The sequence below is a fragment of the Monomorium pharaonis genome, chromosome 10, assembly GCF_013373865.1.
Source record: "Monomorium pharaonis isolate MP-MQ-018 chromosome 10, ASM1337386v2, whole genome shotgun sequence".
NCBI lineage: Eukaryota > Metazoa > Arthropoda > Insecta > Hymenoptera > Formicidae > Monomorium > Monomorium pharaonis.
Window position 1 is genome coordinate 12,474,417 of NC_050476.1, and position 288,358 is coordinate 12,762,774.

Consider the following 288,358-nt stretch of genomic DNA (forward strand, 5'->3'; position numbering starts at 1 on the left):
ATTTTAATACTTTTTATCAACAATTTTTTTTATACCTTTGTATAACACATTCTCCGTAGTTAATTTTGTCTATCGCTGCTAAGTCAACTATGAAAATTAAGTAATTGAATTAAATAAATATTTTAAATTATTAAATAAATCCAAATACACAAATAAATAATTAACAACTAAAAATAAAAATAATAAATTGAAATAATTTTTAATTGTATTTATTTTTATTTATTTACTTATTAGTTTACTTCTTTATTTATTTCTCTATTTATTTATTAATTAATTTAATTATTTATTAATATAAAAAATAAAAATAAAGTTTTAAGTAAGGGAATATGTGATAAGCGCATGGAGAGTTCGTGAAGCCACATGGCACGCTACGCTGCTGCATATGTCAGCTGCGCGCCGTGATTGATAAACTTTATTTATTAATAATTTAGTAAATAATAATCTAAGCCAAAATTGGTAAAGGAACTTTTAGTTTAAAATTTTACTCTCTTTCACTCTATAAAATAAGAATTATTTATTCTGGGACACCCTGTTATATATATGTATATAATATATAATTTATTGCACTGACTAAACAATTGTGATTTAAAGAGAATTTAATTTTCAAAAATGTAAAAATTGTACTTTGATGTAAGTAATAGTAGTTTAAATGTTATTGTATAACAAAGTCTATGCTTTTATTTTTATAAATATTAAACTTTTATTTCTGTAAAAGTATTACACATGGTTACATTATTCCTATGTGTATGAATTAGTAATTACATTTAACAGGAATAATTATCTGTTTGCATAATTTTTAACAATTTATTTATGCCGATTCATTAATTTATTTTTTTTCATAATTTCCAAAGTAGAACAAATGTCATAACAATATCAAAAAGATCAAATAAACAAATTTAGTTTTAATTACATATGTGATTAAAAGAGAGACGGTGTGCAATCGAACATGTGCAATTGAACGGTGTGCAATCGAATGGTGTCCAATCAAACAGTGTCCAATTGAATTGTGCGCAATTGAACGGTGCGCAATCGAACGGTGTCCAATCGAACTGTGTCCAATCGAACTGTATCCAATCTAACTGTGTCAAACGAACGGTGTCCGATCAAACGGTGTCCAATCGAGCAGTGTTCAATCGAACTGTGTCCAAACAAACTGTGCGCAATTGAACGGTGCGCAATTGAATGATGTGCATTGTTTCGTATCTAATAGCACGGTGAGCAATTGCAACGTGTCCAATTACACTGTGCGCAAATGAAATAATGTGCGCCTCTCGATTGTAATAGCGGTCAGAAACTCTTAAATCATTCCTACATTATAATGCACAAATATTGAAACATGCAATATTACACATTCCATGTTTCAATATTTGTGCATCATAATTTATGAATAATTGGGGAATAATTTAAGTCTTTTGTGCACAATTATATTTCTAAATGTTTTAAATATGTTACGACTGAAATATTTTTTTCAATTATTCCACAATTTGTTTCTAAATTTAATTTTGCAAATGTGCTGTTAAGATGATTCGCCATTGTTATGCCAACATATCATTTCAAAATTTAATTGCGCAAACATTTATTAATGTTTTATAAAAGGTTAATGTTTCTACATCTATTTTCTCAACTATGTCCTTATAATAACGGATTATAAATCTTTTACAATATTTTGTCATGCAATTTTATAAATCTTTTCCTATTGGGGTTATAATAAGTGAAAGACAAATTTTTTTTTATGTTTTTGGGTTGGGTGTTGTTATCTATTAAGGCGAGCTAATCTTTGCTCGACACCGTCTCGATTGACACCGCCGAGCAAAGTATGTGCCACGCTAAGGGCCTGTTTTGTTTTAAAGGAGGAACGTCGTTATCGACTACGCCTGCTGCTCCGGGGGCACCGCTGAATTTATTTCTTTGTGATTATTCAGTGATATTAGTCATAAGAAGTCGATAATAAAGATGTCATTTATATTTTGACAACGACTTAGTGTTTCGTTTGAAATCCTACCCTGCTATCCGATATCTGTCTCAACGAGCTCTGAACCGAAAGAAGGCGCGAGAAGAGGGCCTCCGAACGCTCGAGACTTGGGAATAAAAAAATCAGGGCAGCGAGGAATCTGACGTGAAAGGCCGCGAGCGCGTTCAGTCTATGGGGCCGCGAATCCGGCGATCGTTCCGTGGCCGAGAAGGCGGATAGTCGTATGCGGGCGGAGCCGTCCGTGTGATATTTCTTTTTATGTCTGAATGTGTGTTCATCGAATTTTTAGTGGTCCGAGAGTTGGGGATCTCGATCGCTTTAGCGTATCAAAAGGGTATGCATCCCCGAAAGCGAATGGTTAAAAGGAGCAACTGCAACCGGTACGGTCTCTCTTGGCGTGGGGGAGTTGTGACGTTGCAGTTCCGCTGCGTCGTCGCAGCGTCCTTCCGCTATTACAAGGCTCGAGCTCACGCTCGAGCGAACGGCCGGAACATGCAGGGAGTACATCGCGATTCTCGGCAGACCGTATTAAAAATATTATTGGTGATTTTTAATTGCATTTTATTTTTGTGTGATACCTCACTCGCTGAAAACGAGAGACGTTTACATAGTGTGGCGGTCTTACGCATACAGCACTCCAGTCGGCGCCTCTACGCTATTGCGCGCTCATTAGCTAGGGGCCTCCCTACGGGAGTGTGCTTGTTAGCCCTCCTCGAGTGAGCTCGACAACTGGGCCTCTTATCAGAGTGCGCTCGACGAGGTTCAACGGCAACATCATGCCACGACGAAGGAAGACATCTCGGCCACCACGGCCAGCAAAGCAGTCACGGACTCGGACCACGAGGACACCACGACTCAACCTGGGGAAAACCTACTGGACAGGAAGCTCATCGCTTGGACCTTCCGCCTATTCAACGGAACTGGACTCCACACTTCCTATAGAGCACTGTAAAGACGCCGACCAGGCCTAATACCGACGCCAGCGTCCAAACAAAGTCTCCAGATGGTTCCGACATTTTCTGACCCAAAACTCCTTCCAATAAGCCTGCGACTCCACGTGCACCACGAAGGAAGTCTTGAGGCAGCCACTCCAGGATCTAGGCAAAACCGCAGAAGCTCTACGAAGAGTTCGCAGCCTCACCGTAACGCCAACCCTCCAACGAGAAAGCCTACCAATCTGCTTGACAAACCGCCCTTTTTAGGGTGACCAAAAGAACTCCAAGTGGTGGAATATCTCTAAGTGGGGAGTGACACACATACACACACGAACCCAACACATAGGAATTTGGCATTGGCAGCGTGAAGCAAGCGTAGGCTAGGGCCGTTGTAGGCGAGATTACAACGGGAGATTGAGACGCCTCGGCATAAACCGCGGATAAAGCGGCACAGTATTAAAACTTGGCGAAGTGTCGCAGAGGTTGATCTACGATCCGAGAGAATGCGGGGGATCCTTTAACTTTAACGAACCTTCTGTATCGATCTCGGAGAGACCGGACACACCGGAAGGCCATCAAGGGAAAAGAATCTTGGGCCCCGCAGTTGAGGGACGCCTTGCAGGATTGAGTTATGTACGGCGTTATTTGCAAACTGTCGCGAAGCGCGTGACACGCACCCCTCATTGGCTGACGCCATGCGTAGCCAAGTAACGCACTCCCTTGCGTGGAGAGTGGCATCATTTTGCTATCGAGCGCAGATCCGCTCGATTTCTTCTGTGTCAGCCGTTACTCATTGCGTATTGGGAGCCCAGCCGTCTTTGAGAGGGTGAGATAATTTAGAGTGCTGCGAGAAGGCAAAGTGCTAACAAGGGTCTTGGGAGTATCACTGTAAAGCCACTTGCAAATCGGAATGCGCCCGTATGCTGGGGTCAAGCTTTTTAGTGTTGAGAAGTGCGTTTGGACACGCTAATTAGTGTTAAAGTGAGTGATCGACGCTCAAGCGGGCCGCCGAGAGTTTGCGGGACTAACTTTGCGTATCGAATCGCAGCATAAGTGAAACGTATCCGTTGGGGATCGTGGCCCCCCGGTAACGATGGGGAAGAGCATTTTGTTGCACGCCCGCAGCGCGTGCTCGTCGACTCTTGGTGCGTGCTTTGCGTTTTTGTGACGTGTTCTGTGTGGTTGTGCGTGCAGGATATACGCAGGGTAGCGAAGGCGCGAATTGCGTGAAGCTCCGAGGTGACCTCCTTTTGGACACGTAACAATTAGACACGGTTTGATTGGACAAGCACAATTGGACACGCACGATTGGACACGGCACGATTGGACACCGCACGATTGAACACCGCATTATTGGACACCACAGTTTTCTAGTGAAAAACATTAATATATACTACTAAAAAAAAATAGGGAATACTTTATATACTAAAAATTTAGGCTATTTTCAAATTGCTGGAACTCAACGAAAAATTCTCGTAGAATCAAAATCCAAAAAACGTTTTAAAGCTTAAAACTTCTTCTTTCAAACGTTTTTTGGCGATTTCAATTCTCTTTTTTTTCACCAACGTGGCACAATAACGAAGCTTGATTCGTTAAAATGAAAATTTTTAATGCGAATTTGTTGCGCTGCATCTTGCGTAAGAAAATCATAGAAAATTTCTGTTACTTGCATCTTATAGCGGGATTTTTTCCCATTATTTTGTGTGGTTGTTCATTGCTGTACGATTTTTTTTGATCGAATTATTGAGATTTTAAGAAAAAATGGTCATTTTGATTTTTATCGCTTGTTACGAGAGGATGCCGTTAGCGCATGGTGCGATAGTGCACATTTCGATAGTACACATCCCGATAGCGCACGTCTCAATATCGCACAATGAGAGAGGTATATTATTCCGATAGCGCACAAAGTAAAAACCACATTATCCCGATAGTGCACAACCCGATAGCGCACGTTCCGATAGCGCACATTCCAATAGCGTGAGTGAGTAGAGATGCGTACAGATCGAAATGGACACAATAGGCTGAATAAAATGGACACAGTATCAATCAGACAGAAGTAAATTCGTGCAAAACTGTTAATGAAATTTTATAGGCATGTAGTGTTTACTAAATGTAGTCGAATGTAAACTGCTTTCACGTCTTGTATAACGTCATGTCTCTTGATATCGCGACCAAACTCTACTCACGACAGAGATGGACACACCAACACGATGTGCTACATGACGCACGCGAAAACCTTCTTCAAGAAGTGCGATTATTTGTGCAACTTCTGTTGCAGGCAAATTTTTATGCGGCATTTAAAAAATTTCATATACGACCTATATACATTACGAGAGTTGTCTGTGTACTGAACATTTATTTTAAAGTCTCTTTGTACGTAAATATTACTTGTAAACATTACGGCACGTATGTGAGTAGGTGCGTACTCGTAATGTTTACATGTAATATTTACGTATAGAGACTTTAATAGAAATGTTTAACACACAGACGATTCTCGTAGAGTATTGAGCTCGTATACCAAATTTTCAAAATACCGCGTAGACAATTGAACGCATTTGAAACGACATAAAACATTTAAGAAGTTGCAAGGAACAGCCGCGAGCGTTACAAACAGCGGAGTCCTTACTTATGCTGTAAAACACATACACACATACACATGCGATGTGCAAAATCCAACCGGTAACCTCCATGTGTTGCACGTTGGATAACGTTAATGCCGGCGATAAGCGTCATTAAAAAAAAATATAAGCTTGACTTTGTAACTCGATTAAAAGAGTGTAGAAAAATTATTGCAAAAATGTAAGCAATTTCAGCAATTCCAAGAAGGATAAATACGTGGAATAAAAATGTTTTATACCATGAATGTTAATGTTTATTACTGGACAGTTATCGTACTATAAAACTTTGCTTTAGCGATATGATTCAATTTTTCTTCACAACAGTACATTGAACTAAATAAAAACCGTAAAATATGCGATTTTTACGTAATCTTTGAACGCAATGTGTTGTTAAAAAAAGTAAATCTGTGAAAAAATTAATAACAGCATTTAAAAGTGCAAACTTTCCAACGCTTTTTTGCTGAACGCTGTACGTTGATCTCTTCACGAATAACAAGCGATGAAAGTCAAAATTACCTTTTTCTTTAAATCTCAATAACTCGGTCAAAAAAAATCGTACAGCAATGAACAACCACACAAAATAAAGGGAAAAAATTCCGTTATAAGATGCAAGTAACAGAAATTCTCTGTGATTTTTTTCACGCAAGATGCAGCGCAGCAAATTCGCATTAAAAATTTTTATTTTAACGGGTCAAGCTTCATCATTATGCCACGTTGGTGAAAAGAAAGGTAACTGAAATCGCTAAAAAGCGTTTGAAAGAAGAAGTTTTAAGCTTTAAAACGCTTTTTGGGTTTTGATTCTACGATAATTTTTCGCCGAGTTCCAGCGGTTTGAAAATAGTCTAAATTTTCGGTATACAAAAAGTGTTTCCTATGTTTTTTAAGTGTATCACATGACAGATTATCTAACCTTAGAAACATCTGGCAGAAAACAGCATCGCTCTGCCACAAAAAAAGTGAATTTCAAACATCTATAGTAAAAATACGTATATAGATGTTTAGAGCATTTTGTTTTGCGTGGAAAGTCGCAAACCCATGTGATGCAGAGAATGCTTTACGCGCGCGCACATACACGCACACACGGGAGTGGAAGGGAGTGGGCCTTCGGCACCCACCCCATCCGTGTCATTAACCTACGTAAATTGTTTTGAAAATCTGCAAAAACATGTGAATGTGTGTGTGTGTGTGTGTGTCTCTAATCGCGCGGTGTCCAATAATGCGGTGTCAAATAATGTGGTGTCCAATCGTGCCGTGTCTAATCATGCGTGTCCAATCGTGCGTGTTTAATCGAGCCGTGTCCAAACGGAATACTGCCGAAACTCCGGCAGTGTAAATTTGGCGCCAAGTCGCGTTATGAATGGGTCGAGCGATGACTTCCATACTGTCTGGCCCATACGTAGCTTGAACATTTCGGCTCTTTTATTTTCGCGATCACTAGGTTCGCCACATCAGTTGATTATGTTGGGTATGGCTAGCGTAGAAATGTTATGTTACGGCGCATACTAAACTGCGCTGTGTTACGCGTCGCATATCGTCGAAGGAGAGTGTCGTTTAGCCCGCAAAGCGTATATTACTTTGCTATTTTGTGTCACGCTGATTATTTCTTTCTCTTATTTTCTGTTCATTTTACTTTCTCTAATAAATGTTACCTTTTCTTTATTATAAACTCCGAATGTAAATTGCTACTTTTCTTGTCTTGTGGAAATTCGTGTTAAACGGCCGTCTGATCGTGATCTACCGTCTCGCTTCTCTACTGAAATTCTTGGAGCGGTTAATAGAACAACCAGAGTGTGAAGCGGGATGTTAGTTTTCGACGACTAGTTTCGTGCGGCATTGCTTTGTGATTTGACGCGACGGAAGTGCGCATTTGGTGCCCAACCTTGGTGTTACGTCCCGCGAACCGCTTGGCAATATCTGGAAGGGTATTCGAGAAAACATTTATCATCCTCCCATATTATTGTTGCTCCGCGTCGCGTTTCAGCGCGGCGGAATGTGATAAGCGTGACAAACTTTATATTTATTTATAAAAATACAGGTTAACTATATAACTTCATTTTTCTGGTTACATCTATTAAACTGATGTATAACATATATGTATTTATAAACATCAAGTGTTCATGGATCATCACGAAGTGTTACGTTGCGTACAATCTTCGAAGTCAAGCAACATCGACGGCGGTTGACAATTGGATGGGTGACCGTTTTTCCGATTATAGAAGTTGATAACCAATGTGATGAATAAAGCATAACTATGGTTTGGATGGTCGCGATATGTGTAGTGCACCATTACAGTGAAAGATTTTTGTAATGTGGATACAAGTGCTAGATAGGACATACTCGAAATATTCTCTAATCTATCAAAATAACGACTGCTTATTACCTGGGATAATCATGAAAATTATTTTAAAATGACGTATTTGTTATGACATCAATTGTCTGTGACATTAGACCGTAATTTTAACGTCATTACGTCGTCAATTAGTGACGTTAGTAATAGTCAAGGAATGATGAAGATGACGTCAAAATGACTTGTGCTTGCTACCTGGTGGAAAAATTTGCCGGAATTTTTAATTTTTTCTTAGGGTTTTTAATATTTGATCCTATTTTTAATAAGAATTGGAAGTTTTCTCAGAAAAACTTAGACAAAAATGAAAAATTTTAATTTTTCTTAAAATTCTAAATTTAGATAATTTTTTAAAAATATTTTTAAATATGTATTTTTATGTTTCTAAGAATTAAAACATTTCTTAGAAAAATTTATAGCGTTTTTGACTAGAACTGGGTTAACCCATCTCAAGTTCTTTTCTTCTAGAATTGGCTAATCAGTTATACCATTCAGTTATTCAGAAGGCTATGATTAGCCTTATGATGTCATTAATTGCTCTGAGGGCGATTAACCTAGGCCAAACTAAAACGCGAAAATTAGATATAAAATGAAAAATTTTAATTATTTCTGAGAATTTGTAAGTATTTTTTGTTTTTTTCGAGTATTTTTTGCAAACAAAATAAATGTTTGAGTTTATTAATTATAGAAATCTTTATATGTGTCTATTTTTAGTAATTAATAACTTTATCATTTTCAATAAATAAATTGTTCAGACTGTTAAAATAAAAAACGTTTTTGTTCAAACTGACTTAACTGAATGGCCTTCACTTGGATACAGTACAGATGGACACGTTGCAAATGGACATAAAATAATGTATACCGTACATATCTACATCATAAATAAGTTGTATACCATAAAGTTGTACACCGTACATTTCTACACCGTAACAGTGGTCACACACACACGCACGCACGTACGCATGCACGGCTCGCGCCAAGTGTACGCGCGAGATGCACTACCGTGTATCTTTTACGCGAGACGCCATTTGCGAGATTCCGTAGTTATCGAATTCTTAATAATGGCTGAATCGATTGATTTCTAAATAGGCTTAATGGATAACTTGTATCCAGTTTATATCACAAAAGTGTTTTTATTTCTCCATTACGTGACTTATAAGCGAAGATATTGTGACTTAAAGTTATGCATCAAGAGTAAAATATTTTAAGAAACCTCGTCATTATTATCGTCGTTGTCGCCCGGGACAGATGGTGAGGATTTGTACTTTTGTTTTCCGCGTGATAAATAGCTTACTAACGTGACATGGACTACGTTTACACGACATCCTTAAACAGGTTTAATAACATCGATACTTTTAGAGCTGGCCAATCATAACCATTCCATTCTTCCGAGGAATGGCTGTTTTATAACTCCGATGTTGTTAAACCCGACGTGTAAACGTAGTCATGGACTAAGTTTCCACCGAGGTTTCAAATCAGATCAGAGTCGAGTTGAGGTAAAACTTTTTTATAGTGGAAACGAGCTGAACCCTACTTCAACCCAATTCTAAACGTTTTTAGGATAGGGTTTAGCTTGTTTCCGCCGTAAAAAAAGCGTCTCGATTCACCACGTTGCAATTGACCACAACCATTTACAGCAATGAATGTTTAGAGTTTTTCTGTTGGACCGTTAATTAGAAAAATGGCGGTCAATTGGGGCGTTTCCCTTTGACCCGATTTGAACCCTTAATGGAAACTTAGTCATGGACAATTGACAAAAAGTGCGTGTTCGTGTTCGCAGAAGAGCAGAACGAGAAGTTATGTCTTAATTGGCGGTCGAGTTCGTGTGTCAAGATAATGGTTAAGTTACACAAAATTTTTATTTTCTGTATGGAATAAGTATTCTGAGATAAGATTAATACTTTGTGTTATTTTATTTTTAGTGATATAAAAGAAAGAGAGGAAGAAACACTTTACCTAAACTTAGTAGAAAAATAGAAAAAGAAAAAGAAGTGGACGAATAAGAAAGAAGTTATAATTAATCTCAAAGCTGGGAATTTACAATGTGTCCGACAGAATATGTAAACTTTAAAAATATTAAATAACGAAATTTTACGAAAAAATGATAGGATGAAGTGAGTTTATCTTTTTGTGTCAGAAAGTATCTGTATTTCAAGATCTAATTTGTTCTGACGAAATTTTTGCAAAAGATTTAAGAAAATACAAGCTATTTAATAAGATTATTATTATCGTATTTATTATTTGAATTTTAAAGAGACACAATAAGAAATTTTGTTATAAAAAATTGTTGACTGTTACACCAAAATTCTCTTTCTTCTAAACCGGTATGCTGCTGTTGATAATAAGTCCAACTTAATTGGTCAACAAACAAAGGTCCGAGAGAAACTCGACATCTTTGCTATAGTATATTTGCGCTATCTACTACGAGTAGTAATAAAATAATTCTAAGATGAAATTAAGAATAAAAAACCAGGAATTATTCGAAGTATTTATTAAAGCAGAAGAAAAAACACCGAATATGCTTGTGGAATATTTAAGTAATAAATATGATGTAAATCCTGACCTTATTCCGAAGATTACTACAAAGCTCTCACGACACTTTTTCCCTTTTTACCCCCTGTAAATAAAAAGTTGAAAAAAGATTTTTATGATAAAAATAAATTTTTACGGAATAATAGATCATGGTTAGAAAGCAATTTTATTGTATCACTTGATAATAGTTCAAAACGAAATAAAAAAGACTTTGATGATTGTTCCGTCAAAACTAAAAGAAGAAGAGTACAAAGATTTAACTCATCTGCTACGTCCAGCGAAATAGAGTTTGTTTACAAAGAAAATTTACACGTTTCAGGAAAGAAAAGTGACGTAAAAGAGCTAGAAAATATAAATGTACCTGCTTCTGATAAAAAAACAACTGAAAATACTAAACCAGTACCACTTACTAAGGAGCAGGCATTAGCTTTATATATTGATGCAAAATTAACTGTTGCACAATGTAAACTAATTAGGGATATAGCTAAACGACATAATGCCGATATTTTTCCATCTTACGAAAATATTTTAATTGCTAAGAAAGACTGCTATCCGGAAGAATTACATATTATTGAAGCATTTGCTTCTGTTACTCTTCAAAATTTAGTAAATCATACTGCAAATAGAATATGTAATATTACAGACGTTATAAATCCAGATTTTAAAAGTAAAAAATTAATACTGCGCAGTAAATGGGGCTGTGATGGCATTTCTGGGTTTAATCAATATAAACAAAAATTTCAAGATCCAGAAAATTCCGATCAATACTTGTTTTTAGTTTCAATGGTTTCACTATTACTTACTACAGATTGTAATGAAAAAATAACATTGTGGGAAAATACAAGGCCAGCATCTACAAATTTTTACCGACCAATAAAATTAGAATATGCCCAAGAAACAAAAGAAAAAGTTCGTGAAACATATAAAGAAATAAAATCACAACCTAATAATCTTCAGGTCACTATTGTTGAAATTAATAGTACTAAATATGAAATAAAACATGAAATGGTAAGTACTATGCTAAACGATAAAGCTGTGCAATATATTACCGATACAAGGTCCTCCAGTGTATGTGTTGTATGCGGATGCACCCCGAAAAAAATGAATGACTTACAAAAAGTCACATTAAAGAAAGAGAATGTCCTAACTTTTGTGTGTGGATTAGCTACTTTGCATGCATGGATCAGATGTATGGAGTGCGCACTCCACATTGCATACAGATTACCATTAAAAAAATGGGCCATTAGAGAAGCAGGAGATAAGAAAATATTTGAAAATACTAAAAAACATATCCAATCAGAAATACGCAAACAGTTAGGCTTAATCGTAGATGTGCCAAAGCAAGGAAGTGGCTCATCAAACGATGGGAATACGGGAAGAAGATTCTTTGAAAATTATGAAAAAATTTCAGAAATTACAAGCATAAATAAGGATTTGTTATTTAGATTTTATGTCATCTTACAAGTGATGGATTCAGGAAAAGCAATTGATTTTGAAAAATTTCGTAATTATACTACCTATACTGCAGAGCTATATATACAAAAATATGAATGGTATTATATGCCAGTAGCGCTCCACAAACTTCTTATCCATGATGCTCATATCATGTGCTATTTACAGATTTTTATTGGAAAATTGTCTGAGAAGCCACAAGAATCACGAAACAAGGATTTAAAAAGAGCTCGGGAATGTAATACACGCAAAGATTCTAGGGAACATACCAACGAAGATTTGATACATTATTTATTAATGTCATCTGATCCTTTTATAACAAGTATAAGAAATATACAAAACAAAAAATACAAACTCCTTATTCCTGAAGCCATACAATTGCTCTCATTAAATGAATAAAATCGTTTTAAATCGATTAATTAAATGATAATTTATTATAACTTTTAATTTATAGTTAATATAGATACAACAGTTTTTGATAAAAAGATACAAAAATATTTTTTTTAATTAAAAAAATAAATTAAAAATACAAAAATATTAATATAAATAATAAAAATAAATTAAAATAAAAAAATTTTTTTTAATATTTAAAAAATAAAAACAAACAAAAAAAGAAACAGGATGTAAAATCGTACTAAGAGCCTCCCCGTGGCGCATCCTGGGTGTTTTATAAATAGCTAATCTTAGGCGTTTTATTACACCCTTGCTTTTATTAATATTAACTGAGAACCAGCAACTGAATATCTTTAATTACATTATTATTAAAGTTCACAGATGTACACTGTTATATATCAGATATCAGCATAAAAGTTTTGATATTATGGATGTAAGATTATTAAGTTATTTGGTTTTCGAGTTTTAAGCTTGCACGTTTTAATTAGTAAAAAAATTAAAAAATCGGCCTCAAGGGATCTCTTAGAATTTCAAATTACTTTATTTAAAAAAAAAATCATTAAGATTGGTCGAAAATTGACGGCTTTAGAGTAATTTGTCCCGAAATATTCGATTTCCGAACACTGCGACGGTCCTGTAACTTTTAAGTTCTATAACTCAAAAAATAGTTGAGCAAAATACTTTTAATTATAGTGTTTTGGAAAGCTCTCAAGGTGAGCTACAAGAAAATTTAATGAAAATTAGGGGGTTTTATTTAAAAAAATTAAGTTGACATACAAATGATCTTCAAACTTGATTCCAAGGTCAAGGCCAAGGTTATCATCTTATGTCCCTCTTAAAGCCATACAACCTTTGTTTGAAACATTTTTCTATACGATCGCTCCCTGCAAAATTACAAGGGGTGATAGATTAAAATGGACACCCTGTATATACACTAGCGCAAAAAAAAAACGAGACAAAAGTTTTGACCGAATTTTTAGACAATCTTCAAAGTTATGCAACTTTGCGAAAAATCATCCAAATTACATGTACTTTTTTTTAAATTAAATGGCAAAGACTCTACTTCGAGAATCCCTAGGCGAAAGTTTCATTTGTTATGAACCTTTTGTATTGCATGAAAACCAAACATGTTTTTTTTAATTAAAAAGGTAAAAGATTGTTATCATTTTTCACAAGTTTCTCGTTAAAATCTGGCTAATATTAATCTAGATTCTTAAAGTTCATTCTTTTCTAAGCAATTAAAAAAAATACATGTCGATACGATGTTTTTTATTGATTGCATACGAGTTTGAAATTTGCACTGCATTTTAGGGTATTTTACTGAATAAATACGGTATTTTTTAAATATCGTGAATTTTGAGTATTAATATAATATTGCATACTGATTTTATTCGTGTTTAACTCAATTATATTTTTTAGGCGTGGCCATTTTTCGAATGAGATTTGACATTGCATGAAGTATATGGACGCCGTATTGACCGCCATATTGAATTTTTCAACAACACCACAGTGCATTTAAAAGTACATGAGAATACGATTAATTTGAGCTCTCAAACGTTTCTTTCTGTTGCGTTAAATTTTGGGCACTGTTCTGTCTCAGTTGACGTAAAATGTCCCATATACATACTGTCACGCGTTTTCCTTGCGTTTCGCCGTGTGGAATCGCGACGCGGATTAAAAAGGGTACGAAAGAGAAAGAGAGAGAGGATGGACGAAAGCTTCCGAAGTTGTCGCTAAGCGGTCTGCAGGATTTGTCACGAATGTTGGGCGCCAGACGCGCACTTTCGTCGCGTCAAATCCAAACGCGAAAGTAACACCAAGATCCCGCTTCACACCTGCACGGAGTATTTAGCCGGCCACTTCAATTTCGATAGAGGGGCGGGGCGGTATGCCACAGGCGAACGTTCGATTACACGAGACGACACACACAACGATACAAGAAATCACACGCTCTTTGTAAAATAAATTAACAGAACGTTTATTCTGAAGAGAGAAATTAACAAAATAAATGATAATGGAAGAAATTGCAATATAACGGAAATTTCGCTTAGCGCGCGAATGACGGAACTCGCGAGAGAATAATTGAAATGTTTGAAAACGGAAATTGACGCGAGATTAACCGAGTTAGCTAGAAAGCGCGAAAGAAATAATTATCATAGAAAAAGACGCGAAAATAACAATCAGTTAGAGAAAGACGCGAAGCTTAACGACGACAAGCCGCGAGACGACAAGTAACGCGCGAACGCGAATGCGGCGATTATAACGCAAACGACGTTACAATGAGACGACGGCGCGACATTCACGAAACGGGATTGACGGAAATAATACTGACACAAGACTTGGGAGGAGCCGGAGCCTCACGCATAATCGCGGATACCGTGGCGCGAATTCTTGAAGCACGCAATGCAATCCAGATGACACGCACTTCGCGCGTGTACGGTATGGCGGTCGCGTTACCGGCCTTCTCCTGAGAATTAATGTTCTTCTACGCTACGACCCGGGGCCACGATCCTCGGCAAGTGCGCTTCACAAACGTAACTCTACGATACTCGAATCTTAGGGCCTCTACGAGTCCTTGACGGCCCGCTGCGCATGGGAGTCGATCGCTCGTTCCAACACTAAGAAGTACGCCTTCGCGCACTGTACTACACTAAAGAGCTTGCTCCCAGAACGCTAGCGCGATCCGCCGACTCGCGAGTGGCTTTACAAAATTATACACGCGTTACGGGCAACCTCACCGGCTTCCTTGTCTCCCCAAGTTCTCTCCAAGGCCCTCGCTCCACCTCAGGACGTTCGTCCTTCGCTCGTTACGCCAGAAACTCGAGGACGACCGGGCTGCCGATACGCTATCATGAACAGCTGGTGCGGAAGAGCGCGATCAAGACGCAAGGTGTTCAATCGCAAGTCGATGTGTTCCCCACGAAGAGGGTGCGCTACGTGGCTGCGCGTGGCGTCAGCCAATAAGGGGTACCCGCTACGCGCTTCGCGACAGCTCGCCCTCAATGACGTACGCGACCCAATTTCGCGAGGCGTTCTTCAATCGCGGGGCCCTTGATCCTCCTCCCTTGCAGGCGGCTTTCCGGTTAGTCTTATCTCCCCGGGGCCGATACGGGAGGCTGGTTAAAGCTGAAGGGTCTTCCGCTGCTGCTGGCCTCGTCGGCTTTCCCGATGCGACGTCTCGTCCAGTTTTCTGCCGTGTCGCTCGCGGCTCCCCCTGGGAATCCCATGCCCCCGCGGTAATCATCCTGTGCCTCGGCCCTGTCCTCTATTTTCCGCTGCTCCGCCAAGGCCGAATTCCTTGTCCTGTACGGTGATCCTCGGTATTTTCACCGAGTGAAGCGCCCGATGCAAAATACAAAAAGGTATATAATTAGAATTCGCAAATAATATCGCTAATGTGGCCCGCCGAGGATCGCAGTATACTCTCTGCACCTCCCGGCCGCTAGCGCAAGCACGGGCCTTGTGACGGCGGAGAGACGCTGCGACGCAACAGCGAAACTGCAACGTCACAATACATATAATACGTATATAATATGTCTAATATAATATATGTGTATAATACGTTTTATACATATTATACAATTTTATACGTAGGGAATTTAGAAAACTACTTGCAGCCCCAAAATGCTCAACCCTAGGAGTACGTAATAATGTATATTTATAAAATATTTTAAAGAAGATGTAAACTTTGTTCGTCATTTTTAAAGTATTCTAATTCACAGAAAAAATTTCAGAAATTTTCTAAAAGAGTATAAAATAATATAAAAATTCTGAAATTGAAACTTATACATGTAACATATGATTCATCCATATGTACACTTGAAAATGAGTTCATAGAAAATGTCGAAACTTCTGTATTTTTACTGCATATTTTTAAAAGTTTTTTATAAATTATACTGCGCTTGATAATTACTACACCTAACTTGTATCACCGTTTCCCAATATTTTGTTGTTGTTTATATAACAATTATTAAAAAATATAAAGACTTTTAAGAAAAACTTTGCTGTACATAAATAAATAAGTTAATCTTAATTTACATAAAAGGTATTATATTGAGATTACTTCAATTCTTTAGAAAAAAATTACGTTGGTTCAAAAGAAAAATTACAAACAGATAACCGATCAATGAACGAACCGCATATAGGTTTGGAACCGTGGTAACATCTCCAATAATATGGTACAAAATATTCTGAGAACATAAGGCATTCTGTAGCGTCATAACACCAGTCATGCATCTTGCAGCACCTGAAACATTATATTTTTTTCAATTAATATTTGTTTTCTATAAAAAAAAAAAACAAATATTGAAGGAAAACTTTTGAACATACAATTGACTTTTTTCTCTAATAGAAAGTTAAATAAAATTTTGATAAAATTTTAATAAACATAATGTTTTATTAAATTTAGTGAAATTTTAATGAATAAAATTTTAATTTTAATTATTTTGTTAAAAAATTATTTTTTACTTTAACCCTTTGCGGCATGATGATCGATATAGCAATCTACCTTGAAGTCATTTTTTAAATTTTTGAACACCGCATTTGAATACAGCATTTTATTATTTTTTCTTGTAATTTCACAGTTTTAATCCTATGCAGACAGTTAAGCGATCTACTTAATTGACTGACATGTTTAAACATATACCGGTCGAAACAGTTAAGTTAATGTATTAATATTGTTATATGTTATATATACGTCGTTTAAAAGGACATTCTTTAAGATATACTGGTTATTGCAAAGAATAATAACACATGCCTCCATGGTCGAATTGACTAGGACGCCCTCATGGAATGATGGAAGATCCGGATTCGAACCCCGGCTGAAGTATTATTTCTCGCAATAAATTAATTTATAGTTTTTCGGGGAAGGGCGGATTTTCAGACGCTTTTGAGCATCGATATTTAGTAACTCTGTTGCAAGTCTAACGAAACCGGCGCACAGTTTAAATGAGCTAAATAAATTTTAAATTAATAGATATACACGAAGTGATAGACACCCAAGAGTGGCCTTCACTTGGACACAGTGCAGATGGACATATTGCAAATGGACACAAAATAATGTACACCGTACCTTTTTACACTGTAAAGTTGTACACCGCAAAGTTGTACAGCCCAAAGTTGTATTATCGTAGATTTCTACACAGTAACCGTGACTACACACACACACACACACACGCGCGCGCGCGCGCGCACACGCACACGCACACGCGCGCGCACACGCACACGCACACGCGCGCGCTGGATGCAAGGGGGGCCTTCGGCCCCCCTCTGGCACCCATCTCGCTCGGTAGAGGTACCTTAAACAGAAGGGTATAGAAATGTATGGTGTACAACTTTGTGCGGCGTACAACTTCGTGGTGTACAAAATTCCTGTGTCCAAAAAACCGTGTCCATTTGAACTGTGTACATTATTTTGTCCATTTGCAACGTGTCTATCTGCACTGTGTCCAATTGTATTGTGTTCAAGTGACCCACTCCCGACATCCAATATTTACTTCAGATGACTGCCAAAAGATGGGTAATTAACACTTATTTTGCTAGTAGAGTGGAATCAAAGCATAGTTAAATCTCCAAACTACAATTTGATGGCGACACTAGTTCCATTTGTTATGGTACTTAAAAGGTAGAGAATGTTGAATTAGTTATGGGTAATCACCCAGTGTGTATACGAAGGGTTAATATTGTTATATGCTAATAAATAAAATTTCTTACCTTTGAATACAAATTCGTTAGTAGATTCTAATGTTTGGATTCACTAAACTAACATTGCATATTTAAATTCCGTAAAATTTAGTTTTCAGTTGTTTATTATGATCATATCCTATTTAACCTAAGTGATATATAAAAAATCCAAGAATACTTTTGATAAATTCAACATAAGTGATATTATTTTATAACGAAAAACTTTTGATCAAATTCAATCTAAGTAATATACATTCCTAAAATGATATAACTTTGATTATTAAAGTAACAATTATTTTAAATAAAAAATTATTGTATTCACACACACACAAATTAATTTTTCTACAAAAATAATGATATGTAAATATTTTAATATATAAATTTTAATATATAAATTAGTTTGGAAGAAAATTTGTAAGATTTTGTATTAAAACAAATTATTCGGTTTAGCGGCGCCAAGTTCTTGTAGTAAAATATTTATTTGTAGTAAAACCTTTATTTGTATTAAAATATTTATTTGTAATATTTTTTATTTAATTTGTAATTTGTAATCAAACTATGAATACTAGCCAAAGAATAAGCATCTATTTTTATAGATTGGCGCATATCTTTTCATATCATTATTTTTGTAGAAAAAAAACTTAAGGGGCTAAATACACCAAGAGACGTAAAAAATAGACCTTTTTCTCGATTTTTTTTTTGAAACATAATGTATGTAATTAATCCTAGTTTTTTTTACTTTAAAATACATTTTCAGAACACGTTTGTAACGAACCTCCCGTCCGCCGGCATCACCGACCGCGCACAGCCCGGCTGGACACCCGCCGGGCCGCAAAACGGGCACCGGCTCCGATCCCGACCAGAATACGACCAAGAGAAGCTTCCCGCGACACGGCGATTAGGGTAAAGTGTTCTCTGCCTTAGCCAAAAGCTCTTGGCGCCGCTCGCATCTAAAACTCCTAGTGACTACTCCGTAGCAGAGGGTAGAGCGTCTCCGCCTTCGCTGAGAGTTCTCGGCTACGGATCTTTCTCAACGCCCGATTACCCGGCTCGAACACAACGAGGGTGGAGTGTTCTTCATATCCATCGAGAATTATCGAGATCGATACTGGCGTTTCTTAGATCATCGCAAAATCCGAAATCATCGCGCGATAGTCAAAACACTCCGCGCTTCACGCTTCATACCGCGCACCGGCGATCTCGAGGCTCCGGCGATTACCGTCCGCCGCGCCGCTTATCTCACCGCGTCACGAAGTTCCGCTTCTCGCCTCAGGGCACTGCCCGCCGGCTTGTCGCCGCACACCGCGACTTCCACAAGATATTCACGCGACCGGAGAACAGCTGTTTCAGCCGAGCGACGCTTTGTATATAAAATCTGTAAATACTTGTACATACATTTTTAAGAGTAAAATATATTATGACGTTTTATTAAACTCAACCGAATCGAGTCTATTGTCTCAGAGACCTTTCCTACACCCGATCCCGGCGAACTAAAAGTCCGCGTAGGAAATACGGTCCGTTACACGTTTCAGAATAAATTTGAACTGAAAATATTAAAAATGGCGGAGATATTGTTCTCATCGCAAGATGAGTTGTTGAAAAAAGACGCTCCGCGGTGCCAATTGCAGTTCGTACAGGACTTATCTGAAACAGATCAGACTAGAATTTTCTTAAGCTGAATAATATTATCTAGTTTTTATTGTAGCCGATTTTTAAAATATCGATTTTTGGCAAAATGGCGGCCGTTTAAAGAAAAAAAGCGATTTTTTTTCCTGGTAAAAATGTAAAATCGGAGCGTAAGTTGAATGTAAAGGGAGAGTAAGAGCGTAAGTTGAATGTAAAGTGAGAGTAATAGAAGCGTTAACAAACCTTCTACGAAGCGTAAATTGAAACAATGAAATGTAAAAGAAGCGTTAACACTTCTTTTACGTTTTATTGTTTCAATTTACACTTCGTAGAAGGTTTGTTAACGCTTCTATTATTCTCCCTTTACATTTGATTTACGCTCCAATTTTTCATTTTCACCAGAGTTAAGATAAAAATCGGTCGTTTATCTAACTTTAAAAAAAAGTAAGGGCTTGGAAAAAAAACCGCTACCATAAAGACTGCCTTTTTTGTGTAGATTAAGCTCTCCAAATTTCAAATAAATCGGTCCAGCCGTTTCCGAGATATTTTTGGCACGCGTTTTGAAAATATGGTTTCGAGAAAAATGTGTATAAAGTTTGATATTCGGTTAAAACGTAGATAATTTTTTTCCAAACTTACATGAAATCATTCACTCCAGGGCCATACAGTGAACCTTCCCCAGATGTAGCGGCATTAAAGGCTTCGATTCTAGCTTGCCGGCATAATATTTTTGCGTAAGCTACCTGTTGCGAAGGATTGGAAGGCGTTCATCGCGCCCCAGCGTTGTCGAACGCGCTTGGACCTTTCTTGCTATATCTCCGACAATTTTTAATCACTTTGAAACTTGCAGGGGATATTCTCAAGACCTTATACTTTACGAATATGCAAAAAACGAAAAATGCATATTTTCAAAATTTCTAGGTGTATGTAGTTTTTTAATATTCTCATTTTGTAGTGTTTATTTTTAATTAGCGCAAAATATTTACATATCATTATTTTTGTAGAAAAATTAATTTCCCACATAGCACAAAAATTGCAATTACATTGTAGCAATATTGCTGCAAGATTACAATGTTGTTGCAACATTGCTGTAATATAACTGCAATTTTTGTGTTACGTGGGTTGTGTGTGTAAGTACATGTAAGTACAATAATTTTTTATTTAAAATATTTGTTACTTTAATAATTAAAGTTATACCATTTTAAGAATGTATATTACTTAGGTTGAATTTGATCAAAAGTTTTATCTTGGATTTGTGACTTTTTTCGTTATAAAAAAATATCACTTATGTTGAATTTATCAAAAGTATTCGTGGATTTTTTATATATCACTTAGGTTGAATTGGATATGATCAAAAGTATTATCTTGGATTTTGTAATTTTTTCCTTAAAGAATAATCACACACTTGGCGCGCATTTTTTACCTTTTTTAAAAAGATTATTTGGTTCGGATATCATGCATTTTGTAGTATTTACTGATTATATACCACTTAGATTAAATTTGATATGATCAAAAGTGTTACGTCCGGCAGACTCTACGATTTTCCTTCGTCAGAGAAGCAAATAAGATTACAAAAGAAATTCCATTTCAACGGTCTCCGATAATTTTTTATGCGTCTAGGATTGGTCTGTTAGAAACGTGACAACAAACATGGATGGACAAAACCACCAAATTAATAATTTTAACTCCTTTTGAATATTGAGTCAACAAACAATAAATTCTGAACGTAGAAATAAAAAAACAAACTCGGCAAGGTTTCACGTTTCCTCACAAAAAAATGAGCAATAAAGAATCCAAATATTAGCAAAAAATAAATAATTGTTTCCTCTATCTGCAAACCATACCGTAGCACGTCTAGCACGTCTAGCACGTCTAGCACGATAGAATGATTTATCTTTTTAAACCCTAAGGAAAGATAACCTACGCAATTAGGATATTTAAACCACCTACATCTGGATCCTCCCTTTGTAAGACTCTATTTATATATATATATAATATAACCTTGAAGAGAAATAGTAATTAGTAACGTGTAAGGGGAGTAATTAGTAACAAGAGAGAATAAGATCAGTGAGAGTCATCACACGCAGAAAGTCAGTCAAAACACTATCAGTTAGTTACCCAAAGTTAGTTAGTGAGTCAGTTAATTAGTTAAAGAAAATAAAACAGCAGTGATGGAAATAACAGTAGGAAAATAATATGAAGTTAGTAAAAAGGTTGTATAGCAATAGTTGTAATAGAATGTAATCATGTAGAATCAGTGTGCGAATAAACTTTAGTGCCGTTCCATCAAGAAATCTATTCGATTCCGACAGATTTGTTCGAGAACCAGTAATAAGTAAGTCCTACAATCACTATTTCTTTCTTTTGTTTTTAAGTTACTCATTTACTCCTTTTCGTTTTTAAGTCTTTAAGAGCCACTCCTTTGAGTAAGTCCCACGATCACATCTACTCCCTTCCGTTTTAATTCTTTAAGACACGCTCCTATTATTTATAAATAATTCCCTCTTAGAGTTTTTTTGTCCCCCTTTTTTCCCCGAACCTCGTGGATTCCAAGTGTGATCCTCGCGAATTCCGCTCACCTTTATCAAATCTCGAGGATCCCGTGTGCGAATCTCAACATTCTACATCTTCTTTCAATCTCGAAGATTCCGCGTGCAATTATCAACATTCTTCACCTTCTTTTGATCTCGAGGATTCCGCGTGCGATTCTCAACATCCATCTTTTAACCTCTCACGACCTCGAGAATCCCGCGTGTGATTCTCGCCATCCCTTATCCTCTCACGACTTCAAGCATCCCTGTTTTCCTCACGTAACCATTTAGTAAACCCTTCGACTATTTCCTTGTTCCGCGTTTATCGTTATAACTATAGAATTAAAATGAAAAAATCTTTTTGGTTCCCTTTTTCTGTCTACCACATACTTATATAATATCTGTACAACTATATATACATACTTACTATGCGTTTTAAATTCGATTATACCACCGTTATTACAAAATTGTCAAATCACGACTTCAGCGCTTATTTGTATTCTGTTTTATTTTTTAAAATTTTGTTATAATATTACAATAAATACTATTGTTAATTTTACGTAAAATTTTATTATTTATTTAAGTTTTTACGACCTCCCTTCATCCCGAACAAAGATAGCACTTGGTCCGATCACAAGTTAAAAATTCAATTCGTTTACTCAAAACTTGGACCGACGAACGCACGACTCAAAAACGGGTTATAACGAGCTTACCGGCACGGTGACCCACATTTTTTAGTCGCAAAATGTGTTTGACCCGAGGCATTTACCCTCTCTTAATTTGTGTGCCTACGGGAATTCTATGTTTTGTTACGTCCTTCCCCGCCTTACCTGTTCTCCTTGAAATATCTTTCCAATAAAATAAATAAAGTTAAATCCTATAAGGCTGGACGTAACAAAAGAATTATCTTGGATTTTGTAATTTTTTTCCTTAAAAAAAACCACACACTGAGCGCACTTTTTATTTTTTTTCAGAAAGGTAATTTGGTTTTTAATTTTTCATTGGTGTTGATGGTTAAATAAATGAGGTGTGATGTATATAGAGATATTGTGCATTGGTTAAATATTAATAATGTTGTAAAAATGAGGACCATCTTTTGTCACCAAGATACTAGCAATTATATATGTCACTAGTAAACCAAAGAATAAAAATTTGTGTTATTAAAAATATTTATTTAAAGTTTTATTCAAGCCAATTAATAGTTAATATTGATTGACAATTACAGCAACATTTAACTAATCACAATTCTGTATCACATCTTATCTATCTCATCGACACCAATGTAAAATCTGAACTTGTTACTCACTGATTAATTAATTTTACATTGGTGTTGATGATTAAATAGATAAAGTGTGACGTAGTTGTGGATCTGTTAAATATTGATAACGTTACAAAGATAAGAACCATCTTTTATCACCAAGGTACTAGCAATTATTTACGTTACTACTAAAATAAACAATAAAAGTTAGTATTATTAAAAACATTGAAAGTTTTATTCAAGCTAATTAATAGTTAATATTACTGCAACTGATCCACAATTTAACTGATCCACAATTCTACATCACACAACATCTTACTTATCATCGATACCAGTGTAAAATCTGAGCTTGTTACTCAGTGATTAATTTATTTTACATTGGTGTTGATGATTAAATATATGAAGTGCGATGTAAAGTTGTACATCCGTTAAATATTGATAACGTTGTAAGGACACTGACCACTCTCGCTGTTTTTCTCCCTCATTTACATTTTTGGCGCGGATTTTCGCCAGTCTTGCGTTCACTCTCGCCTGCCAAGTATCTCGTTTTCAATTAGGCGGTAGCGCTCAATGTGCCGACTTATTTACACACAGTTATCAAACGAATTAAACTTTGTTACTTTTTATTTTCTTCTTTGATTACGTATTGTTTTTTCTCGGGTCACGAATTCTCTTCGCGTAGTGCCAGTTTTGCGGGAAGCGAAGTCAAGCAACGCGCTCGCAATCGAACAGCTGTCTCGAGAGCCATCGTCAGTTTCGGCCGTGTGCAAGATTTCTGCTACGTTGGGGCGTTGTGACACACGCTCGACAAGATTTCCGTCGCGATCGCTAAAGGCAGGAGAAAAATCGTTCGACAAGAAGATTTCCGATCGTCAAAGTTAACTCGTCGCTCCCGCGCACTCGTGCTATTTGTGATCCGAGATCAATGTACAATTGAATTTGGATGTTTATGAATAAACTGTGTGTGTGAAGTGACAATTCTCTGTTTCGTTCTTTCAATTGTGCTCGTTCTACCTCCAGCGAATCCGCGGATTCGCGCAACACGCTCTCCGCGTTCAAGTCTGAGCAGTTCCGGTATCTAGTGTGCTCGGTTGCCTTCGGCAAACGAGAGCACGCGCACACCCAAGAAGCATGCGAATGTGACCGCTGTTCATGTCATCATACCATTATATTTTGTCGGTATGAAAGGTTCGTAAATAATTTAAATGCGCGTTTATCAAGTTATAGCACACAAGCGCCTCTTGTATAAAAAATGTGAAAGTGACATTTTCTAAAGTTGACGATGGCGTATTTTTGCGTCGTGATATCTCCTTTTATAGGGTACGTAGAAGAAAGATAAAAACAGTTTTTTTTTTATAAATCAACCCCAAGCTTTCGATTGAACCTAGTTAGAACTTGATCAGTTCAGCCGTTTCTGAGATCCAATAATCTCAAGTGCTCGCAAGTCGTGTACTCGCGTAAAAGAGCACGGTCGGGCTCGCGCTGCGCTTTCACTTGGCGCGAGCCACTACCGTGTCTCTTGATCTGAAAGCATTAATTTTTATTAACTTTTATAAAATATTAGTATTTAAAATAGCAAAATTGATTGTTTCTTACTGAAAAAATGTCAGCAACAAAATACATTTGAAGTATTTATAAATACAGTAGACGCTCAATAAGACAAAAAGTATGAAAAAGAATATAAAAAGAATAAAAATATGAAATCTCAAAAGAAGTAATTTTTTTCATTCATTATTTTGAATTTTCTATTTTAAACGCAAATTTCAAAAATTTGATGATTTACACATAATCAGTCTAGAAAAGCTCTGTATATTTGTTCTTGTAAAAAAATAGATAAGAAATTCTAAAATTTGTTTGACCCGAGAAAGTTCTGTATATCAATTTCTATAAAAAACCAATAAAAAATATTTAAAATCGCGAGTCGTCATTTTGGATCTGCCATTTAAAAAAAAATTGACTAAATCTGACGGTAGATTTGTATTCAGGGATTCGAAAAATCTTTGTATACCAATTTCCGATAAAAAAATATTCAAAATCGTGAGCTACCATTTTGAATCCGCCATTTTGAAAAAAATTATCGAAATCTGCAGATGGCAGATTCGTAATCAGCGATCCTAAAAAGCTTCTGTATATCAATTTTCGTAAAAATTCGATGAATTGAAAAATGTGTGCCGCAAAGGAGTATTACAAAATGAATGACATTTTAATGAAAATTCAATAAAAATATAGTGAACATTCAACAAAAAATCATTAATACAATTTAATAAAGAAGTAAATATTTTACTAACATAAAATTGCAAAAAAGGTATTCATCCGAACCACGGTTCCACCTCCAAATGGGCTGAAATTTTTTGTAATAATATCTTATGCTTAGAAAGTAATGTAAATAACAATTTTTAGTCGAGAAAAGTCCAAAAAAAGTTATAAACAAAAAAGGTTTAAAAATGTACCATTGGTTTCTGATTAATGTGGAATAAATTTCAGCCCATTTGGAGGTGGAGCCGTGGAAAAATTACCACCAAAAAATTTTAATTAAATTACAACAAAAAATATTTTAAGTTAACAAATTAATGATATTACAATTTTTGGTAAAATTTTAATGAAATTGCTGATTAAAATGTTCCAAAATAAAGAAAAATGTAATTAAATTTTATCAAAATTATGTTGAAATGTTATTAAAACTTTTTTGGCATTTTCAATCAAATTCTAAATAAGTGAATAACGTACTGATCGATACCATCGATGACATATCCGGATCCTAAGAATCCACAGTAACAACCATATCCTTTGTAAGCTAAAGGATTACATCCTGTAGCGCACACTACCATGTTATAAAGATGTATTACTCCCCTTTTGAATCTCGCATGCTCTGTGCTCTTCTTTAAATCAATTCTGAAATGACATAAGGAAAAAAAAATAGTATTAAACGTTAAAACCAATATTCCACATAGCATCTAATGTTACAAGAATATTGGATAATTATTTAGATTAAGGGACACCGCGCCGATGACCTTGATCTTGACATATGTTGTCAAAGACATAACCCTGAGTAACATTTCCTTATAACTTAATCGGCGGTCATTGTTCGTTAAAAAGTTTTAACAAAAGAAGTTTAAAAATATTTATATATTGTACCACCTTTTTTCTTTAAAAAAAACAATTTTTTCTGAAAAAATAAATAGCATAGTTAAATAGAGGTAATTATGCTGTAAAACTTTTGTATGAAACACAAACTTTTTTATATTTTGTTTAGTTTGCGAGATATATTGAGAAAACACAAAAATGTCTCGACTTTGAAGGGTGGTTTCACCCCTTCAAACCATTTATAAGCACCAACTAAAGATTTCTAAATTCATGTATTTACCTCCTCTACATTTATGTCATGTTTCATTAAAATCAGAATTTTCGCGTTCGCGAGGTTCCCTTGTCAGTAAATATTTATGTCATAAGGTTCTTGGTACAAGTTTGTTATCTATTATATGAAGATGGATAGGGAAGTTACTTTTTAAAAGTAACTAGTTATCATTACTTGTTACTGAATCGAAAAGGTAACTGGTTACTGTTACTGTTACTTAAAAAATAATTCGTTTTGTTAATTTTTAATATTAAAAAAGATTTAATATAATAATAAATAAGATTAAATAAAAATTTGTTTGTAAAATATTATTTTAAATATTTTTTAATATTAACGAAAATAATGGTAATTATGCACAATAAAGGTAACCTCACCGATTTGAATGATCTTAATATACGTTGTCAGGGTCGTTATTCTGAACAATTTTTCCCTATACATGGGGCAAGGAGGGGCTTTTCCCTCTCCTGCACTCAGCCCGGTAGAAGTACCCTGGGTAGAAGTGCACAAAAGTACGGTGCGTATATATAAACAATTCAATTATATAGTATAGAGAACGCGTGTGCGGAGGAGGGGCGGAGCTGCACCCCCTCTCCGTAATTTTTTCTAACTCTAACTCAATCAATTTTATGTTGCTATTTGATTAATGCGAAAATGTTGGAAACGAACAGCGTGTATCTTGTTTGACCTGGAAAGTTGCAAACCCGTGTGGTACTGTACAAGTGTACTGTACTGTAAAACTTATAAAGCAAGGTCTACCCTATTTGACTCAAGTTTCATAAATACGATACATACAGAGTGCGGCGCCAAAATTTGGACAAATTAAAGATTTTTTTCAAACATAATTTTTATTGCAAAAACAGAAAAGTTTACAAGTTTTTTTTACTAAATTGTTTGTAAAGTCATAAAAAACACATTTACTCAATATATCCTCCCACTGCTTGAATGACCGCCTCTATTCTCGATCTGAAACGTTCGCAGGCCCGTTTTAATGTGTCACAATCCATATCGACAAATGCCGCTTCAATAGCGGCTCTCAATGATGCGACGTTTGGATGTCTGATCTTGTTGATGACCCTTTCTACCACGCTCCATACATAGATGTTCAAAGGATTTAAATCTGGGCTGTTGGGAGGCCAGAATTCTTTAGACCAAAACATGTCGACGTTGTCCGACAACTAATTTTAAACCAAATGAGTGGGCGGGCGCATCGTCCTGCTGGAAAACATACGGCTTTTTAGACGACACAGTTTCCATCCACGGCTTCTGACAACGCGCTCCTTCGAGTGAGTTTTCCTCGCCGGTGTTGCAAAATTTTCGTTGGACTTCTCCGATTCATTATACTTTGCGACGACATCATACACAGTCGATCCCGGGTACCCGAAGAACCGAATGATTTCTGTCACTGAGCGCCCAGCGCGAACACTTTCGGTAATTGTGGCTCTTCGGTTATACTCCGCACTTGGTTTCAATATTATTGCGACTGTTTCGAGATTATGGCTGTTTAATACATGCGTCAAGCTATTTGGACGCCAATCGTGACCACTACAAGTGGTACGGAACGGGGGGAAATTTCAATTGAATTTTGTTCGGATTTTGGCGCAGCACCCTGTAATATCAGAGCTTTACATAAAGTAAACTACATCCACGTTTGTACAGTAGCCTCTATCCCGGCCAAACATTCTGTATACCATATAATTTTGTGCCTTTTTACAAATTTCATTCCATATTAATCAGAAAACGATGATACATTAAAAAATTTTTTTTACCCTTTTTTTTACACCTTCCCCTGCACCCCGCCCACGCGTTTTCTGCACTCTACTCTCCATTCTTTTTCAAAACTAATGAAATTGAAGCACGAAATTAAAAAAAAACTTTTTTGTATAACTCGGAAACTAAGGCCGAGCGGCGATAACACGTATGGAAAAAAGTTGTTCAGAATAATGACCGTGATAACATATATCAAGGTCATTGAAAGCGGTGAGGTCGCCCTTATTGTGCATAATTACCAAATAATTTATTTTAAATTTACAAAATCCCAAAAAATAAAAAAAAACAAAATTTCAAACACTTAAAATGTAGATAAAATTTGTAAATAAAAAAGTTTTGGTTATTTAAAAGAGAATGTTGAAAAAAATTGTCTGTACCATTAAAGGACCATGCTTAATCATAAGATGAAAAAAATGTGATTTTGAAGGAAAAATGTAATTTTTTTATAAAAAAAAATTTATTTATTCATTTTTTCTTGCAAGAAATTGTTAATATAAATGTACGTATATTAAACAACGTTCAGAAATTTTTTCATTGTAAAATATTGTAAATTAAAAAAGTTGCAGCCACTTTAAGGAAACTAGGTTTTTCAGCGGTGACTATGATTTCTGCAAGCCAATTCATCTGAAATAAAAAAATCAAAAAGATTCTATTAGTATATGAATATATCTTGTTCGTGAACCAAGGATTTTTTTATTAAGAAAAGGTCACGTTTTTTTTTAAACAGTTACCATTTTGTATAAAATTATTTTTTCTAAAAATCGTTGGTTCATGAAAATATATTCATATACTAATAGAATCTTTTGATTTCTTAATTTTAGATGAATTGGCTTGGCGAAGAATATGCGTTTGATAAAAAAAAAAGGAAAGAAAACTATTTATCTGCGGATGAACATCTCGCTAAATTTACGACTTTCGCAATTGTTAGAAGAAAATAAAGATGAAAAACGTAGAAAACTAATTGATGTTTTGTTTTGCGAGTGACATTATGTTTGTGTAACATGCCTAACATGTAACGTGTATACTTAATTATAATTTGGACATTTGTTTCCAATGACTGAGTGGATGGCAGGTGTGAGAGCAGTGGCTGATGTGTGAGAGGAATAAAGAAGTGAGGAGGAGGGAATAACAAAGGGGCAGAGGAGAGAACTAGGACGAGAAATGGATATGGATGAGTGAAGGTTTTTTCGAAAGAGAAGTCGCATTCGACATGTAATATTTCTAAAACGTTTCATTTAAAATATTACACTTCTACAGCAACATCATAGAAATATTCCATGATTATTTCTGCAACATTTCTGTAATATTTCAATGTCCGCGATTATTTTAAATGCAACCTTGCTGAAAGATTTCTGCAATATTTCAGTAATATTTTTAAAATTTATTTATGTAAAATATTACAAAAACGTTTTAAAAAATATTTCGGGTGTACATGTCCGTCATTTGCTTGCACCCACATAGCACAAATGTCGTACCGCAATGATGTATTACATACATTGCGACCACCCCAACCATAGTTATACCTTGTAACCGCGCTCGCGAGCGACGGCCAACTTCGCCTCCGTCCCTGGTCGCGGCCCTGAGCCGCCCGGGTGTCGGGACGACTGTCTTCTCATAATATTTTCGATGCACTACTTAATTGGGCGCCAGGTACGTTAAGCGTACCACTCTGTCCACGCCAAATCACAAATTAGCGTTACAGTATTGAGATCGCGAAAAAGACGGGCGTTCGTTAGGCGACCGGGGCGTTAGCGGCTCCGATAGCCAACTACTCAGCCCTAAAATGGCAGAGGGGGAGGTTCGGCGCGGGCGGATGGAATCGGGAAGGCGAGAGAGCTATTAAAACAACGTAAATTTAACAATGAGATTAACAAATATATTTAACAGTAAACAATACAAAATTAGACGGCTCTGTTGAGCGGCAATGGTGACTCGCGCGCGTTACAAGCTGACGACCGCTTAAAATTAAATGTCATGAAAACGGGATAATTAACGAACGGGTTATTTTGCGTACGCGGGAATTCTCCGACTTGTCTACGCTTTATCCTGCGTCGTTTGGTGGACGCCAAACTCCCGATAGGATAACAGTTTCGCCAAGAGCGATTGGGACGAACAGTAACTCCGAGCCCGCGCGGCACGCGACGGACTCGTGCTCTTCCACACGTTACAAGATTCCGCGAGTAATATACGCAATAATTATTGTGAGCTCGCCAACGAGGCGGTACAAGACAAGGATATGAAAAGAATCGGACGAAAGCGCAATTAACAGAGATTCGCGATACCGATGCGACAGAGTAAATCAGATTTTACTAACAATAAGTTATAAATGCGCGACAATTCACAGCGCGGTTAATGACAATAACTCGCGACACGACTACAGGACGAAAATACAACTGACTCGGCTGCGGATCGAAACGCACACGCAACGTAATTGTAATACGAAACGAACAGCACGGAGCGAATTCACGCGGGCGGGCGCGATCGGGCAAAGCAACGATACTCCAATAAATTCGTGACTCTAATCTAATGACTACAAGATCGTAATAAATTCGTGACTCTTTCGTCAGTCGCCCAATCGCGAAATCGGTGGCTTTACAATTCTAATACGACGCTCGTCTCACCAAACCGGCTCCTTTGTCTCGGCCTCGTCTGGATCGCGGGAGGTTTCCGGCTCCTGCGTCCTTTTACACGATATCTCAGCTCAGGATCTGGATCGCACACGCAATACAATACAACGTGCGCAGCTCGAGTGAGGGATCCTGGATCCTGCGGGGGCCGCTCGGCGACGCGCCCCATCTTGCCTCCGATAAGCCAGGCCCTTATTGGCCGCGCTATCCAAAATCGATTTTCGCGCAACGCGTAGCGTGCACGCCGTCGCTTGCTGATCGATCCAAGCGCGGTGGTCGATATTGTTGGGCCCCGCGCACGAGAATTTTTGGCGCTCTCCTCTGCGGCAGATTTCTCTCTCCTTGCCGGGCGCATCCTCCGCCACCGGGACGTTATCTCCTTCTCGACGAGGACGTTTACTGATTACAAGCTGTCGCGATCTCCGCCAGAACTTATGCGGGATCGGATTTGAAGTCGCCCCGTCGTGACACCGGCCTCGCGCGCCTTCGCTGGATCCTAAAAGCGTGATTCGGCGACAGTATCGAAATTCTCGTACGATACAAATTGTAGACAAGATAAGGGCGGTATTACCTGCGGATCCCCGCTAGAAAAAGATCTTCTGCAAATCCCTCGTTGATCTTGCTTCGCGACTTCCGAAAAGGTCTTTCCGTCGAGATGAGACGCCAGAACTTACAAAATAAATCTCCAGGGCCACCGTTCTCCGCCACGCTCGCGATGCAGCGCTCGCAAAAATCTTAACGATAAATAAACGGACAACACACAGGACGTCACTCACACAAAAACACGAGATCACGCTTTCGCATCCGTTTCCGAACAGGAGGACGCAAGATCCGCGTGATGTTAACGCGTAAGGGCCGATAAGACCCTTGTGACGGACAGCAGCCTGCGGCTGTCACGTCACAACCTATAGTTATAATTTAATTAATTTCTACAATCGGAAAAACACAGTCATCCATCTAATTGTCAGTCGATGTTGCCCAGATAACAGAATGATGCAAACTTTGCGCAAAGTTTATAGCAAACTCGAGCAAACCTTTACAGCAAAATTACGACAAGATATGTCCTCATAAAGCTCAGTTTTTGCTGGCAAGGCTTATCGTAAATAGTATAACGCATATTTTATTTAAATAACAGGATAAAACTTGCTAGTAAAGCATAACAGCGTTGTTAAATATACTTTTGCTATAAATGAAATTTTTTAATTTTCAAAAATTGAGAGGGGAAAGGAAGATTTCGAAAAACATAAAATTTTCAAAAAATTTAATTGCACAGTTTTAAAGTACATTAGAAACCATAAAAATTTTGTTAAAAAATTTTTTTATATCTTTTATTGTTTTGACGATATTTGCTTAGAAAGATAAAAACCGATTTTTCTTCAAGAGTGTTTTCACCACTTCAACGGCCGTATGTTTACCGTGGTGCCCTATTTTCCCGCATTTTCGGCATTGTAGTTTGCTTTTGTAATTCTCTCCGACGGGCGTATTATATTTCGGCTAGGTCGATTTGCGGCCGTTCCTTTTATTCGCTCTTGCGCGCTTGCGACGGCTATTGCTTCTTGAAGCGCTACATATTTGCGCGATCTGATTACGGCTTTCGTGTCGTCGCTAATCTATCGTGTCGTCCCTATCTGATAATTTTCGAGCGCCTGCTACTGTAGAATGTCTAATATCGCGCGTTTATTTTCAGTCGTATAATGTTGTCGGCCTTCTATCATGGACTTATATAAGTCCATTGTTAACTTGTCGGTCCGGAGTCCATATGTTCGCAAATTTTCTCCGGCTTTAAGCGTGTTAAATTTGATTTGTAAATGCGTGGTACTTTTTTTACTGGCGTAACACGTTTCTAGCTCTTGTTTTAATTGTTCGAAATCGTGGATTTTTTGCGTTTGAAAGTCTAATGGCACGGCCTTTTAATTTCGTACACAATATGGCTCCTAATAGAGTCACTTTGTCAGTCGGATCAATATTTTCAACTGCGTACGTCATTGCGCTTAAGAATTCTTGTAGTTTGCTCGCATTTCCGTCGAACTCCGGAATCATGCAACGCGCTTCTTTTAGCGGTAGGAACCCGCGGCCTTTCCGATGTCGGACGTCATCGTCAAGATCTATGAAGATCGTTTCTTTTCGGCTGGGTCGCGATGGTCGGTAGTCATGGATGCGCTAGGTATGTAATTGCGTTTCTCGCCCCGCGTCTATATTCGTTTGTAACCGGCGTATTTCTTGAATTATTTCCCGCAGAGTATCTCGGACTTCGTCTCTTTCTCGCGCTACAGCACGGACTGTGCTGCTCGTGGGGCCGGATTTTTGTTTATTTCCCGTTGTATTTGTTGAATTTCTCGCTCAGCGTCGGCTATGAATTATTGTGCTTCCGATGGTTGTGCTTGTTCGTTGGTACTCATTTCTTATCTTTCGAGAATTTCTTCGGGGTTAAATATATCGGAATCGTATGAGGTTAATGAAAATTCACCTCGTGAGAATACGCGGCTCGGAGTTCGGCTAATGTATGGTCTCATCCGTCTGATCTCGCGGTTTTGTCGTGTCGCGTTGTCGAATAGACTAGAGTCAAGACTCACGAAGGGAAATTCTCTCTCGCGTACGACGTGCTCGGGCAGCTCGTTATCACCTTCGGAGGAGTATTTTATAGCACTACGAACGTTATTTCCTCGCGAAGGGCTTGGGCCGCTTGCCATGCAAGATTCAACTCGCAGTAATGTATAGATCGCGCCGCCGGTTCGCTAAATAGCCACGGTTCGTTCCGTATCGGTAAGTTTCTATCTGACATTCGCTATTGTTAATATATTTTTCGACAACTAGATTACGGGGGGCTTGTGTAATTCGGGTTTTCGGACGCGCTCGCAATAGTTTATTTCGCTTACAAAAGTGATTTTCGGACTTACAGTATCGCAGTATATCGCTGCATGTCGTCTGTCGTTTCGCAGCTTGGGCTAATACGTCACGATGCGGTAGGTCGGTGTCTTCTCCGATTACGCCGCTATCGCTGTTGTGCTGTCCGGTGGAGCTCTAGCTCAATGGCTGCTTTTCTTGCTGGATTTCGAGTCCGCAGATCAGCTGATCGGCTCGACTGCGTTGTGCAGTATTTTCAACGAATTTCGTTCGCTCTGATCAGCTTCCACTCTTTTCTCAGCTGTTCTCCTTTTGGCTCTGAGTCTGTTAGGGAGTATTTGTCCGTCTCGGTAGATTTTTCGGCAGTGAATCCCACCGCTGCCACCAGATTTGTTGTGCTTCTGATCACGAGACACGGTATCGGGGATCGCTGTTGTAACTCCTCGGGGTCAGGTTTCAAAGAGATAACGCCGATAGTAGATTAACACTATATATTTACTTTCAACTAATTTACAATACGTTGTTAATTAGTAAATCCTTAACAAAGATGTTATGTCGAGCGACACAGGTTCGTCGCTGTATGATATACAAGTAAGCTCATTTGTTATCTTTTCGCAGTGTTTATATACACCAATTTTTGGGCTAGTTACCGAGGAAGGTATTGCAGCGGTCATTGGCCTTCGATCAGTGCACTTGCTTAGCCAGCAATTGCTGGTTACGCAGATTCCATCCAAAATCAGGAAATTTTAGGTGTTGATAATTTTGCAACCGAGTGCATTGCCCGGTGCAACGCCCGGTATGAAGGCCGGGCGGTGTTGCACGCGCGAGGTATCACTTGACACCTTTATCGCTTGCGATATTCTTTGTGTGAGTGCATCACATTCACAACACTGATAATATTTATTAATTTGATCTATAATATATATTCCCAATAAAAGAGTTACGTGACATCCACGTGGAATCCACGTGATTTACATGAATTACGTGGATGCAGGTTTTTCTACAAGTTATCCACGTGGATGCAATGCTCTTTTTTCATCATTGCGTCGAATTCTTTCATCTTCGAATTATCTCTTAGATTTTCTGTCGATATATTTGTTAAGAAATATTTATAGAAAATTTACATGGATATTTCGAGAAACGCCGCGCGCTTGTTTGCCAGTTAGTGCACGGCGCCGTCGACACCCGACGCGCTATATAAAGACCACCCGCAGCACGATTAAGACAAGCAATAATAAGCTTTTTACCCAATGTGGAAGAAGACTGCCACATAATACTTTTATGATTTACTCATTTTAATTGAGTAAATGATTTGCTACAAGAAAAGTGACTTTCACTCTAGTCTGAAGAAATTACTTATCGAGCGAAAAATTCATTCTTATAAGAAGTGAGATGTCACTCCATTTTCAGTGGCCGTATTTCACTATCGCTTAGAATAAAATTTTTTGGACTGACGTTTCACTGCAAGAAATTTAGAAAGTATGTTGCGTACACGACCGTGCACGGAAAATATCATAACATTAAAATATACGAATACATTCGTTTAGCGTACATGGTCTCGAGATTCGTTCGCGACGCATAAACACAGGCATGTGCCTGTTCGAACCTGCACGTGCTTGCACACCGACGATGTCTTGACTGTCTTGACTTAGAGACAATGTATCGGGAGAGGGGACGGAAATTTCTAGCAATTGGCCGAAATTGTATAAAAACACATCCCTCGAGGAAGGGACAGTCACTTTCGCTTTGGCTTTCGAGAAGTGAGTTTCGAACAGTATTCTTTGCAAATCGTATAGTGAACGCAGTTTCCGAACCACGTTGCCTAGCATATTCTCTCAGTTACCACGCGACACGATCCGACGATCTCGAGCACCACACGCATAACATCAATCGTTAATCACGATCAAAGGTCTACGGACCTCAGGCGTTATCGTGAAGCCGTCTCAGGGCACAAGCCCCCAGGCATTGACGGACATACGCGCAACATCTTACCAAATCGCGGCGACTCAGAGCACAAGTGCTCCCAGGCGTTGTCGTCGCGTAATACTAACACATTGGCGACTCAGAGCGAAGGTGCTCCCAAGCGTTGTCGCCATTATTATTAAACTCGCGAGCGGATAGATAGACACAATCATTCCGATATGTATATATATATATATATATATATATATACATATGTACGATATACTGTGCGGATTATTCAAATAATCAAATAACGTGATTCGTTGTTGTATTAAAGAACGTTGTGATCTTATAAAATAAACTAATATTCAAGTGACGAACAATTCAACCTCATTTATTTACACATCCACAAACGCGGCGTGGATAGTAAAACATCCACGTCGATACCACAAAACAGAATACGTATATATTACGAGGATGTTTTTAAAATTTGTAAAATTTTTACGTGGTTTCTACGTCAAATCTATGATTGCACCCACATAGATTCTAGTACCGTTTTGAGCGGATATCCACTGGAATATTCTCTCTGGATTTCACGATGCTTATCCACGTACCGTGGATATCACTGTTTTATTAGGACATGTAGTCATAAGCATCAAGTGTTCATAGGTCATCACGATGTTAGTTTGCGTAGAAATTTTGAGGTGAAACATCATCGGTAGTGGCTGACAATTGGATGGAAGACCATTTTTCCGATTATAGAAATTAAATAATAGATGAATATGTGTAACTAGGTTTGGGTGACTACGTTTACCCAAGATTATAGAAATTAAGCGACACTAGATTTGGGAATTTAGGTATTTGCACGAAAATTGTACGAATTAAAAAATTTTTTTTTACTGGATTTGCTGTCCTAAAATTGGATAAATATATTTTTTAAATATTGGTTTAATATTATTGAACCAATATTAGTCCAATTGGTTATTTTATAAACCATTAATTTTAATTTTATTTAGTTAAAAAAATATAATAATTGAACTCTGGTATTTTGCTAATACTTATTATGCTATCTATTTTGTTATTACTTAAGTGCAGTTTGACCTATGAAAAAATTAATTAATCTCTGCAGGCGTACAAAATAAGAAGAAAAATCCATGTAACTTCTCGCTTCTGACATTATCATTCAATATTGCTGCGGCGAGTATTCAAATTGATTATCTTATTTGCATGTGGTATTATTTTCTTTCAAACTGTGCCAGATTCAAAACACTTTCAAGCGCTATTCTCTCAACTCGTCATTACTACATTAAAAAAGGGATTTAGCACAAGCGCGTTGACGAAGTGCAGGCTGCGGGTCATATACAGCATGCCCGCTTAGCCTGCTCTCTCCGCGCACGCATTCATCGATAAAATCGGCACGCGTTTTTATCGACGGAATAGCAACCCGCACGGATAGGCAACCCGTTAGACTGCACTGTATTCAAGTGCAACACCCTGTACATAATACGCGCACATACATGTTTCTGAAAGAAAAAAATTTTCTCAAAATAAAAAAAATACATTTACATACATAGACATTTTGAAAACAAATATGAATTGAGTGATTTTTCCGATTTTCGAGAGGTTTGCATCCGCCATATTTGGGCTGCTACTTTGAATTTTAAAATTATAGCTAAAAATTCGGCAAGACCATCCAGTAAAACCCCTATATACCAATTTTGGGTAAACGTGAATGTTTGGGTAAACAGTTCCTGAAATATCATGCTCGAGCATATAAATATGTCTCTCGTCCTGAAAAGGTTAGAACAAGATTTTTCGGCAGAAAAACTGTATTTTCATAAAATTCCTCAGATTTTGTACAGTTTTAAATGTTGTATTCAAATAATAAATGTTGAACAATTGACTTTGTGGCAAAATTTTCGTTTATTACAGAAACAACGTTTCGACCCTTGATTTGGGTCTTCTTCGGGTTATAATAATATTAATTGGAAAATGTTTGATATAACAGCTTGATAGATTCGGACCAAACGAATTATAAGGTCACGTTTTAAAATAGAAGTATTGTCGATATAAACAATAAGAAGATTTAGTCAATATAAGTAGCATTAAATACGTTAATGATATAAGTTATAAAGAGAATAGGTTATAGAGTAATCCGCGACGAAAACCAACAAATCGTGAGATTATAATAGTATCAACAGATTGGTAAAAACTTACATGTCTGCGTCAATATTAAATTATAAATGCACTGTAGTTGTGTGATGTACATATTATCTGTTTAGTAATTCTTTGTCAAAAAATTATAAAACGTGTCGAGTTTACGGTACGGCGGTAGCAACCAATATGAAGATCAAAACGAATGTGATGTGATAACAAGGTATAGAAAGTAAACATTCAAGTATTTTTGATATTATATACGGTATTCAAACATTCAGTGTCCTTTTGTAAGTTAATAGAATTTTTATTCTTTTTTTATGAAAAACATCTTGGCAATCTCCCTTTTTCTTCTATTTTTTTCACTAAAGATACCGCAAATAATAAAAGTTTGACAATGTAAAATGGGGGATTTGATACTAGAAGATACATAACGTTTCCATACATAAAGGGCGTTAGTGATGGTATTGGCCACTGTCTAAGAAAAGTGGGAATTAATACACTTTTACGGTTCCAAAAAAATTAGACCTTGTTATAAACAAGGGCAAAGACAAGTTGTGTAGATCAAAGAAAACTGATGTTGTGTATCGCTTGATGTGCAATGGCTGTGGTGCATCCTACATTGACAATCTCCAAAAATATTATATAGTCAAAAAAATAGAAGAAAAAGGGAGATTGCCGAGATATTCTTCATAAAAAAAAAAATAATAAAAATTCTATTAATTTACAAAAAGACACTGAATGATTGAACACCGTATATAACAGAATTATCAAAGATGCTTGAATGTTTACTTTCTATATCTTGTTATCACATTACATTCGTTTTGATCTTCATATCGGTTGCCGTACCGTATCTATCATACCGCCGTATATATCATACCGCCGTACCGTAAACTCGAGACGTTTCATAATTTTTCGACAAAGAATTACTAAACAGATAATATGTACATCACACGACTACAGTACATTTATAATTTACTATTGACGCAGACATGTAAGTTTTTACTAATCTATTGATACTATTATAATCTCACGATTTGTTTGTTTTCGTCGTGGTTTACTCTATAACCTATTCTCTTTGTAATTTAAATCATTAATGTATTTAATGCTACTTATATTGACTAAATCTTCTTATTGTTTATATCGACGATACTTCTATTTTAGAACGTGACTTTGTAATTCGTTTGGTCTGAATCTATCAAGTTGTTATGTCGAACATTTTCCAATTAATATTATTATAACCTGAAGAGAACCCAAATCAAGGTCGAAACATCGTTTCTGTAATAAACGAAAATTTTGCCAGGAAGTCGATTGTTTCAACATTTATTAATAGTTTATCATCATTGGCGACTATAAAAGTTTCCTCAGTTATTTTTGTTATATTCATGTTTAGTAGGTTCAAAACTATAAATATAAATTGGTTTCATGCAAATGCTTTATGATCAAATTTCGGCCACTTTTGGATATTGTTCTTTCGTCTGGACGTAAACGACCCCCGTTTATAATTTACGTATATCAAGTGTCTAGATAAATCAATTTTTTAAATTTTTTACATTTTTGTTAAGAATCTTTGCTTTATGCGTTAATTATGCACAATAAGAGCGGCCTCATCGATTTTAATGACCTTGATATATGTTGTCGGGTCATTATTCTAAACAACTTTTTTCTATACATGTTACCGTCGCTTGGTCTTAGTTTTTGAGTTATACACAAAAATTTATTAGCAATAAAGGTTTAATATTAGGTGTACAACTTTGCTTTCGCTGTTTTCCAATAGATGGCTGTAGCGGTAAGTGGTGGTCGAAATAAATAGATCGTAGGCATCATACAATAAATTCAGGAATTTGTAAAAATAACGTCATCGAAATATTAGTCAATTTGTGTCTGCATCGTAAAGTTATTCTCGATTGAAAATGTCAGCTTACGAGTTAAATTCTCGTCATCTGCGGGAGGTTTTAATTTTTTGCTTCAATATGAAGAAATCTGCGGCTGAGGCTCATCGAATGCTCTCAAATACGTATGGTGAGGCCGCTATTAGTAAAAGAACGTGCCAAGAGTGGTTTCAATGCTTCAAGAACAGTGATTTTGACGTCGAAGACCGGCATGGCGGTGGAAGAGAGAAGATTTTCGAAGATGCAGAATTGGAGGCATTACTTGATCAAGACTCGTGTCAAATGTAAGGAGAATTGGTAAGATCATTGAAAGTAAGTCAACAAGCCATTTCAAAAAGCTTGAAAGTCATGGGAATGATTCAGAAGCAAGGAAATTCGGTGCCGTACGAGTTGAAGCCGAGAGATGTTGAACGGCGTTTGTTTGCTTGTGAACAGCTGCTTGTAAGGCAAAGACAGAAGGGATTTCTGCATTGTATTGTGACTGGGGACGAAAAATGGGTTTATTACGATAATCCCAAGCGCAAAAAATCATAAGAACTTCTCGGGTATGCTTCCATGTCGACGGCTAAATCAAATATTCACGGCTCCAAGGTCATGCTCTGTTTTGGTGGGACCAGCTCGGCGTAGTGTATTAAGAACTACTAAAACCGACTGAAACAATCATAGGCGATCGGTATCGAAAGCAATTGATGCGTTTGAGTCAAGCACTGAAAGACAAATGCCGCAATACAACGATAGACATGATAAAGTGATTTTGCAGCATGACAATGCTCGACTCCATGTCGCAAAGCCCGTCAAAACATACTTGGAAACGTTGAAATGGGAAGTCCTACTCTACCCGCCGTATTCTCCGGATATTGCTCCCTCTGACTATCACTTGTTTCGATTAATGACACACGGGCTGACCAGCACTTCCGTTCTTATGAAGAAGTCAAAAACTGAAGACGAGCAACCGGTCTTTCCCTCCCTTGTCCTATATTAAGAGCTGGATCGGTCTATGTCAAACGGACCGACTGGAGGGGTGGGGCTCTTCTACTTGGAAGACACTCGTCCCGCTCCCCCGGAGCGACGCGCGTTACCTGGTGGCGCGCTGGCGTGGGGGGCCCCCCCGGCAGTTATGCTGGATAGCGATTCCCGCGGGGCCCCTCAAAACACGCGGACATGGCCACCCGAGGTGGGTTTAGTGGGTAGTACGGGTATTGCACGTGAGCGGGAAAGGCTTAGCCTTCCCGCTCACAAACCCGTAAGTCCCACATACCCGGGCGGCAAGGGTATGCGTAAATGCATTCCCACCTCGTAAAACAAAAAAAAGTTAGGAAAAATTACGGGCAGGGGACTTTGCCTCTCACCCGCCGACGCGTTCTCATTAGTGGCCAAGGACTATCCCCTGTTCATGCTCATGTCACTGCATAATTACCAATAAATTTTTGTGTATAATTCAAAAACTAAGGCCGAGTGATGGTAACATGTATAGGAAAATGTTATTTAAAATAATGATCCTGACAACATATATCAAGGTCATTCAAATCGGTAAGATCGCCATTACTGTGCATAATTATCCCTTATGCCTTAAAAATAAAGATAAGGAAACATAGTTCTGTTGCGCAAAATGCAGTAAACGTATATACGAAGATCACCGATTGGCATGCTGTAGCGATTGATTTTTGTGATTTATTTATAAAAAATCTAATTAGCGAAGAGTATTAAATGTAACTATTTTTAAGTTTTTAATAATAAAATTTTATTGAAATAAAAAGTACTTATTTTCTCGTAAAATACATTTATTTGCATGCAAAATAGCTTTCTTCATGATCAAAACTTAATTAAGCACTTTCTTCTATTGTGTTGTATTCTAATATTATTTTCTTAAAAGTATAATTTTTTTTGCTTAATTTTTTTTGATTTTTTGATTTCGGTAATTTGTTTCAAAGTTACAATTTTTTAACCAAAATAGTATGTTTTCTACGTTTTACTTTGTTTACATAAACAAATGATTTAAATAAATTATTTTTTATTACTTTTTAAAATGGATTTACAAAATAAGAGCTTTTTAAGTTATACAAATTTTTTCAGATTTTTAAAACCTATAATTTGATGCACTGGACTATAACTCGTTCACACGATTAAAGTGTCGAAAAAACATGTACACAATAATACTTAAAATAAGTACTAATTACTGATAAATATTAATCACCAATTTAATATTGTCTAGTATATTTTTATAAGAGACTACAATAATTACCTACTTAATATTTTTTAAATTTTAATATTTTTAAAATAAATGTTTTTGAAACAAGAATATATTTCTGTGTTTTGTGTTACAGTTTAAGAAATTTAAATAAAATTAATAAAGATTTATTATAAGTATTATATAATAAGAATTATAAGTATATTTTACTTACGCAGATTGTGTCTTCGTGTTGTTTGTCGTCATGTTCAATGATATTCGCGTGTAGATATTTTTATTGTAAAAACGCACTGAAGAAGTGCTCCACGGATCACCACTGCGACCGATGTACAGCTCTTCTTGATTTTCATACATATTATTATTCATATACGAAGAATCGTAATTTGCCTGGCCTGTTCTGGTATCTCCGAGTATTTTATAAACATCTGGCGTACCGTTACCTGTAAATGTTATAAGTGATTATGCCTAGGGTCTCGTCCGGATGGACTTTAACTATGTAGTAGTGCATTCCTACATGTCGCATCAACAGAATTTTAAAAATAAAAAATGAAAACGCGTCCTAAGGACCGTCTGGGATCCGTGCGCGCCTTAGATACGCGTACGTCCGCCATAACTCTTCATTGTTTTTCTGTTCGTCGATCAACACAGATCAGCACGTCGGTCTTTCCGGTTCTCTTAGCTGTTTTCTTTTCCTTTTTTTTTGAGACCAATTATAGGTAAGTCCTCGCGGAAATACCGTTTTAGAAATACCTAGATCTCTAGAAGTCATAAACGGCACAAGTGTGGTTCTCCTCGGGATTCCTCAGGCGATGGAAGAAAATCGCATGATCCGAAAAAAATCGGATCGTATTCCCGAAAAGCTTCTCTCTCAGTTTCTCTGGATTGTATCTTGGAGCTTCTAGACTATCAAGGAAATCTCTGCAATTGAAGCGAATTTGCATGTCCCCGCGGTGATTCTGTATAATGCACTGGCGGATACTTCCTCTCATCCTTCTGAAGGTCAGTGTCCAGCGGACATCATGACGTCGCAAATAGATCTAGAGCCTGTAAAGAACGTAACTGAGTTGTCTCAGAGCCCTGATTCTGTCCCGGTGCAGCCCCAGCCGGAGGAGGCTACGTTGTCACAAACAATTGCCTTTGTGCTGCAAACGGAAGGTAAGTGCTTAGATGAGGTCTTGGACGGTTCTCAGGAACCAGGGCATCATACCAGGTGCGTTCTCTTGTCGATCCTTTTTGTTGATCCATCCACAAATTGGCATAGAAGGAACGATTCCGATTGAGTTCTCGATAGCGTTTATTTATTACACCTTACTTCTTTAGATTCTATCTCGGACGCTCGGGACCGTAACGTGTTCTTCGCTCTTTCCCCTTCTTTCCTGACGCTATCTTAAACAAGTCGTCTAAGAGGGCTTTTGAGCTTTTTGACTCTTGTATTGACTCGCCCACTGCTTTGTCGTGGGATCATACTGCGCTCGCTTTTGCTCGTGATACCGTTCACAATCGTCTTTTGGACACTCTGAGGACTTATTTACTTTCCGAGCACGAGGTTAAGGGTAATCTCTTGATTCTGGGCCTTCCTAAAATTAATAAGGTTTTACTGCCTACCTTGAAGGGTTCAGCATCGGCTCTAAAGCGAGGCAAAATCTAGGCTACGCATCAATCTCAGTTTGCGGCGGTCTTGAATGCGTTCGGCTTAGCAGTTTCGGAGTTGATGTCAGAGGAAATAGACCAGCTATTACCTGAAGAAGGAAGGAAGGCTCTTCAATGTTGCTGAAAGAATCCACTTAGTCGTTGACTTTCAGTACCGTCTCTCGTTACAGAGACGAGTCTTTATCAAACCAGCCTTGAACTTTTTGAGAAAAAATACGGCGGACTCGGCCCCGATTGACGAATGGCTCTTTGGTTGCTCTTGTACAGAGGAGATTAAGGAGGCCAAGGCCTGCGAAAAAGTTGCCAGGGAGCTGAGTTCCAAACTCAAACCCCTCATCAGCAAGCAGCCTCTCACCAACTTTCTCGAGTACAGCCACAACCTAAGTTTATTTCGACTCTGGGAAACTCGAAAAGCCCCACTTGCCAGAACAATCCTTCACCTCGACGGAGTGGGGCTTGGCAGTCGAGGGACAGGACTCGAAAATTAGCTTTGCGCCATCGTCGTTAAAAGAGGTGAGACTGACTGGTAACCTAACAAATTTTGTTCATGCCTGGGAACGTATTACTTCGGATTCTGAAATTCTCAACGCTGTACGGAGCTACAGGATTCCTTTTTTTTCTCCACCATCAATGCTCGTTTCTCAACGAACCAAACTTTACCTCTTTAGTCGAAGCCTATTGCGACGCGGAAATCCAGCGCCTTATTAATAAAGGTGCCATTACTCAGGTAGAGCCATCGAAGGACCAATTCCTGTCTTCTTTTTTCTTGATTGAAAAAGCTTCGCGTGGGTGCAGGAGGGAGGCCGAAGGCTCCCCTTGCACCATCTGTGTGTGTGTGTGTGTGTGTGTGTGTGTGCGTGCGTGCGTGCGTGCGTGCGTGCGCGCGCTTGCGCGTGTGTGTATGTATCCGTTTCTTTTTGTGTCCAACTGAACGGTGTGCAAGTGAGCGGTGTGCAACTGAACGGTGTGCAAATGAACGATGTCCAAAAGCACTGTGTCTAAATGAACGGGGTGCAAATAAACGGTGCGCAAGATATCGTGTCCAAAAACATCGTGTGCAAATGCACCATGTCCATTTGAACCGTGTCCAAGTGAGTGCCACCTAAATTTTTTGCCCTAGAAGAATCTTCGAATAATTTCTTGGCAGAAATTAAACTTCCCCTCTCACTCAAAAAGGATGTTCTTTGGTGGATTTCAGTTTTATCGGATCCTTACCAAAAGAATTTCATTCGTTCAGGCAATTATATCTTGTAAATTTTTTCAGTTGCATCACTCACCGGCTGGGGTACCTTATGGTCTGTTAAAAGTACTCATGGATGGTGATCTGAAGAAGATCGTCATTTTCATATCAACAATCTCGAATTAAAGACAGCTCAAGTCTTATGCGTTCGCATGCCGAGACTGTGACATTCTTTTAAGGCTTGATAACACAACTACTTTGTCGTATATTCATCGTTTTGGTTTTATTATATTTCCTCTTCTTTCGTCGATTGCAAAAGATATCTGGCAATGGTGCGAGGAGAGATATATTTTTTTTGCATTCTACATGTCCTCGTCAGAGAATGTTGTCGCTGATAACGAATCTCGGTGTTTGAATACAAATACTAAATGGTCTCTGTTAGAGGTAGTTTTTAATAAAATTTTGCAATGTTTCGGTCCTCTCGAAATTGACCTTTTTGCTTCCATTGTATGCTAAATGCGGCACTTACGTTTCCTGGCTTTCAGACCCCGGATCTTTTGCAGTCAACGCTTTTACTTTTTCTTGGGAAGGTTTTTTCTTTTATGGCTTCCCTCCTTTCATCTTGTTTTCGAGAGTGTTACGTAAAATTTTTGATGACAATGCCGAAGGTGTTGTCATTGCGCCATAGTGGCTTTCACAGCCCTGGTTCCCTTTTTTCCAGCGTATGTTAACTGAAAAATATTTAATATTCTCTCCGTCTAATAATCTTCTCTCCGTCTCTCTTAGGTCTTAACATTCAGCAGCAAACTTTCTTTCCCTGGCCGCAGGAAAATTATTCGGCCAGATTTTGAAGCGCGACGAATGTGATGTTAGCCTGGCTCGCCTCTTGTTTGCTAATTTTTATAATCGTCCAATTGTAGATTATGATGCGTTTGCTAATTCCATTTTATCTACGAGTTTTTTCTCTGCATAGCCTTTAACAAGACATTTTTTCTTTTCTTCTCGAAATTTTTCTTTTTTCAGTTATAAAAAAACCGACATGTCTTTATTTACTTGCTGCGGCCAGATAATTCGCGCTTTGAACATTTACATAGTTAAAGTCTATCCGGACGAAACCCTCAGCATAATTACGATCGAATTTTACTCATTGTCAGTGAATTTGTTTAATTCGTAAATTATAGACCAAATAAATGACGTTAACGAGAGAAAAAGAGGGAGGAAAGAGGGAAAGAGAAGGGAGAGAGAGAGGAAGGAAGGCGGGAGGGAGATTGTACGACACTTACGTAGTTATAAAACAATATATGCATAGAGTTATATAACTGTCATACTTATATTATTAATGAAACGAAAATAATTTAGTGTAATAAATTTAACCTTAGAACAAGAAACTTATATTTTTTACCTCAAACGTCACACTGGGTTGTAAATGTACTCAATTCCTTCTTAAGTGTTCTGCATTAAACAGATTGAAATTAATATTGTGCTATATGAATCTATTCGTTTTTTTAATGATAAAAACGATGATATAATCCATATAATTAGTTAACTCAGATACGTTAAACATTTATTTAAATAAAATAATATTTAAAAAATTGCAAAATTGAGTTTTTTTAAATCTATCATATTTTTGTCAATTGTAAACGAATTTAAGGAAAAAAATGTTTGGAGCCAAAAATTAAAATAACAGCTTATAGAAATAGAGAGCAAGATATTCTTTCGTATTTTAGTCAAAATGAAGAGTTTGTTTATTGCAATGATATTGCCGGACTTCTTTCCAAAATGGGTTTAACTGAATATAAACCTGAGTCTTTCCGATTTTTCATTGACAGTAACAAAAGAAGCTTGAAGTGTGTCTTACTGCCCAATGGAAATCACTACGCTCCTGTACCAATCGGCTACTCAACAAAACTTAAAGAAGAATATCAAAATATAAAGATGGTCTTGCAGAAAATTCGTTATGAAGAACACCAGTGGGTTGTTTGTGTTGACTTAAAAATGGTAAATTTCTTACTTGGGCAACAAAGTGGATACACCAAGTACCCTTGCTTCATTTGTATGTGGGATAGTAAAGCAAAAAAAGATCATTGGACAAAAACGACATGGCCATTACGAGAAAGTTTGACAGTAGGTACAGCGAACGTTATAAACCAGCCTTTGCTCGACAGGAATAAAATTATTATTCCACCACTACATATAAGATTGGGTCTTATGAAACAATTTGTCAAAGCCTTAGATAAAGAAGGAAAATGCTTTCAATACATTGCAAAATTTTTTCCCCAAATAAGCATGGAGAAATTGAAAGCAGGCATTTTTGATGGACCACAAATTCGAAAGCTGGTTAAAGATTTGGATTTTTTGAAATCAATGACTTTAGCCTGTGAAAATTGTTGTTGTGTGCGTAAGTTTTTCTCATCTTCACTTCCACTGCTGAAACATGAGGTACAGTCAAGGTTTATTTTATTGTCATTAGAATGATGTTGAAAGTTCTGTGTGGTCCAGTTTTGTTTTAATCTGTCAGGAATTTTTAGGCAATAAAAAATCTGAGAATTACAAAGGGCTGGTACAAAATATGCTACAAAATTTCCAAAAGTTGGGTACTAATATGAGCATTAAAATTCACCTTTATATGCACTTGGACCGATTTCCAGAAAACCTTGGTGATTTAAGCGAGCAGCAAGGAGAGCGATTTCAGCAAGATATTAGAACAATGGAAAAAAGATATAATCAAAGTAGATGGGATAGACACATGATGACAGACTACTGTTGGAACCTCATGCGTGATTGTTCACAGACGCACAGAAGAAAATCGTATAAACGACATTTTACTGAAGTATAAACACACACACTTACGCACGCACACACGCACACACACACACACACACACACACACACACACACACACACACACACACACACACACCAGAGAGAGTTTGGAGTTGGTAAATACCGTGGAATTGACGAACCATGGGGTCCTGATCTCTGCTGTGACACGAACACGTACACATATACACAGATACACAGGCATACACACACATACACACACACATACACACACACAGTTAATCCAGCACTCCGAAGAGATTAGATTTTTGCTACGTCCACGTCGTTGATCCTGGGTAATGCCGAGAGCAGGAACACTTACACATGCACGCGAAAACACGTGTAAAATTCACTGCATCTAATTTCGTGCTCCATACCTTGAAAGAACAATTCCCAGATAGCCAGTTTGGTATAATAAAGATATTAGCATCTTCCTATGCATTTATGTCATCCGTTGTGCTGTTGTTTGCTAGCATTCGATGTCGGAAATAAAATTCTTTGCACGTTTCAAACATTATGCTAGTATTATTTAAGATCAGTGTCGAATGCTAGCAAATAACAGCACAAGGGACGACGTAAATGCATAGCAAGATGCTAACATCTTTATTAGCAACATGAGAACAATTTGTGCTCATACATACATTTGTGGCTATCTGGGAAACACTCGAGGTTTCTTTTCGTCTCAGGAAGGCGATTTTATTGCCTCGAGTTTCTTTTTGACGCTCAAAAATTGGCAAAATTGAATTTTTCGACCCTTTGGATCTTCAGTTTGTGACGATTGTCACTAAATCCCGGGGCCGACCACCCGCTCCACTATACGGGACTCAGCGTCCACGGACGCCCCTCCCGAAAGTCTAGTATCCCCGTCGGAGAACCGATCCCACCACGCTGCTGGAAGCGCGTGGGGATCGCCCCGACGGGTATAAAAGCCGCGCTCGATCAGGATCGAGCACCATTCCCCGTCGACAGTGCTGGTCACTAAACCGCTCTGCCGCCTGGCGCACGCCGGCTTTTGACTTCCTAGTCTCCGCCGACGAAGCAGATCATCAGACCATTTCGCCGCCTGGCGCACACCGGCCTTCGGCTTCCGGCGCACTACGAAGAGGTTGCTGATCGAATTTTGTGCATTGTGTGTGTGTGTGTGCGTGTGTGGAGTTTTAAATTTTAGTTAAAAATTTAAAAAACACGTATTTATTTCATATTTAAATATTTTTTATCCTTAGTTATTGTTTGCAAATTAAAGGGCAAACTAAATAAAACATTAGTAATTGATCCTAAATAAAATAATACATAATTTAATTTTTTATTTATTTTTTTTCACTAATCATAAACTCATTAAATAAACTAATAAGTTTTCGATGAAAACATACACGTTGGCCAAGAGTGAACTATCATTTATTCTTTTCTATCCTTTATTTTTATAGTTGTTATTCTTTTATGTATAGAAAAAAATTTATTTAATTTATATTTTTAATTACACCATAATTAAAAGACACGACAGTGTCTCGCGTCTAGTGCAGAATTAAAGACCCGCAAGATCCATTAGACGAATCAAGTTTTGTTTTGTTATTTTATTATAACATACATATAATTAAATAACTGTATAATTATATATAATGTACAATTTATATATAATAAATGTAATAAATAATTTAATAGTACAAATTTCTAATCGTCGGTCTGTAAATATGGTTATAAGAGTAAGTGGAGAGTAACGCGTACCATGATAATTACATGAGAATGAGCGAAAAAGTAATGAAAGCGAGCGAGACGACAACAGAGCCTAAAGAGCGAGCGAAACAGTAATAGAAACGAGCGAGATAAGAATAACAGCACAAGAAGAAGGCTCGAAGCTCGAGCGACTCGAGGCCGTACAGCTTGGAAGTGAGAGAGAGAGCTGTCTGCACTCTTCCGCTTTCCGAAGTTTGGACGAAGCGTGGACGAAGCGTGACAAAGCTGGCCGAGCGCCGGCAGCACACGTACACGGCTCCTTCCGTGTGTGCGTTGCCACCACTACAGCTTTGCATCACACCGATTAGGTGGCAGAGCATCAAAAGTGGCAGCGCTGACTGGAAGTAGCACTATAGCGCATATGGCACGAAATTCCTCAGGAGGCAATTATTAGATTCTGCATCAATATGCACGAGCATCTTCAAAAAATCATTCCAAGACGTGGAAGTAATACACAAAGTACAAATATGTATTTTTTTCGGGTAATATTTTCTTATTTCTTTCGTTCAACACGACACACACGCAACACACGCACACACACGCACCCACACACACACACACACACACATACACACACACACACACACAATCCACAAAATTTGATCAGCAACCTCTTCGTAGTGCGCATTGAGAAATACTAATACTGGTGGTAAGAGGCATAAACAAACTAAAATGCATAGGTAACTTTAATACGCCATAACTCCGCCAAAAAAAATTGTACAGATTTTAACTTTTTTTCAATTTGTAGGAAAAAGTTCATAATTTACGATAATTTAGTAGTTTACGAGAAAATAAAGTTTACGAGAAAAATTTATTGCACCCTTGTAGCGCATCAAAGTGTGCAAAATTTTTAAGATCAAACACGTTCTTTCTTTTGAAGAGATGCCAATAAGGGAAAAGCAGAGGATCAAAATTTGACAAATGCTCTTTAAAGTAGAGAGATTTCAAGCTTTAAAATGAAAAGAAATCATTCCAATATGATAAGTTTTCGCGACGTTACGATTATTTGAAGTTGAGTGGAATTTTGGTATAAATTTTTGTTGCGTTAATTTTGTTGCTCAGTATATTATATATTTTGTATATTATTTTAAATTAACCCTTATAAAAAATACTATTAGACTATTAGATTATTCGCCAAAAAATTACTGAAAACTATTGAACTAATAGTGTGTCCAACAGTATTACTATTAGTTGCAATAGTTTTCAGTAGTTTTTTGGCAAATAGTCCAATAATCCAATAGTATTTTTTCATAAGAAAAATAATTAAATTTCTATTTTCTCTCTCTCTTTCTCTCTCTCCCATCTCTTTCCTTTTCTTCTTTAAATACGTATCTGTCAAATATGAATTAAATATGTAATGTATGCGAAGTATCTGTACGTCAAATAAGTAAAGTATGCAAACTGTCAAAAGTTTTACCTAATAATTATTTTTCTCCATTCTATCTCTCTTTTTAAAAAAAGTTTTTTTTCTGTCTCTGTTTTTATTTCTTTCTCTCTTTCTCTTTTTCCTCTCTCTTACATTTAATTATTCCGTGACACTTTAGCTTTAAAATTAATAATATTAACATTACATTTTTTAAATATTGGAGCTCTAAATTAGAACTATGTATTAAATAAAAACAAAAAGAGGAAAGCATTACTTACAAAAAGAAAAAAAAGTGAGAAAAAGAAAAAATAAATTACGTACACACATTCACACACATATATATATATATAGTATATAGATATAATTTAGATATAGATGATATAGATATTTTTTTCCTTTTTGTAAGTAATGCTTTCCTTTTTTTGTTTTTATTTAATACATAGTTTTAATTTTTTATAAAAATTTATAAAAAAAATTTTTTAATAAATATAAAATTTTATAAAAAAAAATTTTTTTAAATAAATAGCATAGTTAAATAAAGGTATTTATACTGTAAAACTTTCGTATGAAACATTTTTTAATATTTTGTTTAATTTATGAGATATATCGAAAAACCGCAAAAATCGTCTCAACTTTGAAGGGTGATTTCATCCCTTCAAACCGTTTTTGGGCACCAACTAAAAATTTCTAAAATCATGTATTCACCCCCTCTACATTTATGCCAAGTTTCATTAAAATCAGAATTTACGGGTTCGCGAGGTTCCTTTGTCAGTAAGATAATTAGATAAGATCATATAGGAAAGTATCCATATTCAGATGAAGTTTTAATTGTTTAATTCTTAGATGCGATAAAGAACGATAGAATTTTATAACTTTTCTATCAGATTTCTATGTTTCTATCAATTTCTATCCAACTTTTTAATTAGTACGCGGCGTCACTGATAGGCTGATAGGCGATTGAACTCTCTGGGGAGTCAAATGCAGCCGACTCGCTATAAAGGTCACCCGCAACACGATTAAGACGAGCAATAATCAGTGTCTTTCGCTACGGGAGGACGATGTGGAAGAGGACTGCCATATATTACTTTTATGATTTACTCATTTTAATTTAGTAAACGATTCTGTACAAGAAAAGTAAAACGTTTTACATTTTTGAAACTAGATTTACGATAGGTAATCTATACAAAAAATACGATACAGAAAGATAGAAAGTTTATCATATATTTCAAATAAGCAATCTAATATTTACGAACCAAAAACACGATAGAATACGATTAATTTATATAAAATATGACTAGATAAAAATTGTTTAAAAACGATAGGTAATCTATACGAAAAATACGATACAGAAAAATAGAAAGTCTATCACGTATTTCAGATAAACAATCTAATATTTAAGAACCAAAACCACGATTCAATTTGATAGAATTTTTTCTTATCTGATTCTATCGGATTTTTTGAGCAGGGTAGATATAATTTGCCCATGTTCAAAATGGCCACGCGTAAATTTGATTACGTTCGAAATGGCCCCGTGATATATTGCACGGAGTTCAATTTGCCCACGTTCGGAATGGCCACGTTCAAATTGGCCACATTCGAAACGGCCATGTTTAGAATGATTTTTTTCTTGTTTGTGTGGAAAGTTGTAAACTATGTGGTGCAGAGAATGCTTTGCGCGCGCGCACACACACACACGGGTGTAAGGAGGGCCTTCAGTCCCCCTTCCGCACCCACCCCGTCTAAGTCGCTAATCCATGTGCATTGTACTGGAAATTATGTAAAACATACCTGACCATTTCGAACGTGGCCGTTCCGAACGTGGGCAAATTGAACTCCGTGCAATATTTCTCGTGGCCATTCCGAACATGGCCGTTTCGAACGTGGCCATCCCGAACGTCGCCATTTCGGACGTAGCCATTTCGGACGTGGCCGTTTCGGATGTGGCCGTTTCGGACGTGGCCGTTTCGGACGTGGCCGTTTCGGACGTGGCCGTTTCGACCGTAACCATTTCGCACGTGGCCATTTCGGACGCTCCCTTTTGAGCAGGGCTGGTTGTGGCTCTAATATTTTCCGTGGCACCGTTTATATACTTCCGTATCACTCTATCCGACCGAACACCACGCGCTCTCACACTCGAATGAATAAATTACAATGATAATTGTATAGAATCTATACAACACGAAGTAAGCGCAGCGAGAGAACCATCAGCATCACGGAAAAGCGGCAACAATAAATTTGATTCAACATCTCTTTTTTCAGGTAGGATTTTATGGGAAATTAAGAAATAGAAAAAACTCAAAGTTCTGTAGTTATTGCGATGTGTAAATTTCAGAATATTTCTACAATTATTTATAAATAACTCTAATATTATATGAACAAGTAAATATTTTAACTAATAAAATTTTTAATTAAAAAAAAATTTTTAATTTTTAATTTTTTGTGAAATTGTATACTAAAAAAATACTATTTGTAACAAATTTTTTATTAAAGAGAATTGTAATTTGTGATTATTTTTTTTAATTTCTGAAAAAAATTCATATTTATTTATAGAAAACATTACAAATTCCTGTAAATTTTTACTTTTAACAAATATTTTTAGAAATTCATAGAAATTGTTTCCACCAGGATGTTAGGTATTTATAACTAGAACACAACATTGCGCGCGCTTCGCGCGCGCCACTTAGCATTTTTATATTGAACATTGCACTTATTCTTCTTCTGTAATATTACTCTCACACACTTTATCATATTTAATGCCCTTTTCTATCTCACGCTCCCTCATTCTCCCTCTCCCCCTCTCTAAATTATTAATTATATTATTAATTATATTAATTATATTATTTTCATATTGTTCAATATTACTCTTACACACTTTACTTTCTTATTTAATCCTCTTCTTTATCTCTCACGCTCTCTCACTCTCCCCCCTCGCCCTCTCTCTCTCTTTCTCTTTCTCTCTCTCTTTCTTTCTCTCTCTCTCTCTCTCTCTCTCTCTCTCTCTCTCTCTCTCTCTCTCTCTCTCTCTCTCTCTAAACACAAATTATTAATTATATTATATTTTTATGTTTCTTAATATCACTTTTACACACTTTACCTCCATACTTAATCCCCTTTAAATAAATTAAAAATTATAATATATTATATGTAATGCTAAATGTTAATTTTTAATAAAATTTCAAAACTTTCACTTTCTGGCTTGTTTAATCTCTCTCAATCATAATTTCCTTCCATCTAATCTCTTTCCTTTTCTAATCTCTTTCGATAAAACTCACTATCTCTCTCTGACCATTTCAACAACTTCTGACAAGCATCCAACAACTTTAAAATTAAATTGTTTAAATCTTATGCCTTAATAATACAACTTTAAAATAAAATTTTTTAATAAATTAAAAATTACAATATATTATATGCAATGTTACCTGATAATTTTCAATTAAATTTCAACACTTTCACTTTCTGCATTTCTTTTTTAAACTCTCTCGATCTCAATTCTTTCTCTCTAATCTCATTTCTTTTCTTCTATTAAAATACACAAAATGTCAAAATAATTAAAACGCAAATGATATTTAATGAGAATAATAATTAATAAAAAATTATAATTATTGAGAATGATAATTAATAAGAAATGAGAATTAAGAGTTTAAGATTCCTTTTTTCAAAATATTTAAAACGCAAATGTTACCTTCCCGAAATCTTGCACTCTCTCTTTTTTTCTCTGTTAATAAGATCTCTTTCAAATTTACTTAATCTCTCTCTCTCTCTCTCTTTTTCTCTCTCTTTCCTTCTCTCTTTTTCTCTCTCTTTCTCTTTCCTTCTACCTATCACTTAATTCTTGCAATTTTTTTAAACTTTTTATTTTTTATAAATATCTATATATACACTGGCGCAAAAAAAAACAAGACAAAAGTTTTGACCGATTTTTAGGCAATCTTCAAAGTGATGCAACTTTGCGAAAAATCATTTAAATTACATGTACTTTTTTTAAATTAAAGGGAAAAAACCCTACTTTGAGAATCCCTAGGCGAAAATTTGATTTGTTAAGTGCGAATCTTTTGTATCGCGTGAAAACCAAACATGTATTTTTTAATTGAAAAAAGTAAAAGTTTGTTATCATTTTTCACAAGTTTCTCGTTAAAATCTGGCTAATATTAATCCAGATTCTTAAAGTTCATTCTTTTCTAAGCAATTTAAAAAAAATACATGTCAATACGGTAAAGTATGAAAGAGAGAGAGAGAGAGAGAGAGAGAGAGAGAGAGAGAGAGAGAGAGAGAGAAGGGGGGGGGGAAGACAAAGAAGTAAAAAAGCTTAATTCTTTATAACATTAAGTAAGTATTTTATTTCTATAAACAATAATATTTATATATCTATAATTTAAAAAAATGTTTTTTAAATTTTTTCTTTGAAATGCTTTTTTTCCTTTCTTTTACAATATAAAGCTTGTTTTGTCAAAATTTCGAAGTTTTAATATGACTTAGTTGCGTTTAAAAAAGAAAGAAAGAAATAGAGAGAGCAGAAAGTAAGAGAAGAAAGAAAGAAATATTAAAAAGGTATATACTGAAAATAGAAATAAAGAAGGTACATAATATTAATGAGTCAGGTGTTGAAAATCAATGTATTGTTTTGTTGTAATTAACATTGACTTCAAACGGGTATATATATTGATTTTCTTACAGCTGTCTCAAAATCAATTAATACAGCTGATACGGACGTAAAACCATATATACACTGCAAAAAAATGTAATGTATTTAATGAGATATGTAGTTGAGGACTGCCTACTCAATGCAATATTATATGTTATTGCAGTATTAACATTGCCCATATAACATCGGATATTCTATGTATATGCATTTTTTTTCCATAATGTGAAAAAAATATCTTGTATGTTAAACGTATATACATCTCACATACATGATTCAAATATACATTATGGTATATAAAGTGTATATCCATTAATGTATTTGATATGTATATACAGCGCACAATGTTAAATGTATATACATCTCACATACATGATTCGAATATACATTATAGTATATAAAGTGTATATCCATTAATGTATTTGATATGTATATACAGCGCACAATGTTAAATGTATATACATCTCACATACATGATTCGAATATACATTATAGTATATAAAGTGTATATCCATTAATGTATTTGATATGTATATACAGCGCACAATGTTAAATGTATATACATCTCACATACATGATTCGAATATACATTATAGTATATAAAGTGTATATCCATTAATGTATTTGATATGTATGTACAGCGCACAATGTTAAATGTATATACATTTCACATACATGATTCGAATATACATTATGGTATATAAAGTGCATATCCATTAATGTATTTGATATGTATATACAGCGTACAATGTTAAATGTATATACATCTCACATACATGATTCGAATATACATTATAGTATATAGAGCGTATATCCATTAATGTATTTGATATGTATATACAGCGCACAATGTTAAATGTATATACATCTCACATACATGATTCGAATATACATTATGGTATATAAAGTGTATATCTATTAATGTATTTGATATGTATGTACAGCGTACAATGTTAAATGTATATACATCTCACATACATGATTCGAATATACATTATGGTATATAAAGTGTATATCCATTAATGTATTTGATATGTATATACAGCGTACAATGTTAAATGTATATACATCTCACATACATGATTCGAATATACATTATGGTATATAAAGTGCATATCCATTAATGTATTTAGTATGTATATACAGCGCACAATGTTAAATGTATGTACATTTCATATGCAAGATATTTTTCCTTTATAACATGAACTTGTACGCTCACGTGTAAGGAGTAATTCTCGCAATCACCGCTAGACGGTGCAACTTAGCCCTTTCTCCGGAGTCAAGTGATTCTCTCTTGCATATATAAGGGGGTTACTTGCAACTCCGCAATCAGATCTCGAATCTCATTTTTATTAGCTACCGTGCCTCGAGTACGGTACCGTACCAACACACAATCTCCACAAATTTGTATCATGTATATTCTATGTACATCTTATGTATATATACTATGGACATATGTATAATATTATGCATGTATTATGTACATTCTATGTTCATGTTATGTATATAAAATGAATGATAAATGGACATACATTATGTATATACATGTAATATACGAATCATATACATGTGTATATACTTCCGATCTGCAATGGATATTTTCCTTGTAACATTTCATATGCAATGGATGTACGGTGTAATACAGAACCATAGTATATACAACACACATAAATGTATATACATAATATATACATTGTATATCAAATTGTTTTGTGGGGTATATTTAGATACACATCCGGTTTTATTTGCACATACATTTCACATTCAATGTATATACATTACATTAAGAAAGTATATACCTGGATTATGTAATACACATAAATGTATGTACAATGTATGTACTGAGTATATTTTTATGTATATACATAATATATACATATTACATATAAAAATGTATATACAGAATATACATACATACAATATACATATTATATACATATGTATATACTATGGATCTTTTATGTACATTAACCCGGTTTCATTTGCACATACTTTTCACATCCAATGTATATAAATTACATGAAGAAAGTATATACCTGGAATATGTAATATACATAAATGTATGTACAATGTATGTACTGAGTATATTTTTATGTTTTGTGGGTGTACTTGCGTTGAGAGTAAATATTGTATTGAATATTTTATGTAGTTATCAGCTCGCTATTACATATGTTATTGGCTGTATTTTTTTTTATGTGGACATGTCCGCGCGCGGGCGCGCGTGTGTGTAAAATTATGTAAATTTATAAATAATTATTCTACATAATATTATTTAAAAACATGTTTTTTTTTAATTATTATTTACTTAATTTTTTTAACTTTTTTAAAATAAATACATACATACATACGTGTGTGTGTGTGTGTGTGTGTGTTTATAAAAAATAAATTAAAATTAAAATTATCAAGTAAATACTTTATAAAAAATAAATTAAAATTAAAATTATTAAGTAAATACTAATTTTTTGAAAAATATGTTTTTATATAATATTACGTAATTATTTATAAAATTATACATTTTTTATTCAAAATTACAAAAGATAAAGGATAGATTAAAGAAAGGAAAAAAGATAAAAAAGAAAGAGAGAAAAAGGAAAAGAGAGAGATGATTCAAGGAAGCATAATTCTTTTGAATTAATAAAGATTAAGACATTTTCATAAAGAAACGGAGAAAGAAAAAAGGAAGAAAGACAAAAAAGGTATATAATAATTATTTAAAAAGCTGTTGCGTTATTTTTTGTGCCTTATTTTTGTATAAAATAGCATGTTATGTTATGTTATGAACATATATATGTTATGTACGTAAAACATAAATATCATATACATATACATGCGTATGTATATGTACATTTATATGTAAATATACAGGGTGTTTTGTAAAAATTTATACAATTTTATAAACAGGTAGAGCGCATTAAATTGAACAGAAAAGTTCTTTAACATTTTGCGATTTTCGCAATAGTTAATAAGTTGTTGATTACACAGGCACACAAAAAAGTGGTTTGTTCGGCGGACCAAACTAATTAATCCTTATGTATTTTAATGAATTCAAATCCAAGATCAGAATTGCTGAATTGACTTATTTTTTCCTAATTTCAAAAGAAAACACCACTTTTTTGTGTACCTGTGTAATCAATAACTCGTTAACTATTGCAAAAATGGAAAAACGGTAAAGGACTTTTCTGTTTAGTTTAATGCGCTCTACCTGTTTATAAAGATTGCATAAATCTTTACCAAACATCCTGTATATAGATATTTATAAAAAATAAAATTTAAAAAACATTTAAATAAATATAATTTTCTAATAAAATCTATTTTTATATAATACTAGAACACAACATTGCGCGCGCTTCGCGCGCGCCACTTAGCATTTTTATATTGAACATTGCACTTATTCTTCTTCTGTAATATTACTCTCACACACTTTATCATATTTAATGCCCTTCTCTATCTCACGCTCCCTCATTCTTCCTTTCCCCCTCTCTAAATTATTAATTATATTATTAATTATATTAATTATATTATTTTCATATTGTTCAATATTACTCTTACACACTTTACTTTCTTATTTAATCTTCTTCTATATCTCTCACGCTCTCTCATTCTCCCCCCTCCTCCCCACCTCTCTCTCACTCTCACTTTCTCTCTCTCTCTCTCTCTCTCTCTCTCTCTCTCTCTCTCTCTCTCTCTCTCTCTCTCTCTAAACACAAATTATTAATTATATTATATTTGCATGTTTCTTAATATCACTCTTACACACTTTACCTCCATACTTAATCGCCTTTAAATAAATTAAAAATTATAATATATTATATGTAACGTTACTTGTTAATTTTCAATAAAATTTCAAAACTTTCACTTTCTGGCTTTCTTGTTTAATCTCTCTCAATTATAATTTCCTTTCATCTAATCTCTTTCCTTTTCTAATCTCTTTCGATAAAACTCACTATCGCTCTCTGACCATTTCAACAACTTCTGACAACAAGCATCCAACAACTTTAAAATTAAATTTTTTAAATCTTATGCCTTAATAATACAACATTAAATTTAAATTTTTAAATAAATTAAAATTTATAATATTATATGTAATGTTACCTGATAATTTTCAATCAAATCTCAACACTTTCACTTTCTGGATTTCTTTTTTAAACTCTCTCGATCTCAATTCTTTCTCTTTAATCTCATTCCTTTTCTTCTATTAAAATACACAAAATGTCAAAATAATTAAAACGCAAATGATATTTAATGAGAATAATAATAATTAATAAAAATTGATAATTATTGAGAATGATAATTAATAAGAAATGAGAATTAAGAGTTTAAGATTCTTTTTTTTCAAAATATTTAAAACGCAAATGTTACCTTCCCGAAATCTCGCACTCTCTCTCTCTTTTTCTTTCTTAATAAGATCTTCAAATTTACTTAATTTCTCTCTCTCTCTCTTTCCTTCTCTCTCTCTCTCTCTCTCTCTCTCTCTCTCTCTTCTTTCCTTCTCTCTCTCTCTCTCTTTCTCTTTCTCTTCTTCTTCTACCTATCACTTAATTCTTGCAATTTTTTTAAACTTTTTATTTTTTATAAATATCTATATAAACACTGGCGCAAAAGAAAACGAGACAAAAGTTTTGACCGATTTTTAGGCAATCTTCAAAGTGATGCAACTTTGCGAAAAATCATCTAAATTACATGTACTTTTTTTAAATTAAAGGGCAAAGACTCTACTTTGAGAATCCCTAGGTGAAAGTTTGATTTGTTAAGTGCTAATATAACATATAGTATTGCATTGAGTAGGCAGTCCTCAACTACATATCTCATTGGATACATTACATTTTTTTGCAGTGTATATATGGTTTTACGTCCGTATCAGCTATATTAATTGATTTTGAGACAGCTGTAAGAAAATCAATATATATACCCGTTTGAAGTCAATGTTAATTACAACAAAACAATACATTGATTTTCAACACCTGACTCATTAATATTATGTACCTTCTTTATTTCTATTTTCTGTATATACCTCTTTAATATTTCTTTTTTTCTTTTCTTACTCTCTGCTTCCTCTATTTCTTTTTTCTTTTTTTAATATAATGTTTATTTTTTTTAACCTTAAATAAAAACATTTATATATGTTAAAAATAAAAACGCAATTAAGTCATTAAAAATTCAAAATTTTAACAAAACAAGCTTTACAGCTTTTTAAACAATTATTAAATACCTATCTCGTCTTTCTTCCTTTTTTCTCTCCGCTTTTTTATGAAATGTCTTAATGTTTATTAATTTAAAAGAATTATGCTTTTTGAATCTTTTCTCTCTTTTCTTTTTTTCTCTCCTTTCTTTATCTTTTTCTCTTTCTTTAATCCTCTATCCTTTATCTTCTGCAATTTTGAATAAAAAACGTGTAAGTATAATTTTATAAATAATTACATAATATTATATAAAAACATTTTTATAAAAAATTATTATTTACTTAATTATTTTAAATTTTATTTTTTATTTTTTTTTATCTCACGCTCTCTCACTCTCCTTTTCTCCCTCTCTCTCTTTCTCTCTTTCTCTCTCAACACAAATTATTAATCATATTTTTATGTTGTCTATATCTATCCTCTATCTTCTGCAATTTTGAATAAAAACCGTGTAAGTATAATTTTATAAATAATTACATAATATTATATAAAAACATATTTTATAAAAAATTATTATTTATTTAATTATTTTAAATTTTATTTTTTATTTTTTTCTATCACACGCTCTCTCACTCTCCCTCTCTCCCTCTTTTTCTCTCTCAACACAAATTATTAATTATATTTTTATGTTGTTCAATATTACTCTTACACACTTTACCTTCTTATGTAATCCCCTTCTTTATCTTTCACGCTCTCTCACTCTCTTCCCTCCATCTCTTTCTCTGTCTAAACACAAATTATTAATCATATTATATTTTCATGTTTTCTAATATCACTCTTACACACTTTACTTTCTTACTTAACATTAATGAATTTTATTGAATCCCCTTGGGGTTTACAATCTCAACATACTTATTCTATCTTAGACTAACTTATTTCTATCTTAAATCTAATTCCTGGTTGCTTTGGCAGCCGCTGCTGCCTCCACAACCTATCCTACGCACACACACACACCGCCTATCTGTGGACTTCCGTTTCCTCTGCCTTCCTTCAATTAATTATCGATTTTTCCACTCTTCATACTATCTTCGCCTCTCTCTATCCCTTCCCTCTCTCTCATCAAATCCCTAAACCAACTCTCTCCCTCTCCATCTGCCCCTAAAATTCTTCCTACCACCTCCTGCCAACTGTCTCTGCCTAAACCCCAATCTCTACACTCCTCCCATACATGCTCCCATGTCTCTACGCCACCTCCACATAATCTGCATCTTTTCTTCTCCTCCTCCTCCCAATATTTATTGCCTCTCATCTCGTTACCCAATCTACACCTTATAATTCTCCTCCACCTACTCTCTCCCCACCCTTTTTTCAAGTATCCTGGTACGCCCTCCTCCTTTATCATTTTATACCACCTATTATAATCCGAACCTACAATTCTCTCCCATCTTTCCTCTCCCTGCATTTTTCTCTCCTTACTAAATATCGCTTCTACTCTATCCTCCTCTCTTTCCTCGCCTAACTCTTCCAAACTCCCTCCCCTGTCCTCCCAAAAACTTCTTCTTTCCCCTTCCCAGCCACTCCCTACTTTTTTTGTCCTACACCTCTCCTTTATCTCTTCTAAACACATCCTTGCCAACTCGCTACCTCCGCCCTCTTCTAACCTCCTTTCATATTTCCACGCCCTCCTTCCCGCTTTCCCTCTCAATTTATCCCTTTGTATCTCCTCTCTTACCATATAACCCGGCGTGTGCCCATCCAAGCCTAACATCCATCTCAGATACCTCTCCTCTAGCTTCTCTAAACCGTCTCTCTCCTTCCAACCCCAAATTTCCACTCCGTATCCCATAACCGTCCATACCAACCTGTCAAATAGCCACACCCTCCTTCCCCAATCTCCCCCGTACCTTCTCTTCCCAATCCCCCAAACCTGACCCATCACTGCCGCCGCCCTTCTCACCCTATCTTTTATCTGCGCTTCTTGCCCCCCATTTTTTTGAAACACATACCCTAGATAGCAAAATTCTTTCACCTCCTCTATCCTATTTCCTTTCCACCACCAATTTCTTCTACTCTCCCTACCTCCTCCCTTTCTAAACCTCACTATTTTCGACTTCTCTGCATTTAAAACTAAGTTCTTTTCATCCAAGTATCTTTCTAGTCTTTCCAACATACTTCTCATCTGATCCTCGTCTTCCGCTATTAACACCAAGTCATCTGCATATGCTAACGTACACACCTTCACATCTCCCACCTTCACCCCTCCCCACTTGACCCTCCCCATTACCTCTTCTAAGTCTGAAATCAATAGATTAAACAACAACGGACTCAGTGGACAACCCTGTCTTACCCCCCTCCCCGTCCAAAACTCTTCCCCCGTCTCCTCCCCTACCCTAACTCTACTCTTCGTTTCTCTCAATAAGCCTTCTACTCTCTCTATTAAACCTTCTCTAATCCCCCTCTCCCTCATCGTCTTTATCAAGATCCCTCTATCCACCGAATCAAACGCTGCCTTCAAATCTACGAATAATGCTACTAGTTTTCCACCTTTTTTGTCCACACTTCTATTTACTACGTAGTTCAAAACAAAAATATTATCTATTGTCCCTCTTTTATTCCTAAAGCCTGCCTGATTTTCTGGGATTATTCCCTTCTCTTCAATCTCCTCATTTAACCTCTCTGCTAAAATTTTCGCGTATACCTTATAAAGCGTGGGCATTAACGTTATTCCCCTATACTCCTTCACCTGCTTTCCCTCTCCCTTTTTAACAATCGGTACTACTACACCTTCTTTCCAATTCTCCGGCCATTCCTCTCCCCTCCATACCCTATTCAAAAAACCCCCTATCCACTCCTCTAACCTTCTTCCTCCCCACCTCCATACTTCATTCGGAATACCATCTAATCCTCCCGCCTTTCCTACTTTTAGTTTACTCACCACCTTTCTTACCTCCTCCTTGCTTATGCCCTGTTCCTCCTCTCTCCTACCATCCTCTCTATCCTTTCTCTCCTCTCCTCTAACCACTCTAGTCTCTACTCCACCTAACAAACACATAAAGTACTCTTTCCACTCCTCCATTCTTATTCCTTCGTTGACCCTCCTTTTCTTTCTCCTATCCTTATTTACTATCTCCCATACTTCACTCTCATTCCTGGCCTCTTCTGCTTTTTTCTCCCACTTCCTGTTCTCCTCCTCTTTCTTCCTCTCACAAAGAACTTTGTATTCTCTTTTCAGCCCTATATATTTATTCCTATCCTCTAGTCCTTTTCTCCACCTCCTTAATTCCCTCCTCACCTGACTCTTCATTCCTTCACATTCTTTGTCCCACCAGCCTCTTTCTACCTTCTTGCTTTTCCCTCTCTCTCTCTCCGTCTTCCCCATTGCCTCCTTAATTCTACTCCTCATCCTATCCCACTCCTCATTTACCTCCTGTTCCTCCTCTTCCTCTATCTCCCCCTCCAAAACTCTCCTAAACAATTCTCTTCCCTCTTCATCCCAGACTCCCCTTATCTCCCTGCCCCTCCTCCTCGGAATTACCTCTCTCAGCTCACTCCTCAACTCTGCCACTACTGGAAAATGATCCGACTCTACCTTATCTATTACCCTCATCTTTTCTATTCTATCTTTTGTCTCTCTATCTACTAAAATATAGTCTATCACAGTGCTTCCTCTAGCTCCTACATACGTATACTCTCCTTCCTCATCTCCTACCATCCTTCCATTTAACAATTCCCATCCACATTCACCTATCAGTTCTATTAGCTTCCTTCCTTCCTTATCTACCTTACTATCTTTGGACATTCTCCTAGCCTGCTCTTCCCCTTCTTCACCATCCGAATCCTCCCCCCAACCTCCCCCCTCTCTACCGGTTCTCGCGTTGAAATCGCCCCCAATAATCACCCTCGCATCTCCATCCTTTGATTCCATCATCCGTCTCAGTAACTGCATAGCTCCTTCCCTACCTTCCTCCTTTATATACACCCCTACAATCCTCCAACTTTCCTTTCCAATCTTAATTCCCACCGACAATAACCCTTCTCCTAATTCAACTATTTTACTTCCTCTATCACTTAGCTCTTTTCTTATTCCTACCACCATTCCCCCCATCGCTCTTCCTTTTCTATTTCTCCTACTAGCCTTCTGTACTCCCCACTCATAACCCTTTGGTACCTTGTTTTTTATCTTTTCCCAACCCCTTGTGTCCGCCCATGTCTCTGATAAAAACATTACATCCCATTCCTTTAAATTATCCCAAAAATCTTTATCTTTATTCCCCAGCCCTGCCACATTCCAGAAGGCTATTTTCAAGACTCTCTCATCTCTCGACTCCTCCTCTCTTGACTTACCCTTCACAATCTTCCTACATTCCCTTCCCCCCCTTCTTCTATCCTCAACTCTCCTTTCTCATTCCTCAAGACTTCCTCTTCTTCATCCCACTTCCACCAATAATCTCCTATCCTAATCCTCCCATATCCTAACCATACCCTATTTCCCCTTTCCTCTTCTACTTTTGCTATTTTTTCTAACCTCCATCTCATCTTCCTCTCCTTCCAAGTCCAATCTTCCAAAATTCTTTCTTCCCTACCTTTCAGCGTCTTCTTCTTACTCCACACCTCTTTCCTCTGTTCTTCACTCTCTAACTTCACCCATATCATCTCTCTCCCTTTTTTGCTCCCCTCCCCTATTCTCCTAACTCCCTTCACGGTCACCTCTGCTCCTATCTCCCTGAACACCTTCTCCACCGCCTCTTTCCTATTCCCTTCCTTGACCTCTACACCTTTAATTAATAGATTCTTCCTTCTGTCCTCCCTTTCCTTCAACTCTAACCTCCTCTCTATCTCTCTCACCTTTTTTCCCACTGCGTTATCCCCTCCTACTTCTATTTTCTCTATCTTTCTCTTTAACTCTTCCTGCGCCACCACTAACTCTTTCTTTCTCTTTCCCATCTATATTCTCTCTCCTTGAAATCATTAATTTCTTTTTTCAACGCATTTATCTCCTCTCTCATCTTTCTTCCCTGCTCCTCCATAATCTCCTTCAATTCTTCCTTCATCTCTAATTTAACTATCTTTAAGCTACTAACAATCTCCTCTTTCCAATCTCTTAATTTCCTATCCCATTCTTCTCCATCCTCTCCCGCCGGTGATCTAGCTAATCTCTTGCTACCTCTCATGCTATCAACCGAAGTGCAACTGTCGCTTCTGGCTCTATCCGTCATTTTTGTCGCGTCTACTGAACCCGCCTTAACTCTATATTACCTCCCTACTCTGTCACTATGCGGCGCTCCTGCTCCCCCACTCTCACGTACGCACGTCTTCTCTCTACCTGCTCCCTGCTTTAACTCTGTTATTCCCGGCGACACCTAATTAATACGTAAAATCACTCTATTCCTCTCTTTCTCCACTCACCTATCCACCCACACACTCTCTATCGCTCTCTTTCACTCCCACCCGCCTATCCTACCTCTCCTACTCTTTCTAACACCTCTTATTACACTCAATTCACAGCCTGCAACTACACACGTCTAACTTACTCTGGCCCGGAAACGGAAGTCTACTTTCTTACTTAATCCCCTTCTTTATCTCTTATGTTTTCTCACTCTCTCCCTTCCCTCCCTCTCCTCCTCACTCTCACTCTCTCTCCCCCTCTCCCTCTCCCTCTCTCTCTCTCTCTCTTTGTTTTTCTAAGAAGTTCCGGCGACAGAAATAATTAGAAAATTTTTTTAACAATTATTTTGCGCGAAAAACTTGTGTTTTGGGTGTTAGACGTGAGATGGTGGTCGAATATCGGCAGTTCTAGTCATTTTAACGAAGTTCTCATACAGTTCTGGACGGATACAATGCTTTACTGAGGAGTTCCGGCGACAGAAACAATTAGAAAATATTTTGAACAATTATTTTGCGCGAAAAACTTGTATTTTTGCTAGATGTGAGATGCTGGTCGAATATCAACAGTTATAGTCATTTTAATGCAGTTCTCATATAGTTCTGGACGGAGACAATGTTTTTCTACTTATTTCTGTCGCCGGAACTCCTTAGAAAAACATTGTATCCGTCCAGAACTGTATGAGAACTGCGTTAAAATGACTAGAACTGTCGATATTCGACCAGCATCTCAGGTCTAGCATCGAAAATACAAGTTTTTTGCGCAAAATAATTGTTTAAAATATTTTCTAATTATTTCTGTCGCCGGAACTTCTCAGAAAAACATTGTATCCGTCCAGAACTGTATGAAAACTGCGTTAAAATGACTAGAACTGTCGATATTCGACCAGCATCTCACGTCTAGCACCGAAAATACAAGTTTTTCGCGCAAAATAATTGTTTGAAAAATTTTCTAATTATTCCCAACACCGGAACTCTTTAGAAAAACATTGTATCCGTCCAGAACTGTATGAGAACTGCATTAAAATGATTAGAACTGTCGATATTCGACCACCATCTCACGTCTAACACCCAAAATACAAGTTTTTCGCACAAAATAATTGTTAAAAAAATTTTCTAATTATTTCTGTCGCCGGAACTTCTTAGAAAAACAATGTATGCCTTTAAAACTATACGAGAACTTTTTTAAAATTAACAAAACTGTCTAAATACGACCGACATCTCACGTCTAGACCTATAAATACAAATTTTCTATTTAAATAGTTGTTAAAATATTTTCTATATGTTATTAATTAATTAATTTTGTTCACCTGAGATGCCAATTATACCCAAACACTCGTTTGGTGCGCGGACGTATACGGACGTACACTCATGTTTTGTAACAATAATTTTTTTTTTTTACTTAATTTAATCGTCAGAACTATTGACAGGACGCCTCTAAAATCCGTAGAACTCTACGGACTTTTTCTTCTCTGTGGTTATATATTCGAAATATGGTGAGATGCTGTCATGTGATTTTGGAAGTTAACATTTCATTTATAAAACTTTAATTAAAATAGGTAATTCAACGGAACTTTTGTTGAAACCTATTATGAACTGTAGAACTATACTGGATGCAAGTAATTCTGCAGTATTTTAATGAGATGCTGAACATTTGATTGAGATGCTAACTTCACACGCGTCAATTAGACATTATTTACTATGATTTACAGCATGTAGAATATTAAATACTCGTGACTTAATCATGAACGCATGTGATTATGCTAAATATTTATTGAAACAATTTTTTACATTGTTACCATCACTATACGAAGAAGGTTCCCAGGTACTTAATATGCACAATTTAATTCATTTACCTGATAACGTTGTAAATCCTAATATGTCATTAAGTGACATTTGCGCTTTTTGGGAAGAAAGTTATATTGGACTCTTTACAAAATTAGTTAATTAAATGAACCATTAAATCAAATAATCAATAGATTAAGTAAGCTAGAACATAGTGATCGATTTAAAATGAAAAAACGTCATACTTTCTCAAACTGTATTATAAACAATAGTGCTGTATTATTTAATTATGGAGGAAGTGATTATAAAGTGATTTCATCAATTAAAATCAACAATACTACTTTGAAAGAAGTTTATCCGGATAACGTGGTACTACTGAAGAATTCGAAAATCTTTATCGAACAAATCTTAAAGAAACATGATATAAACGAAGAGGTTGTTACAACAGAAAAAATATTTATACTAGGACGAGAGATGAAAAATCAACGAGAAATGTTTAAGTATCCTCTTACATCAGAACAAATAAGTGTTTTTACTGGAGATGAATTTGAAGTGTTTCGTAAAATATCAAGTACAACGATCAAACAAAAATGTATTTTATTACACATTTCAGAAAAACAATACGCAATTACTCTTTTACATTCTTAATAAAATCTTTTGTTTATTGTAATTGTGTTCGGCTGATCCACGGCAAGCTATAATTAGCCGATGCTTGGTGTTCTATCTTGGCCTGTACTCGGATGCCATTAAAATTACTTTTTGTTTACGCCGCCGCGTGTTTTTGAGTTTTTTGCAATAAATGTGCAAATTTGCATCTCTTGTGCGAACATCAATTTATTTATTATACCGAAAACTTATATATAAACATATTATACAATATTGAAATGGCTTATTTGTTTTGTTGGGACCAAGAAATATAAAAAAATTTCTGACTTTTTTATAATTTACAATAAGCACTTTTTATTTACAAAATGTATGTTTTATATTTCAGTACAAAAAGCCGAACATTCAAAGTGCCTACACTATTTACTCGCTAAAATACTTATCATCAAAACGTATACACTCATCGAAAATTTCTCGAAAGAAGCGTGTCATCGTGTGTCCGTGTTCTTTTTTTTTGTTAACGAAACTCGAGACAAACAGCTTTCTTAAAAGAACAATATCTTCACTTCAATCTTCGCATGGTTAGGTAAAATACAAATTTACACTTTTGAAATTTGATTATTTAAAATCTACTATTTTTTTCTTACTGACATATTATTGTCGCTCTTTCTAACGTCGAGTTTTTTTCGTGTTCTTTTTGTAATTTTTTTTTCTTGTGTACTTTTTATAATTTTATAATTTTTTTTTTAATTTTTGTAGACTGGGGGTATCTTTATACCTGTGAATTAATATATATTTGTTTAACGGTCAAAGAAAATGTTTAGAAAAAGACCTTTTCATAAGCTTTCGCTGAAGGCCAAAAAATGAATACTTCAAGCAGATCAAGATCACGCAATCCAGTTCATCACATTCCTTTAATGAATTTAACATTTCTTCACAAATTCATACCAGTTCATGTAGTAATAACCAGTCTAATATAAAAAATGTTCTTTTCCGTCCTGAACGTTCTAACTCTTTTGATATTAGTAACAATGTTATAGAGATGTCAGATTCTCATCATCAGTTTCAAGATTCAGACGAACATGTTGAACATAATGAATCTTTTGGTGAAGTTTTTTCTTATTTCGCACAGTCGGAAGACGAGGATTCTGAGGAAGGCAAAATTTTACTTGAAAACTTTGATCATCTTTACCCACAGTCTCCTTGCTCAAATTTTACTTTATCTGAATCGTCTAGTATAGATCAATCAGTTTCTTCTGATAAATCAAAAATTCTTCTTTTTCTTCGCAGTTGGGCTTTAAAACACAACACAACTCACAGAGAAACTTCAGATTTATTGGCAGGGTTAAAACAAAATCACGAATGCTTTTGTGTTGACGAGTCAATTCCTATTAGTGCGCGTGCATTGCTTAAAACTCAAGTAAAATTAACCAAAAAATATATTCACCCAGGATACTACATACACATTGGGATAGAAAAACAATTACGAAAAATTGCTCTAAAATATTTGAAAAATATACCTTCTTTTAAATTATTAATGAATATTGGTAGGCAAACCAATATTCACTAATAATTTAAAAGAAGGTATATTTTTCAAATATTTTAGAGCAATTTTTCGTAATTGTTTTTCTATCTAAATATAGGTTTAAATTTTGAGATTTATCCTTACCATAATATATTCCCACAGGTAAAACTTTCTTGCGCAGTTCTTCTACTAATACCACAGTATACAATATAGAAATAAGTTGATCTGGGAAACTTTTATACAGAGGCAACTGTATAAAAGTTCCCCAATATATTATGGTAAGGATAAACCTCAAAATTTAAACCTATATTTCGAAGATTTTATAAGGGAAATTAATAACCTTACAGAGAATGGTCTTTATTTTGGCAACCTCATTTCAATGTTAGATGGAGTTTATTTGATGATGCACCGATTAAGAGTTTCATTATGGGTACAATTTTTCACACAGCGTTTTATTCCTGTAGTAGATGCACCGTTCGTGGTGTCCCTTACGGAAAAGACACTCTAATTTTGAGAGTTTACACTCAAAATTGAACGTTAATACTCAATTTTGGGAGTTTATTCCCAAATTTAGGTGTATACGCTCAAATCTTGAGTATTTACACTAAAGATTGAGTGTTTATACTCGAACATTAAGTGTGTACACCCAATGATTGAGTGTTCATACCAAAGTTTGGATTTAAATATTGAATATTTGAAAGTATACTCTCAACATTTGGATATGACACTCAATAAATGAGTGTATACTTCCAACATAAAGTGTGAACACTGAAACGTTGGAGATGTACATTCAACATCTATCGATTGAAGGTATACACTTAATATTGAGTGTGCACTCTCAAACATTGGAATAGAAAATGTTAAATCAAAACAAAAGCAAGAAAAGCAAGTTCAACCGAAACATTCAACTATAGAGTGTTCAGCTGGCTTTGAGTATTAATTTGAGTATTACTTTCTACTTGGATGTTTGCCATTTAATTGAGTGTTAATTTCAGTGTTATTCTTAAATTTAGGATTAACATTGAAATTAACACTCAATTAGATGGCAAACATTCAAATTGAGAGTAATAATACTCTAATTAAAAGTAAATTAAAGAGCAAACACTCAAGTTGAGTGTTTACATTGAATTGAATGTTTACCCCTTGTCCCAAATTATGCTCAAATTGAGTATTTTTTAAAGTGCTATTTTTAGTGTTTTTTCCGTAAGGGGTCACCTCAAATAATAGGTGCATTTTTCTTGATTTAGATATGCCTGCGCGTATTAATGAAGATTTTATAAAATAGCGAGATGTCAACTTTTGTCGTCGAAATACTCCATTTGTAAATATTCAAGGTTTGAAATTTGTTCATTTCATTTTAGATTATATGCATCTTGAATGCCTTTTGGTGTAATGAGATCAATGATATTGAATATTTGGTATAAAGGAGACATTCCCCATAGACTTTCAGTTGCACAACGTAAAAGGCTGTCTCGCCATTTAGTTGATCTCCAATGAGTAGTATAGGGGAAGCCATGGGGCGTCAAAACAAACCCCCACTCCTCGCCCTTACAGCGGGGGGTGTCTGCCCTTCTTCCCCCCCTGTCTGGGGCAGCCATGGTGCATCAAAACAAACCCGAACTTTTTTCTCGGCCTGATGTCAAACCTAACCCCACTCTTCTTCCGAGTGGTGTCAAACCTAACCCCCTTCTCCCGTCTGGGGCCTGGTGGGGAAGACTAGACGCTGTGACGTCACGAGTTTGAACGACGCGTTTTGATTGGCACCCCATGGCTGCCTCGAGCCTTGAATGGGTAGCCTGAGTTTGTGTCGTCACGATTTTGAACGGAAGGTTATGATTGGATACCCCATGGCTGCCCCGAGTCTTGATTGGCACTCCATGGCTGCCCCAAGCCTTGATTGGCTGCTCTGAGTATACTACTGGATTTTTAAATTTCGAGACTAGCGGTCCCTCGGAAAAATGTCAGAAGTGACAAATGATGGAAGTCAGATCTTAGATCCGGGAGTCTTGCTCGGCTTATGTTTCGGACAGGTGTATGTTTTGTAACAGGTTAACAGACTTACAGAACAAAGGTGCTTTTGTAAGATAGAGAAATCTTTCGCTATTATGTAGTGATACTTAAGGAACAAACAAGTGAGAGTGATTTTTATGAATTATAAAAATCAAACACTTTTTATTATGAAAGCTGAACAAAGAAATATAAGAAAGTTTAACTTTTGTAAAAGAATTCTTTTTGCTATTATGTAGAGATACTTTAGGCACAAACAGGAGCTTGTATATTTCGAGTCTTAAAAAAATCAAAAACTATGTATTGTAAAGGAAGTAAAAGAAATATATTAGGATTAACTTTTGAAAGAAAATTCTTTTACTATTATGCAGAGATACTTTAGGCATAAACAGGAACTTGTACATTTCCTGTCTTAAAAAATCAAAAACTATGTATCATGAAAAGAGAAAAAGAAATATGACGGGATTAACTTTTGAAAAGAAAATTCTTTTGCTATTATGTAGAGATATTTTAGACACAAACAGGAACTTGTATGTTTAGAGTTTTATAAAAATCAAAACTATGCATTATGGAAGGGACTAAAAGAAATATGCTGCGTTACGAGTAAAAAATAGTTTTATTTTAATACGCAAACTTTTCGTACAAAAAAATACATTAAGTCTGACGAAAATTATACAAAAATTATGCTCTACGTTTTGACAAAATTATATATTGGTAATTTCGTTACAACGCAGTGTAATCAGTTCCAAAAATATTATATTAAAATATACGTCGAGGAAAGTTAAATCGTTTATTTGAGTACGTACATTGCGTTCAATATCCTCCTGATTACCTTTTATTGTTAATTTTATAATTTCGCAATCTACATAACTTAGTGGTAGTTTAAGTTCAATTTCTTGAATTAAGCGTTGCGCACACACATTGACGCTTTCGCTTAACAATTTTAAATGTTCTAAATGTGCGTCGACACATTTGATCACATTCAGCAATCCCTGAAACGTAGTTTTCTGCATCACTATTGCAACGGAGTAGTGTCTCCGTTTCTTCGTTACTGGTAAAGAATCTGCAGCATCTTCAACGGTTTCCTCCGAAGAGCGTTCTTCTTCAGTTTCTTTATACGATATTAGAATGGATCTTGATCCATAGGCCGAGGTGAAGCTGATGTTGATGTTTTTTATACCGACAGGATTCGGCTTTAATTTGCCATCACCGCGCAAGTACTCACTCATGAGATCCGTATGATCTTGAAATTGCAGCCAGGAGTCGACGTCGAAATTAATACCGTCGGCGTTGTTACCGCTTAATTTTATTAATGGAACGAAGACTCTCTCCTTCGTTGATTGTAATCCGACTTGTATTCTCTTCGTATGCGAGTTATTAAGGCCATACGAAGTGGTAAGCAGCATATGAAGCCTATCGTTTCTTCCTTCGACGAAGTTGCGCGTTCCGAGATGATCGAGAATCGCCTGGTTCGAGGGGTTATAATTAACACTTTGTTGCTGGTTGGCCATTGTTCTTTCTGCTTCAGTGTTGTATAAAGACACAGAAATGAATCCAGTAAGTGAAATAAAGCACGTAACTCTCACACTCGCAATTCAAAAGTTCGAGAGGGTTGAGGAAAACTTTGTTCGCGAGGTTAACGCTTCGAAGGAAGAATATCAAATGAATTCGCGTTTACATCACGGGAAATGCCCTCACCTCTGTTTGTGACGTAATAAAAGTTGCGCACGCAAATGAGACAGTGGTGGGAAAACGTAAATAAATTTTTTATAAACTAAAATTTTATTTAAATTTTTTAATTTTAAATAATTACACTACGATAGCTACACAAAAATTCAAATCACAAAGATTGAATGTAAAATTTATAAAAATTAAGTAATATTTATAAAACATTTTAAAATAAAAATTTATGTAAAAGTAACGAGTAAAAATTTGAATTCGGAATGTGAAGTAACCGTTAGAGACGAGACAAGATCGAACTTGCACGAACATGTATTCTTTCTTCTCGAATCTAATTGTTTGCTGTTGGTTGTAGAATAATAAAAAAATGAGAATGCGATTCTTCATCGACTTAACTAAAATTTATAAAAATCTAAATATAAAATTTAAGAAAAATTAATTAACATCAATTAAAGCACACTTGGTTAAAAATTTAAGTAAAAAGTAAAAAAATTTAGAAGGCGAATTACATACTACAGATAACTAGTTTGTGTATGATTTTATCTTTTAGCTAAATAAATTCTGAAAAATTATAGAAAATATATTACACATTTAGTTTTATTTTAAAAATATATATATATGTTATACTATGGAAATAACTAATTTTTGCGCGAATTCTTTTTTATGAGAAAAATAACGAATTTTTCAAGAAGATTCAGGCATACGAAGAAAAGTGGGAAACTAGTTTACCAATAAGGTAAGTAGAAAATCACGCCCACTATTCCCAATATTTTCAGCGTAAGATGGGATTATTGGGTGTAAATTTCGTGTTCCATGAGAATTCTCTTTCATGAGAAAAAATAATGAATTTTTCGAAAAAGATACAGGCACACGAAGAAAAGTGGGAAATTAGTTTACCAATAGGGTAAGTAGAAAATCACGCCCACTATTCCTAATATTTTCTGTCTAAGATGGGCTTACAGGGTATAAATTTCGTGTTCTAACGCGTACAAGTGTTAGTTCTTGTACTTTCGAGTGAGCTGACTTATTCTTTAAGTCACTTGTACGAGTTTGTTGAGTGTGTGCGAGAAAAAATAGTTTGAGTGACCAAGTCGAAAATGGAACCGCGCGCGATAATAGCGAGATTTTTTATAATCGTATGTAATCAGAGCAAAAATATTAAAAAGCGCGATTATTTTAAGAATTTGTCTCGCGACGATGAGATTAATTATTTATTATTCGAGCGTTTCGCGGAAAAGGAATGTTCCAGCACGATGCTGTGCTTGTTGTGCAAAATGGGATATTTCGAGGGAAACGTTCGGCTAGTAGACGTTATATCTCGTATCGTCGAAGCGCGTTACGCGGATGAACGATATTATGAAAACGACGCGAGTGGGTGCATCGCACAATTCTTACGACGTCGAGACGGGGTGCCGGAAAATGAGAATAGAGGAGTGTCAGGTAAGAAAAAATATAAAATATCTAATAAAGTTGTCAAGAAAAAGTTAGTATTTTATATTTTAATTACGAGTATTTTTGTAGGTGAGAGACCGGTAGCACTAGTGAACCCTTTTCGTACGCAGTACGGCCGACTAAGCTTGAGGCGTCGGCGCGAGGCAGAGGTGGCTGAGGAGGCTGTACCTGCACGTAAGTTGGAAATAAAATTAATTTCTTAAAAATTTAGTTAGAAGTTTAGTACATATTAAAAGTTTTAATTTTTAGGGAAACGTCGAATCGGAGAAGCTCCTGTTGCTATTGTAGCACCAGCAGTAGCAGCAGCAGCACTACCACCACCACCTCCATCACCATCACCACCACCTCGCGTCATTCCCGTTGTGAATTTAGTGTCTCGTAATTATTAATTTTTAAATACAAGATATTACTCGAAAGTTAATTACACAGGCACACAAAAAAAAAAGTGGTTGGTCCGGCGGACTAGACTAGTCAATCCTTATGTATTTTGACCCGCTGAATCCAAATCTAAGGTCAGAATTGCAAAGTTAGCTCGCATTTTCTAACCTCAAAAAAAATTTTTTTTTAAATATTGGTCTGGTGGGCCAGACTAGTCAATCCTTATGTATTTTGACCCGCTAAATCCGAATCCAAGGTCAGAATTGCAAAGTTAGCTCGCATTTCTTAACCTAAAAAAAAAAAAATTTTTTTAAATGTTGGTCCGGCAAACCAGACTAGTTTATTCTTATGTATTTTGACCCGCTGAATCCAAATCCAAGATCAGAATTGCTGAATTGGCTCATTTTTTCCTAACCTCAAAAAAAAATTTTTTTTTAATGTTGGTCCGGCGGACCAGTCTATCCTTATGTATTTTGACCCGCTGAATTCAAATCCAAGGTCAGAATTGCTGAATTAGCTCATTTTTTCCTAATCTCAAAAAAAATTTTTTTTAGGTTAGGAAATGCGAGCTAACTTTGCAATTCTGACCTTGGATTCGGATTCAGCAGGTCAAAATACATAAGAATTGACTAGTCTGGCCCACCGGACCAATATTAAAAAAAAAAATTTTTTTGAGGTTAGAAAATGCGAGCTAATTTTGCAATTCTGATCTTAGATTCGGATTCAGCGGATCGAAATACATAAAGATTGACTAGTCTAGTCCGCCGAACCAACCACTTTTTTTTTGTGTGCCTGTGTAATTAAAAAAGAATTTTTTTGTGGTTTGAAAATGCGAGCTAACTTTGCAATTCTGACCTTAGATTCGGATTCAGCGGGTCGAAATACATAAGGATTGACTAGTCTAGTTCGCCGGACCAACCACTTTTTTTTTTGTGTGCCTGTGTTATTATTGGCATACTGTTTAATAATAAATTTATGATTTTAGATGACGACACGCAGAACGGGTCCGATGTTGTGCCGAGCTCGTTCGATTCAGCGGCGTTATTTACACCGGGTAAGTATTTTTTAATTTTCTATTTAATTCAGATTAATTCGTAAAAATAATAATAATAATAAAATAATGTTATTTTTCAGTACGCCAAGAAGAAAGAGAAAACGGTTGGATAGAAGAGGATACGATGGATAGAGTGTTAGCAGAGTGGGAAGAAGGGGAGATAGAAAGAAATTTTGAAGAAAGAGAAAACGGCTGGATGGAAGAGGATTCGATGGATAGAGCGTTAGCAGAGTGGGAGGAAGGGGTACTGGAAAGAAATTTTGAAGAGAGAAATAATGAACGGGAGATGGAAGAAGAAGAAGAAGTGGAAGATGAAGATGGCGAAGAGGATGAAGAGGAGGAGGAGGAGGAGGAGGAACAGCAGGAGGAAAAGGAGGAAGAAGATAACGAGGATGATGACGAGAAGTCGGAGGAAGAGGAGGAGGAGCATGTAGATGAGGAGTCAGAGGAGGAGGAGGAAAATGAAGAGTCGGAGGAAGAAGAAAACGAAGAAGAGGAAGAGAGAGAAGAAGAGAGTAATGCGGAAAGAAATGAAGAGATGGGGGAGGAGGAGATAGTGTTACCAAGCACACTTGACTCGGAGGCGTTATTTTCGCAGAGTAAGTATTTATAATGAGATTTTTCACAATTCGTTACATTTCAGGTAAAAATAATATGCTATTTGTTAGTAGGAGTAATCGAGACTATGAACGTTTCCTCCATTGAAGAAGAAAGCGAACATGGAGGGGAGGAAGAGAAAGAAAGTGCAATAGAAGAGGATGAAGGAACGCAAGAGAGAGAGGAGGAGGAAGAAGAGGAGGAGAGAGGAGACGCCACTGTAACGCCTTCAGGTAATATAACAATATAATATATTATTTTAAAAGAGATTCGAAGATGGCGTGGTTAAGAGTAGAGATGGCACAGAGAGCTCCGGAGTGAATAGTGTTGTGAGGGTGTAATGTAAGAGAGAGGAGAGAAGTGGAAAATCGGGAAGAGAAGATCGGGAAATAAACGGGTAATTGGAGGGAAGTGAAAGGAAGATGGAGGTGAGAAGATATTAGGATGGAGAAGTCGGGGAAAGCATCGGAGTAGCGAGAGAAGAAAGCGGGGAAGATGGAGGCAGGAACGAGAAGAAGAGGTCAGAGAGAGGGCGCTGGAGAGATGCGACGTAGAGGAGAGTTTCGATGGAGAGGAGAAGGGGAAGGACGGAGGGCAGATGGCGGTGCGCGCGGAGATGCGGTGGCGTGAGCGCGAAGAGAGAAGAGGAACGTCATCTGGTGGAAAGAAGGGAATGGCAAAATGGGGACAGAGTTAAGTTGGCAAGAGTGCTAGGGCAGGATGGTAGCGTGTTTGGGAACGCGGATTTCCGCACACGTGGTCCATCTATGGCACATGTCGACAGTGTGATTTCGACACAGGAGGAGAAAGAACATTACAGTAAGAAGATAAAGAGAAAGTGCGTAGGGAGAGAAAGTGCCGGATTCAGAGGAAAGAAATTGTGGGGAGAAGAGAGAAGCGAGGGAGGAAGAGAGGATGGAAGAGCTAGGAAGAGAGTTGAGGAAATTGAGGTGGGAAATGACAAGGCGACTGAGGGAAGTCGGAGAGAGACTAAGAGGCTTGGAAGAGAGGTTAGAGGCGCTGGAAGGAGAAGGTCTGAGAAGGGAAGAAGAGGTAGCAGGTGAGAGGGAGGAGTTGAGGAGTATGCGGGAAGCGAGAGGAAGAGGCAGTGGAAAAGAGGAAGCGCAAAGGGACAGCGACGAAGAAGGAGAGAGGGAGAAGAAGAGGATCGGACAGGACGACAGGAGAGAGGGAAGAAGAGGGAAAAAGGAACAGTTGGATGGAGAGAAGAGGGAGGAGAGGATGGGGGAAGGCGAGAACGAGAGGAGAAGAGAAGAGAGGGAAGAGGAGGGGAGGGGGCGGAAGGACAGGGACGAGGAGAGCTGGTGGCAGGAGTCGAGAAGAGAAGAAGAGAAGGAGAGGCGAGGGGGCGAGGAGAGAGGCGAGGAGGAAGGAAGCAGCCAAGAGGGGAGGAAAGTGAAGGAGGGACAGGCAGGAGGAGCCGGCAGGGAGGAGAGGAAGAGCGCAGAGAGAGCGGAGGAGGAAGAGGGGGAGAGAAATGGGAACGGTGATGGTAAAGGGGGGAGGGGGATAGAGGCATGGAAAAGGGTGGAAAGGGAAATGGAAAGGAGGATGAGGGAGAGAGCAGAGAGAGAGGGGTGGGAAAGGGTGAGGGGAGCGGAAAGGGAGAGAAGAGTAAGGGAGGTGAGAAGAAGAAACATAATATGGAGGGGAGTGGAGGGGGAGGGGGCGATAGAAAGAAAGGCAATAATAGAGGGGATTATGAAGAGGGAAACGGGAAGGGAGGTGGAGTTAGGGATAGTGTCAGAAAGAGTGGGGGAAAGGGGGACGATAGTGGTGATAACGGAGGTGGTGAGAGAGGAGGATAGAGACTGGTTGCTAGAGAGGAGGGCGGAGATAAAGAGTCGCTGGGATGTAAGGTTGGATAAGGATCTGTCAATGGAGGAGAGGAAAATCAGGTGGAGGATGTTAGAAAGGGCAAAAGAGGAGAGAAATAAGGGAAAGAAGGTGTACGTAGGGAATAGAAGCATGTGGGTGGACGGGATAGAATGGGTATGGAATATAAGGAAAGAAAAGTGGGAAATAGGCGAGGGAGAAGGAAAGGAGGAAAGGAATTAAAGGGGAGAGGAGCTGGAGGAGATAATTTATGTCTTATGCTTTATGTTACTAGGAAGAGACGGAGGAGATAAGGAGAGAGACGTGGAAGGGGAGAAGAGTGGTGAGAAAGAAGCAGGAGAAGCAGGAGGGAAGGAGAGAAGGAGAGAAAGCCTGAAGAAGATGGAGAAGGTAAAGCAGGGAGAGCAGAGAAAGTCAGGAGAAAAAGAGGAGAAGGAGAGGTCCCAGAAGGAAAAAGGAAGGAGAGGTTTGAAGAGAGGTTGAAGAAAATAATAGAGAAGAAATGGGAAGAGAGAAGGGATGAGTGGAGGAAAAGGGGAGGAAGGGGGTGGGGGTAGGGGGGTAAGGGGCGTGCGAGAGGGGTGGGAGGTAACAGAATGTAAGGGTCGCTTATGGCCAGGTCGGTTTCGGGAGCAGAGGGTTTAAGTATTTGTGAACGGTTCGGGAACGCTCCGTGTAAAAAAGCGCCTTGTAACCCCATTTGGGAAACAATAAATTCTATTCATATATTATTTTAAAATATTACATATTATTTTCAAATATATTTTAAATATAATTTTAATTATAATATTAATACAATTTTAATTTTTTGTTAGAAATTACTTACACTCAACTACGGGAATTTTTTGGGGGGCATAGGAATAGGGCATAAAAACTGGAACCCTAGGTTACTATTTTGTTCCGTGATCTCTACGCCGGTTAATATTTTTAAGGTTTTCTCTACCTCTCAATTTTAGAAACGATAGTAATAACAATACAAAAAAATACTGTACAGATCTTAAAATAAAAACAAAATAAATTTTAAAATTATTATTACCATATTCATTTACCCATGTAAATGATGTGCATTTATTTGAAATTATTTTATTAGTCTCTACTTTGAATAAAAAACTTTTAAATTATTAATCCGTTAAATTTAACTTAAGAAAATTTTATAAATTTTATTACGCGGATTTATTACTTAAATAAAAAATTTTAATTAAATCTCGACAAAGTGTTGACTAATTAGGCGTTTTTTTAATTTTTGTCATATACCTTCTTGTTCGTCACTGAAAAATTATATATAATAAACTTAATCTTTTTTGTGTTAAAATAAATAGAATAGAGTGTAATTTTTTACTTAATTCTTACACGAGCACAGAGTAATATGTTAAAAAATTATCGATTTAATTAATCGCACGTCAGAATTATCTCATCGTTTACGTTAACTGTCTAAATCAAGTGAGTAAACTAGATTAGTTACTTTAACGCATTTCGTCTAACGTTGGGGTTCCAGTGAAAAATAAAATAAAATAAGACAAGGATAAAACAGGTACGCTACCTTACTTACAGGTGCGTTACCTTGCTATGATATTTCCTTGGCGTAGCAATAAAAAGTTTTGAAATTAGAAGAAATAAATTAATATAAAAAAATTTACAATATTCTATTATTCAGTCCAAACTGGCGGTGGTGTTGTGCGAACTGTCGACGAAGACGAGGCCACCCTAAGTGGTAATGAAGCAGAGAAAGGGGTGAATGAAAATTCCGGCATTATCCTCGTGCAGCCGTCGCAACAACAACAGCTACAACATCGACAACAGCAGCAACATCGCCAACCAGAATTTAAGTATATAGAGCTAAGAGCGGAAAATTCTCGGCAGTTTAGGAATTTTAGGACGCTTGGGAGGGAAGCGTCTTTTAAAATACGACCGATTCCTGACGGACGCGAACTCGTTGCGATGGTTAGAAAACGCGTTCCGCGAGGTACACGCGTACGTTATACGCTCGAGTGCTCCGACCGATTACGTCGGTCTAATATTTTATTCGGGGGAGCTAACTCATGGACCGGCCGGCTTATCATTCCGACCGGCGCGAGACTTAACTCCCGAGGACATATGGCGCCTCGTGAGTTCGGTAGCGCAAAGTGCCGGCGGAATGGACGTGACGCAAAATTTTTTGGTGAGCGTCTTTAGTGTCGCGGTCCCGGTAGGTCGGGGACGCTCATCGAATAAATTGACGCGCGAAGACGTCGCGAAGCGATCAATTCTCCAAATTAATAACGATGATAATCTGTGTCTCCCTCGCGCTTTGGTGCTATCTCGGATACATTGTCAGCGGGGAAATGTGCGCGAGGGAGAATTACATAGACTGTGGAATTCCGTAAGATGTAGGACATCGGCGTTACAGCGAGAATTAGCGATGGAATTAACACGTAACGCCGGTGTTGTAGTCCCTGAAGAGGGTTACGGAATTCCTGAGATTGATCGCTTCCAACGGTTTTTCGCTACTGAAAATATTGCGATCGTGATATATAATTTCAGTACTTTTGGACGTGGCGAGAAACCGTTGTACGACGGTACCACGATACTCGGCGAATTAGGACGTGAACCCTCATTTCGCCTTAACATTATGTACTACGAGGGTTCGCGTCACTATAACTCGATATTGTGTTTGAAAGCTGCAGCCGGTTCACGCGGAGGGTATTGCGTCGCGTGTAATGTAGGCTATCGTCCGGATAAGGGGCACCGTTGCGCGAAAAAATGTCCACGGTGCTACGCAGCGACGCATTGCGAAAATCTCGATGTGGCGCTCGTCAGATGTGGAAAATGTAAACGCAGTTTTTTCGGAGAAAGCTGCTACAATCGTCATCGCAAAAGCAACTCGTATGACGGCAAATCGTGCGCCTCCGTCTGTGATTCCGTTAAGATTTGCGACGGATGCGGACGGTTTGTAAAATCGGGATCTGAGCACAAATGCGACGAGATATATTGTAAGACGTGTTGTTCGCTACAGTTGATAAACCATCGTTGTTACATGCATCCACTTCGCCGCAAATCCGTAATCGAAAATCCTGGCGAGGGGACGAGTACGGATGAACGACTGGAAGATACATGTAATAAGAATAATGTCGAACGCGCGAACAATCGGGACAAAGGTCGCGTCGCGTTTGTGTTTTATGATTTCAAAACGCGACAAGACGAGGTGCTTGAAGCTAGTGAAAACACTTACCTTCATGTACCGATTCTCTGCATCGCTCACCAAATCTGCGAAGCATGCTCCGCGGTAGAGGAAGACGCGGCGCGGTGTCGTTGGTGCGGGATACGTGAATTTGTGTTTCGAGATGATCCTGTGAAACAATTTGTCGATTTCGTAACACGCCCGACAAAATGTTTTAAAAGGATCATCTGTATCGCGCATAACGCGAAAGCATTCGACGCGCAGTTTATATTAAAGCACACAATAGAAAGAACTGAAATGACTGAAAAACCCGAGTTGATTTTGAACGGGACAAAAATAATCGCGATAACATTGGACGTGTTAAATTTATAGACAGTGTAAATTACATGCCCATGCGCTTATCCGATTTACCCAAGGCTTTCGGGTTGAGGGATACGTCGGATAAAGGCATATTTCCACACCTTTTCAATAGAGTCGAAAACCAGACATATGTCGGTCCGTTACCCGACATTCGATATTTTTGTCCCGACCAAATGAAACCGGAAGAACGCGAACAATTTTTAGCTTGGCACTCAAAGATGATTAACGAAAGTTACATCTTTGATTTCCAACGCAAAATTGTTCGCTACTGCCGTAACGACGTAATCATTCTCCGCCGCGCCTGCATGAAATTCCGTAAAATCTTTTTAGAACGTGGTGACGTGTGTCCCTTCGAGGAATGCACGACTATCGCATCCACGTGTATGAAAGTTTTCCGGAAAAACTTTTTACGCGAGGGTGAAATAGGCGTGATTCCGACAAAGGGATATAGGAACGCAGACAAGTCATCGCAGAAAGCTCTGAGATGGCTTGTGTGGATGGAACGCGAATTAGGACAACAGATTATTCACGCGGGGCGAGGACGGGAACAACAAATTGCAGGCGCAAAAGTTGACGGATATTACGAAACAGTGACTGATAACGAGACGCGACGTTACGTATTACAGTTTCACAGCTGTTTTTGGCACGGATGTCCAACTTGCTTTCGCGTTAATCGCGATCGTCCGCTTTTATCCACGAATCCCGAAGACACCATCGACACGCGTTACGAACGTACTCTCGCGAGGACGTGGCGTCTTCAAAAGTTAGGGTACCGCGTAACCCGAAAAGTGGGAGTGCGACTTTGATCGAGAGGTGCGAGAAAATTCGGAAATTAACACATTTTTAGAAAATCACGCTATATTGAAACACGCACCTCTCAATCCACGTGACGCGTTTTACGGCGGATGTACGGAGAACATCGCGACCCTTTACGAAGTTAAGGGTACAGAGAAAATGCGTTACGTTGACGTATGTTCTTTGTACCCTTTCGTATTAAAAACCAGTGCTTTCCCGATTGGTCATCCCGATATTTATATCGGAGAAGAATGTGACAGATTAATCGGGACAGCACCGAATTTTAATTTCGACAATGTAGAGGATCTTGTCCGCTGTAAAATACTCCCACCGTGCAATCTTTATTATCCGGTGCTCCCGTTCCGCGTTAACGGTAAATTGTTATTCGGTTTATGCCGTAGTTACTGCGAAACCTTTTCGAAAACGCACTGCACTCACGATTCTCTCTCCGAACGTGAATTCGCGGGTACATGGGTATCCTGCGAATTGCGCAAAACTGTCGAGAAGGGCTATTTCGTGACGGAGGTGAGCGAGATTTGGCAAAGTCACGAAATACGATCCCGGTAACCGGCAGGGTGGCTTGTTTGCCGAATATATAAATTGTTTTTTACAATTAAAGCAAGAATCGAGCGGGTGGCCGAGCGAATGCCAGGACGACGACGTGACTAAGGAATGATACCTGAGGGAGTATGAAAAAACCGAGGGTATCGTTCTCGAAAAAAATAACATCGCTCGAAATCCTGGTCTTCGTTCGGTTGCTAAGCTTTGCTTAAATTCTTTCTGGGGGAAATTCGGCCAACGAGCCAATCTGCCTAAAACCGAGATTGTAAAATCATTCCAGCATTTCGTGACTTTGCTCATCAGTCCTGAACACGAAATAACCGGTATATTACCCGTCAACGACGAAATAATATACGTTTCGTGGCGGCTACGCGAGGAAGCGGTCGTAGCCTCGCCGATAACTAACGTCGTTATCGCTGCCTATACGACGGCACAGGCGAGGTTAATATTGTATAGCTATTTAGAAAAATTAGGAACAAGAGTCTTATACTGTGACACAGACTCGTGCATTTATCTAAGCTCTGGTGCTCCGAACGAGTACGAACCACATACGGGTAACTTTTTAGGCGACATGACGGACGAACTCGATTGCTATTGCAGCGGTAGCTATATCGAGTCGTTCGTATCGAGAAGGCCGAAATTTTACGCTTATGTGGTTCGTACGCCGGAAGGAAACACCCACGAGATCTGCAAAGTAAAGGGGATAACATTGAATTACGTTAATTCAAAGCTCCTGAACTTTCACAGTATAAGACATCTAATATCTGGGGTAGAAGAAGAAGAAGAAAAAGAAGAACCGGGAAGGGATAGTGTGATAAAACTGCGTTTTACTGCAATTCGGCGTACAGCGTTTCACGACATCGTGACACGTAGCGAAAAAAAAACCTATGCGCCGGTATTGCTAAAACGCAGATTTATCGATAATCGCTATTCGTTCCCGTATGGATTTTGTTAACTGTAAATATAATTTCTTTCTTCTTCTTCTTCTTCTTCTTCTTCTTCTATTTTCTGTTTTAGTTTTTAAAATGTATGATATCCCAGAATTTTCCGCTCATTAGTGTATAAGAAATCTTGTAAATTTTGTAAAAAATGTACAGTATAAATAAATATATTTTGTAAAATTGTGTAAAAAAAGTACTTAGTGTAAATAAAAATATTTTGTAAACTTTTGTAAAAATTATATAAAATTATGTAAATCTATAAAAATATTGTAAATAAGTTTTTTGTAAAAAGTGTACAGTGTGAAATTTAAAATATTTTTGTATTATAATAATTTGATATTTATACATAAAAATGTTAATTAAATTATAAAATAAAAAAAATTAAAATTAAAAATTTTTAATTTTCATTTAAGTAAGTTTATAAAATAAAAGTTTTACTCATAAATAAATAAATACATAAAATTTTTCCCTACCTTTATCCTTTTTAGCGTCATCGCCAATCGGTTAGTTAGCAGCGATGTCGCGCACACGTAAAAGCGAACACAGCGACACGAATAAGCTTATGTACGTACGCGCTGCACCGCGGCCCGAATCAGCTAATTTCGACGGCCGCGGTGCCTTTGTTTCGGCTAGCATACGCGGGAGTACGCTGACACGAGCGTGTCCCCGCCGCCGCCGCCGCCGCCGTCGCCGCCCCCCGCGCTGATGAAATTATCTCTAACTTTAAAAAATTTAATTTAATTTACTTGTTTCAAAAAAAGCGAAAATTATTATTCCTACATTTCATTTTTCTTCTTCTTTTAAAGTCACGTAAGAAAATCAAACCGCTCATTACGCGAAATGGACGTGCGCTGGAAACATCCTTGGACATCGATCGTTTGTGGACCCACTGGCTGTGGGAAAACGATTTTTGTGAAAACTTTTCTCCTGTATTTGTCGCACATGTCCGACGTACGTTTCGAACGAGTTTTGTTTTATTACGCGGAGTGGCAAGAGGCTTATCGTCAATTACAATACGATGCGAGTGTAAAAGAAGAGAACACACTAAACAACGTTGCAGCGAGGAAGAAAAATATAATTGAATTTCGCGAAGGATTACCACGCCCGGAGGATTACTCGAACGATCCGTTTATCCCGAAACTGATCATAATCGACGGTCTTATGAGAGAATCGTCGTCGAGTGACGTGATCGTAGATCTTTTTACCAAAGGCAGTCATCATAAAAATCTCATCGTCATTCTTATCTCGCAAAATCTCTTCCATCAGGGACGCGGACAACGCGACATATCTCTCAACGCTAATTACATCGTGGTTTTCAAAAACCCTCGCGATCGCGCGCAAATTCGACATTTAGCACGACAGGTTTATCCCGACGACCCGAAATTTGTTGAAGAGGCATACTACGACGCCACGTCAAAACCGCATGGATATTTGTTGTTCGACTTGAAACAATCGACTCCTGACAGTTATCGATTCCGGACGTGTATCTTTCCCAACGATACGCGACAATACGTATACGTATTGCGTAGAACGTTTTCCAACGGAAGCGTATAAAAACCGCGTAACGGTGCTGGCGCGAGTCAGTTGTGTAACTCGCACGCACGCACGCGATGAAGGAGAAGCGTAACGTTTGTACAGATAGTGCAGCGAAAATTGCCAGACGTTCGATCGGAAAGAGAAACGTCTGTCTTCTCGAGGCCGTGTGTCATCTGAACAAAAACCAACGGGCAGCTTTTCTTCAAACCGCGGACGAAAAATTTATTCGCTGTATCCACGAATGCGTTTTTAATACTCTCAACGGTAACGTCCCACTTGAACGACGCGAAAAAGAACGACTGTCGAAATATAAAACGACCCTACGACGTATCGCAAAAAAACGCGGCAACTGGAAGTCTAAAAGAAAGCTATTGTTACAACGAGGTGGATTTTTACCCTATATTATCGTTCCCATATTATCAACTTTATTATCTCATTTTATCGGAGGGTAAAATCACAGAGCGATGGAAAGAGCCAAAAAAATGGTCTTGATTTCTACGGAAAATCTCGAGAGAATGCAACGACAACAGCAACAGCAACTGTCAGTGGAACCAATGGAGAATTCGCTGTCGCAAAGTTCAGGAAACATCACCGGAGATAATAATTCTGTACGAACTCCTGGAACTCCGTTGACTCGGCTCGATGCGGAGATGAGTCGCGTGCTTAATTCGTCATGGCCACGCAACATGGATGAAAGATGGAAAATGTAGAAGGAGGCACTTTGGTAGTATCTTCATCTTATCCGAGTAGCGCGCAAGCGAAAAGCCGTTCGGAGTGCGGACGAAACCACTAGCAACGATACGCGAGCTGAAGAAAGAGACAAGGGTGACGCTGACGACAACGACGACGACAATGACTACGACGACAACGACGATTCAACGATCGTATTTCATGAAACTTCGCCAATTTCCGGCAAACACCCTCGGACTAGTGACATAGATACTGTAAAGGAAAAAACCCGAAAAGTAATTCGTAATATTCATGTGTTAAAAAGTGTCGAAAAAATATTGGAAACGGTCCCGAAAACTTATCGCACACAAGTTCGTATGCTAATGCGTCATTTGCAAGACGAAGCGGTACCCGACAGATTAAATTGGGACGAGAAGGGTATCGTGACTATAGACGGCAACGTCGTGAAAGATTCCGATATAACCGAACTGATAAACGACGTGGTGCGTGAAAGAAAAACCGTGAAAGCAACGGGAAGAGATCAGTTTGCCCGATTACTGCGTAGCTTAAATACACGTACGGCACTGGTGGGAAATAAAGAATTATTAAAAGCAGTCTACGGAACTTCAATAAACGCGAGACCTCAGTCTTTGGCGAGTTCCACACCTAATATAACGCGTTCGCCTCCAAAAAGACGCTTACTCAATTGGAGTACGGTGAAGAAACAATAATGTCAGAACTTGAAAAAATCTATTACGATCCGACGCATTACGCGGGATATTCCGCTGTAGATAATCTAACACATGCTGTTAAACCAGATTTTTCGCGTAACAAAGTCACGCGCTGGCTCCAATCACAAGACGCGTACACGCTACACAGACCTTTACGGCGAAAGTTTCCACGCCTGCATTACAATGTAACAAATATCGACGACGTGTGGGAAGCCGATTTGATCGAACTGCGGAATCTCAAAAGTTACAATGACGGATATTCTTATCTACTCGTGATTATCGATGTGCTCAGTAAATTTGTCTGGGTAGAGCCATTGCGGGACAAAACGAGCAATAGCGTAATAAAAGCTTTTCAACGTGTACTCTCGAGAAGCGATGGACGTTCACCCGTATACCTGCAAACGGACAAAGGCAAAGAATTTGTCGCACAAACAGTGCAAAAGTTTTTGAAAGAAAACGATATCCGTTTTCAAGTAACGCGTAATCCCGATATCAAGGCCGCGATCGTTGAACGTTTTAATAGGACGTTGAAGGAAAGAATGTGGCGGTACTTTACGCATAAAAATTCACGATGTTACATTGACGTTTTGCAAGATATCGTTCGTGCGTACAACCATACCCGTCACTCTTCCACCAAAATGCAACCGACGATCGTGACGAGAGAAAACGCGCGAATCGCACGTGAAAATATATTTCGTCGATGGAACGTTAAAAATCAAAGTCGTAAAGCTAAATACCACGTTGGCGATCTCGTTCGCGTCAGTAGAGCAAAAGCTACCTTCGAGAAAGGATACGAGGCAGGTTGGAGCGAAGAGATATTTCGTATTCACCGTGTTCTCGAGTGACGAAAACCTCGCGTATACGAACTGAGTGATTTAGCGGGTGAAGTCATAGACGGTATTTTTTATGAACAGGAATTAGCTCGAGTCGAGAAGAATTTGCAGGAGGACGAGTTTATCGTCGATCGAGTAATAAAAAGTAGAGGCTACGGGAAAAATAAGCAGGTACTGGTCCACTGGCGTGGTTATCCCAGTAAGTTCGATAGTTGGATACCCGCTTCGAATTTAATCACTCTTCAAGATGCGTGAGGACCAATTTTACATCGTTCTTCCGAGCAATAGCAGTACGCGGCATTTTCCGCATAATAAGACGTCATCTTTCACCACACAATTACCACAGACTTTATCTTTGCACGGTGAATAGGAAGTCGGGCTTAGTGAGATTCAATTTCCTAATACTTTCCTCTACATAAAGCACCGGGAAAACACCCTCAAATTCGTCGATATCAATCCGAAGGACAAAGACAAGAAAGACATTAAATTAACATCGACTGAAGCTGTAATACCAAATGGTATTTACAAAGATATCAACGAACTTTATTCCACAATTAATTCCGCGTGTAAAAAGGCCGGCTCGCATTTTCATTTTGAAGCTCGTACAGAGGAAGGATTTAAAACTTTTATCAGCCTCACATGTGCAAACAAATGTGAAAAAAATCATTATTTAAACGTTTCCGACAATCTTTTGAAAATAATCGGTTGCGGAAACATGCTGCTTTCCAAGAATGGATATTTTTACACAGAGCTCACGATATTGAAACCTAATTCCACAAAAGATTTCTATACAGCAAAATTTATTATCATTAGTAAACCTGATTTGGCTTTCTGGGGTAAAGAACCTCATAGTCTGATACGTGGAATCCCCGATAAAATGTTCGTTTATTGTGATATTTGCGAACCTTACATAACCGGTGATGTCAAGTCTCCTCTTCTTCGAATAGTTCCGATACCATTGAACGCGTTTAATTACACGTACGGTGCGAATCAGACGTCATATTTTTCTCCTTCACATTACATACCTTTACGAAAAACGAATTTCCGTACGATCGAAATAGATATAAAAGACGCACTTGGTAAAAGTATACCATTTCAATCTGGAACATTAACGGTGACGTTACACTTTAGACGTTATCAGTAACTTGAACGTTAAAAGTAAAAATTAATAAGTCATTAATATGATACCAGAGGAGGAAGAATATTATAATTCAGCAGACGCCCGTGGGGGAGGGATACCACGAGTTTTCGTCGGTTCGCCATATCAGCGCGGACACGGAATCGGGAGTTTTCTCGGTGGATTATTCAGAAAGGCACTTCCTTACTTGAGTAGAGGTGTACGTGCGATCGGTAAAGAAGCTTTACGTGCAGGTATTAACGTGATAGACAACGTTGAAAATAATACTCCTTTGAAGGAGGCACTCAGAAATCGATTCAAAGAATCTCGAGGAAATCTCAAAAGAAAAGCAGAAGAGAAAATTAAAAACCTAATGAAGGGATCGGGATATAAAATATCGACGAAAAAGCTACCGCTTCAGTTCCCCTTCGTTAGTCACACTGGTCGCTTCGCGGCAACAAAGTCGGCATCGCGTAAACGTCGGACAAGCAAAAAGAAAACATCAAAAAACAGTAGGCGGAAGAAAAAAACGGTTAAAAGATTGACGAAGAAAAAGTCTCGTTCGGTAAGAGGCAAAAATAAAAAGACTTCCACTACGAATCGTCGTCGTCGTGTTAGTAAGAAGCGTGGAGTATCCGATATATTCTCTTAATTTACGTCAAAAGTCTCTGCGTGAGAAATAAGTATGTCTTTTCTTCACACTCATTCCAGCGAGTGCTTAAAGAGTGAACTCGATCTCTTCTCGTTACCTCCCACTCAAACCAACATAGAAAGTTCACAATGGATTTATTACAAGCCTGTGACATCACTCGCCGACGATGCACCTATAGAATTTGTCATACCCGGTCACGGGGAAGATTACTTAGATCTCACGCATACCATGTTAAGTATTCGGCTACGCGTAGAAACCACTCCTCTCGCCGGTGGGAAGAAAGATACGACGCCCAGTGACTTCATACTCAAAGTAGGCCCTGTAAATCATTTGTTACATTCCATGTTCAATCAAATTGACGTATATTTTAATCAGAAACTCGTGTCACCTCCAAACAACGCTTACGCGTATCGTGCATACATCGAAGCATTATTAAACTATGCTTCTCCCGCAAAATCCTCTCATCTGACAGCGTGTCTATGGGACATGGATACACCCGGTCTCATGGACACTCACGTAGATTCCTCGGCACCAAATAACGCTCTCGTGAGGCGAGCGCGTTATATTCAGGCAGGACAGGAGTTAGATCTCTTAGGTCATCTTCACTGCGACGTTTTTAATCAGGATAAATTTTTAATTAACGGAGTAGAAGTTAGAATGAGACTCGTACGCTCGAAAGATTCTTTCTGTCTAATGGAATCTAGTTCCACGTCAAAAATTCGTATTTTAGACGCTAGTCTACTCGTAAGAAGAGCAAAAATAAGCCCCGGTGTATTACTCGCTCACGCTAAAATGTTGAGTAAGACAACTGCCAAGTATCCTCTAACGAGAGTAGAGGTTAAAACGTTCACGATACACTCCGGGCTCGTAGGAGAATCGATAGATAACGTGATCCTCGGTCAACTATCGAAACGCGTAATTGTCGGTTTTGTTGATAACAGAGCGTTTAACGGAGATAGAAAATTAAATCCGTTTAATTTCAAAAACTACGATATAAATTTCTTTTCGCTATACGTCGACGGTGTACAAATTCCTAGTAGACCGCTACAGCCGAATTTCTCCAAAGACGAACCGCTCTACGTCGAAGCCTATCATACGCTCTTTTCCGGAACTGGCATTCACTTTTTGAACGAGGGTAATTCTATAAGTAGAAACGATTATGCCGATGGATATACACTTTTCGCTTTCGATCTCACTCCCGATTTATCCGCAAATTGTGCCGGACATTGGAATCTCGTGAAACATGGCAGTCTACGATTAGAAGTACGATTCGCAAGGGCATTATCCACGTCTGTTAACTGTATCGTTTATGCAGAATTTGATAATGTTCTAGAAATCGACTCTTCTCGTCAAATTATCGTCGACTTTTCCGGCTAGACTTTATGTCTGATAGACGATAAAATCGTGTAAAAAAAAATTATAACCACCACCACTACCTTCAGTACTATCATCAATTAACCCCACCACCGTCACTAACGCTAACAAGCACACTTTTTCGCTGATATTTTTAAAATACGAAGAGAAATCAGTTTTCTACGAGACACGAAGACAGTCACATCGATTTAAAAGAGTGAAGCAAGCAAGCTGTTGATTATAACCACGGACATAGTTATTGACATCCAAGGCTTTCGGGATAGCGGGGGAAAATTTATTCCTAAAGAGATCGCAGTTGTCGCACTCGACGCAGCAATCATCGGCCATTGGATTACACTGCCTCCTTGCTCGTTTGAAGAATTACCCGAAAGTTCAAGACGTGAAAACAATTGACTTTCACAGAATTACCACGGTATCGAGTAGTTCGACGGTGAAGCTAATCCCAAGTTTTTTGTAAGCCAACTACGTGATATTACCCGCTAGGCTCGCTGCATCTTTACCAGAGGCCATGAAAAAGCAAGTTACTTGTGTGATCTTCTCTCCAGAAACATATATAATCTGGAAGCAGATTCTCCGGCATACAAATATTTACCCGATGTCGACGAGTACGGTCACCGCTGTACTCATCACGGACTTCGAGCTAACGCAAAATTTCATTGTGCGTTACGTAACGCTCACAAATTAAAACGCTGGTTAAACGAGCCATCCAGCCGAAACTCGAGTCACGCCAGTCTCTCGACTAACGACGACGTCGTCGACGAAGAAAAAGAGGGAGAAGAAGGAGAAATCGTACAAAACGTAGAAGTAAAAGTCGAAGATCCGACAACAGACGAAGAGAAAGAAAACGAACGCACGGCTAAAGAGAACCCAGAAATTACGCAAACGATTCCACTCTCCCGGTCGTCGCCTTCGTATGAATTCACTGGAAATTTTACATGCGTTGCGACAACTAAATGCCAAGTATGTCGGCGTCTATCCTGCAGACAGACTACCGAGGGTGTGGACGAGATTGACAGCAATCGTCGCTAACACAATCACAATCAACCTGGCGAACACTGGGTCGCATTTTACATCGATGAACGTGGAACAGGAACATATTTCGATAGCTACGGATTACCACCCTTGGACTCCAGATTCCTCCTACGACTGCGACGAAACTCAGCGAAGTATCGATGGAACACCGTGCCTCTACAAGGATTACTCTCACAAACTTGCGAACAATACTGCTGTGTTTTTCTATATTTTATGTCTCGTGGTTATAATCTTAATCGGTTTCTCAATTTATTTTCTTCCAATTGTGAGCTCAACGACAGACGAATAATAAAAATATTTAATAAAATTTTTTCTTGTAAAGAAATAAAAAAATGTGTAAAACCTCAAGCGTGCTGCCATGTACAATTTTGTATTCCTAGAAAGTAAGCTATATTAATAAATATTTTATTTGTAATTTTAAGCAATGTCTATTTCTTTCTCGCACCCACTCTATAATATATATCTCTTTCCTATATCCGAGTCAAAAATTATACTCGCACCTGTTTTTACCTTAGTTATCACTACATAATAGCAAAAAGTTCTCTCTCTCGCGCTTACAAAGCATACTTGACCTATAAACCTATTGACCCATTTTACAAAAACTCGTACCTGACCGAGCCGCACCCCCGCTGGATAAAAACGCTCGGCACTAAGATCTGCTTTTTCCTATTCAAAATCCAGTAGTATACTCAGGCAGCCAATCAAGGCTCGGGGCAGCCATGGAGTGCCAATCAAGACTCGGGGCAGCCATGGGGTATCCAATCATAACCCTCCGTTCAAAATCGTGACGACACAAACTCAGGCTACCCATTCAAGGCTCGGGGCAGCCATGGGGTGCCAATCAAAACGCGTCGTTCAAACTCGTGATGTCACAGCGTCTAGTCTTCCCCACCAGGCCCCAGACGGGGGAAGGGGGTTAGGTTTGACACCACTCGGAGGAAGAGTGGGGTTAGGTTTGACATCAGGCCGAGAAAAAAGTTTGGGTTTGTTTTGATGCACCATGGCTGCCCCAGACAGGGGGGAAGGGGGGCAGACACCCCCCGCTGTGAGGGCGAGGAGTGGGGGTTTGTTTTGACGCCCCAATGGCTTCCCCTATACTACTCCAATGTTATGTACAGAATTCGCAAGAAAACCTTGTGAAATAAAAATCGTTTTGCGTTGGAAAGCAACTGAATTTCGATTATACGTCTTGTATTTAGGGCCACTTGTGCTGAAACCTATTTTAGATAAGGAAAAATACCCATTTCATAGAATTACAATGCGCAATGAGAATTTTGTTAAATCCTAATCTCTGCAAAAAAGAAAAGTTTCGACAATTTGCAAAGCAAATTTTAAAGCACTTTGTTTAAAGTGTCTACGTCGTTATAGCACCATCAAGATTTTATAGCCCATAATATTCACATATGTGATGATGCAGACTATTTTTCGAATAAGTTAATTAATTTCAGTCTTGACACGATATCAGCATTTCCATTAGAAAATTATATGCAGACCTTAAAAAGAAAAATTAAAGCACGTAATTCACTCGAACTAATAGGAAAACAAATTGGAAAACTTATGATATTTGAGTCTGATCTTCAAACTCCAATATCGCATGATGGTCAATTCCCACGATTTTTTTATCCGCACAATTTTAGTCCGATATTATCTGGTTGCAGACGACGTCAATATCGGTGCGTTATTCTACCTCGTTTCAAAATTACAAATGAACTTCCCAACAATTGTTGTGGCATCACTGATGGCACTATCATTTTAGTTGAAAACATTACTTTTTCTGTCGAAATACAGGCTCCAGTAGTGATTGGTAAAGAGTTTCTCACTAAAACTGATTTTTACAGTGTTCCGTGTAAAAGCTGTCTAGTAGGAATATTAAAAATCGAAAAATTATCATATCTCAAGATGTGGTCCTTATCAGAAGTGATACAAAATACCTGCTTTTGCCGTACAAAAATGGATATATGACATCGTCAATATTGCATTGTGATTCCCTGTAATTTTGCAATGCAAGCCTGTAGGAAAAAATTATGCAAAAATTATTGCACAAAAAATTACATATTTTTGTGCATGAATTCCTGCAGTTTTTACAGATTTTTGTACAAAGTTTTTACCTTTAAAAAATATTACATAAAATTCTGCAAAATATTCTGCAGAAAAATTCTGAAGGCGAAAACTTTGTACAAAAATCTGTAGAAACTGCAAAAATTTATGCACAAAAATATGCAATTTTTTGTGCAGTAATTTTTGCATAATTTTTTCCTATAGGGGCGCACTTCACAATTGCCTTTCCTTTATTCGTTTTTTTCTTTTTTTTTTATTAGTTTCCTTCAATCATTATTAATTGCTCTGCAAATGCTATTAGATTGGAAAATACTGTACAAGTAAACCTATATGTATACAATATATGGCGTATGTTTGTATTGTCGCCTGATTTAATTTGAGTTATATATGTAGTCGTTATCTTACAATGTTAATAAAATTTGAAAATTGATCTCCTATAATACGAAATTATCTCAGTACACGTTATATATTGCGACGATAATTCTTCGGTTCGTCTGCACTTCGCCGCGACTGCAATTTACTCTACTTTATTTCTTTAAATCTTTGGGCGCCAGGCGCGACTCTTCGCGCCGCACAAAATTCACAAATTAATTAATCGCGATGGCTAATTACCCGGTAGCCCGCTCCTACACAATGGTAGAGAGGCGGAGTTTTTATAATAAGATGTTCTTTCTCGGAGAGTGGGAGAGGAAGTTCACAATTACTAACGACTCATTCAGTAATAATATAATAAATCATATATTAATAAGATGTGTAATAATAAAGGATATAACCATAATTAATTGTTCGTAAATTCTCCTACCGAATCGGAGACGCAATCAAGGCTCGACATATCCACAGCAATCACATCCGAATTTACAACACGATTGATATTCGCTCTACACGATAACAATACGATTACGATCATAAAATTAGAACAAATACGATTAACGAAATATCTCGGTATTATGCGAACGGTTAACGCGATTCTCGACGCTCGGGACACGTACGCATCCTACTCGTGATTCTATGCGCGACTTCATATACTACGCAAAAGCTCGAATATCTACGCCGAGATAAAGCCCTGCCCGTCGGGGGCCTTACGTGAATATTCGCGAGACGGTCACTACGCCTCGGTACAACGGCGTTGTCCCCGGGTATCTTCGTCCGAGAGGTGGATTTTTTGAGATCTCGTCTCGGCAATATGCCCGCCACTCGGGGCTCTCGGTATGCTTAATCTCGGGACACGAATCCCGGAAGTCTTACTTTATCGCGTCGTCCCGGCCTCCCGCAGATTACAATTAATAAACTCATAACACGACTGTCGGCTCGGCGGCTCTCGAGGGGAGAATTACAAAAAATGGGCACTTAACTCTAAGACGGAATTTGACACGTGCATCGGGTATACTCGGTATCGTTGAATCTACTTGCCGCGGTATTTTCTTACAGTGCTTGACAATTCCTTACTATCTCGCGAAACGCGGGGTGACCGTGTCGTCCCCGTTCTTACCGCGTGGTCGAAGTGGTGGCCTTACAATAATCGAGGACGTCGCTAATGGCTGTTGGTCCGCATTCTTGGTCGACTCGCCGAACAGTGACGAACCGTGAGCGGTCGGGGGCCGGTAGCGGCTTGCGCATCGATTGTGCTTCGATCCGCGCACACGTATCCCTAATCGATGGGGCGTCTGCTCATCTTGCAGGATCTCAGCGTCCGAGGGCGCCTCTGGTCCTGACGCCGCGCAATTTGAAGACTGCGGCTTGCACGTCTCGATGGCCTTCCTCACCGTTTTGGCTTCCGCTGGGCCGGCTCGAGGTTGATCAGGCCCCGTCCGGCTTATTCCTCGAGGCCGTGACTACCGCTCCCGCTGGGGTTTCCTCCACTCTGGCCGACGGGCATAAGGGAGCACTCTTTTTCCCCGGCATCGTCTCTGATGGCCCCCGGTTGCTTTGATACCTTTACTCCGTCTCTAAAACAGGACATAACGGCAGTGTCTGCACCACGACTTTCCTTACGTATCTTGGTGTTATCCTTAGATACTTAACCTGATTCGTGGTCCTTTGGCTGTCCGGGGCCCCGCCGCTCGGTCGTCTAGGCTTTTCATTGACAATCCCTCGACGGCTGCTCCGTAATTTACAATTGGTCATCTTGGCACACCACTCCACCCGCTCGCTCTTAATATCTAAACTCTAAACTAAATTAGCCAAAAAAAGAAAGAGGCCGCCGTCTCCCTCGAGGTACGGCGCGGCCCTAAATGATCTTTCCCGGCCATTCCGGTCCTTATGACGGACGAAAAACGTCACGTCACAATATTATCTAATAATATTACTGGAAGTGTGGTTTTCCTTGAATAGTAACACATATTTTTATTTGTCGAGATAGGAAAATACATATTTTTATTTGTTTTTTAGAGAAATTAGATTCGAAAAAATGAACGACGAAGGACAATTATTACACCACAAGAGCGACAAAAGTAATGACGTAATTTTTAATAACATAGAGTCTCCTGTAAATGAAAAGGTTGCATTTGATGCGAAAGCTGTATCTGCTGTGTCTGCTGATACACACAATAAAAAAATGCAGCAATGTACGCTTTTTAAATGATGACGAAAATTGTGACTTTGAAGAGTTTGAAAATCTCGTTCTATCGGTGTGGCTATCTGCTTTGGGAAACATTTACTGGTACCCAAATGGTTTATCACAAATCTAGTATTCAAAAAATGGTAAAAGCATGCTCTGCTAGTGAGGAGAGTTGGGACTGCTTTAATGTGAAAACAATAGAAACAAATATTGGTGAGATTTTTTACACAATAATTTGTCATAAATAATGTATTTTTTATATCAAGGTTTTCTTATTATTGATGTGATATCTATAAGCTATAATTTTCGCAGATAATTATGAACGGGGCATGAAGATGTTGGTCAAAGTATGTAAAAAGATGACTTGTTTTTTGTATTCCGATCAAGAGGAAAAGGGGAAAGGAAAGAAAGTAAAAAAAATGTCTTAGTGTTTAATTGATTCACCAGGCAACGTAGATGACCAGAAGAGTGTCAAACGAAGCAAGCTGGCACACAGTAATTTACCACCTATGCCTACATTTAGAGACGAAGGACAAAATTTGGCACCACAGAAACACTCCAAGGCAAAAGAAGATTCGGCACTACTAATCGGAGAATTAGTAACAAAGGAAAAACAGCCAGTAAAGTCTGTAATAAAAAGCAGTAATTTAATAAATCATGATCAGTTGTCTGCAGGAACTTTTCGCCATGAGAAAACGGATTCCAATAAGGAAAACATAAATCTGAATCGATTTGATAAAAGCGATTTATCGGGATGTGTGTAAACTGAATTCCAAGACACAGCACAAATATGCATATGACGCAAACGGGAATTGACGCTACAATTGATTGCAGATGCTGTCTGATATATCAGCAGTAAGTTAATAACATTTCTATTTTTTATTCTGTCTCTGATATTTTATGTAATCAAATTTGCATTTCTGATGATTGTATTCAGCTTAAGTAAAAGCATGCATTGGTCCAATGAGAAAAACGGACAGGAATATTGAAAGTTTTATAGAAACAGATAATAAAAGAGTAGTGGCAATAGAATATCAATTCAATGGTGTACTGAATAATTTTCCGTTGTCAAATATGAAAAACCTCCGTAAAGTTGAACGCAAACTGAATACCGACGGAACTTTTTGCTCACAATTGGTAAGATCTCACTTACATAATGCATATTTATATCTTATTAAAATAAGTGCTTTAAGGGTTGGTTGTTCTACCTTCTGGTGTCAAGTAAATTAGCCTGTAAATTTACCTGTAATTTTGGTAAATTTACTTTTATCTAATTTTATAGTAAAGTTATCGTTTTAATCGGACATATTTGAACCATTTATAGAGAACTTGTCTATTTCTATCGTTTTTTAACAGTATCTTAGTAAAACAATTAAATACTAATCTGAACGTGTATGTTTTCTATACAATTTGTCGAGTTATCTAAGATTAAAATATTACATAATTTATCAGATATAAACGGAAAACATTATAAAATAATATCAAATTTTGACAAAACACAGTAAAAAAACAATTATTAAAGATAATTTCTAAATTATATGCTAAATAACAACAAAAATAACAAATCTGATATTTACGAACCAAAACCTAATAAGATTATATAAATTTTTTTATTCTAATTCTATCAGAGTTTTTTAAGCAGAATTTTATTATACTTAATCGGTAATTGTACACTATTTTTAAACTTTTTTAAACGTCTTTAAAATATATATATACGGCATATGTGAAGAATTTATTAAAGATTTTGTAAAAAAAAGATGTATTCTGGGTATCACTATTACGTTTATTATTTTGTTTTTAAAATTTAATAATTGAACAAATAGAATTAAGTAAAATTCTTTCTCGTGTAATAAACTTAAAAAAGCTTGTTCTTAATTTTCTTTTGCATATACTTCTGTAATGCGCATGTATACAAGTAACAACATGCATGCAAGTAAACTTTATTCAATCTAAATACTACGTTTTATTTTTATATACTTTGTCGTAAAATATTTATCTAAATTAATTTTTGATAATTATCTTTAATATTTTTATGAATAAATATGAAACAGTTGTTTCCTTAGAAAAAGTAATTGTACAATGTTCAATTTTTTGTTTATGTACATAGAGAAAAATTTTTAGACTTTTAAAAAATTATCAACGATTACAAGATAAATCTTGTTGAACAATATGTTATAGTGTCTCACCTTGAGCGTCACAGCTGAGTAGCGTCTCGAACATCAAAAGAATGCACAGGATTCTTCTACGCCGACAAGACAATTGATTCACCCGCGGCGGCAGATCGAGGCCACGTGCGACATTAAACCTTTCACGGCACATTGAGACACGTTTTCACCGAGCAGATAATCGATCCTTTGTGTCATCTACAAATCTCGTTCGGTACATCTGGAATGACGTTGTTCTTCATATGTTGTCGCATCGGGAAAATTATAACGCTTCACAGATAAAACACTAAATTATAATAAGATCAAGATGATCAAGAAAGTAGAAATCATTTTAGAAAAAATTATTATGATTTTACTTAATATACTTTTAAATTAAAATTAAATATGTTAGTAGAAAGAATTTTCATGCAAATATTATACAATAAAAGTATATTAAGTAAGCGCTTGCTAACTCCCGGAAAAAATGTTTCATACAAAAACATATAAATATATGTAAAATATGTCCATATATGTTTATATTAGTGTCCTTTCTTTTGTAAAATTTTTATTTAATATAAAAAAATAATAGTCATACTGAAAGAAATAATTTTTGCTCAATATGATTATATATGGACAATTTTTCATACTTAGCTTTTTTAAAAAAAGTAGTGCAACAATTATTTTTTTAATTAGTTTCTATCTTTTTAAATTAGTTTTAAATTAGTTTCCATCTTTTCAGTATGACTATTATTTTTCACATCAAACAAAAATTTTACAAAGAAAGAAGACTAATATAAATATATATGGACATATTTTATATAGGTATATTTATATACATTTTTATATGAAACATTTTTTCCCGGGTTTCAATTAACTTTTTAATTCACCATAAATAACTTTTTATAATTTATTTTAATAGAAATAGTTTTTTCTTAATAAAAAATATTTATTAATAAAATTAATAGGATAAATGCGTATAGAGCCAATGCTGGGTGTTGATTGCTTGCTGTGTATTTTAATCTAATAGTAACATTATTCAAGTGCAAAACATCGAACTTCTTGAAACTTTGTACACACGTAGTACATCGAAAAATATTAAACACGTGTTTCTTTATTTTGGCTAACAAGGTATTTTAAGGTTAGAAAACACATTTGAAAATTAATACCTCACAGCACAATGATAATTAACACTATCCCTAAGCATCATTTTCTTACAGCTTTTATAACATTACTTTATTATAATTTTATTGTTTGAATGTTTTTGAGATCGTTAATTACGATTTTGATATTAGTTTTACAAGATTCAAGATGACAGTTTTAAAATAGTAGAAGTTTCAAAAATTTTATTCAAAGTCAGTTTTGAAGAAATTTTTTAGTTCCATGATTATGACTTTGGCATCAGTTATACGGGGAGCGTCCCATTTGCCCACGTCAATATTGGCCACGCGTCAATATAGCTCATGTCAATATTGACCACGTCAATAATGGCCACACGTAATATTCCCCACGTCAATAATGGCCACGTCAATATTGGTCACGCACCAATATTGCCCACGTCAATATTGCCAGGAGTGGCTCACTTGGACGCAGTACAATTAGACACAGTGCAGATGGACATGTTGCAAATAGTCACAAAATAATGTACACGGTTCAAATAGACACGGTTTATCTGGACACAAAAATTTTGTACACAGCAAAGTTGTATACTGTACATTTCCATACCCTTCTGTTTCGGGCACCCCTCTCGGCGGGGTGGGTACGAGAGAAGGAACCGAAGGTCCCCCTAAATGGGACCTTAATAATGGCAGCACCCCCCCCCCCCGTGTGTGTGTGTGTGTGTGTGTGTGTGTGTGTGTGTGTGTGTGTGTGTGTCTTACATAGAAAAGAAATCTCCAATAGACGTCAATTAGATGTCTGCCATGGAAATTTGGAATTTCCAGTCCATTGGAAATCCATTACAAAGCCACTGGAAATCCACAGTTCCGCATTGCGTACGTCCATTGGACTTCCATTGGACATTGTCAAGGATGCCTATTGGACTTTGTGTGAATCGTTGGTAGGGGCTTTATGGAACCTCGATGGATATCTGGCGGATGTTTCGTGTATCATTACATATAAAAAATGTATTTTTAACAAAATGCAAAAGCGCCTTTATTCACGAATATTTTATACTTAAAATAGCGTTGAATATAAATATTTCTTGATTAAATGTATTATTATATTTCTTATAAATATTTAATTAAACATATCATTTTTCATAAATAAAAGATTTTATTTAGTCCTTCTCATTTTTATCAATCTTTTTTACAGACTAATATAGCCCCCTTGAAAAGATGAGATGGAAATCCAGATGGTTATCCACATGTATATGTATTCCCATGAATTTTAGATGGTTTTGTATGGATTCCATATGGATAAATATGGAATCCATACAAAACCATTTTAAAATCTATGGGAATCCACATATATGTGGATAACCATCTGGATTTCCATCTCATCTTTTCAACAGGGAATTTATCAGTCTTATACTATATGTTGATGGCAAAATCTTACTTCCTTCTGCGCTCTTGACGAGTCTCTTTTATTCAATTAGAAAGTGCATTTTATTCACAAGAAACCAAGAGAGAAGAGAAGAGGTGAGATAGCGACGGCAAGAGAAGAGGAGAAGAGAGAGGTGATAGAGAGAGAAGGCGGGAAGGCGGAAGCGAGGGAAACTGGTGGCAGGAAGTGAGGGAAGGAGAGGAGGAAGAGAAACAAGAAGAAGAGGCGAGGAGCGAGAGGGAAAGAGGCATTCAAGAAGGAAGGAGAGAAGGAAGACAGGCAGGAGGAGACGGCAAGGAGAGGAGAGGAGAATAAAGATGGGATAACGGATAACGGGGGAAAGGGGAGGAGGGGATGAAGGCATGGAGGAGGGTGGAAAGGGAGATGGAAAAGAGGATGAGGGAGAGGGCGGAGAAGGAGGGTTGGGGAAGGGTGAGAGGGGCGGAGAGGGAGAGAAGAATAAGGGAGATAAGAAAGAGAAACATAATATGGAGGAGGTGGAAGGGGAGTGAGCGATAGAGAGAAGAGCGATAATTGAAGAAATTATGAAAAGGGAGTTAGGGCAGTGATGAGATGCGAGTCGGGTTTTTCGCGCATGCGCATTGAGAATAGCAATAAAGCAGTGATGTATAATGTGCCTAGATTATGGGCGCAAAAATCTTGGCAAAAGTCTTAGCGGGATTGTCGCAGGAAGAAATTAGAAAGGTACAGATATATTTATTTAGATATATCTCAGATAGCACAAAATATTTATAAAATATTTATGAGAAGGAAAAATATTTATGATAAATATTTTGTACATATTTTTATGTCCGAATTTGTCAGGTATAAAAAAAATTATGATAAACATTTAGGAAAATATTTAAAATAAATATTTATACCATTATTATCAAAGAATATAAAAATATTTCAAGTTCATATACATAAATATTTTTCAGTACATTTTTAAAATATATTCTATATATTGTTGATAATAATTTTGGTATCATTTCTAAATGGTTTAAAAATAATTATATAATCTTTAAAAAATATTTTTTGAAAATAAATTTGTAAAATATTTATAAATATTTATGATAATATTTTGTGCTATCTGGAATATATAGATATATAAATATATTTGTACATATATGTTACTTGTTTATATTCAAAAAAATTGCACGATTGTATGCAGGCGATTAACGGTACATCTTTCTTCTCTTATTAGGTACGTTACTGTTACTGTTCTCGCCACGCATGCGCGAAAAACCCGGCCCGCATCTCATCACTGAGTTAGGGAGGGAAGTGAAGGTAAGGATGATAACGGAAAGAGTGGGGAGGGGGATAGTGGTAATAACGGAGATGTTGCGGGAGAAAGATAAAGAATGGTTGCTGGAAAGGAAAGCGGACATTAGGAGGCGTTGGGAAGTGAGGTTGGGCGAGGATCTATCTATGGAAAAGAGGAAAATTAGAAGATGTTGAAGAGGGCAAGTGAGAAGAAGAGTAAGGGAAAGAAAGTATATGTGGGTAATAGAAGTATGTGGACGGGGTTGAATGGGTATGGAATAAGTGGAAAGAGAAGTGGGAGATAGGCGAGGGAGAGGAAAAAGGAGGAGGGAGATAAGGTGGGAGGAAGAATGGGGTGGAGGATCGTAGGAGAAGAATAATGGTTTTGATTGGTATTCTTAGGAGGAGACGGAGGATCGTTGAGGGAGGAGAAACAGGAAGAAGAGAAGGCATGAGAGGAATGGAGACTGAGAGGCGGAGAGAGCAGAGGAAAACAAGAGGAAAAAGGAGAGGAGAAGAGATCCACTGAGATGAAAACGGAAAGAGGAAACCGAGGAGGAGAGGTAGAAGGAGGAAGGCAGAGAGGAAAGGAAAAGGGAGAGTCAGAAAGGAGGGCCGGAGGAGGAGAGAGTGGTGGTTGGGAAGTGGGGAAAGGGGTTAATGGCGTGCGAGAGGGGTTGGGGGGAAATAGCATGTAAGGGTCGCAAATGGCCAGGTCGGTTCGGGAGTAGAGGGATGATACAAGTGTAAACGGTTCGGGAACGCTCCGTAGAAAAAAGCGCCTTGTAACCCCTATATTGGAAAACAATAAAGTATTATTATTATTGTTACGTGCGAGCTCGCGTGTGTGAACGCGAGCTTTATTAAATCAATATATCGATTGACGTCGTCAGCTGACGGATGTCGCTTCGTTTTGAAGTTGTTTTGTTTGTTGTTTTGGTTTTCGTTTTGAGCTGTCTAGCCAAGAGTTGTCACCTACGTGTGCTTTTAATAAATTGCTAAAGCTAACGAGTTGCTTTATTTCGCGCGCGAGCGAGTGTTCGGAAGTGCGCGAGCGAGTGCTGTGTTAGCGTGTGCGAGTGCGAGGCGTGGAAAACGCTACATTATTCACAAGAAACACGTCACGTAGCGGTGAATAGTGAAGGTTTCACGGAGCCTTGGTGGATGATTGACGGACATTTTGTGGATCTTTAGTAGAGGAGTCTTTATTTTACAAAACGTTCATCAGTTATCTATCCAAGCTTCTATTAATTATCTGCATAACGTACAATGGATACCTTTTAATATGTTTAACAGAGATCTATTGAAAGTTAAAGATAAAGATAAAATGGATCATTCATCTGACTTCCACCATGAAAGTAAACATCTAATAGAGCTATGGAAGTTTATTGGATTTTTAATAAACGTCCATCTCACTTCCATCATGGACATGGATGTTCCATGGATTTATGGAGGTTTAGTGGACGTCCACTGGATATCCACTGAACACCAATTGGTGGTATACACGCACCGGCAGAAATGATCCCGCGACGTCCAGCACGGGGCGATCACGCACACATACAAGGCGCTGTACGTGTACTGGGCGCGCGGAAGAGCCGGAGAGATGGGGGAGGAGCGAAAAAAGTGGAGATCGCGTCGGTGTTGCATTCTTCACCAACGTCACACGTTGAAGAAAAATAGAGCTAAGATGAGTGAGAAGACGTGATACCGACTTGCCAGTGTTTAATATGAGAGGTATTCATTTGCGCACAGTACAATTGGACACGTTGCAATTGGCCGTTGTGCTATTAGACACGAAACATTGCACACCGTTTAATTGCGCACAGTTCGTTTGGACACAGTTCGATTGGACACCGTTCGGTTGGACACCGTTTAATTGCATACCGACTTAAATGATGTGCGCAATTGAACGGTGTGCAATTGAACAGTGTGCAATTGAACGGTGTGCAACTGAACGATGCGCAATTGAACGGTGCGCAATCGAACAGTATTCAATCGAACGGTGTCCAATCGAACTTTGTCCAATCGAACTGTGTGTAGTCGAACGGTGTCCAATTGACCGGTGTCCAATCGAACGGTGTCCAATCGAACGGTGTCCAATCGAACGGTGTCCAATCGAAAGGTGTCCAATCGAACGGTATCCAATTGAACGGTGCGCAATTGAACGGTGCGCAATGTTTCGTGTCTAATAGCACGGTGGGCAATTGCAACGTGTCCAATTGTGCTGTGCGCAACTGAACCTCTCCCGTCCAATATCCGTTTCACTCGTAGTGTTTCCAGATCGTGGGATTTCTCGCGCAGGCGCAGTTACTTACCACGTATGGAGCTGATCACATGACCATTCAGTCAGACTCGTATATACGGGCAACTTTAATGGCACTTCTGGCGATTAACAATACACATAAGCATTTTTATTTAAATGTGAATGTATAAGTGTTGTATATATAAGGTAATATAATAAAATATGGAAAATACTATATAATTTATTATATGAAATATTTTATTAAACATGTATATTAAACTACAGGACAAAATTAGAGGAACAAAAGTTTGAAGTAGCGCCATGTTCGTAAAAGTTGAGCAAAAAATCTGAATTTTTTATATGTGAATAGTATTAAGGAATATCTCGGCAAGAGATCCACAACGAGGATCAGACACAATGAATTAAACGTTAATTTAAAAAATAACAAGAATTTATTTTTTTTTATATTTAGAGTGTAATATTTCAATAAAATAATATTAGTTAGTTCTAATAAATCTTAATTTCATGCATTAACACATTTTGCGTAATAAACTAATTTCAATTAAATTCAATTATGTGTTTAATAATATAACAAAACTTGTTTCGCGATAACTCGCCTCTCAAATCTCACTGATAATCAATTATTAGATATTTACAGTTTAATATTGTAAAGTTATTGCGCACGAACGTTCAGAAAATCTGTTTTTAAGCGAGATAACAAATAATTGCTTTAAACGAAAGCTTGCCCTAATTTGCGGACGGCAATTAATTTTAATGTTGATATTTCATACAATAATAGCGGTAGAAGAGCGTATGTTGGAAACAACGAGAGATTAGCGAACCCGTCCCTTTGGCGAGAAAAAGTCAAATAACGCCAAAGGACGAGGGTAAACACCGGATCCACTGATTTAAGTGATCGAGTTTGAATTCAGTTCGATTTTTTAGAAGGTTTGAGAATACCGACGTTACTGGTTAATTCGGATTGTAGTATAAATAGGATGGGCTTCGGAGGTTCAGATTGTAGCTCGGCTGGTAGACGATTGATAGGTGATTCGACGAGCATCGGATGATTATGAAGATAGCTCGGTTTGTGGGCGCTTGTTTCAAAACTTTGACAAGGGATGCAGGATGGAAATATCTAAGAAGTCGCTCGGATGCAGGCGTTCTTTTAGGAAGTAGCGAAGATCTTATCCGGAAGAGGGTCAGGTCGGGAAGCCAGGGCAGGAAACACAGCAGGAGGAGAGTCGGCGAAAACAACGCGTTGCTAAGCTCGTACAGCGAGCGTAATCGTAGCAGTAGTAGAAACAGGCGAGCTGCTAAGGCAGTGACGCTCCAGCGCGCTGAAGTCGCCCTCCGTTACCCGCGTAATTTTAGGATAAAGAATAGAGACGCTGCTTCTTTTCAAACAAGATGGATGCACTCACTTTTCACTGTACTCTAACTTCTTTATACACAACCGTGGACACACATACGAAAACAGAAAGAGAAGAATTTTCACTAGATTTTTACCACGCAAATTTCATTCACTATCTCATATTGATATCAATATGTGAATTGTATAAAAGTAAAAGAAAAAAGTAATGTACGAGATGCAAGTCTGAGTTTCTATTTTCGTGCCAAGACTAAGTCGTAGACTAAATTCCGTGAACGAGCAAAAACTAAGATCCCGCGGATTTGAATGTTTCACAAAAAATTATTTCTAGTTCTTAATATTGCTGCTATTTGGAATAGACAATCCGAATTTGCCTGGATTCGGCGGCTTATATATCTTAATTGGGCGACCCCGCAGGGCAAGAGGGATTTTCTCCCCAAGGATAAGTTTATTTTATAATATAATAATATTTATTACTCTTCAGCATTACATAGTGCCAAGAAGGGGACTTGGTTTACAATCAAATCTATCCAATCATCCTTCCATCCATCCATCCACTTATTTACATCACAAAAACCTTACTTAAATCTGAACTAAAAACCTAAACTAAACTAAACTAAAATGCACTATAATATACAATATAACTATAATACTTTATGGTTTACGGTTGATATCATAGTTAACATCACAGTTAGTGGCTTATTCTTTATAGTTTGTCTTTTCCTTTTTACGTTTTTACAATTAGCTAATACAAAATATATACTTCTTCCTATATCTCCTGACTAACTTTTCCTTCTTTCCTAAATCGCATAAATTCTATCCTCTTAAATCTGTGACCTTATTTCTACCTCCTTATTTCTATCTTTAGAAGCTTTGTTCTTTTCCTTCCAAAATTTTAACAAAACCTTCTCTTTTTTTTTCTCTAATTCATCCTTTTCTAGTCTATCTCTTTTTTCCCTCTTATTTTTGCCTAAGCATTCAAACCATGTCTTCGTTATCTCACAGTCATCTATAAAGTGGTCTAAGTTATCCTTTCCTTTCCTACAGAATACGCACATCCTCTTCCTTTAACCAATATTTATTATCTTCTTCCATATTACCGCATCTTAATCTAACTAACGCTTTTATACCTGTAATATCTCTTTTACTTGATACATTTTTCCTACTTAAATAATTTGGTTTTCCATCTATCCTATCCATACATACTTTATATCTCGTGTTATATCTTACCACTCTTAATCTACTTTCTAACTCTTGCTTCTGTACGTCTCTATCCCTAGATTCCATTTCTTTAGCGAATTTCCCAGCTACCTCGCCTTCTAGTGACTCTAATGCCTGTGAACTCCAACCATTCCTGTTAAAATACTTTTCCCTCTCTATCCCGTATTGGTCCATCCACCCCTCTTTTTCTTTTTCTTTCCAACACAATTTCACCCACTTATTCTCTTCTAACGCTTTAATTTTATCCTCGAACTTCCTTGCTCTTGTACCCCATTTAATTCTTAACTTTTCCAACCCCAATTCTAACATCATTATGTATCTCGGCGTGCAAAAATCTAAGTTAAAGATCCATCTAACGTAGTCTAACATTACTTTCTCTAATTCTATCCTTTCTACCCATCCCCATAATTCTACTCCATATGACATTACGCTTTTGACTAGATAGTTAAATAACATCGATCTCTTATTAAAATCATTTTTACAAACTCTTTCACCTAAACTCCATACCCTATTGGCCGCCAGTTTACCTTTTATTACTAAGTCCTTTATTTGATTTCTATAATCTCCCTTCCTATTAAAGACAAAACCTAAGTATTTAAAGGAACTTACCTTTTCTAATTCCCTATCTTCCCATCTCCATCTACCTATCTTTTCATTACCGCTCCTATGGAATATCATTACCTTTGTTTTTCTGTGTTTAACTCTAGACCTTTGTTCTTTAGGAACTGCTTAAGCGAATCCATCATGTCCATTAAACCTATCTTATTCTTCGCCACCAAAACCATATCATCCGCGTATGCAAGCGACCATATCCTTTTCTTACCTAATTTTATACCGCTTATCCCTCTCTTATATAGGTAGTTATCTAAATCTACAATATATAAATTAAACAGTAATGGACTCATCACACATCCTTGTCTCACTCCTTTGGTCGTGTAGAACTCCTCCGTCAGCCCTTCCTCGGTCCTCACCATCACTTTCGTGCTTTCATATAACTTCTTCACTCTCCTAATTGTCTGCTTCCTTATACCTAATTTTTCTAGTATTTTCCATAGCTTATCCCTTCTTATGTTGTCGAAAGTTGCTTTCAAATTCACAAAAAGGGCGAAGATCTTCTTATTCTCCTTAAGTTTTTCTCTCTGAATCACATGGTTCAGAATGAAGATATTCTCCATTGTTCCTCTACCTTTCCTGAAGCCGCCTTGACTTTCCGGTAACATCCCTAGCCTCTCCGTTTCCTCCTCCGTTTCCTCCTCCAGTATTCCTCTTACAATCTCTGCGTAAATTTTATATGCAGAACAGAGCAGAGAAATACCTCTATAGTTTCCTGTTTTTTTCCTGATCTCCCTTTTTATATAAAGGTAAGACCACGCTAATTTTTCAATCCTCTGAGATGTTGTCTCCGCACCAAATTTTCCTTATTAGTTCCGTTAGTCTCTTTCTAATAGCTGTACCTCCGTAACGCCATGCCTCTAGGGGTATCCCGTCTATGCCTGGAGCTTTCTTATTCTTCAATTTCTTTACCGCTCTTCCGACAGTCTCTTCGTTAATTGCAAGCTCTCCAATTTCCTCTTCCTTTTCGTTTTCGTTTCCATTTTCGGTTTCGTCTTCTCCATTTCTCTCCTCATCCTCTCTATGGCTAACAACCTCATTTCTATCCATCCCATCCAGTAGTTTCCTGAAGTACCTTTCCCATTCTTCTTTTCCTATCTTGTTTCTAATCTTCCTTCTTCCTTTTCCTGTCCTCTTGTTAATATACTTCCATACCTCTGTAACATTCTTCAGACATCTAAGTTCTATTTCTTCTTTTTCTTTCCATTATGCATATTTTTATTCCAGGAAAATTCTTAAATTATTCTTGTCTCCTATATATGCCTCTCTTGTAATCATTCCTTTCCTCCATTTTCTTAAACTTCTATGTACTTTCCTTTTTTCTCTGGTGCAACTTCTGTCCCACCATTTCTTGTGTCCTATTTCTTTCTTCTTCCAGACTACCTCTTTTTTAATTATAGCCTCTGATATCGTTTCTTATAAATTTTTCCAGATTTCCTTCGTTGTTTCGTTTGCCAAGTTTTCTGTCTACTCCGCTACCTCTGTCCTTTCTTCATATCTGGCTCTTGATTCTACATCCCAAAGTGTTCTTGTCCTCTTTTCCGTCGTCTGTTGCTGCACCTCTTCTATCCACTGCTGTCGTTCCAGGTTTATCTTCACCGACAGGGGCATGTGATTTGAGTGAACCCTTTCCTGTACATTAAACTTAATAATCCTATTAGTACATTCATTGCTTGCAATAACATAATCTATAACGGTATTACCTCTAGCCCCTACGTACGTAAATTCGCCTTCTCTATCACGTTCAGTAATACCATTCAATATATAACCTTCTATATCATTTACAAATTCTATAAGATCCTTCCCGTTATTATCTATTATCTTATCCTTGCTATTCCTACCAGTATCTGTCGCCTCTTCTTCTATACCTAATTCTCCTATTCTTATGTTAAAATCTCCTCCTATTAAAAACGCTTCATTCCTATTTCTTTCTACTATTTCCATAATAGATCTTTTTATAATTTCCCAGTTACCTTGATTATATACTGTTATTATCCATAGACTCTTCCCTCTAAACGTTTTCTCTAATCTAGATGTTATCTACCCTTCTCCACTCATACTAATTAAATTCCTATCGTTGTTCCCCCAATCTTTCCTTTTTCCTATTATAAATCCTCCTTTCGCTCTACCTCTCTTTTTATTTCTTTCTGCGTAAAAACATTCCTATATGTGTGAGCCTGGCAGCATATCCTTTAATTTATTCCAACCCTTTTCCTCCACCCATGTTTCCACTAAACCTATATAATTAAAATCTTTCACGTATTCCCAGAAATCTCTATCTATGTCTTCCTAAACCCGCTACGTTCCAGAATAAAACCTTCCTATCTATCTGTATCCTATGTGATTTTTTACTAATTCCTATGCTTTTACCTTGTCTTTTATTTCTATTTCTACTTCTACTTTTTATTCTATTCTTTATTCTATTCTGACTGACAGTTGGATGAGTGACCGTTTTTTCGGAGAAATTAAACATGTTCTAGGTACAATTGTGGCTCGGTTGAAACATGAAGCCTGTTCTTTGTCGCTATACTGCTGTACTGATATAATAAGTAAGAATGAAAAAAAGTATATTTGTCTCATGTATAGTCTTCTCCCTCTTACAAAATTATCGTAGAAATTAAGCGATGCTAGATTGGTGAGGTTACGTTGAATTTATCAAAATTATTTAAAAATGCAACCAATTTTTTGCTTTTGTTGTAATAAAAATTTAATAACAAACTTAATATAAACTTGATAAAAGGGACTTATCCTATTATTTAATAAATGTTTTTTCAAGTATTTAAAAAATATTTTTTAATATTAAGAAAAGTATTTTTTAAACATTATTTTGTTGAATGAGATACAAATACCGTTAAAAATGTGATCTGCTTAGTTAATTAAAGAAATAAAAATTCATATTTTATATATTTATATCCCAGTTAACCATTTGCTGCTATTGTTAGCAAACTGCTAATATTTTCTTATAGAATCAGGTTGTCAAAACCATGGCCTACTGTGTTCTCGTAATGCGCCTAAATTACAAACAAAAATTATTATCAAATCCTAATATCAATTTGGGTGTAACACTAGAGCAGATCTGTCACTAACTTGATGTTTGTCATCAATCTGTTATCAATACTTTCAACAAATCTATTTGCAGTTCACTATCATGTATTTTGATGACAGATATTGCTAAATATTTGTTGAATATCTGCCTTTTTGGCAGAATCTGTTGTTAACATTTGACACAACAGAAATAGTTATTAGGTATTCTTTTCTATATAAAGTCTGCTGAAAATGAATTCGTCAAAAGCGAGAGTTACATTTGTTCAGTTCTATCTCTTAGACAAGCCTAACGGAATGACATTAACTCATTAACGCCCAAAGACACTCAATTTCTTGTTTATATTTGAACTTCATTCTTAATAGAAAAAATGGGAAATGTTTTGACTAAAACCATATATTTTACTATTTTGATTTCCAGAGTCAAATTTGCATTTTTATGCCTCAGAAAATCAATATGGTGGATTTTAAGTAGTACCAAAATATTGGAAAAATTTTTTGTCAATTTTTTTTCCAGTAGTAAAAGTATTAGCATCCATTTCTAATCGCGTCCAAATGTAGATAAAATGGTTGAAGTTTAACGAAAAACTTTTTTCAATCTCAATTTACTGTAACCTTTTCAAAATGACGGAAATTGAAAGAAATTTAGTGAAATATGAATTCTTTTTAAATAATCGTATGAAAATCAAGCATTGTCAAGCTTTTTTTCTTTATAGTATGAATTTAGAATGAATCCAAAATCACTGTTTATGTTTTATCAAAATTTATAATCTTAATAATGGCGGATGCAATATGGCGGTCAGAGAACTAAAAAAATAATTCAGTAAGTTGTAAATCGTCTAACGGTCTGCATCGGATCTTACAAGGGAAGTTATCAAACCCGAAAATTCTGAAAAATTATATGCAAGTAGAGCAGTTCGTTCCTAATAGGGAACTATTTTTCATTTCTACTAACTTTCACTTTAAGGGAGTAAAACACTCCTTCGAAAAAATCGGTTTTTTCCTTTCCATGTAAATATTTTCGAAACTATAAAAAATAGAAAAAAATTTTTTAAACAAAAGTCGAACAATTTTAAAAATACTTCAAAGTTATAAACAAAAAAATTTTATTTGCTTTTAACAAAATACCCTCTCCCTTTCCTTCATTTTTTAATTTTTAAATTTTTGTTTGTAACGAACTCCCGACCAGCGGCTACTACCGTCTGCGCACGGTGCGGCCGAACACCTGCCGCGCTGGACCGCAATACGGGCACCGGCCCGTGATAAGATTTCTCATTATACCGAGACGAAGCGCTACCTCGACAATCCGCGCGTCTTTTCCCGCCGCTTTCCCGGTTGCCGGCGGGAGGGGAGATCGAGCGCGGGGAAAGCCGGAGATCGGCGGAGATCTCTAAACCTCCACCCGGGTATAAAAAGCCGCTCCGGTAGAGGCAAATGTCACTTCTCGATCCGATCCGTATTCCGGCATTCCGACTCCGCCAGATACGATAGAGAAGCCTCTTGTGAACTGGAAATTAGGGTAGAGTGTTCTCCACCTTAACCAAGCGTTCTTGGTACCATTCGCCTCTAAACTCCTGGTTAAAATCCGCTAGCTGAGGGTAGAGCGTCTCTGCCTTCACCGAGAGTTCTCGGCTACGGATTCTCCCAGCAAAATTACTCCTTACACGGCCCGGAAATACGGGACAAAGCGTTCTCTATCTCCGCCGAGAATTCTCGGCACCGATGCCATTTTTCCCAGAAGCCTCGTCATACGACAACTGTCAAAACCGGGAAAACAACACCCGTCTTGCGCCGCACACCACCGAGCTCACAGCACGGGCAATTACTACCCGCCGCACAGTGGGCTAGAATTGGCTTTTTTCGTTCAAAATGGTCTAGAGACCTCAATATTTAACCAAATAAAACAAATTTTTTTTTAAATTACTCGTGAAAAGGTACCAAAGAAGACTGTCTGAGCCGATTTTCAATTAATTTCATCCCTCAGGGCATACAACCTTATATTCTCATTGATAATGGCAACACATAAAGCGGTAACTTTTACCTGCAAAACCTCACGTATGAGCTCAGTGACATCGAAACAATACAAACTCACATTACAGCAATGACTGCATGACTTCATGATTTTATGTAATCAAAATAAAAAGTATAATAAATTATACTTGTAGCTTAGTACGACTCGAATCAGCTACACTTGAGATGAAAAGTGTACCCAGAATGTACCACGAGAAGGCTTCCAGTTTACATTCCATGGTTTTTGGTTTGTTTGTAATTTTAATTTTTTACATTTTTGTAATTAAAAAAATTTTTTAAATTAATTTTGATTCAAAAATCTTTAATTAATTTTTTATGTTTTTTGTATTTTAATTTTTTGTTTTGATTTGTACATCAGTTTTCAAATTAAGATAACTTTGCATTTTTAACTTGTAATAGAATAATAAAGATTGCTTAATGTTTACTCTCCATATGTATCTTCATGTATGTATCTTGATCTCTGAAGACCTCATAAAAAAGTTATTTGTTTCCTCGGATCCTTATATAGTAAGTTTAAGAATTCAATGGCACAAAAAGCCTAAAAATATTGATCCGAAAGCACAGGATCTACTGGACTTGTATTAATTCAAAATTCAGTATTAATTCAAAAACAAAAAAATTTACAAAAATAAAAAAATTAAATTTGCAAAAAGAAAAAAAAACAAAACCCCATGGAATGTAAACTCGAAGCCTCCTCGTAGCACATTCTAGGTACATTTTTCATCCTAAGTGTAGCTGATTCAAGTCGTACTAAGTTATAAGTATAATTTATTATATTTTTTATTTCGATTACATAAAGTCATGAAGTCATGCAGTCATTGTTGTAATGTAAGTTTGTATTGTTTCGATGTCACTGAGTCCATACGTGAGGTTTTGCAGGTAAAAGTTACCGTTTTATGTGTTGTCATTATCACGTAATGGTATTTTGTATTATTCAATGAGAATATGGGGTTGTATGCCCTGAGGGATGAAATTGGTTAAAAATCGGCTCAGACAGTCTTCTTTGGTACCTTTTTACGAGTAATTAAAAAAAAAATTTGTTCTATTTGGTTAAATATTGAGGTCTCTAGACCATTTTGAACGAAAAAAGTCAATTCTGGCCCACTATGCGCCGTGCCGTGCACCGCGCCGCACCACGAATCCCGAGTACCTCGCCGACGAAGTATCACCCGCCGTCGCGTCTCCATACCCCGCAACCGCCACCAAGCATCGCACGCGGCCGACGCACAGCTGATCGGAGCAAGACTCGCGTTTCGTTGTATATAAATTGTAAATACTGTACATATCATTCTAGTTCTATTAAAATATATTATAATTTTACCGAATCTATCAAGCCTATTGTCTCAGGGACTTTTCCTACACCCTGATCCCGGCAAGCTGATCCGAGTGAGAAAACGGTCGTTACAAATTAAAGGTTATTTTTTTCCGAATTCATATATGATTAATTTATGTTTCAATAAACCATTTTCGAGAAATAATTATAAACGTTTCCGCATATACGTATATAGACATATTCATATGCTATTCGTATAAGCACTCAATTTTTTACGAAAACGACGACGATACTATAATTTAAAAAAAATTATAGACTCTGTAAAAATTATAGACTTTGGTTTTGCGGAATAACTATCAATAAGTAAGATATCAAAAAAATTGTATCTAAAGTTTTTATTTAATTTAAGTAAATTTTTTTTAAATTGTTAGCAGTTTTAATTAAAATGGTTTCGTAAAGCAATATTTAAATTATTTATATTATTATTATTAACATACATTTCAGATAGCCTTTAAGCCGATTAGTATGTACTTACTGCAACTATATGAAAATTAAAACAAATTAATACTAATTAGTGACACGTATAAATTATAATAACAATAAACGTTATTTATTATTTTGTAATAATTTATACATTTATTATTTCAGATAATTTTGCAAATCAATAAACAAAATATTAAAACTACTTTAATATTAAATGACGTAAAACTATATAATGCACTGATAACCTTGTCTAACTTTCTGATTTACATAATGCGGAAACGTTTAACTATTTTGTAAATTATGGACTATAATTTGTACAATAATAATATTCTTCATAAAAATGTTTAAAACAGAAATATTTGCCGCATCATGCACAGCGCATAAAAGCGGCCATTCCACAAATACTATATTTGGGTATATGCTTTTCATTTTGTAAGTAACAGAACTCTACAGGATTTTGAAATTCGCCAAGATGTATTTCTACATATCCGCTTTTAAATCAAGCATATTGGAAAAGATTTTTGAAGGGTCGATCTAGGTGAAGAAAGCTGATTATGGGTTAATGATTGCAATTTAATTATTTCGTTACGGGAGTGCAAATTGACAACTCTCTCTTGAAGAATTATATTATCTGAAAATGTTCGCACAAAATGTTTTCAAATCCGGAATCCAAACACATCTAAAGGCTGAATGAAACCCGTCGTCTTTTTTGAAATGGTTAAAAGTTGTACCTCTTTGTCTTGTGGAATCAACTGCAGTAGCTGACACTCGGGCAGTGTCTCGTCCATAAATCAAATAGTAGCATGCTTTTACGACCAGTATTCGATAAATACACATCGCTGAACCAAGTTTTGAAATGTTCAGATGTAAGTTTTCCTGATTTTGAAGCTTGGATGTAAATATTAATTGGACGAAAAAGAGTTTCTTGCACTCTTAAACCAAATGTTCCTGTGGATTCCTTTAAAACCATGTACAGTAGTGAAAGAAGACGTCCGCTTGCCGAAATAATCAGCATTATAGTGTAACTATGTGTCGTAGAAGATATTGATTGAACCGTTGCTTCAACTCTATTTGCACCTAATTGCGTTAATGTTCGTCCAGAATGTATTTCAAGGTTAAAACCACTCTCATCTGCATTATAAACTTCTTCAACTTTGATGGCTGGGATGTTAGATCTTACGTTTGAAACAAACGATTCTGCGATATCTTGTAGGTTATTAATATTTTCAAGCATAAATTGCGTTCTGAATGTTATTATTTTACGAGAAACAATTCCATGCACATTCTTAAATTTCCAAATCCAATATTCCCTTACAGAAAAAACACTCTAATTTTGAGAGTTTACACTCAAAATTGAGTGTTAATACTCGATTTTGGGAGTTTACTCCCAAATTTCGGTGTATATGCTCAAATCTTGAGTATTTACATTAAAGATTGAGTGTTTATACTCGAACATTGAGTGTGTACACGCACCGGCAGAAATGGTGTCCCTTGGAGTCCAGCGCGGCGATCACCCACATACACGAAGTGCCGTACGTGTTACTAGGCGCGCGGTGAAGTGGAGACGCGGAGGAGCAAAAAAAGTTGCGATCGCGCCGCTGTTGCATCCTTTACCAACGCTACACGCTCAAGAAGGATAGAGTTATGATGAGTAAGAAGACGTGATATCGATTCGCTGGTGTCCATATTTGTTTCACTTGCACTCAGTACTAATGACATCTTTTGCTTGAGTGCGAATAAAACTGATATTGGACACCAGCGAATCGGTATCACATCTTTTTACTCATCATAACTCTATCCTTCTTAAGCGTTAGTGAAGGATGCAACACCGGCGCAATCCCCAATTTCTAAGCCGAGGGACACCATTTCTGCCGATGCGTGTACACCCAATGATTGAGTGTTCCCAGCAAACACAAAGTTACATGTAACGTGCTTGTTAGTTGTAATTTCTCACTCAACAATGTAATTGTAATATAACACGTGTGTTATATTACAATTACATTGTTGAGTGGGAAATTACAACTAATAGGAACGTTACATGTAACTTGGTGTTTGGTGGGTTCATACCAAAATTTGGATTTAAATACTGAATATTTGAAAGTACACTCTCAACATTTGGATATAACACTCAATAAATGAGTGTATACTTCCAACATAAAGTGTGAATACTGAAACGTTGGGGATGTACGCTCAACATCTATCGGTTGAAGGTATACACTTAATATTGAGTGTACATTCTCAAACATTGGATTAGAAAATGTTAAATAAAAACAAAAGCAAGAAAAGCAAGTTCAACCGAGATTAAAATTAATCTGCATTGGTAGAAATGGACATAAAACGAATATCTAAAATAAACATTCAACTATAGAGTGTTCAGCTGGGTTTGAATGTTAATTTGAGCATTACTTTCAACTTGGATGTTTGCCATCTAATTGAGTGTTAATTTCAGTGTTATTCTTGAATTTATGATTGACATTGAAATTAACACTCAAATTAGATTGCGAACATTCAAGTTGAGAGTAATAACACTCTAATTAAAAGTAAATTAAAAAGCGAACACTCAAGTTGAGTGTTTACACTGAATTGAGTGTTTACCCCTTGTCCCAAATTATACTCAACTTGAGTATTTTTTTAAGTGTTATTTTTAGTGTTTTTTCCGTAAGGGTTTACTTGCCGTAAATTCAAGTAGATTTATTTGGCTTTTTGCTTCCAAGACCCATAATCTTAAATTCACGTCATAAACAATAGATCTTCTTTCACGAGCTTCTTTGAATTTTTGCAGTATGTATTCCGTAATAAATGCAACTTTATCTGCATTTGTCCTACCTTTCTTTATACTCGCTTCCCACTTGTATAGTTGATGTAGGGATTTAACCTTGCGAAAACGGTTTTGTATAGTAGTTAAAGGTCGACTTGCTTTCTTTCCGGCTTTCCAAAACTCCACAGCTTTTCTCTTATAATTAAAGTCGACCTTCCCACCTTCATCATCAACAATGCATTCTTCAGGTTCAAAACTGTCTTCTTCTTTTTCTGCAGGCGTAATAGGTTCTACAACTTGTGCTTCATGCGGTTCTGATAAATCTTCAAAATCAAGTACATAATCATGTTCAAATAATGATACCGATCATACGTCTTGACACTTTTGTAGAATATCGTGAATTTCATTACGCACTTCAATTTCAAACGATGTTATAGGTGTTTGTGTTATACTTGCAATTTGAAACGTAGTCGCTAACATGTTTATTACGTTTGCTACATTTAACGGCGTCATTTTGAAGAGAATTATATGAAGTAGCATATTATATGAATCATAAACTCTTCTCTAAAATTATTGATGGCCGCCGTAAGTAAAACTGAAAATAATATTTTCTTGAGCATATTTATATGAATCGAAAGACGCAATTACATATTATTTTATTTTTTTGCAATAGTAGTTTAATTTATCACTTATATAACATTAATCTTATCTTTTTTTCGTGTAATAAATAAATAAGATATTACATGATGAATTCTATTTTGATGTTAAATGACACAAAATCACATGTTGCGCCGATAATCTTATCGACTTTTCCAATTTATATATAAAGTGGATCCGATTTATATGTGTCTAATAGTTTCTAACGGAAAAACAAAAATTATTTCTAAAAAAAAGATAATGCGAGTGCGAAAGAAAGAACGCCAGATCCCTTTATTAAATAACCAGAAAAGGTATTTTCTTTTAAAATTAAAATTAAAATTATTGTTAACAAATTTTAATTTAATTGTTTTAAAAGATAAAACTACCAACTGACAATGAAGAAAGAACGGAGGAGTGGAAAATGGAAAACTACAAACCCATTGATAGAGTACGACCCATTGATAGAGTACGACCCATTGATTATCCGGAGACATATAAAATACTCTTGAGGAGTATTTGTGTAAAAATGATGGAAAGATGTAGGATGAAAATTATATATCCTTGGCGCCGCCAGTGTATGAGGTGTTATTGCCCAGGAAGATTTTCAAGCGACCTTAAGAATATTGGATCTCACGCTTTCCGGAGTTATTTAACTGAAGACGAAGAATTCGAGACTGTGGTAGAATGCTTTTTGTACAACAAAGAACTCACCTGGGTGCAACCGGTCAAAGATTGTCGAGATTGTGTGGAAAAATTTATTTTATCAAAAGATAAAATTGTTGAGGAAATAGAAGATTTGAAAAGCATTGAAATATTTGAACCGATTCGTAGTTATGAGTAGTGTTAGTGCAATAAAAAAAATAAATTTTTAATTATAAGTTTTTTAATATTAAAGTGATGCTTTTTGTCGCCAGTGGTATATAAAAATAATAAATTGATAAATTTATTAGTCGACTGTTTGGTAATCCGTTTATTAGAGACACAACGTTTCGACCATTGATTTTGGTCCTCTTCAGGTGTACATACGAAGTTTAATTAAGATATAACAGTTTATACGTTTTCGGACCAGCGAAGATAAAATATTTTCTATAACAAAACGTCACAATACCCACGGTTAATTAAATTTGATATTAAAAAATAAGATTAAAATTGTAAATATTGAGAATATTCAAAACTTACATGTCATTTTTAACATGATATGTATTAAAAGTAAATTGCGATTACATATAGTGTGTATATACAGGGTGTTTGGTAAAGATTTATGCAATTTTTATAAGCAGGTAGAGCGCATTAAGCTGAACATAAAATCCTCATCGTTTTTCCATTTTTACAATAGTTAACGAGTTATAGACTTGTAAAATTTTCTGTATTAGCCCGGCCTACCGGCAAATGCAAGTACGCCGAGCGCCCGACCGCGGCGGCCGCCCCTCCCTAGCGCTTGAACCTTGAGATTGCTAGGCGCGCGGAGGGAGTTGTTACAACAAGCGGCAATGGCTACGCACAATGTGTACGTGTACATACATGTGTACAAAAAAATATCAGTTCTAATGCTTAAAGAAGCAATTACTAAATTTATTTTTTTTTAATAAATAATGATTATTTTTAATAAAAAATTTTTTTTGGTGATAGTCTTAAATGTCGTAAACTGTCATAAATTTTAAAAGAAGCTATTATCATGTGCTCAAAAACAAATTTATCCTTCTTTAAACAACATTAAAAAATTTTATCGATTAAAATGGAAATAACAACCAAATAAAATGTTTGTTTCAACTTTATATTCTTAATTAAAAATTAAATAACGAGGATATTTATATTTTTAATAAAATTAATCCTTGTGATAGACTTATAATACACGGAAAAAACTTTGTGGTAAAAATTACTATGGTAAGTAGTAAACGCGTGCTAAGGAGGAATTATGAAAATTTTTATTATGTTCTTCATCAAATTACGATAATATTTACACTACTTATATGATATAATTCTCTGAAATTTCTTCTTACAGTTCGTGGTTACTATCATAAATAATAAATCATACATAATTTTACTATAAAATTTTCTCCGTGTAGATTTACAAATATATGAATTTATTATGTTTGAAAACTTGTAAACAATATTTATTTAATTCAAGAAAATTTTAGTATGTAATGTGTGTGTATTTGGTGTGTGTGTGTGTGTGTGTGTGTGTGTGTGTGTGTGTGTGTGTGTGTGTGTGTGTGTGTGTGTGTGATACATACATGAAAATGTTAAACATTATTTGTTCTGTGTAAAGTGAGGCGTTTATTATCAATATAATATTCTTTTCAACCATTAAAAATAAGATAATTATTAAAAAAGAATAAAATTAAAAATGAATAATTGATTTTCTTAAAACTAGAATCATATTTTTCTACGTGTGCGTGTATTGTATAGTAATCATGACTAATAATAGTGATATAAAATCGCGAACTAAGGAATGATTATTCATTTTCCTGTCACAAAGTGATTATTATTCTTTTCTCGCACACACATACACACACACACCAAACACACACACACATTACATACTAAATTTTCTTGAATTAAATAAATATTGTTTATAAGTTTTCAAACATTTAATAAATTCATATATTCGTAAATCTACACGGAGAAAATTTTATAGTAAAATTATGTATGATTTATTATCTATGATAGTAAGCACGAACTGTAAGAAGAAATTTCAGAGAATTATATCATATAAGTAATGTAAATATTATCATAATTTGATGAAAAACGTAATAAAAATTTTCATAATTTCTCCTTGTCACGCGTTTATTACTTACCAGAGTAATTTTTACCATAAAGTTTTTTCCGTGTATTATAAGTCTATCACAAGGATTAATTTTATTAAAAATATAAATATCCTCGTTATTTAATTTTTAATTAAGAATATAAAGTTGAAACAAACATTTTATTTGGTTGTTATTTCCATTTTAATCGATAAAATTTTCTAATGTTGTTTAAAAAAGGATAAATTTGTTTTTGAGCACATGATAATAGCTTCTTTTAAAATTTATGACATTTTACGACATTTAAAACTATCACCAAAAAAAATGTTTTATTAAAAATAATCATTATTTATTTAAAAAAAATAAATTTAGTAATTGCTTCTTTAAGCATTAGAACTGATATTTTTTTGTACACATGTATGTACACGTACACATTGTGCGTAGCCATTGCCGCTTGTTGTAACAACTCCCTCCGCGCGCCTAGCAATCTCAAGGTTCAAACGCTAGGGAGGGGCAGCCGCCGCTGTCGGGCGCTCGGCGTGCTTGCATTTGCCGGTAGGCCGGGCTAATAAAGAAAATTTTACAAGTCTATAACTCGTTAACTATTCTGAAAATGGAAAAACGATGAGGATTTTATGTTCAGCTTAATGCGCTCTACCTGCTTATAAAAATTGCATAAATCTTTACCAAACACCCTGTATATGTCGCAAAACTTATATCTAACGCAGAGACATGACAACTCACGTCACACGAGTAACAGGTCTGTGAGACGACTAAAAGTCAAATGCCAGATTTTAAATAAAAATAAAAATAAATGTCAACGTACGAATATCTGAACTAAGTGAGGTTTTTGCGTTCAAGAATTAGAAAGGTTGAAGAATTTCTGCATAGTTGCGTGCCTCGCGATTTGATCACAAATTTCTTCTTATTTAATCAACATAAAATTGTAACCGTGAATTTTCAATTGTGATGGGCTACGGATAGCCGCGGTTAATTCAGGGTTTGGGCGGCGGGCTGGTTGAATGAATGACGAAAGCAAACGGTATATGTTTGACAATAGTATTTATTTTAATATATATCCTAGCTAATATATACAAAGTCCCTACTCTGACAACTTACAACTAAGATCTCGCTATGCGAGTCGCGGGCGATTGGTTATGGCGACGTGTGTCGCGGAGCGCATGTGCGCGTTGATTACTCGGCGCCGGATTGGCTGCGGCGGGCGTACGGCCCGTGTATCGGTCGGTGCGTCGATCGGCGTTAGCGGCCGTTCTTACGGATTACCATGCTCGTGGCGGTGTAATCGCGGCGGTGTAATGTGTGGCGGCGTTCGTGTCGGTCGCGGTGGTAGCCGGATTGGCTGCGGCGTTACGGTCGCGGCTGCGCGGTACGGTGCGGCGTTCGCATTCGCTGAGTCGGTCGGTGCGGCGTCACGATTGGTCGCGGCGGTGCGCGACTGCGCGGTACGGCGCGGAGCTCGGCTCGACAGCCACGGTGATCAGCTGTTCGACGATCAGCTGTTATTATCGTCGAGGATCATCCCGCGTGGATGGTCCTCCGCGTCGGCGGTTTCCCCTCAGTACGGGGTCCCCGTGTGCGGTCGGGACCGGTAGCTCAATACGCGTACCAGGATCCGGATGACGAGTGTGACGGTGGTATGCCACTCACCGCGTGGCACGAGGAAGCGCTCAGTGCGCACTGACAAGGAGAACCGGGTTTGCGGTTATGTTTGGCACTCAGTGCGTGCTCTGGATGCTCAGCTCAGTTCGCTGAGAGGATCGGTCGGCTCAGTTCGCTAGACCGGGGAGATCTGCTTTCTTATCACCAGCGGAGGGCTTTTATAGCCCCCGTTTGGTGACAAGAGGAGCGGAGATGTGCGGGGAGACCGAGATAAGCGGAGGGGAGGTAGGAGGGTAACGGCCTCGTATCTATATGCCTTAACGTGGCGGAGGAACGGCTCGTTACAAAATTATATGGTACAACTTAAATAAGAAATCGAACCTTATTAAAAAATTTAATAACCTTGTCGTTAAAAATAATACACACATAAATAACGCTTTCACTTTCGATTATAAAAATTGGGTGGTAAACATTAGTAATAAAAGTATTCCTGATTATATTCTTAAACTCCTTAGTTTGGGCGAAAAATTTGGATTACCTATTGACCAGGGTGACAAATACGATCGTCTAGGTTCTGTTACCAATGTAATAAAAAATTTTGAAGCTAATTGTTACAAATTACACCCAAATACAGTTGATCAAACCAGAGGTACCGTGACGAATTTTTTGCAGAAGTTCCTTAGCAATAAATACCATGTGAACTATATGAATAGATACATTCTCAACCAGTTCGCCGAATGTAGGAAATTTTTGCAAGCGGAAGGCGGTATCTTTGTCACGCGGATAAGGGGCAAGTTACTGTTGTCATGGACAGGGAAGATTACAACAAAAAGATGCTCAATCTACTAAATGACAGTTCCACTTATAAAAAAATCCAAAAAGATCCTACCAAAAAACTTAATTCAAAACTCAATCAGCTTGTCAAATCGTGGCGTGACAACAACATTATTGACGAAATGGATTATAGACATCTTAGACGCACAAATGGAAATCTTCCACGATGCTATGGTCTTCCCAAAATACATAAAGACGGCAGTCCCTTACGTGTGATTATTTCGACCATTGGAAGCCCTTTATATAATATTGCGTATTTTTTACATGACTTAATATCGAATTCTACAGATAAATCAAAATCACATATCAACAACAGTTGATCCTTTGTGAACAACATTAGCAATGTTAAGATTGGAGAACAGCACCGATTAGTTTCGTTAGATGTAACATCGTTGTTCACAAACTTTCCAAAGAAGCTGGTTTTCGAATCATTGAGAGCGCGATGGCATAAGATTTCGTCGCACACGAAATTATTATTACCACAATTCATACATGCAATAGATATAGTATTAAGCTCTACTTGCTTCAGTTTTGATGGTATATTTTACGAACAGGTGTATGGTAGCCCTATGGGATCGCCGCTGTCTCCAATTTTGGCTGATATAGTATTAAACGACCTTGAAACCTGCTGCTTGCAAAAATTAAAATTCAATATTCCAATGTTTTATCGTTATGTTGACGATGTGATCACCATTTTGTCTTACAACGAGATAAAAAATGTCCTTACAATTTTTAATAACTACCATCCCAGGTTGAAATTCACGCATGAATGCGAAAATAATGGAACATTGCCTTTTTTGGACGTTTTGGTCATTCGGGAGGATGAAGGGTTGCTAACAAATTGGTATAGAAAACCTACGTTTTTTCTGGACGTTACATAAATTATTATTCTAATCACCCAATAAAATACAAGACCAATACCATAATCAATTTAGTGGACAGAGCAATTCTACTGTCTGACAAAAGATTTCATGCTTCTAATATTTGTACAGTTAATAACATTCTAAGAAATAATTGCTTTCCAGACGAGGTCATTAACAAATTTATTAATCGAAGAATTAAAGAGCTGAAATACAGACCGTCCAATAACAGCAGTTTGATTAGGGAAAAAAATAGGATAGATTATAAAAAAGCTCTAACTCTCCCTTACATAAAGGGCATTACGGATGGTACTGGTCAACATCTAAAAAGAAAGGGAATTAGCACGCTTTTCACCGTCCCTAAAAAGCTTGACATGATTATCGGGAAAGGCAAAGATAAGGTGGATACGTTAAATAGAACAAATGTTGTTTACCAGCTAAAATTTAATAACTGCAATTATTCCTACATTTGGCAGACAAAACGTCAGTTAATAACACGGATAAAGGAACATAAAAATGATATAAGAAAGAATGAGGGCGAGCTCTCAGTAGTCAGTAAACATAGAATGAAAGAAAACCATGATTTTAATTGGCAAAAACCTCCAATATTACATGTTGAAAACAATAGAAAGAAGAGGGAAATCGCGGAGATGTTCTTCGTAAATAAGAACAATAATTCTATCAATCTACAGAAAGACACGGAAAATCTGAACACCCTGTATAACAGAATAATAACGATGACTTAGTTCAGATATTCGTACATTGACATTTATTTTTATTTAAAATCTGGCATTTGACTTTTAGTCGTCTCACAGACCTGTTACTCGTGTGACGTGAGTTGTCATGTCTCTGCGTTAGATATAAGTTCTGCGACATATAATACACACTATACGTAATCGCAATTTACTTTTAGTGCATATTATGTTAAAAATGACATGTAAGTTTTGAACATTCTCAATATTTACATTTTAATCTTATTTTTTAATATCAAATTTAATTAACCGTGGTATTGTGACGTTGTGTTATAGAAAATGTTTATCTTCGCTGGTCCGAAAACGTATAAACTGTTATGTCTTAATTAAACTTCGTATGTACACCTGAAGAGGACCAAAATCAATGGTCGAAACGTTGTGTCTCTAATAAACGGATTGCCAGACAGTCGACTAATAAATCTATCAATTTATTATTTTTATAAGTTTTTTGTTGTTGATTGAATACATCGTTAACATAAAATATACATGTTACTACCTTATAACATCTATGACCGTTCTATTCAGCTTATCTTATTTAAAATATATAACTCTATTTTGTTCGCATATGGCAATATATATACATATATATATTAACAGACATAAATAACATATAAAAATCTTAAAGCATTTTTCTATATTTTATTGTTTTCATGATTATTACTTACGCACATAAGCATGGAGAGCATATATGCGGAAGCGTTTATAATTATTTCTCAGAAATGGTTTATTGGAACATAAATTAATCATATATGATTGAATTCGGAAAAAAATAACCTTTAATTTAGTATAAACAAAAATTTAAAAATTAAAAAATAGAGGAAAGGGAGGGGGTACTTTGTTAAACAAAAGCAAGTAAAAATTTTTTTGTTTATAATTTTGAAGTACTCTTAAAACCGTTAGACTTTTGTTAAAAATTTTTTTTTCTATTTTTTATAGTTTCGAAGATATTTAAAGGAAAAAACCGATGGAAAGGAAAAAACCGATTTTTTTCGAAGGGGTGTTTCATCCCTTCAAAGTAAAAGTTAGCAAAAATGAAAAATAGTTCCCTATTAGGAACGAACTGCTCTACTTGCATATAATTTTTCAGAATTTTCAGAATTTTTGGGTTCGATAACTTCCCTTGTTAGTGATGAATATAATTCTTTTTATTAAATTTAATTTTCTGAGCTTTATTTAAACTGAGCGCCGATAGGATTCGTCAGACTTAAGACATAGTAACTAAGCTAAATTTCGGTACTCAAGAGCATTTTAAAATCCCCCCTTCTTACCTTCCCCGAAAAACTGTAAATTAATTTATTGCGAAAAATAATATCTCAGCCGGGGTTCGAACCCGGATCTCTCGTCATTCTGTGCGAGCGTCCTAGACAATTCGACCACCGAGGCATATGATATTATTCTTCGCAATAACCAGTATATCTTAAAGCACGTCCTTTTTGGCGACGTATAATAAAAATATTAATACATTATTTCTAATCGACCGTAATATGTTAAACATATTAATGAGTTGTAAATCGCCTAACAGTCTGCATTGGATCTTACAAGTAACACTACCCAATGGTCAGAAAACTGATTCGCCTGAAACTTTGCAGAGACTTAGTATTGACCAAAACATATAACCTATAACTGTTTATAGCGGTCCAAAATCATTTTAACAATTATTAATAATAAAAAATGAATAATTACATAGCCAAAGCTCACTCCAAATGTTGTGAAAGCGTAGCTTTCCAGCATTAAGAGTGAGCGTAGTTGTATTCGGGATAGTTTTGCAATCACAAGAAATGATTGTCAAGCCAATGAACCCTTAATACTATAAGCCCTCAAGTCCATTAATCCTAGTCCCATATACGCCAATAAACTTGTATCCATATATCCTATGACCATATGCTTTGGATACATGAACTTTGTAGCTCAAACCTCTAAATTATCGACCTAGAAAACATGGAGAAATGAATCCTATAAACCCATAAACCCCGAATTCATAAGCTCTGACCGTAAACGTCTAGCGTATAAACCCTAAACCAGAAAAAAAATTCTAGAAGATTTTCAGACGCAGATGCAGAGTGTTTGGGGTTTATGGGTTTATAGGATTCATTTCTCCATGTTTTCTAGATCGATGATTTAGAGGTTTGAGCTCCAAAGTTCATGTATCCAGAGCATATGGTCCTATATATGGGATACGCGTTTATAGGCTTGGCGTATATGGGACTAGAATTAATGGATTTGAGGGCTTATAGTATTAGGGTTCATTGGCTTGAGAATCATTTCTTGTGATTGCAAAACTATCCTGAATACGACTACGCTCACTCCAAATGCTGGAAAGCCACGTTTTCACATGGCTATGTAATTATTTATTTTTTATTATTAATAATTGTTAAAATGATTTTGGGCCGCTATAAACAGTTATGTTTTGGTCAATACTAAGTCTCTGTAAAGTTTCAGATGAATCGGTTTCTGACCGTTGGGTAGTGTTACTTGTTAGTAATGGATATAATTTTTTTTATTAAATTTAATTTTCTTAGCCTGTCGGCGCGCAGTTTAAAATAAAGCTGAAAAAATTAAATAGAAAAATTTAATTTAAAAAATTATATACGTCACTAAGATCCGATGCAGACGTCGGTTAGAAATAATGTACTAATATTGTAAGAAAATAATTTTTTGTGATTATGTCACGCTTGCGCAAAAAGACGCACTATTTTCACCACATCTGTTTCTCTTTGATTTCACTCATTCCTCCTACGAGACAATCCCGACGCTAGCAATATAGTTTTTTACATATACGAGTAAAGTGCGACGTCACGCACTAATCAGCCATTTAAATCGTTTTCCCTCCACGATTAAAATTCAAATATTTTTTGGTTTTTATTTTATTTCTTCTAATTAATAAATCGTGGAAATCAAAAATAAAGAAAACGAATAGATTTGTAATACCATTTATCTTCAAATTATATTTAAACGCAAAAAAGTGTAACATTTCTTAAATGCAAATTTTCGGTAATACATATAATTGTCAATTTGTTGCTTTGGTATTATTACAAGAACAAATAGGACAATAGTCACGACAACATCAAAATTATAGAGATCAACAATAAATCGTGAGTGATCAAAAAGTAATTTTTTATAATTATTTTGAAATAATTTTGAGGTAATTTTAATTGTTATCATGACTTCTTGTTTTATTTGGATGTATTTTCAAATTTACTATACGTGATAGATTTTACAAATTTTTCTATGGTAATATTTTATATGACATTTTGTAGTACACTTTTGAAATGATTGCACATGAAATGTAAAAGGTTAAAACCTGAAATCTTTTCATAACACTCCGTGTTGTATGGGATAATGATTTCTAAAATGATTTTTCTTGGATGTCATCTTATTATGATTTTATGTTTTACCTGAGGCAACAAGAGTAACAGCAACAACAGCATGTATCCAATTACACACGGCTTCTTCGGTTTTCCCCAGCACTGCGGCAGTTGATTAACACCGGACTCGCGCGCACCTTATGATGTAATACGAGAGACCACAAATTCCCGCCGTTACTATTATAAACGTCCCATCAGTCTTCATCACCGATCAATTAACACGTTCTTTGCTGCATGGGTCACTTATCGATGATCCAAACTGAACTTTTCGTTTCAGCCGGGAAATGTTTAACTATAAAAGGAAACAATAATAAATAAAACACCTTTTGATATTATTCAGTGAAAACATAATTTTCATTATGGTGCAATATTAATACTGTACATCCGGTGCTGTGTTTAGTTTTTAACTTGAGATGTTAAATACCATCACTACTCTAGGAGAAAAATTTCTACAAAGTAACAAAAAAATACCACGAAAGCCTACAAAAATAACTACCAACATCTATGAAATTCCATATAACCTACACAGCACCGAAAGATTTAAAAAATTTTTCAGAAAGCTGTCAATGAAATATAAAATATTTCAAAAAAATATTTCAGACATGTTTCAAATATATTTCAGATACATAAAATGTCCTTTTACGTAATGTAAGAAATGTATCTGAAATATTTCTGAAATCTTCAAAAATATATCGGAAATATACTTTTAAAACTTTTCAGAAATATTTCAGATACATTTCTGACATGAAAGTGGACACTTTATGTATCTGAAATATATCCGAAACATGTCCGAAATATTATTTTGAAATATTTTATATTTTATTGACAGCTTTCTGAAAACTTCCTGAAATTTTTTGGTATTGTACAAAAACGGTCACCCATCCAAGTGTCTACCATTGTTGATGTTGCTTGACTTCGATGATTATATGTAACCTAACGCGTAGTGATCATTCACGAATATTTCATGTTTATGCATCCATAAATTTGTTATAGATCATTTCAATAGATGTGTGATCAGAAGAATGAAACATCTATAATTAACTTATATTTTTATAAATAAATATAAGGTTTTACAGTCTTTTACTGATTTCCCACACAGCACACTGCCAAATATCTTTCAGAAAGCGTTTTGAAAGATGTGCTGGGGCCTCCCTATGGGGAGGGGGGGGGGCGGCTGTACTCACGTCGACGAGGAAAAGAATTAATAATGTCAATGAAACAACAATAGTAATATAATTTTAATTATATTACTACTTTTGTTTTATTGACATTATTTTAGTTTAATAATATTTTAAAAACTTTTTTATATTTTACTTTAGAAATCAAATAAGAAATATTTGTATTAAATATTTTAATAACATTCAAGATTATTTCAATGTTGGCTGTCACATTAAATATAACATTTTTTTAAACTTTCAACAATATTTTAGACATTACATACAAAATATTTCTGAAATATTGCATTGAAGAAGTCGGAAATGATTTTGATGAAATGTTTTACAAACATTTCTAAATGCCTATATTTCATTCCGACGTTATATTTCAATATTAATTTCCAAAATATCTTTCAGAAAGCTTTTAAATATAACATTTTCAAAAACTTTCAATGTTATTTTAGACATTATATACGAAATATTTCTGAAGTATTACAAAATATTTCTGAAACATTTTACTGAAAAAGTAGGAAATGATTTTGATGAAATTCATGAATAATTTTCACAAATTATTTCTGTATGATTACAATGTTATATTTTAATATTAATTTGCAAGATATCTTTCAGAAAGTTTTTTGAAAGATGTGTGCTGTGTGAGAAATTTAAGAAATAAAGAAACAAAAATCTTTATGAGAATGCTAGAACTCGAATACTTTTATAAAAATTTTTTTTTAACTTGTGATTACTCGTATATATTGCTAAGATTTAGTACTTATAATATTTGTAGATTTTATTAAATTCTTGAGCAAAACTATGTCAACAGTTATTAGTGATATTTTAAGTGTTTTTTTTTACGCGGTTAAGTATAGTACTTTACAAGAAGATAGTACACTTAAAATTTTATAGCTTTCTTTTGTAGCTTTTATAATTAAAAAAGAAAGAATTTGAACTAAACGTATTTTTTTAAAATACAGGTTAAACTACACATTTTTACAAAAAATGTAAACATAAGAGTATTTTGCTTTATACAAATTAAGAAGTAATCAGATATGATTTAAGAATTAATAAATTTTAAGAGAAATGTGTAGAAACTTGTAACGTAAATAAACAAAAAATTATAAAGTTTCAGTACGCGCTATTGTGTGTGTGCGCGCACGTGCAATAGATTTTAGAGCTAAAACACATTGGCTTTTGTTATTATAGGTAGCAAATAATAATATTTTATTAATTGTAATAAAAAACGAGAATAAAATCTGGATCAAAAATTTTATAATTTTATAATACATAAATTTGAAGAAGTTTCTGATTTTTAGTCATATTTGTATAAATCGCTAAGTTATTAATAATGAGATTCTGCTTTTACACTCAGTATTTTTTAAACAAAAGTTAAAAGTATAGCTAGGAAACATAAAATTTGAAAGTATATTCCATCAGATGATAACAGTTTTTATAATTGAGGAGAAGGTGGTATTATGGCCACTGTGGACAAAATGTGCACTCATATTATCTCCATTATCCAATGAGCACACAATATTTTTTAAACAGTTTTTAAATATTTATTTTTAACCCAGTAAGCAAGAAACATTGATCAACGTTTTTGAAACGTTAATTTTAGAGAAATTTCTTAACATTATAACTTAATGTTTCATAAATATTTTAAAATGTTACTTAATAATATTGCTGTCTTAATATTATTAAAATATTTTAAAAACATTTATTGGATGTTGTTTAAATATTTCCAAACGTTATGACGTTATAACGTTTAATAAACATTTTAAAAATATTATTGAAGAATATTACCGTTCTAATATTATTAAAATATTTTAAAAACATTTATTAATATGTTTTTTAAATGTTATTAAACGTTATCCCACACAGAACATAATATGTATTACATATTTAATGAATATCCTCGACACATATTAGGGATATCCATGAATATATAGGAAATATTTATTAGACATGTTATAAATATCCAGATGTCCGCAATATGCAATTTAGTAAATATCCATAGGATATATAAATCAATATCCAATCGACATCTATGGGATATCCAGTGGATATCTACATAAATATCCACTAGATATTGCTATGGATGTCGATTGGATATTGATCTATATATCCCATGGATACTTACTAGATCTTATATTGCGGACATTTGGATATTTATGGCATGTCTAATGGATATTTCCTATATATTCATGGACATCCCTAATATCTATCGAGGATATCCATTAGATATGTAACACATATTATGTTGTGTGTGAGATGATGTCATAAAAATTATCAAAAGTGGGTAAAGGTGTGTCGAGCATGCTCTGAGAGGTCCTGTAGTTACCACAGAAACACCCTCGTCGCTGGGGAAGTCTAATTTTAGACTTGTTTCTTGTACTGCGGGTGATCCTTATATAGCGTGGTTGTTGCATTTTACTTTCGAGTTGCACGGCCGCTCTATCGGCGACGCCGCGCAATACTCATCTGACGAGTGCGCGGCGGCCGAATATCTAATGGATATCTTTAGTAGCTATTTGGTGGACGTGGATATGTGGACAACACATGGATATCTAATGGATAGCTGTTTAGTGGACATGGATATGTAGATAATGTGTGCATATCCATTAGATATCCCCGCTAGTTATTCAGAAGATACAGACATTTAAGACATCTATTAGATGTCTACTAGTTATCCATATTAGATATGGACATCATATAGATATGTAGATATTCATTAGATATCTATTAGATATTTTGTTTTGTGCGGGATAGTATAACGTAATAATGTTTAATAAATATTTTTAAGATATTATTTAAAAATATTATACTGTCCTAATATTTTAAAAACATGACATGTTTCCATACGTGTTTTAAATGTTATTAAACATTAAAACATATTTTTATAAATATTTTTAAAATATTAATTATTTAATACATAAAATATAAACGTTTAATAATTTTACAGACATAAATTAAAATATTTTTTATGTGTTTATAATACGAATTATATGTTATCATATAAATTATTAAATTTTTATATTTTGCTCGTACATTTAATTATATTCATCTGTTATATACGCATATATTAGAGTCTATTAATCATGCGTTTATCATATGTTTTTGTTGCAATGTTTTATAATTAATAATGTTACACTAATTTTATTATTGATTTAATGTTATAGTAACATTCTGGCGGAAACAATTTCTATAAACATGTAAAAATATAATACTATATACTAAAAGTAAAAATTTATAGAAGTTTGTAATGTTTTACATAAATATAAATTAAAAAAAATAATTTTTTTAAAAATAACCACAAATTACAATTCTATTAAATAAAAAATTTATTGCAAATATCATTTTTTAAATATATAAGGACGTTGAATAAGTTCTCGCTGTTTTTCCACTGATGGCGTTACTAGAACTACTTGCGTGTAGTTTAAGATGGTGACGCATGTACATAAAAGTACTATAAACAACCTTAAAATTCAATGTATTGTTACGTCCGGCTAAATAATTCGCGCCGTCCGTCACGAAAATACGAAGCGTCGTGCCGCGAGCCACGTTGCCATGGTAGCCAGGCGCTGACATGTTCACGCGCTCTCGCTGCCGGGCCCAGGGTATCACGCGCCGCAAGCATGCGGTCCGCTCTGGCGGCGCGCATGCGTTAATCAAAAGCATTAATTACCAGCGAATCATTATAGATATCGTAAAAACTCCAAACGGAAAGCAATCCTGCCTTTAGCCAGCTCCCTTCTGAGGCGCCCCGGTCCCGGATTGTTGGTAGTAACCGCGCAGATTAATTAATTAGTTTAATTTGCTAATGACTCGTTAGAGAGGGGGCAAGCTTCTGCTCTCGCGTGCGCCGATGCATCTGTAATCGCGCAGGAATGCTTGGCGCAGGGCAGCGGGGCCCGAGCATCCTTATTTAATTAATAATTGGCTTTGATAGATTTCGGGCACGAGGAGGAGCAGGTACCTCCATGGTTGCGAAACCTCATATCCCGAAATCCGTTATGAAAAACGCGAGTGCGGCTGATTAAAAAGAGTGGGCCGCAGTTATACGCCGCACGAGTGGAGAATATGAGCTCGGGGATAAAATCTCATTTGACAAAATTAGAACCAAACACAATAGTCAATTAATTACCGAATTAATTGACAGGCGTTAAATAATTTATGACCCGCGGTTCATAGCCTTTCACCCCCGATCATCCTCACTTTTACGTATATAAGGCGGGATTTTCGGGCGAAATCCGGATTTGCTTCCTCGATTTCGTTAGAGTATGTAGTGAATTGCCGAGATAATTTCGCATTCGAACTTAGAAGTGTAAATAAATGCACGCTTTTGGACTTATAGCGTTTTCTACTGGGAAAACTGGTGCAGCACCAACGCTACGGTAGATTTCGATAAAAATTCCACTAGCATAATAATAATGCAGGTTTAGTGTGGTTCAGTGGAACACATCATTAGACAGGTTTAAAAATTAAACAATTTCATTGTTATAAAGTTTACTAAAATAATGTAATAACATATACTTTAATGTAATACCTTAAAGCACGAACATAACATCTATTCAATTTGCACTGGTACCTTCCACCGTATCGAAAGACGGTGGAGCAAGAGTTGCACTCGATGCAATTATTTTGCATCAATTTTGTCAGTAGAACATTAAACACTGAAAATATGTGAATTGATTTTTACAATGGAACAATAAAATTGCACTAAGTGCGCACCAGTGTTACACTAGTTTTCCCAGTAGAAAACGCTATTAGTGAATTTTGAAACGAATTCACATTCAGGACTTAGATTATTTCGGAGTGATTTTGTATTCCGAACTTAGCCGTTGAGTGAAATTCAACGCGCGTTTTTGGACTTAGATTATTTCGGAGTGACTTCGCATTCCGAACGTAGCCGTTGAGTGAAATTCAACGCGCGTTTTTGGACTTAGATTATTTTGGAGTGACTTCGCATTCCGAACTTAGCCGTTGAGTGAAATTCAACGCGCGTTTTTGAACTTAGATTATCTCGGAGTGATTTCGCAATTCGAACTTAGTCACTTGAGATTTAAACTGATTATTTCACGTGAATTGAGGTGACAATTCCTGCATCTAATTATTTTATATTTTTCTGTTTAAATTAGATTTGGTTGCGAGCAAGCGCGATATAATTTGTAAAGGTGTTAGTTCCGGAGTAATCTTTTTTTTAATATAAAGTAGTTCATTCCCACCTCCGAGCGAACTATCTTATTCTATTTTTTTTATCTTTTTTTTTCTCATTCCTCAGAGAGTTATACGGAGGAGAGGAGAGTTCATTTGCGCATCCGGAGGACCCGCGATGCCCGCGTTTCTTCCCCGATAGCGCAGCCATGCCGATCACCATTGCGCGAGCGCTCCCTAGCGCTCCCTCAGAGGGATTGGACACAGAATCTCTCTCTCTCTCTCTCTCTCTCTCTCTCTCTCTCTCGCTTCTCTTTTTCTTTTACTTGTCTAAGCGTTTCTCCGTATTGAGACGACCTTTTCGCGAAAGCGTTATACGGAGGAGAGGAGAATCATTTGTGCATCGGGAGGACCCGCGTTTCTTCCCCGATAGCGCAGCCACGCCGGTCATCATTGCGCGAGCGCTCCTTAGCGCTCCCTCAGAGGGACTGGACGTATACTCTCACACACACTCTCTCTCTCTCTCTCTCTCTGTCTAATTAATTACTAAGCGACATTTGTAAAATATATCGAGCCACGCGTCTATCTAATACCAATTATAGAAATGGCATTCTTCTGCTCAGGATGGGCAGGTCACGGCGGGCCGGACGCCGCATCCAATTAAAACGGCTCCAAGCCGATTTTGAATCTGCTGGAGTATTCGACCCCCGCGTATTTCTGCCTTCGCCCCCTCCAGCCTTAGTGAGGCCACCGCCAGCGCCGCTCCCGACCCCTCAGGAGCTCTTCGCCGCCAATTCGCCAGCATCGCCGTTCCCACCTCCTCAGGAGATCATCGTCACCTCAGAGCCACCAGCGTCGCAGGGCAGCTCTACCACCACGTCTCCCGTTCACTGCGCCCCTCCCAACCAGGCTTCCGAGGGCCTGTAATCATCGCGGTGAGGATCGTGAGGTCGGACACTGTTATCCCCGTTATATCTATGGAATTGATACTGCCAAAATTATACGATTAATTTTACATATTCTCTTTTTTTTTATTTCTTTTCTTTCCCGCTCCGCGCTCCGCTTAAACCCCGCCGGACGTAACAGTATGTTATTTCGCCGAAATGTAAACAACTTTGTTTTTCATAGTGTTAAACATGTCAAATTTTGTGCCAAAAAAAAAAGTATTTACGGGGAATTTTACTTCACTATATTATTTTTAAAAAATCTACAGCTGAAGCACATAGAATTCTTGTTGAAATTTACGGCGACCATGCTCTGTCGGAAACAACATGCAGAGATTGGTTGAGACGCTTCAAAAATTGTGATTTTCATATTGAAGTTAAAAAACGCTCTGGCGCACCGAAAAAGTTTGAAGACAAAGTATTGGAGGCATTACTTTATGAAGACTCATGTCAGACGCTAGCTGAACTTGCAGAATCATTAGGAGTTGATCACACAACAGTTTCGAAACGTTTGAAAGCATTAGGAATGATTCAAAAGCAAGGTCATTGGGTGCCGTACCAGTTGAAGCCGAGAGACGTCAAACGACGTCTTTTCACGTGTGAACAGCTGCTTCAACGGCAGAAAAGGAAAAGATTCTTGCATCGTATCGTAACTGGCAATGAAAAGTGGATACACTACAATAACCCTAAACGTAGAAAATCATGATGTAAGCCCGGCCATGCATCAACATCGTCGGCAAAGCCGAATATCCATGGTTTCAAGCTTTTGTTCTGCATTTGGTGGGATCAGCTGAGTGTAATTTATTATAAGCTGCTCAAAATCATTACGGGAAGATCGACTACAATTGATGCGTTTGAGCCGGGCATTGAAGGAAAACTGGCCACTATACGAGCAAAGACACGACAAAGTAATTTTGCAGCATGACAACGCTCGGCCACATGTTGCAAACTTACTTGGAAACGCTTAAATGGGAAGTCCTACCCCAACCGCCGTATTCACCAGACATTGCGCCTTCCGACTATCACTTGTTCCGACCGATGGCACATGGCCTGACTGAGCAGCACTTCCATTCTTATGAAAATGCCAAAAAATGGGTCGACTTTTGGATAGTTTTAAAAGACGTCGTTTTTCTGACGTAAAATTCAAATGCTGCCAGCAAGATGGAAAAAAGTAGTGGCTGGCAATGGACAATACTTTCAGTGACAGGTTTTTTATTGATTTTTTAAAATGGCGCATTAATTTTTACAAAAAAACAACGAGAACTTATTCAACATCCTACAATTTTATAAAAAATGTACAAAAAATTAAGTTTAAAATTTTTAAGATTTGAAATTTTATTAGTTAAAATATTTATATATTTACTCATATAATACTAAAATTGTTTAGAAATAATTGTTTTTAATGTGCTAAAATTTCATTGATTTATTTATTGTTTGATATAAATATTTTTTTGTAGAAATTTTTTAAAAAATAATCACTTAATTAAGTTACTATTTTCTATTAACATTTTATAATTACATAATTTTAGCTTTACAAAAGAACGAATATTTATATTAAGTTGTTTCGCGTGTTTTTTCACATATATAAAAATCAATAAAAAAACTGTAAATTTATATTTATTTCTGAAAATATTACTTACTTGCACGTTTTATCTTTCTGACGTCTATTAAACTGATCTATAATGAATATGTATTCATGAGCATCAGGTGTTCATGGATTATCACGAAGTGTTAGATAGCGTACGGTCTTCGAAGTAAAGCAACGTTGACGGTGGTTCACAGTTGGATGAGTAACCGTTTTTCTGACCGCAGAAGTTAAGTAATGTCAAATACAATTATGGTGGGATAACCGTGTGCTTGTTGAGAAATGTAAATTTGATTTTTTTCTCACATAATTATATTATTTCAATATTTTTACAATGTTGTTTTAACATTTTTGCTTGTTAAATCGCAATGTTAAAAAAATATAAATAAAATATTATTTATAATGACATTGCAAATGCTATTTTAACCTTACCGGAACTTCCAAATTGAAGCTAAAGTTTATTCATAATGACGTTGTATACAACGTTAAAAACTACTTGGAAACGTTACGTTATGTTAGTAGATAACGTTATAATAACGTTGCAGCAATGTTTTTGTGCTTACTGGGAATTCTTTTTACATTATTAGCGTTGATTGTACAAATAACATTTATTTAATATTTATTAAACATTGTTTTCTATTAATTATTCATTTCTAATAATGAATTAGAAAAAATATTTATAAAACGTTTATTTAACGTTTATTTAAAATTTATAAATTAATTTTTTATTAAAAATAATAATTTAAGAAAATTATTTAAGTAATATTTAGTTAATAGAATAGAACTTTATTGTTTCCTTTTCAGGGTCACAAGGCGCTTTTACTCTGCGGAGCGTTCCCAAACCGCTTACGATACATTTACCCTCATCTCCCAAACCGACCTGGCCATATGCGATCTTTTACAATCTATTTCCCCTACCGCTTCTCGCCACCCCATCTCTCTCCTCCCCAAACCCCCACCTTTACTTCTTCCTCCGGCCCTCCTTTCCAACTCTTCTTCCTCCATACACCTTTGTTACTTCCTCGGCCTCATCTCCTTCGATCTCCTCCTCCAAGTTTCCTCTCTGTGGGCCTCTCTTCCTTTCTTCTCTCTCCTTGTCTTCCTCCTTCTCTTTCCCTTCCTTCTTCGTCCCACTCGCACCTCTCTCCCGTGGTTTCCCCTCTCCACTTTCCTCCGTCTTCTCCTATGAATATAAATCAAACACTGATTATTTTTCTTCTCCATTCGTCTTCTTTCCTTCCTTCCTCACTCCTCCCCCACCTTAGTTCTCCCCCCTTTTACCCTCTCTCATTCCCCTATTCCACCTCTCTTTCTCCTTGTCCCCCATATCCACTCCACCCCGTCCACATACTCCTATTTCCCACATACACCTTTTTTTCTTTACTCCTCTCCTCATTTGCCCTTTCCAGCATCTTTCATTTAATTCTTCTCTCCTCCATGGATAGGTCCTCGTCTATCGTTACTTCCTATAGCCTCTTGATATCCGCCTTTCTTTCCAGTAACCATTCTTTGTCCTCTTCCCGCATCACCTCTATTATCACCACTATTCCCCTCTTCCCCCACCCTCTCCGTTACCTCCCCTATTTCCACCTCTCCCCATCTCCCTTTTCATAATACCTTTGATTATGCTCTTGATTATCGCTCTTCTTTCTATCTCCCCCTTTACCTTCCATTCCCCTCCATATTATGTTTCTCCTCCTTACCTCCTTCATCCTTCTTTCCCTCTCTGCCACTCTAACCCTTTCCCACCCTTTCTTCTCTACCCTCTCCTTCATTCTCTTCTCGATTTCCCTTTCCACTCTCCTCCATGCTTCCCATCCTCTCTCTCCTATTCCCTCGCTACCCATTTTCCCATCTCCATCCCCCTCCGCTTCTTTCCCCGTACTCCTTTTCTCCTCCTTGTCGTCTCCTTCTGACTGTCGTCCCTTTTCTCTCCTTCCTTCTTGGTTTCTTCCTTCTTTCTCTCCCCTCGCCTCTCTCTCCCTTTTCTCTTCCTCACCCCTCTCTCCTCTTCTCTTCCTGTCTTCTCCACCTCCCCATCTTCCCTTTTTCCTTGTCACCATCCGGTTGTTCCTCTTCTTTCCCTCTGCTTCCTCCTCCGTCATCCTGCCAGTTCATCTTCCCCTTCGACTTCCTCTCTTCTTCCTCCTCCCTTCCCTCTCCCTCTAACACTTCTATCCTCACCTCCAAGCACCTCAGCCTCTCCCTAACCTTCTTCAGTCCTCTTGTCATCTCCGCTCTCAGACTCCTCATCTCTCTTCTAATTTCCTTCATCTCTCTCTTTTCTCGCACTTTCTTCTCTCTTCTCTTCACCACTTTCTTTCACCCTGTTCAGCACCTCTTTATCTCTTCTTTAGTTCTGCTCAATTTCTTACTTTGCCGCTAATACTGACTTTTCGCCATTGCCTCTGCTTCTATAATTATGTATTACCGACGGACTATGTGTTTTGGAACTCAGCTTTCCCAAACTCGCTACCGCCTTTTTCCTTCATTCCTGCCAACCTTGTTCACATCTTTCTACGCTCCCGCCAGGCATCCCGCCATATCTCTGCTGTCAACACTTCCTTCTTCCAGATGGCTCTGCTCTTCCTCTCCACTGCTCCACCACCGCGCCATCTCCCCACACCTTCAAACCACATTCCTTCCATCCTCACTTTTTTTCCTGTCGCCCTCTTCCTGACCTCTTCTTGCCATACATTGCCTCTATACTCCATGTTAATCTCCTTCGCCTCCGACATTCTTTGCAACTTCTCTTCTCATTTCTTATCTCCTCCGTCCTCTCTTACTTTCCATCCAATTGCCCGATCACTCTCCAATTTCTTCTTTCCGAATTTCCCACTCATGCCTCTCACTTTTATCTCCTTCACCACTCATCACCTTTTCACTTTAGAGCTTTCTAAATCGCAAAGTCTCCCAATCACGCCATCTTCCCTCCTCCAATATTTAGTTAATATTTATGTAATATTTATTTTACATTTAAAAAATTGTTTAAAACAATATTTTAAAAGTTATTTATTTAATTGATTTAATATTTATGTTACAATAATTTAATAATTATTTAAAATAACAATTTAGGACAAATATTTATATAATATTTAATTGATGTTTTTACAATATTAACTTAACATTTTAATAAATTGTTTAAAATAATATTTAATAATTACGTAACATTTATTTAATGTTTATGTAATAATTATTTCACATTTAAAAAGTTTAAAATATTATTTTAAAAAATATTAGACTCCTGGTTAGAAAGCTTCACTGACCATAAAGCGTAAATTAAGTATAAAGGAACAATGAATCTATACATAATGAAAGTGTTAAAAGAAAAATGAAACCTCTAAGAGATACAAATTGAAACATCGGAACATAAAGAAAGTGAAGATTAAAGGGCTATATACACCTAAAGATGTAAAAAATAGGCCTTCTTCTCGATTTTTTTTTCGAAATGTATTGTATGTAATTAATCCTAGTTTTCTTTACTTTAAAATACATTCTTAAAACATGTTTCAGAATAAATTTAAACTAAAAATATTTAAAAATGGAGGAGATATTGTCCTCAGGGACCTCCAGGGCCATACAGTGAACCCTCCGCAGAGGTAGCGGCATCAAAGGCTTCGATCCTAGCTTGCCGGCGTAATATTCTTGCGTAAGCTACCTGCTGCGAAGGATTAAGATGCGCCCATCGCGCCCCAACGTCGTCGAACGTGCTTGGACCTTTCTTGCTATATCTCCGACAATTTTCAAGGAATCACTTTGAAACTTACAGGGGATATTCTCAAGATCTTATACTTTACAAATATACAAAACACAAAAAATGTATTTTTTCAAAATTTCTAGGTGTATGTAGCCTCTTAAGACAATATATATATATTGCACTTATCGTATCAATCTGGCATAGTAACAATACTCAAAAATTATAAAAAATGACATCTCTCCCTCATTTTATCACGAATAGAGCAAAAATACATCTTTTCATAAGTTATTTCACTTGCAGCTATTTCGCATATGTAAAAATTAATAAAAAATTATAAAACTTTATGTTTAATTATAAAAATATAAGTTAACTATACATTAAATGAGATTATTATTAATAACGACACAACTGGCACAATTTATTGAAAATCCAAACGGTTACAACGTTTCGGCCTTCTGTTGTAAGCCGATTACAACCGTACATTTATTACAATTGCGAAACGCATCTTTCGAAAGACGTTGCAAGAAGCACCTTTTTCGAAAGACGCACAAGAATCGGCCGCGCTCACGGAAGTCCTCAGTAACTTCCGTGAGATTACAACATCGCGCTCGGAAGCAGTTCGGAAACCTTATCGCGCGTGATATTTGACACCATCACAGCTGACTGTAAGCGCAAGAGAAAGAAATAAAGACAACAAAAAAGCAAGTAAGAAGTGTTTTCTTTCTCTCATACACCGAGCCGAACCTTCATCCTTCGGGTCCAAACCCTAAGGCAGGACGAATCCCAACTACTTACGGGAAAGAATTTCCGAAACGAGCAAACGCTTCCAACACTTCTTAAGTAATATTTAAAACGGGAGCGTTTCAGATGCGCACAGTAATAAACGGACATAGCAGGCTGAGTGAAACGAACACAGTAACAAACGGACACAGTGCAAAACGGACACAGTAACAAACGGACTTACCACATAAGTTTACGATTTTCGAGGGCACCTTTACTGACGGGATGCGAGAGGGGGCCGTAGACCCCCTTGCACCCCCCCGTGGTGTGTGTGTGTGTGTGTGTGTGCGCGCGCGCGCGCGCGCGCGCAAAACGTTCTCTGCACATGAGTTTGCGACTGTGTCCGTTTCGTATTGTGTTCCGTTTTGCACTGTGTCCGTTTGTTACCGTGTCTGCTTCGTAATGTGTCCGTTTGTTACTGTGTCCGATTGTCACCATGGTGTATCCGTTTCGCACTGTATCCGTTTGTTACTGTGTCCGTTTCGCACTGTGTCGGTTTTTTACTGTGTCTCTTTATTACTGTGCACATTTGGGACGTATTTTTCAAAACACTGTAAATTTGTGATTTGTGTCAGCGGATCATAATTTAAACTGCAATTACAAATCAATCACAAATATAACTATAGTGAAAGGATTAATTTCTGCGTATACATAAATAAACCGCGGAGCTCGCAACGTTACGTGTTGATAAAGGGGAACGAAAAAACCATTCAGTGACATATCAAATAAAGGAAAATAATTTTACAAAGCATATAATTCCAAAAACATTGTGCGTCTTTACTGAAGAGCAGTAACTGACAAACTGATTCAAAATAAAAGGTAAGAGTAGATTACAAGTAAAGGCAAACATTTATGTGTATTTAATGATACGGTTGTAAATCGGGTTTAAATTTTCTGTGTCTTTTTGTAAGTTTATGGTATTGTCAGCCTTTTTTATGACGTTTAGTCTGTCCGATATATGATGTAGGACAATCTTTACATTTAATACAATATATTACATTAGTTTTTCTTAGGCGGTCAATATTGTCTTTACCTCGTCGAATTATTACGTCAAATTTTTTGGTATTTTATAGGCAGTGTTGAAACCGAATTTATTTCATAAGTTATTCCATTTGCAGCTATTTCACATATGTAAAAATCAGTAAAAAACTGTAAAACTTTATGTTTAATTATAAAAATATAAGTTAATTATGAATGTTTCATCCTTCTGACAACATCTATTGATATGATCTATAACAAATATGTACGCATTAACATAAAGTGGTCATGGATCATCACGAAGGATTAAGTTAGGTTACGTACGATCTTCGAAGTCAAGCATCGTTGACAATGGCTAACCGTTGAATGAGTGACTGTCTTTTTGGACGTATAAATTAAATATGTTCTAACAAGTACGACTGTGGCTTGGCTGAAATATGTATAGTCTTCTCCCTTAAATTATCATAGAAATTAAGCGATGCTGGATTGGTGAGGTTACATTGCATTTATTAAAATGATTGACTAACGTAACCAATTTTTTGTTCTTAAAACATTAAGCAAATGTTTAGGAAATATTTAAAAATAAATTTGTTTAAACATTAAATAAATATTTATTAAATAACAAAAAAAATTTTTTTTAATGTACAATAAGCTTTTTTTCATGAAAAAAAGAGGACATATCCCATTATTTAAACGTTTTTTAAAATGTTTTTAAAAATGTTTCTTAAACATTAAAAAAAATATTTTTCAAACATTATTGTGCTCATTTGGTATTAACTGTCAAATTCTAGTAATTACATATGGAATTTTGTTTAGCTGCCTGCCCTTACGGAAAGAAACTACAGCCAATAAATATTACAGTTGTATAGTTATTACAGGACTCTCTGTAGTTATCACAGGAAGGATTACAGTAATTTGTAGTTATTATACGCTGTTGTTACTACAGTGCGTGAAATCCTTGTAATTCGGAATACACGTCTAACCCATGAAGTGTGTAACCCACTACACATGTAATCTACTACATGTGTAATATATTACACGTGTGGTAAGTGACTTGTGTAATAGACTACACGGGTAATCGACTACATGTGTAATATACTACACATGTTATCTACAAAATGTGTATTACATTACTACACAAATGTAATGCATTAAACGTGTAATGCCACCGAGTGAATCCCCGAGTTGCGCACAGTAATAAACGGATACAGCAGGCTGAGTAAAACGGACACAGTAACAAACAGACACAGAGCGAAATGGACACAGCCGGAAACCCATGTGGTGCAGAGAATGCTTTGCGCGCGCGCGCACACACACACGCCACACGAACACACACACACACACACACACACACACACACACACACACACACACACGGGGAGGTGCAAGGGGGAATTTCGCACCCACCCCGTCGGTAGGGGTGCCCTGAAAAGTCGCAACCCATGCAGTGTTACTGATCGGGCTGGGTTTTGTGGAATTTTCTCGCGCATGCGCGACAAATGTTACATTTCATTTGAATAAAAAAAAGTACCAATTAGTCGCCAATAAAAATATTTAATAATTGTTAAAAATATGTTTACAAATGTTAAATATCCAAATAAATAAGTATATATATATATATAAATATTTTATAAATAAAATAACTTTAAAAGAAAAGTGGGTAATACTACGCATGAGCAAAAAACCCGGCCCGATCAGCAACACCGAACCCATGTGGTAAGTCCGTTTGTTACTGTGTTTGTTTGGTCTATGTGCATTTGGTCTGTGCGCATTTGGTCTGTGTCCGTTTCGCACTGTGTCCGTTTGTTATTGTGTCTGTTTGTTACTGTGTCCGTTTGTTACTGTGTCTGTTTTGCACAGTGTCCGTTTGTTACTGTGTCCGTTTGATCTGTGTCCGTTTGTTACTGTGTCCGTTTCACTCAGTCTACTGTGTTTGTTTATTATTATGCGCATCTGGGATGCTCCCAATGCCACCAGCAATCCATGAAATAACGAGTCTTATTATATAAATTAATTCCATAAATTTTGTTTGAAATTTATTTTATTTATTGTATCATTTTTTAATCACATTGGACCGGCCATGGACAATGCACAAATTTCATACACGTAATTTTTAAATAAATAATTTTTTCTATTATTTTACATTATATATTTTTTTCTATGTATAATTATACTTTACAGATTATTTTCCTGTAATCTCGGTGTGACATTACAGAATATTATCTTGTAATCTCGGCAATATATTACAGGCTAGGTATTACAGGTTATTTTCCTGTAATCTGAGCGTGTAGTGCGAAAATATTACAGAATATTACAATATTTCAGCCTGTAATTTTGTGTAATACTTTTATGTAGTTCCTGTAAGTAAATATAATTTTCTGTAATCCGCTGTAATTTTTTTTTGTAAGGATGCCGTTATGAAGTGGCGCTAATATGACGATACACAATAGCCAACGTTTGTTAGAAGGCAATTTTAATTTTGAACATTTCAAAACCTTTTTATGGTAGGAAAAAGAGGTGTAAGATGACGACCTTAAGGCTTATCGATTTTTCCTAACTTTTGTGATGATATAAAAATGATCTATTGGTCGTTAGATTCACTAAAGCCTTTTATATCTACCATAAAAATTAAAAGATGTTAAATAAATTAGAATTTTAAAAAATTTTGATTTTCTAAGAACGTGTCAATTTCATCATTTTGCTCCCCTTTTCTCCCCATGTGGATAAGATGATTTCAGTAGCAAAAAGAGTCAAATTAAGTGGCATTGTAACCTATGTATTGTTTATCTGTATAAACACAAATTTTCTTATTTATTTAACAATATATTATAACGGTAAATGTCTAGAATAGGTACCGGTGCGAAAAATCAAGTCATTAGTCGCCATTTAGTCACAATTTCAAATCTGAAGTCGCAAAGCCATGTCGTACAGTACAAGCGTGGACGTTGTTTTGCTCTGAAAATTAAATTGCCCCTTCCTAAAAACATTTCTAACTACACATTTGATAGCCTTTACTTGACGAGTTCGTACAATAAACTGTACTACAGCTCACCATATTTCCTTTTCTGTACGGCAAACACGTCCCGATGTCCATACCGGTCCGCACTCAACTGAGTTTAACCACTCTAACCTGTTAACCAACCAAACCAAACTCTTTTCTGGCACTCTCTCTATCTCTCTTACTCGTTTGCTCTTTGTCTGTGTGTTTCCAGTTTTGATCAAAATGACTGCCAACCAATAGAAAATGATACCCGTTGTCCGATCACTCCCTTGAGGATCACTAGGATAAGTATGTGTGTGCTGCCCCCGCATGGTTTTGATTGAGATTTTTACAAAAAGTTGGCATTGCCTCAAGTATTATATCTGAAAAATAATTTTTATGGGAGTTATGGGAAAAAAACATCGAAAAAAAAGTTTCTTGAAAACGGCTAAACCGATTTTGAAAAAAAAAAAGTTATGGGTTTCAATCACATAATGTTATAAAACTTAAATAAATAAATATATTTTATTATATATTATATATTAGGTGTACAACTTTGGTTCCGTCGTCTTTTTTTCAAAATTCGAGGATTTAAAAAACTGGTTATACATTTACGATTCAAAGTATTGTCCATCGCTGGCCACTACTTTCTCCCATCTTTCTGACAACATACGAATCCCGCGTCGAAAAAACTGGTCATCTTTTAAGACGATCCACGAATTGATCCAATTTTTCACTTCTTCATGAGAACGGAAGTGCTGGTCAACCAGGCCGTGTGTCATTGATCGAAACAAGTGATAGTCAGAGGGAGCAATGACCGGAGAATACGGCGGGTGGGATAGGACTTCCCATTTCAACGTTTCCAAGTATGTTTTGACAGACTTTGCGACATTGTCTCGCATTGTCGGGGTTGAGCATTGTCATACTGCAAAATCACTTTATCGTGTCTCGTTGTATTGCGGCCGTTTGTCTTTCAGTGCTTGGCTTAAATGCATCAATTGCTTTCGATACCGATCGCTTGTGATTGTTTCAGTCGGTTTTAGTATCTCATAATACACTACGCCGAGCTGGTCCCACGAAATACAGAGCATGACCTTGGAACCGTGAATATTCGGTTTGGCCGTCGACGTGGAAGCATAGTCGGAAAGTCCTTATGATTTTCTGCGCTTGGAGTTATTATAATGAACCCATTTTCCGTCCCCAGTCACAATATGATGCAGAAATCCCTTCCGTCTTTGCCTTGCAAGCAGCTGTTCACAAGCAAACAAACGCCGCCCAGTGAGAAATAGTACATCGAATCGACATCGATTCAACATCGAAATTATCATTTCGATGTCGATTTGACGTAGAATTGATATTGAATTCATTATTGTTTCTTGCTGGGCGTTCAACATCTCTCGGCTTCAATTCGTACGGCACCCAATTTCCTTGCTTCTGAATCATTCTCATGACTTTCAGGCGTTTTGAAATGGCTTGTTGATTCACTCCCAATGATCCTGTCAATTCTTCTTGCGTTTGACACGAGTCTTGATCAAATAATGCCTCAAATTCTGCATCTTCGAAAACCTTCTCTCTTCCACCGCCATGCCGGTTTTCGATGTCAAAATCACCGTTCTTGAAGCGTTGAAACCACTTTCGGCACGTTCTTTCACTAATAGCGGCTTCACCATACGTATTTGAGAGCATTCGATGAGCCTCAGCCGCAGATTTCTTCATATTAAAACAAAAAATTAAAACCTCCCACAAATGACGAGAATTTGGTTCGTAAGCAGACATTTTCAGTCGAGAATAACTTCATGATGCAGACACAAATCGACTAATATTTCGATGGCGTTATGTTTACAAATGCCTAAGCTTATTGTATGATGTCTACGATCTATTTATTTCGACCACCACTTACCGTTACAGCTATCTAAACGGAAAACGGCGGAAGCAAAGTTGTACACCTATACATATATACATAATGTATATATTATTAAATATATATACAGGATGGTTATAAACGTACAAACCTTGTAAAAAAATAGAAAGCATGAGTATAATGAGATATATACAACGAACGGAAAATAATTAGAATAGACTACATAAAGTTTTGAGAAAAATTCATAAATAAATGTGCCAATAGATGGGCATCGTGGGCCTCAATCACTCTATACAGAAATATATATATATATATATATATATATATATATATATATTATTTATATGTGGCTTATTTTAGTTGAATTTGAAAAGTATTATCTTGGATTTATTATATATATATATATATAAGAAAAATATAAGATGATACTTTGGATAAAATTTAACCTAAGTAATACACTTAACTTTCTCTACAAAAACAATAATATCAAAATATTTTGCGCCAATTATAATAATAAATCTTGGATTTATTTGATATATATATATATATATATATATATATATATATATATACCCAGCTAGCAAAATGACGCAAACTTTGCGCGCAGTTTGCCGCAAACTCGAGCAAACCTTTGCAACAAAATTACGACAAGGTGTGTCCGCATTAAGCTTAGCTTTTGCTGGCAAGGCTTGTTGTAAATAGTATGACGCATATTTTATGCAAATAACAGGGTAAAATTTACTAGTAAAGCATAACAACAAATTTGCAGCAAGAACAAGGCAAACCTTGCTGTACACAATATGATAGCAAATTTGTGGCAAGAATAGAGCAAACCTTGCTGAACATAGCATGATAGCAAATTTGTGGCAAAAACAAGGCAAACCTTGTTATGCACAATATGATAGCAAATTTGTGGCAAGAACAGGACAAATATTTTCGAAATTTAGATCAACAAAAATGATTATTAGACTGAAATATTAGACTGATTAGTCCAATATTAAATGTGAATGGTGCAATCGTACTTGGTTCTCTATTCTCGACGAGCCCCTTTTATTAATCCAGTAGGTAAATCTTTTTCACGAGAAATGCGCCATCTCGAGATAGATAGTAAAGTCAGAAATAAAGTTTAAAACCCGATAATGCAACCCTATTATTTACATAAAATGTGCGTCATACTATTTGCGACAAGCCTTGCCAACAAAAACTAAGCTGTTTACGGACACACCTTGTCGCAATTTTGTTGCGAAAGTATGCTCGGCAAGTTTTATTTTGTTCTTGCTACTAATTTGCCGTTATTTTGTGCTTAACAAGATTTCCTGCTTCTGCCATAAATTTATTGTCATGTCGTGTAGCAAGGTTTGCTCTGTTATTTGCTTAAATTTTGCATTTTATTGTGTCGGAACAAATCTTGTAATTTCTATACGTAATATTTATGTACAAGTCTTTCTCTGTTATTTGCAGCATCGTGTGATGAAAACTTTTGCCGTAAATTTGCTCAAAACTTTTAGAAAACAAAGCAACAGACAATTACTTGTCATAAAATTGTTGTCAAAATTGAAACAATCCTTGCTGTAAAGCTTTCACGATATGTGATTTTTGGATAAAATTTAACCTAAGTAATACACTTAACTTTCTCTACAAAAACAATAATATCAAAATATTTTGCGCCAATTATAATAATAAATCTTTATATGAACTAAAACATTTACTCTATTACTATTCTTCGGCCAATATTCATAATTAAGATATTGATTGTTTTCCGCCCATATAAGGATGGAATGAAGAAGAATAATAATGTAAAGCAGACAAATAAATATTTTATTACAATTAAATGTTTTATTATAAATAAGTATTTTTTCAAAAAACTTGGTGCTGTTAAATCGAATATACATACGAGAGAGAAAGAGGGGGAGAGAGAGGGGGGGGGGAGAGAGATAGATAGATAGATAGATATATTTATTATGCCCAAGCATAGGCTGAAGGGCAAAGGGAGGAAGGGAGGGAGGGGGAGAGAGAGAGAGAGAGAGAGAGAGAGAGAGAGAGAGAGAGAGAGAGAGAGAGAGAGAAGGGGGGGGGCAATATAATGACAAGTAACATATTTATTCGAAGAGTTTAGCAGCGCCAAGTTTTTTTGAAAAAATGTTTATTTATAGTGAACTATTATTTATATTATAATATTCAGAGAATTATACCATATAAATAGTGTAAATATTATCGTAATTTGATGAAAAACGTAATAAAAATTTCCATAATTCTTTTTTGGTCTGCGTTTACTTTTTATCAATAGTAATTTTTAATATAAAGTTTTCACCATGTATTATAAGTTCATCATAACCATTAATTTTAATAAAAATATAAAGGATTCCGCACAATTTATATGAAAAAAAGCTCGGTCAATTTCCATATGTATTGTGACGTGGTAGTTTCGCTGCCACGGATGACAGCGTCCCTCCCCCGTCACAGGCTGCGGATTCGCGCCGGGCGGGGAAAATAGGCGAGGAGCGAGAGGGGATCTCCAGGGGGAATCGCGACGAGCGTGGCGAGCGTGCTATTAATTCTATATAATTTGTTTCTTTGCGTGGCGACCGCCTCACAAGGGAATTCGGCGGGAAAGCGAAAGAGGACGAGAGAGCGATAGCGATGCGATGAAAGAGGGAGGACTCCACCGGCAGCCGGGAGAGACGAGCACGCGGCCTGCACGGGGCCCCGGCGTGGCCCGGGAAAGCCACGGCCGGAGACTGGAGCGGCGGCACCCGTCAGCATCCCGACAGGGCATCTCGGAGGGCTGCAGAGGAGCCTCGAGGAGACTAAATCCATCGGGGGAGGCGTCGGGTCTTCTCACGGGGAGCGGAGGTCGCGGTGTGCGCTGCCCTGGCGCGGGCGGTAACCCGACGGAAGGATGAAAATTTCGCGGGGGCCTGCGAGGCCCCCGGAAGGATTACAGCGCGCACGTCCCTACGGTCGCAGGACTGCGTGCCTTGCCGCAATTGGGTCACGGCGCGGAGGCAATGCGCATGACCGAATGGGGGGTCGATCCGGGATCGACCGCGATCCACCCCGTTTTTGCGTGCGAGCGGTCTAGCAGATAAGTGGCGTATCGTGCCCCGTGCGAGATATCGGTGCGGCTAGTGCGAGGCCCAGGCGAAGGTAACCGGGACGAGCCTGGAGACCGGGGAGGTGACGACGCCAGGAGATATATCGGTGAGGTGGCCCGAGGTATGGATGTTCTCGTGAGAGCGGTTGCCGGCTAGCGGGGTGTCCCAGGGTCCGTTCTGCATCCGCTTTCGCGTTGGTGCGTGGATCGCGTCGGCCGCGGGGCGGCTGTGCGTACACGTGTTTAGTTGGGGATCTATCGGATGTAAGCGGGCGGGACGCCAACGCGCCGAGCCACGGGGAAGACACTCGCGGGGACGCTCGAATTCCGTCGGAGATTCCCCTCAACCGCGTGCGCCGCAAAGCCCTCGCGCGAGCGAGTATCGTGTCGCGAGTAGCGAGCAGACGGGACTTCCGGTCTCGGGACGAAGCAGGACGCGGCGGCGGCCGACCATTGCTCTTCGACCCTCGCGAATCTCGCGGTCGTGATTTATTGTTGTCGGGAGTGTCGGCACGTTCGAACGCCCGAAACTTCTTGTGCGCGGAAAATCCCGGCGCCCGTCCTTGTCGATCGCGGCGGTATAGCGAATCAGCGGCGTCCCGCTGATAGTAGTGTTCACCTCTTACATTTCTCTTGAATAAATTTCTATTAATCGTTAAATACGGAGTCAATTTCTCTGGTGTGTTGTCCGTCCCTTCGTGTTGTAGACGTTGCCCGCTCCCTTACGTATAGCCCCGCCCCTCTACCGTTAGGCAGAGCTGGCTGAGGTCGTCGCGCGAGGATCGAGGCCGTTTGGGTCTAGCAAATTTCGTGAGGTGACGCGTCGTAGCGCGAGTCTGGCGCCCAACCATCATTCGCGATAGCGTGGCTGAGATTCGAGCGCGACGAGTCGGGCATAGCGGGTATCGGTCGACCCGCCGACCTTGCGGCTTTTGATTGCGGCTTTCCCAGTCAGGAAAAGCCGTGACAGTATATATACACATATATCTGCAAGTATAAATGTCGTGACACTTTGTGTGTGTGTGTGTGTGCGCGCGCGCGCACGCGTGCGCACGTGTGTAAATCCTGCTTTGGCGTCATTCAGAATCAACGGCGTGGACGTGGCAGAAATCTGATCCTGAGTGTGTGTATGTGTGTATGTTGTGTGTGTGTGTGTGTGAGTGTATGGGTGTGTTACAGCAGAGGTAAGCAAAATCCAAATGATCTGATACTCATTAATGAAAAATAACGTTGTAACATTAATTAACATCCCTCCTTCACACACACACACACACACACACGCGCGCAGGATCAGATTTCTGCCACGTCCACGCCGTTGTTTCTGAATAATGCCAAGAGCAAGATTTACACACGTTCCCACGCGCGCGCGCGCGCGCGCGCACACATACACACACACACACACACAGAGTGTCACAAACATTTATACATGCAGATATATGTGTATATATAGGGTAAAGGTGGGCATTATGGCCATAGTTTTTATTTGAGGTTATAATTTTCAAACCGCTGGTTTTTTTATTTCGTAACTTTCTGAAATTTTAGTGTATTTAATAAGCTTTGATGACAAAATGTCTTGATCAATTAAAATCTATTCATATTCGAAGAAAAAACAGAATCTGAAAGCATGCGTTTTGGCCATATTAAACGTGGGGTGGGTAATATGGCCAACTATAAGAAAAGTGTACAAAACAATAATACTTTGCAGAAGTGAGGTAATTTTTAATCGTACAGAACATAAACATTGAAACATTTGAGACATACACATTTAAAAAATAAACATTTAATAAAAAAAACATTGAAAAATAAACATTTAATCGGAATGTTAAATCTGTGCATCCGCTATTTGTGCACGCTTTTGTGCTCTCACAATCACTATTTTCTTACTTCGCTGTTATTGTCACTCTTAGCACTGGCGTACTCTAACACTCTGTTATACTCGCTGCTCTTTTGTTGCACTTGTTGGCCATATTAGCCACCGAGCATAGATTTAATAATGTGCATTATAATTACAAAAATAATAGGCAAAGCACAATAAATTTATTACAAAAATATAGCCAAGGTTCAGGTTTTGAAATGTGTAATGAGAAAAGCCAAAATTATTTTGTTTTAATTTGAAAATCTTACTTAGTTAGAAGTGCGATGTCTGACTTTGACGTGTATATTTTGATGGCTATGGAGAACAATGAAGCACCAAAATCACAAATAACAACAAAATAGAGAGGTTTTTGTTACCAAACTTCAAGAATAGCTACAATAATTGGTTTTTATACATTATCAACGTTTATCAATGTTTAGAATGTTTAATACGGACATTGTGGCCATATTACTCGCCTGACCATAATGCTCGCCTTTACCCTATATATGCGAGCAAGTCAACAAGTGCAAACGCATGCAGTGAACGTTAAAGTAGCAATTTTCAAAAATTTTTATCTCTGAAACTAGACATAGAAAGGTCGCACAAATTGTAATTTTTTATTAGGACTATAAGTACTACAATATATAAAAAATTCAAGGAAATTGACCGAGCTTTTTTTTTCATATAAATTGTGCGGTGTCCTTTTTTAATTATTTAACTTTTAATTAAAAATATGTATAAAATTAAACAAAAAGGACCTTATACTAATCTTATGGAAAATGGCTTTCGGTGGAATTAGCTAAAATTTTACTTTTCATTGATGTCCTAAACAAAAGTCTCAACGGCCACATTTGATTGGTGGTGTCCGTTTTACACTGTGCATCTGGGACTCACTGTTACACACACACACACACACACACACACACACACACACACACACACACACACACACACACACACACACACACACACACACACAAGGGATCAGCCGGCTCACCACGTCCGCGTCGTTGACCCTAATGCCGAAAATGGGTCAAAAACACAGGCAAACAGACACACACACGCACATGCATACACACGTACACGCCCGCACGCGCAACGCATACAAACGTACTCTCACACAACATGTGTACAGAAACACTCACGCAAACACACACGCAGACCGTATAATTAATAATCTATGCTCATTGCCATAGAAATAATACATCGATAGTTTGAGCTCTTGTAGCTCAAAAACTAGTCATTTTAAAACGTTGTGGCCATTGAGACTTTTATTCAGGACATCAAAAAGTACAACATGCTAAAATTTATCGAGATCCTATCAATTCTATCGAGAGCCATAAGATTAGTACGGGGTCCTTTTATTTGGTTGTTATTTTGATTTTTAATCGATAAAATTTTGTAATGTTCTTTGAAGGAGTATAAATTCTTTTTTTTTACGTGATAACAGCTTTTCTTAAATTTATAATGACAATTCATGTTTATGACTATCATAATATTCTTTATTAAAAAATAATTTTTGCTATAAGAAAAAAAATTCAGTAATCACTTCTTTTAAGCATTAGAATAGATATTTTTTGTACACATGTATGTATACGTACACACATACTTTTTATCGTTAGACAATTTTATTTTCATTAAAAAAATCAAGGAACTATAGCTCAAAAGGAGAATCTAGCGTCGCCCGTTCCATTGCCGCTTGTTATAAACCACTTTCCCCGCGCACCTAGAAATCTCAAGGCTCTTGAACGCCGCGCGCTTGCATTTGCTGGTAGGCCGGGTTAATACAACAAATTTTAATGCTCAATAACTCGTTAACTATTATAAAAATTGCAAAATAAACGATAAAGGACTTTTGTGTTCAGTTTAATGCGCTTTACGTGCTTATAAACATTGTATAAAGTTTAACTGACGCTTTGTATATATAGTAGAATGCATCAGAATTTTTATCACAAGAATGTTTGGAGGTCGAAGCTCCAACATTAACTTGTGATGGAAAATGTGTTGTACTTTTTAAGTTAATAATGACTTTTTGAAATTTTCAAAGTGCTATAGTGATACAGAAAAATCCGTGCGTTAAGAATCCTGGTCGGATCGCAGGTAAGTCAGCTGTCCTAGGAGTGATAACCTCTCGGCGTAAATTTTTTGATAATGTCAACTCGTCGACGAACACACTACAGCTTCATTCTCGCATCCTAATGCCCTCCTGCAGAGCAGCACGCTTCCGCTGGGATATAGCTCGACAAATTGGAAAGTGAATCATTTTACACATTCCCTTTCGGGGCAGTTGTCATCGCCTATAGCATCTGTTATGGTAGGAGGATTTACTCAATATGATTGCTAGCTAGAAAACTAGACGAAAATAGGAATAACTTATTTTATGGATAATCTTGATGAGAGATACTTAAAAATTTAGTAAAAAAGCTTGAAACTTAAGGTATTTTTGAGGTATTTTTTGAAGTATTTTGAGGTATTTTTTGAGGTTAGGGACGAATGGTGATGTGATGGCGTTTAGTAGATAACGAATTCGGATTCAGCGACCCCAAAAACATAAATATGGTGGTGTAGTCTAGCAAACAAACAACTTTTTTGGTGTGCTTGTGTTACCACACAAATGTATGTATTACACTTGAGTATTTTTTGTTATTTAACTATTTATTTGGATGTACACGTTTCAATTTATACAAAGTTAAACAATGACATAGAATTTCGTTAATATAGCCACCTAAGCGTACTGATAATGTGGTCACTTTCGATCGTCTCTACATTGATTCTCTACATTCTGTACAATTCTCTACAAAAATTCCTTGATATATCAAGTGTCATTTTACTGTTAATCAATAATTGGTGACATGTATAAATTATTATTGCGACAGAAAGAAGAGATTACTTATAAGCCTAAACCCTAGTAGCAAAAACACATTGGAATAGCACAATATTTAGAAGTAATGTAAAGACAATATTCTCAATATCGTAAAGTAGACGCTTTATCTCATTTAGCCGATTTATCTAAGCAGTAATATTGGTTCAATTTTAGTTCACTATCCCAATAATGTTTAATATTTTTTAAAAACAAAAAAAATATTTTTTTTAATGTTTGAGAAACATTTTTAAAAACGTTTTAAAAAACATTTAACTAATGGGATAAGTTCCCTTTTTCTCATTAAAAATGTTTATAAAAAAAAATTTTTTTATTATTTAATAAACGTTTATTTAAACAAATTCTATTTTAAATATTTACTAAACATTTGCTTAATGTTTTAAGAATAAAAAATTGGTTACATTATTCAATAATTTTGATAAATTTAACGTAACTTCACCAATTTAGCATCGCTTAATTTCTACGATAATTTAGAGGAAAAGACTACATGTTTCAGCCATGCCACAGTTGTACCTGTTAGAATATGTTTAATTTATACGTCCGAGAAAACAGTGACTCGTTCAACGGTTAGCCACCGCCGACGTTGCTTGACTTCGAAGATCGTACGTAGCTAACATACGTAATCTAACAGCTAAATACGTAACCTAACACTTCGTGATGATCCATGAACACTTCATGTTAATGCATACATATTTGTTATAGATCATATCAATAGATGTTATCAGAAGGATGAAACATACATAATTAACTTATATTTTTATAATTAAACATAAAGTTTTACAGTTTTATACTGATTTTTACATATCCGAAATAGCTGCATGTGGAATAACTTATGAAAAGGTCTATTTTTGCTCTGTTTGTGAAGAAATAAAGGATAGATATCATTTTTTATCATTTTTGAGTATTGTTAATATGCCATTGTTTCGATAAGTGCAATATATATTGTCTTAATATTCACTTTCTTTAGTTTTGATGTTTCAATTTGTGTCTTTTAGAGGTTTCCTTTACACGCTTTTAACACTTTTAATATATAGATTCACTGTTTTTTTACACTTTATGCTTCATAATTAGTAAAGCTTCCTACCCAGGAGTTAAATATTTTTTAAAATAATATTTAAACTTTTTAAATATATGATATAATTATTACATAAACATTACATAAATCTTATGTAAATATTATTTTAAACGATTTATTAAAATATTAAGTTAAAATTATAAAAACATTAATTAAATATTATCTAAACATTTGTCCTAAATCATTGTTTTTAATGATTTTTTATTGTAAATCTAAAATAAATATTATATAAATATTAAATAAATATTACTTTAATAATTTTCTCAAACCATTATTTTTAATGAAAAATCTTTAATTTATAAATATTAAATAAACGTTAAATAAACGTTTTATAAATAATATTTTTTCTAATTCATTATTTGAAATAAATAATTAATATAAAACAAATGTTTAATAAATATTAAATAAATATTATTTGTAACATAAACGCTAATAATGTAGAAATAATTAAAAATAAAATTTTAAAGCGTTTAAAAAATATTGTGTGCTCATTGGGATTGGGCAAATGTTGAACCAATTAATTTTTCATATTGGACATTAATTGCATTCTAATTGGAGCCAATATTTTATGATCAATATTAGCGTTACATTGGGAAACAATAGTCAATGCATTCTCAATGTAATCAATATTTGGCCAATATTAGTCAATGTATTTTGCTACTAAGGTAAAATCCAACTTTTATTAAGTAAGTACTTATCTACCTTTATCGGGCTTCGAAAATGGCGGAATATAGTAGATGTGCGGAAAACTCGATCTTAGAATTATTAGTGTGTGAGAAGTGAAAATTAGTGGAGGAGATATGAGAATTGGTCATGGAGAAAGCGGAAGACGGAAGATGACCGGACATTGGGGGGAAGTGTATGAAGGAGTAAGGAGAGAAAGCAGATGTGTAAGAAATTCGGAGTAACAGGCTGGAGGAAAGGCGATGAGAAGAAGGATGACATTGTAGATATGAAATGTGATAGTGTGCGAAGAGGGCGCTGGAGTGTTCAAGTGGAGAGAGAAAGTAGAAAAGGAGCGAAGAGGCAGATGACGGTAGAGGCGGTGATGGAAGTGGGCAGATGTGACGGAGTGGTGAGAGCGAGAGATCAAGTCATGCGCATGAACTGAAAAGAATGAAGCCTCAATTGGTTGACGGGAGGTGGAGTTGAAAGAGAGAGGATAGCGGCATGCAGTGGCGTGCTCGTTGATATGGATTGATGTATCGATATATCGATATATCGATGGAATACTGTGAGACGAAGGGATCTAGGAGTGGAATCGAGCACGCGGAGGTGAGGTTAGGAGACAGAAAGAAGGAAGCAGTGTGAGAGAGTGACGGGTGAAAAGGGCGAGAGAGTAAGGAGTAGGAAAGAAAGGAGAGAAGTGGAAGTAAGGCTTGGCAAAAAGTGAAGGAGGAAAGGAGGAGAAAATGGAAAGACTGGAAGAGGTGTGGAAAGGTGAAGGCGATGAGAAAATGCATGGAGGAGATGGCAATGTGGCTGAGAAGTGTCAGAAGGTTGTGCGATGAAATGAGCAGAGGGAGAGAAGGAGGAGGAAGATCGACAGCGTTGAGTCAAGAGAGAACAGAGAAAGATAATGGAAGGAGTGAGAGAAAAAGTGAGAAGGGTGAAGATGGAGGCAAGGTAGATGGAGAAAGGGAGGGAGGGAGGAAGAGGGGGAAGATAGGAGGAGAGGAGAGCCGCAGATAAAGAGAGGGCTGACGGTAGTTGGTGGAGGAAGAGAAGAGACAGAGATAAAGAGAGGGATGACGGTGACCTGAGGAGGAAGTAAGGTGGAAGAGAAGAGGCAAGAGGAGGGAGGGGCAGAGTCATTTAAAGAGGAGAAGAAGATGGATGTAAATTCTGGAGAAGTGAGAAGGGTTCAAAAAAGGAGAAAGAAGAGGAAAGAAGACAGCAGAGATTCAGGAAGAAAAGGGAGAAAGATGGATAAGAGACGGATAGACACGATGAATAAAGAGAGGGCAGAACGGGAGGAAAGAGTAAGGAGGTAGTTCGAGGAGAGACAAGAGGCAAAAAAGAAGAAGAGGTGCATTATTTGGAAAATGATCGAATGAAATAGGACCAGAAGAAGGAAGAGAACCAGGAGGAGAGTAGAGAATGTGTGAAAGAGGGGGGTAGAAGGGAGGAAAAGGGAGTTAGAAGGATCGCAAAGGGGAGGGTGATGAAGGATGTAAAGTCGTACAACGGCCAGAGCGTGTAGCACGGTATTAATATGTTTTGTAAAATTTGTTATATATAGAGCGATCGAGAAGGGGAGGGAAGAGAAAGATGTAAGGTCGCATAATGGCCAGGACGTGTAGGAAAGGTGATTATTTTTTATGTAGAATTTGTTATGTACTTATAAAGAGGCTGCAAACCCTGAGGAGACGCAGAATAATAAATTCTATTTCATTCTATCTACTTTTATTTTCCGTTACAACTATGCTATAGTTTTTTAACCTAACAATTTATTTTATATAAATATAAACTTTGTAATAAAATATCGTGACTTTTTAAACTAAAACCAATTTTTTACATTTATTTTTGTGATGGCCATATTATTATCCCTTTTTCTCTTTGACCCATGCAGTGTTGTTACATTTTTATAAACAATATGTAATACAGTAAATATTTAATTTTAAATTTAAAATCTAATAAATAACACTTCAATAAATGTAACCGTTAAGTTTTAATTTAAAAGTTAATTATTAGCAAAGTTATTGTATAAAATATAACTGGACCATATTACCACCTTCTCTATTTTTTCATATTTTGTATATATTAATATTTTTGTTATATAACAAAAAATAAACGTTTCAGAGATTTGCCTATTATATTTTAAGACTGTTATCAAGACTATACAGGGTGTTTGGTAAAGATTTATGCAATTTTTATAAGCAGGTAGAGCGCATTAAGCTGAACATAAAATCCTCATCGTTTTTCCATTTTCGCAATAGTTAACGAGTTATAGACTTGTAAAATTTTCTGTATTAGCCCGGCCTACTGGCAAATGCAAGCACGTCAAGCGCCCGACCGCGGTGGCCGCCCCTCCCTAGCGCTTGAACCTTGAGATTGCTAGGCGCGCGGGGGGAGTTGTTACAACAAGCGGCAATGGCTACGCACAACGTGTACGTGTACATACATGTGTACAAAAAAATAGCAATTTTAATGCTTAAAGAAGCAATTACTAAATTTATTTTTTTTAATAAATAATGATTATTTTTAATAAAAAATATTTTTTTGATGATAGTCTTAAATGTTGTAAACTGTCATAAATTTTAAAAGAAGCTATTATCATGTGCTCAAAAACAAATTTATCCTTCTTTAAACAACATTAGAAAATTTTATCGATTAAAATGGAAATAACAACCAAATAAAATGTTTCAACTTTATATTCTTAATTTGTTTTAACTTTATATTCTTAATTAAAAATTAAATAACGAGGATATTTATATTTTTAATAAAATTAATCCTTGTGATAGACTTATAATACACGGAAAAAACTTTATGGTAAAAATTATTATGGTAAGTAATAAACGCGTGACAAGGAGAAATTATGAAAATTTTTATTATGTTTTTCATCAAATTACGATAATATTTACATTACTTATATGATATAATTCTCTGAAATTTCTTCTTACAGTTTGTGGTTACTATCATAAATAATAAATCATACATAATTTTACTATAAAATTTTCTCCGTGTAGATTTACGAATATATGAATTTATTAAATGTTTGAAAACTTATAAACAATATTTATTTAATTCAAGAAAATTTAGTATGTAATGTGTGTGTGTGTTTGGTGTGTGTGTGTATGTGTGTGCGAGAAAAGAATAATAATCACTTTGTGTCAGGAAAATGAATAATCATTCCTTAGTTCGCGATTTTATATCACTATTATTATTCATGCTGATTACTATACAATACACGCACACGTAGAAAAATATGATTCTAGTTTTAAGAAAATCAATTATTCATTTTTAATTTTATTCTTTTTTAATAATTATCTTATTTTTAACGGTTGAAAAGAATATTCTATTGATAATAAACACCTCACTTTACACAAAACAAATAATGTTTAACATTTTCGTGTATGTACACACACACACACACACACACACACACACACACACACACACACACACACACATTACATACTAAAATTTTCTTGAATTAAATAAATATTGTTTATAAGTTTTCAAACATTTAATAAATTCATATATTTGTAAATCTACACGGAGAAAATTTTATAGTAAAATTATGTATGATTTATTATCTATGATAGTAAGCACGAACTGTAAGAAGAAATTTCAGAGAGTTATACCATATAAGTAGTGTAAATATTATCGTAATTTGATAAAAAACATAATAAAAATTTTCATAATTCCTTCTTGTCACGCGTTTACTACTTACCATAGTAATTTTTACCATAAAGTTTTTTCCGTGTATTATAAGTCTATCACAAGAATTAATTTTATTAAAAATATAAATATCCTTGTTATTTAATTTTTAATTAAGAATATAAAGTTGAAACAAACATTTTATTTGGTTGTTATTTCCATTTTAATCGATAAAATTTTCTAATGTTGTTTAAAGAAGGATAAATTTGTTTTTGAGCATGATAATAGCTTCTTTTAAAATTTATGACAGTTTACGACATTTAAGACTATCACCAAAAAAAAATTTTTATTCAAAATAATCATTATTTATAAAAAAAATAAATTTAGTAATTGCTTCTTTAAACATTAGAACTGATATTTTTTGTACACATGTATGTACACGTACACATTGTGCGTAGCCATTGCCGCTCGTTGTAACAACTCCTCCCGCGCGCTCAAGGTTCAAGCGCTAGGGAGGGGCGGCTGCCGCGGTCGGGCGCTCGGCGTGCTTGCATTTGCCGGTAGGCCGGGCTAATACAGAAAATTTTACAAGTCTATAACTCGTTAACTATTGCGAAAGTGGAAAAACGATGAGGATTTTATCTTCAGCTTAATGCGCTCTACCTGCTTATAAAAATTGCATAAATCTTTACCAAACACCCTGTATGTCAAGAAAATATTTTTTATTAAACATAATCGTCACTTATTAAAAAGAATATTATTAAAAATTATAAAAATTAAATTGAGTAATTGCTTTTCTTGGCAGTAGAATATTTTTTGTGTGTAGTTTTTCATGGTCTGATCTTATTTTTATTATATTGTATAACCTTAATAATTACCCAGTAAGCAAGAAACATTGATCAATGTTTTTAAAATGTTGATTTTAGATAAATTTTCTAAACATTGTAACTTAATGTTTCATAAATATTTAAAAAATATTACGTAATAATATTGCTGTTCTAATATTATAAAAATATTTTTAAAACGTTTATTAAACATTTTTTAAATGTTATTAAACGTTATTTCATAATGATGTTGTAGACAACGTTAAAAATTACATACTTGGAAACGTTACTATGTGAATAACATTATAATAACGTTGCAGCAATATTTTTGCTTACTGGGTAACTATGGGCTAAAGTTTCACTAGATCATTACCAGTGTTGTAAACGATCTAGATCAAATGATCTAGATCATTAATTTAGATCAACTTTTACGATCTATTGATCTCTTAAAGATTTTTTTTACGATAATCTTTGATCTGATCTAGATTTTTTAAATTATATGATTTTGATCTATAAAAAATTAGATCTTTTTATAACTTGATTCGAATGACTTTAGAGGGTCTCTATTTATATTGTAAATTCTACTCTAGGTCAATAGTTTCTGAGATTAAAATCCGCGATGCTAGAACTTGGTCCTTGTGTCCGCGATGCTAGAACTTGGTCCAAGTTCGCGGTCCGGGAAATGTGTACCAATCAACTTGCAGATTTTAATTTACTTGTGTATAATTATATATGTATACTTATAAATAATTATATTATTAAAGTTAATGTCACAAATAGTTGTTTAATTAATTCAAATTTTTGTTTTGAAAGTTCCGCGTGAATTGTGCAATTTTCTACTGCGCATGCGTACCACTAAACCCATACAGCACAAAGCTCCGATTAAGCTCCCAGGGAGTTCATTTTGCTGAGCTCCCGAGGAGCTTACAAAATTCGACAAAACAAGCTCCCAGGGAGTTCGTTTTGCTGAGCTCCCGAGAAGCTTACAAAATTCGACAAAACAAGCTCCCAGGGAGTTCATTTTGCTGAGCTCCCGAGAAGCTTACAAAATTCGACAAAACAAGCTCCCAGGGAGTTCATTTTTCTGAGCTCCCGAGAAGCTTACAAAATTCGACAAAACAAGTTCCCTGGGAGTTCGTTTTATTGAGTTTCCGAGAAGCTTACAAAATTCGACAAAACAAGCTGCCAGGGAGTTCATTTTGCTGAGCTCCCGGGGAGCTTACAAAATTCGACAAAACAAGCTCCCAGGCAGTTCGTTTTGCTGAGTTTTCAAGAAGTTTACGAAATTCGACAAAACAAACTCCCAGAGATTGAACATATCGGGTAAATTAATGTACTGCATGTATAGTCATATAGTCGCGAGTAGTTCGCAAGATCGCCACTAGGCGAAGGCACGGCGCTCCTTTTCGTAAGAAAATTTACTCCAAAAGGCTTATAAAAGAAAACCATCACTCACGGCTTACCTAGCAATTAGTACTTCACTAGCTGCAAAGTGTAGTATATATTGTTTTTGTTACACGAAGAGAGTTCGTGGGCCTTTGCAACTCAGAGAGAGCAAAAGGGGGAAATTATAAAAATAAAATTTTTTACGGCAGCTCCTATGTCCGCTTTTGAGAGCTCCCTGAGAGCTTTATTTAAGCTGGCAGGGAGTTCAGAAATAATGTTTTGAGAACTCCCTGCGAGCTTCAAAATAATTCCCGTGAGGCTTCTATATAAGCTCCCTGATAGCTTCATCTAAGCTCTCAGGGAGCTCCCAAAAGCGGACATAAAAGCTCCCGGGAAGCTTATATAGAAATTTCCCAAGAATTATTTTGAAGCTCGCAGGGAGCTCTTAAAACATGATTTATAAACTCTCTGCGAGCTCAAATGAAGCTCTCAAGGAGCTCTCAAAAGCGGACATAGCAGTTCCGTGCGAATTTTTTGGAAGCTTAAATGAAGCTTATGAAAAATTCTGTGAGCTCCTCGGGAGCTCCCCGAGAGCTCCCCGTGCTGTATGGGAATCTTCGAAAAAAAATCTCCGGCGGCAAGAATTTCCTTTTAGAGGCGTAGAGTGGGGGCAATAAGATGAAACTATCGAAGATTTTCTCCTTTGGAGATTTCTGGGATATTCCTAAAAGCTCATTAAAGAAGCTTAAAAAAACTTCGATTTCTACTTCTACCAAATTGTCAAGTAAAAAAAGAAACGATCTTCGATCTAAATCAAAATTAATGCAATCTATGATCTAGATTAAATATATGAAAAATGATCTGTGATCTGATCTAGATTTAATATTTTGATAAAGATCTTGATCTGATCTAGATTATTTATTTAATGATCTACAACATTGATCATTATATTTATTTATTTTATGCGTAAACAAACAACGGCATGAAAAAGTTATAAAATTTTCATAACTTTTTTCGTAGAATTAATTGACATATTAGTTTGTAACAATTTGATGCAAAATTAATTTTTGAAAAATATTTTTTAATGTCAATTATAGTTTTTTGGGCTCCGATCCTGTTTTTAATAGTTATTCTTTGCTAACTTTAGTGGTCTAGTTATGAGCTAGAGTAAGATTTAATAAATCGTTATATTTACGTTTTTTACATAAACAGTAGACATGAAAAATAATTATATATGTTTCTTTCATAATTTTTTTCATAGAATAAATGAGCTTAATCGGTTTTTTAAAATCAATTTTTAACAATTTGTTTATAACAATTTGCTGGAAAGTTTATTTTTGCAATGTACTTTTTATGTCAATAAAAATTTTTTATGCTCCGGTTTGATCGCAGATAGCACAGAAAATTTATCATAAATACTCAAATATTTCATAAATTTATTTTTAAAAATATTTTTTAAAGATTATATAATTATTTTTCATGAACCATTTAGAAATGATACAAAAATTATTATTAACAATATATAAAATATATTTTTAAAATGTACTAAAAAATATTTTTGATATATGAACTCGAAATATTTTTTTATTAAACATGTGGGTCAACGCTCGTAAAAAGATAGAAGGGATCGAGATGAACATAAAAGTCTAATATTGTCTTGGGTTAGGTCCACCAATGATCGAGATATTAACGTATGGAATCTGCAAATAATCGAGTTAATTTCTATCGTGATTGTGAACAGAAAATTAATGAAAGCTTATCATACATTCTTACATACATAGATTTTTTCTTCCGTGTTATGCATTCTCGGTTCGAGCGAATCGAGCTTTTCCCTCGGCGCGCTCCCATTGGCATAATTTGAAAAATTAATACCTCGATTATTGGTGAACCTAACCCAAGATTTAACCTAAGACCTAACCTAAGACAATATTGGACTTTTATGCTCATCTCGATCACATTTCTACCTTTTTACGAGCGTTGACCCACATGTTTTGGGACACCCTGTATATGTGTGTGTGTGTGTGTGTGTGTGTGTGTGTGTGTGTGTTACACATTTTACATATATTGTAAATATATGTAATATATGTAATATATATGTAATACTTTTCAGAGAGTTAAGTTGAAAAATTTTGTAAAATGTTTATTATAAATTTTTTAAGCAGAAAATAATAGATTGCATGCAACGCGAGAGATCTAATCGGCGGAAAGCCAGTGATAATTGCGTCGGTAACATACTCTTTTAAGAATTGAAATAATATTTTGAAATGAGAAATAACGGATGATTGGCTTTTTTGCTCCAAAATACCGTCTATAAAAAATAACGTCTATAAGAAATGATATCTATTTAATTTTTTCTGCGCATTGCAAAAATAAGTCTTTTCGTAAGTTATTCCATATGATGTTTCGCACAAATAAAAATTAAAAAAAAACTGTAAATTTATATTTATTTATAAAACAAAATATATTTTAACTATACATATATTTCATCTTTCTGGTAACTTTTTGTTCAACTTACAAATATATAGATATCTATAAACAAATGGATTTTCATGCATTCACACGAAGTATCACTTCTATCTTTAAGATCAAGCAATATTGGCAATTGAATGGGTGACCGCTTTTATAATCATATATATTAAACAATGCTAAGTGTAATTATGGGTTGGGTGACAGTGTTCGCAGAGTAATCGCAAAAATTAAGTGACAGATAGCGAGTGTTATATACTGACTAGTGAGTATAATTATCCGTATGGAAAAGCAGCCTGCGTGAATTTTTTCAATTTTCTCATCAATATATACAATTATATACTATAATTATATGTGAACATATTTGATATGTAATTTTGTATAATTATATATAATTTTTTATGTATAATTTTTTACCTGTAGATTATCTATACAGTAGAGAGATGTACATCACATTTTCTAAAATAACAAAAAAACATAACAAAGAAGAAATCAATATAATGTCATTTTTTTCTGAGATCGAAATTTTTTAGGCAAAACAATGTCACAATAACACTAAAATGTCATTAAAATAAATTGTGATGGATTTTTAATAATTGTTTTAGAGCCATGTGATGTCACACACACACACACACACACACACACACACACACACACACACACACACACACACACACACACACACACACACACACACACACACACACACACACACACACACACACACACACACACACACACACACACACACACACACACACAGAGAGAGAGAGAGAGAGAGAGAGAGAGAGAGAGAGAGAGAGAGAGAGAGAGAGAGAGAGAGAGAGAGAGAGAGAGAGAGAGAGAGAGAGAGAGAGAGAAAGAGAGAAAGAGAGACTTTAGGTGCAATTATGATAAAAGCAAACAAATGATGGAAGTTTTGTCAATGTGACATTTAAATTGACATTATTTTGATTTTTTTCTCTTTGGGATTATTAAGGTGCTATTTTTGTTTGTTATCACGTTAGTTTACGAACGTTTACGTTCTTCACTCGCGATCGCGAACACGCAGTTCCTTTTGTTTTGAGGAATTCTGCGGTAGTCTGAAACTTTGTTTAAATCGAAACTCTGTCACGGTTTACTTTAAAGTTTCCTACGCGAAGCAAGGATCCACTTCGGTGATGAGAGACCGGCGAACTGGCTGTTCTTATCAGACACTGTTCCGGCAGTGTTTCCCTCTACACAACGTCTCCTTCCATCTTTTGCTGACATTCTTTTTAGATGCACCACGATTTCAGATACACCACTCGGTTCAACTCGGTGACCTCGTGAAAGTCCGTTGGGAGCGTAGGTTGTACGCTCTCGACTCGGAGTAGTGCGCCTCCGTCAATTCCTGCCGTTACACTACTACATCGTCTGGTCTTCTTGGCCTAGCGAATCTCTGTGCTGTTATACTTTCGTCAAAGCAAAAGAACGAGAGAGATCGTTAGAATTTTTCCATTGACCGCGCGCGCAGGTTGATCCTCAATCCTCGTTTCTCCTTCTCTTCCACGCTCTAAATTCAAATGATGAAGAGCGCGCGAACATGTTCGAGCGACATATATTCCGGATTTTTTTCAGGCTGAATGCTTCGCGTAGAATCGATGCTGTTACATTGTAACATTGATCATGCAAAACATGTGACGAAAAAATAGTGTAATATGTATGACATTGTTATTAATATATTTAAGTGTATATATAACAATAATATTAATCTTTATGTATAATCAATAATAACATGATATCAATCTTGTTATCAATAACAAACATTAATTTAAGTATTAGTAATTTAATTTCATCAATATAAGAGATATTGCCATAAAGCCGACATTAAATTTACGTGTGTAAATTAAATAATAATTAATTCTTAATTATTAAATTATTTTTACTTTTTGACAGTAATAATATTAGAGTTCGTAATTGTAAATTATTGTCTAATTTTCCAAGAAATCGGTGATCAGTGAAGACAAATTTTACACAAGTAATCACAACCTTTATAACCTACAGTAAAGTTGAACAGTATATTTCAGATGCATTAAAGTGGACTCGAAATGTGAGTCAAAATGTCTGTATGCTTTATATATTCATGCATTACGGCGTTTGGTTAACGCTCTCACTGTTTAATAAAGTTACTTAATTAGCACACATAAATCCAATACCGGCTCTTATTGACAATACTTTTTATTATATATTTATTGAATTTAATTCGTAGAGCCTTTGATTGTTTTATTAATTAACAGTTTATGTAATTTTACATCTTTTAAATATACTAATTCTAAACATAATAATAGATTGTTTTACATTCATTGTTTAATTTGAATATTACAACTGTAATTTACAAAATACAATTATACGTTTTTTATGGAAAGTGACTATGTATTTATTTTGCACAACTGACTTATTTATTCTGTGCTTAAAATGTACAATGTCAAAAAATGAATAGTTTATGAATTATTCAAGGTAATTAAAATGGATCGAGCATCCAGTATAAGTTACACAGTTGGAAAATTTATATTAACATATATTGCATGTCTCAAACAACCCACTCAAACTTTTGTGTTAATTTAACACAAGATAATGTGTTAGAGAGTAATATAAATATTTATGTAATATTAACACATAAAGTGTAACACTTCGACACAATTTGAAAACAGTATAAAAACAAATTTTTTGTAAAATTACCATTAATAATTTGTTGACACATACATTTTATTTATTATCTTTGAATATATGTCTTTGAATATATATCTTAAAACAACATATAACTTTTTATGTCATTTGTTTTTTATCCATAAATTGTGTTATTTTAATACAAAAAATGTTGAATAACAATTTAACACAAAATATTCAAATAATATTATCATATTATATTAAATAGTACTTAAATGTGTTAAAAATTAAACACAAAAAATTTAACGAGGACTAATTTTAACATAAATATAAAATTTTTTTACCATATATATCCATAATAAAAAAGGCCGTGGAAACGGGAGAAGTTTACTCGTGAGCGGTATTGTTGTCGCTTTTCAGTGATGCTGATTGGTTCTCTCGCTTGATTCACTTCGTGTTGCGAAAGTTATAATTTGACAGTTTAGTTAATACAGACGAAGCGCTCTGCGTGCTAGCCCTTTTTAAAAAAGTGCATATAACACCGATTCTCGCATATATCGAAAGTATCGAAGTTTATTGTTGCCTCTTTTCCGCGATGCCGATTGGTTTTCTTGTTGCGCTTACTTTGAATTGCAAGAATAGCTGTCATTGCGATTGAATTTTGACAGCTGTCAAATTTGTATAGATATTATCTATACAATTATCGTTGTAATTTATTTGTAAAAAGTAAATAGTAAAAAGTTAAGTAGCGCGCGCGAAGCGCGCGTCCGTGGTGTCTAGCATAAAAAATGTCTAGTATAAAAAAATAATAACAGATAATGATAATAAGATATAGAAAAATTATATATATATTTTTTTAATTATATTATATATATATTTTTTCTGTCTTTTATTTTACAATTACCTTTTATTATAATTTTTTTAAATGTGCTTTTAAAAAGTGTTTTAAAGGTTTTAAATATAAGAAATTTGTAAGTATAATAGAGGGGATTTAATTATCTATTACATCAAAAATAAAGCTCAGTCGCGCACAATAAGATACTTTCATTTATAATAAATACTTTAAAATTTTCCTTTAGATCAATTTTGCATTAAAAAAAGTTAGTGGACGATAAAATTAGGATGTTGGTAAATGAAAAAGTTAAGGCGAGGTCGAAGAGCAACAAATCGTTACATAAATTATTGTTGCAATTTTAGTCAACAGTAATAAAATAAACTGTTGAAAATCACTTATAATTATAATTCAAAGTTGTTTATTTATCTACGAGCGAAATGTGTATATTATAATGCGGAAACAACTGAGAAAGTAATATGTACATACTTGTAACACCATTACTGTTACCGTCACTTTCTTTTATTATACGTTATTTTTGATTTGCAATGATAACGATGATGTTATTGAACATCTTTATGGTTATATTTTGAATTTTTCGTCACTTTAACATATGACAGTGTGTGTGTGTGTGTGTGTGTGTGCGTGCGTGCGTGCGTGCGTGCGTGCGTGCGTGCGTGCGTGCGTGCGTGCGTGTGTTTGTGTGTGAAAAATTGTTCAATATACTGTTCTATTATAAATCTCAAAAAGTGCAATTAATCGACTATACATATTAATGCTAATATATGTATTCATTAATATTATTGCTTTCGACAATGACTAAAATAATGCTACTTAGATAATACATAATAGAATATGGTATGAGTTTTTACTCCTATATAAAATATAATAATAATTTTCTAATTTTCTACTATGCTACTATATTTTAGATTTTAATAGATAAACTTTGAGAATATATAAAAATATTCAAGAAAAATAAGAAAAAAATTTATTACAAATGCATCCATTGCATGTAACATTGTAGTAGTCTTACATTGTAATATTTCTTAGAGCGGACATTTCAGCATTGCCGCAAGCTTGCAGTAACATTGCAGAAACATTTCGCAACGTCCATGCAATATTACAATATTTCAATATAAGGTTTCTGCAATGTTTTTGTAATCTTTCGGTGTTGCATGGGCGTTTGCGAGATTCCGTAGTTATTGGATTCTCAATAACGGCTGAATTGATTGATTTCTAAATAGACTTAAGGGATAGCACCCGATTTATATGACAAAGGTGTTTTTATTTTTCTGCGTAACTTACGACCTAAGATATCGCGATTTAAAGTTTCGCGTCAAAAGTAAAAATATTTTTAAACAACGTCGTCGTTATCGTTGTCGTCTCCCGGCGCCTAGGACAGGTGGGGATTTGTACTGTTGCTTTCTGCGCGATAGATGGCTTACGACTTTACAAGTTGACACGGACATGAAAAGTTACGTGTCATGATTAGCGGTTTGCGCCGTCCGCGTGTCGAGGTTAATCCGCGGCGAGTTTCACGTGTATGATGTAACAGTTCGAGGTTAGTAACGTGTTAACGTACGCGAGATTAGTGGCGAGATTTTAGTTTTATGCATAATTTGTATATTATATCGTGAATTACATCGTGGAGGGGAATACGGCTGTGCCTAATTTGAAAATTAGGATAACACTATGCGTTGCATAATCAGATAAGTTACACACAATTTTTATTATATATGTATATATATATATATATATATAATATATATATATATATATATATATATATATATATGTATATGTATATATATAAGGTAAACTTTGAGAACATATAAAAATATTCAAGAGGAAAAAAAAATCATTGCAATTGCATAAATTCACAATTTCTTATTTAAATTTTGGATGCAAAGATTATAAAGTTACACAAATTGCATTTTTTTTTATTTCTCTTGTCTTTATATATCCTCAAAGTTTATATATATGTATATATATATATATATATATATATACACACATTGTGCGCGCGCGCGCGCGCGCGCGTGTGTGTGTGTGTGTGTGTGTAAACATCATAAATATCATAAACATCATACACATAAACATAAACATCGTAAACATAAACATAAACATCGTAAACATCATAAACATCTTGAACATAAACATCATAAACATCATTTAAAAATCAAACTTGATCATCATCTTCCGAGATATAATGTTCTTCCCTGAAATTTTATAAACACGTTTTAAAATAAAATTTTTACTTAAAATTACTCATTCTTTTCTTTTTGAGCACAGAACTATATTATTAATTTATATCTGTCTTGCAATTTCTTCTCTTCTAATAATAATTTTTCCTACGTAAATTTGTTAATAAGTTCTTCTCGTTGTTTCTTAAGCTTACACATTTCAATTTCATGATTAATTTTTATATTTGCTAACTCTATTTCTTTTTCAGGTAATAATGTTTATTTTCTGCTTTTTTGATTCTGAATTGAATGATTATGAAGAACACGACTTAGAATCTATACGTTTGCTTTTCTTGAAATCAAATAGAATTTCATTTTCTTTTTCTACAATAATTATATCTAAAACATTTTCAATTGTATGCATATATTAAAAATAAAACGGCATAAAAATAAACAGCATTCTATTTTAAATAATAATTGATATTGTACTATTAGGATTGCTGGATCCTGCAAATAATGAATCATCAATGTTTAATTCCACATTAGTCATTTCTTCGCTTACTATATCTGATAAAAAATATACATATGCAATTAATAATAATTTCATTAATTTATTAAATTATAGAAGAATTATTATATTAAAAACCTTGTTTCTTTGAATTATTTATTTGACCTACTTATATCAAATGCTGTTTCAACGGATGATGAATTTTTTTCTTGCTTCTCAGAATGCCCTTCATTAACAATAGAATCAATTTTTATAATAGAATTTTTCTGGACTGCTTTTAAAACTTATTTTTGTCGATCTAAAATATTCAACGTTCATTCTTTTAACTAAATAGAATTGATAAGGCTCTGAGGATTAAAAGTCAAAAAATAAAAATTGCTTACTTATAGAAAAATGTATTATTTTATTACCTGCAATGTATTATTTTTTTACCTGCAGACTCATGTGTATTAAAGTTACTTGATGAAATAGTTGGTGCTGTTGGTATTAAATTTGGAATAATATCCAAAACATCTGAATCAACTTCGTTTACATCTTTTTGTGGTTCTCTACCGCTGCACCGGTGAGGAATCGTGATTGTCTTTCCAATGTTAATATATTTCTATTTTGCTGTTTTAAATTAGACCAGTATTTTTTTAATTGTACGTCTCTCTATAATATGAAACATTACCTATTACAAAAAATTCATTCAACTGTAATCTAAAAATTATAAAATACCTTAGTACTAATTAAAGAAGAATTATTAAATTCTTCCATAACAGATGACCAAGCCTTTGACTTGTCTCGAAGGGTTAAAAAATTTGTGCTTTTAGATTCAACTCTATGTTTATAATTCTTTAAAATATCCAGAAATACTTGCTTTTCTAGATCCGAATATATAGCTCTCTTAGATATGTCATTCTAAAAGAATTATTTTTTAAAAATAATGTTAAGTATTGTTAGAAATTTACTGGCGAAGAAAAGGTTTTCTGATTCATTTAATTATATACCGTTGACCAAGCAATTGAAAAATCGGTATGCGATTTTCAAAATCAAGTCAATTAAATAGTTATTTAAGTTATTTACTAGTTAAATAGTTAATTAAGTTATTTAGTAATTAATTTACTAATTTACTTTTCTCGGCTGTACTCGGCTACGTAAGATTAACGCTGCTGCGTCTGTTTGAAAAAAATAGTGCAAAATAGATAAAAAAATCCAAACACGTCCGCACTCGATTGCGTCACGTCATACGGCAAACTCCGTGCGTTAGTTTAATTGTTCATTGGTTAGATTCTTCTCCTTTTGAACATAGCGCTATACCCTTTTCCAAACTATATACTTGTAGATCTTTATTGTCATTGGTCAGATTATTAAAAATCCCGAACATTTCCGAAAACAAATGCTCAAGCATGAGCTTTGTGAAGATGGTCTTAAGCTCAAACTCGAATTTTCAAGATCTATTTATACATGTAGGACTACCTTAAGACAATCTTGGGTTTTAAGTTGATCTTGGCTAAGACTTGCTTAAGAACGATTTCAAGAAACGTCTATGGATTCCGCCCTGGATTTCACTCAAAAGTTACAACACTTCATTTTTTAATAGGTTTTGGAACGCAGTCTTGTTCTTGAAGTTCAACGTAATTGGTTAGATCTAAGAACCAATTGCTTGATAAACAGACTGCGTTTCAAAACTCATCGAGAAAATTCTGAATTCTTTTCAATCTCGGGATTTTCGGGATTGTAGTGTTGAATCCCGAATATTTTCGGGATTGCAAATTTGGCCGGGATCCCGAGATCCTGGGATTGGAAACTCTAGTTACAAGTAAGTTATAATCAAATTTAACATTAATGTAATAAAAAAATGTAATCGTTGTTATATTGTCTATTTACTTGTCTATTTATTGTTAAAAAATTTTTAAGGTAGTTTGTAACGATAAATTCAAGTTTATCCACTGCTATGCTGGTCTTCCTGGGTCAGTTCACGACATGCGTGTATTTAAGCACTCAGGCTTACAACGAAAATGTAATGAGGAGTTCTTTTCAGAAAACACGCATTTATTGAGAGACTCAGCTTACACATTACAGAAGAACGTTATTGTACCTTATCGAGATAATGGGCACTTAACGGTTGAGCAAATATTTTTAATAGAGTGCTTTCTAGTATACGCATGATAGTAGAGAGATCAATTGGTTTACTCAAAGGACGGTGGAGATACTTCTTAGACAAACTACCAATGCGACGAACCGATTTAATTCCACATCATATAATTTGTGGGTGTGTTTTACACAACATTTGTCTAAAAAGGAACGACACATTTGAGTATTCAATTATAATATCACAAACAATCGATGACAATTTGGAACATCTTTATATTTCTAATAATTTAATATAGCAAGGTGCTGAAAAACGAGAAATTATTAGAGAATACATTTGCCATTAAAATTATAATGTAAAATTATTAGAATAATTGTAAGACTTGTAAATATCGACTTACGATAAATATAATGCATTTTTTAATAAAGTGTGATATTAATATGTATTGGAAAAACATTGCTAAATTGAATAAATTATTTTATTCAATGAATCTCATAAATTATTTTACTTTTATTTTAATCAAGAAAATTATTACAAAAATTATCTTATTTTTTTAAAGAATTTATTTGTGTAATTTATTTTTAAGCAAGTTTGAGTTTCTGTACACATATATAATTTATATAAATAACCTTTATAAATTTGTTTACACAATATATAATTATTTTTTAGTACTAATTTGTATTAATTTGTATACTTGTGTTTTATCAATAGCTTGTGTTTTATCAATAGCTTGAATAGCATAGCTGTGCACTATTTAGATATAAGAATATTACTTATTATACACTTTATTAAAATTTTACGAATGATTTCAGAAATCAATTAATTGACAATAGGCATATCTTTTTCGACGCAAAAAATTATTACAAATGAGAAAATTATACACATTTTATTGTAATTTCAATTTATTACATACTATTTGTTAACATTACAAAAATATTTCAATACTTTATTAATGTTTGTATGCGACAACAACTTAAATCAACAATTAATCTTCAATCAACAACTTAAATCTATTGCAATAGCAAAATAAATTCCACTTAGTTATTTCAACATACTTGTGTTTGTTAAATTATATTCAACATATTTAATACGCTCAACATAATTATACTGGCTTAATAATGACATTAAAAGAGGATGTTAAAAAAGGTCGATTTTCCGACTACAAAAGGAACCTAAAATTTGAGTTCCATAGATATCCATGAGCAGTATAAGAAGTGAAAATAACAGTCTTTTTTTCTGGAAACCTGTGGAAAGTGTCGAAAATCTGTCAAATTGATTGAAAATTGCGTCTATCTGGAGACAAGTCTGTGGCATGAAAGAATTTTCAGTCAAACCAGCTTCTGGTTAAATATTTATCCAATAATTTTTGAGATCGCTAATAACATAGACCCACAAAAAAAGTATGGTGTGCTGGAGTGGATACCATACTATTCTTATGTATTTTGACCTGCTGAACATAAAAAATGGGAGTCGCCCAACATATAGGTGAGAAACATACGTTTGTCTTCAAATGACCTGTGTAACGACCTTTCCTTTCGACTGAGTTTTTCTCTTCAACATCCAGCAGTAGTCTGCCATTATATTAACATCCCATCTTCCTTGATACCGACGTTCAAATTCAATTCTTTTATATCAGAAACCCGCTGCCACGGAAGTTGTTGGCCACGATAAAAACTGCCCTGAAAAGGGATGTGTAGAATGATTCGTCCGGTCCAGTCCTTCATGGTAACGAAGCCAGCGAGGGCACGCTGTCCTGCAAGGGAGCGCTAGGATGTGAGGATGATACTGTAGTGTGTCCGACGACGAGTTGACATTGTCCTCGTCAAAGTCGGAAAGCCCTCATACTTAGGCCTGGGGAGGTATGAGGGTTATCACCCTCAGGACGGCGGACTCACCTGCAATCGGGACAGGATTCCTAGCGTGCAGGTTTAATAAATTTTTATGGACTATAATCTCTTTAATTAAAAAAACTGTGCGGGTACCTCCAGTGTTTGTGATAATCACGAATGTTCCGGAGATCCGAATAGCTACTGTTATATTTGTGCGGAATACAGAGGAAAAAAAACAACAAGAATATAACAGATCGGATAAAAACTTTATACGAAAAATGCTTCAACATGAAAGTTTTGCAACAAGATACCAATTGGGTTCCTCATGTAATCTATGGGCCTTGTTATAATATGATGACACGTTTCGAAAGACAACAAGACAGAAGTAGACTGAAGTTTACAACACCGGCGATATGGGAAAAACTATCTGATAAAAGCGAGTGCTATTTTTGCATGACAAATATAAGCGCTATAAAAAGATTAATCAAAAGCAAAATTGTGTATGCTTCTGTTTCAAGCGTTCAGCTACCACAAAGTTTACAAAAGGTTTTAAAGATAGTGAGTCACGAGACAGCTTTACGAAAAAATTGGATGCTATGCAAGTTCAAAGAAATTCAGAAGAAGAACATGGAAACCTTATTGTTGAAGAAGAAAATGCGGATGAATGTGCATCAGATGAAAGAGTTAAAAGTGAATCTGATGAGACTAAAGAGGAACTGTCTTCGGGCAGCGAAGAGGAATATGTTCCTTCTGTAGACAAAAAAGAGAAACCCGCAAACGTTCACTCAAGAAGAACTCAATGATTTATTTAGGAAAGTTGGACTACGGCTGAATTAATGGCCTCAAAACTGAAAAAAAAAATCTGTTGTCAAAGAACACCAAAGCTTCATTTTATCGAGACCGAGAAAAAAAGTTCCGTAAATATTTCACACAAGACTCGAGTTTAGTTTATTGTACGAAATTTAGTTTATTGTCAACAGACTTATTGATCAATTAAAACCAAATATATACAAATCTGAAGAATGGAGGTTATTTATTGATTCATCCAAGCGAAGCCTAAAGACAATTCTTCTTCACAATACAAACAAGTATGCTTCTTTACCGTTAGCTTATTCAACTGTGCTTAAAGAAGAGTACTGTAACATCGAAATGGTCTTGAATAAAATCAAATATGGAGAACATAAATGACAAATCTGCAGAGACTTAAAAATTTTGTCCATGATACTTGGACAACAATCTAGCTTTACGAAGTACCCATGTTATCTGTGTATGTTTGATAGTAGAGATAGAGAGAGAGTCACTACAAAAGAAAAGTGTGGCCATGAAGATCGTCGTTCAAACCTGGTTCACAGAACATTGTAAATCATCCACTCGTCGAGCCTTCCAAAATTCTTATTCCTCTTTTGCATATCAAACTTGGTTTGATAAAACAATTCGTTAAAGCTCTAAACAAAGAAGGTCGATGCTTTGCATATTTGGGACAAGTATTTAGTAATATATCTGATGCTAAATTGAAGGAAGGTATCTTCGATGGACCTCAAATTCGCAAATTGTTTAGAGATGAAGTATTCGTTACTACTATAGATGATACAGAAAAGGCAGCCTGGCTAAGCTTTAAAGATGTGGCAACAAAATTTTTAGGCAATACTAAAGATCAAGATTACAGAGGTATTGTAATGATAAAGAACTACCAAAACTTAGGTTGTTTAATGAATTTGAAGCTGCACTTTTTTGATTCACATTTTGATGAATTTCCAGAAAACCTTGGAGATTTTAGTGAAAAGCATGGTGAAAGATTTCACCAAGATATAAAAGAATTTGAATGTCGGTATCAAGGAAAATGGGATGTTAATATGATGGCAGACTACTGCTGGATGTTGAAGAGAAATTCAGTCGAAAGGAAAGAAACGACATAGAAATCCGTTACACAGGTCATTTGAAGACAAACGTATGCGAAAGCGCAAACCAATATAAGCCCTCTATCGTAAAAACCGAAAAAACCATTTCTTTAAACTTTAGGTTAACGTCCAGTAAATTTATATTTGCAAAATGCAGCCGTTTATTTTAGATGCTTTCTTCTCTAAATGATACACGTCAATTACATCCGAAAATATGTAGCTCAGACCAGGTTTCCCAATTCTAAACTTGTAGCCTAATGCTCACCTTTTAACGACAGTTAATTGAAACTAAAAATATGCGTTTTTTACCGGGTTTACGCGTTCTGAGAACGGAATAATTGCTATAACCCTGGCTTTAAACCTCAGGTTAGTATTCAGCAAGTTTGTTTTGCTGAAATATACCATTTTCTTCCGGTTGGCGTACCCCGTTATAATGCATGGCAGTTGAAGCTGAAAAAATGTGATTTCGACTTGTTTTTTTCTTTATGTTTCTCACCTATATGATGGGCGATCCCCATTTTTTATGTCAGATTCGTGTTCAGCGGGTCAAAATACATAAGAATAGTATGGTCTCCACCCCAGCATACCATACTTTTTTTCGTAGGCCTGTGTAATGTTTCAATATCAAGATCCCGAAATTCAAAATGGCAGATTCAATATGGCGTGGCAGAATATCAAATATCGTCACGAATACCACACTTAGCCGAACCCAGAGGTTCAACAACCACGAACGAGAACGTAGTGGTTGTTGTCTCCATTTTTTAAACTATTTTTGTTAAAAATTTTTTTCATTTTGTTTTTTATTTTTTTTGTTTTTATAATTATTATAAAAACCTTAATTATTATAAACCCCAAAAAATAAAAAAACAAAATCGAACATTTTTTTAACGAAAAAAGTTAAAAAAATGGAGATAACAATCACCACGTTCTCGTTCGTGTTTCTGGGTTCGGCTGAGTGTGGTATTCGTGACGATATTTGATATTCTGCCACGCCATATTGAATCTGCCACTTTAAATTTCGGGACCCCGATATTAAAACATTATTAGCGATCTCAAAAACTATTGGATAAGTATTTAACCAGAAGCTGGTTTGATTGAAAATTCTTCCATGCCACAGATTCGACTTGTCTCCGCATAGATGCAACTTTCAATCAATTTGACAGATTTTCGGCACTTTCCATAGGCACAAGATTGTTTTTTCTTTTCTATTTGGTTTTTTGGTTTATGATCGTGCAATATCTTTGTTGCAAATGTAATATCTATAGAAATAATCATTTTAAATCAAGTATTTTACAAAAATTAAAACCATAGTAAACATTTAATAGATTTACCATTCATAGCACGATCGTACCCACAAAACATAAAAATATACTCAGTACATACATTGTACATACATTTATGTATATTACATATTCCAGGTATATACTTTCTTCATGTAATTTATATACATTGGATGTGAAAAGTATGTGCAAATGAAACCGGGTTAATGTACATAAAAGATCCATAGTATATACATATGTATATAATATGTATATTGTATGTATGTATATTCTGTATATACATTTTTATATGTAATATGTATATATTATGTATATACTTAAAAATATACTCAGTACATACATTGTACATACATTTATGTATATTACATAATCCAGGTATATACTTTCTTAATGTAATGTATATACATTGAATGTGAAATGTATGTGCAAATAAAACCGGATGTGTATCTAAATATACCCCACAAAACAATTTGATATACAATATTGTATATACATTTACATATGCAATGTATATACATATTATGTATATACATTTATGTGTGTTGTATATACTACGGTTCTGTATTACACCGTACATCCATTGCATATGAAATGTTACAAGGAAAATATCCATTGCAGATCGGAAGTATATACACATGTATATGATTCGTATATTACATGTATATACATAATGTATGTCCATTTATCATTCATTTTATATACATAACATGAACATAGAATGTACATAATACATGCATAATATTATACATATGTCCATAGTATATGTATATACATAAGATGTACATAGAATATACATGATACAAATTTGTGGAGATTGTGTGTTGGTACGGTACCGTACTCGAGGCACGGTAGCTAATAAAAATGAGATTCGAGATCTGATTGCGGAGTTGCAAGTAACCTCCTTATATATGCAAGAGAGAATCACTTGACTCCGGAGAAAGGGCTAAGTTGCACCGTCTAGCGGTGATTGCGAGAATTACTCCTTACACGTGAGCGTACAAGTTCATGTTATAAAGGAAAAATATCTTGCATATGAAATGTACATACATTTAACATTGTGCGCTGTATATACATACTAAATACATTAATGGATATGCACTTTATATACCATAATGTATATTCGAATCATGTATGTGAGATGTATATACATTTAACATTGTACGCTGTATATACATATCAAATACATTAATGGATATACACTTTATATACCATGATGTATATTCGAATCATGTATGTGAGATGTATATACATTTAACATTGTACGCTGTACATACATATCAAATACATTAATAGATATACACTTTATATACCATAATGTATATTCGAATCATGTATGTGAGATATATATACATTTAACATTGTACGCTGTATATACATATCAAATACATTAATGGATATACACTTTATATACTATAATGTATATTCGAATCATGTATGTGAGATGTATATACATTTAACATTGTGCGCTGTATATACATATCAAATACATTAATGGATATACACTTTATATACCATAATGTATATTCGAATCATGTATGTGAGATGTATATACGTTTAACATACAAGATATTTTTTTCACATTATGGAAAAAAAATGCATATACATAGAATATCCGATGTTATATGGGTAGTCATTTTTAGTTACAAACAATATGTACATTTTATTTTCTTCGTTGTCACAAATAGTAAATTCAACTAATTGTTTCTAATTTATGTAAGCAGATTCATTTTCTTCTGAACTTGAAATTGTATTAATTTTTTGTTTCTCTATTGCAGCTTTATGTAACAGCAACAGTTTTGTTGCAAATGCTTTATCTACACTCTAAATTTTTTGGAGTGAAATATGTCACTCTTTGCTGGAGTGAATAGCATATCACTCCAAATAGAGTGATTTTTCACTCTTACGGAGTGAATGAGTTCACTCTTTGCAATGGAGTGAACAAACTCACTCCTACTGTAAGAGTGATTTAAATGGCCTATCAACATTCACTCCTAAAGAGTGACATTTCAGTCTAATAAGAGTGACTGATTATGCGGAAGAACCAGCGACAGGGGGCGCGGCGCTTCGCAGTCTGTTTTTATTCTTCATCGCCACGTAACATCGGCATCGATTTGTATTTGTGTTGTGTATGTGGAATTATATTTGAGATAAACGAACGTTTCTCTTGTATCTCTCTATATAGCTTCTGTACTCTAATAGCGCTCTGTACGAACCATCAATACGAAGTTTCTATCGTATATGAAGCAGTTGTACATCATTCGTTATAACTATGTATAGAAGTATGAATTTTCCAGAGAAATACAATTTGCCAGCGGTAAGTATATTTCTATGTCGCATTTAGTATGTGGGTTTTAATTGTATTGTTTTTCACAGAAAAGTCTATCAAAGTAGAACATTTAAATAGCAAAAGAATATGTTGTATTTTGACATAACCTATAAATGTATTGAATAAAATTTATATATTTTTAATAAACATAAATTTAAAAATTTCAGGAAACTTTAAATAATCCTGCTAAATTAGCAGAATATTTATGCATGCAAGGGATACAAAAAGAGGTGACAGAAATATTAGAGCGTAAGTGTTAAGTTATAAATAAAATTGTCTTGTTAATAAAATTAAAAATTAAATTTTAATCCCTCTAAAATACAATGGATAAACTTATATGTTTTAAATGTAAGAAAGCGTTTCATGGAATTAAAAATTTTTCAACTCATTTTCGCCGGAATCATGCGTTACTATTAACTAAATATAAAGCATCGGGATTTTTTTGTAAACAAGATAATTGCACCAGACATTTTCTGAGATACAATTCCTTTATACGACATATAAAAAAAATGCCATATTGTAAATCCGATTTGTTCTCCATTGTCTGTTTCTAATGAAACCATAAACCAGACTGAAAATGAATTTTCCATGGAAGTGGAAGTGGCTCCAGATATTGGAATTCGTGATGAATGTATAGATTTATCAGGAATCAAAAATAACGTTGAAAATTTAAAATTAAAACACGACATATCTTCCTGTGCAGCTAAAATGATATCTACTTTAAGAACTTCTTCTTCCATTACTGGTGCAGCTTTAAAAGAAGTTATGACAGCAATTAAAATTTTTGTTTCTAATATTTTCGATTTTGTACAAGACGAAGTAACAGATTTTTGTACATCCCAAGATATTGACGTAAAAAGTTCTGCAGTTGAAACGTTGTTAAATAAATTCAAATGTAATTATTTATTTAAAAATATGGATACCTTGCCAGGTCAGATTGAAGTATTAAAAAAGAATTACAAGTATATCCAACCACGTGAAATACCGTTAGGATATAGAATAGATCAGCGATTTAATAGATGTAAACAAGAGTGGGAACAAAAACAAGTTTATGAAACTATGCAATATGTATCAATAATCGAAACGTTGCAATTAATTATGTCTCATAATGATGTACGTGAATATATTAATTCAGAGACAATTTATGATCATGACTGGTTAATTAATTTTAGAGATGGCCAAAGTTTTCAAACGCATGAATATTTTCGTAAATACCCTAACGCGCTTAGAATTCAATTATATTATGATGATATTGTCATTAATAATCCTCTTGGTTCAAGAGTTCAACCACACAAAATAGGAGCATTTTATTTTGTTGTACAAAATTTACCACAATACTTTAATTCATCATTAGGTGCAATACACGTACTTGCCTTATGTCATACTGCTGATATTGACAAGTACGGTATGGCAGCAGTTTTAAGACCATTTTTGCAAGATATGAAAGTTCTGGAAAGTGATAATGGCGTTGTCACAATGTTTAACGGAGTAGAGTGGACCCTTCGAGCTACTCTTGCTGCTGTATGCGCTGATGGACTAGCAGCGCACCAATTATTTGGACTTCTTAATCCAGCAGCTCTACATTTCTGCAGATTGTGCATGATAAACCGCAATGATTTTAAAAATAATACAAACCTGCCTGCAGCAGCTCGCACAAAAGAATTGCACAATAATCAAGTACAAAATATAATGGAAAAAATAAATTTAAAAGATGTAGAAAATGCGATGAAACAATCCGGAGTTAAAGAAAATAGTGCCCTACATTTGTTGCGTTACTTCCACTTTACACAAAATTTTGTATTTGATCCTATGCACGATATTTTTGAAGACATAGCTCCAATGGAATTGAAACTGGTTTTAAATCATTTCATTACACATGATGAATATAATTTGAAACTGGACACATTTAACAATAGAATTCATCTATTTAAGTATGGTTTTCCAGAACAAAAAAATAAACCATCTGCAAATTTTTCAATAGCATCTCTAAGTAATTTGAAAGACCATAAAATCTCGCAAACAGCCGTTCAAACATGGTGTTTGATGAGGGTATTTCCATTCATTGTGTCCGATAAAGTGCCAGAAGATGATGAATATTTGAGACTAATAATACTAAATAGAATTATAGAAATAGTATTTTCCCCTAAATTAAAGTTATCAATATTGCCATATTTATCTGAATTGATTATCGAACATGACAATCTATTTAGAAAATTGTTTCCAGATGTTAACCCAATTAATAAGCACCATCATCTAAGTCACTATTGCGATTGCATTCGTAATTCAGGGCCTCTACGTTGGTTACACTGTCTTCGTTTTGAAGCAAAACATCGGTTATTAAAAAAATATGGTGCAATATGTTGCAATTATAAAAATATTACTAAAACAATGATTAACATATGTCAAATTTTGCAATGTGCAACTTGGGGAACTGATAAAAGCTTGTTGAAGAGTAATAAGTTTGAATATTTGAAACGCGAATATGTGAAAGTTGCTCATGCTCTTAGTAGAATTGAACTTAATAAACTCGAATTAGAAAATGATAACTACATTTTTAAATTAAACAGAATTATAGTACATGAAATTGAATATCGTAATGGATTTGTTGCCATTGATAGCGGTGTTGAAACAGACAATGGAGATATTTTATTTGGTCGAATTAAGGAAATAATACTGAATAATGATAAAGTTTACTTGTGGTGTGAAATATGGCAAACATTATGGTTGCAAGAATCTTTAAATGCTTATTGTGTTTGTGAAAGTTCTGTAGATTATAAATTGATCAATACTGACGATCTGCCAGATTCGAAACCATTTTCTTTGTGGTTAGATTATAAAACAAATTTTTGTTACATAGTTCTCCGTCATATGATTTTATAATCAAATAACTATAATTATATAATAAAAGAGTATAATATAATTTAATATAATAAATATACAATATAATTTAATATAATAAAAGAGCATAGACTGTTTTGTGTGAATGAACTATATATTATATAAGCATGTATATTTTATATATATATATATATATATATATATATTTCGCATGCAATGCACACACACACATACACACACACACACACACACACACACGCACGCACGCACGCACGCACGCACGCACGCACGCACGCACACACAATCAGTAGTTAAGTGTGGTACAATTTTCATTTATACATATATACATATATGTATGTATGTATGTATGTATGTATTAATATAATAATTTGTTTTTACTTCATACCCTTGTTTCCTTCCTTCGTTTACCCCAATTATAATGCGCTGAAGAAAGTTGGTACAAAAATTTCATAAACCTTTCTTGTTGACGTCGCACGCCACTTCTTCTACCCCTACCTCTCCATTCTATATAATTATAATACATTATAAATATATATATGTTATTGTAACAAGAATTAATACTAAATTATATACATATATATAAAATTTACTTGCAATTTATTTAATATTGAATTTTATTACAATTTATTGTAACAAGAGTCAATATTACATACACACATACACACATACGCATATATATGTATATATATTTATATTTATATTTAATTAAAATATTATTACGTGGAACGTTTGGAGACTGGAGATCTTCAATAGGATTAGTTCCAGTACGATCCACTCCAGGACGAATTTCAGAATTTCGAAGGCTAGGGCGATCGTTAATAGGATGCTCACTAGTAGGTCCACGAGCGGAGCCACCTTGAGCAGGATGATCACGAGCGGAGCCACCTTGAGCAGGATGATCACGAACGGAGCCATCTTCAGTAGATCGATCACGAACGGAGCCATCTTGAGTGGGGCGATTACGAGTGGAGCGATCACGAGCGGGGCGATAACGCGTGGGACGATCATTACTAGCGTGATCGTCGATTGAATGCCTTTCGGTTCTCACAGGAACGGATATAGGACTTGTTGGAAAATTAATTACATCACAAACTTCTAACAATGCGTCTTCATCGATTTCCATCTAAAATTTTAAAAAATAAATAAATCCAAATAGTCAATAAATACAGAAGTTGATTTAAATTTGTATAAGTTCACGAAATTTTAAGTCTTAATCAATATACTTAAATGTAATAATATTATACTTACATTACTCGATTTTAAATTGCTTTTAGCCATTGAATCTCAAATGATATTAATAATGTTTTATAAAAACAAAATGAATTAATAATTCGTATCCGTAATTATATCCGATGTTAGAGAAAAATAAAACACAATTTGTTTTGTAGCACCGTTGCCAAGAAACATAACGTATAATACATAACGCATAATGCATAACGCATAAGGCATAACGCATAATGCATAACGCATAATGTATAACACATAAGCGAATCAATCTATCAAAATTGTCTATTTTCTTCCCTAGGAAGAAACTATAGAAACTTTAATTGGTTAATTCTTATATGCGTTAATATATAAGTAAATCCAAAAGCACAATCTATTACAGAGCAGCTAAGGGCAGGAGCATAAACTTTTGCATAAGTTTAATGTAATAAGTAATAAATGTTTCATTAAAAAAAAAAAAACTTAATACTAGCAATAAATTTCAAAACACAGTCTTAGGGTGGAAGCACAGACTTTTTAACGCATAATGCATAAGAAAATAAATCAATTAGATGTCTTTATTTCTACCTTAAGGAGGAAATTGATTCTAATTGATTTGGGTTTCTATATATATACATATATATATATTGATTTTCTTATTTATTTTTTAAAATTTTAGATGGAAATCGATGAAGACGCATTGTTAGAAGTTTGTGATGTAATTAATTTTCCAACAAGTCCTATATCCGTTCCTGTGAGAACCGAAAGGCATTCAATCGACGATCACGCTAGTAATGATCGTCCCACGCGTTATCGCCCCGCTCGTGATCGCTCCACTCGTAATCGCCCCACTCAAGATGGCTCCGTTCGTGATCGATCTGCTGAAGATGGCTCCGTTCGTGATCATCCTGCTCAAGGTGGCTCCGCTCGTGATCATCCTGCTCAAGGTGGCTCCGCTCGTGGACCTACTAGTGAGCATCCTATTAACGATCGCCCTAGCCTTCGAAATTCTGAAATTCGTCCTGGAGTGGATCGTACTGGAACTAATCCTATTGAAGATCTCCAGTCTCCAAACGTTCCACGTAATAATATTTTAATTAAATATAAATATAAATATATATACATATATATGCGTATGTGTGTATGTGTGTATGTAATATTGACTCTTGTTACAATAAATTGTAATAAAATTCAATATTAAATAAATTGCAAGTAAATTTTATATATATGTATATAATTTAGTATTAATTCTTGTTACAATAACATATATATATTTATAATGTATTATAATTATATAGAATGGAGAGGTAGGGGTAGAAGAAGTGGCGTGCGACGTCAACAAGAAAGGTTTATGAAATTTTTGTACCAACTTTCTTCAGCGCATTATAATTGGGGTAAACGAAAGAAGGAAACAAGGGTATGAAGTAAAAACAAATTATTATATTAATACATACATACATACATACATACATATATGTATATATGTATAAATGAAAATTGTACCACACTTAACTACTGATTGTGTGTGCGTGCGCGCGCGCGCGCGCGTGTGTGTGTGTGTGTGTGTGTGTGTGTTGTGTGTGTGTGGTACAATTTTCTCCCTTTCTATTTCTTTCTGAATCTATTAGAAGTTAAAAATTAATTATACTTTGTTTTGTATGATTTTAGATAAGCGGACATCAAGAAGAATTTTTTGTGTTAAATTTCGAATCTGTAACAACATTTTATTGTTAATAATAAAATTTAAATGAATTTGTTAATAATAATAATGTTAATTTTTATATTATTAAATTATAATGTAATTCATTTAATTATTAAACATTAAAATAAATTGTTTAAAAAAATTATTTTTATCTAATACTGTATGATTTGTAATTTTCTGTAGAGCTTCATTCTCTATTTTACTTTTGTCAACTTCTGTTTGTAATTTGTCAATTTTTTGTGGCTTATATTTAAAAAAAAGGTTTTTTACGGCTGTGCTTATTATTTTCTTTTTCTCTCTTTTTTCTTCTCTTTCAGCAGATAATCGAGAAACAGCCACAATGATTTGAAGGTTCTTTTCTACTAAAAAAAGTACGTATACATATATACATATTATATTTCTACATACTAATTTATGGAAAAAGTAATGTCTTAGATTGTCTAGATTATATATATAAATATGTTTATGTATATATATATATATATATAAGTAAATATATATAAGAATGTATATATCTATATATGTGTGTATATGTGTGTGTGTTATTTGTATTTATCTCTTTCTCCCTGTTTTTTTTTTGTGTAAGTAATGCTTTTCTTCTTTTTTTCCTTATGTTATACATAGTTCTAATAATTTAAATAATTACTCGTAATAAATATTGTATACGAGTAATAACGAATAATTATTAGAACTATGGATAACATAAGGAAAAAAAGAAAGCATTATTTATAAAAAAAAAGAGAGAGAAAGAGATAAAAAATATACGCGCGCACACACACACACACACACACACACACACACACACACACACACACACACACACACACACACACACACACACACACACACACACACACACACACACACACAGGTACGTACATCCTTATATGTACATACATACATACATATAAAAATAAATACATACATATAAACACATTATTAGCAACGTTTCTAATATTCTTTCTTATTTCTTCTTGCTATAGCTTTTGCGGTTTCATTATTATTTAATATTAAACCTGAAAAAGTAAATTATGAACATAAATTAATGCGTTCACATTTATTAAAAATTCTTGAAACAAATAAAATTGTGCATTTTCCTCAAGACTTACAATGTGGTGTTTTACAAAAAATACTTCCCTTAGCAGTAATAAGAGCAAGGGAAGCTGCAGCGCTTGATAAACGTATAGAACGTCAATGTGAGACCGAACAACAGAAATTATCACGATTACAAAAATGTCGTGATTTATTTCAAAATAATTATGCCAAAAAATATGCTCAAAAACGTAGTTCAAATGATTATCGTGCTAAAAAACGGTTTCGATATGCACAAGATGCAGAAAACAATCGTGCTAAAAAGCGACAACTATATAGAAATAATAAAGAAGATAATTGTTTTAATAAGCGATTGCGTTATATTAAACATTCTCAGTATGAACGAGACAGACAAAAACAATATTTTGATAACAAATGGTTGTATAATAAACGATATTATGAAAAAAATAAGTCAAAATTTAGTGTAGTAAAAAAAAACATTGGTCAAAATATTATTAGAAAATATGAGAAAATTTGGTCTAAAAATTATATACATATGCATAATCCTGTAATAATTACAGATATTATGAAGAAACTTAATATTAAAAATAATATTCAAAAACGATTAGAAGCTGAAAAAATTTATCGTTGGTCTATGAAAATTAGGAATAATTATATTCGTAATATGTATAAAATATTAGCTATATTGAAAAAGAGATCAGAAGTACATTTAACTCTTGTTACTGACTGTTTAACAGTTGATGATAAAATACGTGCTTTATGTGGTATGCCGAGACATACAGCTTCATCGGAAAATTATTTTATTAATTCCAAATGTAAACTTACTTTATCGCAACCTTTGGTAACAAACGTGAAAGGTCAAGTTACAAATGTATTACCTTTAATAGAAGCACAAGCCAAAAATGCATGGTTGTGTAGTAATACTTTATGTAACATTGATTCATTTATAATTGATCGTTATGAAAAATTTCTTGAAGTAATAAATACATGTACTTTAAAGAAAATACCAGAACTATTACGTAAGGTTCATCAGAAATGTACAGTAAATAATTTGACTAACAAATTAGGTCATACACATGCTTGTTATATTAATCCAAATCTTTGTAAAACAATGTCTCTTGTTATGCAATTATTATCACCTCATTTCCCAAAGGTAAGAAATATTAAACGTTTTATTTATCAAATAAAAGCAGATTATCGAAAGTTGATAAATCTAGAAAAGGCTTTAACTTCTGGTGACGTCAATACATTAAATGAAATTATAACTTTAGCAAAAGAACAATCAAATATGTACAAACATCATCAGATTTTGATTAATTTGAGTGATGATGATATTATTTCTAAATATAATAAAGCATTTAAAGCGTTCACTAAACGTTGTTTGAATACACCTCGACATATTTGTGTTTCATGTGAAAGACTTTGTTACAAAAGAAGTGTGTCTGAAATTAGTAAGGTTAAAGCCCAATTAGATATACCAATTTGGAGAGATTTAATGATATATATAAAAAAACAGAATATCAATCCGCAATACATATGTCTTTATTGCCAAAGAAAGTTTCGTAACGGTTTAATGCCTGCTTATTGTGTTTTAAATAATTTATTTATACAAGATGTTCCTGAAGTAATATCATGTCTAAATTCATTTGAAAAAATGTTTATACAAAGAGCTAAAGCATTTCAAACTATTGTTAAAATGGGAACTGTGATAAATAAAAAGTTGCCTCAAAGACAGATGGTACAGAAAGTAAAAGGTAGAACATTTCATTTACCGTTACCATTAGAACAAACAATGAACAAAATATGTTCGAATACTGATGCAATAAATAAAAATATAGAGTTGTATATTTTAGTTAGAGGTATTCCAACAAAATCTAAAATTATTTGGGAAGAAATAATTAATCTTAAAAAAGTATTCGATGCTTTAATATGGTTAAAACATAACAATCATCTTTACAAACATATTATACTGCCAGAGACAATGGATTACGTTTGAAAAAGAATATACCATTTTTTGAAATAAAAGAGACAGACAATGATACTGAATGTGTATCGGATGGTATATTAATAAATTCCAATAGTGAAATGCGGGAAACAAAACATAATTCTGAAGCAATTATTTTAAATCATCAGGGTGAGGCTATGATAACTCAAGTTACTGATGACAATGATAGTTATTACGAACAGTATACAATTTATCCTTTATATGAAAAAAAGTCACGTGAAAGTGCTATCGCTTTATATCAAATGTTAAAAGTTCAAGAATTACCATTGGATAATCGTGAAAAATCTTTAGATTTGTTATGTTTTCCAGATTTATATCCGTTTGGTGTTAATGGCTAACATGAAAGTAGACAGATTAAACTTTATGACCATGAATTTATTAAATGTCGTTTGACTTCAAAACATCCGCAATATAGATTAAACCAACAATATTTATTTTATTTATTAAATGATGCAAATAATCGTCAATTAAAACGTGGTATTTATCATAAGTTAAATATAACTAATTTGCGAGATCGTTATACGGCTTCAGAATATTTACAAGCAATTCAAAAAGAATTATTAGAGTCTGACTTAAGCACAATATTTTCTACTTTAAGAAATACAGAGCAATATTGGCGTAGACCAAGAAATGATTTAAATTGTATGATACAAAATTACGGTCCTGCAACATGGTTTTTAACATTGAGTCCTGGTGAATGGATGTGGGATGATTTAGGTCAATACATTCGTGAAGTAAATGGTTGGTATAATGATTCATCTCTCATTAGTGTTCTCGTTGCTAAAGATCCTGTATCAACATCGAGATATCTTGATAATAAGTTTCGCGCAATGCTTGATTTTATTTGTTCTGACGATCATCCGATTGGAGAAGTTACACATTATTTCTGGCGACGAGAATATCAAGGTAGAGGGATACAACATTTTCATTTGTTAATTTGGATTAAAAATGCGCCAATTATTGGTGAATCTTCTATCGAAGAAGTTTCTAAATTTATTTTACAACATGTAAGTTGTAAAATGCCAGACAAAAATATTTCTCCGTTATTATATGAACGAGTTAATAGGTATCAACAACACAAACATAACAATTATTGTCTCCGTTCTAAGAAAGTAGGACGTAAAGTTATTCGTTTATGTCGTTTCGGACTTCCTCGACCTGTTACAGATACGTTTACTATAAGAGATGTTCCAAGTTCAATAGTAGGTAGAAAACAATTAAAATCTAAAAGCAGGCTTTATGACCTTCCTTGGACAAATTTGGAGGTAAATATAAATGACTATAATCCTATTATTCTTACTGCATGGGAAGGAAATATGGACATACAATTTATTGGTGAAAAATCAACGTTGCTTACTACATACATTACTAAATATATAAACAAAGAAGGAAAATGTGAATTATCTGAAAATATTCTAGATTGCAAAAATCAAAATAATAAATCGATTGCAAGCTGTCTTTGGAATATTGGATTACGATTTTTAAATAATAGAGAATGTGGAGCTCTTGAAGCTGCTGATACATTGTTAGGTATTTCTTTATATGGCACTGATCAAAATACGACAATAAAATGGCTGGATACGAATCAGATACGATACAGAAAAGTTAAAAACTTTAAAAAAATTGAAGCTCTTGATGGAAATTCTACAGACATATTTTGTTCTTCTGTAATAGATGATCATTATCCGCATAGACCGGAAGAACTTGAATCGATGTCTTTATATGCATTTGTACAATGGCATGATATTACGAAAATCAAACCACAAAGTAAAAATATTCAATATTACAAGATGAATAATGGTTATTATCTCAAACGGCGACAGCGTGGACATCTTATTAATCATTATAAACATAATGTTAATACGCGGCCAGAAAATTTTTTTTTTTCATTACTTCTTATGTTCCAACCATGGCGAAAAATAGATGAGCTTAAAAATAATTGTGATACTTATGCAGAATCATTTCACATGGTAGAATTACATCTCGTCAAAGCATTAGAGTATCATGAAAAAATGGAAGAATTGCAAAAAGCATACGAAACTGCGAAGCAATTGGTTCAACAGCTTATTGATGAAAAACAGCATATGTCTCAAGATGATCCTGATAATCCAATAGGTATTCAAAATATTCAAGCTGGCGAAGCAATGCAAGATTTTAAAGATCTTGGTGATAAAAATCATGAAGAAATTGATATATCTGAAATGATTTTAAAACTAAATGCAGACCAAAAAAGAGTATTTGATAACGTTATTAGCACTATATCAAATAAAAATTCATTGCTACGATTATACGTTAGCGGAGAAGGAGGAACTGGAAAAAGTTATTTGATTAAAACTATTAAATGTTGGATAAAACAAAATCTTCATAAGGATACTGCTATAGCGGCACCTACTGGTATAGCAGCGTTTAATATAAATGGTTTGACAATACATAGATTACTTCAATTACCCGTTGAACATGGTTCTACTCCTAAATATAAACAATTAGCTGATCATGTATTAAAAGTTTTACGAACAGATCTCAAAGATGTTATTCTTTTTATAATAGATGAAGTATCAATGATATCTAATTTAACTTTATTGTATATACATTTGCGATTATCTGAAATATTTGATACTATTGATTGTGATGATGGCTGGTTTGGTCAAAAGCATATTCTTCTATTTGGAGATTTACTTCAATTACCTCCGGTACGTGAAGATCCTGCCTTTGTAGATTTATCAAATGAAAAAATTCAAAAATTTCTTGGATCTTTAAATGCTGTTAATTTATGGACTACTTTATTTAATTATGATGAATTAACGATTAATATGCGCCAACAAGGAGATGAATTTTATTGTCAATTACTCTCGAGAATTCGTATTGGTTTACTGACAAGATCTGATTGTGACATTCTCGAAAAAAGAAAAATATCCTTAAAAGGTGAATCTTTTGACGCAAGATTAGATAAATTATGTAATTTTATTAGTAATTTACCTTCTGATATCGTTTGTTTATTGCCTACTTGTCATATGTGCGATGTTCTTAACACTGCAATGTTAAAGCGTATTGCTTCAAAGGAAATATTATTAATTGCTGAAGATGAGATTGAATGTATTCCATATATCAAGAAAAAAGTAACAAAAGTATTGACGGATAATGATGATGATAATAGTAGAACAGCTGGGCTTTCAAAACAAATTATAATTAAAATTGGAGCGAAAGTTATGATAAGACGTAATATTGATGCTAGTTTAGGTCTTGTAAATGGTGCAATTGCTACAGTTATTTCAGTTGTGCAAGATCCATCTACTAATTATATAGAAAAGATCAAACTTCTTTTACCATCGAATTTATAATATTTTATTGAAAGAATAAATGTTAAGTTCCAAGTCATGGATAAAGCATTTGTTATTAGAAAACAATTTCCAATATCTTTAAGTTATGGTATCACTATACATAAAGCCCAAGGATTAAGTTTGCAAAATGTTATTGCGGATATAGATAATTCTGTGTTTAGTTGCGGTCAGATTTATGTTGCATTATCTCGAGTAACGTCTCTGGATGGATTGTATTTGATTAATTTTGATCCTTCATCTGTAGTAGCTAGTGAAGAGGCAATTATTGAATATAATCGGCTAAAACGAGTACATAAACCAGAAGAACAAGTTATTGCAATTTCAAAAGAGCGTTTTTGTAAAGTTAAAGATGTGCCATGGACATTATCAAAGATAATTACTTCCGTTCAACAATCAGCTCAAAAAATTCGACAAAGAGCTTGTTGGGTATTACATGGTTTTCAAAATATTGACAATGTTTCATGCTATGCAAATACTGCATTGCAGTGTTTATTTAATTTAAATATTATTAGAAAACAATTATTTAAATCTGATAAATTAGATGTTTTAAGTATATTAGCGCATCAATATAAAAATGGAATACATAATTTGAATACTTATAGAATACGGGAATATTTAGGGGAATATTTTTCAAATAGTATTAAACGAGATGTATTTGATTTTCTTACATCTCTTTGTATAAAATATGATTTTATAAAAAATTTGGTGGAGCATCAAGTTACTTCTACTAGTCGATGCAAATTATGTGGTAATACAAAAGTTACTACTACTAACAATGTTATTCTTTCAATTTCTATTGATAATTTAAAGAAAAAAAGTTTTAATCTTAATGATTTATTAAATATTTCATTTTCACATTGGTTTGAATTATATGATAAATTATGTGAACGTTGTGGAGGAAATGAGTTATTGTGTAAGAATGAGATAAATCTAACAAAACAGATAGTTATTATACATTTAAATTTGTTTTTATTACAAAACAACATATTAGTAAAAGTACCACAAAAGTTTAATTTATGCGCTGTACCGACAAGTAAAATATTAATAGCTGGACAGACATATAAAGTTATGAATGCTATATTTCATCACGATTTATGTATTGAAAACGGTCATTTTACAAATATGTGTAGAGAAGCATCATCTAATATTTGGATTGAAATTGATGATGTGCAAATTACAAAAAAGCAGTGGCCTAGAGGTGCTAAAGATATTTATATACTATTTTTAGAAAAAGTTTGTAATAAATAATACATATTTATTAATTAATATATTAAAATATAAACGTTAATTTTAATAAATATTTAACAAAGTGTAATTATAAATTGAGTTGAAAGAATTACAAGCAAGTTTTTAAGTTCATTGATTGATTCATCTCACGTGTTAATACTTTCATATACAAAGCCCGGGAATTATAATATAAAAAATTGTATAATGTAACTCAATTTAAGTCATATATAATAATTTTTTATTGCAAAAATATATATACTCTAAATAAGATGCTTAATACTACAAAATGCGTGATATCCGAACAAAATTACCTTTTTTAAAAAAAGGTAAAAAAAGGCGCCAAGTGTGGGTCCCTAAGAAAAAAACTATTATATTAGATAAATTGTCTTACTGTTTTATTGTCTTTTCTACACAAATAATGATATAAAGTAAATGCGCCAATTATAAAAATATTTGTACAAAATTTATTTATTATAACTTTTTATTAAAATATTTAATAATAAACGGGCTTGATGATCAAATAATTAAATGATTAAAATCAACCAACGGGATTATAGTAAAGCAAAAACTTGGCGTGCCCGGCTCGTTGAAACGCAGTGACCCATCAATGTTATACAATATAAAAATTATTTATAAAAATAAAATAATAAAAACATAATAACTTATTAAAAACCTTACAAAGATAAAAAAGATATGTCAAATACATAAACGTATTCAAAAATAATACGAATTAGCCAAGTATATTTGAAAAAAGACTTAGGAAAATTCTATAAAATCTATTAAAAAATTATTTAAAAATGAAATAATAACAAATAATGAAGCAAAAACTGATAGATAGTAAAACAATACTTAAGCCACATTAATCTCATTCTTGTGTATATATTTATTGATATCAATAACATAGGGTCTTGGAAATATAGAAAAAATGCGAGCAGGGCACGCCAAGTTTTTGCTTTACTATAATCCCGTTGGTTGATTTTAATCATTTAATTATTTGATCATCAAGCCCGTTTATTATTAAATATTTTAATAAAAAGTTATAATAAATAAATTTTGTACAAATATTTTTATAATTGGCGCATTTACTTTATATCATTATTTGTGTAGAAAAGACAATAAAACAGTAAGACAATTTACCTAATATAATAGTTTTTTTCTTAGGGACCCACACTTGGCGCCTTTTTTTACCTTTTTTTTTTAAATCACATCTATAACAATATTATTCAATATGCGTATGACTTCGGTTGGTAACATTTGTTTCAATCTTACAACTCACTCTGTACGACTTGTGTTGGTACTCATTATTTTAATGCGTATTGCCGTTGGCAAAAGACATTGTTAACTTTTACAATTTGTGCTTTTCTATCATTACTCGATCTTTATCAGAATATTTTATAATTTGACACATTGTTTAATGTAACGGACACGTAAGTTGATTATTTTTTTATTAATTTTTCACATTTTCTAATTTATTCAATCTTTCTTTTCCCTCTTTTTTCTTAAATTATTTTTTGTCTATATTTATACAATTTTTAATTTTACGATAAATTCTTAAATTTAATTTTGAATTTTGTTTGGTTTTCAGTTTACAGTTTGTTGATACGATTCGTAAATTTTATGTGACCGTTACTTATATTTAATGCAATTACTTGATAAGGGTCAAAAGTGAGGGTCGAAACGTCGTAAATTTGTTAATAAATTATTGCCAGTTAAAGTCGACTGTTATTAATTTGTTCCAATTGGTTATTCATCACTGGCGACAAATAAAGAATATACAATTATAATAATTACTTAATTATATATAACTAAGATCTACACATGTTTACCATTGATTCTTTTATCAAAGGTCCAAAATTATTGTGTGAAAACTACTATTAGTATAGTCTTGTTCTAATCATCGAATTATGAAGACACACACACTCTACCATCTCCATCTTTTAATTTACTGACTACTTATTTATTTTTGCATATTTTTATATTTGATTTTAACTGTATTGACATGCCAAGCTTTGATGTAAATTTTATATATTTCTAATGTAACGGCTTAATCTATTGTTAGTAATGTATTTATTTTTGTTTATGTAAAATACGTGTACTAATTAGTTTTATGTATAATGAAACCGCTAAAGAGAAGTAGGTTGAAACGTTTGGGATAACATCTAATAAATAATAATAAACTCTAAATTTATGAATTTGCATCTTTTTTGACCTTACTTTCACTCTGAATATTTAGTATAAATATTAATGCATTTTCAACTTGATTTTATTCTATGGATTGTACAATATTATATAATTTTTAAGACAATTTTAAGTCTAATAAATATGTCTTTATTTAATAATATTTAATAACCTAAATAAGGTGTATACAAATTATTTCTTGGCTTTTTTAAAGAAAATGTATTATTTATTAAAATATTTATGTAGACGTTTCGAAATGGATTGCTATAATAGAACATTGCAAATACATTTGTAAGCTTTGATTGAGTTTGATAAACATTTTCTTCTTTCGATTGTAGGTTCAACATGCCGTCCTGAAAATTTTGGAATCACTTTTTACACATGTTGAAAATACATTTTCAATTAAGGCCGAGCAAAAATGTCCTTAACTTCGTCGTTTTAAAACTTAGAGAAGCAGTTTTATTATACAAAGCAATTTAAAGGATTCTTTAACCGCACGTTTATTTATTTTTAACGTTTTTATCGCACGCATTAAATCTTGAAGGACTCTTAGAATATCTTAATAAAATTATCCCAATTCTCTTAGAAATTTCTTTAAACAAATTGCTTTAAATTGCCATTGAATACTGCAATAGTAAGATTCTTGCGAAATTTTTACCATCTTTCTCACTCAAGACATTCCGGTAATATAGCTCATCGATTACGGCGCGTAGAATGCAAAGAAGGCTACTTTCTACATCCGGGCGCGGCGGCATGGGATTCTTCAACTCATACTATGCGATCCATGATTTACGCGCAGCTCGGTTAGCCGGGACACCTTTGCCAAGCTTCTCATGCGGGATACAGCACATTGCAAAATTGTCGTCGCTATCCTCTGAGAAATTATGCGAACATAATACTCGCCGACTGACCGACTGACTGGCCCAACATCGACAAGAAACAACATACACAGGAGAGAAGATTGTTCTTCACAGCACGGCTCTGCACCACAGTTAATGCAACTATAGCGGTACCAGTCAATGCATAATGGCAATGCGATTCACAGTCGGTACCTTGTTACGAAACTATGCGTGGCAGAATTCTGATTAGCGTGATAATCAAACAGAGCAAAATTGAACACACAAAAATGTCATACAATACAAAAAATAGAAAGAGAGGAAGCAGAGGGGGGAGAGGAGAAAGACAAAAGAGAAGCGAATGTATGTAATAGAAAACGCAATGCTAATTGTTACACCGTTAATTGTTGCTTGCGATTTAATTGGGATTAATTGCGATAAAAGTGTCGTGGGAAGCGATCGTACATTGCTACAAGGTTGCCTGATTGTGTACATATTCTCATTGTTCAAAAAACAATAATTGTTGCTATATTAACTTATAATAAACTATAATAAGTCATTTGCATAATGTACGACAGGAAGATATCCATTTAAAAAAGAGAATCTTGTTTTTTATTCCAATTTATTAATGTTATTTTAGTCTTCGATGGAGAAAAGATATATAGAATAAAGGAAGGTAAGAATAAGGCAAAGAAAAAACATATTTAACTATAACATTTAATTAATAAAAGTCACCAAAATTTAAGTCCAATTTCAGTATTAAAGAAGTAAAAAATAGGAAAGTAAGAGAAATAAGAAATGGGATATGTACATATAATAATATAAAATAATATTAAATTTCAAGAATAGTAACAAATAACACAAAAATAAAAAGTACGAACTGTGTGATTATTTATATCTACAACTAATCAAAATATAATTAAATGGATTTTTTTACAATGGCACATAAAGAATAAGATAATGCTAACAAGCATATATTTTAATCTTAAATTATAATTATTATACTACTAGAACAACACTTGCGCGCGCTACGCGCGCGCTATTTAGCTTTTTTCTTTTTTAAAATACTAATATTTGAAATAATAATTATATAAATATATAATTATATTCATATGTAAGTATGCTTTCTCACTCTCTCTTTCTTTTTGAAATAACATAAAAGTTGAACACAATAAGGAATATATTTTTATTATTATATTTTGTAAAATTATGTTCTATTAATTAGAAAAAACAATAAAGCAATTTTTTGAAGAAAGAAGAAAAGAACTGTCAACAGTAGATTACAAATCAAGATAAATGTTATACAACCTTTAAGTAAGATTTACATTTTTAATGTATTGTAAATTTTTTTTTCTAAACTTTGTCTATTTTTTTTTTTTTTTTAAGAAGACTGAAAATTAGATAATAACTTAATGTATCTAAATATGCTTTCTCACCCTCTCTTTCTTTAAGAAATAACAAAAAAGAGGAAAACACTCTGAATTAAAATTTTTTTGTAAGACTATGAAAACCTATGTTTTTTGTGTTAAATAATCGAGCTAATGTTCCAAAATTCTTAGCAATAATTTTTGATTATTATTTCTTTTATTTTTCATAAATATACACAAATTTTTATAGTCTTACAAAATATTTTTACTTCTTGTTTTCCTCTTCTTTGTTATTTCAAAATGAAATAGAGTGTGGGTTAGCATACTTTTATACATTAATTTATTACCTAATTTTCAGCCTTTTTTAAAAACATTATACACATTAAGTATATAACAAAATTAATTCAAAATACATTACGTACCTAAATTTTTCTTTAAGGCTGTTTAACATTTATCTTGATTTGTAATCTACTGTTATCAGTTCTTTCCTTTTTTTTCAATTTGTTTTTGTTTTTTACGATATATTTTGAATAATATTATATTTTCATATTGTCATATTTCTTATAATATTACATTATACTACATAACTTTTATAAATCTTTTTTTTGGTAGTATGATATTGTTGTTTGTTTCTTTTTCTGCTTTGTTTTTTTTTTGTTTCGGGGGGGAAATCCTCATGGATAACCTTTGTTCTTTTTCTTTTTCTTCAAAGGTTATGCCAGACTCTTATCGACTAAAACCCCCTCGGGTATCTTTGTCGAGTACAAAACAAAATTTTTTAATTTAAAAAAAAATTTTATATTTTTTAAAATGTTTTTTAATTTATTATTTTAATGTTTTTTAATTTATTATCCCGTAGGAAAAAATTATGCAAAAATTACTGCACAAAAACTTGCATATTTTTGTACATGAATTTCTGCAGTTTTTACAGACTTTTGTACAGTTTTCGCTTTCAGAATTTTTCTGCAGAATATTTTGCAGAATTTTTTGTAATATTTTCTGAAGTTTTTTGTATTTAGAAAAAATTACATAAAATTCTGCAAAATATTCTGCAGAAAAATTCTGAAGGTAAAAACTTTGTACAAAAATCTGTAAAAACTGCAGAAATTCGTGCACAAAAATATGCAATTTTTTGTGCAGTAATTTTTTCCTACGGGATATCTTTAAAAAAATTTTTTTTTCGATTTTCTTGATTTTTTTATGTTGTTCTTGTTTGTTTTAATAATTTTTCCTTGAATTTGTTTTCTTTTTTATACCTTTTTTTTTTTAATTTAGACTTTTCCTTTTTCCTTTTTTTCCTTTTTTATCTTTTTTAAAATTTTTTTTTTTCGTTTTTTGTATATTATGAATATATTTTTTTATATACATAATTTTTTACTTTTCTGTTATTTCGTTGTTCTCCCAAATAAATTTTTATTGCTTGCCATGATCGTACTCGGGATAATGATACATATAGTTGTCCATGATTAAATACATCTTTACGTAGATCTATTTCTATTTTATCAAACGTTTGTCCCTGTGATTTATTAATCGTCATTGCAAAAGCTATTTTAATTGGAAATTGTCTTCTTTTAAAAGTAAAAGAATATACATTTTCGCAATATAATGTTATTCGATTTAGGAAAAGTTTCTCCAGCTTTATCACCCGTTAAAATTTTGCATTTTAATAAATGATTTGCTAACTCTATAATCATTAATCTAGTTCCATTGCATAGTCCTTCATTGATATTTAAATTACGTATTAACATTACAATGCTATTTGGTCTTAAACGTAATTTATGTGGTGGTGATAAATTATTTAAATATTCTGGTAGTAATGATTCGCCGATATCACCATTATCTCCATTGTTTTCAACAGTATCTACACTTGTATAAATTCGTTCTTCCATTATATTTAATAATTCGACAACTTGTTTACTTATTTCATCTACATCTTTATTTCTCCCTGAAAGTATTGCACATTCAGCTACTTTATTAAATTCCTTATTATGAATTAATTCGCCATATATATCTGTGACAATATTTGCATTAGGCGATGCTATGCAACATTCTGGAATTTGTATATTATCATTTATATCATTTAATTTTCCATTTCCTAAGTCTACTAAAAATTTTGTAAATTCTATTGCTTCAGGAAGTACTCGCATGTTTTGAGTTAAATTTAATTTTAAAAAATATTTCCAGCATGAACTAAATTTAATTGAAAGATTTATAATTTCACTTTGAGTACCTCGTACTTTAATTGGTAGTAGTTGTTTAAAATCTCCGCCCAATATGACAATTTTTCCTTCAAATGGCAAATTATTTTCCATAATATCTCGTAAAGTTCGATCCATAATATCTAGTGCCATAATATCGTGCCATTGGTGCCATTGGTGCTTCATCCCAAATAAAAATGTCTATTTGTTTTAATTTTTTTGCTTCTTTAGATTGAATTTTAATGGTTGATGTTGAATCTGCAATAATGGTACTGGTAATCCAAAAGTTTTATGTACTGTTCTTCCTCCTGGAAGTAATGTTGCAGCAATGCCTGTAAATGCCATAGTACATACCTGTTTCTTTTGAATTTTTGCTAAGTAATAAATTGTTGTGTATACATATGTTTTGCCTGAGTCACCCAGTCCATCAATAAAAAAACAATTATTATTATGATTGTTATTATCCTTTCTGTATAATATTAAATCAACAATTTTTGTTGTTGTTCATTTAATTGATCATATTGTCTTGTGCCAATTTCCATTTCTTGTTCGATTGTAACATAATCATCTTCTTCGTTATTTACAATTATTTGTTCCATTTGTGGAAAATCTGAAAAATTTTTTCCTTCCGCTACAAGCATTGCGCCAATTTGTTTATAGGTTTTCTTTTGTCTTTGTAATTTACCGTAATGTCGTACATAATCTTCAGACATTGATACTTTAAATTTATTCCAGATTTCTTCAGGATGTAATGGTTGACAATGTAATAAAATTCTAACAAATAATTTACGTAGTTGTCGTATCATCATCCATCCTACGGCTTCATTCATTACACGAATCGAGAGGGTTCCGTTTGCCTACCCACACAGCACGGAGAGCTCCCGGGAAGCTCCCGAGGGGCTCACAAAATTTTTCATAAGCTTCATTTAAGCTTCCAAAAAATTCGCACGGAGCTCCCTGGGAGCTGCTATGTCCGCTTTTGAGAGCTCCTTGAGAGCTTTATTTGAGCTCGCAGGAAGATTATAAATCATGTTTTAAGAGCTTCCTGCGAGCTTCAAAGTAATTCCCGGGAAGCTTTTATACAAGCTTCCTGACAACTTCATCTAAGCTCGCAAGGAGTTCAGAAATTATGTTTTAAGAGCTCCCTGCGAGCTTCAAAATAATTCTCGGGAAATTTCTATACAGGGAGTCCCAGAGCATACTGGTCACTGTTCATAAAAAGGTAGATGGGATCGAGATGAACATAAAAGTTCAATATTGTTGTGGGTTTGGTCTGCTAATAATCGAGATATAAATTTTTTAAATTGTGCGAATGAGAGCGCGCCTTGCGCGCCGAAGGAAGGGCTCGAGCCGCTCGAGCCATAGCACGGCCTACTGTTTCAAGCATTGGCTGCCGGCGGCGGCGGGGGAAAGAAGGAGAAGCGTAGCGTCGTCGCCGTTCCCACGTCTCGCCGCACCGCGCCTAAGCTCGCGTCGATAGCTGCTACGCACACTCGCGATTACATGACGAGATTATAAATTATTAATAAAAATAGGACAAATTTAAATCGTAATAAACTTTTGTAAATAAGAAAGTCGAAAGAGAGAAAGCGATGGAAACGTATGGAACCTGCAAATAATATAATATTTGCCGCATCAAATTCTCTCATCGTTTTTTATGGAATATTAAATTAACGAAGATTTATCACGATTGATTCTTTATACATTCTCCTTTCGTAACCATCTTATTAGAAAATTACGAAATGCACGAAATACTATCCCTAATATGCACTCTTTGTAAAATAACACGATAGAAAAATATTCACGTTTGATCTAACGACTTCAGGATAAATTATTCGATGCAACTTCTATGGTAATTATAAGTAATTAGAGATCAATGTTATGTATCGTCAAGTATCGTTAGTATGGTTAACTAGAAATGATTTTCTCTTGTATATGATAGAGAACTTCGAATTTCTTCTATCGTTAATACATTATAAGTCACTGAAAATCTGTCGTACTAAGTTTATTACGATTTAAATTTGTCCTATTTTTATTAATAATTTATAATCTCGTCATGTAATCGCGAGTGTGCGTAGCAGCCATCGACGCGAGCTTAGGCACGGTGCGGCGAGACGTGGGAACGGCGACGACGCCACGCTTCTCCTTCTTTCCCCCGCCGCCGCCGGCAGCCAATACTTGAAACAGTAGGCCGTGCTATGGCTCGAGCGGCTCGAGCCCTTCCTTCGGCGCGCAAGGCGCGCTCTCATTCGCATAATTTAAAAAATTTATATCTCGATTATTAGCAGACCAAACCCACGACAATATTGAACTTTTATGTTCATCTCGATCCCATCTACCTTTTTATGAACAGTGACCAGTATGCTCTGGGACTCCCTGTATATAAGCTTCGCGGGAGCTCTTATGTCCGCTTTTGGGAGCTCCCTGAGAGCTTAGATGAAGCTATCAGGGAGCTTATATAGAAGATTTACGGGAGTTATTTTGAAGCTCGCAGGGAATTCTTAACATTATTTCTGAACTCCCTGCGAGCTTAAATAAAGCTCTCAGGGAGCTCTCAAAAGCGGACATAAGAGCTGCCGGAAAAAATTTTACTTTTATATTTTCTCAATTTTCGGAAGCTCTCTCTGAGTTGCGAAGGCCCACGAACTCTCTTCGTATAACAATAACAATATATACTACACTTTACTGCTAGTGAAGTACTAACTGCTAGGTAAGCCGTGAGTGATGGTTTTCTTTTATAAGCCTTTTGGAGTAAATTTTCTCACGAGAAGGAGCGCCGTGCCTTCGCCTAGTGGCGATCTTGCGAACTACTCGCGGCTATATGACTATACATGCAGTACATTAATTTACCCGATATGTTCAATCTCTGGGAGTTTGTTTTGTCAAATTTTGTAAACTTCTTGAAAACTGAGCAAAACGAATTCCCTAGAAGCTTGTTTTGTCGAATTTTGTAAGCTTCTCGGGAGCTCAGTAAAATGAACTCCCTGGGAGCTTGATTTGTCGAATTTTGTAAGCTCTCCGGGAGCTCAGCAAAATGAACTTCCTGGGAGCTTGTTTTGTCGAATTTTATAAACTTCTTTGGAGTTTAACAAAATGAATTCCCTGGGAGTTTGTTTTGTCGAATTTTGTAAGCTTCTCGGGAGCTCAGTAAAATGAACTCCCTGGGAGCTTGATTTGTCGAATTTTGTAAGCTCTCCAGGAGCTCAGCAAAATGAACTCCCTGGGAGCTTGATTTGTCGAATTTTGTAAGCTCTCCGGGAGCTCAGCAAAATGAACTCCCTGGGAGCTTGTTTTGTCGAATTTTGTAAGCTTCTCGGGAGCTCAGCAAAATAAACTCCCTGGGAGCTTGTTTTTGTCAAATTTTGTAAGGTTCTCGGAAACTCAGCAAAACGAACTCCTTGGGAGCTTGTTTTGTCGAATTTTGTAAGCTCCTCGGGAGCGCAGTAAAATGAACTCCCTGGGAGCTTAATCGGTGCTTTGTGCTGTATGGGTACGTTCCCAATTGCCTACTGCTTCGTTTGCACACAAATTATGCAGAAATTTCCGATTGCTGACATTCCCCAGGTAGCACATAATCATTCCAAAAACGTCTCAAAAATGTTTGTTCGATATGTTTCATAACCGGTTTCGAGAAACGTTTTTATGAGTAAAAATGTCCATCCCAAAAACGTTTAATAAAACGTTTCTATTTCGACAAAGAAACGTTAAATAAACGGTCAAAAAACGTTTCTTTTCTTAATTTGTGAAAGGTTTTTGTTTTCTCAGGTAGTTAATAAAATAATGCATTTATATAAATATAATATGTATATACAGGGTGTTTGGTAAAGATTTATGCAATTTTTATAAGCAGGTAGAGCGCATTAAGCTGAACATAAAATCCTCATCGTTTTTCCATTTTCACAATAGTTAACGAGTTATAGACTTGTAAAATTTTCTGTATTAGCCCGACCTACCGGCAAATGCAAGCACGCCGAGCGCCCGACCGCGGCGGCCGCCCCTCCCTAGCGCTTGAACCTTGAGATTGCTTGGCGCGCGGAGGGAGTTGTTACAACAAGCGGCAATGGCTACGCACAATGTGTACGTGTACATACATGTGTACAAAAAAATATCAGTTCTAATGCTTAAAGAAGCAATTACTAAATTTATTTTTTTTTTAATAAATAATGATTATTTTTAATAAAAAATTTTTTTTGGTGAAAGTCTTAAATGTCGTAAACTGTCATAAATTTTAAAAGAAGCCATTATCATGTGCTCAAAAACAAATTTATCCTTCTTTAAACAACATTAGAAAATTTTATCGATTAAAATGGAAATAACAACCAAATAAAATGTTTCAACTTTATATTCTTAATTTGTTTCAACTTTATATTCTTAATTAAAAATTAAATAACGAGGATATTTATATTTTTAATAAAATTAATCCTTGTGATAGACTTATAATACACGGAAAAAACTTTGTGGTAAAAATTACTATGGTAAGTAGTAAACGCGTGCTAAGGAGAAATTATGAAAATTTTTATTATGTTCTTCATCAAATTACGATAATATTTACACTACTTATATGATATAATTCTCTGAAATTTCTTCTTACAGTTCGTGGTTACTATCATAAATAATAAATCATACATAATTTTACTATAAAATTTTCTCCGTGTAGATTTACGAATATATGAATTTATTAAATGTTTGAAAACTTATAAACAATATTTATTTAATTCAAGAAAATTTAATATGTAATGTGTGTGTATTTGGTGTGTCTGTGTGTGTGTGTGTTTGTGCGTGTGCGTGTGCGTGTGTGTGTGTGTGTGTGTGTGTGTGTGTGTGTGTGTGTGTGTGTGTGTGTGTGTGTGTGTGTGTGTGTGTGTGTGTGTGTGTGTGTGTGTGTGTGTGTGGTGTATGTACGTACATACGCGAGAAAAGAATAATCACTTTGTGACAGGAAAATAAATAATCATTCCTTAGTTCGCGATTTTATATCACTATTATTATTCATGCTGATTACTATACAATACACGCACACGTAGAAAAATATGATTCTAGTTTTAAGAAAATCAATTATTCATTTTTAATTTTATTCTTTTTTAATAATTATCTTATTTTTAATGGTTGAAAAGAATATTATATTGATAATAAACACCTCACTTTACACAAAACAAATAATGTTTAACATTTTCGTGTATGTATCACACACACACACACACACACACACACACACACACACACACACACACACACACACACACACACACACACACAGACACACACACACAGACACACCAAATACACACACATTACATACTAAAATTTTCTTGAATTAAATAAATATTGTTTATAAGTTTTCAAACATTTAATAAATTCATATATTTGTAAATCTACACGGAGAAAATTTTATAGTAAAATTATATATGATTTATTATTTATGATAGTAACCACGAACTGTAAGAAGAAATTTCAGAGAATTATATCATATAAGTAGTGTAAATATTATCGTAATTTGATGAAGAACATAATAAAAATTTTCATAATTCCTCCTTAGTACGCGTTTACTACTTACCATAGTAATTTTTACCACAAAGTTTTTTCCGTGTATTATAAGTCTATCACAAGGATTAATTTTATTAAAAATATAAATATCCTCGTTATTTAATTTTTAATTAAGAATATAAAGTTAAAACAAATTAAGAATATAAAGTTGAAACATTTTATTTGGTTGTTATTTTAATCGATCCATTTTAATCGATAAAATTTTCTAATATTGTTTAAAGAAGGATAAATTTGTTTTTGAGCACATGATAATAGCTTCTTTTAAAATTTATGACAGTTTACGACATTTAAGACTATCACCAAAAAAATTTTTTTATTAAAAATAATCATTATTTATTAAAAAAAAATAAATTTAGTAATTGCTTCTTTAAGCATTAGAACTGATATTTTTTTGTACACATGTATGTACACGTACACATTGTGCGTAGCCATTGCCGCTTGTTGTAACAACTCCCTCCGCGCGCCTAGCAATCTCAAGGTTCAAGCGCTAGGGAGGGGCGGCCGCCGCGGTCGGGCGCTCGGCGTGCTTGCATTTGCCGGTAGGCCGGGCTAATACAGAAAATTTTACAAGTCTATAACTCGTTAACTATTGTGAAAATGGAAAAACGATGAGGATTTTATGTTCAGCTTAATGCGCTCTACCTGCTTATAAAAATTGCATAAATCTTTACCAAACACCCTGTATATATATATTTTGTAACATAAAAATAAAATATTACATAAAATCATCAATTGTTACATTAAATTCTTACAATAAAAAAATTAAAAACAAAATAAAAATTCTTATGTAAAAAATTAAAATTATATCTAAAAGAGATATTTCAATATCAAGACCTACAATGTCGACTTTGCAACTAAAAAGAGAAATGAAAAAAAGCACTGTTTATATTATTTAATAGAAATTAAATGTGTATCCGTATCGGCCTTTTCGATTACTCAATGTATTTCGTTGCGGCGACATTTAGCTGGACCTTATAATAATTAATCATTGTGACGAGAAGCCGAGTTTGTTTTACAGATATACGCGCGCGTTACTTTAACATCAAGGAACCGAAATAATCTGTTGACTATCACACAATATATTGCTTACGTACTACTACTACTATATATAATTAACGCTCTCGTTCATTAAGATTCTGCGCTTAACGATTACGAGGTTGATTCTGCTTAATGTTTACTGTAGTAAAAAAAAAAAAGAGAATTGTCATGTGTCTGTTCAGTCGCAACTAAAAAAAATAAATGTTACACACTTGGGGGGGGGGGGGGTTCTCGCGTGACAAACTCAATATCGGATTCTTCTCATTGTCAGAGAAAAGAGGGAAGAGACGTGATGAGACAATATGACCATATTTCCTGTTCTATTGTTATGACGCATTACAAGGAAGCGATACAATTTTTCGAACAAATAACAATGTTGAAATGGCGATTAAATCTGCAATGAAATAATATTTATAGGTTTTAAATTCAAGTTTTAAAGTATTAAAACTAAAACGGATTTTTGGAGTTTTATTTCTGCAAATCCTTTAAACCTTGTTATTTGATACAAGATGCACTCGTGCGTGTCGGTTTACAACATCTCGACAAAATCATAAAAACAGTTAGACATGAGATAATTACGTTAATTGCATTTAGAAATATCTTTAATTTAGCTTGAATGTCTGCGAATGGAGCAAAATGAGAATTTAGGTCATCTATTTTATTTTAATCATTTGTTGTTGCTGACAAATTTTTTTTTAACGTCCTAGTATCGGCTAAGGCAATACGAACAGATGACATCTTCAGCCAATCTTTTATAGAATCTTCAATTTTGTTCACTGCAGCGTTTGGTTCGACGCTTTTTACAATAGCTGTAAGAAATTTAAGTACATTTACTAAATATGATTGACAATGTTGTAATGCTGACTGGCTTTAAAGGAAAAGGAAAAAAGACAAACCTATGGTCAAATCTTTTATTTTTAAAACCTTGAAAGCCTTTTTGGGTGCTCTTCCTGCCCAATTAAAGTTCTTACCATAATTATCCGTAATTATTTTTTCTAATGTTCTTTTTGTTATTTGGGCAATTGTTGTACCACCCGATATATTTAAGACATTCACTTTTAAAAAGACGATATAAATTTAATAAAAAAGAAAAAAGGATTAGAAAAAAAATAAACAATATGCAAAAATATTTGAAAAGAATCTATCGTAAATTATATTAAAGATATGAAAAAAATCTGTATTTTTTTATTAAGCCATAAAGCTAAGTCTTTGAATAATATTTAGTGGTTTTATGTTATTTTATTAAAAACTGCGAATGTACTTTTATTCAATTTATAATAATTGTTATTTTTTCTTTTTGATATAAAATAAAGCCCTGTATATTTAATATGCTTATTTGTATATACTAATTAAAACATGAAACATTATTGTTCTTAAAGTTTTATACTAATATCATTTTTTAAGATAAAAAATGCTAGACACGCTAAAAAATGTTACGAAGGTTTTATTTATCAAATATTCAAAATTTTGTCTTATTTTTAAAAATTGTTCAATATTTTTCAACTTCTCATCGGTATCAACTGGCATTTCAGGAACATTTTTTACATGGGATATGTTTGATAATTTAAAATGTGCAAAGAGTTGTTTGAGCATCGGAAGAAGTAAGTTCATAGATTTTTCTATGCTTACTAATTTTGTTAAAACGAGACAAGAAAAATCTGAAAATCACATTCTACATTAGAACATTTAAAAAATAGAAGAACAAATCTCTCTCTCTCTCTCTCTTTCTCTCTCGGATTACTTTGTTGTTGATGATTTTGTTTTTCAAGAAAAGAGCATAGTCCTGAGGTAGTGTTTAATTATATGTATAGAAGTCATTTTTTATTCCAGAAATATAAAAAAAAGTTAAGAAAGACAGAAAATACTAATATATAAAAAAGTTAAATAATAAGTGCTAAATCTTGCAATACGTAGAGAACAAAATATAATGATTAACGAATCTATGTTAAAAGTGAACAATTAATTAATTAAAGCCAAAATCGGTCAGAAAAGAGACTTAAATCACACATAAATAAAAGTGAAATTTAAGATGTCATTCTGAATAATATGTCTCAATGTTATCGGTAAGTTATGTTTTTTTATAAATAATTATTGTTATTGTATTAATAGCTTTATAAACACAAAATTAATATCTTACTTGATTCGTCAAACTCCGAAGTAATCATTGTAGTTTTGACTATATTTTGCGAAGAATTAACTGGTTTTTCTGAAAACTTTTGAGAGTTAATTGCAGCAGATGTACATTTTGAAGCACCGATAGTTATCGATGTTGATGGTTTGGAAGGAGTGATTATAGATTTTGAAGCACTAACAATTGTCGATGTTGATGGTTTGGAAGGAGTGATTATAGGTCTTTTCAGTAAGGTATTATTATTTTTTGTTAGCGTTCTTAACATAGAAAGTTCTGGAATTTTATCGTGTGCTGTTTCTTCATTATTATCAGACTTTGAGGAATCAGAAATAATTTTATTTTTCCTCGATTTTCGTTTTGGTCGCTGGTTGTGTATATGTTCTGCATCAGTTTTTAGAGTAGATGTAAATTCAGCATCTACTAATCGCTTCCTTGCATCATCATAAGAAACTAAAATAATCATCTATAAGTTAGAAACTTTAAAATTAAATATTATTAATTCAAAAATCAAAAGTGCATACAACGATATAAAATAATTAAACATAGTATGGTAAAAGTGTAATACAAAATTTGGTAGAAAAAATCTATTGCAAATATATAATAAAAGAAAATAAAGAAATTTGTCGCAAATATATAATCCCACATAGAAATTGGCATCCAGTGGATGTCCAATGGACGTTCATTAAATCTCCATAGATCCATGGGACGTCTATGTCCATGGTGGAAGTCAGATGGACGTCCATTAGAGGTCTAGTAAACTTCCTTAATTCCATTGGAGATTTACCTCCATGGCGGAAGTTAGATAGACGTCCATTAGGGATCCAGTAAACTTTCATGGCTCCATTGAAGATTTACCTCCATGGCGGAAGTTAGACAGACGTCCATTAAAGATCCAGTAAACGTCCATGGCTCCATTGGAGGTTTACCTCCATCGTGGAAGTTAGATAGACATCCATTAGGGATCCATTAAACATCCATAGCTCCATTGGATGTTTTCTTCCACAGTGGAAGTTAGATGGACGTCTATTAGGGATCCACTAAACTTCCATAGCTCTATGGAACATTATTTCCATGATGGAAGTTAGATAGACGTCCATTAGGTATCCATTAAACTTCCATAGCTGTATGGAACATTTATTTTCATGGTAGAAGTTACCCAGACAACACGCTTATCAGAATGAAAACTTTAAGAGAACTTTTTTAAGAAAACATTTAGATATCTTGGAAATGATGTCCAAATGGTAACATTTATCAGAGACGTCTACTAAGAGAGGTCTTTGAGATATCTCATGGAAGAGTTTTATTTAAGTTTCTTGAAAATGTTATCCTTATGATATCACAGCTAAATGATATGAGCTTAATATCTCATAAAAGATATCACAATGCTGTCCGATTTTTGAACCGTCCATGCGCGTCGTAGTTGACTCAGAAATTACGCAACATTATAACATTCTGAATGAGAGATCCATTTGATATTTAAAAAAATTATCATAAAGATAATGTTTTTAAAACGGTTTGTCTACAATTACTGTGCACAAAAAAATGCACAATATCTAATTTATCAAGTACTGAACAAAAACAGAATAATAAATGTACTATTCAATTTTTCTTAGAATATATGATCTTTCTTAGAATATAATTAACCATCTAATTAACCATTTGAACGCTTCAAAGTATTAATGCTAAATAGATCGCGATTTTTTTCATCGAATTGTTAAGGTTACGGAAAAAGATAAATTTAACAATGAAATTAATAAGTAAATAAATTAATGCTGTTTATTTTTAATATGTTTTGCAAAATTTAATTGCTTTTATAAAAAATAGTATAATTGCGTCAGTTTATAACATATAGGTATATGTAGACAATAACAAGTACCCATATCGATGAGACAAATTGGCGTAGCAGATAGAGTACAAAGTTCGTAATCCTAAGGTCCCGGGTTCAAAACCCACCAGCGGCAAGTAAGAATAAAATACAATAATATAATTTAAATTTAATTAATAAAAATTTGTCCTAAATTTAATATGTTGATAAAAATAATTTTTAAATGAAATTTTTTTTTCGTCAATCATCTATCGAGGCTCCATAAAGCCTCTACCAATGATCCACAAAACATCAGTCATCCATCGAGGTTCTGTGAAGCCTCTATTAATAATCCACACAACGTCTAATAGATCTCTTCGACGACGTCTAATGGAGGTCTATTAGACGTACGCAATGCGGAACTGTGGATTTCTAATGGGTCTAATGGACATCCACTGGAAGTTCAAACTTCCATGGCAGACGTCTAACGGACGTCTATTGGAGGTTTCATTTCTATGTGTGATAAATTATGTGATAATTTATTCACATATCTCAGATATATCTTTTTTGCAGTATGAATACAGCAATGTATTACAAAATATTAGTAAATATTAGTAAATCAATATATATATTATCTCGATCATTTTACTTGTGCAATAATAAAGTATTGTTAATGCTGTTTAGTAATGCTGCTATGCTGCGAATCTGGTTAATCTGCTCGCACGTTTATCACAAACATAACCTTGTTACGATTTGACTAGAGAGCATCGATCTAACTCTGACTGAGGGAGATGAGAGATGAGAGTGGTGAATTCGATCACGTGACTTTTCTCTGAATGCCTCTGATATTGGTTGCAGGCGCCAAATCTCCTACTACTTATAAAACATTTTAAAGACGTCTTAATATGATCCGATTTTAGACTTTGTGTTGTTTGGGATATAATAATGTATGGATATGAAAAATTTTTATTTAAAAAAGTTAATCCTTCTTATATGCAGAAATGTGAACACATTTCTTAAACGTTAAAAACTATGATATCAGAAACGTTTTTTATTGCAACGTTTCTTATTGGTGCTTAACGGTTAAAAAATATTGGATACGTTTAGAAAACGTTTATAAAACAAACATGTGCTACCTGGTCCCGATTGCCTACTGCTTCGTTTGCACACACAAAAATAATCAAGGTACAAAATACATATTGCACATGTTATATTATTACGCTCATACATATTGCACACGTGACGCTATTGCACACGTTATTTTTTTATGCTCATATGCATTGTACACGTGACGCTATTGCACAACCTATGTGGAACAGTACGAAGCGTGGACGCGCACGCACACACACACACACACACGCGCGCGCGCGCGCGCAAGAGGAGATACAATAATGTCACGTGTGCAATGTGCACGTGTGCAATAGCGTCACGTGTGCAATGTGTATTTTGTACCTTGATTATTTCTGTGTGTGCAAACGAAGTAGTAGGCAATCGGGAACGTAGGCAAACGGGACCACCCCGCACGAATCCATTCATCATCACCTGCAATTAAGCCTAAAGTTAAACGTGTTTCTGAAAATGTTTGATAAGTTTCTCCATTTACAGTTTTTAAATCATTATAACACGTTGCACCTTTAATAGTTAGTAACAACAAACGTAAATGAAATAATTCTGTTTGTGTTGGACTAACTGAATACATTCGTCCTATACAATTATAATAATTATTACGTTTTACCCAGTGTATTACGTTTCGGCCATTTACCTTTTTTTTCTTGAAAGTATAATGTTGAGGAATTTCTATGTGTGTGATGTTGTGTGTGTTAAATTAATTACGTAATTAATCTTTTATAAAAAAAATTGCCAAAAAACAAATATGCTAAAAAATAATTAAGAAAATAAATCCTTTAAATAAATTTACAATTTAATTATTTTAAATTACTATTATATATTATAAATTATCCAAACTGTTTCTTTTTAGCGTTTTAAAATTATCTTTTAATTTTTAAAAAATGGTTAATTACGTCATTTTTTAAAATTACTATTATATATTATAAATTTAAATCTATATTTTTTTGGTATTTTTAAATTATCATCTTTTTTTAACAAAAAATATTTCTTTTTTATATTTTTTATTTATTAAATGTTTAAATACGTAATTATTTTAAATTACTATTATAAATTATAAATTTATATCCTAACTGTTTCTCTTTTTTGCATTTTTAAATTATCATCTTTTTTATTTAAAAAAAATGTTTAATTACGTATTTTTTAAAAATTACTATTTCTTTATTTTTAAATTATATAAAAAAATTTATTAAAAAACGCATTACTTATCTTAAATTCTTTGTTTCTCTAACACAGATGCGCGCGTGAACGCTTCTAAGACGTGCGCTTTCGTTCGAATCCATAAAAAAATTATAAAAAAGATAATTTTCTTTGCAAAAAGACATACTCTTGAAATAAATTAATATTATATTATAGTTAGTTAAATTAATTATGTAATTAATTATATCCTAATTGTTTCTTTTTTTTGCATTTTAAAATTATCATTATGCAAGAAAAGAAATCCTTTGAATAAATTTACACTTTAATTATTTTAAATTACTATTGTATATTATAAATTTAGGGGGGGTCCCGTTTGCCTACGTTCCCGATTGCCTACTGCTTCGTTTGCACACACATTTTGCAGGAATTCACAATTGCCGATATTCCCGATTGCCCACGTCCCGATTGCCTACTGCTTCGTTTGCACACACAAAAATAATCAAGGTACAAAGTACACATTGCACACGTGACGCTATTGCACACGTGCACATTGCACACGTTATATTATTACGCTCATACACATTGCACACGTGACGCTATTGCACATGTGCACATTGCACACGTTATATTATTACGCTTATACACATTGCACACGTGACGCTATTGTACAAGTGCATATTGCACACGTTATATTATTACGCTCATACACATTGCACACGTGACGATATTGCACACATGCACATTGCACACGTGATATTATTACGCTCATACACATTGCACACGTGACGCTATTGCACACGTGCACATTGCACACGTTATATTATTACGTTCATACACATTGCACACGTGACGCTATTGCACACGTGCACATTGCACACGTGATATAATTACGCGCATACACATTGCACACGTGACATTATTGCACACATACACATTGCATACATGACAATTACTACATGGGTTTGCGACTTTCCATGCACCCCTACCGACGGGGTGGGTGCAGGAGGGGGGGCGAAGTCCCCCCTTGCACCCCCCGCGCGCGCGCGTGTGTTTGTGTGTGTGTGTGTGTGTGTGTGTGTGTGTGTGTGTGTGTGTGTGTGTGTGCGTCCACGCTTTGTACTGTTCCACATGGGTTGTGCAATAGCGTCACGTGTGCAATGTGTTTGCGCGTAATTATATCACGTGCGCAATGTGCAATAGCGTTACGTGTGCAATAGCGTTACGTGTGCAATGTGTATAAGCGTAATAATATAACGTATGCAATGTGCACGTATGCAATAGCGTCACGTGTGCAATGTGTATAAGCGTAATAATATCAGGTGTGCAATGTGCACGTGTGCAATAGCGTCACGTGTGCAATGTGTATGAGTGTAATAATATAACGTGTGCAATGTGCACGTGTGCAATAGCGTCACGTGTGCAATGTGTATGAGCGTAAAAAATAACGTGTGCAATGTGCACGTGTGCAATAGCGTTACGTGTGCAATGTGTATGAGCGTAATAATATAACTTGTGCAATGTGTATTTTGTACCTTGATTATTTTCGTGTGTGCAAACGAAGCAGTAGGCAATCGGGAACATAGGCAAACGGAACCCTCTCTAAATTATATCATAATTTTATTGAAAAAAGCAATAAATTTACAATTTAATTATTTTAAATTACTATTATATATATTTAAAAAAAATTTTTTTAATGTTTAATTACAAAAATTACTATTTCTTAATTTTATTGAAAAACGCATTACTTACGTTACGCGCGCGAGAACGCTTCTAAGACGTGTCCTCTATTTCAAACGCTTTTAAGACATACGTTTTCTTTCGTTCCTCTATTTCAAACTCACCAAAATTCTCCTTATATATAACAATCTCACGTTTATCTCTCTTCTAAATTCAAAATCTATTTGATTTGACAAATATAACAAAATACAATCGCGCTGACAGTCACGCTACGCAAAACGAGACAAGCGAGAGAACTAATCAGCGACGCGGAAAAGAGGCCTCAAGGCAACGATACGGACGAAATTTACACAAGTGACACGGCTTTTTTAGAAAGAGATTATATAAAAAATATATGTGTATGTTCCAATATATATATGTATGTACATATATATTTACATATTATATATATATATATATATATATATATATTACACAGATAATATGTTACAAATATACCATATATAAATATGTTTTATATAAACGTACATACACATATATATGTTATTATTTATTGTTATTCACAATAAAATAAAAAATATTTATATATTCTGGTTCTTAAATAATCTAAAATGATTGTGTATATAAAATAAAACCATTTATATGAGAAATAATCAATAAAATACGAGAAACTTACGAGATATAATTATACTTTATATACGTCATTAAAGATTTGTAATATATAACATATAATATATAATTGAAATTAAATATTAATATCTAATAGTATTTCTAATCGTAAGTAAATTTATACATTGCGTGATTTAGGAAAAGGAGAGCGAGAAGGGGGGAGGGAGGAACGAAGAAAGGGAATAGGGGGAGGAAAGGGGAGTAACTGATTGATTGAATTTATTTAGATATCTCAGCTATTATGTTACGTAAATTTACATATATGCTTTTTTAGCATTCGCTTAAATACTTCTATTTTATCGCAACTTTTTATCTCCGCTGGTAACGCATTATATAGTTTTACTCCCCCATAGCACATGCTTTTTTGCGTACTTCTATTTCTACAAAATTTAATTGCAATAGTTCCATCTTGTTTTGTTTTTCTACTATCTTCATTTCTAATTCCTTCTAGTCTATCCCTTAAGTGATTTGGCGCCAAGTTATGTAAAATCTTAAATATAAATATGCATACATTATAGTGTAGTTTCTGTTTTATGGACATAAATTGCAACGCTTGTAACATATGTTCTATTTTAGTATACCTATTACATTGTAGTATTACTCGCATAGCTCAATTCTGTGCTATTTGCAATTTATTCAATTGTGTTTCTTCCCATATCTACTAGTAATGTTGCACAATACTCAAAGTGGGATGCTATTATCGACTTACATATAATACCTCGTGTATGTCGATATGTGGTTTCTTATCCTATTTAAAAAACCCGTTTTTTTCAATCTTCTTTAACATATAATTACAGTGATCCTTAAATCTAAGCTTATCATCAATAATTGTACCTAGGTACTTTATTACGTCTACACGCTCTATTTCCGTTCCGTCTAAACATTTCAACATAATATTTCCTTTTAATTCCTTTCTTATACTTCTCAAAACTATAAATTTTGTTTTGTTCGCATTCATTTTTAGCATAATCAATCTCATCCACTCTTTTACTATATTAAATATTAAAGTCTTTTTTCCTTCTATTTCTACACTACCTTCTCCTTCTACATATATTAGCGTATCATCCGCGAACAACATTTTTATACTATAGCCTTCTAGGCAAATTTTTATTATATCATTAATATATATAATAAACAGCAAGGGCCCCAACACAGATCCTTGTGGCACACCGTGCTCAGTCCGCACTAATTTTGAACAATTATTACCAATACGAACTTGTTGCAATCTATCTGTAAGATATGTTTTTATCCATTCTAACACATTTCCTCTAATACCGTACTGATATAATTTTTCTATTAATTTATTTCTATTTATTGTTTCAGATGCTTTTTTGAGATCCGTAAATATTACTCCTATTACTTTCCCCTTACTAATTGATATTTTCCAATCATTGACAACAGTTTGAATTGCTGTTTCACACGAATAATGTTTCCTGAAACCTGATTGATTCTCTGTTATATACTCATTAGATTCAAAGTAATCCTCGATTTTCTTAACGACTTAACTAATTCTAACACTTTCTCACACATCGGTAGAATATTAATAGATCTAATAGATCTTCTTAATAGATCTTTGCTTGCTTTTTTAGCTTTTTCAGTTTTTGGTATCGGTATTATTGTCGATGTTTTCCAACTTTATGGGCAACATCCTGCTTTTAGGGATTGATTAATAAAATTAAGAAATTTTTCTTTAACGACTGGTAATATCCCTTTTAATATATCGGTAGTTATTTCCTCTTTTGTACCTTTTTTGCGGTAGCTGCATAATAATTGCTTCTAAGTCCTTTGTGTTAATTAATTTAAAGTCTTCAAAATATCCCTTATCCTCAATAACATAAATACTTTTTCTGTTTACATTTTTATTTATACCTTCTATAGATTCTACTATATTCTGAATACTTTGTACATAATACATATTAAATTTATCAGTTAAATTATATTCAATTGTCTTATCTAGTATTTCAAAGTCCATGTTATTTACATCTTTTGCTTCTAGCTGTTGGTTCCCCTTTAACTAATTTTTTGGATAAAGTTCCATTAAGCGCAAACCTCCGATCGCGCTGAAATTTTAACCAAAGCTCACCTTGATTAGAGAAGAAAGTCCTTAAAAGGATTTTTGACAACAAAGTCTCGTTTGCCCCTCAGCCCCCTTTAAAGTTTTTACAGTTCCTACTAAATATCGCCGAAAATATTGATTTTAGAGAAAAAGTTTGAAACCAAAAATGAAGCTCATAAAAAGCTCTACATAAGAGGTTATATACATTTTTTACGTAAATCTATTATTTTGGCTGTTATGACCCAAAATAACTTAGCGGGGGTTTAATTGCAAATTTGAAAAAAAAAAGTAATTTTTTTAGTTTAACATAAAACAAAAATATTTCTATAATCTTGTTTCGCGAGAAATATATCTCGTTTCGCGTAGAAATTCACAAAGGGTTGTGCAGAGAACGCGTGGGCGAAGGAGGGGCAGAGCCCGGCTGCACCCGCTCCCCGTAATTCAGATTCCTACATTATCGACACTCATTCGCTTGTTAGTTTTAATTTATTCCGTCACTTATTCTCATATACAGTCGCACACGCACGCGCACACTTACTCGTGTTTAAACTTTACCAAAGTTTAGATTATTCGATTTGCGTGAGAAGCATACTTTTGATATTTTGAAGTTTCTCAGTAAAAGCTAGATATACATGGAATATTCATAAAATCCAAAATTAACATTTTAAGAATATTCCAAAACATCCCGGAATATATACAGAATATCTAGTGAATGTTCAATTAAGCGCAAAATATTCTATCTGTTTTGCATGTTTTAGAAATATTTTTAGGATGTACATAAAAAAACATTTAGAGAATATTCAATGTATATTCCACTACTTATTTTAAATAATACAGTATTTATGTATATAGATTTATACAGTAAAAATATTTCTAAAAGAATGTTGGGTTTTAAAAATAATTTTAGAAATTACTTAAATATTTATTTATAAATATTTATTTTTTTACAAATATATTATACATTTATACAATATAGTTATTAAATAAAAAACGCGTAAAATATGAAAAGAAAATATTATTACTTAAAATAGAAGCAAATTCAATTATATTACCTTTGTAATAATTTGAGATAATATTTTTAAAACAAATCTATGTAAAGAAATAGGTAGCCAATCCACTTGTAGTTTTTCGATATGACAAGCGGTCGACTGTATGACAACTAACGGCTCATTGTAGAACTGACTTCAGATTGATCTAAAAACATTTCATTAATATGTTATGAATATTCTATACACATACCAAAATGTACACAGAATATTTCTTATTGCACATTCAAGTAGTGTTCGTAGAATATTCTGAATTTCACGATTATTTGAAGATTCTATAAACATTCTTTTATTATTCCGAGACATACGGAACTTTTGGAATACAAAGGGAATATTTCAGGAGTATCTAGTGTTTGCTAGGTTATACCTAAAAGTAATTCTTACTCATATTTATTTACTTATTAGTTTTTATTTATTTGTTTATTTATTTTAATATTTGCATTCATTCTGATTATCTCAAAATGTTTACTTTATTTGAACAGATATAGACAGAAAATACAATTTATTTACATTAGCCACTATGTTATCTGACCACTCCAAAACTTTGCAATCGTTACGATTAGCTTGATTCCGGTGATAAAGTACTGCGCCAAACACAAGAAAACAGTAGCTTTATATGAATTACGGTTAGTTTGTTGACAGTTCGTTTGTTATGAAAAAAAAAAAAATATCATAACGTAACTGTTGCAGTTTAAACGTGGTTTGAACGATGTCACACTTCTTCTGAAATATGTCTACTTATTTACTTACTGTTTTGCTACAAATATGACATTCAAACAAACAATACGAGACAGTAGTGTTATGGATAAACAACGATCAAGTATCTCGAGAAACAGTTGCAGATCTCTTTTCCTTCTGTAGAAAAATCTGCATGATCGCTCTAGATCAGCAATTCATACAAGAAAATCAAATAAGAGGGCCCGATAAAATTGTCGAAATTGATGAATGCAAAATTGGTCGACGCAAATTCGAACGTGGACGTAATGTTGAAGGTTTTTGGGTTCTTGAGATTTAACGTGGACATCCAGTCAACTATCGATTTGAAATATGTTCGGAAAATAAGAGGGACTAAAATACATTATTAACACTTATTAAAAAACATGTAGCATTCGGAACCCTTATCCATACAGATTGTTGGAAAGGATACTGCGATTTAGAAAGTCACGGTTATAGTTATTTTACGGTCAATCATTCAAATGAATTTGTTAATTCAGAATCCGGAACTCATACACAAAATATAGAACTATACGTTAAATTATAATAATGTTTATGTTTTATTCTAAATTATAAAAATATTTCTGTTTTATGTTAAACTGTAAAAAAAATTACTTTTTTTTTCAAATTTGCAATTAAACTTTTTTTTACGTTAAATAAATATATATAACCTTTAAATTAAAAAAATTTCGAATATTTAGTAAAACAGAAATTTAAAAAAATGTTTGACGGGGTCAATTTGACCTCCGCCGAGTTATTTTGGGTCATAACAGCCAAAATAATAGGTCTACGTAAAAAATGTATATAACCTTTTTTGTCGAGCTTTTTATGAGCTTCATTTTTTGTTTGAAACTGTTTTCTCTAAAATCAGTATTTTCGGAGATATTTAGTAAGAACTGTAAAAACTTTGAAGGAGGTTGGGGGGCAAACGAGGCTTTGTCATCAAAAATCCTTTCAGGGACATTCTTCTCTAATCAAGGGCAAGCTTTGTTTAAAATTTCAGCGCGATCGGAGGTTTACGCTTTTCGGAACTGTACCCAATTCTTTTAATACATTCCACATATTTGTAGGATCATCCCTATTTTCATCTATCATAGCTTCATAATACCCTTTCTTCTTTTCCCTAATTAATTTTACTACTGTATTCCTCTTTATTTTACAGTACCCAGCTGCATTCTGCATTTTCAGTTATAATTTTCCTAAATGTCTTATCTCTACTAGTTGCTGGTTTCCTAATCTTATCTGATAACCACATTTTTCCTTCCCAGACTTTCGGAATTATTTTCGTGGTGCTATAATATCCAGCGCATCGACTATACTATTTATAAACCTACAAGCTCGTTCGTTGGTTTCTTAAGCTAGACTTTGCCTTATATTTTTTTTACTAGTAGACTAAATTCCTCAATGCTAAATTTATTGGATGTTTACGATAATGGCTATCCGAGTAATTTTCTCTAGGATCGAAATATATGATAAGCACAACCATCTACTATCATCATGATTCGTGACAACTCAATGCTGTTCGGTATAGCCAAATCATCACGAGCAAGTTGCGACTTGCGAGTTCCGTGAGTTTGTAGCAGGTAACCTAAAAAGTACGACATAAATAATTTGATTATTACAATTAAAAATAATCTGTTTTTAATGTATGATAAGATTATTAACTTTAAAATAGTAATTATATGTAACACAATCATGTATTTTTAAAGTATTGTCTAAAGTAATATCAGAGATTATTTTATTTACAAATATTTATTTTGTCTATCAAGTTTCTATCATAACGGTATTATTTCAAAACCTAATATAATATTTTAATTAAACATTGATTCTCAATAAATGTTATTATTTATTATTAACTAACATATATATTAGAAAAGTCATCTTTTATTAAACGGATGGTGTTAACACTTTGAAACAAATGAGATAAATTATGTAAAATTACTAAATAAATCATTATTAATAATATTTTTTAGATTACAAGTAAAATAAAAATTTAAGTATAAATATTTTTCTTTCTTGTAACAACTGTTAATGATAAGTTGCATGGTGTTATCATTATTTAAAAAAATCATGTATTTTTAGGTATAAATATTATGCATGAATATTTCACTAATGTGAAACTAATAATAATGTTTACAATAAATTTTTTTAATTTGTAATACAAGTGCATAGTAAATTAAAATATACTGTAAACACAATAAAAAAATTTTTGTTTGTGCACTTTACTTAACGCTATATACAAATCTATTAACATTTATGAACAAAATGTTGGATTATTTTTTTCATACCTTATATTGTATTATTATTAAAAACAGATTATTTTTAATTGTAATAATCAAATTATTTATGTCGTACTTTTTAGGTTACCTGCTACAAACTCACGGAACTCGCAACTCGCAACTTGCTCGTGATGATTTGGCTATACCGGACAGCATTGAGTTGTCACGAATCATGATGATAGTAGATGGTTGTGCTTATTATATATTTCGGTCCCAAAGAAAATTACTCGGATAGCCATTATCGTAAACACCCATTATAATTTCTCGCAGTAAATACTTTATATTTACTAACATTTTTCTTTTTTCCTAACGCAATTTTTATCCACGCATGATCCGTTATTTTAGGCTCATGGACCACATGTACCTGTGCCACATTATTAGCAAAGATTCAGTTTATCATTGTCTGACTGTCTTTCATAATTCTCGTCGGTCTATTAACTAGTTGTTTCATACCTAGATTAGATATTATTGTTCGTAATTTATTTGCGTAAAATGAATCTATCTTAAAATCTATATTAAAGTCTTTTACTATCATATATTTCCCTTTTATCATCAAATCCTCTACAGCTTCTTCTAAGAACTTCAGAAAATCGCCATCAGAGGCTCAGTGAGTGATATACTCATCATCAACGCGCCTTTATAAAATTTTTCTTTTATCTATCGCAACGCACCAGCAATTCGCACTTGTAGATTTAATTCATATCAATTCATATTTAATGTCTTCTCGTAGGTATAATATTGCACTTCTTGTATTCCTGTTCTCTCCATCACGTCTGATTATATCATAACCCGGCACATTTTTCTATCTTCTATTTCAGACGTTAGCCTTGTTTCGGACAATGCAATAACTGCTGGATGAATCTTGTTTATAACTTGATTATGTATTTCATCTTTATGCGCTATCAAACTTTGCGCATTCGTGTACAGTATCAGTTCCTCTTCTTTCTGTGATTGCTAGTTTGTATCCTCCCAGCCGGCCCTTCTCTTCTCCTCTTGTAGAACCCTCTTGAACATTGGACATTTCGGGTTCAGTGCATTATGGTCATCTTTTATCTTCAGGTTGTACGTTTGGTTTTTATACATATAATTTATACATTTCTTCTCATTTGTTGTACACTCATTTGATTTGTGATTACCTGCACATTTATGGTATGCCTTATTTCGCGTATTTCACAAAATGGTGATAGCGCCAGCATTTAAAGCATCTCTTGATACTGATATGATTAAATACAGGACATCTTTTTCATCCTATACTTACCTTTCCTTGACTCAACATTAATTCATGTGTTTTTTCATATAGTTCAATTATTATGGCGCTTTTTATTTTACCTCTTCTATTAGATTAAGTTATTAATTTTTTCACTGTTCTCATATTACTTTCTTCTTGTATCCCAAGTTTATTCTGTTTTTTGATTGAATCAATTAATTCTTTATCACTCAAGTTCCATTTTTTTCGTCAATATAAACAATTTTTACTTTCGACTTTATCTGTAGTGACTCAGTAGCTTTAAAGTCACCACCCTGCTTGCTTTGCACTGTAATTTTCAATTTTGCCATTTCTTCTCCAGTCTTACATCCCAAGATGACTGTACCATTGTTTCCTCTCCTTATCTTTGTTACTTCCATTTCCATATTCTTTATATCTATTTTCTTTTTTATTAACAAGCCGTATCAACATTTTCTTGCTGAACCTTAGGTTTAACAATTATAACATTTTCTTTCTTCCCTTCTTTAACTATTTACTTTCCCTTCTTTAGCTATTACTTTAATTATTCTTGATAAATTACTAGGTCCAGTGGACAGCATTCTTCTTACTTCTTCTAGCTCTTGTGTGATATCCTTTAACTTATGCTGGATAATTTCCTTTATTATCACTTTAATTTCTTTCTTACGTATAATCTCGTCTTTTATTTCTTTTCCCAGATAGCCACAAATGTATGTATGAGCACAAATTGTTCTCATGTTGCTAATAAAGATGTTAGCATCTTGCTATGCATTTACGTCGTCCCTTGTGCTGTTATTTGCTGGCATTCGACACTGATCTTAAGTAATGCTAGCATAATGTTTGAAACGTGCAAATAATTTTATTTCCGACATCGAATGCTAGCAAACAACAGCACAACGGACGACATAAATGCATAGGAAGATGCTAATATCTTTATTATACCAAACTGGCTATTTGGGTTATTGTTCTCATAAGCCAATCAATTTTTAGGTCCATATTTGCTGATCCACTTGTATTTGTGCTTGGTCTTCCAGATGTTCCCGTCGATCCGAGCCTATCTCTATTCCTACTTGCCATTTTCTTTACTTCTCCAATTTCACTCTCTATCCCAAATTTTGCAAATGGACCCTGACACGGTACTAGTTTATTGTTTCTATCATAAATTTTGTGTTTACTAACACAACTTGGATGATAAAACAGTTTAACACATGATTTGCATTGTACTACTTCAGTTTTAATAGCCTTCTTGCATGCCGAACGTCGATATTCGGTATTCTTTTTCATAATTTATCGATTGTCGACACCTGTGTTCCGCCGCTATTGAATTCGCTACACGTCAGCAGATTTAAGCCACGTCAGTGCTAGCTTGTCACAACGTTGTCGACACACATGATTAGAAATGTATCTTAGCTATTCACAGATCTGTATTTACCGGCTAGATAACAATTCCTGTTGTCACTGATCTGTGGAACTATCACCACACCAATTTTGCATTTCCCTCCGGCTCTCTTTTCTTCTCAAAACATACTATAAAGACGGAGCGATGTTCGACACGACTACTCCATTAGAGAAAGACAGAGAAAGAGAGAGAGAGAGAGAGAGATTTTTAATTGATTGATTGATCTTTAATTAGCTTTCTCAGCTATTTTCAATACATACATATACAATCTTATACTACATCACTTATGATTCTTTCAACATTTGTTTAAACATTTCTAAACAATTTCACAATGTTTAATTTGAGTGAGGCCCGATTACGTACATAAGCGATTGGACACAGTAGTATTTCCCGATTGGACACCGTCCCGATTGGACATGGGCTCGATTGGACACCGACCCGATTGGACACGAGGACCCGATTGCACACGGACCCGTTTGCACACAGACCCGATTGCACACGATACGATTCCGCATCGCAGAATAATGCAAAAACAATCTGTGGGGGGATAGCACAAAAAATTTAGAATAAATTTTTATAAATATTTTACAAATTTATTTTTAAGAAACATTTTTTAAGTTATATAATCGTTTTCATAAATTACTTAAAAATTATTATTAACAATATATAAAATATATTTTAAATTAAAAATGTACTAAAAAATATTTATGGTATATAAACTTGAAATATTTTTGTATTTTTGAATTATAATAGCATAAATATTTATTTTTAATATTTTCATAAATATTTAGCATAATTATTTTATATTTGGCAAACTCAGACATAAAAATACGTACAAAATATTTATTATAATATTTTTCTTTTTTATACATATTTTATAGTCGCAAACCTATGTGGTGCAGAAAATGCTATGTGCACACACACACACACACACGCGCGCGCGCGCGCGGGGGTACGGGAGGGGGGCGAAGCCCCCTTTGCACCCCCCCCGTTTAAGTCGCTAACCCATGTACTATCTGAAACGCGGAATCGTATCGTGTGCAATCGGGTCCGTGTGCAAACGGGTCGGTGCGCAATAGGGTCCGTGTGCAATCGGGTCCGTGTGCAATCGGGTCGGTGCGCAATCGGGTCGTGTGCAATCGGGTCCGTGTTCAATCGGGTCGGTGCGCAATCGGGTCCGTGTGCAAACGGGTCGGTGCGCAATCGGATCCGTGTGCAATCGGGTCGGTGTGCAATCGGGTCCGTCTGCTATCGAGTCTGTGTCCAATCGGGTCTGTGTCCAATTGAGTCCGTGTCCAATCGGGTCGGTGTCTAATCGGAAAATACTACTGTGTCCAATCGCTTATGTGCGCAATCGCGACAGTCCTTTTTTTATATGTTCTTTTATTCTATTTGCAAGACATTTTATTATTAAGTGATATATGTTTTTTTATTAATTTTAATAAAATTATAATTATAATTATAATGAGTATTTTATTAAAATTATTTCTCAAATTTATATCTTACCGCGCGCTTTGTACTCAAAGGGATCTGATTGGTTCCACCATTTTGCTTCAAAGCCAATAAAAATCTAGACAAGATTGTCCAGACTCTTATTTCTAGAGACTCTAGTTTGCACACGGATCCGATTGCACATGGACCTGACTGCACACGGACCCGATTGCGCACCGACCCGTTTGCACACAGATCCGATTGGACACGATACGATTCCGCATTGCAGATAGTACATGAGTTAGCGACTTGGAGCGGGGTGGGTGCGAAATCCCCTCTTACACTCCCCGTGTGTGTGTGTGTGTGTGTGTGTGTGCGTGCGTGCGTGCGTGCGTGCGTGCGTGTGCGTGTGTGTGTGTGTGTGTATCTATCTGTGTGTACAAAGCATTTTCTGCACCACATGGGTTTGCGACTATAAAATATGTATAAAAAAGAAAAATATTTATAATAAATATTTTGTACATATTTTTATATAAGGCGAAAACTTTGTACAAATATCTGTAAAAACTGCAGAAATTTATGCACAAAAATATGCAATTCTTTGTGCAGTAATTTTTGCATAATTTTTTCCTACAGGTGCAAGTAATACAATTGTATAAACTAGATTTTATTTTCTAATTTGCTTTATTGTAGATCCAAACTTAATGGATATTTACTTCATTGATGACACTCAAGTCAATGAAGAATCTACAATGCCCAATACAACTGTCGAAGAAAATGAAATGACAAGTATATAGTATGTGTTTTTAAAAATATAATTTTAAATGTTTTAAGGTGTTTGTAACTTTTCCATTTTTTTTACCCGCATTATATTGATGCTAAAATTAAAAATTTTTTATGTTTTTTTAATAATGATATAAAAATAACTATTTATCTTTACTTCCAGATTATAAGGAAAATTTTTACTGGAATAATCAGAATACAAAATTGTTATTGAGTTTATTTCGAGAACGCAAAAAAATGTTCAGAGATCCCAAAATAAAAAAGAAATCATTCTGGAAGGAAATAATGAACAAATTTAAAAAACATAATTATATAAATGTGACAGAAAATATCTTGGACAGAAAAATGAGAAATTAAAAAAAAACATATCGTACAATCAAAGATAATCAAAAACTAAGTGGTACAGGGAGAATAACTTGGGATCATTACGAGACACTTGCAGATATATTTTTTTATGATAAAACTATGAATATTGGACAACATTTGTCATCTTTGCAATGTACGTCTCAGCAAGTAAGAATAATATAAATAATATTTTTTTATGCAAAACTTATTTTGTATAAATTGAAATTTTTAGAACTTTTTGAAACTGTCTAAGTATTTTTTATATTTTAAATTTACAAAACTTTTAAAATAATTTTTTAGGTTATACAATTTTTTGTGTAAAAAGAATGAGATATCTTAAAATGTTTTAGTATAATTTCAGAATTTATATTTAAAAACCTGTATAGATATATCTTTTTTATATTTATTTATATTCTATTCTTTTTCTAAAAAATGTTTTATAATTTGTATTTAAAAGTTTTAAAATTAATATATTTTTTTGAAAAATTGAATAAAATAAAATAAACTATTTGAATATTTTTTTCAGGATTTAGAACAAATGGCTAAAGTACAGTGTAATTCAGTATTATCTGATAATTGTAATTTGATAAGTGTAACATTAAGAAATAAAATAACACCGCATTATGATTCCTTGTCAAAAAACTCAATTGCTTTTGAAAAAAATATCACGCCCTCCAAAAATTCCAGCCTATTTTTAAAAGATCAGAGATCAGTCTCAAGATGCTTTATGTCATCTTCAGATTCAAGAATTTCTTTAAAAAAGTCAGGAACTTTGTATGATTGTGATAATTCAATATTTTTTCAACACAAGGAGATTGCTCAAATCCGGATGATCTTGAACAGAGCTCGTTACAGAATACAAAGGATCCATGTGATGAAGACAAAGATAACCATATTCTATGAAAGATAATGTTGTCAGAAATAGAGCTCTCTTTAATCGTCGTCGTAAAAATGAAGAAGTAGAAGTAGAGCGTGTAAAAGAAATTAAAAAATTAAAGAAAACGTTTGAAAAAATTAATGAAATACAAGAAAAAAAGAATCAACTTCTACAAAATTTTATTCAAGAATTAAAATCATCTACAAAATAGAGTCTAAAAATAAAATATTTAGAAAAAACCTAAGTCAAATGTAAAAAATTATACAAAAGACTAAACTAAAATAATAGAAAAAGTGTCTAATACAAAAATAATTTTTTTTATACGTCTGTGTAATTATTTGGGTTATAAAAACTCGCATTATATTTTAATTTTTTTTGCAATTTTTTGCCTTAACAATATGTATGTTTTATATTAAGTATTTGTGTATCCAACGATTAAGACAGACAGGATTTGTCTTGCCGCGACATCAAAACCGTGTTGATGCGCCAGTCCATCGGCACGTTAACATCGATGAGACAGTTTTGCGTGCATTTGAGGAAAATGACGGAAGCAGTGTGCGCCAAATAGCTCATGAACTTAATATTTCGAAGTCCATAGTGCATCGTATTTTGCAGGAAAATGGATTGCATCCATTTCACTATCAGCGCGTACAACTCGTTCCGCGAAATGAAATACAACGCGTCCACTTTTGTGCAGGTATTTTTGATTTCTCATTTAATTCTTTTCTTTGATATTAGAACGGTTTCAAGACATGATAATCATTAATAAAATATTGTAGGACTTCTTGCACAGTGTCGACGAGATATTTCATTTGCCAGCAACCTTTTCTGGACAGATGAGGCTACGTTTACACCTAATGGTGTATTTAATTCGCGTAATTCAGTGAAATGGGCATATGAAAATCCTCACGCCATTCGTCAAATTGCATTTCAATATCGCTGGGCGATTAACGTATGGGCAGGTGTAATTGACGATAGATTGATAAATATTCTTACGAAATAAAAATTTCTCCTTTGCTTATAATACATATACTCGACGCATATATTAATAACTGTTACTAATAATTACCACTGTTACAAATTACTACTATTTTCTAGATTGGTCCATTTTTTCTGCCACCACGACTTAATGGACTAGCATATGCAAATTTTTTGATGAATAATTTGCCACCGCTTTTAGAGGATATCCCTCTACACGTTCGGGGAAACATGATTTTCCAACATGATGGGGCTCCGGCACATTTCTCCCGACGTGTGCGTGAGATTTTAGACGACCGTTATCCAAATAGATGGATGGGTCGAGGTGGCCCAATCGCTTGGCCACCACGATCGCCAGATCTAAACGTGCTCGACTATTTTGTTTGGGGCCATATTAAAGTAAAAGTTGAGCATATGCGCGAACGTACTGAAGTCGAGGTATGCGAAGCGATATCAGCGGTGTTTAATACAGTAACGCCAGACATGATACGCCGAGCAACGCAGCAAATTGTTCGAAGAGCTGAACTGTGCTTAGATGCACAAAGCAAACATTTCGAGCAATTATTGCATTAAAATAATGAGAGTGGATTAGGCCTACTGCGGAAACCACTTAAAAAAACGCGCCAAGCTATCTACCTCGGTGGTAGTGCGGAAACGATAGCGTTTTCGTGAATTTGCGAAGTTCGTCCAACTTTTATTGTAAACTTTTTTTACTCTGCAATACTAAAAATAAGGCAGAATATTGTTGCAACTTTTATATTAAAAGAAAACAAAGATAACAAAATGTATTTCGCGAATTTAGCAGAATATCTTTCCCTCTAAAATATTTACAGAAACACAATAAACATCATGTTTAACAACTGTTCCAATCAATACTATTTGAGTTTTATTATGTGTCATAAAAAATTTTTTAAACGAGATTACTATTTCTTTAACACTTTTAACATTAAACACGATATGACATTCAGAGAGAAAGTATCGTGCTGATTATTTATCGCAGTCTAATAATAATTTTCGCTAATTTTGATCTTCGAGTGTGTTTAATAATAAAAATATAAAGAAATAATTATTGTTGAAATTTTATTTAAATTACACAAAATGCAAGTAGAATAGTACAAACTGAAAATGTTGTTAAAAGTGATAATATTTATTGTATTTGTGTACGTAGTACTTGAGAGGGAAAGTGAGATGAAGAGAGAGAGAGAAAGAAAGGTGTTTACTAAAATGCGTGAAATACGTATCCATAATATGTAACATTCTTTGTAATAACACATAGAAAAATTCCCCCCTGTTGATGTGACGATTTCACAATAGTGTTGCGCTTCTTGCGTCGCACTCTCGCATTCGTCAGCTCTACAAACTCTGTACACAATTGCGCACTCCCGTGCGCACGAAATAGGATAGCACGTTTTCTTAAAAAAACGGAATTTATTCAAAACACTCCGATACACGAGCTCGACAGCTCGAGAACCGACATAAACAACAATACGACAACGTTCTTCTCTATAGCAACCAGCTGACTCGCGCGGCCGGGCGACGCGTGCAGTACGCGTGCAACAATAGATTAGGGGCGATGCGTCTTCTACGAATAATTATGCTTAGAGATTAACGTTCAACATCACGTATTGTCAATACAACTCTAAGTTTTCTTTCATGACGATAGAAAACTTAGAGTTTCTGCTATCTTTAATTGCATTATTAATTACGATAGATTTTCAGTGATTTATTTAAAATAGAAACACGAGAATCTAATTGATTTCTATTTTATAATCCATCTCTAAATCAAAAGGAACAAATTTAAAGAAATGATATTATTTTCTATCGTTCTCGCATTTTCTGTTAGAAAAGTTTGTTCCATTGTTGCATCATTTTGATTAAATATGAAAAAATATTTATGAATATATCGTGTAAGAGAAAAAAGATAACGATGAGAGAACTCGATGTAGTAAATATGATAATAGATGAAAAAAAAAACTATTAATTTGAGAATCAATCGTGAATTTACGATAATGATTTTACGAATAAATTTACGAATTTTTATCAATGTTTTCATCAAGGATTTAACAGTACGATACAATTCGACAAGAAACAAAGTTCGAGTTGTATGATACTGTAAATAAGATATTTAAGAAAAAGAAAGAATATATCGTCAATGTACCGAAAACTATCATTAGTTTACTATATTGACAATTACGATAGAAATTAGATTATTTGAAGATTCCATAAGTTTCCATCGCTTTCTCTCTTTTGACTTTCTCAATCACAAAAGTTTATTACGGTTTTAATTTGTCCCTATCTTTGCTAAATAATTTTGTCAAGTAATTGCGAATGTGCGTAACGACGCGAGTCTAGACGCGGTGCTGCGGGACGTGAGGGCGGCGAAGCACAGGCAGCGGCGCCGCTTCTCCTCCTTCTCCCCGCCGCCGGCAGCCAATGCTTCACACAGTGGGCGGCGCTACGGCTCGAGCGGCTCGGCTCTTCCTACGGCGCGCCGCGGCGCGCTCTCATTCGCACAATTTGAAAAATTGATATCTCGATTATTTGTAGACCTAACCCAAGAAAATATTGGACCTGTATGTTTATCTCGATCCCTTCTATTTTTTTACGAGTAATGGTCCACATGCGTTGGGACACCCTGTATATTAATACTGTTAGTTATTTTAATTTTTTTTAGATAAAAATGTAATTTTATTTTATAAAATTCTTGATTTATTTGAGGTTAATTAAATCATGTAATCACATAGAAAAAGTTATTTGCTTATAACCAAAATATCATAAATAGCATAAACTTTTTTAAAATACAAAAAAGAACATAGCACATTTTTCATTAAATATATTTATAATAGTTAGTAACATTATATTATTATTCAAGAACAAAAAAATCACAGCATAGTGTTCTTATTACAGCTTACAACAAAAATATTGCATAAATCTCTTTGAAATACAAAAAAGAACATAGCACATCGGTATTATTCATTAAACATATCTATAGCTACTAACTTTATAATACTATAATATTCAGAAACTATTATTACTATTATTATTATTAAATATTATTACTACTCATCGTCATCAGAATGACAATTAACACAGGCAAATGAGGTAACGTTACCGTTACCGTTACTCTTCGTCTTTCTGTCCATCTTTTTTATAATTTCTCATTCTAAAAACAGAAAAAAAATTATAGTATATGTTTTTAGATTTAAATATCATACGACATTCTTAAAATTAACCGCGGGGTAAGTATAAACAGTGTTAATACTTGCCCCAAAAATTTGTTAATACTTGCCTCATCTCAGTAATTTATTACTTAATTTAATTAATCCAAAAACTGATAAAATAATATTCAAAATAACGTAAAAAATTAAAAACAAACTAATATAAGAATCATATAAAACAAATAAAAGGAAAAAATGACGACAAATTTAGGCAAAAATCAAAATTTAAGCATATAAAAATTTTCCATTAGCTGACTAAAATGCAGCGCACATGCGCCAACTTCTCGCATGACGTCCAGCGGGACACTGCGTGTCGTCAGCTAGTGCAGAGCGTTACATAGGACAAAAAAAGTCTAAAATAGAACATCTAAGACGAATACGATTTTTAAAAATTGAGCGTTAATAGAATAGAATTTATTGTGTCCCAAATAAGGGATTACAAGGCGCTTTTTTTTTCACGGAGCGTTCCCGAACCGTTCACAAACTTGACCCCTCTACTCCCGAAACCGACCTGGCCATATGCGACCCTTACACTCTGTTACCCCCACCCCCCTCGCACGCCCCTACCCCCCACCCCCTCCCTCCCCTCTTCTTCCACTCATTTTCTCTCTTTTTCCATTTCTTCTCTATTATCCTCTTCAACCTCTCCTCGATCCTCTCCTTCCCTTTTCCTCCTGGGACCTCTCTTCCTCTTTTTCTCCTGTCTCTCTCCGCTTTACCTTCTCCATTCTCTTCAAGCTTTCTCTCCCTCTCTTCTTCCCTCCTGCTTCTCCTCTGTTTCTTTCTATCCAAGTCTTATCCCCTTCCATGTCTCTCTTCCTATCTCCTCCGTCTCTTCCTAGGAACATAAAAGCATAAAACAAATTATATCCTCCATCTCCTCTCCCTTTTAATTCCCTTCCTCCTTTCCTTTTCCCTCACCTATTTCCCATTTTTCTTTCCTTTTATTCCATACCCATTCTATCCCACCCACATACTTCTATTCCCTACGTACACTTTCTTTCCCTTATTCCTCTCCTTATTTGCCCTTTCCAACATCCTCCACCTGGTTTTCCTCTCCTCCATTGACAAATCCTCATCTAACCTCACATCCCAGCGACTCTTAATTTCCGCCCTCCTCTCTAGCAACCAGTCTCTATCCTCTTCCCTCACCACCTCCGTAATCACCACTATCGTCCCCCTTTCTCCCACTCTTTCCGACACTATCCCTATCTCCACCTCCCTTCCCGTTTCTCTCTTCATAATACCCTCTATTATCGCCCCCTCCCCCTCCACTCCCCTCCATATTATGTTTCTTCTTCTCACCTCCCTTACTCTTCTCTCCCTTTCCGCCCCCCTCACCCTTTCCCACCCCTCTCTCTCTGCTGTCTCTCTCATCCTCCTCTCCATTTCCCTTTCCACCCTTTTCCATGCCTCTACCCCCCTCCCCCTATTACCATCACAATTCCCATTTCCCTTCCCATCCTCCTCCTCCGCTCTTCTTGCGCTCTTTCTCTCCTCCCTGCCAGCTCCTCCTGCCTGTCCCTCCTTCACTCTCCTCCCATCTTGGCTGCTTCCTTCCTTCTCGCTTCTCTCCTCGCCCCCTCGCCTCTCCTCCTCTTCTTATCTTCTCGTCTCCTGCCACCAGCTCTCCTCGTCTCTGTCCTTCCGCCTTTTTCCTTCCTCTCCTCTCTCTTCTCTTCTCCTCTCGTTCTCGCCATCCCCCATCTTCTCCTCTCTCTTCTCTCCATCTGACTGTTCCTTTTCCTTTCTCCTTCCCTCTCTTCTATCGTCCTGTCCGATCTTCTCCTTCTTCTCCATCTCTCTTTCTTCGTCACTGTCCTTTTGCGCTTCCTCTTGCTTCCCGCATACTCCTCAGCTCCTCCCTCTCTCCTGCTACCTCTTCTTGCCGTCTCAGACCTTCTCCTTCCAGTGCCTCTAACCTCTCTTCCACGCTTCTTAACCTCTCTCTGACTTCCCTCTGTCCCCTTGTCATTTCCCACCTCAATTTCCTTAACTCTCTTCCCAGCTCTTCCATTTTCACTTTCTCCCTTACTTCTCTCTTCTCACCACTATTCCTCTCCTCTGAACCCGGCACTTTCTCTCCCTTCACACTTTTTCTTTATCTTCTTACTTTGTAACGCTCTTTCTTCTCATGTGTCGAAATCACACTATCGACATGTGCCATCGATGGACCACGTGTGCAGAACTTCGCGTTCCCAAACACGCTACCATCCTGCCCTGGCACTCTTGCCAACTTAACTCTGTTCTCATACTGTCACTCTCCTCCTTCCACCAGATGACGCTCCTCTTCTCTCTTCGCGCTCTTGTTACCGCATCTCCGCGCGCACCGCCATCTGCCCTCCGTCCTTCCCCTTCTCCTCTCCATCGATACTCTCCTCTACGTTGTATCTCTCCAGCGCCCTCTCTCTGACCTCTTCGTCTCGTTCTTGCCTCCATCTTCCCTGTCTTCTTCTCTCGCTACTGCGATGCCTTCCCCGATACCTCCATCCTCATATCTTCTCACCTCCATCTTCTTTTTATTTCCCTCCAATTACCCGTTCCTTTCCCGATCTTCTCTTCCCGTATTTCCACTTCTTTCTCTCCTCTCTCTCACATTTCACCCGCACAACACTTTCCACTCCGGAGCTCTCCGTGACTCTCCTCTACTCTTAACCACGCCATTTTCCTCCTCTCTTGAGCGTTAATACTTACCCCTGTTAATTTAAGCCCCTGTCTCTCCTACACCAGTTATATGCACATGTAAAATTTTACCACCGAATATTTGCACACGAAAAAATACCCACCGTTCAATTGCACACCATTTAAGTCGTAAACCCATGTGGTGCAGTGAATGCTTTAAGTCTCGTCTACAGAAGTCGCAAGCAGCCAGTTGCGACTTGCGACAGCCAATAAGCGCCTAGTTTCTAGTTAAAGCTCGACAATCATTGGCTGTCGCAAGTCGCAACTGGCTGCTTGCGACTTCTGTAGACGAGGCTTTACACACACACACACACACACACACACACACACACACACACACACACACACACACACACGCATACACACAAGCACGCACGCACGCACGCACGCACGCACGCACGCACGCACGCACGCACGCATACACACAAGCACGCACGCACGCACGCACGCACGCACGCACGCACGCACGCACGCACGCACGCACGCACGCACGCACGCACGCACGCACGCACGCACGCACGCACGCACGCACGCACGCACGCACGCACGCACGCACGCACGCACGCACGCACGCACGCACGCACGCACGCACGCACGCACGCACTCACGCACGGGGGTGCAAGAGGGCCTTCGGCCCCCCTCCCGCGCCCACCCTGTCCAAGTCGCTAACCTGTGTGCACATTGCAAACGCAGCCATAATGTATAAATATTTAATATGCGTTTGATTGAACGTGTCCAAGTGAGTGCCACCCTTATACATTGCGCTTCACAACATCAATAAAAAACATCAAAAGTTTGTAATTCTGTGCATTATTAAATACTTATATGCAATATCTTTACTCTTATTTTTTACTGTAGTCTCAGATACTTTTAGTCAAACTATTTTTGTTTCAAATTCTTGTCAATTTTCAATTAATTTGGATGCAAGTTCTGGCATTAAAGCTTCAAAATCTTTTTGTATCTAAAAAAATAATAAGTAAACAACTTATATTGCTTTTACTTAATTCCAAATTGAAATTTAAAAAAAAGTTTACCAAACCTGGCGTATCTAGAAATCATGGAAATTCTATGAGTATACTTTTGAAGATTTTGGATTCAGTATTATAGTACGTCGATATTTTAATGACTGTCTCATTCTGATTTCAATGTCAACCAATTGTGTCGTTGGAGATACATTTTTTAACTCAACAATTTCCTTTTCTTGATTTTCATTTATTTGACTGTCAGGAATTCGCGGATTTTCAGGGCTGCTATTAGATAGCAAAGTTATTTCTATCTTGGTTTTTTTTGGAACATGGTAAGGATCTATTATCCTATTCACTGTACGAAGGCGCCAAGTCAAATAACCGCTTCTATCTTTAGGATTATAAAATAGCTTTTGTGTGTATATGTGTGTGCATGTATAGAAAAAAAATAATCCTTATTCTTTTACAAGCAAAATCTTATACATAAAGTACTTACGTATCCCTCTGTAGTGCTGGGATCTCGTAATGTTAAAAAATTTTGCACTATCTCTTTTGCGTAAAAAATTTTGACGTTTTTATTTGGGATTATTCTGTATAAAAAGGAAAAAATAAAGCATAAATTATATAATGTACCAGACTGATGCATATCATGAGAAGATTCTGCTTGCCACGTTTCTAATATATTTGTTGCGACTTAAAACATATAACTTTATCTCTAACAAAGAATTCTTCCGCTGAATCTAAGTGGACGAACTTTTTCAGGTTATGGTACTTTACCTTGACAAGCATACTGTCGAGCTGCGTGATTTATCCTTTTCCAATAATACACAATTATGATAAACTATTATAACTTGAAATAACGAAAAAGATTGTGAAGTCTTCTATACTTTTCCCGGATTTCCTATTAATAATAATAACGAATAGCGCGAACACGAATTAATAACCTGGTAGATCACGATAACCTAAACACTGTAGCGATTGATTACTTGCAGTCGCGTGTCGCGTTTTCACATCGCATGATGTGAAAATAAAACAATATGGCGTCAAAGTCTCACACTTTATTTGAAAAAAAAAATTCTGCAGCCTGTGTATTGTACAATTTTATACAAGACAATATGAATGAACATGATAATGATGATTGGAATAAAGAAATTCCAAATAATGATATTTTAAATATAGATATAGAAAACGAAGGGCGCCCCCAAGCTATTGCCATTCAAAAACACATTGTGCGTGTGTTATCTCATGAAACATAGAGAGAGAATGTATCTATATATAAATAAAAAATAAATCAAAAAAATTAAATTATATATATATCTTTACTTTTAACAACTCTCTCTCTCTCTCCTTCTCTTTCTCTATATACATATATATATACAAGCACTATTTTTATTTCTGCATCTTCTACCGCTAAAGGAAAAAAAGCCGAATCGTGCAACTGTAGATGTGGTAATGTCACGTCTTATATCGTTTTATCAGGTAACAAAATAAATTAATAATTGTTTACCTGTTATTGTTCGAAACTAATATTGTAACCTTGCAAATATGTATTTGTACATATATTCAACGTTGCATATATTTTAGATTGGTCTTCCACTGCCATCCAAACAAGAACTTACAAAAATCAGTTTGCAGCTATTTCTTAAACATTACAGAGGACGTGCATTTCCTAAACTGGGTCGTATATTGCGGAAAAATGTATCACCAAAAGTTTTTTGTTTGTTTTGGAATTGGTAATGATTTACCAATATTTTGGCAGATCAAATTTGTAGTTCAAATAGAAAATGACACATTTCTCATACTATCTGAATGGCAAACATTATCATTCTCAGAACAGTTTCAAGCTTATAATGTTTGTGTCCTTACAGAAGAATAATGTGTGAGAATATGTACACAAAAGAAGAATATGTACACGATATAATGTGTAATGTGAAAGAACTAACTCACCCTCAGTCTTATGAACTGCATAAACCTCTTGGATTGATTAACAAAATGTATATTGTTCCTCGATATCATATTTTTTAAATGCTGTTACATTAAGCCCTTGCATTATAAGTGTTACGTCCTGAATTTGGGGTAAGCGAGTGTGAGCGGACGTAATTAATGATGTGTTTTTTTTCCTGAAAGCGGGAATAAATGAAAGGTAACAGATTTACTTTATGTACATTTTATTTACAATCTTACTCCCTATTTTTACTGTACAATCTTTCCAAATATCTCCTTCCGGGGAAAGTCCATTAATTATTGAATACCCTGAGGAGGAAACAATAAATGTACAGATCTGCGGAGGGACTCATTTTTTGATATTCAGCATCTTAGTACCGGAGCGAGAAGAGTTGGTGCTTGGGGTGGACGAGCTTCATATTGGACGGGCAAGGGCCGCGGGGAGCGTCCCGTTTGCCCACGTCAATATTGACCAGTCCTGATTGGCCACGTCAATATTGGCCACGTAAATATTGACCACATCAATATTGGCCACGATCCCAATTGTTCACGGGGTGGATTGGCCACGTCAATATTGGCCACGCGTCAATATTGGACACGTCAATATTGCCCACGTCAATAATGGCCACGCGTCAATATTGCCCACGTCAATATTGGCCACGCGTCACTATTGGCCACGCGTCATTATTGCCCACGCGTCACTATTGACCACATCATTACTGTACATGGGTTTGCGACTTGGACGGGGCGAGTGCGAAGGGTGTGTGTGTGTGTGTGTGTGTGTGTGTGTGTGTGTGTGTGTGTGTGCGTGTGCGCAAAGCATTTTTCTGCACCACATGGGTTTGCGACTTTCCACGCTAAACAAAAAAAATTTGATATAATTGACGTGGGCAATATTGACCCGTGGCCAATAATGACATGGCCAATATTGACACGTGGTCAATAATGACGTGGCCAATAATGACGCGTGGCCAATATTGACGCGTGGCCATTATTGACGTGGGCAATATTAACGTGACCAATGTTAACATGGCCAATATTAACGTGGCCAATCCACCCCGGGGTCAATCGCGATCGTGGCTAATATTAACGTGGCCAATCGAGACCGTGGCCAATATTGACGTGAGAAAACGGGTGCCACTCGGCCCGCGTCGGGATCCTAGTAGGGGCGATGTCGCTAGTCCGCGGTTTCGCAGGTTGTCGGGAGTAAGGTTTAGTCGTATTTTTAAGAGGGGGAAGTGCGAATGGACCCGGTGACGGCGGGTCGTCGTACAAGTAATTTGATGAGATTGGCTGTGGTGTTCGATCAAAAATTGACGGGTCGAATTCTTCGTGGGAGTAGTATAATTTCTTTAGGTACTTAATTGTGGCTCTTCGCCCCCCCCCCACCTTTTCGTTGACCCATGACTCCTAAAACCGTGGTTATCCATAATTTTCAATTAGTAATTACTAAGCTGTAAGTGTAAGAGTATGTATTCGGTGGGCGAAATGGAAAAAAGGAGAGAGAAGGTGGTTAGGTTAGTAGCGTGCCTCAGACACTCCAAGCACGGTACCATCGAAAAATAAAAAGAGAGAAATTTTTATAATAGTAACATGCCTCAGACAACCCAAGCACGGTACTGAGTAAGAAGGATGAGAGGAGGAAAAAATAAGAAAAAAGGGAAATTTTATAATAGTAACGTGCCTCAGACAGCCCAAGCACCTTAGAAGAAGGAAGAGAGAAATGAAAGAATAGGAGAAAAGAAATTTTATAATAGGTAGCGTGTCTCAGACAGACCAAACACGGTACCTGTTGTAAGGAAAAGAGAATGAAGGAATGAAAGAGAACAAAAAAAATGAGAAGACTTAGAATTTTGGTTGAGTTCGGATATAATTCGAATTTACTTACAATGATACTTACAATATGTAGGATCTAGTTTGTACAGATATGAAATGCTGATACGAGTAGCTCGGTAAGTCTACTTGGCTAATACTAGCTGATTTTCATAAGATTTCGCTCGCTTATATACTGTTAAATTGATGATAGTGCAGTAAAGGGATTGTCAAATTCGGGGAAATTAAGGTAATAAATCATGGAGTACATCTGTCAATTATTTCCGAAACCTTTAGTACTATTGTTTTGAGATGTCATCTGAAATAAGTTATTTTTAGCTGCTGTCAATATTTTCCGGTCACTTTGTTCCTATCTTTATTAGATTCGGAGTTATTAATTAGTAGTTTTTCTGGTAGTTTTTCGTTATAGGAATTCGTATAACTTCGCAGTGCACGCCGTTTCCGCGTGTTTAATAATACGTTCGAATTCCGTAGTCGGATCATAAAATTTCGTTTTCTTAACGTAAAAAGCTGGAAAAAGGCGAACTGTTAATTAAAGCATACTCTTATAAGAAATCTATGTAGGCAGAGAAAGAGTCTGAGAAAGAGAATAAAGAAAGAGTAATTAATTGTCGTTTTAATTAATATATTCTATACGAAATTGTATTTTGATTGATAGCAATTGTGTAATTTAAGTTTAGCTCTATGATTAATCCTCCTTTTTACATTTAACATCCCCTTCATTAATTAGCATAATTACAAATTTAATAGTAATAATACTAGATTTATTTTATAATTCGAAAATGTGGATATGTCACGCTCGCGCCGCGTAGACAACGTGCGGGCCGCGTCGCGCGCGTGATCGCGCGCGCGCGCGCGATCAGCTGATCGCAAAAATCATTTCATTAATTTAAAGTCTTTAATATTTTGCACGCGCACGGAATAAATGATGTTGTAAGCCGATTACAACTATATCTATTAAAATTGCGACACGCATCTTTCGAAAGACGTTGCAAGAAGCACCTCTTTCGAAAGACGCACAAGAATCCGCCGCGCTCACGGAAGCCTCAATTAACTTCCGTGAGATTACAACAGCGCACTCGGAAGCAGTTCGTATCGCCCTAGAAATAGGCCCTACGCTGCAAAATCAAACCGCAAGGCTACCGCGTTCCGATGTCGAAACGCTTAGCCTCGCGGAAGCTATCGACGCCCGGTCACTGGCCCCCGAAATTGTGCCACATATCATAATATATAAACGCGACCACGCCGTGACCGAGCGGAGAGAAACATAACAACGTCCGAGCCGCGTCGCGTACTATACACCTTATCGCGAGTGATACCTAACACCATCACAGCTGATTGTAAGCGCAAGAAACAGAAATAAAGACAACGAACAAGCACGTAAGAAGCGTCTTCTTTTCTCCTATACACCGAGCCGAACCTACACCCTTTGGGTCCCAACCCTTCAGGCAGAACGATCCCAACTACCGACGGGAAAGAATTCCCAAAACGAGCAAACGCTCACAACAATGACGACGTTGCGGATGTTGAATCTCCTTCCCCTTTTTTTCTTCTTCTCGCACGCAGCTTGAGTGGCGCAACGGGGGAGTAAAATTCAACGGGCTGCCAAAAAGAAAAAAGAATTTTTCTGCGCCGCACGTAACATTAAGTTTAATTATTTTTAGTGTTTTTTTTTCAAGAGTTTAATATATCTAAATTATTTATTTATCATTAATTGTTTAAGTATCAATAAATGTGATACTAAGGTATTATTTTCTTAAATAAGTAGCTTTTAAATTTATAAGTTTAAAAAATGTAATTATTTTCTTATGTTTTCTTTCAATATTTTTAATTTAATCTATTATTAATTAAATAAGTAGATAACTTGTAGCTGAGCTATTTATTGTAATATACCATTAATTTAAAAGAATATTTCTGTTTAATGCAAATTATCACCCCTATATGACATAATGGCTGTAATAGTATTGCTCTGTATCTCATAATGTGTATAATACGCATTGTTAATATTAAAATAATAGTCATGAGCATTGTCTTTTGATTGTTTGCATGGAATATAACAACCGTCGATTGCTTCTACAACCCCCGGAAACCCATTTGACCTCTGTTCAAATATCTGTAAAATAAAAATAATTACATTTATGTAAATAAAAAATACATAAAACCTCAAAATTGTTGTTTTTAGGTTTGATTTTTTTTAAGTATTAAGTCTTCTTTTTTAATTTTTTGCAAATTATTTTAATAAAAACAGTTTTATATTTACATCTATACACATATTTCTATTAACATAATTTGTATTGTATATACTGTATATACTGTTGTATATACTGTGTCATTGAGTCAACAAGTACATTAACAATTTCTTTAAAAATATAACGAGTTGAACTCGTTGGAATATTGAATTTATCTCCTGCCGCTAAGAATGTCACTGGTCTGCTCAATAACCATATTGTGATTAACACTTTCTTTCGAAGTTGTGCATATTCATCTTGTTGTGGCCTTTATTGAGATGAGGGACACAGGTATTTGGGATCGCCTGTCGGTACTCCTCGGGTCAGGTTCCATGAGAGATGAGCCAGTTGTGGTATAACAATGAATATATATATTTTCTAATTGAATACACTGAGTTTCACTGAATACATTGATTCGTATAAAAGTACGCGTGACAAGTGTCGTGTCGTGCGACATACGTTCGTCGCTATACGCTATTCGATTGAGCCTGCTCGTTGTCTGTACCTCGGTGTATATATACACCGATTTTGGGCGTATGACCGGGGAAGGTACTTCCGCGGTCACTGGCCTTCGAATAGTGTACTTGCTTAGCCAGCAATTGTTGGCTACGCGGATTCCACCCCAAAATCAGATAATTTTGGGTGTTATTACTTGAGCAAGTCATTTGACACCTTCTATCGCTTGCAACATTTCTTGTGTGAGTGTGATGCACTCACAATAATCTGCATGTCTTTCAAGATGATGTTCTATGATGTTTGATAAATTCTGTAAAATTAAATTATAAAAACACATACTAATTAACGAATATATTCTCTACAGGACAATTGTATATACTATATCATTGATACAATAATTGTTTTATACAAAATTAATCACGTAAAGTTTAATATATATTATTAAACTGTTCAAAACTCGTTAATTTTATCAATAATTTCATGTATGCTTCCTGTATACAGTTATTTACTTCACAAGTTGTTCTGTCCATTCTGAACATTTCCTTAAATTGATCTTGCGTAAATCTAGGAATTATTTTTTAATAATAATATTTATTACGTTTTATCTTGGCACAACGTCTATTTACATTAACATGGATAAGTTCTGTTAGATTTTCTATAATATTTTCAAAATTATGTATAGGTATCCATCATCTATCGCAAATAATGATGAAAAATTCTTCATATCCTTCATATCATTAATTTCATTTTGTAGATAATACTAGTTAATGACTTGTACAATTAAATATTACAACTTGCACAATTATAAACTATTTTATTAACTAATCTTATTTGCTCTTAATTTACAATATTTCACTGGAGGCAGCCATCTTACAAGTACGATGTTGTGAGCGAATCATATTCAGCGGAGAGTTGATAGCGGAGTTTGATCCATCGGGAGCAGATATCTCAACTGTTGTGTCTGCTGAATGCAGACATTAACTTTAGATCATATACAGTAAAAAAGAAAGCAACAAAATGGTTATTTGACTTTTTCTTATTTGAGACCTTGTTGTGCAGGGTCGGAGCAATGTTTTTCAGTCTACATATTCGATCGCCCACATTATAAATTCTGAGCTCTGAAGTTAATTATATTATATCCTGTACAAAAATAATGATATGAAGAAATATGCGCCAATCTATAAAAATAGATGTTTATTCTTTGGCTGGCATTCATAGTTTGATTTTTCATTAAGTTTGTATCAGACGAGAGATTGATATTGAGATTGAAATGTAACCAATTAGGAACAAAACCAATATTCTTTAACTTTGCTTTGAATGGTCAAATTCCAATTCAATCTCAATCTCAATCTCTAGTCTGAAATGGCTTTAAGATTGTCTTAAATATGTCTATAGATACAATTTTGTTAACTACGGTTATTTAATAATAAATTTAAGAAAATCTGAAATACAAAATCGAATTATAAATATCAGCTTTTTGTATTAAATTATTGGCTGCTGTGCGCCGATGCGAGGCTGCTGCGCACCTGTAAAAAGCAATTGTCAGAAAGCATATTAACAAGAAATAAAGAACATAATATTGAGCTGGTAAATAAGTATTTTAATAAAACAAATCGATCCCAAACTTTCGATTGAGCCTAGTTAGAACTCGATCGGTTTAGCCGTTTCTGAGATCCAATATCTCGGGTGCTCATAAGTCGCGTAAAGAATACGATCGGTATCGCGTTCACTTGGCACGAACCAGTACCGTGTCTCTTGATATATATTATATAATATTTAGGAGAAAGAATTACTTATACAAATAAAGAGAGAGATAAAATACACACACATATATACCCAGATACAGGACGTCCTCAGGATCATCCTGAATATGTCCCGGGATGTCCTGGGATCTTGTCAGGATATAATAGTTGTATTATTGTAAATATTTTATATAAATATTTTATGTATAAATTGGACTTCTAAAATAAGTTTAGAATGTTAGGTTCTGTAATAGTATTAATTATGAAATAAAATCCTACTCACGTCTTGAGGACATCCTTAGGATGTCCTGAGGATATATGTACTCCAGCTAAAAACGCTATTCTTAAAATATTGTATAAAGAGTTTCATTAACTACAAAATGTCTAAAGATAAACTTAAGTATGATGACTGTATAAATACCAGACATTTTAGATAGCACAGAATGTTCTGAGAATATGATATCCTAAAGTCCTTAGGACATCTTAAAACAGTCTTCAGGACATCCTAAGACAGTCCTCAGGACATCCTAAAAGAGTCCTCAGGCAGAGCTGCCAGATTTTGCCGGGTTGCCCGGCACGGTAGGCCGACGCATGCGCTTACGAGTTAAAATACAGTAACGTATCACAAATCTGTAGACTCTTGTGACTACACACTCAGGTGTGCGTGGATAAGTAGAGAGTAGAATGTTCACATAATGATAAAAAATACACATTTTTCTGTAATTAAGAAAAATATTTTATTTGGCAAAAATACTACTGAGATATCCTCTGTACTGAGAGTACTGGGCCCGCCAAAATTAAGCGCCCATAATACACATAACTGTATTTGCCATCCATTACACATGCGCGGCTTGACCCATGGCGGGGGGTCTGGCAGCACTGTCCTCAGGACATCGTACGAAAAATCCTCAGGACATCCTATGAAAGTCCTCAAGACGTCCTAAGACAGTATTCAGGGACATCCTGGACGTATATTAATTTTTAAAAAAGACGGTAAATTAATACAGCAAGTGAGCAATCTTTGAATACCGTATTTCTAGAATGCATTGTAAAATTAAATTGTAAAATGTACCTCGTTCATGTATGTATAATTTGTTTCTCTGTGTAAAAATAACAATAAAATTTTACATAGCACCAAATCGACTGTTAGTCGACAATCAGTCGGCAAAAGTAATCTAAAATCGACTTCAAAGTCAGATTGAATGTCTACACTTATTGAAACAATGTGGCATTTAGTATTAACAATACTAAAAAATTATAAGTAATGATATTAAAAACGTTTTTTTTTATACGAACGAAACAAAAACAGGTTTTTTAATAAGTTATTCCACATGCTATTTCGCGCGCATATATAAAAATGAGTAAAAAAAATGTAAAACTTTATATTTGTTTATAAAAATATAAGTTAACTATATATGTTTCATCCTTCTGACAACATCTATTGTAATGATCTATAACAAATATGTATGCATAAACAAGTACTCATGAATTATCACGAAGCGTTAGGATCTTCGAAGCGTACGGTCTTCGAAGTCAAGCAACGTCGGTGATGGTTGACACATGGATGGATGACCGTTTTCTCGGGAGATTAAACATACTTTAACAGGCACGACTGTGGCTTGGCTGAAACACGTACAGTTTTCTTCCTCTTACAAAATTACCGTAGAAATAATTAGAATTTTTTATTCTTTGTTAAAATCTTTTTTTATTCTTAAAAACTCTTAAAAATACTTAGAAATATTCAAAAATTTTTTAAATTAATCAGAATTCTTTATTTTTTAAATTTTTCTGAAAAACCTTTCAATTCTTATTAAAAATAGGAACATTTATTAAAAATTCGAAAAAAAATCTAAAAAATTCTGACAAAAAGTGATCATTGTTTGCTATTCCTGACGATGTCCTGAGGAAATCCCATGGTATCCTCAGGACGTCCGGTGGACTGCCCTCAGGATGTCCTGAGGACTAAAAAGTGGCGCTCGTTTGCTATTCCTCGGGATGTCTTGTTCCTTTGGATAAAATCAGGACGCCATCAGGATATCCACGAAGTCCGTTCTGGACGTCCTGAGGACGTCCATGTGCTATCTGGGTATATATTATATGTACTATAGGGTAAAAGCCGTCATTATGGCCAGGCGGATAATATAGCCACAATGCTCGTATTAAATATTCTAAACATTGATAAACATTGATAATGTATAAAAACCAATTATTGTAGCTATTCTTGAAGTTTGGTAACAAGAACCTCTCTATTTTGTTGTTATTTGTGGTTTGGTGCTTCATTGTTCTTCATAACTATCAAAATATACATGTCAAAGTCAGACATCGCACTTCCAACTAAGTAAAATTTTTAAATTAAAACAAAATAATTTTGGCTTTTCTTATTACACATTTGAAAACCTGAACCTTGGCTATATTTTTATAATAAATTTATTATGCTTTGCCCATTATTTTTGTAATTATAATGCACATTATTAAATGTGTGCTCGGCGGCAAATATGGCCAGCGAGTACAACAGAGTGTAGAGTACGCCAGTGCTGAGAGTGACAATAACAGCGAAGCAAGAAAATAGTGATTGTGAGAACACAACAGCGTTACATAAAAAGAGTGGAGAGGAGAAAGAAAAAGAGAGAGAGAGAGAGAAAGAAAGCGAGACCGAGATTCAATGTTTTTTTTTATTAAATGTTCATTTTTCAAATGTGTATGTTTCAAATGTTTTAATGTTTATGTTCTGTACGATTAAAATTACCTCACTTTTGAACAATATTATTGTTTTGTTTTTCTTATAGTTGGCCATATTACCCACCCCACGTTTAATATGGCCAAAACGCACCCTTTCAGATTCTTTTTTTTTCTTCGAATATAGATTTTAATCGATCAAGACATTTTGTCATCAAAGCTCATTAAATACACTAGAATTTCAGAAAGTTACGAAATAAAAAAACCAGCGGTTTGAAAATTATGACCTCAAATAAAAACTATGGCCATAATGTCCGCCTTTACCCTATCTGTACATACCTGCTCATTTGCATATACGTACATACATATATGTATGTATAGAAACTATTACACAATGTTATTCTTCTCTCTCTCTCCCTCCCCGTCTCTCTCTTTTTCAATCAACCAATAAAAAAGAATTGAGTCAATCAAAAAGCAGAATAAACTTGGGATACAAGAAAAAAGTAATAAGAATAGTGAAAAGATTAACAATTCAATCTAATAGAAGAGGTAAAACAGAAGGCGCCCGAATAATTGAACTAGATGAAAAAACACATGAATTATGGAAAATACTGAATATCGATGTTGGGTATACAAGAAGGCTATTAAAACTGAAGTAGTACAATGCAAATCATGCGTTAAACTGTTTTACTATCCAGGCTGTGTTAGTAAACACAAAATAGATTTGATAGAATATTTGATAGAAATAATGAATTAGCACCGTGCCAGAGTTCGTTTGCAAAATTTAGGATAAATAGTAAAAATGGTAGAAAAAGTAAAGAAAACGGCAGGTAGCAACAAAGATAGGCTCGGATCGGCGGAAGTATCTGGAAGACCAAGCACAAATATGAGTGCCCTGGCGGAAAAATTTCTATAAAATTTTAAAAAAGTAACAAAAATTTACAAAAGTGTCCCAATTCTATCATATTTATTAGAAAAATGTTAGAATTGAAACACTTTTGTAAATTTTTGTAGTTTTTTTAGAATTTCGTAGAAATTTTTCCGCCAGGGTGGATTAGCAAGTATGGACATAAAAACAAATTAGCTTATAAGAATTAAAAAAAAATAAAAAACACAACTGTATCTAAAAAAAAAATTAAAGTGATGATAAAGGAAATTATCGAACTTGAGTTTAAAAATATCAAAGAAGAGCTAGAAGAATTAAGAAAGATGCTGTCCACTGGACCTAGTAATCCATCAAAAGGAGTATAGAAGAGTTCTTCTTTTTCTTTAAAATTTCTTAGTGGATATTCGACTTAATACAGATCATAGTACCATTTTTTAGCCGGGTTAAAAACCCTAGGCTGACCTTTAGGGAGGGGGGCCAACCTCTAGTGAATATACCATAATTAAAATTGATGGTACTTCTTTCAGATGTATAAAAATTTGCCTTTAAAGGTAATTAAATTGTTGAATAAAGGAGTGCAAATTCGGCTTAGTGGGGTTCCTTTAAAATAGAGCTCGACAGACAATTAAATTAATTAATAACACAGGCACACAAAAAAAAGTGGTTGGTCCGGCGGATAAGACTAGTCAATCCTTATGTATTTTAACCTGCTGAATCCAAATCCAAAGTCAAAATTACTGAATTGGCTCATTTTTTCTTAACCTTAACAAAAATTTTTTTAATGTTGGTCCGGCGGACCAAACTAGTCTATCCTTGTGTTTTGACCCGCTGAATTCAAATTCAAGGTCAGAATTACTGAACTGACTTATTCTTTCCTAAAAGTTTAACCTAAAAAAACACCTTGTAAAGGCAGTTTGGGTCACAAATGAATAATCCAGAGCGTGCAGGTTTGCGTAACCACATTACTCGGGGAAAATTCAATACGGATGACAAGTCTAAACTTTTGTGAATAAATAGCGTAAAAAATTCACTCTCCTTTTCTATTATATCTAACTCTTTTATTCTCGAAGGTTCTATGCAATGGCTTTCTTTTACGTTTCTTCCCTTTCACAGAGACATCTCGTTTGAGCGTCCAGCAGAAATCAGCCATCATGTTCACATCCCACTTGTCTTGATATCGATGTTCCATCTCCTTGATGTCCTGATGAAATCTTTCTGTTCTTCACTATAATCACCTTGATTTTCTGGGAAGTAGTTGATATGAGAATTCAAGAAATGAAACTTAAGATTCATTAAGTAACCTAGTTTTCTATAGGTCTCTATCATTTCCACCATCTTTTTTCTGTAACCTTGATTTTTGTGGTTTCCTAGAAAATTTTCTGTACACCTTTAAAGCTCAACCATGCTGCTCTTTCGTCTTTATTCATTTTGGTGACAAAATTGTTGTCTCTCAACATTTTACATATTTAAGATCCATCGAAAATTTCTTCCCGCAATTGCACATCAGAGATGTTGGAAAATTTTTTTTTTGTAAATACTGGTAGCATTTCTTTTTTATTCAAAACTTTCACGCATTGTTTCATGAATTTTAATTTGATATGAAAAGGTAGAAGAACTTTTGAACCGACTTAACTAACGGTTCATTTATGATGTTTTCAGATCCAAGTTGCCGTTCTTTTCGGCCATTCTTTTCTTATGTAATAGTTCGTTCGATCTCTACTATCTTATTCACCTAGGAAGAATGGATTTTTTGTGTAACCTGATTGTTGACCTAATAATATGGTGAGAATTTTCAGATCCCCACAAATTTGTCAACTATGTTCTGTGTGTTTAATTTTTTCAAAAATTGTTTTCAGGTTTGTGTACTTTTCTTTTACCACTACCGAGTGCGCTACAGGAATGGAGGTATATACAATAGTATTGTACAGCAACACTGCTTTCAAGCTTCTCTTAGAAGAATCGATGAATAGTCTCCAGTCATCAGACTTGTTACATCCAGGTTTCAGTTTGTTCATTAATTCGATCACATCGTGACAATAGACTAATAAATGTTTTTCATCTGCAGAAAAATATTGCTGATATTCTCTTTCTTTGTCACGATAATAGGAAGTTTTCACATTTTTCGCCTCCCTAGTATTGTGTTTCAACCATGACACCAGAAACTCTGCTCCAGCCTGAGATAAACCCAAATCTCGAACGAGATCATTCACCTTCTTTTGTGTTATTTTTCCTGGCTTGTTTGAAATATTATTCAAGACGTAGTAACCATCAGTTGATTTACTTTCACTCTCAGTCTCGCTCTCAGTTTCACTCTTAGATTCTTCCAAACTTCCATCAATTTCCATTCGATTGAGTTCAGAAGTAATACTTGTATCTATGACTTCATCGTTTGTTTCGTCGGATGCTGATACATATTGTCACGACTTTTTCTTCCGCGCGGGGAAAAGTCGCGAGCAAAAAAGAGCGACAATGACGATAGATCGAGATGATGATAAAATACCGCCGTCCGGAACGGCCCGTGTGCCTAACTCTTCGCGCACGAATCTCGGCCACGCACGAACAACCGGATTGGGCGTTAGACGTGCTCGACGGCACGTCAACTCGCGAAATTCACTAAATACGGCCTTAATTCACGCGCGAAAAGATGACTAGCTCATCTAACGGCAGAGGGACAGGGTCTAGGAAAGGGGCATACGCTACACGAGAGCGCGAAACGCAACAAGGAAAAATCAAATGCGGACAAGACGAATAATGATAAGAAAAATAACGTTTATTGTCGAAAAGAGAAGATAAATAAAAGAATGAAAAATAAAAAGTTAACGTGTCAAACGCGAACGATATTTACGCGCGCCAACCGAGGGAGAATCCCGTTTGTCCACGTCAATATTGGCCACGTCAATATTGACCACGATCCCGATCGACCACGGGATGGATTGGCCACGTCAATAATGGCCACGCGTGATATTGCCCACGTCCATAATGGCCACGTCAATATTGGCCACGCGTCAATATTGACCACGTTATTATTGCCCACGCGTCAATATTGCCCACGCGTTATTATTGCCTACGAGTCATTATTGGCTACGCGTCATTATTGTCCACGCGTCACTATTGGCCACGTCATTACTGTATATGAGTTTGCGACTTGGACGGGATGGGTGCGAGAGGCGGGCAAAAAGCCCCCTCGTGTGTGTGTGTGTGCGTGCGTGCGCGCGCGCGCAAAGCATTTCTCTGCACCACATGGGTTTGCGACTTTCCACGCTAAACAAAAAAAAATTGATTAATATTGACGTGGCCAATATTGACGCGTGGGCAATAGTGACGTTATCAATAATAACGCGTAGCCAATATTGACGTGGCCAATCCACCCCGTGGTCAATCGGAATCGTGGTCAATGTTGACGTGGCCAATATTGACGTGGTCAATATTGACGTGGCCAATCAGGACCGTGGCCAATCGGGACCGTGGCCAATATTGACGTGGCCAAATGGGAGCGTTAGAGATGCGCACAGTAACAAACGGACACAGCAGGCTGAGTGAAACGGACACAGTAACAAACGAACACAGACCAAACGGACACAGTAATATACGAACACAGTAACAAACGGACACAGTAATAAACGGACACAGACCAAATGCGCACAGAGCAAAACGGACACAATGCAAAACGGACACGGACCAAATGCACACGGACCAAATGCGCACACTGCACATGCGCACACTACACGTGTGCACGGACCAAGGGCCCGATTCTTGAAGTCATTTGAAAGAGAAACGTATACGCAAATACTCGCTCTAACAGAAAGTTGTAAGTTTATTGGTTAATAGCCATACGATAACCAATAAATTTCCAACTTTTCTGTAAGATCAGAATTTGCGAATACGTTTCTCTTGCGAATGAATTCAAGAATAGAGCCTCAAATGCAATCCATGTACATTGCAAGCAGAGTAAAGTCCACATAGGTTAGCGACTTGAACGGGGTGGGTGTGGGAGGGGGGCTGAAGGCCCCCCTTGCACCCCCCCCCCGTGTGTGTGTGTGTGTGTGTGTGTGTGCGTGTGCGCGCGCGCGCGCTTGCAAAGCATTCACTGCATCACCTGGGTTTGCGACTTTCCGTGTGTGCATTTGGTCCGTGCGCATGTGCAGTGTGCGCATTTGGTCTGTGTCCGTTTCGCACTGTGTCCGTTTCGCACTGTGTCCGTTTCGTTCTGTGCGCATTTGGTCCGTGTCCGTTTATTACTGTGTCCGTTTGGTCTGTGTCCGTTTGTTATTGTGTCCGTTTATTACTGTGCGCATCTGGGACTCATTCGGCCAAACGGGTGCCACTCCCAACCGATACGCACACACATGAACGTTAGTTCAACCGCTTCGCTAATCCCCGAGCACGCGGGTACGACCTTTCTCGCGCGCAATACACAATGCTTCGAGCGGACGAGATATGCCGACAATCCCGGCAACCATAGATCATGAACGCAATATCCGGCCCACAACCCTAGCCTTTTCTGAAACCGATTTCGCCACACAAAATTACTCGCGCGACGCGACACTCGCCAATGATATTTGCGGGGACTATTTTTTTCTACGCGGCGCTACGCGGCTTGCCCGGGCGAGGGCTTTGCGGTGAACCCGGTCGTTACTTTCCGGGGGAATCGCGGACGAAATTCGCTCTCCTCCTTAGCCACGGTATCCGGCGCTGCCCCTCTCGCTTAAGTCCAATAACGTATCCCAAAATCGTGAGGCCGCCCCGCGGCTGACGCAGCGCTAATACAAAGCTATGTCGGACGCAGAACGAGAACGGGGTGGCTCGCCGGCCAGTAGCTTTACAACACGCGGTCGAGACGAAATACCTGGGCTACCGATAACGGTCCCTGAGACTCGTCGCTCTTTCGTCACCAGCAGCGCCATCCTCAGGGCACTCGATCTGCTTCACTCGTGCTCGCTTTCTGGCACCGATATTCGCCTTTTTGGTCTACGATATCGAACGCGTTCACCTTGGTCACAAGTACGTACGTAAAAGCACGGGGGACCGCGGTCGATTCGCGATCGATCCCGCAAACCCCCACCAAAGGCTGCGCGTTAGTCCTCGCGCATTGCGTGGCCCCAATCACGGTAGGGCGTACAGTCCTGCGCCCGCAGAACCATGAGCGTTCTAATTCTTCTGGGGGTCCTATGGATCTTTTGCGGAGACAGAATTTTCCGCCGGCAATTTCCGGCTCCTCTCAATGGCCCTTGCCGCCCTCCGCTTCTAGCGAGAGGGGCCAGCACCCAGCGGGGGCAATTCCGCGGTTTCGGCCTCCAGGCCGCCACCTCCAGTGTGCTCGCTGTTTGGTAATCAGTCGGGGCGCCGATTTTCCATGCGACGGCACCAGCTTTCCCGTGCGCCCGCTCGCGCTTCGCTCGCTCGCCTCGCCCCTCCGGCGGTCCCTCGCTTTCGGCCGTTGTCAGCTGGATCGGCGAAATCCTTCTAGCGCATCCCTTTTTCCGCACCTGCCGCTGCCTCTACTCCGAACTCCTTGTTGTTGGCGTGGTGAGGTGCTTGCCGCGTTACCGAAAAGAAAGTCAAATATATAAGCCTAATTGTTCTACCTTCGTCGCGATTCCCTCGGGAGATTTCTCCATCTCTTGCTTTTCCGTTCGGCGCAAACTCGCAGCCTGTGACAGGGGAGGGACGCTGCTGCGAAACTGCCACATCAGAACTCCCCCATGCCAAGAGGATCCGTATCGGCTTGATGGTGGCCAACGCAGTCACCGGCCAGTGAGAGCGTCGTCGAAATCTCCGCTGAGTCATTTCGCAAACCACAAAGCTGGACAACACAATCAAGGGTTCTTTCACCTAACGAAGAAAAAGAAGAAAACAAGGGAAACAAAAAAGGCAGATTTTCCGCTACGCGAGGCCGAAAAAGCCTCAGAGGAGGGGTCTCGCTCGCGATTCCCACTCGCACTGGTGTACCAGGTGGTCGCTCGCCCTGGTCCTTCCTGCCCGCCCCTCTGGCAGCTCGGGCGCCCGCCGGGCGCTAGGGATCGACACATTAAGTGGGGGGTAAGGATTTCACGCAACAGGTGAAAAAAAAATGAAACTCCGTGACTTCAATTTTCTTTATTTTATTCCCCCGTTCTAGGGGTGTACATTAGGGCGTCGCCCGATAAGTCCGGTCCCACAGGGGGCCGCAGTCTTTCCCCTCCGATACGTCGTGGCCTTCAGCCGACCAAGTCCCGCGTCCAACCCGACAATTACGCGGCGCTCCGAAGAGCGAGAAGAAACAAACAGAAACAACAAAAAATTAAACAAAACAAAAAAATTAGGAACAGAATAACAAAAAAATGGACAAGTGCGAGGGGGGGGGGGCGGCTACGAGCTCCTCAGGCTCCCTGGCAGTCCACCTTTCCTGCTGTTCGGTTCAGGGCCCTCGCGTCTTTAGCCAGGAATATAGGGGCTTTGGACTTCGAATCCCTCCCGACAGTCGGGGCACGACCCCACTATGCAGCCCTTCCTTCCGCACCGGAAACAATGATCTTCATTGCAAGGGCGGGGGCACCGCTTGGAGAAATGGTACACGGATCCGCAGTTCCAACAGGTCTCACGTTCCCTCACCGCTGCGACCCCCAGTTGCTCTCCTCGGCTGGTAGAGGGCTGCGGTTCTTCTGGTAGACCTCTTCGGGACGGACCCGGGCTCTCGACCGCCGTCGGTGTCTGCTCCGTCGGAAGCCACGAGAGGCTTTCCATGAGCTGCGCCATCGCGCGCAGCCCTGCCCTCGCGAAGATCCGCGGGTCTGACACCGATAACCCGGTCTGCGTCTCACGACTCGACACCCCGCGTCCTGCGGATCTGTTGGGACCTGGATCCCAACGGCCCTCCGGCATGGGGCGACTTGCGTCCTCAGTGAACACGTCTCTTCCCAGGGCGCCGGTACTGTCTGGGTCGCTGCGTTCCGGGACGACGGCATCTCCACTACAACCGCCTCCTGTGTCGTTCTCGCTTTCTCTCTCTCGTCGTGGAGGGTCTGCACCAAATCGGCCCAGAAACCCGGGTGCTCCTCATCGACCCGCCTAAACAGGGCCGCCCATCGGCTAGGAACTCGTCCATCCTCCTCCCGTTTACCCACACGTGCCATGACACACACCAACGTGGACCCCGATAAATCCCTGTAGGGAACGCCAACAATTTAACCACGATCACCGAACAGAACAACAACAAAAAAAAATGACATGGAATACACGCGACAAAAAAAGATATCAGAAAAATTAATCATAAAACCATGTGGAATCTAAATTTGTTTAGATGCAGATCCCACTCACGATGATCCCGGTCTACAAATGCGGCCATCATCGTTTTCAATACCCTATTCACCCGCTCTACCGGATTCGCTTGAAGGTGATAGGGTGGTACGGTCGTAAGATGGATACCGCACTGTTGCGTCAGTGCCCTGTATTTCCCGATTTATAAATTCTGTGCCGTTATCGGTGAGCAGTACTCGCGGCGTACCCCAACGATAAATTACTAGCTCTTCGATCGCCTCACGAATCTTCTTTCCTGTCGCTTTCCGAAGCGGACAGCACTCCACCCACTTGGTGAAGAGATCCTAGAGGACGAGCAGATATGAGTGCCCTGATTTACTCGTTAGCAAGAGGCTCATAATATCCACAGCGACCACTGTCCACGGTGGCTCTACTATTCTCTGCCCCATCAATCCCGCGGGCACATCCTGCTCGATTTTCGTCCTTTGACACGTGTCGCATCGGCGGACATACGCGGCTACGTCCCTAAACATTCACAGCCAATGATACCGCGTCGCGATTCGCCGATACGTGTTTTCTACCCCCAAGAGTCCGGCGTAGGGAAGATCGTGGTAGTTGCAAATCACTTGTCGTCGCTCTTCCTGCGGCACTACTCTTTTCCACCGGTTCCGATCTTCTACTATCCCCGCGGTATGATGTGGTTTCCGAACGTACAACTCGTCTCTTTTTAACTTACACTCCGTGTACCGGCGCGGATTTTTAGTAATCTCTTCCACTCGTCCGATATACCACTGGTCGTTCGTCGCGATTACTGCGCAGAGTTCCTCGTCATCCTCGTATACTCGCAACAAGACATCGGGCACATGGTGCATTGCCTCCTTTCGATATTTGATCACCCATTCATAATCGTACTCTAGGAGCTCTAACTAGATAACTGCTAAACACTCCTGTTCTGTCGTGGAGTATTTTTTTTCCGCGTCCGATAGAGAACGACTCGCGTACGCGATAACATGTTCGGCCTCTCCGATCTTTTGCGACAATACCGCGCCTAAGCCCACCGAAATAGCGTCCGTCTGCACGGCTTCTCAAAGTCCGGACACGATAATGTAGGGGAGTTCGTAAGATACGATTTTACTACTTCAAAAGTCTGCTTTTGAGTGTCTCCCCACTCCCAAGAGTGATTCTTCTTCAAAAAGCGCGCAGCGCATTGCGGTATAAAACAGCGGTATACCACAACGCCATAAAACGACGCAATTGGCGAATGTTACGTGGTGGTAGATACTTTAAAATGACAGCGGTCAAGGTCTACGGTAAGCCGTTCTTGTTGCACTAAGAATCCTAAATACTTGCGAACGACAAAATTTGCTCTTATCCAAGTTAATGGTAAGACCTGCTTCACGAATACGATCGAAAACGCGTTTTAGCCACTAAAGATGTTCCTTAAATGTTTTCGTTACTATAACAATATCGTCGAGACAGACAAACGCATGCGGTTTCATCCTATTAGTCAATCTAATAACCTTTGAAAGGTTGCGGGGGCTCTCGTGAGTCCATATGGCATGCGCGTGAAGTGAAAAAGCCTTTTGCCCACGGTAAATGCCGTATACTCCTTGCTATTTCGTTTCAGCGGGATCTGAAAATAGGCCTGACTCAAATCTATCGTCGAAATGTACCGGGCCGACCGCAGTTTGTCTAAGATCGCGTTCATATACAGCAAGGGCTACGCGTCTTTCTTCGGTACATCGTTTAATTTCCTAAAATCCATACCGCAAAACCGATACGTCCCGTTGGGCATTTTAATCGTCACGATAGGCGTGGACCATTCGCTATTCGATGGTTCAATAATGTCGGCTTCTAACATGTTATCTACTTCTTCGTAAATAGTTTGTTGAATTTTTGATGACACAGGGTAATATCTTTGTTTAATGGGCGCGTGTCCCCCTACATTTATGCCATGTTCGGTCAACGTAGTCGTCCCCGGTCTCTTGGGTTCTTCGATAATTTCCAACTCCAAAAATTTTGACAATTTCGCTTGCTCGACTGGCGATAGCGCGCTCAGCCCTCCCCCCGAGGGTTCCGCCGGTATCGGATTCGCGTTCGCTCCGCCCGCTTGCGCGAGCTCCTCTTGCCATTCCTCGCAATGCGTCGTCTCGTCGTCGATAGGATGCCCCCGGTATCCCCCCTCCCCCGCCAGCGCGTCACGATCGCGTCGTCTCCCTTTCGAACAGGTACGAGTGCGCGGGGTCGTCCGTGAACACCCACGCATCCCTCGAAAAATCAACAATCATGCCAAAGGTCGCTAGAAAATCGGCGCCTAAAATGCACAATATCCCAATAGTAGCATATGCCCTCACCACGCATGTCCGATCTCAAACTCGAACAGAACTTCCACCTTCCCCCTCACTCTCGTCGTTTGGCCGGTCGCGGTGGTCACTCGACTATCCGCGGTGGGTCAAATCGAAAGCCCAAGTTCTTCACTAAATCGATCGCTTCCGCGCCCATGATCGTGCGGCTTGATCCGGAGTTTAATAAAGCATGTATTTCTCGACTCGAAACCCTGACGCGGAGGAAGGAGAGGTAAGAGTCTCTTGCTCCGAACGAATTACAAACATAGTCCGTTTGAATAACCGCAATTGAATTCTCGGAGCCGCTAGACGCGGGAGTCGGGTTGTCCTCCGATCGTGACTCCCTTATTCGTTTCCCGAACAGTCGGGACAGGGGCTCGATTCTTGAATTCATTTGCAAGAGAAACATATTTGCAAATTCTGTTCTTATAGAAAAGTTGAAAATTTATTGGCTATCGTATGGCTTTTAACCAATAAACTTGCAACTTTTCTGTTAGAGCGGGCATACGTTTTCTTGCGAATGAATTCAAGAATCGAGCCCCAGGTACGCAACGTGACCTTCATTTTGCCACACCGATAGCAATGCATGCGCGGAGCCGCCTTGCAATCCCGCGCGAAGTGCCCCGTTTCGTCGCAATTCCAACACTTGCCGGGGTTGGCCCTCGCCCTATTCGTACTCGGCGTCCCCGTTGATGTGCTCGCGGTCGCGGGACTTGCGCTTGCCGCATTATTCGTGGCAGCCTTTTTGCCCTTCTTACCGCGCGCCGCTCCGCCCCCCTCTCCAGAGGTCGAGACATCTAGCGCGGCCACCGTATCCGCGATTCTCCTGTGGCGGTTTCCTTCCCTCGCGAGCCGATAAGGTAAACGTCCTAGCTATGGAACAATGTCCCAGTCATGGAACATATTGATAAATAATGTTATTACTTTTATTACAAGTAAAATATGTTAAAAGAAAAATTGTTTAAATAAATATAAAGTTACTGAAATGCAATTATATTATGATAATTTATTTTAAACAATTATTTATTAAAAAAAAGGTTATTTTAGGTGCCTTGACAACCCGACTAAAACGGAACAAAATCAATGCCATTTCTGAAAATGCATGCAACTTGTACTTTATGTGATTTTAACGTATGGAAGTGATTATCGGCTAAAAAAAAGTTTTAATACAATAAATTACGATATTGTAGATTATTTTGAGTACAAAAAATTGAAAATATTATACAATTTAAGTTTTTCATTTACTGTTCCATAACTGGGACAAAATTTTTCTCTCATGTCCGTATTAATGGAACAATGAAACAGAGTGTTCCAAGTTCAACGGCCGTTTTTCTCTGTCCTATTTATGAAACACGTTAACGTTATCGCCTTGCTGTAATTTATTTGTTGAAAAAAATAGAATAACCGTTGTTTATGTGTTATTATTATTACGTTAAAGTGAATATTTATTGTCTCTATACATCTTATATACATATTAACAAACGTAAGTAATTAAAATTAATCAGTTTCTTACCAACAAAAAACTAACCTCAAAATACAAGTAAACGCGAATAATATAATGTATTTTAATAATGTATTTTAATAATTTAACTTAATAATTTAAAGTAAATTAGTAAAAATTGAATAAAATATTTGTTTCAGAGCATAGTTTGTCATGAAGGCTACTGCAAACAAGTCAAAACTTAATCCAAATTTAAAAAATAAAAAAAGTACTGTAACTAAGAAACAAACTAAAAGAAGTATTAAAATTAAACATAAAGAAAAAAAAACAAATAAAAGGAAAAGTTGCAAAAAAGTTGCACGTGTAATTTTGAGAAAAAGTAAACGAGGGCACTTAAAAACTAAGAAGTAGCAATATTCGCATGAAACAGTGAAGGATGCTCTGAAAGAATTAGAGGCTGGCACTCCCTACAGAACTGTGAGCAGCAAATATGATATACCAATTTCTACTTTGTGTAGGAAAAAGAAAAAGCCTGAAAAACAAAAAGTATGTTCTAGGCCTGAACCAATTTTAACTGAAGCAATGGAAAAGGACATTGTAACATGGTTAATTCAAAAGGCTGCAAGAAGCCATCTTGTTACGAAAGCTATATTGTTAGACAACGTGCAGACTTTTTTAAATAATCTTAAAATGGTCACTGCGTTTAAAAACAATAGACCATCGAGACATTGGTATGAAGGATTCATGAGACGACACCCAGAAATCTCTGTTAGAATAGCTCAATAATTGACCCGAGCAAGAACAGAGGCTACCGAAGAGGCATTAAGAGAGTGGTTTCATGAAATCAAAGACTATTTGGATAAAAAGAATCTATTAAATATTGATAGATCTAGGATATATAACTGTGATGAAACTAATGTACAGCTTTGCCCGAAACCAGATAAATGGTTTTTTGAAATTGTAAAATATTGTGGTATTTTTAAAAACTTAGGTAAGAGTACTGATAGGACACCAAGAATTATATCTGTGCGCGCGACGTCGTTTGCCGACGGCAACCGTGCGCGCTAGAGGCCGAAACCGCTCAGACTTGAGCGCGGAGAACGTGTTGCACGAATCCACGGACTCGCTGGAGGTTGAACGAACACAAATGAAACAATGCAGGATTTGTCAAATTCACCAGCACCGTTTATTTATTAACTCTCAATCTTATAACTATCTCAGATCACGAACAACGCAAGCGTGCGAGAGCGACGAGCCAATTTTAACAAGCGGAAATCTTCGGGCAAATGGTTGTCCTCCTGCCTTTAATTTCCGCGACGGAGATCTTGCCGAGCGAATTTCACAACGCCCCACCGTAGCGGAAATCTTGCACACGGTCGAAGCGGACGATGGATCGCGAGGCAGCCGTTCGATCGCGAGCGCGTTGCTCGATTTCGCTTCCCACAAGATTGGCACTGCGCGGATGAGAATTCGTGACCCGACACAACACTATACGTAATTAACAGAAAACAGTAGAAGAACGGACTTGAACTCGTTCAGAAATTGAACTTTGAGTGAGTCGGCACACTGAGCGCTACCGTTTTAGTGAACGCGAGATATTGGGCGAGCGAGAGTGAGCGCAGGACTGACTAAAATTCGCGCCGAAAAATGGTAACGCGCTTTACCCTCCCTGTAGGGGGGAATTAATGTATCTGGTTGCTAGCTGTAAATAATTCCTAAAATATTATAGAAGGTTTTATTATATGAAACAAAATTGAAATTGAAACATAACGATAAGTATTGCTAACAAGTAATTGGAAATAAATTCGAAGAAATTAAATTAATATAGCTGTGAGTTCATGCCAAGGCGGGAATCGAGGCGTCAGGAAGGGATCACGTATCTCCGGGAAAGGATGGGGAAAGGTTGCTTCGATGTAGTGAATGCGTGATGGCGTCGTCCCTCGCTCTGCGACGTCTTCTAATGCCGATTCGGCACACTGCAATGTCGGCTGTTTTGTTGATCCGTTGTTATAAAGGGCGATGATCTAAATGTAATGAAAGGCCGAACTAGAGCTCTATTTTCGTGCAAAATTCTGAATAAGAGAGTCGAACTAGGACTCTATCATTGTGTAAAGAAAGAAAAAGAGTCGAACAAGGACTCTATCACCTTGCGGCAAAGAGAAAAGCCAGAGGAAACGTAAGCGTGGTAGCACGCGCTTACCGTTGGTTAGAGTGAGAAGTACATGTGCGTACTTCGTGCATCCGCGCCTTACGGCAGGCCCCGACTAGACCTTAGGTGACAGGAGATCTGCCGTGACTCGTCCCCAGTCAGACTTAGCCACACAATTATCACAGTAAAGGTCAAAATGCAATCAAATATCAATATTGCAAGGATCGAAAAAGCAAAGCGTCAGACACGCTCCAAGCCAACTTGAATTTCGCTCGCTAGACGATCGGCAGACGTCTCGCGCGCTCCGCGCCCGCCCGCGGCGTCGCACTCACACTCCGACTCGTTTTTAGAGTGAGGCCGATAATGCAGAGTTTTTTATACATTCCCCGATATTCGTCGTTAAGAGAAGAATATCGGGGAAGAGCAAGCAGCCGATCGGCCCGCCACCTCATGCGATCACGGTGTGTACGTGTGAAATCCACGGGTCCACGCTCCGGCTCGGCAAGATGAGATGATGATTTCCCGACAACATCTCGCGACGGGAAACAGAAAATATTTATGTTAACGTTCGAATCTCAAACAATATCAATAGAAACTTTGAAAAACCATATAGTTACACTTTTACGTGGAACTTCAGCTGAATGCCATCGGGAAAGCAATTAGTTGAACATTATGAAATGCAAGAAAATTTTAATGAAAAAGTGCCTCAAAATGATCAACCTTGGTTAGATCCAATAGTAAATATACAGCCTTTTGAAATTGATATTTTGCAGGATTATAACACTTTGTTAAATAATACTACACAGCAAAATAACAATGAAGTATTGATTGAAGTACTTGATTGCTCTGTTCTTCCGATCCAAAATCAAACAGGTTTAAAAAAAAGTCTACTTCAATTTTATAATCAAATTAAAATATAAGTAACTATAGCTTTTAAACTAATAGCTTTAAAAATTTTATTTTAGAAACTATTACATTACTAGATAAAAATGTAAACGATCGTCTTTTAAACACAGAAGGGACAAGCTATCGCGCTATGGCAGTTGAGAATGTCAATAAAAATACTGACTGTGGTATATATGATAAAGAAAATGACAAGACATTTATGAACGAAGATGGTTGGTTAATTCTAAATAATAAATAGTGAAAAATTTTATAAAATTGTATTTTCTTAAAAAGAATAAATTGTAATTTTTAGTTAATAGTAACGCTATATCTCAGAGTTTTGCAAACGCTTTCACACTACCCAAGGAATATTTACTAAAGATAAAAAAAGCAAAACTAAAAAACAAACCGAAATTGCCTGCAGTCAGAACTTCAAACGAATGGTTCAAATTCAACCTCGAAAAAGAAGCAGAAATTAAGATGAAGAAAGAAAAGGCAGAATAAAAGAAAATCTTACAAGAACAGAAAAAAATATTGGCTGAATAAAAGAATAAGATAGACGAGCAAATGAAAAATTTTCAAAAAAAAAAAAAAAATTAAAAATGAAACTATTAGAAAAATAAAAAAGGAACCTACAGAATAATTGTTATTAAAAAGTGTTATGTTCCACAGTATTACATGGTGATAAAATTAGCTTTTATTTCATGTGTTTAAGTTTCAAAATAATATTGTATATTAATTATATATTATTGTTCGGGATTCAGAATGTACTGAGCTCGCGCCGTCATGTCAGATGGCAGCAGTTATCGATTATCATCCGCGTAGATCACAGAGCGCCGCGACATGCGCGCTAGCGCGTGCGTAGCGCCAAAAATCACTTCGGTACTTGTGCTCTATGGCGGTGGTTCACGTTGTATTTCGTGCGATCGTTTCAACGTAATTTTGTGCTCAAGTTTATTCGTGGGATCTTCAAATACCTGCTCAGAGATTGCTCAACAGAAAGACTCAGAAATTAAGAGAGACTCATAATTATCGCTCAGGTACATCACCATCGAGAGACTCACGCTCATCATGCAACGCGCACGCCGGCGCAGCGTGATACCGGCTCACGGGCATCATCATCACGACTGGTAACAGATTAATATAATCTCTCCGTGTAAGTAATCAAGACATTATTCTCATTCAGACATTTATTCTTGTGCTCATTAAACAGTAAATGCGTGTAATGTGTATCAATTAAGATCTGTGATAAATATACGGTACGACTGGGACATCACGATAAGTCCACGTGACACGTAATCGCAGTGCATTTTAACTAACTAGCGAACTTTTCGCCGAGTTGCGAACAATTATATATATTAATATTATATATTATATATTTATTAATAAAACTATTTTATCAAGCAAATATCTTTTTATTTTAATATTATACTCATTGTGGCGGTCTTACGCCACTCCAGTCAGCGCGCCTACGATATTGCGCTCACCGCATACACTGCTGCGTACATCGCTCACCGCCCACACCGCGCGCCGCCGCGTCTATCAACACGCGCTCGCTAGCCGAATAGTGCACGGCGCAGCCGACAGAGCGGCCGGGACACTCCGGAGTAAGATGCAGCGGTCCAGCTATATAAGGACCACCCGCAGCGCGGTTAAAACAATCTAACTCTAGATTCAACCTTTTTTACCTCGACGGGCCTCCACCTCGGAGCACACCCGTCGAGTTGATAACACCAGGGTCTCTTTCTCGGAGTGCGCTCGCACCAAGGTCTCCTTCTCGGAGTGCGCTCGCACCAGGACCTCCTTCTCGGAGTGCGCTCGCATCAGGGCCTCCTTCTCGGAGTGTGCTCGACGGCAACATCCTGCCACAGACGAAGGAAGACATCTCGGCCCCCATGGCCAGCAAAGCTATCACGGACTCGGACCAACACGAGGACACCACGACTCGACCTGTTACAAACCTACTGGATAGGGAGCTCATAGCTTGGACCTTCCACCTATTCAACGGAACTGGACTTCACACTCTCTACAGAGCACGCCGAACAGGCCTAATACCGATGCCAGCGTCTAAACAAACTCTCCAGGTGGTTCCGACATCTCCTGATTCAGCACTCCTTCCAATAAGTCTGCGACTCCACGTGCACCACGACGGAAGTCTTGAGGCTATCACACCAGGATCTAGGCAAACCCGCAGAAGCTCTACGGAAAGTACGCGGCCTCACTATAACGCCAACCGGCCAAGGAGGAAGCCTAACACCTGCCTGACAAACCGCCCTTTTCAGAGCGACCAAAGAACTCCAAACGGTAGAATATCTCTTAAGTGGGAAGTGACACACGCACACACGATACGTTACCTACCCACACTCATTTTAACTACATACTTAATTTAATTGAATACTTTTTCTACAATAAATAATTAAAATATTGCTTTAAAAAATTAATATATCTAATAACTTTAATAAACTTTATTTAAATAAAAAACTTTTGTAAATAATTAGTAATTTTACGCATATTAATTATAATAAATTGACTTTAAAATCTTTTACAATGTTTTTAAGTACATTATTTCTATGGTAATACAGAAAAAAATTAGTCTTTTTTTCTGTTCCATAACTGGGACATATCAAATGGAACAACTAGGACATAGTGCTTTGACGCCGTTCCATAACAGGGACATATAGACCTTGTCTTTTTATACGTATATTTTAAAATCTAGGCCTTTTTATTTACTGTATAAAAAATTGTTTTAAATAGAAAAATGTAAGTTTTATCGAAGTGTTAAAAAATTTAATTTTGTTCCTTTTTTACGTTATATTTCATGAAAATGCCGATCACTATACAAAACCGTTCCATATCTAGAACGTTTACGTTACGCAAGATCAGGAAACAGTGACCGTTCTGGAAGTGGCAGCGCCCGATAACTTTATGCGGCGCGATAGCAACCCTTGGCACGCGCGGCCATTAATTCTAACGTCTCTAAATTCGTGACCGCGTCTCGCGGTACCATTGTCTGTAGTCGCGGTAACATGTGTCGATGGGCGTAGCCTATCTTTTCGCTCCACGGCGGTGACAAGCGATCGAAAATCGCGTTCAGACACGTCAAATAATCTACAACGGACTCGCGCTCCCCCTGGGTACAGCGCATGATTTCGTCTTGCAGCGCGATTGAAAATCTGGATCGCCAAAGCGCGCTCGCCACACTGTCTTATACGTCGACTATGTCATCAGCCGCGTTTTCTTTCCCCGAAACCAATGTAACGCAATTCTCGATAAAAAGAACGGCAAGCATCGTAAGATGTCCTCGTCGTCCACGGGAATCAACACGCGTCCCTCTTCTATGCGGATCAAAAAGGTCTCGGCGTCCTCTCCGCGTGCTCCCAAAAACTTTAACTTCCATTTCCGCATGATATTGTACGCGCTGGCCGCGGAACCGCCCCTCGAATCTTGAGAGAAGCGCCCTCCGCTGTCCCTCGACGCTCTTGGGTTACCCCGGTCGATCGGCCCCCTCGCGACCTCGTACGGGTTATCGAGGCGGCCCTCCTCCCCCTCGGGGAGATCCAAATGCTTTGAGACCGATTTGGCCCGTCCCTCGACGCTCTCCGTTGATTTGCCCGGTTCGCACTTACAATCAGTGCAGTAATTGAAGCGCTAAAACCGAATCCGACCCGTCAGTAGATAATCTTCGTCGAGTGGACATAATTTGCCTACGTTCGAAATGGCCACGTTCGGAATAGCCACGGGAAATATTGCACAAAGTTCAATTTGCCCACGTTCGAAACGGCCACGTTCTAAATGGCCACGTTCGGAATGGCCACGAGAAATATTGCACGGAGTTCAATTTGCTCACGTTCAAAACGACCACGTTCAAAACGGCCACGTTTGGAATGATTTCTTTCTTGTTTTGCGTGGAAAGTTGCAAACCCATGTGGTGCAGAGAATGCTTTGCGCGCGCGCGCATACACACACACACACACACACACACAAACACACACACGCGCGCGCGCGCAGGGGGATGTGCAAGGGGGATCTTCGGCCGCACCCACCCCGTCTAAGTCGCTAACCCAGGTGCATTGTACTGGTATTTATGTAAAACATACGTGGCCATTTCAAACGTAGCCGTTCCGAACGTGGCTGTTTCAAATGTGGCCGTTCCGAACGTGGCCATTTCGGACGTGGTCGTTTCAAACGTGGGCAAATTGAACTCCGTGCAATATTTCTCGTAGCCATTCCGAACGTGGCCATTTTGGACGTGGCCGTTTCGAACGTAGGCAAACTGAACCACGTGCAATATTTCCCGTGGCCATTCCGAACGTGGTCATTTCGAACGTGGCCGTTTCGAACGTGGCCTTTTCGGACGCTCCCATCTTCGTCGTTCTAATTCCGCGATCAACTAGCTGTTTACGGCGGTAAAAATCCACGCGTCGTCCCCCTCCTGCCGACTCATGCGGTTGTCGTGAGGACGTTATACGCGTCCGTATGATTTAAGAACGCCCCGTGGCCCTCCGCGTCCGCCCAACACGATATCGACATTGAACGCGAAAGGTAAACGCTTCGTATGCCAAACCCGACACTCCGCGACACAGGCTTTACCGCACACCAAAAAAAAATTCGCGCTCCTCAAAAAACGCTTTCACTAATACCCGATCCGATAATTGCAGTCAGTTACGCAAGAAGGAGTCCAAATTGCCAGTGATAAACACGAAATACACAAAAAAATATCCTGAAAGATCAAAAGAAATAATCATACAAAAAAAACAATGGCGCAATACGAAAATATCAGAACTCAATATCAAACATCATTGATAATAATAAATCATCAATAGGCACAAAAAAATATATACCGGTGTGCAAACATTTGCTCTGTACACAAAAATGATTTGTCAGCCCGCAAAATAAAAATACGTTATACGATAGATTCCAAGAGTTATTAAAAAAAAGAATCACTGCTCGCAAATATTCTAAGCGTAAGATCAAGGAGGGCTGACAGCTGAACGCTCCAATAACAAGCGTAAGCACTGTGATGTGGCGCGTCCGGCCGCGCTCGTCACAAGGGCGTAAGTCCGACCGAGGGGGTCGGTCTGGAGCTACTCCTCGCCGTGCCGATGGGGAAACGACTTTATTGTACTTTTTAACTTTCGCCGTTTAACTTTTTACCGTCTTTTCATATTGTTTTGTTAAGTTTTATTAGAGATAAGGCGCCGAGTGAATGTTCAATCCAAAATTGTATCGAAGACGGAAAAGGAGCAGCCGTCAAAGGAGTTTTGTCGCGAGCTACCGACAGTGGACGGGACCCCTTGCAGGGAGTTTCCCAGCCGAGCCGTGCGTCGGGCCCCGCTGCGAGTTGCCGTACCTGAACTACAAGGATACCGACCCCGCAAGGATACAGTGTTACCGAAAAACGATCCTCTTGGTGAATAACGCCGAGGGCACGCACCCACCGGGCTGCAGACCGGGGGAGCGACCATATCACTGCCAACCACCCGTTATCAAAATCGACTCGGTTGCGGCCTGGCCAGCCGGACCAGCCAAAGCGGCGGGGCACGAGAGATCTCACATTTGAAAATCGACACGCTCTGATTCGGATGAAGCGGCGCTGCAATAGATCGAGAATCCTGCGAGGCGGACGGATCTATCTATTGGAAATCGAAGCGCGCACGCGCCTGCGCGGGGGCTCGAGCCGGCCGGCGTGGGATCGGGGTTCCTCACTGTTCGGCAAGCCATGCTTTTATGCGTATCGACGAGGACCTGCCCTGGCTAACCCATCCCGATAGACCAAGAATTCTGTTGTAAGGCCATCACTCGGCAGCCCTTCAGGAATTGCGTAAGATTCGGTTAAGGCGATCGATTCTCGTGCGGATCCGGATAAAAAATACCGTTTCTTTTCGTGCTACCGGTAATTTGGAATTTGCTACCGTTGTTGTTGTTGTTTTTGCGTTTGAGAAACTTGAAATAAAGAGTAGAGTCTCGTTGCCGCACGAGAGATTGGACCGACTGGCCCCGAATATTGATTAATTAAGTACATCCCTCTCGGACGAAGCCGGCACCGACAGTCATCTTTAGTTAATAGTAGAGTTTATTGTTATCGCGAATACTGTTTCCATAAATTATTGTACTTGTTGTTCGAGCGGAGAGCCTCGTCGGCCTCCCGCCTCGTATAATAAATTTTCTGGGGTTTCCGCATTTTCTGTTCTTAAATTCTTGTTTTCGTCTCCATCGCGTAGATCTGTGAATTTATCGTGTTCCGCTAACTTGAGTAATGTCAATTATTTCCGTTTGTTACCGTATTCTTTAGTTATTAAAAAAATATATTTTTTATCAGTGTTATTCATTTAAAAATTGTGTACCGATTCTATTCTGCGACCTGCCTCGATCCGAAATCTCCACACCTTTTCCTTATTTAAAAACCACGCTCCTCTACCGCTTCGGGTAAAGAGCTACCGGCATTCGTAACGCTTTTTTGTTGGCTACCGAATTATCGTAAAGTATTGTGTGGCGCGGAGATCCGCGCCTGGCGCCCAAAAATATAATATTTAAATAAGATACTGTTTTTCGCGAGTTACCGATACCGTTGAGAGAGCATTCTCGAGCGATATTGTGGAGATACCGTTTTCGCGAGTTACTGATATCGTTGGGGGAGCATTTTCGAATTCCCTTTTGGAGATACCGTTTTCGTAAGCTACCGATTTTGCTGAGAAAGAGTTGCCAGTTAACATTTATAGAGGTTACCGATTAATTGGTCGTAGCCCCTTCGGACCTGGTTCCCGAAGGAAAGTCGCAACACAAACGAAAGTATCAAATCTCCTTGTTGCTGTATTTAACCAAAATTACATTTGCTAAGGCCACTTCCCCAGCAGAAAATCGTATCACCAATCTTTCTGCAAATTCAACACACCAAAAAGAAATTCGATATTTCGTTCTGAAAGGTTGGCCGTGAAACAGTCTTCACCTAAGAGGAGTGGCTGGTAATCACAAAAGAACAACAACAAAAAATGATTTTTTAGGAGCCAGGCTCCCACAGAGAGAATATTTGCACGACAAAGTCAAAAATATCAATTTTTTTAATCCAATAATCACATATCAATAGCAAAATATTAATAGAAATGCGAAAAAAAACAATAGTAATAATTCACATAATAGAAACACATAAATCAATTATAGATCAATATCAATTGCAAAATAAATCAACACATCACATAAAATCAATAAATCAAATGTTTCACATAAATCTTATAAATCACACAAATATCATAGAGCATATAATTCAGGTAGATCAAGTAAATCAATAAATTCAAATGAATCAGATAAAGTAACATACACCGAGAGACGAGAAATAAGTTCGAACAATAATTTGTATTTACGGCGATTCTCTTATATTCCTTTGCGTGCTCATAACTTTTCCTTTTCAAATCACAACATCTTTGCTTTTGCTACAATAACTCTAGAACTAACGTTACAATCGTTCCTTCCAAGTATCTCTTAACGGTCGTCCGATCTGAAATTCTTTGTGTTCGAACAACTCGATAAAAGAAGGATGAGTATGATCAAGGCGTGACTCGTGATTTTATTATTGTTCGTTAATCGCTTTGGCTGTTTTTCACTTATCTTCCGGTACTTAGCTTTACCTCTTTGTAGTAAATCTGACGCGAGAAGAAGTCTCACAATTCGTATTTAACGCTCACACAAAAGATTCGATAATACAGTGTGAGAAAGAAAAAAAATCTTTTGGATATTCGTTTAATTCCTAGTACGCTCTATCGCCACTCATCCTCCACTTCTCTCTTGGCGTAGGGCGACAAACACAAAAAAGGCAATATATCACACAAACAAATCAGCATAAACAAAAAAATTCAATATAGCAAATATCAGAATATGCTTAAAAAAAATTTTCTTGCGATATAAAGGAGAGAAAAAGAAAACCGGAAAGAATCTGCCCCCCCCCCCCCGCGCCAAGCCACTGTACTCGACAAGACGCGCTAACGCTTTGTTCCTTTATTTCAGCGCTCTACGTTGGGCGCCAAATTTTTGTCACGACTTTTTTCCGCGCGGGGAAAAACCGCGAGCAAAAAAGAGCGACGAGTGGTCTTCACTTAGACACAGTATAATTGGACACTGTGCAAATTAACACGGTGCAAATGGACACAAAATAATGTATACGTTTCAAATGGACACCGTTCAAAGATTGTTTACAAAGTTTTCCGGATCATTCACATTATCATCGCCATCGTTATTTATAACATTATTCACAATGTCTACCACATTATTCACAGTATTCACATCGCAATATCTATAACCATTACATTGTCCGCGACATCAATTATTTCCGCGTTATTCGAACGGTTACCGATTTTTTTTTTCGAGTCACGCATTATTCTGCGCTGCAAAGGTCTCACACCAACTGTGACATCGTGCACTTTCAAACCAATTATATCTATCTTTCAGCCCTATATCTCTTTGTCTTATACGGACCATTGGTCCGCGTTAGTTTATAGTTTTGACATTTTAGCTGCCAACGGCTCGGCGCTCCCTGTCGATTCTTTATTTAGGAATTTAAGGAGTACTTGTCGCGATAAACAGAGAAGCATCGATATTTTGTTTAAAGCCATTTACCCCTTTTAAGAGCTGCATGGTGACAAATGTCGAGTTATTGTTTTAGAAATTTTAGCTGCCGAGGGTTTGGCGCTCCCGGTGATAAACATTCGCTTAATTGTTTATAGCAAGCTATGCAGTATGGGATAACCCATAAATCAAATGTGAGTGAGTCCCAGCTGCGCACAGTAATAAACGGACACAGCAGGCTGAGTGAAACGGATACAGACCAAACGGACACAGTAATAAACGGACACAGTAACAAACGGACACAGACCAAATGCGCACAGTGTGAAACGGACACAGTCGCAAACCTATATGGTGCAGAGAATGCTTTGCACGCACGCACGCACGCACGCACGCACGCACGCACACACACACACACACACACACACACACACACACACACACACACACACATACACGGGGGGTGCAAAGGGGGCTTCGCCCCCCCCTCCCGCACCCACCCCGTCGGTAGAGGTGCCCTGAGAAGTCGCAACTCATGTGGTAAGTCTGTGTCCGTTTGGTCTATGCGCATTTAGTCCGTGCGCATTTAGTCCGTGCGCATTTAGTCCGTGCGCATTTGGTCTGTGTCCGTTTCACTCAGCCTGCTGTGTCCGTTTATTACTGTGCGCATCTGGGACGCTCCCGTGCACATTTCGTCTGTGTCTGTTTGTTACTGTGTCCGTTTTTTTACTGTGTCCGTTTGTTATTGTGTCTGTTACTACGTCTGTTTATTATTGTCTCCGTTTGTTACTGTGTCCGTTTGGTCTGTGCGCATTTGGTCTGTGTGCATTTGGTTTGTGCGCAGTTGGTTTGTGCGCATTTGGTCTGTGTTCGTTTCGCATTGTGTCCGTTTGTTACTGTGTCCGTTTGGTCTGTGTCCGTTTGGTCTGTGTCCGTTTGGTCTGTGTCCGTTTGTTACTGTGTATGTTTCACTCAGGCTGCTGTGTCCGTTTATTACTGTGCGCATCTAGGACGCTCCATCAAATGTTGCCCTAATAAGCGGTACCCCCGTAAGACCCCCCCGCTCCCCGTGACTTCATATGCCCTCGCACCCGCATGATGTTATACTCCTCCCCGCAAAGTACCCCCCGCGCGCCGCACCCCCCCTTGGAGCCCCGTAACTAGAACTCTTTTTAATTCCTATTTATATCTTGAAGTAAAATATTATATTATATGTTCCTACAACGTGTCATTTAATTATGAAAATTATTTTGTATTATTAGAATAAAAAATATGTTTGAGACACAAGACACGACTAAAAATTTTAAAAGAACAAAGAACATATAATTAACAATTAGCAATATTATTTAATTAGACTTTTGGAAAAAATAATAATACATTGGTTGTTTTCCGGCAAGTGACACAAGTCGACAAAAGAGCTCTGTCTTTGTCGCTCACCGAATATCAAACAAAGACAGAATGAATCCTGTGTCGACTTGTCTCTTGCTGGAAAGCAATCTTTGTAATTTTCTATATTATTATCTTAAAAAGATACTTGCCTTAATATGCGTATAAAAATTTCCGGTAGCATTCAATGCACCATTATACTTATGTCCACATGCCGTACATTCAGCAGTTATTTTTGTCAAATTTATGTTTGTATTTTAGGAAACATCGAAATTATTGGAAATTATTTTAAATAACTTTCTACCTAAGATTCCAGGAGTTACAGACATTTATTTGCAATTAATTTGCAATGTTTTTAACAATTATTAGGTTATAAATCACTTTAAATATGTTGCGTTGTTTATGAAGGTGGCATTACCTAGTGTGCTTTCCAGCAAGCGACACAGCTGACATGGAAGCGTCCCAGATGCGCACAGTGTAAAACGGACACTATCAATCAGATTGCTGACCCACTCGGTAAGTAATGTTGTTGAAATATTGTAATATTTGAAAGTGGTACATAAATATTTCGTTATTATTTTAATTGTAACTTTGGATGTAAAATATTTTAAAAATAAATCTGCACCATATTTTTATAATAATTCAAATGCAATATTTCTGAAATCTTTGAGAAAAGATAAAAAAGTTTTCATATTTGTATGGCTCTGTAATATTACAAAAGAAATGTGACAAATGCATTATTTCAAAAATATTTCTGGAAAGTTATAAAGTAATATTAATATTTCTTACACAATGAATATTTCTGCAAAATATCAAACGCAACATTGCATTTAAAGTATTTCTAAAAAATTTCTAAACGATTATGTAAGTAATAAAATAATAAAAATTTAAATTGCTGAAAAAGAATTTCTGCAATACTGCACAAGAAATATTGCAAATATAATAATTCAGAAACATTTCTGAATGTTTAAAATTGACATAAAAACATATTCTCTATATAATTATATAGTTAGTAATGATAACATTAAAGTATACATGAAATAAACAATAAAAAAATACCATATTTTAATGTGCATATATTATTTTATTTAATACTTTATAAAAATCTAATACTTTATTGCAATAATTATTGAGATATTACCTTTTCAAACTATATAATCCTCGATGTGTTCTCATTCATATAAGTTAAAAAAATTAATATCTTGGTTACTATTGCAACATCGTAAAATAATATAAGACTTTTACTTCAATTCTTTCTATTCTTTTAGCTATTGTACACTTTAAAGCACTCACTCTAAATATTTATTTATTTTTATTATTTTCTCACGTAACAAGTCTTTTTTTACGGTATATTACTTTTTTGTAATGTTATAAAATAAATCTTTTTTTTAATGTTACTAAAACAAAATAAAGTTTTAAAAAATTATGACAAAATGGAAGTGCTCTGTTACAAATTTCTATAATAATGCAAATCTATAAATCTTTATTAAAGTAAACCTTTATTAACATAATCAATATATTAAACATTTTTTAAACATATTTATTTTAAAACTGTTGTATTACATAAAAATAAGATTGCTTACATTAAAAAAATATTATTGTAATACAATAATAATAATTGAAATAGAACCGATAAAACTGTCAAAAATAAATATACAAATAAGATCGCCTATATTGATCTATAACAGATCTTAGTGCTAAAAAATTTTGGTATAATTTTTATTATATTTAACTCATATATATGAACTGTGCGCATTTTATCAGTCTTGAAACAGTCATCACTAAATATAGACTGACAAGAATGCAACATAGTTCATAAGAAATAGTAAAAATTACACAAATTATTCAGTACCAAAACTCGCTATAAACCAATATAGGCAATTTTATTTTTATCTTCACATTTAACAATTTCATCGATCCTGTTTTAATTATTATTATTATATTACAATAATATTTTTTAAGTGTATCTGCAATTTCTTGGATAAAATGTATTTAAGATATTTTCTGAAATGTTTCTGCTATCTGCATAGATATGTTTCAGAAATATTTCACTAATATTATCGAAATATTACTAAAATCTTTCAAAAAGATTGCACTTGAAATGATCGCGGACATTGAAACATTGCAGAAGTCTTGCAGAAATAGTCGTGAAATATTTCTGTGATATTGTTGTATACAGTGTAACATTTCAAATAAAATATTTTAGAAACATTACATGACGAGTGGAGAGTTAATTAAGGTTAGGATGAATTTATAGAATTTGATTGGTGGTGTCCGTTTTATATCAGTATCGTGATCTAGGAGAAGCTCTTGTAACAAACTTTCCTTCAATCCATGTAGAACAGTCACTCAGATTTAAAACTAAATATGTAAGTGGATATAGTAGATTTTTAAATCGATTCTATTTATATAACAATTTTCAACTTTGTTATGATCTTTGACTATAGAAGTCTGGACTGCTAGTAGCCTAGAGCCTAGGTTTTTGTAATGGTTGTGTAATAAAGATGAAACAACCCTAATGTTAAAGTGGCATAAATTAGAAACATTAAGCAAGATCTCGATGGTAAAAGATGAGGAAAGAGAGAGACAGAATGAGTCATTCATTGCTGTTTTATCAATTTCTTGTAAATTATCGAATATGCATTAAAAAAATTGACGCAAACAAAGGCTAAATTATAGTTATATAAATATATATATTTATGCAGGTAATTCTACTAATGTATCCTCATAATAAAATTAGAATTAATGCAATTAAAAAATTTGTTTCTTTTAATTAATTTTTAATATTATTATGGGAATATATTAGCAGGATTACCTGCATAAATATGTATGTTTATGAAACTAATTCAACCTTTATTTGCGTTAATTTTTTTAATGCATATTCGGTAATTTGCAAAAACTTGATAAAATAGCGGCAAATGACTCATTCTGTCTCTCTCTTTCCTCATCTTTTACCATCAAGATCTTGCTTAATGTTTCCAATTTCTGTTACTTTAACATTGAGGGCGCGTTTCATCTCCATTACACAAAAATGATATTATATTAGACGTCACAGAAACAGCCGTTGAACACGTACGCAGTAGATGTATAATCCTTTGCAGTTGCAAAAAAAAAACCTAACAAAAAGGGACTTATACAAGTTATAACCCCAGAAGAGGCTTACAAGAAACTTCTGATAACATGCATTCTAAGAATCTCGTAATATTAAAATATGCAAGGGAGAGAATCAAACAGTACTCAAAATGAAAGTTAAGATAGTTTAATGAGATGATAAGATATAGGCTTATTCTAATTTTCTTGCCTTACAAATTCAATATTAAATTAATATAACTCGACATATTAAAAAAGAATTTTTTGCATTCTTATGTAAAATTACACTTATTTATTTTATTGTCCTTTTTTAGGATTCAGCAGAAGATGAACTGTCGACAACCACAATTGTTGAATTGCTTCAACAATCATTCAAAGTTCGACCTCATGTTGGAAGTGTGTGGCCCTACTATTTTTCACGAAGAGAATGTGTAAGTATATATACTTACTTAAAAAGAATACTATGAATACCAGAAAAATACTAGAATTGTATGCATACAAATTGTGATGTATATTACAGTTTGTCCAAGAAGCTGAATTAAGGATGAAAACATTTATTGAAAGTGTTATTAATGCTATGAACACAATATATAAAAAGATAGCGGAGAAAGAAATTAACAACAGAGCTACAAGCTCTGCAGCTACAAAGATTTTTAACTTTACCAAGGACAAAAGACTTTTTTCTCGAACAGGTAAAATCTTGTATAATAAATTATTAAAATCGTTTTTCTTTTATTTTATTATATATGTTTAATAGATGTCTGTAATTCTTTGTATATTTTGTATAATTTATGCAGAAAGTCCCAACGTTTGACGATCTATTGTTACTTTCTCCTGGACCAGAAGTTTTTTTACAATAATACTACTGCCTGGCTTGTGATCAGTGAGCTTGATCAACTAACAATTGATGTTGCATCTGCAGAAGAAGCAGCCGTTTTGGGATTTGCCATTTACTTTGTAAAGGATCTGACTTACCATCATCTTTTAGTCAAATGTTTGGTTTAATTGATGCTTTGTGCCTTGGTAACAACAATGAGTTTTTATGCAAGCGAGCTAAAGAAATTCTGTTTGATTGTATTTCGTAAAGTAATGTTAAAAGTTTTTTCTATTATTATTTAGATTTTTATTTTTGTTTTGAATTTTTGTATTTGTCCGTTCTTTTTTCTTTTATATATATTATATATCAAACTGATATAATACATTTATTATGGGTAAAGGTTTTTTATTTTTTGTATACAAACTATAATTTGTTCATTCATATGAATTTTCTAATCATATGTATATGTAATATTACATATATATAAAAGTATATGTATATGTATATATTTTATAAGTATATATGTAATGTATATTTGAATGCAAAAAATATTGTCTTCCAGATGATATGTTCTTTTCTGTATCCGAAAAAGAATATAAAATTGACTAAATTTCCGTTCTATTTATAAAGGACATTATTATAAGATAATGTTCTACTTATATAATTCCGTTTTAATTTCACACTTATTTAAAGTGGAAAAAAGTCACATTTTGTTCCGTTATAGTTTCGCGGAATTTAGAGTGGATATATTTTGCAGTGTACAGAAGTTAATAGGCGAATATAAACATCGCGAAGTTAGCGGTCGTGTTTTACGCGAAACTCCAGGAGCAAACAAAAACCAATACAAATTTTGATACAGTTAAAATAGAGGTAAAGTAAGGTTGTACATTTTCAAAAGTCATATTTTAATTACTTATTTACTAATTACAGTTGAACCAAGATCTATTAAAGATACTTTTTGCAATTGCGGTAAGGGCTTCTGTAAGCATGCTGCAGCGATTTGTATTCATGTAAATATTGAAAATGCTTATTCTAAAATAAACGAGCCTATGATCTGGAATAAGCCCTCCGAAAAACAACTAGAAAAATATCAAAAAGGATCAAAGATTTATTTAGAAGTGGAAAAAATTTAGTATTTCTCAAAATAGATAGGAATATTCCAAATTTAACTAAAAATTATTTGTCCTGGCCTTGCTCATTAATAAAAATGGTTAAAACCGAAAATAAATTTGATTCTGAAAAAGAAGAAGGAGAAAAAATAAGATCAAAACAAGAAAATTTAATAAAAAATGTATTACTTACATTATATAATTTACAATAAAACAATAATTTTAATACTTATAATAGCTACACAATTTTGTTTTTATCAAATTTTAAAAATTAAATTTTAAAAAATGCAATGTCCTGAAGACTGCTTTGAACAATATAATTTAATTAAAGTTGATTCTAAAAAATGGTTAAATATAAATTTAAAATCAGTTGGTCAATCTGAATCTGTATCGTGGTTTACAGAAAGAGCAATCAGAGTAACATGCAGTTTTAAGGCTCACGCAATTAAAACTTGGAAAGAAAATTTTGAAAAATTAGCATTAAATTTTCGTAAATATAAACACCGAGATAGAGCAACAAGTGACATGTTATACGGGCTAAAAACTGAACCAATCGCTAGAACATTTTTTAAATAAAAAACACAAGCACAGATGTTGGCTTGATTGCATTAAGCACAGTTGGCCTGATTGTAAATATTTCACAACCAGTAATAGCGTGCAGCCCTGATTGAATAATTATAAATAATGGTAGCGTAGAATTATTAGAAACAAAATGCCCAAGCACATATAAAGATAGTGCAATTTAAATTTAGATGACAAAAAAAGTCACGTACCATACTTAATTTTTGAAGAAGATGGTATAAAACTCAAACAAAATCATCAATATTATACTCAAGTTCAAATTTCTACGTATATACTAGGGATACATTTATGCCACTTTTTTGTGTATTCGAAAAAAGATTATGTGCATATTTTAGTACATAGGGATGAGTCATTTTTAGCTAATCTAATACCAAAGACTGAATATTTTTATTTTAAATATTTTATTAAATTGTTGCCTGCGCCAAATAATGATATTATTTAATAATCTTATTTAAATTACATGTAGCATAATACTTAGAAAGTGTATTTTACAAAAATATTTCTTGCTCATACTTGATGTTTATTTAATACATAAAAATAAAATTATTTATAAATAAATAATTTTTTTTTTTTATTAAGGGCTCTTTGTTATTAGCAAGAACACAAATCACGCATAATATCGTCTATGGTTGAATAACTCAACATTTACGTGATGTAAAATCTTGAATATTGTTACACGTTGGATAGCTCTTTCTACTTGAACGCATACCATACTGAAGCTATTGAGTAGATTTTAGAGAAAACTGAAAATTTACAGCAAATGATGGCATAACAAGTGTACACTGCCGTTGAAGAAGTTTGGTTTTTATTTGTGGAAAACCTTTGTCTGGCATGACTTTATCTCCAGGTTCTAGTAAATTGAGAAATCCTGAGTCGTTTGTTATGAAGCTGTCTGTAGCTCGTCCACCGTATCCTTTTGATAAAAAAGTTATCATTCCTGAAGGACTAATACCAATAAGATACTTCATTCTAAATCCACATTTATAATTAGTATACATTAATATTTTTTGCTCAACTTTAGGAGGAGTGTCACATGGAATTTCAGTGCAGTCTATAAAATTGTTCGACAATTAGGATAATTTTTGAATATGTCAGGCATTGTATCTTGTATAGCTTCTCTGGAAGGCCAAAATATCCAATATTTAATACTAAACAACCTAAAGTAATAAAAAAAATACTTTTGAAACTGTTTATCGTGACACTTGAAATATCAATTCTAATGCAGAGAAACTTAATTCAAGTTTTAATTTCATTAGAAATAGCAATAACCTATTTTCTTTCGATAACTTTTTAAGATAGGCTGTCCATCCTTTCCTAGGATTATGAATTATAATAAAATATTGAATAACAGTCGTGAAATTCCTGTTAACATTTTTATATCCTCTTCACACGTAATGATGTTAAATCCAGAAAAAGTGACTTGCATTTCAGAGTCTGGACCGCAAGCTTTGTTTTGAAATATTTTATCTATTTCTTTCACTAACACATTCAAAACTTCTTCAATTACCAATATTTTTCTTGCAGTAGCTTGTGTATTATTATTGCATTTATATTTATTGTGGTTTGTGTAAAAACATTATTATCATTGTGTGTGTGTGTGTGTGTGTGTGTGTGTGTGTGTGTGTGTGTGTGTGTGTGTGTGTGTGTGTGTGTGTGTGTGTGTGTGTGTGTGTGTGTGTGTGTGTGTGTGTGTGTGTGGTCGAGCAAAATAAAACGCTTATACTTTTTCTGTGCTAGTGTAGTCAAAGTTTGGATCAGTTTGAATACCTATTTCTGCATACTTATCATTTTCTGCATTTAAAATGTCCACGAAATTTAAAAAATCTAAAGAATGCACAATGGACCAAGAGACCCCAAAAAGTGGTCAAAATTCTAAAAGTGCTCTGATTACTGTCAAATTTGGAACTCAGTAGTTTTTGGAGTCGCTGATTTCTAATTTAAATTCAAAATTTAGAAATTCAAAATAGCGGATGTAAAATAGCGGATAAAAATGCTAAAATTGCTCCAATTGTGCTGAAATTTAGTTTTCGTAGTTTTTTGGAGCTGCTGATTTCGAATCAAAACTCAAAACTTAGAAATTTAAAATGGCGGATAAAAATGCTAAAATTTCTCTGATTGTGCTGAAATTTGGTTTTTGTAGCTTTTCAGAGCTGCTGATTTTGACTTCAAAACACAAAACTTAGAAATTCAAAATGGCGGATTCAAAATGGTGGATAAAAATGTTAAAAGTACTCTCATCGTAAAGTTCGATAATGGTAGACATTTAGGATTGCTGAATTCAATTGATATAAATCTAAAGTCAGAATTTAAAAACAAAATTAAAATAGTAATTAAAATTAAAAACAAATTATTAATTTTTGAACTATAATAATAGCAATTAGTCTACAAAATAATAATCTAATAATAATAGTCTACAAAAATTACAATTTCCTAAGGTGGAGGTTTAAGGTGGAGGTTGCAGTATGATTTGAAACCCTTTATGAAATATTTTGTATAATGAGTCTCCTTGCCTCTCACTATGCACAGTGGGCCAGGAGACCAGAAAAAGTGCCAAAAATTAAGATTTTGTCGGATTTTAATAAAACTTTTATATAAAGATTTTTGAGGTTGCTAATAACAAATATAATGTCAAAATTTACAAATTCAAAATGGCGGATACAATATGGTGACTAAAATTAATAAAAATTGGTCCGTTTTAATATAAAACTGGATATATGGCGGTTTTGGAGGTTTTTAATAACAAATATGATTTTAAAATCTAAAAATTCGAAATGGTGGATTCAATAAGGCGGACACAACATCTTCATCAAGAAATGTAAAAACATGGCAATTTTAATGCAAATTTTTTATCAGAAGTTTTCGAGGACGCTGATTATAAATATGCTTTTTAATTTTTTAATTAAAAAAAAACAAAAACAAATGGAGTCCGATGATGTCCTGCAACCTTCTCGCAGTAGATCTCAGAAACTATAGTTATGTAGGCTAATCGCGGGCAAATTTGATAAAATATTTGATTTAAATTTTTAATATCCTATTTTCATAGACATCCAACCACTTATATTTATTCATATTACAATAATAGACTTTTTTGCCACTTTGATTTCGTCATTTTGAATTTAGAATTTTAATAGCAAATCTGTAATTAAAGACCTCAAAAACACCTAAAAAAAATTTTTATCAAAAAACAAGTTTTTGCATTTTTGATCTGCTATTTTGAATTCGCCATTTTAAATTTAAAAAATTGAATAGCATGTTCGTAATCAGCATCCTTGAAAATCTCCGATAAAAAATTTGCATTAAAATTGCCATGTTTTTGCATTTCTCATCCGCCATATTGAATCCGCCATTTTTAATTTTCAGATTTTGACATTAATCTACAAAATATATTACATATTATTCAACAATTCTGAATTAAACTTAATTTTAACATTTATATTAATATAGTATACAATGTGCAAAAATCAATTCTTTACATTTTACATGCGCGTACAGTCTCGAATTATTATAAAATTCTTCAAATTATGCAAAAACGGGCAAAAGTGGGCGCCATATTTTTAAAATACATACTTAAAAGAATTCAATACTACTCGATTAATGTCAATAACTGGAGGAGTTTAGGGGAGCCATAATTTGAAAATATGCGCAACCTATCAAATTTCAATAATAAATGAGTATAAAGATATATCATTTTTTTAATTCTTGCACTATTTACTTTGAACTCCATTATAATGATTTGTCTATATATAATAATGGATGAGAAGTAATAAAAGACTTTTTGTTTACGGAAATACAGCAATGCTAATAAAATATTTGAAAAGTAAAATTTTTAATTGCATCCATGATTTTAAAAGTTTATATTGTTGTCAAATATAAAGCAACCGATCAAATCGAATGAAATTTTCAAAATAACTACTTTCGACTATCAAGATTAAGACAGAACATTTGTCTAACCTTATTTCTGGAATCGACTTTTGGCCACTTTTTCTGATCTCCTGGCAGTAGTTAAAACTAAGCCGGTTCTAACCCAGGTGCTTCGAGGGGGGAGCGGGTGTGCGGGGGGAACTCGTAGACGCGCGGGGGCATGAGGTCACGCGGATCGGGGGTCTCGCGGTGCGGGAATTGCTGACGCGGGATTTTTGGGTCCGCGGCCGCGGTGCGGGAATCGCTGACGCATGATTTTCGGGTCCACGACCGTAGAGGGGGAATCGGGGTCCGCGACCGCCGCCGCCGCCGTCGCCGTCCGCCACCGTCCACCGTCGCGGTACTCGCGCTCTCCCTCTGTTGCGAATCTCTCTCTCTCACCCGTACGCGATCTCTTTCAGCAGCCATCGCCGCGGTGCTCTTACCACCGGGATCGCGTTTCACAGACACGTTCCACAGCTGTGGCCGTCACCGTGGAACGGTTGAGCGAAAGAGCACATACGAATATGAGAGAAAGAGAGTGAGAACAGTATGTGTGAGAGTTAGAGCGAGAGCGAGAAATTACATTGCATACAATGGTATTGAACTGCTATCAAACCGCATCGTACAGATAAAGAACCGTTATCAAACTATTTTATACAGCTGCCGAATCATGGTTGGACCGCTATCGAACCACATCATACAGCTATCGAACCACTATTGAACCGTTATCAAACCGTATCATACAGCTATCGATCCGCTATGTAACCACTATCAAACTGCATCATACAGCTATCAAACTGCATTGTACAGCTATTTAACCGTTATCAAACTGAATCATACAGCTATCAAACTGCATTGTACAGCTATCAAACTGCATCATACAGCTATCAAACCGTATCATACAGCTATCGATCCGCTATTGAACCGCTATTTAACCACTATCAAACTGCATCATACAGCTATCAAACTGCATTGTACAGCTATCAAACTGCATCATACAGCTATCGAACCGTATCGTACAGCTATCGAACCGTTATCAAACTGCATCATACATCTATATATTTTATATGTACAGGAAAAGGTAGAAATAAACATTTTATTGCGTTTTATTTTTCTTTATTTTGAAAAAATTTCGCAATTATTTTGGTGTTGCAACCACCAGTTATATATTTTAAATACATTTTGTAAAGCACAATTCTTAACATGTTTTTCACATCGTATAGTATTACTAACCTCTAGATTATTTAAAGATTCAATGTCTACGTAATCCACATCCAATGTCTTGATATATATCCCATCATCGGTATCGAGTATGTTTATCAACCATTCTCGTTTCTGAAGTCCCTTAACGTATACGATAGTTTTTCTGTCATCATCTTCCGTATTACACACAGCAGATGTAATCAGACGTTTCGCCATGTTGTACGGTATCATCCCGTCTTTCCATTGCAATCCATGATGATATGCAATCAACCAAGAAGCGCAAGACTTGTCGGATTTTATAAGAACACGCCATGGCATGGGGCTAGCAAAAATGTAATGCGTGAGAACGGATCCTTTTCTCAGTACCGCCACTTCCTTTACGATAAATTTTTTATCGACAATGAATCCTTGCAGATCCACAAATGTCGGTACGATCATTATGAGTAACTCTTCAAGACTGTACTTTAATACCAAATATCTCAGTTTTTATCAGTTTGATGTTACATAATTTTGCGCACTACGTTGGACAACGGACAATATTCAATTACACGATCATGTAAAATGAGACAATAAGCGGTAGTATTCGCGGGAACATTTTCTTTGCAATCAAATTCCATGCGCACATCTACGGTAGCACTCTTGATGGATTCGTTTTGTCGCGAACAGTCAATGACCGCAAAAGGTCCTTTTTCCAGGAATGTGATTACGTTGAGCAGCGTTTCACACTCATATCCATAATAAGATTTACCAAAACGTCGATACATGTCATACAGAATTGCATATCTAGATTTACGAAAGTCTAAATTCATATCGTCATACGGATAAAATTCGGAGTTTAGATAAAGTTTTACGTTAGTCAAATTACAGTCGTCAAAGATTGTAACATCTTGTGACATGATATTTTTTCGACCAATCTGCAATGCAAAGATAACGAAGCGCGGTTTCTCGAGCTGAATTGCAGTTTTAACAGCCCATGAATGTTTCGTCGTACTCTGCAGCAAAGGGTACTCATACAGATCCCAGGAGCGAAAACTCATACTTAGACATTGTCCAGTCTCCAAAGCTCGCAGCAATGATAATTTGTTGACTTCGTTTAACGTAACATGCGGCATTCGCCACTGCATTTTAAATAATTCAATTTCCGGTTGAGCCGTAGAATTTCCGACGATAGAATTGTTATCGTTGCGCGCTCGTATCAAGATCAATTCGTGACGAGCGTTAACAATCACGCGTTTGTAATCTTCGCAAAAGCCCAATAATACACTAAGCGGTACGAAAAAGTTGAAGTATCCTTCTGGTAGGTTATACGAAAATTTCCATCCTGCATTCTGCATAATTACTGCTTTGTCATATGATAACGATACATAGTTCTTGAGAGTGCTGGTTATTCCAACGTTTCTGTTGCGATCAATTTCCACGCCGTTGAGTTCCTATCGAATTTCATAAAACATGAACGCCACGCAATTATTTCCGAGATTTATCTCATCTTTATCCTTATCGTCTTTCTTCTTCATCACCAATCTTCCTTCGACGTAAAAAAAACTTTCACATGGTAACGTGTATAAATCCTGCTGTTGTATGGGTATCCTTATTTCATCGCTGTATCCAAAAGTGGTGTTGGCGTACGGATTGTACGTATGAGTCTCAATCTTGACGATGCTGTCGTCAAAGATCGGCTCGCCTCCAATGTTCAAGATGTTAGACATCTTAGATATTTCGTACGACGAATCCCAATGATTTTAAAAATTCAACGTTTGACGCGGAGAGTTTCTTTTTATCAGACGATCGAATATTTTTAACTGTCGTATAATTTTTGTCACACGGCCGAATATTCTTGATTGGTGTAAAAATTGTGTCCTTCACCTGCTCATTCAACACGAACATCTCACGTTATCGTCTTCGTACGTGTAATCTAACGGTAATCTCCTCTCCACGAAAATCGAGTAATTGACCGTCCTGATCCACAATGCGAATCGTCAAATCAGTAATGCTCCGTGCGACGATTGGAAGGTAAATGATCTGTGCAGGTATTTCCGATATCTTATATCCTGGTGGCACCCTCGGCGAAAATTCGTGTATCGTGTGTACGCACTTGTTGCTGTACGCACCGGCAGTCACGTTACATTCTATGCGAATAATATTTACGTTTATGATATTTATAGGTGCATCCGATTCATGCCACAATCGCAATTCAAGAATACGCGATGAAAATCCCAACAGCGATCCGATGTTGTTAGGTTTAATGAAATTTATCCGATAAGCACATATAATCTCGCTCTTCATTGTATTATTGTTAGCACGAATCACCAGCGGATATTCGCTCTCGTCTTCATCTTCTTTGCGAAACGTCCTCTTTCCCGCAACATCGGGATGATATTGTAAAATTGCGCGTTTTAAATATCTATCTATATCACGCAATTCATACGATCCTTCCGGAGTCATAATTTCCTTGTCCTCTTTGTCATAGTAAAATTTGTTATTCGATGAATTTACATTAGGTATGGTATAATATGTTTCAAAATCTGTGAGGCCGAGCTCGTAATCGCCATCGCTCAAATCTACGGCTGGAAAATAACTTACCGCGAGGATGCTACTCTTGCCGGTTAGCGTTGTGGCCGGACGGGCCTTGCCTGGTCGCGGAATGCCCGGAAATTATGGTCACTCGCAGGTCAGCTCGGGAATCGACGCGTCGCACCGTTATTTGACAACGACTTACCGTTCGGTGTCTTCACACGCCTCCCTGGCTCGCCTCGTCCGTCCTCCCTCTCTCTCTCTCTCTCTCTGCTTTCGCAGCTGCACCGCTCAAGTTCGGCGCTGCTCATGGTCGCCAGATCGGTTTGACCTCCAACCGTCAAGGTCGCTCGGTCTTTGTCCGGGTCGCTCGCCTTCGGACCGCCGTTCTCGCGTCTGGGCTGCTCGGCTGCGTCGGGTACGAGCTGGTCGATACGCGTCTCGTGGGGCGGGGAGCAAGTATGTCGCGCTTGCAATAACTGAACACTAGGCTCGGAAATTCTTTGACACCTTTATTTTCGCTTTTCTATCTATTTACACAACACTCGCGCTATCTCCCTTGCTCGCCTCTCGCTTACGCACGCGCTCTATCACTTACTCTCTCGCTCGCACACTCACTCTCGATCGCGCCTCTCGCTTCCCTTCGTATCACTGTCAGGCGTCGGGTGTACACGATCGCCTGGCCCTCCGTGGGCTCGTCGAGTTACATTCGCTCTCGGTTGCACGTCGTTTGACGATTTGTTACAAATCGTTGCGGCCGCTCTCGCACACGGTCGCACGATCGATCGCGCCCGCGCTTCGCGCGTCCGCGTCGCGTCTCGTCGTAGGCGCGCTGTCGCCGATGCGTATCCGTGTCAACGGGGCACGACGTATTAACAGGCGCGTCGCCACGACTCGCGTTCTCGGGGTAACGACGTATGGAATCAATATTACACGAATAATACTCGCGGAGCCTCCCGTGGTTTATGACTTATTCCTTGGAATGCCCGGGAGAGACTTTTCTCGAATCGCACGAATAATACTCACGGAGCCTCCCGTGGTTTGTGACTCGCTTCTTCATATGCCCGGGAGAGACTGTCGGTTGTCGTCGGGTACGATCTTACACCTCGGTCTCTGCTTTCCCCCGCTCGCTGTAATCGCGCATGCTCGCCACGCCCTCCTACGCTGGGGTGGGGATGCAGTAACTACGGGGTAGCCGTATTTTTCCGTTTACCGCGCTCGGATTCTTCGCTCTCGCGATAACTACGGCTGTAATGTGATTACGGTACTTTTGCGGATAGTCCGCGGATACGGTTTTGCGCGTCTCGCGTCGTTCAAACCTCGATTACGGCGAATCGATCTCGTGCTTGGAACGACGTTCCTGTCGGTTCCAAGCGTAAACGTCAGTGACATATTGAAACAAATACTGAGTTAAATTGCACAATGTTAGCCTTTAAATTGATTATTAACTGCTTGGAGAAAACGCAAACAAAGTTGACCGCAGTTGCTTTGATCGTAACGTTGATATGGCGTGTGATTGTACTCGATCCGCTTTACATCTAAATATTGCATCAGTTCTTTCGGCGGTCTAAGATTGCCGAAACTATCAAAGTATATAGCGCGATCTCCCCTCTTTGCGTATGCCACCCAGTGTGTACCCGATCCTTCAACATTATCTAAATTTACAATACCACTCTCGTTTCGATATGCTCCAGCCGTTAGTAATGCCGTACGCATAAAAATTCCTCTAAAGTATGGAATGCGCATACGTTTTGCTAGCTGTAATAATTGTATGTTGGTAGTTACACCTTTCGGCATTTTTGCCGTTTTTTTTTTCTCATCAAAACTTCTTGTTCGCGCTTGTATGGAGCGAGATAAACTCCATGACCTTCCATGACGTGATTATGACGTTTCAATTCTTTCAGCTGGCGCTGCGCTGCCTTGTTATTATTCACAATTTTTGCAACTCCCGCCGCTCCGCCGACCAACGACCCGAGAACTCCCAATAGCGGTAGAATGGGTAAAACACCTCCGCGTTTCGCTACCGGAAGTATTCGTTTACTCGCTCTTTTCTTTTTATCTCTTTTTTTCTTTTTCAAGCCCATACCGATTTTCGTCTTAGTTTTCATAGCTGCCCAAACGGTTGCTGCAGCAGCTCTTTCTCCGAAAGTCGAATCGTTCGCTGTAATGCGTTTTCGCGCTTCCGCAGCGAGTATATTGTCAGCTGCGTGTCTGTCGGTGAGTTCGTTGCTCCGGGAGTACGCAATGTCGTGTTCGCGACACGCCATGTCCAACGGATTAATACCCCGATCGCCTCTGGCCAATCGCTTTTTCAGCCTAGTACCCGGACCGCAAAATTGATATCTAGGTATATGCAGTTCAAAAGGAAGCGCATTTATCGCACGATTTAACAAGCCGCGACCTACCGCTGGCATTCGCGACAATTCTTTATCAACGGTGCAGGGCCGTCGATGTGCGTCCGCTGCCACGATTGATTATAATGCTCGTAACAACGACGATAGCTTTGAACCTCTGGATCAGTCTTTATATGTTCCGGAAGCCTGTTCCACACGTGTTCGATATAGTTGCCACACACGCGTAACAAAATAGGTTTCGATACGAATTCTAACTGTTCGGCGCTCAAATCGAGTATATC

At 35.7% G+C, this 288,358-nt stretch overlaps 6 protein-coding genes across 6 annotated transcripts; 3 read left to right on the forward strand and 3 right to left on the reverse strand.

The window, feature by feature from the left end:
- Window positions 1-15,973: 15,973 nt before the first annotated feature.
- Window positions 15,974-146,761, reverse strand: LOC105838097. Its single transcript, XM_036292847.1, has 6 exons — window positions 146,406-146,761; window positions 129,095-129,356; window positions 99,455-99,653; window positions 42,287-42,512; window positions 26,071-26,235; window positions 15,974-16,492 (listed from the first exon to the last, which is right to left on the reverse strand). The coding sequence occupies exons 3-6, from the start codon at window positions 99,585-99,587 to the stop codon at window positions 16,330-16,332; spliced, it is 687 nt and encodes a 228-aa protein (XP_036148740.1). The 5' UTR covers window positions 99,588-99,653; window positions 129,095-129,356; window positions 146,406-146,761; the 3' UTR covers window positions 15,974-16,329.
- Window positions 146,762-181,131: 34,370 nt separating this feature from the next.
- Window positions 181,132-184,536, forward strand: LOC118647499. Its single transcript, XM_036292540.1, has 2 exons — window positions 181,132-181,644; window positions 181,824-184,536. The coding sequence occupies exon 2, from the start codon at window positions 182,245-182,247 to the stop codon at window positions 184,534-184,536; it is 2,292 nt and encodes a 763-aa protein (XP_036148433.1). The 5' UTR covers window positions 181,132-181,644; window positions 181,824-182,244.
- A 321-nt stretch (window positions 184,537-184,857) lies between these two features.
- On the reverse strand, window positions 184,858-185,703 carry LOC118647781. The gene is made up of 2 exons (XM_036293278.1): window positions 185,236-185,703; window positions 184,858-185,019 (listed from the first exon to the last, which is right to left on the reverse strand). The coding sequence occupies exons 1-2, from the start codon at window positions 185,636-185,638 to the stop codon at window positions 184,895-184,897; spliced, it is 528 nt and encodes a 175-aa protein (XP_036149171.1). The 5' UTR covers window positions 185,639-185,703; the 3' UTR covers window positions 184,858-184,894.
- A 22,828-nt stretch (window positions 185,704-208,531) lies between these two features.
- On the reverse strand, window positions 208,532-210,924 carry LOC114254771. Its single transcript, XM_028191878.2, has 4 exons — window positions 210,342-210,924; window positions 209,658-209,862; window positions 209,101-209,261; window positions 208,532-209,013 (listed from the first exon to the last, which is right to left on the reverse strand). Exons 1-4 carry the CDS (start codon window positions 210,796-210,798, stop codon window positions 208,868-208,870), a joined length of 969 nt encoding a protein of 322 aa, XP_028047679.1. The 5' UTR covers window positions 210,799-210,924; the 3' UTR covers window positions 208,532-208,867.
- Window positions 210,925-227,408: 16,484 nt separating this feature from the next.
- Window positions 227,409-228,938, forward strand: LOC118647500. Its single transcript, XM_036292541.1, has 2 exons — window positions 227,409-228,196; window positions 228,555-228,938. The coding sequence occupies exons 1-2, from the start codon at window positions 228,149-228,151 to the stop codon at window positions 228,936-228,938; spliced, it is 432 nt and encodes a 143-aa protein (XP_036148434.1). The 5' UTR covers window positions 227,409-228,148.
- A 493-nt stretch (window positions 228,939-229,431) lies between these two features.
- On the forward strand, window positions 229,432-230,857 carry LOC118647750. The gene has a single exon (XM_036293191.1). It carries the CDS (start codon window positions 230,061-230,063, stop codon window positions 230,454-230,456), a length of 396 nt encoding a protein of 131 aa, XP_036149084.1. The 5' UTR covers window positions 229,432-230,060; the 3' UTR covers window positions 230,457-230,857.
- The last annotated feature ends 57,501 nt before the right edge of the window (window positions 230,858-288,358 follow it).

What these genes read in the sequence shown, in the direction of transcription:
- LOC118647500 (XM_036292541.1), top strand. Translation starts at nt 228,149, where the DNA reads ATGAATATTGGACAACATTTGTCATCTTTGCAATGTACGTCTCAGCAA. An exon ending in TGCAATGTACGTCTCAGCAA is followed by an intron (nt 228,197 to 228,554) that starts GTAAGAATAATA and finishes TATTTTTTTCAG; the next exon opens with GATTTAGAACAAATGGCTAA.
- LOC114254771 (XM_028191878.2), bottom strand. Translation starts at nt 210,798, where the DNA reads ATGATTATTTTAGTTTCTTATGATGATGCAAGGAAGCGATTAGTAGAT. An exon ending in TTCGGAGTTTGACGAATCAA is followed by an intron (nt 209,863 to 210,341) that starts GTAAGATATTAA and finishes TGTGATTTTCAG; the next exon opens with ATTTTTCTTGTCTCGTTTTA. An exon ending in AATAAAAGATTTGACCATAG is followed by an intron (nt 209,014 to 209,100) that starts GTTTGTCTTTTT and finishes AATTTCTTACAG; the next exon opens with CTATTGTAAAAAGCGTCGAA.
- LOC105838097 (XM_036292847.1), bottom strand. Translation starts at nt 99,587, where the DNA reads ATGTGCCGTGAAAGGTTTAATGTCGCACGTGGCCTCGATCTGCCGCCG. An exon ending in AACACGAAGACACAATCTGC is followed by an intron (nt 26,236 to 42,286) that starts GTAAGTAAAATA and finishes ATGTCATTTCAG; the next exon opens with AATTGATTTAAAGAAGAGCA. An exon ending in GTCATCGATGGTATCGATCA is followed by an intron (nt 16,493 to 26,070) that starts GTACGTTATTCA and finishes ATAATGTTTCAG; the next exon opens with GTGCTGCAAGATGCATGACT.
- LOC118647750 (XM_036293191.1), top strand. Translation starts at nt 230,061, where the DNA reads ATGAATAATTTGCCACCGCTTTTAGAGGATATCCCTCTACACGTTCGG.
- LOC118647499 (XM_036292540.1), top strand. Translation starts at nt 182,245, where the DNA reads ATGGAAGTGGAAGTGGCTCCAGATATTGGAATTCGTGATGAATGTATA.
- LOC118647781 (XM_036293278.1), bottom strand. Translation starts at nt 185,638, where the DNA reads ATGGAAATCGATGAAGACGCATTGTTAGAAGTTTGTGATGTAATTAAT. An exon ending in CCAGTCTCCAAACGTTCCAC is followed by an intron (nt 185,020 to 185,235) that starts GTAATAATATTT and finishes ATAATTATATAG; the next exon opens with AATGGAGAGGTAGGGGTAGA.